Source organism: Parambassis ranga, chromosome 22 (genome assembly GCF_900634625.1).
Source record: "Parambassis ranga chromosome 22, fParRan2.1, whole genome shotgun sequence".
In the NCBI taxonomy this organism is placed as follows: Eukaryota; Metazoa; Chordata; class Actinopteri; family Ambassidae; genus Parambassis; species Parambassis ranga.
In genome coordinates, this window is record NC_041042.1 from 2519597 (window position 1) to 2763389 (window position 243793).

Genomic DNA, 243793 nt, shown 5'->3' on the forward strand with positions numbered 1-243793 from the left:
CCTTAAAGGTAGGGTAGGAGATTTTGAAAGTTCAGTGAGAGTCAGCCAGTTTCCAAAGTAAACACACGCCCCTTTCTCTCGGAGCTCACCCCGAAGCCACGCCTCCCAATCACATGGACGCACATCACCTGAAGACGAGCTGCGGTCTGTGACTTCGGCCATCATGCACGTACCTCTCTGGTGCACAGAGCAGGAAGAGAGTGACAACCAGCCAATACTCCACGCAGGGTCCACCCGGAGGATTGGCTGATGTTTTTAGTGTTTTATAGCTTCCACAGATGATTCATATTCTTCGTTTTAAAGCGAAACTGCCGAACTATATGGCTGCTATCGGATTGTAAAGAGAAGTTACACTAATTTAACAAAAAGTGCATCAGAATGAAATCTCCTACCTGACCTTTAAAGGGTCTAAATGTGGTGTAAGCCTCACACAGGCCATCGTGTCAGAGGCTCATTTACCTCCATCCCAGGCTGAGATTAATCATCATACGTGTTCTCAGGTTTTCCTTTTTCTGCATCTGTCGAGGAATAAAGGAGCAGGAATAAAAATGTATGCAGCAGAGACAGATGAAAGGCTATTTTCTGCCCGCTTCTCATCCAGCGGCTATTTTTAGCTTCCTATTTTTTTCATAACCGACTTCAAAAAGCTGCAGCTACAACCAAGAGCTTGAAAGAAAGACATGTTTGAGAGAGGAGATGGGTTTCAGAGAGCAGGAGAATATGCATGCTGGGTCTGTGTGTGTGTGTGGGGGGTAATGCAGCACAGAGGTGCTGGGTGGGTGGAGGTTCAGTGACGTACAGCACAGTGACACTGGCTGTAAAGTGCTTTAAAGGTTTCTCCCACCTGCATGTGTGGACTTTTTTTTAGACTGATGGCCCATTTTCATCACATGCACACATCAGAGAACACCAGCTTGATTTTTTTCCTGCTTTAATGACTGTGTGGGAGGGCAGAGAGGCAAAACTCTCTGCACAGCAGCGCCCGGCTCGTCCGCTGGATTGCAGGATTGCTGGATTGCAAGCGCAGCAGCAGCGTGGGTGGAGAGGTGGAGGGGCAGGTGAGACTCACACTGCCAGTCAGACCTGTTCGTAAAGCTCGGGTGAAGGCAGCTCTCGACGACTGACTTGAGTCAGACGTGATTTACAGCCTGCCAGAGATGTTATCTCACCTGCTGTGAAGTGACACGGAGCTTCATCAGCGTCCAAACAGGTGCAGGAAACACACTGATGCTTTAATCACTGTTTAAACTCAGAGTGAACACATGAATGTGACCTGAATAAGCTGTGGAGACACTGCTGAGCTCTAACTGACGGCTTCTTCTATTTTTAATCTGACATGTTAGAAAATGAGGCTCAAATACCACCATAAAGTGTTACTAATAAAACAGACATGTTCAGGCTAGCTACCTGGGGCCAGTGTGAGTTAACCTGCACATTAAAATGATCATACACAGCTAGAGCGCAGGCAGGAATGAGTTCTAATGAGTAGAAATGTGTTAGCATGTTAGCCCTGCCTGCTCCAACGTCCTGATAGGATCTTTAAAGTCAGCAATCCTTCCTTAATATGAGCTGAAAGGAAGAACGCTCTCATTTCAGAGCATCTTTTAACAATCATCTGAGAAATAAGACACTATGTTTCTGTCCTGTTGGATGAGGCAGAAGCTTTGCATCCATCACATGAGAGAGTGCTGCTGACAGTCAATCGGAGCAGGTCACAGGTGTGTAAACATGTGAAATCAAAGCCTGCTGTTTGCATTGCGGTGGAAGTTGGCTGCTTTCTGCCCTCAGCAGAGACAGATCTGTTCACAGGTATGTCGCAGCATTTATCAATCATCGCCTCCCTTCAGCTGGCCCCGACCAGTCACACAGAAGGCGGAGCGGCAGCTGACAGGAGCTGCAGGTGAGCCAGGCTGTCCTGTCAGCGCTGCTTCTTCCCGGCAGATGAGGTTTGAGGATTTTTTTGGCCAGAATTACTTAAGTGATAACATTTTATATATTTTAAGTTCCAAGAATAATGGTATGTAAGGAATTATTTTTAAGAATAATTGTGTTTACAGAGCAGTGATGTGGGCCTGTACAAACCTGTGTGTGTTTGTGTTACGGCCTGTTACAGCCTGTGTTTTCCTCTGATTTACTGATGTTATCCCTGCAAAATTATAAAATACACTCTCATATAACATCTATCAAAATGCATGTTACTGCACGCTGCCATGATTTCAGCCTAATTTAACTTATTTTCTGTGCAGCAACACGAGGCTCCTGAAGTCATGTTTGGACCTCTTGGTTTGATAAAACATGCAGGGTGATGTGATTTTATCCTGCAAGGCAGATTTAGATGGGATTAATAAACTCTGCAGTTATTAGAGATTATTAGAGGTGGGTCCAGTTTTCTTTAGTTGTGCCATTTTTAAAGACTTTCAAAGGTTTTTATTGTATTTATATTGAAGCCTTTAAATAAATGAATCTTTTCTTTTATTTAGACCAGCCGTCATTGATTGATTTCTGCTTATTGATAATCACAGCTGTGATCTGGCCCACTGCTGCATGTGTCCAAATCATATTTTGCACAGCTGCACCTGCATTCTCCGTCACTGTATCACCACACACACACTCACACACATGCAGATTATGATCTCCGCTCTCCACTGTGGAGCAAAATGTGCAGGCTTCAGGAGGCCGTCAGCAGATTCTTACAGAAAAGATCTGACACGATGAAACTTTGAGGGTTTGAGGATAAAAGGCGAACAAGCCCCGTGATACCTGCCCCCCCCCCCCCCCCCCCCCCCCATTGGAGACACTTTGTGACAGCTGATGAATTTGCCTAATTCTGATTAGCCTCCTGCTGGGCAGCCTTTCTGTTTGTCACTGGAAGGTAGGTCTGATTCAGTGGTTTCTTTAAGTCAGTGAATGGAGGAGGACGGACAGCAGGGTGGAAGGGAAAAGCCCCACACCGCTCCAAAGCTATTAGCTCGCTCTCTTTCCACCTGTCACACATTGGTGACTCTATTTGGACTCGGCTCAGGCTCCCTCGCAGATATCAAGGAGATCATCGCCAACTTAAGCTAAACGACTTCAACAAGCGTTGCGGCCCTCCGCTCCCGCACCCCCTCCCTCCCTCCTGCGACCCCCGCGACCTCTCGGCACCATGGGCCGCCCGAGGAGCAGAGGTCTGAGCCCGGCTGAGGAGGAGCGGCCCCGGGAATAGAAGGAGATGGGCTGAAATGAGCTCTTTCATGCAGAAAACTGCAGGAGGGGGAGGTGACAAATACACACTCCCACCCCCCCACAGATATGCACACACAGCTGGGACACACACACACACACACACACACATTCTTCACACTTTCTCTAGAGTTTTCTGTTTTTCTGTCACTCTCATTTCTTTCCTTTACCCTCCCCTTTCCATCTCTCTCTTTCACTTTCTCTCTCTCACACACACACACACACACACACACACACACACAATAGCAGCTGCGACAAAGCCCACTGCAGGATTAGCCAGCCTTTGTTGGCAAAACACAAATTACAAGTCTTTTAGCGCTGACTCCTCCCTCTCTGCATGTGAGTGTGTCACTGTGTGTGTGTGTGTGTGTGCGTGCACAATATGATGTGATACATGGGAGCGTGCATGTGGCTGTTTTTGTTGTTGCTTGTGCTTGTCATGCTGTGTGCAGGCAACTGAAACTAAGTGTGTGATTGTCTGTGTGTGTGTGTGTGTGTGGAGTGTTTTAAAGTGGGGGTTTTGTTATCAGATCCAGGCCAGCAGAGAAAACAGGCGTAACAGAGAGGAGTTCTCGTCTGAAACACTGAGGAGGAGCGACTTGTCAATTAGAGACGTCTCTTTTAAAGCCGCAGTGCAGCTGACTTTATGTGTGTCCTCCCGCTTTACAGAGTTCCAACCCCCCAAAACCCCCCATAAAGTGGTTCTTCATGTCGTCACACCTGGACCTCGGACCTGATGAGGAGTTTGGAGACGAAACATTAAGTTGTCGGTGAAGCTGCAGGCTGTTTGTTGTTTGTCTTTTATTCAGATGACGAGAACTCAAAGCAGACCCATCGCTGTGCTCAACTGTACTTTATTATTACTCAATATGATTTTTAATTGATGTATTTATTTGAATTTGATACCAAGGAATTTAAATAAAGACACAATCTGTCTGTTTTGTGTTAAATCCATGTTTAATTCATAATTTCTGAGCACGCTCAGTAAAGACACTTTGCCCTTCAGATTCCTCTCCTCAAGCAAAAACAGGCAGGAGGCGTTATTGACTTTTGATCTTTATTGATCAGCACAGGAGCTCAGTAATCATGCAGACTGTGAGGTCAGCAGGGAAACACACGCAGCGGTGTTTGTTTTCAGAGTGTGTAACAACAAAGTGTTGGCCGGTAAAATCCTTTTGCATTGAACGAGTTTGTGAGAGAGAGCCACGAAAAAAAGTGTGGTTTGATGTCATTTATATGTTAAATATGCATTTTTATGTCTGAACATCATCAATGTGATCAGACCTTTTATAAATAACAACTGAAATAGACCCAAACTGCAACAAGTTTGAGTGATTCTGCCAAAATCTGGGCCGAGAATTGGGAGCAGAATCACACCGTTAGGTAAACAGCTGTGAGATGTTACCGGCTTTAATCAGTTTTAAGCAGCGAGGTCAGCCATGTCAATATTTTCCCATATCTGCTGAGCATTGTCTCCTTTATTTACCTTCCTGCTCCCCTTCGGGAATAGCATTCCACTCACATCTTAAGATGGCTCCGGATCCCTTAAGCCACTGACCATATGTCATAACTCTGCATGGGATTAAGCACATTCTCCACTTTATAGGGGAAAATTGTGGGAAAGTGTGTGTGTGTAGAGGAGAAGGAGGAGGAGGAGATCCACCTCAGATCAGATCAATATTTTATCAGTGCGTCGTAAAAAAAAAAGCGCCAATTATGGCACCATAAAGGCAGATTTATCCTCACAACCCGGACAGAGCAGCTCATGAATGTATTAAAAATGCTGCAGCCACATAATTCCCTCCATTCATGTTCAAGTGACACACTGTGTTCGTCGTGTTTAGTTTTGTCTCCATCTTTGTTGCTAAGAGCTAATCCCCGTGCTTTATTCACCCGTCAATCAAACAGTACAGTAAAGTCCTCTCCCTCGGTGCTTCTGTAAATGAACTGAGAGGCGGTTTTGCCTCATTTGGAGAGCCGGTTACATCATTCCCACAGCATCAAACGTGAACGCCTCTGTGAGCCTGTTAAGATCCGTGTTGTTGGTAGAAGAGAAGTGCATTAATGTGTTACCGAGAATAGCTCCAGATCACAGTTGATTTAGTTAATTCTAGTTGATCCAGATCAGCTGAATTTGTCTTGTGTTTGAATTGATAATGCATGTACAAGTAGTAACTGGTTCCACGGGTTCAACAAAAGTGCAGAAGTTTTTAGTACTCAAACATCATTAAGGAACCGGTATGTAAATATAAACAATGACATGTCAAACACTGCAGTGACTCCCACAGCCTCTAGGGGCAGACTGCAAACATGAGTCGATCCTCATAGACCTCCATGTTAAAATGACAACTTTTCCTTTTTATGACTCAGTGCCGATAACATGATGATGGATGGAGCCTCTAAAACCTCCACCATGCCATGGAAAACTACTTATATTTAGTCTTGGACTGAGCTTACATCCGTCCATTTTCTAAACCACTCAGTCCATCAGGGTCGTGGTAGCAACAGGTGGGAGCAGAGATGGTGAGTAACCTCCTCCAGCTTCTCCTGGAGCATCCCCAGAAGATCCCTCCAGCAGGTCCTGGGTCAGTCTTGTGAACTCCACACAGATGTTCTGGTATAGAGGAGACCTTCAGGTGCCCACACCTCCTAAACCGACTCCTCTACCAGATCTCCAAAGCCGGACCACCATGCGGAGAAAAGATCATTTCAAATTCCTTCAGTCATCACCCAAATTTTAGGACCCTTTGTGAGGATGGAGACAGACACTGACTGGATCAGCTGCCTCTTCACCAGCACAGCATGTCAACGTTCCTGAGAAAATTGTGCATTAACCCTTGATGCTTTCTGTGGTCATTATAACAAGGACACATGTAAACGCAGGGTCAGGCGTCACTGCGCGCTGTGTCGATGACAGCAGCAGGGAGCAATACCCCGTTCACACTGGGGAAATAAATCTGGCTGAAGCGGGATTAGGGCCGCATCCAGATGTATCCAGATGGTTTTTTTCTGAGTGTGAACACCTCGAATCCGGCTGTATCCAGTTTGATTTCAATCCGGCTAGATCCACCTACGAGAGGTGGATCTAGCCGAGGGAAGGGACTCTGTATATTACGAGGCGCCACCTAGTGGTTTGGAGGACCGCAAACAAGCCGGATTGAGTGCGGACGCTTGTGTGATAGCCAGATTTTAAAATAGGTCTGAACGTATCCTGCTTAAAGACTATCCAGATACAATCCTACTCTAGCTGGAATGACTTTCTCCAGTGTGAACGGGGCTTAGGAAGACACCATACAGTCACAGTGTATACATTTTTATGTGCAGCCTTCAAAGCCTGCTGGAAATCAATGGCATGCATTATGCATGCTGCAGATGAAGATGAAACGGGCAGTTTGTTTTTGGGGCTGCAGCTTCACACCTGGTCACCCGCTGACAGCCCTGCAGGGTTTGAACCTTGAAAACATGTAAGTGCTGACCTAAGTTTGTTTGTTAGATGGTTTTTAGATGAGTGTAAATGTACAGTCGTGCATGTACATACACATCTGACCTCAAAGGCTGCAGAGTAAAGAATGTGAGATATGTGTTGGTACGTGTAGGTGGATAACAGCTCCGCACTCGGACCGGATATGTGACAGTCTTTAGATTCTTTGTGCGCTGAGTACCTGTCTCGCTGCCCCTGGGGACGAGCCGCTGCCTTCAAAACACCCCCTCAGCCTGCTGCACTCCAGTCACAGAAAGCACAAAGAAAGTTTGTGCATGTGATCGCGTCAGAAATAACCTCCTAAATGACAGGATTTGTGTGTTGACGTTTCCCTGCAAACACCGGGAGCCGTGGAAAAACGCTCAGTACAACGTGATCAGACTGTCGAGGTACGTAAAGGAATGACTGGCTGATCAATAGCACTGAAGCCGGCCTCCAATGCAGTTATTAAAGTGCTAATTTCATTTGAGCAAACATTCTTCATCAGTTGATTATAAAAACTGTCTCATTAAAGCAATCATGATTGTAATACTCAAAATCAATTTCTTAGAGTCCCAGCGGTCTCCAGGGTAATGGTGTGATTAACGACGGCGGCTAACCTTAATTGGAAATCCATACAAAAAAACATGTAGGCATGTTTGTGTTGCATTGTGGGTGAGGTTCACCAAAGGTGCCAGTTACCTTGGAAACAGAGGAGGATGGTCCTTTAACAGGGAGGATGTTGGACTTTAATACATTTAGAAAGGAAGGAAATGAGCAGTTGTGCAGCGTTTTCATCTGTCTGATGTGAAGTCTGTGAGATCTGGAATTAAAATGAAGTGCAAGCATCAGAGAAAACGTTTTAATTGAACTGACCCATGCACTGAAAGTAAAGAGAGTCGTGGAGGAGCAGCAGAAATGGACAAGAACTGCACATATGTCTCCAGGGGAGAGCTTGATAGCAGGGATGCTGACGTTTTGTCAACATCTGACATGCTGACGGGGTTGATATGTTGATATTTCTACATATTTCCCCACCTCATTGCAAACCTAATTAAGCCTCCTATAGTTATCTGTCTTCCCCGGGGTCTCGTGGCCTGGGAACGCCTCGGGATTCCCCTGGAGGAGCTGGAAGAAGTGTCCAGTAAGACTGAAGTCTGGGCGTCCCTGCTGCTGCCCCCACAACCTGTCCCCAGATAAGCGGTTGAAATAATAAAAATAATAACAATACATTGAACTTATATAGCACTAGGACACTCAAAGATGCATTACAGATGCATTATTCATTCACACCACATTCACACAGTGGCAGTGGTAAACTACAGATGTAGCCACAGCTCCCCTGGGGGAGATTGACAGAGACGTGGCTGCCAAGGTGCGCCTACATTGCCGATTCATTCATACACATTCATACACCAGAGTGCACTGTGGGTAAAGTGGCTTGCCCAAGGACACACAACAATGACTAGGGCCCTGATGGGTAGTTATCTGTCTGGCTGGCTGGAGTCTGCCATGTGTCTCCTCCCACATTCCTCAGATCTGAACGTTAGAGTAATTGGAGACTCTAAATTGGCTGTAGGTGTGAGTGCCTGTCCAGCGTGTGTCCTGTCTCTTGCTCATTGACAGTTGGGACGACCCCGCACAGGATGAATCTGTGAAAGCTTGATCAAACCAACTGCTGTGTGGATTTTACATGCACATCTATACAAGGTGTTACGGTACAGCTGCCCGGGGCGGCCAAAAAAAGGAAGGAATTACAGATTTCAGTAATAATTACTTACTCATCCATATGAGAGCGAGACCACCAGCGAACCATGTAAAGTTTTTCTTCTGGGATCATTTTTCTAACATGCTGGCAGCAGACAGAGATGTAAACCTGCAGAAGAAGCCGCTGAAACCAACACAACTTTGGCTCAGAGAGAAAAGTTCAGCCCAAATAATATCTGTCTCATTTACATCTGTGGTTTATTTATAAAATTCAATCTTGTGCACACCGCAGCTGATTCAAAGCTGGGTCAGAACCAGCCGGCTCCCACTATCATCCATCATCTGCAAACAGTCTGCTCCCGGCACAGTAATCACACCTCACTGGACCTGGCAGGATGGTCTGGATGAAGGAGGATCCAGCTGGACTACAGCTCAGGACGAAGGAGCCCACCGTTCACTCCTTCAGACTGAGCGTCTTCATCTGCCTTTGTGTCTGCTGCCTCTCTGTTTTCCTGTCTGCCTTTCAAAATCTTAAAGGTGATAAACAACGTTCAAAAGAATTCTTTGAGAGTAAGTTCAAAGGCAGCCAAGTCCACCCTCCTTCCTCCTCCTCTCCCTCCACGTACATACATATATATTTATCTCTTCCTCTCCTTCTTCTTTTATTGTCTGGCACGAGTGCCCACTTTCATGCTCCCTCCTGCTGTCAGTGATGTTATATTGCGCTTAAACACGGGTTACTATGTCTGCTTAGCGGTTTTGTTCGGTGTGACAACCTCGCCTGTTCTCCCCGAGCCCAAACATTTAGTGTTATGACAGCTAAAAGCAGGGAGCGTAATTACTGCAGCATAGTAACCTGAGTGTTTCTGTGGGGGCGAAAGGACTGCACACACACACACACACACACACCAGCTCTTAAATAGGTCGCATCCAAAATAGAAGACCGCAAATAACACACGGTAATAGAAAGAGGTCTGAGAGCTACTACAGCATGAACAGCACGAGCTGCAGAGTGCTTTAAAACACACACAACATTCAGACATAAACGCCTCCCGCCTCTCTCTATTAGTTCGGCTTATTTAACTTTATAAAAGCAACGTTTCATAACACACATCGTTCACAAATACTCACTGCAAAACAACAACAACAACAACAACACAATGTAGAAAGCAGTGTGAGAGCAAACCTCTGCTAAAGCTGCTGTTTTCAGTGTTAATAAAAAATATTGTTTTTAATATGCAGCACCTGGATGTGAAGCTGCATCAAAACACACGCAGAGATCACAGAGAATCATGGGATACGCTGGCATGTTTTCTCACCCAGCAGAATATATTCGGTTTATGAGAAAAGTTCAACCAAACTTGACTAAACTCCTCCACATTTTATGAGTGAAATTCAAAGTCTCTGGGCCGATCAGAGGAGCTGCTCGTGTCCTTTGTTATATTTGTTTAAATTATGAAATTTCACAGCGCGCTATCACAAGAAAAAAACCTAAAAAGATGTTGTTGTTGGCAGGACTCGGCTCCACGGTAGCTAAAAATGGTTGGAAAACTTATTTCGGTTTATTCCAAACCACAATCTCTACCTTAATTTAAAATAACAGTTTTAACCATGTGTTTCAGTGCCTAGAACCAACTACAAATCAAAACAGGGCCGACGTTTCGGCCGACATCTGCATGACTGTGTCAAAAAAACCACCCACTACTCCCTTTACTGTGTGTTCATCAGCGTGTAGTGAATCATGAAACCCGTTATAATGGACTCAGTATCCCACAGGGTACCGGGAGAAGTAGCGTAGGGTCCTATGCATTGACAGTAAAAACTATGGACAGAGCTTCCGTGACGTCACCCGTTTGTTTCTGAAGAGCCGTTCTGAGGCTCGGTGGGAGGTTCCAGGACGTTGATGACCGCCGCCATGTTGGCAACGTCACGTCCGCCAAAACTCCAAATATGGACAAAAAGGGGGAGCACGAGCGGGGTTTAGGGGGGCGGGCGATCGTGGAAGCAGGAAACTCACGTTGTGATACGTGAACTGTCTGTCACTCAAGCGGCAACGCCCAAAATTATGCGTAATTTTAAGTCAGGATACCATTGAAACGAGTGAGTTGAATTCACCCCCCTACAATCGACACTAGAAGAGAACCTATCATCTGAGACCAGAGTGGTTTTTTGTACCAGGCTGTAAACATGTTTTTTTCTGCTGTGAAGTCGGACATTTTAACATGGGAGTCTATGGGAAATGACTCACTTTTGGAGCCAGCCCCCAGTGGTTGCGGCGTGAATTACAAGTTTTGACACTTCCGCATGGGCTTCCACTTTGAGCCCCGAAGGTTGCCGCTTGGTCCTATGTTAGCAACATGTGGCGACATGCAGTGTCGACGCTCCATGTTTATCCAGCCACCAGCGATTCATCAACCCATCTTCACCGGGAGGACGTAACACCAGGTCTCTAGAAGTCTCTAGTGTGTTTTTGGACAAACCAAGATCTTCACCTGACCCTGTGCCCTGTTTTGAATGCCTAACCCCAACTTTAGGGGGCACTCACTCACACTCACTCCCAGCCTGCCTTCTTCTCAACATGAGGTTTTGTAGCTGGTCCTGTACCTTATCACATGTTCTGTTAGCATAAAGCATGTGTCACATCTGGGGCTTGTATTATCAACCATTATGTGGTGTTTTATTCATGAGGACTTGTTTTAATTGTGCAAAAGCAATGATGGATTATGAAAAAGTCTGCACCAGATCTGTGGTGGATGAGCTGCTTCATGCATCAGACCTGGGTTGGATATGCTGCATAGCTCGGGGCCATGGTCAGGCGGAGGTGGAGAAGGTGGAGAAAATGACCTGAACACTTCCCTTGAGGATGAATTAACTCCACATGTATGCAGATAAGTCACTTTAGCGCAAAATCAGACACTAACACATTCGAATTTAAAGCATCACTCCATGCTCTTTACTCCATGTTGAATTCAGTCTTTGGTGGACTTTCATATGAACTGCCTGTGCTGGTCTTGTGGGTAGTATTTTTCCCTCCCCTGTGCCCTCTAATAGCCGGGCCTTGCATTCTCACGATAGCTTGTTTTGACAGCAGTTCCACACTCCAGACGGACTGAGTATTACTTGACTCCAGCCTGGCCTCAGAAACCCGATTAAAGCCTTGGACAATAATCTTCCACAATTCAAACCCCCTCATTTTCACTCTCCCTCTCTCCTCCTTCTGGGTTTTCGGTGAAAAAGCACAGGGAGATCCCTGGCGCCGGGGTGCGTGTGTTTTCACAACTGCTTGACTAAGCACCAGGAGCGGCCTGTTAGCTCTGCTGCGTCCACCGCTGAACGCTTAAGACAAAAAGGATCTTTGAGGAAGGGTTAGTGTCAGTCAGTCCATCCCCGCTCTAAACCCAGCCAGCATTATGTTTCAGTCCTGCAGGATTTACTGGACTGATTGACTACTGTTGTTCAAAGAAGCTGCGCTCCATCTTTAACCTGTGCTTCTCCTCCTGCACCTTTATTTAGCCGTCATTCATCCAGGCGGAGGCACGCAATTTGTACGTCTCTAACACTCAATAAAAACCAGACAATATTTACAAAAACAAAGAGGAAAAACATACATGTTGAAAAATGGAGTTTAAAATTCTTAGTTGCCATGGAGTCCTGTCTTTTAGAATTTGGTGCAACATGTGCAACATGCACATGTAATGGGGATCCAGCTTGTGACTGCTCAGCCTTAATCAAAAGCACCTTGGCAGCTGAGAGGTTAATCAGGCCGTTTGCATCAGTGTGGCTGCAGGACACACACAGAGGCTGGAGCGGCAAAGATCACCAAGTGACGTGATATGTTTTATTATTCAACACTTTCAGGGGATAATCTGAAGAAGAAAATGTTGGATTTAATCACACATTTCATTCTAGATATCACCTGCTCATGATCATTTCACCACTAATTAAGTGCTGCCTGACAGAAATACTTTTTTTAAATGTTACTTCTGTTTTAGTACCCCATCTGTGTGTACTACTCTTCTCATTATGCTTAAAGTTGGCCTGGCTCTGTGGCAGCGGATGGAAATGTGGTGCATGAGATTCAACAAATGACAGATTGAAATTAAAATGTAGTTTACTGTGTGTGTGTGTGTGTGTGTGTGTGTTGTCCTGTTTCATACAGAATGTGGCAACAAGTTTAAAAGAAAAACAAAACTTATTGATAGATGATCGGTGATGATAATATCATTTAATGTTAAATGCTTTTAAAACGTTGTGATTAAAAATGGTAAAAACCCGTTTTTTATTAGTATTATATGTTTATTGTTTTATGTAAAATAATGTGTTTCTGAAAAAAACGTCTGTACCAGCATAAATGGGGTTAATAACGATTGGCAGGAACGTTAGTGCACATGTGTTTCAGCACGGACGAGAGAGAGTGAGACACAGGCTAGCAGAGCGCGGCCGAAAAACATAAAAGAGCAAGTTTAATACGGAGATTTTCTACGTTAATGTGTGAGTTGTGTCTTAAGGTTGTTTGTACGACAATCTGTGAGAAGAGAGACACGCAGCATGTTGAGAGACGGGAGGAATTTAACACGAAGTACAGACTGTTTACGTTTTGTGCTAACGCTAAAGCTAGCGCTAAAGCTAACGCTTAGCCTCCTTGAGGAATAGACTCAAGTCAGTTCCTGAAGTGAACAGACTTCCTCCAGCTCACGTTTGACTCCCTCAGTTGAACCGTTTGAGGAGTTTATCTGCTGTTTTCGACCTGAAGACAGAGAAGAGACCCGGACAGAGGCCGGAGCATCTAGGACCCGTGAGGAAGGGAGAGAGAAGAAGAGAGACAACCGACGGAGTCTGTGCTGAGAGGCCGCTCTGGTGCTGAGCCTGCTCCTGGGACTGTTGGAGGAAGGACGGGCCTGGAACTTTACCTCAGGTACTTATGAACACGAGCACCGCATCAGACCTGCTACTGTACATTTTATTGTGTTGTAATCTTAGTTGCTGGATCTATAGACAGAGCATTAAGGTGTTTATGTGACCTTGAAGTTGGTAAACTTAATTTTCTGAAGTCATTAGAGGGTTAAAAAACTAAAGGTTATATGGTGCTTATGCATTCAAATAGATTGTTTTCCTTCAGGGACGTTTTATTTTGAAGGCTATTTTTATGTCATTGTCTTAGTTCACTTAGATATTAATCCTCTCTTAAGTAAATAATTGAGAAATATTTTTCTCAAACCTGGGGTTGTGTTAGGCCCCGTTCACACTGGGGAAAAAATGTGGCTTAAGCAGGATTTGGCCGCATCCAGATCAATCCAGATGTGTTTTTTTCCGAGTGTGAACACCTCCAATCCGGCTGAATCCAGTTTGATTTCAATCCGGCTAGATCCACCCTCGAGAGGTGGATCTAGCAGGATTGGCTCAAATGTGGCTCAGGTGTGAACGCAAATGTGGCTAGCGAATCCGGCTTGCCACATTATTAGCCATATTACGAGGCGCCACCTAGTGGTTTGGAGAACAGCAAACACGCTGGATGAAGCCGGATTGAGTGCGGACACAACTGTGTGCTAGCCAGATTTGAAAATAGGTCTGAACGCATCCAGCTTAAAGGCTGTCTGGGCTCAATCCTACTCTAGCTGGAATGACTTTCTCCAGTGTGAACGGGGCCTTACTGATTACTTACCTGAAAAGAGGAAGTGATTCATTAGAGGAGACATATGCTGACATACATAGTTGCAATCTTTATTAATGATTTCATTTCATGTGTGTATATTAAAGGGAGATCCAAGATAATAATTAAAACTAATTAAAATGAATCAGGGTTAAGAAACATTTGATAAATATCCTTTATCAATATGACGACAGAGGGGAGCGCTACATAAACAGCCTGCACCCCTCTACATGACTGAGGTGGAGTTATTGTCTCTGAATCATGCAAATAACCCACACTCCACCCGTCCTGCATGCACTCAAACACGCAGTGGTAGCAGACAGCAGCAGCTCGTCGTGCAGCCACGCCTCCAGGTGAGGGAACGGGGTGAAATAAGCTCAGGAATCAATCATGCTCGGCCTGCTGGGTCTGTGCTGATGACCGCCTGCAGGTTGCGACATACCAGAGGTGAGAAATAATTAACAACGCAGCGAAGCGAGGCCACCTCTGATAGGATTTCTGCACAGGTTGTGTTGTTGAGACTCTTTTGTTTGAAGTTTAGTTTTAACCAACTTCTTGGTTTGGAGTCATCAGCCTGTTTTTTCAAACAGCAGCAGGTATGTGTAACTCCCTGCACACTGAATCATTCTGGAATGTCAAGGTCAGTGCAGGCAGAGGGTGTTGGCTATCAGTCATTATTAGGATCTTCTCAGGTGAGCGAATCCCATCAGACATCACACCATTTTTTTAATTGCATCTGTAAGTCCTGAGCACCTATCAGACCCATAACAGACAGACAACACTTGAATCACATGCTTGCTGTTAAGAGATCTGACATTGTTAATTACATATTTTGCAAGTCTGTGCCTGCTGTACTTAGAAGCAGCGAGATGCCAACTCCTTCGGCAGTTTCTTTTTTTAAACCTCCAAACAATCCAACAGTACAAAAAAAAAAAAATGAGCAAAGCTGCACGTTGCCCTGTGCACGCCCTGTGACCCACAGCTGAACACGTCTCTTGGCTGCGACTGCTCGTTTATCTGTGAGAAGCCAAATGTGCTGTTTTTTCCTCGTGCATGTGGGCTGGCAGCATCACAGCCTGCTTGAGATATGATCAGATCCAAAGAGCCTTCAGGTCATCAGAAATCAATGCAGCCGTTGTTCGTGCTTGTTGTCGGCGGCGAACGTGTCGACTACTGCTTTGACTCTGGTGTGTAATTAGCGCTCATTCTTCTACAAATCTAAGTGGCAAAACAAAGAAGTGTGTGAAGGGGAAAATGTTTAATTTATATGATGTAGATGAGCGTTAATGGAAGACAAACGATGGATCAAATATTGCCTCCCTTCCTGGAGCGGTGCAGCTTCAGATCCTCCCGTCTCTGTCGGCCTGGAGGTGTAGCTGCACGCTTCTCCCACTGACTAATTACTCTGCACTTTCATTGCCACCCTTAATTAGAGGAACTAATGTTTGTATATGACTCCAGCAGCCGAGGAGCCGCCGCTGCTCCTGGCAAGGAGGAATATTGCTTCAAGCCTCCTGAGTTAATAATGCAGGAAGGAGCCAGGGGCCAATTTCAGAGGCACGATGTGTTGAACTGATGACCTGGAGGAGCGGCAGGAGGTCACAGACGGAGTGATGAGTGTTTCTGAGTCTTATATTGGAACATGTAGAAGACCTCTGCACTTCTGTCATTTTCACTGCATGTAATATTTGCCGTCTGTCATCCATTTTAGGTCCTGAGAAAAATTCTGATGGGATTCTTGAGTGTGTTCACCCTCACTCACATGTAGGAGACATACGGAGGTGGTGGTGGTGGTGGTGTGGAAAACATGAACCATCTATCAGTCACTGTTTGTAACGTGCTAGCTCAGACATTAGATGAAGCGATTAATAAGCACCGAAAGGTCTAGAAAAGCAGCATGGTGGTAGAAAGTGTTTCACGTCTTTGGGGCTAAATCATCTGTGATTTGGCTTACAGCTTTTGTCTGATCTGTTCATCATCTCACAGTTCACCTTCATAGTCTGGGACCATCTGAGTCTAATAGTCATTTTTATTGCTCCGATTGTGGCCCTTGGCATGTTTGCACCATGATCCAGCAGTGACAGTATAGTCGGTTTGACTGTTGATGGCCAATGAGCACAGAGATTCTGGTGAAATAGCACCTGGCTCGTTCAAATGCTTGAAGGAGAGCAGCTGGACTTGTCAGAGTTCCTTGAGGATGTTTCCCTGCTCCCTTAATCAGCATCAGCTCTCAGTGAGACTGGAACAAAACCACAGTGCAGGTACGGTGCCTGATTATCTGTTCCGTGGACATGTGGTGGCCATGCAGTGCAACCATGTGATGTGATGTGTCTTTGGTTTATTGATGGATGGTTTCTTTGTGCGGATGTGTTGTAATAAGTGGTTCCGTTCTTTGTTCAGTACATTTCAGGCTGATTGGATCTCTGCTGCTGTCAAATGTTGAAGACGTATAGGTGTCCTTCACTGATCCAAAGTCTCATGTGCATTTTATCAGTTCCAGTTTTTGTATGGGAGCGCTTTCAAAATGCTGACGACGGTCGCTGCAGAGCACAGAACATCCAAACTGATAATAGTCCGGTTGAAAGACGGAGTAAATCAATGAAGGCGGGCTCGCGCCACATGAAAAGCATGTCATCCTTGAGCTAATTGCATCTGTATGTGCAGCAAGGGCTCGCTCTGAAGAGCCCACATGAAGGAGGGTCATTACACTGAAGCAGTTTGCTGTCAAAGCTATGATTTACACGTGCTAATATATGAAAAGTAGCAGCTCTTTAAAAGCAGAGATGTGGGAATGCGTTTACATTACACACTGAGAGACTCCCGACGGTGACTTATCTGTTAAAGGCAGGTTTTATCAGCTCAGGTTTTGACGTGTGAGCCTGACACACACTCGTCTTGTATTCATGTTTCTGAGAGAACGAAAACACGACGCCATTGTCTGAGCGTCAGTTCCTGCTTCACTGACCTACTCAGGGAACCTGTTTGATTTTTTTTTTTTTTTTTATAAAACAGATGACTTGACACTTTGAGTAAGAAACCAATTTGTCTGCTGCTGTGCAGCTTACTGTGTGGATCAGTAATGAATCCAGCTCTGAGGCTGCACCAGGTCATTCACTGCAGCCTGCTGCAGAACAGTGTGGAGGTGTTTTCAGTCTGTGAGCGCTGAGTGAAGGTTTAAACTCACCTCATCTCTTTAAAAAGGGCTCTGAAGGTTTTATGCAGGCTCAGCAGAGACGTCCTCATTATATAACTCAGTGGCAACACACTGGAGTGATTTCTAAGAACTTAAAGGCTCACATTCTCCATCATTAGTGGGCAGTGGATATATGTGTGTGTGTGTGTGTGTTTAAAGTCAAAAGGCTGACCAACAGAAAATAGTGTGGAGTTTAACAATAAACCATCATTTTTATTTTATTTTATTTTGTGTGCTGTGGCCTGGTTGGACCCCTCCGCTCCGCTCTGTCCTGTCGTTCAGCATCATTCGGATGATTTTCAATAAATGAAAAACCTTTTATTTTTAAATCATTATGATCCAGGTGAAAACACTTTTTATGCCAGTGCATGAATCTGCACATGAATTCATAATTTAGTGATGCTACGGCCCTGACTTCCTGTTTCCTGTTTGTAACTTTGCACAGTAGGTAACCTGTCTGTTTTCGCCGTCTCCTCTGCACATGTTCTTCCTCCTGCGCCCCTGTGACCTGTGTTTAAACACAGTGGGACGCTTCGGTAACGTTCCTGTAAACTGAAGCTCAGTCATCAGTCATGTTTTGTTCTGCATAATCATAAATGATGGGACACAAAATTTTAATGAGGCCTGTTGAGTAACATGTCTGGCACACATCCAGACAAGGTAGGGAGAAATGTCTGCAGGCACGGAGCGGCAGTCAGGTAGGCAGAGAGACAGGCAGACAGTTATTACTCTTACAGCACTGGTGATCAACTGTAATTATCTTTTCTGACCAGGGGAAGGCTACCTTTAATGGCTCCCTCGCCGCTGACAGCTCATTAATCACCGGCAGCTGAGCCGAAAGAGACAAGCTGCCAAACACAAGAGCACAAACCTGTTCCAACAACCTAGATACATACCCGAGAGATGACAAAAATAAAATCAGTTACCTAAAGAGGCTCCGCCGCATAGGATCGTGTTTACATGTACGACTTTATCGGAGCGGACAAAGTGATGAGACCGAATGTTTCCATCTGCTCAAAGCTTTTTGTGTTTTGAGATGTTGTGGGAACATAAACTCACTCGGATGACAAACTCACAGTGAAAGATGATCCTTTTCTTTAAAGATCAGCAAGCTCAGGGTGCTTTTGTTTCAAAACAAGTAGGCGGATGTGAAGAGTTTTATCACAAACCTGACAACAACATTTTATCTTTGTGGAAACTTTCCAGACTGCAAACTGAAACATTATTTCTCACCCAGCCCTGCAGACACGTTGTGAGCTCCTGAGACCGGACACAGACATGAACTCAGACCAGAAGCTACTGTTTCAACGTGAGTTCATTTTCAGGCTCAATAGCTCACATTGTGCAAAGCAACAATAAAACAATGCCCCGTTTGGCTCGGTGGCGCGTCTTTAAACAGGCAGGCACACGAGCACGCTGGACACTTTCCAGTCATTGTTAAGCAATCAGCAGCACGTCAGACCTGAACATTAACCTGCAGAACATTTCATGTTTTCAACAGTGTAAAGCTGCACCATGCTGTATGTTCTCAGGCAAACTGAGCATGTTATCATAGCAGCTGCAGCATGCTAACGTTGGCAGGAGGCTCAGTGTCTTAGAATAATAATCTGAATGCCTGGAAATCATGATGCACAGTTATGGTCATATTACTTGTTATTGTCACACGTTTGAAGCTTTTGAGGTAAAGAAAGGATGTAGTTTGACGAAGCAGGTTGCTTCAGAGTTTCACAATAAAATTTAGCTTCTTTTCCCCGAAATGTCTTCTCTTCTGGAGCTAATTAGCCTAGCCTAGCAAGAAAATTGGTTGAATGGTTGCATTCGACCAGGTCAGTCCCTCCATTAAACTGCAGCATGTTGTTTTTCAGGTTCGTTTTCATTAAAATCACATGTGAAGTGTTTTGTGGACTTTTACAAACTTAAATAGGCTAAAAATATGGATTATCTGCTCGGACCTGAGTGTTAAATAAAAGTGAGGTGGTGATAACGTTCTCTCATAGTCACACCTCTTTCTAGCTGACAGCTGTCAGACAGCCTCAGTTATCGCTGCAGAGCAGAGCAGTGCAGCTCCAGCTCTCCCTCCGCCTGAGCCCGCAGTCACCGGGATTGGCAGGCCTCATGCTGTATAATGATGGTAATTTATTTCTATTAAACTGGTCCGTTATTATTGTGAAATCGTTAGAGTGGCGTCAAGGCGATTAACGCGGGCTGCCAGACACTGCAAGCTGAGCGAGACGGATTTAAAATCCCATCACTTCAGCGGTCACTGCCGGTTCAGGCACCGCCGTGTGGGAATACAAAGAAGTGACAGACATCAGATACAGTGTGCAGCATGATACGAGGGATAAAAGTACAGGAATATAAAGAGGACATCACTGCAGGGATATCAGAAACCTGTGCTAATATTGTGAAGGTTCTCCTCCCTGCTTCACCATAGTCTAGGTGAAGATCAACGTTAACAAGGACAACTGCTTCCTTTGGTCTGCATTCTCACTGCCATCACAGCGAGCCTGTGCCGCCATGAACACGTAGACGTGTGGCTGAGGATGTGCTCTGTTTTTCAAGGACTGAAATGTTGCGTTTTCCTGGTGAGGACGGGCTGCATAAATATGTTTGTGTGCCTCTTTTCACCCAACAGAGCCGTGGATGAGGCGCAGCAGTCCAAACGCCTCCTCTTGTTTCCTCCTGGAGAATAACATGAATGTTATTCAGGGATCCCAAAAGCAATATTTGCCACATTAGATGTGAATAAGTCTCTTTAATAGATTTTCCTCTCCGCCCCTCCAGCTTTATTTTTTTTTTTTTTTTTATTATGTCTGCCTGGCACAGCAAATATCTCCTGAGCCCGTCTGTCTCCTCCTCCTCCCCCCCGCTCCTACACAGTAGCAGCTGATGGGGTGAGGATGACGAAGACGAAGAAACAGGAAAGAAAAGTAAGAAAACAAAGATTGTATTTTCATGTGAAATCCAAAATGACATGATCCACCCGCTGTGTGACTCAGACTCCTCAGTAATGGTGCCGAAGGACAGTTTTCATTTAGCTCTGCTGATTCACTGGCTGCCATCCTGTTGTTGTTGTTGTGGTGGTGGTGACCTTTGACCTCTCACAGCTTCCACTGTAAGTCAGTGAGAATCAGACTAAAAAGAAAGCAACAGCAGCTAAATATCTGAGACCCTCTGTAATGGAAAGTGGAATAACACCCACTGTGCTGAATATTTATTGGTGCAGCAGTTTTCTTACATTTTATTAAGCAGCTATTTGGTGCCTTCATGAAGCCTTTTTATTTTAACCTGCATACAGCGATCTAGTTTTTCAGCGCAACTCAGAAGAGTCTACTTATAGTCTGTGCATCTGCATCTACTCCTACAAGGAAGGGTTCTGCAGTGTGCTGCCCTAAAATAGCCTAATAAAAGTTCCTTAAGTGCAAAACCACCCACTGTTACCGTTAGTTCAGCTCTGTTTTGCAGAATAAACATAAAGTTTGCGAGTATAGCTCATTTATTGGACAGGCACTGACGGTGGTTCCTGTTTTATATGTAGAAATCTGCCCATTCTCATGTGAATAAGTGCATGCTAGATGTGCTAGCTGGGGTTGGACTGGTCATGATGGCAGAGAAGCTTGTTGCAGTTGCAAGACCTGTAATGTGTGTTTGCTTTATGATCTTTCATAGACCTAACCCGGTAGTTTTGATGCTTAAAAAGTCTCCATTGTTGTGTATTTGTATATGCAGCCAATGTGGAGGGCATGGTTGTTGGTACCATGCTGCAGACTCGGGAGACATTCTGACCTTTTGCAGGCTGCTCACATGACACCTCTCTTCCGGGTTCTTGTCCAGGTCCTCCAGGCTGGTGTCTGGTTCTGAGGCAGCGTTTGTTGCCTCCAAGCCCAGAGATAACCCCAGTGGGATCAGGTTTTTGGAGTTAATGAGAGAATTGATCATGGAGAATAGTTTTGCTGTAATATTTTGCATTTAAAAGCTACTGAGAGTCTGTTGTTGGCTTCTTTCCCACATGATTCACTTGGTGATTAGAGTTGATCTATTTTTAGTGTGTGTTAATCCCACACTTGTATCACCGTGCCTCTTTTGCCCACAGCGATGCCACTGTTTGCTCAGTACACCTCCGTTCCCTGCCAAGATTCTACTTTCCCCCCTACATTTTCCCCCCTCCAGGACAGACTACTCTGAGGTTAAATACATCATTTGTGCAGGGGCGAACTCAAGGAGTTTCAGCACAGAGAAGCTAAGTCAGGAAAACAATGAGAAGTTTGTGATTCTTGTGAATTTTGCGAATTTTCTGCCAGAGTGGAATGTATCGGAGTAAATGCCCCTGTGTGCAGCAGCAGCCGTTGCCTTGTGTTGATGGAAAAAAAAAGGTTTATGTCCCAATGAAAGCTGGTTTACTGCAGACTAACTGGGTGTGTATTTATACCTATAAAAATCAGAGGCATGTGCATGTTTTGTGATTCAGAGAAATGAATGTGCACATGTGTGGATTAAAATAAAGTCCTCTCTGTAAACTGGAAAGAATAAATGTGTGTCCCTGCTGCACAGAGCGGAGAATAATTGCGAGGTTATGGTCCAGGAACGGAAATTTGCCTGTGAATTTAAGCTAATATAATCCTGTATAGAGTCTTAACAGTTAGAGCTCAGTGACAAAATAAAAGCAGTCTGCACAGACAGTTTGAAACCAGTTTTATTTTGAAGGGAGGCAGAATTAGGGACTTCTGGCCTGGTTTGGTGGGGTTGAGCTGAAGTTTTTCCACCCGGGGGCCCAGAGGGGATGACTGGGAGACAAACAGGCCTAAACTGGTCTCTGCAAACAACCACCCTGCGGTGAAGATGCCCACGGCACAGCTGCCTTTCCCCAAAATGGGCGCACAGAAAGCGCTGCATTGGTTCTTGTGTGAAAGTATATAGCTGTTATTCAGGATGCTAACCATGGTTTTCTGTGTGTGTGTGTGTGTGTATTTGGGCAGCGTGTTATTCTGGTTTGCTGAGCTATAACGGGACAGCAATTCAGAGCGCTGCTTACCGTAACCTCCGACCAAAACACTGGCTGCGCTTTACTGGATTCGCCCCACTATTACAGACGCCCTGCTGTAGAAGTAGAAGGTCCAGACTGAACAATAGAGGATGAAGTTAACAGGGCTGCTCTTAAACTTATTAATGCTCAAGGACTAAACTTAATGACTCAGGACATAAGGTTATTTCTCCTGTCTTGGGGGCCTTATTACTTGTGTTCTAGCATTTTTACCGGTCATTTAGAAAATGTGTTTAGTCTTACGTTCTTTAAATCACAGATAGGTCCGGTGGTTATTTGCTGAAGGATCAGCCGTGTGTTTGTGTTATTTTGTGAATACTGCTCGTATTTTTCTTCACCGCCAAAATATGTTGCCTCACCTTATCACCTGGACAAAAGTGTCGTCATAGGCACTAGAACGGCACTTTTAGCAGATACACTTGCCTTGTTTTTTATATTTTGCTGTAAATGTGGACCAGAAAGAAGCCCATTCATTGGATAAAAGCTGTTTTAACATCAAACAGTCTGCTAATATGAAAATCAGGAAATATTCCACAGCCACCATTTGATCAGTGGCAGCTTAAAAAGTATTGATTTCAGCAGGACTGTGCAGTCTATTATTTGTGTTCCATGCACCATCCCTCCTGCAGGGATCTGCTGTCGTCCCGGTTTCTCTCTTCCTCTGGTTTTACCCTCAGAGATCTGCAGGCTTCTCATTAAAGCCTCCCTTCATCTTCACAAAATATTTGCATAGCAGAATCTTCTGCCCAATTTAAAGTCTGTGGTGTTTCGACCAAACATGTGGTCGACTCTTTCTCATGAGTGAAAGCTGAATAATGTGCATCCAAAGCCGAAAGAAAGAAAGAAAACTTGTGTGAAAGTATTCATAAATCACCTCCACCCTCACCCCAAGCCTCACCCCATGAGTGTATGATGTGTGCGTGATGACATCGCTGCAAAAAACAAGTCATCATGTATGACAGAACAACCAGACCACCCACACAGGCTGAGATGCAAAGAAGCAGCATCGCCGCAAAAATGTGGAAACATGGGAAACGGGGGCCATTTTGGTTCTCAAACAGATTCTGCAAAAAGAAAAGCGGAGTTTAAATCAAACCGCTTTGCAACATCAAACCTTTGTGTTGACATTTGTTTTGTGGTAAACAATGGAACACAACAGGGTTATTTTTCATGCTGAAGATGACAGACTGCTGTAAAACCTCCTTCAGAGGCTGCGACTTTTAAGGATTCCGCTTTGCATGAAAACACACCTCTGTGTCAGAATATTTGGAGGAATCCAGGGCCCTAATTACAACTAGCTAAGTAAGACCCATTAAACGAAGCCTGCAGTCACAGCTTTCCAATCAGCACCTAAAAGGCTGGGTTTAACTAGAGACTGCTGGTGTCAGCTGGGTGAAACATATGTCGAGGAGGCGCTCTCCCCGCCTCTGATTGCCTGGCACAGTTAAGCAGAGATGTGACAGAAAGTTTCTCAGTTTCTTTGCAATTAGCTTGCAGCTGCAACTCCTCCTCAGTTTCTGAGAGAGAGGAAAGTGTCCAATGGGCCACCATCGATCTCATTTAATGTCCTCTATTACTGCAGACTCACAGTGAGCACCTACAATCTGCTTCTTCTGGTCTCATATCTTGTTCCACTTCCTGGTTTAACTTTCATCTTTGATTGTCATGACTAAATAATAAAGATACAAGAGGGTTAACTTTTAACCTAGTTGCTACTCTTTAGCTGCATTGTTAGCATTATTAGCTTAAACTTTAGTGACATGTTAAGTGGGGCCTGTGACTGGGTCAGATGCTGCCTTTGAACCAGAGTAGTGGCTCTGCACAGATAAGAGATGGTTGGGGACCATTTCTCTACATCAGTCTATAAACACGAGACGGTGAGTGCTGTTTATTGACTGTGGAGCAACATTACATCCATCACTGGTTGGTTAATTTGTTACGTCTTCATCATGCTCAAGTTGCTGATGTTTTCATCTGTGATATAAATTAAAGAGCAAAGTAATCGAGGAAGAGAGGTGTATCCCCTTTATTTGCACTGCATTCACCATGAAAGAATGCTTGTAAGTGCTTAATGAAAACAGTCCAGAGTGTATTCCTCTGACTTGTGCCTCTGTCTGAGTTCTAACCTGCATTCAACATTTCATTCCTTTGTTCCTCTCGCATTCAAACATCAACACAGAGCTCCAGACAAATTAACTGCACAAGGTTGGACAAGCCTTTGGAGTTGTGTGCAGTGTGATCAGTCACACCTCTGCAGCATGTTGTGTCCTTGCCTGTGAGACTTTGGTTATACAAGTAATTAAATCCCTACAATGGGCCTGGATAGAAACCACAGCCTCCTCTGTACATCCATCCCTCCGTCAGCCTCCGCCTCCTCTGCTCCAACTCGACTCGCAGGCTCCGGCATTCCTTTGGCCTGACTGCATCAAACTGAGCTGAATTATAATTAATTAGTGGTTGGAAGAAAATAGAGACTGAGCTGGCTTACAGAAAATTATATAGTGCGCTTTCCAGAGAGTAAAACTAAAAAGAAGAGAAAGACTCTCTAACTTTAGTCTCTGTAGGATCACAGCAGCAGCAGCAGCATCTGTATGGACAGGAAAGCATCATTTAAACTGTCTGCTTTTGCCTCTAAATGGTCAGAAGGGACAAAAATGTCTCCTACCCTCGAGTCATGCCCAGATAAAAAGGATGAGCAGCACACCACAGACATATCAATCAACATTTACTCCTTTAAAACAAGTCATGCATCTTGCCTTATAATAAAAAACTGAATAACCAGGCTCAGTAGGTAAGGATGAGCTGACGATTTACCCCGCAAAGAGCTGCAGCAGCTCTGCACTGTGGACAGACTCATTTATAAGACCTGGAGAGGTGATGAAGAGGGTTTATCTGCAGAAGTCTTGGTAACAGTTTAGCTATAGCCACAAATTAGTTTGGTCGGACGACGGCTTCAAACCTTCGTGTTTTTCTTTCAAAGCCGTAAAACAAGTACCGTTTTGCCTAAAGTTAAAACCAGGTCAAACCCACCCTATCACACCTTGAATGCATGGTCGGAGTCATTTATACCCTGTTCACACTGGGGAAAAAAATTTGGCTAAAGCGGGATTCGGGCCTATCCAGATGTGTTTTTTGTGTGAACACCTCGAATCCGGCAGTATCCAGTTTGATTCAATTGATTGGCTCAAATGTGGCTCAAGTGTGAATGCAAATGTGGCTAGCGAATCCGGCTAGCAACATGCTACTTCCGGTTAACGACATGCTACTTCCGGTTAGCGATGTGCTACTTCCGTTTCACGGGGCGCGACACGGGACAAAAAAAACGCACGACGCATGCGCACACACGGCCTGAACGGACTCTGTATATTACGAGGCGCCACCTAGTGGTTTGGAGGACAGCAAACATGCTGGATGAAGCCGGATTGAGTGCGGACACAAGTGTGTGCTAGCCAGATTTGAAAATAGGTCTGAACGCATCCAGCTTAAAGGCTGTCGGGGCTCAATCCTATTCTAGCTGGAATGACTTTCTCCAGTGTGAACGGGGCCTTATTAGATGTCCTTTGTTTCCCACAGATTTACATATACCAAGGTTTGTTCTAATCAGTCAAGCATTGCTTGCTAAGAACTTGAAAGACGTGCAGAAGATTGTGTTTGAATCTGTTACATGTTGGTTTTCAGTCACTCTTTGCTTTCCCTTTTAATCTGCATTCACTCTTTTGGGATTAAATTATAGGTTTAGTTTGGAAAATAACATGGTTTGGGTCTTGATGACCGTGCTTTGGAGTTCCTAAAAAGCAGTGACTACTTTTTAGAAAGGTCTGCAAAAGGTCTTAAACTGAAGTTGATCCTACTGCCCAAATAATGGCACAGTTAACACGACACCTTCAGAGCCTGACAGTATGTCTGAATGTAACAGAGTGGGAGTGACTGTGCCGCCCCCACCAGTCCTTTCATCCTGCTCTGACCTTCTGGGAACCTCTCATAGCCATGAAATAGATCTATCAGTGTCTCTGCAAATTGACTGGAAATTGTAGCCTTTGGCTTCTAGTATGAGGCGCTGACCATGAAACACTTCCTCAACGCCACATTTGGTTGTGATGCGTCCCTCAGATATGACATATCGTTATGTTTACACTGTATGTCAACACGGAATGTACAAACGTGTCGCCAGGTTGGGGTCGTTGAAGGTACAGGCAGTGCAGGGTTTCTGTCCCCCCCTAAACCACCGCTCTAGAAGCTGATTTTCCTGGTGAGGATGGGCTGGAACGTGCTCCAAAATATGTGACGCATTTTCTTCACATTGCTCATAACATGAGGCTAAAAAGTCCTCCTTCTCTAAAGGAATAAAGCAGCTTTGTTTGATACCTAATATTCAATGTGAGATTTTAAACCACACTTCTCACGTGCTGCCTCACAGCAGCCGTTGGTTCCATAGTTATGTCAACACCAATTTTGCCGACGCTGGACTCACACTTCAAGACTCCTTAAACCAATCAGGCATCAAAGCTGCCAGAAAGCTGCTGACAACGCTGCTGGATGCTGCAGTTCAAAATGAGCTGGGATGACCTAAATTACAGCAGAGCTCATGAAAAATGTATCTCCATGCCGCTCTCATTCAGCATCGCTGGATAAGATGAATCTGCTTTTGTCAAAGAAAGAAGAATGACAATTTGAAATGATGAAAAATTGATCCTTTTTTTTAGGGATGAGATACTTTCTGAAGATTTTAAACAGAGGAGTCGACAGTGGGCATCTTTGGAGGGTAAAAAAGCTGCAGCATGATTGTAACCAGGTACTTTCCACCTCTGTTTATGGGCGCTGAAGGTCAGCTTGTGTGGGGGAGTGTCGGGGGGGAAGCACAGAGCACAAGGGAGCCCTGTTAGCGTCTGAGCTGAATACGGACCATTCAAAGTGAGTCACACAGGCGACAAACACAGCTATTTATTTATCCAGTTTAATTTGTTTCAAACGTGTGACTGAAACCTTGTCTTACCTCTTGTAAAAAAGAAAAAAAAGAAAAAAGATGATAACGTTACGACTCCAGGTCGCCGTGGCTCCCTGTGGGGTCGAAGCTGTCTATTCTCTATGAGTGAATGAACCCTATAGGCTCCGATATCCAGAGGCCACACACACAAAGTTTTATTTATCCCCCTCCCACACGCACACACACACACACACACACTCACACACTCCCATGTCTCCAGGTAGTTTTCCTTTCGTCGCGAGGTCTCTGAGGCTCTTTTCAAAGTAGCAGTAAATGCTGCCCTGTTCCCTAATAACACAGGATTTCTTTTTATTCTGAGAGTCGCCCCCTGTCTTCCTGCATCACAGCCTCCACCTCCAACAAACACTATTCCTGTTCTACAACCCTAAAATATCAAACCTCTTCAACCTCTGCTATCAAATCTCATCTGTTCAGGGACAAGGGTCTTTTTTCTACATATATATAGAGGAATTCTAAAGTAAATTTGACTCTATGGCGCCCCCTCCAGCCACAGGGAGCTTAGGACTAAGCTAGCCTGGCTAGCTTTGGCAGCATGACCTCATGAGCCATAATCTGATTACACTTCCTACTAAAGAGCTGAGTTATGAGCAGAAAATATGATGTATTTGGTGTCAAAATTATGCATTTTTAGCGTCATGTGTCAAGAAATCCTCAAAGTATGAGCAAAAAATATGCGAATAAGCCCCTTATGATGTCAGAAGGGGATAGACCACACCCCCTGGCTGCTTTAAATAAATACAGTAGAGCCAGAGCAACCTTTCTGTGGCGTTCTCCAGGGTATAAAAAGCACTTTTTTCCCTGTGATCTTATTATTTTATTTTATTTTTTATCATGTTACCATAAAGCACTTTGCAAGAAAAAGGCTTAATATTAGAATCAGAATCAGAATCAGAATCATGTTTATTGCCATGTAAGTGAAGGGGGTTCACATTACTAGGAATTTGCCTTAGTGATTGGTGCATACAAAGAACATATAATAATTAACATGCAATAAGATAAAAACTAAGATAAAATTAAGTAAATAAACTACAGTAAGGCTAAATTTACATGACAGACATACAATGAACAGAACATAAAATACTGTGCAGATGAAATGGTAAACATAGACCCTTATATGATCGAATGGAACAGTGTAATAATGTAATAATGTAACAGGTACCACATGGATCGGTGAGGTGGTACTCGTGTGCAAGTAGTGCAAGATGGAGTAAACAGTGCAAATAGTCGTCATTGTGCAGTGACTATACTAAAGTGACCTTCTGAAGTGACAGTGCAGAGCAGTGCATTAATTACTGTTCAACAGTCCAACAGCAGAGGGGAAGAAGCTGTTCTTGTGGCGTGAGGTTCTGGTCTGAATGGACCGTAACCTCCTGCCTGAGGGGAGTGGCTCAAAGAGTCCGTGTCCAGGGTGAGAAGGGTCAGCTGTGATCCGACCTGCACGCCTCAGAGTCCTGGAGACGTACAGGTCCTCGATAGATGGCAGGCTGCAGCCGATCACCTTCTCAGCAGAGTGCACAACACGCTGCAGTCTGTGCCTGTCCCTGGCAGTGGCCCCAGCGTACCACACTGTGATGGAGGAGGTGAGGATGGACTCAATGATGGCCGTGTAGAACTGAACCATCATCCTGGCTGGCACCTTGAGTTTCCTCAGCTGCCGCAGGAAGTACATCCTCTGCTGGGCCTTTTTGATGAGGGAGCTGATGGTGAGCTCCCACTTGAGGTCCTGGGTGATGGTGGTACCCAGGAAGCGGAAAGAGTCCACTGTGGAGATGGGGGTGTCTGTCAGGGTGAGGGGGGGTGATGGAGCTGGCACTTTCCGAAAGTCTACCGTCATCTCCACTGTCTTCTGGGCATTCAGCTCCAGGTTGTTGTCAGCACACCAGGACACCAGACGGTCCACCTCCATCCTGTAGGCAGACTCATCCCCATCTGAGATGAGTCCAATGAGGGTGGTGTCGTCAGCAAACTTAATCATCTTGACAGACTGGTGGCTGGAGGTGCAGCATTGGTGTACAGGGAGAAGAGCAGAGGGGAAAGTACACAGCCTTGGGGGGTACCGGTGCTGATGGTCCTTGTTTCCGAGACATTCGTCCCCAGCCCCACATGCTGTCTCCTGTCTGTCAGGAGGTCAGTGATCCACCGGCAGATGGAGTCTGGAACATGCACCAGGGACAGCTTGTCTTGGAGGAGAGCTGGGCGGATTGTGTTGAAAGCAGAGCTGAAGTCCACAAACAGGATCCTAGCATAGGTTCCCGGGGAGTCCAGATGCTGCAGGATGTAGTGAAGAGCCAGGTTGACAGCATCGTCCACAGATCTGTTAGCTCTGTAGGCGAACTGCAGGGGGTCCAGGAGGGGGGCTGTGATGGTCTTGAGGTGGGACAGTACCAGGCGCTCAAAGGACTTCATGACTACAGACGTCAGTGCCACAGGTCTGTAGTCAGTAAGACCAGTGATCCTTGGTTTCTTGGGAACTGGAACAATGGTGGAGGATTTGAAGCAGGCTGGCACATGGCATGACTCCAGAGAGGTGTTAAAGATGTCTGTGAGCACTGGAGTCAGCTCATCTGCACAGTGTCTTAGGGAGGAGGGGGACACACCATCAGGTCCAGGAGCCTTGCGGGGGTTCAGTCTCCTGAACAGCCTGTTAACATCCTCCTCCAGGATTGAGAGGGCAGCTGAGGGGGAGGAGGAGGGGGGCAAGGAGGACTCTGATGGGGTATCTTTGATGTGGATGTCCGTGTTGATGGGGTGTGGAGAGGTGTGTGGAGAGGTGTCAGGGCTGGCTGATAGTCCATCAAAGCGGCAGTAGAACTCGTTCAGACTGTTGGCTAATTGCAGGAGTGGGGGGCTTTGGGCTTGTAATTTGAAGCTACTTTAACATGACAAACAATAAGCTATGTAAGGTTTTTTTTATAATGTGATATCCTTTCGGAAATGTTTTGATAGAAATCCATGCCTTCAAATAAGAAGTAAAGGGCCAAGGCTGCTGAGCGCCACTATAACTGAGAGTGTTTTCTTCACTCAGCCTTGCAGTGTGTCATGATCTGTTCCTGGAGGATGGTGTTTATGTTAAGCCGAGAGCCTTTTTTCCCTCTCAGCAGTGATTAATGTGGTGCCCTGAATGCCACATCAGACAGATAACAGTTTTCTGCCTGCTGTCCACAGACAAAGAACCCCAAAGTTACACAAGAAAAAGAGAATTCACACAAACACAGCATGTACTTCACCACATACATCCAGACACACACACACACTCAGTGGTCTCTGTCTCTGTGTTTAACACACACAGGGAAACATGGCTTTCATTTTCCATTGTGCGACAGGTGACCCTAAATATTTACACTGCTTGGCAGCAGACAGTGCCCGAGGATCTGGGTCTGTGTGAGCGATGAGGGAGACGCAGCCGTCCACTGGTAGCTGTGAATGTGTCATGTGTTTACATGTGTGCAGTTAACCACAATTTATAGTGTCTACTTCACTGTCCATCACAGATATCTACACTCTGAATCTGATGGTTTAAACACTCCTGGTACCTTGGTGTTGGAGCCCAGGCTTTCCAGTCTACACACACACACACAACTCTGCTGTTACAGAGTCCCAAAAAAACAGTGTAAACATTTCACCTTTGCTTTTATTCAGATGTAAAGACAAGAAACAACAATATTTAATACACTTTTTTTATCATATGGATGTGTTGATTGCTGTAGTTTCCACTGACTTTAATTACAGTTCAGTTTTATTAAAGTTTATTGATCTTTTACAGTGAAAATTGTCTGTAGGGGTTTTACAGAAACCCACAGTCTGACCCCCGAGCAAGCAATTTAGACCCTGTTCAGACTGGGGAAAATCAATCCAGCTAGAGTGGGATTAAATCTTGATAGCCTTTAAGTTTACGTTTAGATCTATTCTCAAATCTGGCTATTGCACACACATCTGTGCTCAATCCAGCTCAATCCGACGTCTTTGCTGTCCTCCAACCCACTAGGTGTTGTGTTGTAAACTTGGCTGTCTAGTGGCTGATAGATGAACTGCAGTTTTTGGCACTTTGTGCTACTTGCTGCTTGTTTTTTTGTGTTTGTTTACATTTAGGCAGAAACAAAGATAACGCATCCTCAATGACAAAAACAACAAGTTCTCCTGCTCTGAGTGACTTTTCCAACATTTTTACTCAGAAGGCAGCTTCTGCAGGTTGTAGTCACGGTTAATGTCGGCTGGTTACACCTCCATATTCTGCTGTTTTTTGCGTTTTGAGATGTTGAAGCAGTCATGCTAGGTGCACATTCATGCTCAGAGTCAAACTTTTTAAAATAATGTTTGAGTTCTGCATGACGCAAGTGTCCTTCTCCTGAGCTGCGGAATGCTGAACCCAATAACTAAATGACTCCTCGGTGCCTCCTTTTCTCTGATATAATTTGCTTGAGTTTTATTAGTGTTGGCCTGTCTGGGCTTCTGTGCTTGTGGAGAGCTATTAAGTTTAACAGGGCTCAGCCGGGCTACTTAGTCTAGCAGAGAGCGAGAGACAGACGAAGAAGAAATGTCATTAGACTGCGGAGCAGAGAGACGGGCAGTCAGAGCGCATCGGACTGCACGGCGTAAATCACCTCGCAGCCCCGCTGGAGGCTCCACGGTGGCTCTTTCCACTGTGACTGTGTGAATGTCGGCTCATTTCACAGCTGTGGTTGAGTTTTGCAAACGCAGGCACTGATGAAATTAAAGCCTCGCTCGTAACACGTCCTGTTAGCACTTTTCTTTGCCCAGGAGAAACGATTATGAAAATGTGAATGAATTACAGCAGGAATGAACACACTCATTCAACACGCACTCAACATTCACCCTCTCTGTCTCACTCACACTGTCCTTGTTTGCTCAGATTCTTTGGTGCATTTTTGCGTTTGCACTTTCTAAAGTCACCGGTGTTCATTTGCACATTCCTCAGCAGACATGCACACTGTTGGAAACACTGAAAGTTCCTTTAAGAATTAAAGACCACTGCTGAGTTCATACACATCATATTTGTGAGACCACCACTGCAGGTTGGTGATGTCGATGCTCGGCACGCACTCCAGATTTCTAGATGATTTTAATGTGTCAGAACCTACAGCTAAGACACAACGAGAGGGTGGTAGAGAAGTGTTGTGAGTAAGGTTCAAAAGAAGGATCCGGATGCAGACACAAAAGGCAACAAGGCCAACAGAGAGTCAGCTTCAATAGGGCAGGGCAGGTAATCAACGAGGTGGAAGTAAAACACACACAGACACACAAGGAAACTAGAGTTTAAAAATAAAACGGGAAACAAAAACAAAGCTGGAAAAAATACAAATGTGCCAAAATAACCAGGAAAACCAGGGATTACAATCAAAACAAAAACCAACTGCCCCAGGGACCATGATGTTACATGTTTACATGCAGATGTTGCTCATGTTTTGAGAACATATTGAAACCTAATACAGTTCCTGGTCACTCCTGGTCGTCCTCTGAAGTGACCGTGTGCTGCTGAGGTATCTACCAGGTGTTACAACAAAGCCTTTCATCCAGCGCTCTTCTGATTTTGATGTTTTGCTGTCCCCTCGTTGTAACGAGGGTTTCCCTCTCCTCGTCCATGAGGACCGTCGGGTTTGGTTCTCAGCCAGCTGCTGAGTGAATGAAGCCTGCGTTTGGCCCATTGCCCCCCCCCTCCCCTCCCCTCTCTGGGCTTTGGATTGGAGAGCTTTTTGTTGGCAGATCCTGGCGCTGCCTCACGGTCAAAGACATCTCTCCTGGGCTGTTGTCGACCATCTGTTTGGCCCCCGCCACTCGAGTGGGTCATCACCTCGGCACTGCAGCTATGCGGCACTGTACGCTGTGTTTAAAGGGCGGTGTGGACTAAATGAAAGTATTTTCCTGTTGTAAAGGGTCAAAATTGTGAGAAAAGACAAAAATGTCTGAGAAAATTTGAGACAAAAGCAACAATTAGTTCCTCAAAAACTCCAGATCTGCTACTTGATGGATATTCTACTTGTTTTAAAGGAAAGGACCTCTTTAAAGTATGCGCTTTGCAAACATTTGATGCTGCCTGGCATGTTTTATCTACACTTTAACATATCTCTGACTCACTAAAAGTTCTTCTTACATCTTCCTGCGCAGACTACTCTCCTCCCGATGCCACATGTTGGCTTTTTAGACAAGTAGAGAAGAAAATAAGTAACAAAATGTGTGTAAAACTTAATAAATCTCCTGCAGAGAAAAGCTTTGTCCTGGAGCTTATCTGCAGGGCAGTAATAAAAAAAGCATCACAGCACATTTCACTTTCTCTAAAAATGTGACATCTTTAACCTGAAGCTGAGATAAACCTGAGGGCTTCATTTCTCAGCCTGAAGTCAGCTTTAGACTCCTCTCTTGTGCTATAGGTGCCCACTGTGGGGTTGATGTAGTGGGTGGTGGTGTGTGTGTGTGTGTGTGTGTGATCGAGGGGCTGCTATCCTGCCACAAAAGCTAATCCATGGACTAAACACACTCAAAGCCATGATGTGTGGGCTCTTATCCTGTGTCTGTGAATGGGAGTCACGACTCTGGATGCTGGATTAACAGGCAGACCGCATCTCACAGCTCCACTTTCACACCAGCTAAATGCATCCACCTGCTAGATGAAGACGTTTCACTCAGACAGGTGTGTCAATTATGGAATGAGGCCTAAAATTATTGACACATCCAGCTCTTTTATGGCATGAAAATGACTCGTTATTCTCTGCCCGAGGATGACTTTAACTGTTTTTTTTTTGGTGATTCCAGGCTGTGGTTTGTCTGATTTCTTTATGTTTTGCTGTGGTCCTAAAGTCTTTTTATTAGTAAAACATCATCGTCTAAAGGAGTCAGGCTTGTAATGATGAATGCTGCTAATAGTTGTTAATGCATCCTGTCAGGTTTAGGATCTGTGCGTGTTAAAAGATAAATGAAGAGAAGTACTGGACAATGAAGTGAGTGTGATTCAGTGTTCAGGCCCAATTAGTGCTAAACTTCATTGCCGTCCACACTTCCAGCTCCATTTCACTCTCCTTTCAAAATAAAACGCACAAAGTGATGCTGCTTTCCAGTTTGATTTTAAGAGGCTGAGACAGAGCCGCCCCGCTTTGTATTCAAGCCAGTGTACTAACAACCGGCTAAATTTACATAGATGGTTGGATGCTTGTGAGATGGTCTGAGTAAGAGTGAGTAAGAATAAGTAAGTATAAGTGTTTTTTTTTTCATTTTTTTTAGCTGATACAGTATTGATTATACATCGGAACTGAACTGAAAATAGCCAAATACCCCTCTCTTTGTTACAGCTAAGATATGTTTGGCTATACCAGGGGTCGGCAACCTTCAGCATTGAAAGAGCCATTTGGGCCGGTTTCCCACTGAATAAAGCACACTCGGAGCCACAAACCCCTAACTACTAATCTACACCCATTTGACCACTAAATTGAAGGTAATATTAATCTATATTTAGGCTTAATATAGATAGATATAATATTTATCTGAACAAAGAATGCCAGTTTATGTTATTTTGATTTCAGTGTGCCGTCATTCATGTCCTCCATGCTGTAGGCTACAGTCAACCTGAATATGAAACACGTTAGTTCAGGGTTCGATATAAAAATATATATTTTCAGAATAACAGCTTGTGTAATTATTTCTTTCACCTCGTTAATGTAAGTTCTGCTCTGGAACTTCACTGCACACCGTATCGTATCCATTTCAGGGCTGGAAGACGTCGCTTTGATTTTCATGAAGGACTGAGCTCTGATCTGTGAGGCTGGAGCGATGTTTACTTTTAATGTCGTTCATGATGGAAAACACCAGCTCGCACAAGTATGAGGATCCAAAGATCGACAGGACTCCAAATGCAAACTTTTCCATGTTCATATAAGTGTCAGGAATGTCATTCCATGTAGGCTGTCGAACAGGAGTCTGTCCGGTGTCCCAGGTGCTGCTACAGGACGCGACCGTGACGCATATTTTGACAAAATATTAGAAGTCTTAATTTAATGTCACGAGAGCATCCCAATCTCCAAAGAAACAACTATTACTATGAAAAAACTAAATGAATAAAATAAAATACATTTAAATTAAATGGCCATTATTATTCACATTATTATGATTTTTTTCCAAAAATGAGCTCACTGCCTGGGAGCCACAGCAGAGGGATGAGAGAGCCTCATGTGGCTCCGGAGCCGCAGGTTGCCGACCCCTGGGCTATACCATGCTAGCATTCTGCTGATAGATCCTGTTGATCCTGTGAAATCCTCCATCAGCTGGAGTCCTCAGATGTTTATCTACATGAACTGCTGCTTGTTTAATGTGTTAAATTAACATGAGGGATGATGCATAAAATGTTAAACTGGGATTATATGATGAAGTTATTTCCAGAATTATTGCGTTAACATGATGAACCTTACATTTATTTTGGCTCAAGTTATTCTGCGGTGCCTCCAGAGCGCCCCCTATAGACAGGAAATTTTAAAGAGCTGTCTCTGTATAGAAAATTTCTGAGATCTAAACCCAGCTGTTTTATTTTTCCCACTAAAATGTACATTTCGGAGGCAGGAGGACCACCTCTCAGTCCCAGCTCATTCTGTTTCATTTCATTTAGCTTTTGTTTCATATTTCTTACCTTCATGTCCGCCTAAACATTATAGTCGTGGTGTTGAAAAGATGGCCCCTGGCCCAAGGAACCCCACCCCCCCAAACCCCTCTACTCTCATGAAGCCCTCTCAGGTTGTTTGCTCAGGCTGTCGCTCTGAAGACAGCCCACTCAGTTTGGATGTTCTTTTCCCAGGCAGGAGCTGCTGGCGACATGTTTGCTTTCCCTCCGCTCTGAAAGGCCACATTCACCTCAGGCCCCCAAGCAGAGTGGGACCACGCTGTATGAAAGTATGCAGGCCGAGGTGGGCAGGCAGCTCCGCTTTGAAACCAAGTGCCCGTTTGGTATGTGCAGGCAGGCCGGGGTTGTCGTGGTGCTTTTATTCGTTTGCTTTTTTGTGAAAGGCATTCCTCGCAAATCGAGATGAGGTTTGTTGTCGTTGTGTCATGAATGATAAACCTGAAACCAGAGAGAAATGGATGCAGAGAAGCAATAACGAATTTTAAAGAATCAGCTCACCTCCTGCATGCCACAGGCTTCTAGTATAAAAACTGGATTCACAGCTCTGAAGGAGGATTCCCTCTCTTATTTGTGTGATGAATGTGCGCAACCGAGCAGGAAGCACGGGACTCCTCTGCAGTGATTAATTAGCCAAATGCATTAACACCTTTAACACACAGAACCTGCAAATGTAATTAGTGCAGAGAATTAGCAAAAGTCAGTCAGATTATCTTGTCATAGCTTGTTATGAAAATTGGAGTTTAGAGTAAGCTATTAATCCCCTCTGACTGAGTCTCCCCGCCCACAACTGATGAAACACACTCTGCACCATCACACCGAATGCACTGAAAGCGGCTCACTGGAGGATGCACACAACCTTTTTTTTTTTTTTTTTTGACTTGTCAGAGCGGGAAGAGCACAGGTGGAATTAAAAACATTAGTGATGACTCAGTTCCATTTAATGTCCCAGTAGGCAGTGACAGTAAACTGCAGCAGCAGCTGTGGAATGTGAGCTCCTCCTGCTAAGGCATGTCAGAGAAACGTCTGCAGTAATCTCTGAGTCAAACATGTGTCAGCGCCTCAGAGTTCCCAGTTCTTCAAATAAAGGTGAGGATTTAACTGTAAAATAAAAGTGAGGGTCACAATGTCCAACAAAAACAACGCAACGGTGAACTTTGGTGTGAACTGGGCAACATACTGAGCCGTATTATGGCCATCATTGACTCTACATGATGTAATAATGCACAGATGCAGGAATAAAAAGAGGTCAATATGACCTTGATTTAGCAGGAAATCCAGCGGTGTAGCTAATAACATTAACAATAGCTCTGTTCTACTTCACTATTCCGAAGCGGCAGCCCAGAACCTGATCAATTTGCTCATTAATAACAGCTGAGCTTGTCATCGTCTGACCAAGAACGCTGCTCAAAATCGTCCTCAAGCTGCAAGAGTTCCCCCCCCCCCCCCCCCCCCCCCCCCCCGGTATCACTGTCTCTCTGCAGCAATGGCAAGTTTTTCAAAACAAAACACTTCCTGCGGCCACCGCTCACTTCTGTGTTCACAGAACTTGTGGCTGTGCAGCTATTTCTGCCGGCGTGCACAAACAGAAAGGCTGCAGACAATGGGCAGCATGCAGTGAAGTGCAGGCTATAATGAGGCAGATGTCTGGCTGTTGGGAGCCCACAGCAGGTTGGGAGGGAGATGGGGGGGACAGCCCTGCTTTTGTTGTTGGGACTCACCCTCTCTCTCTCTCTCTCTCTCTCTCTCCTCTCATGGCCTCTTGCTCTTTATCCTCTCTTACAAACATGTGAACGTGCACACACACACACACACACACCTCCCCCCACCTCCATTGGTTTTAATTATCCTACTCCAAATCTGCCGCTCCATTAGTAGCTGTATAATAGTGTCCCCCCCCCCCCCCGCCCGCCTCCTCTTCCTCCTCCCTCTGTCCCTCCTTCCTCCTCACCAGCTCCTCTCCATTCAAACTGAGGAGAGAAGCTGCCCTTTGAGCTCCTGTCAGCCCCGTTGGCCGGGGTCTTCAGGTTCTCACATTCCCTCTCGGCCAATCGGAGCCCCGAACAGAGGCAGAGCCCAATTAGATGACGGCGTTCTGCGAGAGGAAAGGAGACGAAAGGAGGGGCAAAAAAGGAGAGGGAAGCCAATCACTGTGATTAATTTATTCAGATTCCCTCCGGGGATAGACTCTTCTGGAACGCACCCCATTTTTATGTACCCTCACACCCACACACCCTCCCTCCCTGCCTCCCTCTTCATTCTTTTATTGTGAAGAGTGATAGAAGAATGCAGAGTATTTCTTTTTCAGGCACTTTTAATATGCCCCCCCCCCACTCTTCACTTCCCCATTTTACCCCCCCACCCTCTGCTCCCCTCAAGGTAATTACAGAGAAGTCTCAATAGATGGGAAATTCATGTCTTTGAGCCCGGGCCATATGATGTATGAGAGCGAGGCTGGTGCAGAATTAAAGGAAGGGGAGAGAGAATGGGGGGGACGGCAGGAACTTGAACCTGCAAGTGTTATTGTGCTCGAGCCGAAGGGGCCAAAACATAGTATCCATGGTAAATAAAACAGAGAGCTTCTTCAGGCCCCCTCCACAGCTCCTCCCTCCCCTCCCTCTCTCCCGCCTCTCCTCCCACCGCCCCTTGCGACCTGTTGCTTTCTTCCAGCCACCATTGTCCCCCCCCCCCCGAAGTGTGAAGTGGGTGACATCACCGTTTCCTCTTGTAAACAGGTGTGAGGGGGGGACGGAAAAAAAAGTCCACCATGCACCTCGGGGCTCTCATCTCTTTTCAGTGCGTGGGTTCCATTTCACCTCCTGTCCCTTAGCGCCACCTTCACTGCTGGGGCCCTCAAAACCCCCTCATCCCCATCCCCATCTGAGGGAGGAAAAAATAAGACGTTTATGTGAAAGTGACAGATCCACCATAAAGCCATCAGACTTGTGGTGCACTGCATGTCATGTAAACGTCTGTTTTGCTTCAGTATGAAGATGGTTTCACACATGCACTGCAGCCTCTCAGTTTTTTAGGCCCCGTTCACACTGGACAAAGTCATTCCAGCTAGAGTAGGATTGAGCCCAAACAGCCTTTAAGCTGGATGCGTTCAGACCTATTTTCAAATCTGGCTAGCACACACTTGTGTCCGCACTCAATCCGGCTTCATCCAGCGTGTTTGCTGTCCTCCAAACCACTAGGTGGCGCCTTGTAATATACAGAGTCCGTTCAGGTCACGGTAGGACCACATGTGCACATGCGTCGTGTGTTTTTTTGTCCCGTGTCATGTCGCTAGCCGGATTCGCAAGCCACATTTGCGTTCACACCTGAGCCACATTTGAGCCAATCCACCCACGAGAGGTGGATCTAGCCGGATTGAAATCAAATTGGATACAGCCGGATTCGAGGTGTTCACACTCAGAAAAAAAACATCTGGATAGGCCCGAATCCCGCTTTAACCAGATTTTTGTGAACGGGGTATTAGAGACATATGTGAGAACAGAATGTCAGTCCAGGACTTAAAGACCCCTTAGAGATGAGTCGAGGCCGTATCTATAAACTATAAAATATGAAAAATGAGCTTTTGAGTTGAATTATCCTTTAATTTTCTTCTAGATCTGTCATGAAATTTGTTGTGTAGTTTTCGTCATAAGTAATCATTTCTAATCTTTAGTGTAAATTAGGGCTGAACGATCTATCGTTTTAGACCGAAAATTGCGATCTTAGACAACGCGATTTTGAGATCGTCAAAGCCACGTTTTGTTGCACTGCTCCTAACTGAATCAGGTTTTGTTTTGTCAAATTCTACGGCTGAAAACGAAAAGAAAACGGAGGAACTGGTCCCTGAAACGAACTCCAGCTTTATGTTCGGTACTGTTTCTGCCGGCAGCAGCGGCGCGTCTTTTAAGCCTGTGTGTGTGTGTGTGTGTGTGTGTGTGTGTGCGCGCGACGTGTGTCGCAGTGGAAGGGCCGCGTGTATATGAATGTATTATAATGCTACGAGCACGTACGCGCCCACCTCTCTGAACATTACCAGCTCGTTATATTCAGGTTCGCTGCTGTTGGACTCTAGTAAACGGTGGACAGAGGTAGCACCTCCGTTTGTCCTTAGATATGATTCCCATTAAAGTTTGATCATTTGTTATAAATCACATTGAACTTTAGGAGTTACTTAAGTCTCAATACTGTATTTATTGTTTAACCTTAGGAGGCACACTTCAGTCTGTTTAAATGAAATAAAATTAAAATAAAATTTTTGTTCTGTAATTGTTATTTAAATTTTCATGTTTATTGAAAACTAATACTGAGTGCACGTTATCAGAGTTTACTTTTAGATCTACTGATAGTTTTTGAGAAGTGACAGAGTAGCTACCTGGCGTCATTTACACAGAAACATGCAAATTAGTGTCAATGTAAAAACAAATCGTGATTGTGATTTTATCATTAAAGAATCCTGACTTTTTGCCATATCGCCCACCCCTAGGTATGATGTAAGTTTCTGTGATCTTTGCAAATGCTCATGTGCACTAAAACTTGATTTGAAAAAAATCGTGGATGAAATCGAGATCGCAATATTTGCCAGAAAAATCGCAATTCAATTTATTCTTAAAATCGTTCAGCCCTAGTGTAAATATAGTCACAAAGTTTAATTTTTGCAGGTTTCCTCTCACTTTTATTGTGAAAAATTTTCCAGTGTGGACAAAGGTAGCCGTTAAAAAACATGTTCTTGTGAGCGCGTTCACACAGACAGAGCTGTAAGTTTCATTTGGACGTCACTCCCCACAACAGTTGCTGTTTCAGCTACATTTCCCTGCAGGAATAATAAGCTTTCATTTACATTTATTTACAGTGAAGGTATGACAGCAGACGTCAGCCGTGATTGGCCGCTGTGCCACGGTGTTGCTTTCTCCCAGGTCACAGTTCATTTGTTTTAGCGTTGCTCCGTGTGCTGTACTCACACATCACTGCCAGAGACCCCGCTGTGATTCTGTTCACGACTTGCTGCTTCTCACAGAAAATCAATGGAAGTCAGCAGCTGCACAAAGATTCACACCATGAGTTAGAAACGGCATTTATCCCAAATATTAATACTTTCTGTCGATTAAGGCAAACATATATTTTTAGGTATGATCCGTATGTTTTTTTTGTGTGAGTCTCACCCACACCCCTCCTGTCACTCTCGCCTCTGTTATCCATCGAAGCAGAAACACCATTAAAAGCAGGCGTCTGGAAGCTTATGACAACTTTTCATTTTCTTCACATCACACAGATCATGTAGTGCTGCACTCTCTCTCTCTCTCCCTCCACCCACCGTGTAGCAGCCTGCCACCCACCTCCTATAAGTCCTCCTCGTATTAACCTCTATTAATCAGAGTGCCTGTAACCATGCCCTAATGATTCATGCTTCAGGACGGGCACTGCGCTCTCAGGGCGAACTTCACGCCGACAACAACCCACGGGGGACCATAATTAGCAAGAAGATTCCACAGCTAATACAGCCACCTCGTTAGGCTTGTAGAATAACCTAGCATGTGCTTCTCTCTGCTGACAGAGTGACGTAATCTGGGTTTGATCTCTGCATTGATGAGAGGGGCTCGTTCCCTGTGAAAATATGGGCACAGTTTAAGACACGCAAATAAACATGTGTGTGAATTTACTGTCATGGCATCCGTTCCCAGCTGCAGGGTCACATGACGACTGCATGATTCATGATGAAAGCGAGCCCATCAAACGACTGTCGGTGGAGTCTCCCTTTTTCCCACCTCAGCTGCAGAGATGGACCGTCATCACGCTGCACTGTAGCCATTAAATATTCATTCAAGAATAAATTAAACTACAGCACACAGGCGTTTAACCCCCTTTTTCCCCACCCTGCCCACCTCCTCGTCACAGAATATTTACACACTTAAGTGTCATTTTTGATGTATACAACAGGGCGGTCAGTTGATTTTAATATTTAATGGCATAAGTTTCATCTTGACTCACTTTTGGAGGCTGCCCCTAGAGGCTGGAGAGGGAACAGCGCATTTTAACACCTGTATTGTCTTCATTTCTCAAGCATGGATGCTGGCACTCGGATGAGATGCAGCCTGTCCACTTTGATACCTTTTTGTTTTGCTCTTGAAAATTCGAATCAATCATTTCCATGGACTACAAGGAGAGCGCCTAATGATACTATTGATACTTACTTGAAAGGCTTCAGCTGCTGGGATTGAAACAACAAATATTTGCTCACTTCTGTTTCATGACCAATTACTCTGGATTCACACCACACACACACACAGATGTGGACAAATACAAACACACACACACAGAAGAATCCATCATGGCTGCCCAACAAAGTGTGGTTTTCCTTTGTACCCAGATTCCAATTTGCTTAAACCTATAATCAAAGTCAAGGGCTGGCTGTTTGTTTTCAGAGAGGCAGGGAATTGTCACACATAAAAGAAAGCTTGAATGTCGTTCACACCATCATACTTTCTACTTTCTTTCTTTACCCCAAAGATGAGAGAGAGAGAGAGAACGAGGGGGAGCGAAAGCGAGAGGATCCCTCGGGGTATTCATTAGTCAACTCACAAGCCCCCCCCAACACACTCGCTCGCCATCTTCCTCCGCCCCCCCCCCCCCCCTTCTCTGCTCGTCACATAATTCCACAAATGGCGCGACTTTGAGTCCAAATTGAGAAATGCCCCCCCAACAACTGTCAGTGTTATTGATTGTTGTTCTGAGAGGCAGCATATAGTGCTCATAATACCAATAAAGTGGCAGTTACACAAAGAAACCAGAGGTGGCATGGTGGGGGTGGACAGTGCACATCATGAGATGCTTCCCCCGGCTCATGTGACAGCATGTGATGCAGATAAAGCTTATCTAAAACGCTTTTTGATCTGCAGAGTTAAAAAAAAAAAAAAAAAACCCCACAAACGATGCAATCATGTCGTCATCATTTCGTGATGAGCAACAGCTGAGAGTGAAGTCAACGCTGCAGAGAAAGAGTCATGAAAACAACAGTTCAGCAGTGTTTAAACATGTGACAGAATTTATTATAGACACAATTACCGTTGTATATCTCAGCCATTTAGATTAGTAGATTAGAAATAAATGAATATTAACGCTTGGTTTTACAAAACGTCGGTCAAGACTAAAGCTACGGTGTCAAACGTTTGTCTCCCCCTACTGGCAGTGAGAGCATTTACACATGCATGATGTAAATATAGGGGGCGCTCTCCAGATTGAGTGGGATTGTATGGGACTAAAACAAAAGTTCATGAGATTCTGTAATCTGTAATCCTTTAACTGTTCGTGACATCGTGCAACACCAGCCACGTACCAGCTCATATATCTATCTATTCAAGGAGGATCTGTCTGACCAATCAGCATTGATTAGCAGGATTTGAGACCTAATCTGTAAATCTTAAACAGAAAAATGCCCTTGCCTTCAATTCATGCAGCAGTTAAGGTCAACTTTATAAATAACTTCCACATTTTTAGGAAGTGATGTATCAATGCTGTGCTTATTTGTAGCACCATTTTTATTGCATTGTTCATGCTAGCAACAGTGTAAACAACACACACTCCAGCTCTTCCCTCTCCTCCACTTCAGAGGCTGATGCTTTGCTCACTGTTCTTTGTGACATGATGCCTCGGTGTGTAAGATATCAAGCGTGACGTATCATTTCGCAGCACGTCAGAGCGGAGAACACAAACGTCTAGCAAACAGACGGCGACCCAGTCTTCTCAGGAAAAAAGAGAGGGAGTGTTTCCGCAGCGACTGTGGGGTGAAAATGATTGTTTTCTCAGATGTTCTGTGGCCCCGCCGTTCCCCACGGTGACGGTGACAGAGGCATTCTGGGATAGGCTGTGGCCACGCTTGGCAGGCCTCGAAGGCGTCAGTGCTGTTTCTCCCGGGACGTCCTGGCACCGCGTCCCAACCCGCAGCGCTGCAGCAGCCGCCGCCTAATTAAAACCAGCCCGCTCCTCCTCGCAGTCACATCACACACACATTCTCACTGAAAACAAATCTTTAATGCTATTTGCAAATAATTCTTACTTAAAGTGTTTGTTTAACTCTCCTTGCAGCACCAGATGGGTGGAGTTTATAGCATCGGATTTTGTTAGATTAGTTGTCAGTCACTGCAAACAGCACTGAGTAAAGCTTCAAACAGTCTTTTGTGGTCTCTGAATGAGTTTCTGGCGCTCGTGGTGTTGTCATATGTGGTAAAAACCCACCCATCTGGCTTTAAAGTAGGTTAAATCAAACTACTATAAAAGAAGCATTTGCACATACACTCATGGCCCAGGTCTGACTCAGAGTCCACACACAGAGTGAACTTTTCACTCGACACAGGGGTGCGTATGAAACCTTTTTCTGCTTTCAGAGACTTTCTCTTGAGCTGCTGCTGTTCGCTGAAATGTCATCAATCAGCAGCCTGTTCAGAGTTCACTGGACGTCCATCAGATGCAGCTCATGTCTGTGGTTTGTTTTAGCCTATGGAGGCGCCAGATGGGGTCGAGTCTGTTACACGCTGAAGCACAGTTTTGATACAAACATTTTCAGTCTCAGTAAGCCAGCACTTCACTTCACAGGCTTCAGTCTGACTGACAGCTTACCGAATTGTCCTGCAAATCCAACATATATAAATCACACATGCAGATGTAGGTTTTTTCACTCAGGTTGGCTTCTATTACTCCGCTGCTCACTGCTGATGTCTCATCAATCACAACCTTGTTAGGGCCAAGAAATTAGATACCCAGAATCCTCTGGCTGCACCGGCTGTGTGTATCATTCAAGCCTCACAGGGGCTGGGATTCAGCACAAGAAGAAGCGATGAAGAAGAGAGGGAAAACTCGCTTCACGTCACCAGCGTTCCCACACTTACTTAACATTGCAGCTTTTCCAGAAGTTTTCATTGCTTGTCATATTCCATCATCGTATAAGTATCGCTGTGATTTCTGTGTTGTGGGGTTTACTTTGTAAAGTAGAAAATGCTGAACTTCAGACAAGTACAACGTGTTGGCAAAACATCAGTAAAATGTGCTTCATAAAAGCTCCAACATCCCAGCGGGGGTCACAGGACGTGCTCGGTAATTAGTTGCATCTTAATCGGCACAGATTGCTAACGAGTCCATTTCATGCTGGAATAAACCCTCAGTGTTGAGCTAGACTGAATATGCATAAAAAAACATGTGATGCAAATAAGTGAAATATGTAAACTGGTTCAGAGTAAGAGGAACGAGTGATGGAGGCGATGATGCCGAATGATGATGATTCTGCATGAATATTCAGCGCTTTCTTTGAATAGATTATTTCATTTTTAGTCTTCACAGTGAATGCCTAAACCGTCACAACTGGCTGTAGAAGAGCAGAGGCTCTATACCGAGATCCTCCCAGATGACCAAGCTTCTGACCCTGTCTCTAAGGGAGTGAGCAGCCACCTAATGGAGGATACTCATGCTGTGTTCACGATCTCACTCTTTCGGTCACTACCCACAGCCTGTGGGGGTGGGAACGCAGATCAATCAGTCAATCGGGAACCTTGACTTTTGGCTTGGAGCTCTCCTTACCGCAAGAGACCCAAACAGAGTGCCTGTTGATCTCTGCCTCTTGATCAAGACCTTAAGGTACTTGAACTCTTCCACTCGTCCCCAACAGGAGAGGGCCTACCACCCTTCTCCGGCTTTAGACCATGACCTTAGCCCCTTCACACTGAGGCCTGCAGGACCATATCATCCAAACAGCAGGGATGCTGAGGGCCAATCCACCAGAAGATGGTACTCCTGTTTCCAGGATGACCTGTCACCACACAGTAGACCTCTGATAATATGGCCGAGACCAACCTGTGGTCCCCAGGTGCTGAAGCTGAGTGGAGTTTTGTTGACGCCAAACTTTACAGCAGCTTTTTAAAGTTAAAGAATGCAGACAGAGTGTTCATTCCACAGTATGTGATGTGTTTTAAAAGTAGTCTAAGGCTGCTTTGTGTTGCTCCTCACTCATTTTGTCAGTGTCACCTTTCTGCTTATTTAAGATTTCATATATTTCTTTAGGCCTTCAGTTTTTTTATATAAACTTTGTGCTCTGCCACACTTACAGAGGACCTCACTCTCCGTGCCTTTGACAGAAAAGGAGAATCTGTAATTTGTTAGATCAGATTACATCTTTATGGGCCCTTTTCGACGGAGTTGCTCTCTTCTGTAAATCGGATTAGCTCCGCTCTCTGCTCCGTCGTCACCGTTGTGTGCTTAAGATGTTATTGGCGTGACAGAAAGCAATATCTACCGTGTAGCTTTGTTTATGCTGGAAACAGAAAGGCCCACAGAGGCTCCTTAAAAGCAGCCCTGAATTCATTTGGCCATATAAATTCAAAGAAGGGAATTCACTTGCATTGTTGAAGACTTCAACATGGAAAACAGGCTTACTGCAGCTTTTACAAGGCATCTCAGTCAAAATAAAGGTCTGCTTCACTGAGCAATTATATTAACAACATCTCAGGCAGGCCTGATTTAAACATTTATTTCAGACATTAGTGTTTCAGAGCCATGCTTTGGAACAATCTGATGCAGACAGTCAGAGTGAACATAAGAGGGAGGCTGCAGACAGCAGACGGCCTCCTTTAACTACAAACTGATTTTCCATATGTTCAGCGTGCCTAGACAAGGACTTTGTAGCTTTATGCTGGACTCTGCTTATATAAACACAAAACAGTACAGAGGAATTAGGCATGAGTAGAAGGAACAGGTCATTACTGTGAGAAGCAGAGCTACACACTGTGATATCATTCCATGCCGTGTAAATAACCTGCAACTTTTAACGTGCAGTAACTGTGCATTTTAAACTTGACGGTGACGTATTGGGTGTTATTATCCAACACTTCACTCGATTACATCAACAACTGTCCATGTATGGTGGTCGAGTTTCACCAAGGAGTCTGGGGTTTCATTTTCACTTGTGCTTGGCATTAACCACAGCTGGTTAGGTTTAGGTAGAAAATCCAGCTAGCTAGCTGGATTGATAATTTCTCAATCTGAACAGCACAAATCTGATTATCCAGATTCACTGAAATCTGGTCTGAACGCAAATGCGGCTAGCTAATCTGGCTAACAATGTCATACTTCCGGGTTCACAGGGGCAGTATCTGGGTTGCATACAAAAGCTGCGTGGAAAAATCTGTCAAAATGGATTTTACGATGTGACACCTGTACCTCTGGCAAAGGACAGCAAAGACATCGGATTGAGCTGGATTAGGACCGGGCGCTATGTGCAATAGCTGGATTTTATCACTCTAGCTGGATTGACTTTCCCCAGTGGGTGTTTTCTTTTGTTTGTGTTTTCTTTGCTCCTGTTTAAAAATGTTTTCATCTTTCAGGATTTATAACAATAATCTTTTCCTCCGCAAAATAACACTTTAAATCATTATTATTGTGCATTATTTTCCATAGTCATGCTCTTGTTTGTTTGATGCTGCCTCATTATTTAGTTGTTACTGCAGTTTTATCTACACTTGTTGTAATATATTCTCCTCTCATTCTGACTCCAGTGTGTGTGTGTGTGTGTGTGTGTGTGTGTGCGTGAATGACAGGACACTAGTTATATGTAATTTTCCTGTATTGCAAGTCAGTCCTGAGGGCAGGTTTATATAACGCAGCAGGATGTTTCAGAAAACAAACACCTGCTTCATAACAATGGAAGTCTTTTCCTCCCTGCTCATTTACCACAACAATCCCTGACACCTCAGTGTTTACTTTCCTCAAAGTTTGCATATGTGTAATCCCACCCACACACACACACACACACACACACTGGAGGCCACTTACTTCTGGACCTCGGTGCTGCGAAGCCCCCGCTGCTCAGCTGCTCCGCTCGGCTCATGTAACAGGAGTGACGGTGAGTCACGCGTTAAATACCTGTGTAGGTGCAGCAGCATCACATCCCAGACTGCTCACCTCTGTTCCAAGAAAAGGATGAAGGAGAAAAGTTTTATTGTTTCCCCCCCACACTGCAGTATTATGCCTCTCAGTCAGGTATGACAGTTATTGCCTGTGCAGCCGCTCCATGAAGCCTCAAATGATCTGGAAAATGAGGATATGAGTATTTTGTTTCTGATTCATCTCCCGTCTTAGTAATATTGCACTTTATTACATCAAACAGCCAGCAGAGGGGGTTTAATGGTGTATGTTTCTTGTAAAAAGAGGCAGTAAAGATGCAAAACATACAGTTTGATTTGACGAGTTCTCTGCATTCCTCGGCGATGAGCTCCTTCCTCTTGTTGTCGTCTTGTTTACGGTGACGTTTCCTCGATTTAGATCCTGATTTACGCCTGACTGTTATGTTCGCCACCGCCAACACTGCAGCAGCTGTGAAGAATTACCACAAGGAAACAATAAAATATCCCTCTCTCCCTGAATGTATGTCAGGAATGTCTTTAATTTGACATGTCTCAGACTTGTTTGGTCCCAGTCAGCCCCCTCACATCTCATTGTGTCGTATTGCTCTTAGATTATATGATGGGCTATAGTCCATAATTCAGAGCATATGAGGAGGATGTTAATTTAATGGCTTTGCATTTGCATGAATACCACATCCGAACATTGAAAACGGAGGAATGTTGACACAAGAGATTATTATTGATTTGTTAAAAACTCCAGATTTATCCCTAATTCTTCAGTTAAATAATAGATTTTATTGGAGCCACAGTGATTTCGAAGTAAAAGCTAAACAGCGATCCACATTTCCTTTGTTTTACTACTCTATCATCGCTGCTTGCTTTTACTTTCCTGGATGTTTTAAAGTTAATGTTTCCGCTTTGTTTGGAATAAACAGGTTTGTAAACTACACCAGGAATCTGCGGGCAGCCACAGGCCACCTTGCCACATTTGGGACACCAGGAAGACCAGGAACTCAGGCTCATTATACTTTTACAGGAAGCCCATTTTATTCACCCGTCTATAAAAGCAGAGCCAGTAATGAACACTGAAATAAAAACAAGCAGAAATCAAAATCTGCTAACATTATGATGTGACACAACATTTGTATTTGTGCATTTAGCTTCTGCGTCTCTGCTAATAAATCACCTGCAGGCTGTTTAATCCTGTAGCTGATGTTCAGAGGTCACATGGTGCATGGTGCTGGTCTGTCCTAATCCCTCGAATGACCCACGTGGAGCCATGGAGACGGGCGGGCCACGACCTTAGATAGGACAGAAAGAGCTCTTACTATGATGAGGGCACTTAATACTTAGCTAATGCTAACAGTTATGTTCAGGGTGAAGCTCTTAACACAAGGCAGACATGTATGTTTTTATACAGCGCTAACTTTCACTACTCTCTGTCCATCATCTGATTTCTCTTTGCCTCACACACACACACACATTTTCAGGCTGCATTCTTTGAGTGTGTGAGGCTCAGACTTGTGAAGAGACGGTGTGATAGTGGAAGAATGATGGGGAGAAGCATCACAGAGGAAATCCAGAGTCCTCCCTCTGTGTGTGGAACATGTGGAGAGCACATGGCTGCTCATCCTGTGTCTCTCTCTGTCTGTCTCCTACTTGCAGGGCTTTCGGTCGGAGGGATTGGCTCTGATGATGCTCCAAAATAATCTTCCTCTTCACTCTGGACATTAGTTATGAGGATTAGTTGTTTCCTTTTGCAGCTTTGGCCCATCAAAGACGTCTATTTTTAGACCACGATTCTCTTTATTTGTCTGCAGGCGGAAAGGATGTGAAGCAGCAACCTGCTCATCCACAATCCTGACTGCTGGTTTCCATACATATGTCTGAGGGAAGAAAGGGACGATAAGAAAATAAAAGAGCTGAGAGGGGAAAGACACTGATGGAGGAACTCAGCAGGGTTAAAAATCATTTGTTGTTTTTTTTCATTCTGGGCTCTGTGAGGGGGCAGTGATGATTGATAATATGTCTCAACAACTGCTGGTCACATTTCCATAAAATTACAGAATATTTGTGTTTTCCAGAAGTGCAATCCATCTACTTCGACACTCTTTGACCATGCTCTTGGCACAGACATCCAGCCAATATTTACAATTCTGCAGATGTATTTTGGGGCATATTAATATAATAGACTGTACCAAAATTATGGGACCACAAAAAGGTTGGGGAGGGGGTGAAAAGTAACAAGGACCGAGGACTAAGAATCTGCAAAACTTTCTCACAAACGTTGTTATTTGTCATGTAGTCATGTCAAAACGGCTCCAAAGCTGAACATAATGAACATTAGGGATGTCCCGATCAGGTTTTTTTGCCCTCGAGTCCGAGTCTGAGTCATTTGATTTTGAGTATCTGCCGATACCGAGTCCCGATCCGATACTTTCAGGACTCTCTATAAAGACACTCATTGCAGCAAAACGTGTGTGTGTGTCGCACTACCACCACACTGAGAAATTTCACACACGCATCGAAGTCTCGAACCCAGGACCTCTCGCACCAAAAGCAGCTGTCATACCCCTACACTACAGGACACAGAGCCACCCTGCATAGAAGGCATTAACTTTGACAGCCCTGATAAATATATATCCGAGTCCTGATCGGGAGGTAATGTCCGATTCCGATCGAGTCTGAAATCACGTAATCGGGCCCGATTTCCGATCACATGATCGGATCGGGACATCCCTAATGAACATGCAAAGGAAGCACTACCTACTGCCAGGCATGGATTTATTATGGATTAGTTTTTATGTCTTTCTATTTGAGCCCAACCTCAAAATTATTTCTGCCTTCCATATCTGAAATCTGAGAAATGTATTTGATTTTTTTACCTGATTACAATGATTTAAATCATCTTCATCCTGTTCGTACTGGTGTTTTCCTGGTGAAGTCAGGTTATATAAACAGAAAGAGCCTATGCTAGCCTTCAGCTATGTGCTAACCCTAACCATCTTTCCTGGTAAATAATAATAAAATAAATTAATATAAACAGCCATGTTAGCAGATCTGCTTCGTGCAGAATGCTAATCCTGTTTTTTTGCTAATAACTGCCAGTCTATAATCATGCTAGCATTTATGCTACGCTAGGCCTAACCTGTCATCTGTTCACAAATAGCAGTTACAACAAACTAACCCTTGAGTTTGTAATTTTTTTTTCCTGGGATGCTTTGAAGACAATGTTTGTATTTTTTTAATTGTTTTTTATTTAATAATACAAATGAATCAGTCATAGGTGCCTGTCTGGGACACAGCAGGCGCCGTTCCACCACTGAATCATCAAGAATGCTTGCCAAATTCATAATACCCATCACTTATGCAAAAAAACTAAAAAACAAAGAACATCCCATTTGGAAATAGTTTTTGCGAGACAATTACAGCTGTCTCATTTCTGTGAAAGTGGAACTCTCACTCGGCCTGCCAAGAACTCCTCTGACTCGCACATCACTGCATAGCTGCATGAAGTCCCAACTGTAAACTACAATTACATCGCATTCCAGGTCACTTTGTGGTTGTCCAACACATTTATATTGCTCCAATTAACTTCCCAAAGCTTTAGACAACAGGGATAAATTCACCCAAATGGACCCTGCGAGCTGCTGGCGGTTTCAGAGCTATTTCATTTATTTATCGTCTCAGCATTGTTTGTGTGGCTGTGGCTGGAGCATTCCTGGACTTGTCACTCAGATAGCCAATGCAACATTGTAATGAAAAAACATGGCCTCACATCACCCGGGAAACTTAATTACAGCGTGCAGTGTAATTCCACAGCGCTGCGCTGGCAGTGGAAATGTGTCTTGAAGAAAACTCAGTGTAACTTCGTGTCTGTTTGTCAGGAAATGTGTCCTCTGTTTGTCTGAAGGTTGCAGAGTAGTAATTAAACTCTGTGCAGTGAAATGCCCTTTATAGATCCCCATGAAGGCTGCAGGGTGTGGTGGGTTTAACATCACTTCCATTGGATTTTTCTGTGTTGCAGCGTTGCTGGATAATGTTGCTTAATTGGCCAAAGTTAAGTGGACAGCTTGAAAAAAGACGGACCATGAGCTCATTTGCAGCGATTAGACTCATCTCTTTAGGCTCTAGTATCAGTTGTCAACATGTAGGATATAGGCTATGCTGTATGGGGGAAAATCTGAATAATTATTATGCTTGAAAGCTTCAATAATTAATCAATGTATGCAGCAGGACCTCTTTTGATTAATCACGGACAATCAATCAATAATGCAAACAATGATCAGCCTCAGATCTGCTGCATAAGACTAAACATAAATCCCTTTACCTTTGGTCACATTGTCTGTCAATAAAGAGCTAGGTGGTGATGATGGGTTCTTGAAGAGTGGTTTTAACACACAAGCAGAGAGTTGGGCAGGTTGGTGAGCAGCCGCACCCACCTGCCACTCAAAGTGCCTTTAATGGCCGGTTTACACTGTATGATTTTAGGCGGTCCCAGGCGACGAGCATCGTAGCAGAAGCGTGGCGATATCTGTGGTCGTGGCTCTAAATCGGTGGCTCTTAGGTCACACTGTGAGGCAGGTTCCACGACGGCTGTTGTCAGCGTCTTGCGACCAAAGACAAGCTAAGACAAATTCTAGCGGTGTCAGAAATTTAGGATGACTGTCTGACAGTGTGACAGCTACTACGACCTGTCACCCCACATCCACCTCCCCCTCCTCCTCCCTGCATGTTGACTTATGTCATAACCTGTGGTCGCCTGCGATTCAGCAAATGGTCATCGTACAATCTGCACGCATCAAACTTGACGTTTTACCAAAGTTTATTAGATTCACGTCGCATAGTGTGTCATGCACAGTGTAGAGAGGCCATAAACCATCATGTGACATGTTTAGTTCTGGTTATCATACCTGCTCCACTCCATTTTAAATGGTGCAGCTACAAGAACATGAACGAGGTTCAGAGCACATGAGGCTTCATGTCAGTTTATCAACTTAAAATGAGATCTACAACCACAAATGTGCTAAAGGTGAAGGGGTCTGGATGCTCCATGAACCTGAGAAATAAGCTGACTCAGCAGCCTTTTTATCTAATAATAAGTAAAGGTTAGGAATCTGATCCTCTTAGTGCCATCACTCATACAGATGAGCTTCACTGTAAACTCCCCCGGCTCCAGAAACACTCCCAGATGACCTGGCCCAGTTCCACTGCAGCTGCTGACAGATTAATATCACATATATTCCTGTGCTGAAATGCCACTTTTCACTGTATCAACTGTAATGTTAGATAAAAGAAACGCCACCAAAGCTGCAGTGATAGGCAGATTTGATTAAACCTGTGTGATTCTCCCACTCTCTCATGGCCTGGCCCACTTCAGAGCCACCTCTTCTTACCTTCAACATCAGGCTTTGTTCAGAAAGCATCAGGTCTCAGGAATGCCACACAGGGCAGGGATCACTGACCTCACGCCCTGCTATCTTTGGACGTAGTCTTGATTTACTAAGGAAGCCTAAACCTCCTCCCTGGTCAAGAGTTTTCAGGAATGCACTGTTATCAGTGGCTGCCGTTACAAATATCAGATGTTAAGCTCACCTATTTATCGCAGAAATGCCCACACATGGACGCTCTGGCCACAGCTGCCAGGCAGGAGGAAGCGTTCCTCCCAGGCTGTTCATCAGTGGAGTGTCATGTTAGTGGAGGGCCGGGCTGCGGAATAGCTGCGCTGTCTCTCTCCATTTCCCCCACAATCACTGATGGTAGAACAATATCCAATTATCTGCAGAGCGGCACCGATCCGCTGCCAGCTGTACGTTACGTCTCCGTTTCCTGGGAATGAGTCCTGATATCACAGTGGCACCGCCGGGCTGAGCGCCACAGCTGCACAGCTCAGATTTCACTGATCAGTACCACAAATGTATCCTTCATTCATTTGATTCTTTTTGGCATTGAATTGCAGTTTATAGTTAAAATTTCAATGCTACTTCTTTTCTTCAATGTTTTTCTTAATATTTGGGATTTATAAACAATATCTTCTATAAACACACATATGTGTGTGTGTGTGTGTTTGTATTGCTATATAATCCAATAATAATTGAGTTTAGCAGTCTTTATTGTTTTATGATTTTATTGTGGAACTGCTACAACAGAGAACCTCCATACAAAGTGAGTGTTTTAACATAAGGGAGTAAAACAATAGACATGAGTGAGACCATAGGGAAGGACATTTGGACTTTTTTTAAAGTTCCATTCTGAGGCATAATCAATACAATATTGGCCAAAAATGAAATTAAGATGCTTTTGAAAAAAGGTTTTTGTGTCACTCTTACACATAGAGGACTATCTCACAGCGCCCTCTAGGTGAACTGCAGCCAGTTTTGGTTCATGAGGTCTCAGTCTGCAGCCCTCATTAAGGGTGTTTTCACACCTGGTCCTTGTTAAAGTCCTGGTCCCTGTCTTTTCCTGTTCACACTGTGAGTTTATTACAAAGAGGACCGGCTTCTCTTTCTGGTCCAGTTCAGCTTTGTCGGGTCCTCTTTCTGTTCACACCAGGTCCTCTAGAGCTCTCAGACCCCCACTGCACTAAATTCTGGGTAGTTTTCACTTAAAGCAAAATGTCGGCTGCTCTGCTTGCCCTCCTGTGTTTTCTGGTTAAATTGGTGCACACACTGCATGTTTGTGTGTGAGTGAATCGGTATTCAAGACGTGTCTCAAGTTGTGCTTCATTTAGAAACATTCTTAGTGGGAAAAGTTGTAATTTATAACTTCCTTCTGAGTGGAAGCAGCCCACAGTACTTCAACACCCAACATTATTATATTTTCCTTATCAGAGCTAAGCTGCATGGGTCGGGTGCTACAGTTCATCATCTGTAACAATCTTGTGTAGTTGCAGTGACGCTGAGCGTGTTCGGCCAACACATCCACAGTGGGGAAAACAGACTGCGGCCTGTAATCATGCTGTATCTCTGCTTAAACCATATCCTGAGGAGGGGCGATATATATATGTCAGACATGTCAGAAATTCAACTGACCATCTGATTGCCATTCGTGTGACGTTAATGGCTTTGTGTGTGATTAAAGACGCACAGCAAAGCTGAAATGGACCAAAAACCGCACAGGGTCTGTCCGGCTTTAGGTAAATCTGAACCGAAGCAGCAGCAGCAGCAGCAGCAGCAGCAGCAGTGACTGCCTGAGCGAAACATCTCACTGCTCATTTCCAGCTGTGCAGGCAGGAGGCAGGAGATGAGAGACAAGATTGGAGTTTGGGGTTTCCTACTGTAGATCACACAGTCAGGGAAGAGGAGGAAGCCTGAGAGCACATTTCATCTGACTGTAATGTTAGATGTCTATCTGTTCCTGCCGTCATACATAATGTAACATCCTTTTTTTTGCCTATTCTGCAGATATAGCATCACAAAAACACTGTTGCTGCCGTGCTGTGTGTGTGTAAGCAGTGAAATTATAGCAGCTCGGGTAAACGGCAGCTAGTTAGATTCTAGGGTAACATATGCATTTTTAATGGAGACACAATAAGTGCGCCGTGTTCAATACGGGAAGAATTTATTTTGGATAAATTTCCTGCTGCAATATTTCATCATGCAATTTTGTCTTCCAGAGTGCAGAGAGCATGGAGCAGATATATTTTTTTTCCACTCACTGGCATCTCCATATGAAACTAATTCCGAGAAGGATTGTCTTTGCTTTTTTCTCGCCTCTCTCTGTCTCTCATCCCGCTTTGCTGCTCACAGTCTCTCTCCTGAAGTGGAAAATCTGAAGTAATTGCTTTCTGAATTAAAGAAAGTAAGCAGGGATGAAAACAGGCTCTAATTCATTTTACTCTCTCTGGGAGAAAACGGGGCTGGTGGGAGACCTTCTGGGGAATTCCGGCAAACGAGCATTCGCCCTCAATTTCCCCGCAAACAATCAGCAGCATCGCTTAGGCTCTAGGTGTTTCTATTAATGGAGCTCAGGGTCAGCGTTGGCATGCAGAGGCTTATTTTGATTAACCTCACACCTCTGCAGTCGTGGCAAACTCTGTAGCTTAATGCACTTCAGAGTGAGAGAGAGGGGGAGGCGGGTGAGGGGGTGGGGTGTTGCAGAGATGGGTTTGCTGAAAAGGGTTTTAAAAAAATACATAATTGGTTGGCTGTCAGGGGAACGGAGCAGCAGAGAATCGTAATTGGGGTGTGTTGGGGGGGAAGACTGTGAGAGAGAAAGGTTCCACTCAAAGTACGAGAATTAAAGAGATTTCCAAGTTGGTGTCAGAGTCTGACACAAAGGCTCGGCGTGGTGTATTACCTGAAATGAGGCATTACAGCAGCTCTGACAATGAGCCATTACATCCATTCAGCATGATATGCCTAAGGGGCTCAGGTAGCGGCTGTCCTCTGCATACTCAAGGCTCCATCTGAGTCTGAATCTGTTGGGATAATGACTTGAACTCTGAAATCTGACTGAACTTTAAAGTTAAAGAACTTCCACTCTGATTATGACGTCAGTCCTCTTTGTGTTTGTGCACATCTTTTACGGAGATACACAAAAAATAAATCAGGTATTGAATCATATTTCAAATGGGGCAGGGCGGCTGCCACGGCAACATTCACAGGTCCACAGCTGTGGAAGCATCCTACAGTGGTCCCCATTCCAAAGAAGAGCTCTTTGAAGGCTCTAACAGACCTCAGGTCAGTGGCTCTCACCTCCGTTGAGATGAAAGCTATGGAGAGGGTCATTAAGTACTGCATCACCAAGGAAACCAACCTACTGATGGACCCTCTCCAGTTTGCGTACCGCAGAGATAAGGGGGTTGATCATGCAAGAATTATCACAAACACCTGGCAGCTTCGAATCTTCCTGACCAACAGTCAGGTTCCCCTCAGGGCTATGTCCTCGCTCCTCTGCTCTTCATTCTATACACCGATGACTGCAGGTCCCCCCACCCAGACTGTCATGTGGTTAAGTATGCTGATGACACCGCTCTCAGGCCGCTCTCACCATCATGGCCCAGCGCTCCAGCAGTTTGTGGTCTGGTGCAACAGCTCTGCACTGGAGCTAAACGTGGAGAGACGAAGGAGATGGTCTGCTCTAAGAGAAGAAGAGAAGGACGACCTTCATTCCCAGAGGTGTTCTGCTCCATAACTCTCTACCATTCGTGCCCCCCTGAACTCGAACTGTGCATCCTTCCCACCCCCACCTGCTCATCTCTAGAGGCTCATCTTTGTCTGGACCTCTGTGGGTTCTCCTGTTTTAAAGTCTAAAGACTAAAGTCTTCCTCAACAGGCAAACAACTCCTACATCTCTTCAGATTAGGGTGATTCTTCTTGGGTAAGAAAGAGGTTTAAGGCTCCTGTATGTTGATATCTAGGCTGTAACTGCACTGAAATTGCATCGACGCCTGTATCAGTCACACTTTTCACAGATTGCATCCAGGTTCAGCTCTTTTTGTTGTTGTTGTTTGTCTCTTTAAACCAAATCTGCAAATCATCTTGGTAACATGCCTGTGGTGTGACAATTTCTTCAGCATATCATGCTACAGATGGCTGAATGTTTTTCACACACATTTCTTGGGCGAACACTTCTGTCTGTGGACTGAATATTCTGTTAGTTGCTTTATTTATGGCAGCTGAAGTAGTGACTCACAGGGGATCAAAGGTTTCAGCAAACTATGTAAATAGACCCTGATGCAACGGCCTGTAGCAATGTGGAGGATCTGTGTAAATACAGAAAGAGGGAGAGAGAAACTATTGCTTTCACCTGCATGCGAACGATTTTAGAGCTTTGACTGACATTTTGAGCGTCAAAAATGTACCTTCACTTGTCATCATCTGGGTCATGAAGGGGAAGTACCAGTGTGGGTGTTATTGTTGGATGGTTTGCTGGATGAGAAACTGGTTGAAAAGGATGAACTACATGGCAGGTGATTAGGTAGACCTGATCTGTTGGTCACTGTCAAACACGCCCAACGAATCAAGTCACATCTTGCACTATAAACTAGGGCTGCAACGATTACTCGAGTACTCGGGTAATATTCGAGGGCAAAATGCATCGACAACTAATGTAGTACTTGATGACTCATTAGTGATGTCAAAGGGGATGATTCTCTTGTAGCGTAGCAGTAGGATCAGCGTTTTGGACGCAAGAGGTCCCGGGTTCGAAACGCAGGTGAGCCGTACGCACACACACAGTTTTGGCGCCGGGCATGGAGACGGTCGCGGGCTGAAGCGATGACATACTCGAGTAATCGCAAAAATAATCACAGAGTATTCGAGTATCAAAATACTTGTTAGTTGCAGCCCTACTATAAGAGTTAGTTTCTTACCCTTAGGTTTCTGAAGAGCTGTTTTGAGCCTTTCGGAGTCTGTGTGGGAGGCTCTGACATCGCCATGTTGGCAGGTCACAGTCTGCCTAAACTCCAAATACAGGCAAACATTTGGAGTGTGTGCGGAGCTCAGACAGGCAGGTTGTTGTGACCCCCTGTGGTGAAGAGGGTGGTGCTGCTTAAAAAATGACATCACCCATAGTTTTTGTAGTTTGGGCCAAAGAACAAAAAACAAACCAACATAAAAATGGCGTGATCTCACTCAGTTCAAGCCAGAGGAGGGGCAGGAGACAGGAGACCCCCCCCCCCCCCCCCCCCCCCCCCCCGGATCAGTGTTTGATGCTCTGCAGATCAATCAGAACTATCAGTGACATCACAGCGCTCTGCACTGATGGATGTGGTGTATAGGGAGTTAACACACACACTGTAGACTTGGGATTGTGTGTGTCTGCTGTCATAATCCCTGCTGTTTACTCTCTGCAGATAACCTCTGATTTGTATGCAAGGGGTTAATCCAGGGATGACGAGGGGGGGACGTTCTTTAACGTGCAGCATCTGCACCCTCTCAGTGAGGCGGGAATTTGGCCGTCCAACAGTTACAAACACGATGAGACAACTGTCCCTTTCACGCCTGACCCCCAGAAGCTCCAGGCCACCCCCAGGATCACAGCACACTGATCAGCAAACCCCTCTTTACTGAACTGCTGGATCACAACATGAAGGGGATCAATTCCTTTGAGAGAACGAGTCCCTTTCATGGGATTTATCCCATCATCTCATCACGATTCACTAAAAGAATGCCTTTCTCCTGCAGTAATGAAGACCTTACATGAGTTCTTCTTCAGGATCTAAACAGCTCTCTCTCATTAATGCTTATATTATTATATTATGACTTACATTCTCTCTGCTTGTGCATGTATGAGTAGAACAAACAACAGCTAAAGATTTATTTATTTTAGGAAAAACTGCCCGAGGACTATGACAAACAAACACAAGCTTTACTTGCAAACCTCAGTAGAAGATTACAAACATGGTTTGACACTAAAAACAGGAGAACTCTGATGGTTTAATGCTGTGTAGAGATTTAAATAAAAATAAACTAAATACTATTTTTACTTTATGTGAAGAAATATATGAACGTACCAACCTTGAAGTCAGATTAACCCCACAGACGTCGACTTGTTCTCAATTACTAGCAATAGAAGTCACATGTGGTGAATATTCGTCCTTTACATCTGAAAAATCTTAATTATTACTTAAAGTGATATTCAATAAAACTGCTGATTTTAATTGATTTAAACTGCAAAAAGGTCCATATAACCTTTTACAAATGAACTCCATTGAATATGTATGTCTTGCCCTTGAAGCTTACACCTCTCTCTCTCTCTCTCTCTCTCTCTCTCTATATCTCTCTCACACACACACACACTCATATTCTGTGTTTGAAGGGTAACGATATTGAAACCTTGACTGTGTGTGTGTGTTGTCACACACTGCAGAGAGTAAATCATGAGAGAGAGTGGATGAAGAGAAGAAAGGATGTAAAGTGTTATGCAGCAGGCTTGCAGGTGTGTGTGTGTGTGAGCCGAGGTGGGTGTTTGTGTAAACAGGCAGCTAATGACACGTCACACACACCCCTTAATTACTATGCTCTGTTAATATAATGTAAACTAATGACTTGTATACTCGTAAAGTCCTCACAGTGCTCCCTGTGTCCCTCTCTCTCTCTCTCCTCCTGCATCCTCCTGTCTCCTGTGATGTCTGCAGTTGTGGCCGTGGCCTCGTGCTCAGCAGCCTGCTGCTTCACCTGGAGCTCATCGCCTCCATCACCTGCTGCAGTATGTGAGCCTCAGCCTTCTCCCTGCACCATCACTCACCCACAACCAGAGAGCACATGTCCACTTCCTAAGGTGAGCTAGCTGCACACACACACACAAACATTTCATTCATTTCTTGGCAAGCCACTCACATGCTAACAGTTTGCTAATGGATGCTGGGTGAGCTGAGATTATGACTGCTATAGATTTTCTTTTTCTGATTCCTGTCTTGGCCTTGCCCTGTTGATACCTCTGCCTGTTTTTGGACTGCCCTTGTGTTTTTGACCTGGCTTGCAGAGTTACCGATCTCCCCGGCCTTCGTCTTACTCCCTGTTGCCTGTTATTGGACTGATCTCCTGTGAACCGAACCTCTGGCTTTAGGGAAACTTTTTGAAACTCGGAGCTGTCTGCGAGTCGTGCTTCTCGGGCGCCATTTCAAGCAGTTATGATCTAATAAAAGCAGTCATTTATTTCATTTAAAACAGCACAATCGACTCCTTGGTTACAAAGACAAACACTTCAGTGTGATGTGATGGGAGCTGCAAAAGGAACTGACCTTGCAGCCCACCCACACACACACACAGGCAGACAGACATTTACACAAAAACACAGCACATTAAGTTTAGTCTCATATCATAAAACTTTCAAAGTGTTTGTTTAAATGTGTATTTATGTCTTTCGGCACCTTGCAAAAGCACTCCGAGCCTACTTTACTGTGAAAAAAAAACACATTTGTCTTGACTGGAAGTAGGTCAGAAGCACTTTGTTCATCTTCAGCCTCTCGTGTTGTCTGACACTCGGGCTCAGTATCACCACATGACAGGCTGATTGATGGAGCACGCTCTGCAGATTAGAGCCGAACTGTTTGGATACAGTTTTCCTGATAGAGCACTTACACAAGGCTCCACTTGTGTTTTCATACGTGTCTGCTGACAAGTCAGGGATTGTAGTGGAGTGCTGAGGGACGCCGTGCCGGGCAAGGCTGGCTGGTACAACAACACCAGTCTGTTATCAGAGACAACATCGTCAGGTTAGAGGAGAATACTTTGATTTATTCGAGTATAATCAAGACAGACAGACAGGGAAGTAGAGGCTCCACACTCACTGTTAGCACGCTGTTAGCAGCACTGTGTTTGGGTTTGGACGCTGTCATTGTTTGTTCTTGTAGTTCCTGGTTGTGTGCCTAAACGTTGTAATTTCACCGTGTGTGAGTCTGTCTTTAGGAGTTTTTCTTTCAAAAGTAAAAAGCTACTGTTTTATTATAACTGAACCAGAGGCTGTAAAAAGATGGACGCCATGACAGTCTGCTAGTGGTTGTCGTCTATGTCTGTCCAGATGTGTCAGAAGGAGTTCATTCTGTCTTTGCATGGAATAGTTAAAGAATTAGGAGGGCTGGCTGGACCCTATCCAGACTCATCACAATGAACCATATGTGATAATACATGTTAACAAGTCTTCATTAGACTTCACACAAAGAGCTTCTAACAATGTAGACGAGCTTCTGAATAAGACATCACTGCACTGAGAGATCCACACCCCCCCCCCCTTCACAGTGTCTGCTGCTTCCCAGAGCGACAATGACTTAAAGCAGGAGAGGCGCCGCAGGCCTGTCGGCTGTCCCCGAAGCTCCGTCGTCAAATTCCCCTGCTGTGGTGCTCTGCAGTGAAGAACTTAGAACCGGAAGAATGAGAAAGTTAACTTTGAGAAGATGTAGGCCAGATGGGATTCATAGTAGAATTTACAGTAGGAGTATTTTTTTTTGTGATTTTGTGCCACTTTCCAACTCCAAATCTCTCTCATCTCACAAACACACTTCTTATTGGCTGTCGGCAGGTTGGAGAGTCACAATCTGATGACACAAGCTCTATCAGCCCTATCAGATTCCGTCAGTGAGAGGGGAGGGGGAGGGTGGTGGTAGTGGTAGTGGTGGTGGTGGTGGGGGGGGGGGGGTCCTCAGGGGCAATATAGATGGTAAACCGGGCTTGTTGATCCTTGAGAAACTCCTTATCTGTTCTTTGTTGGCCCTGCATTCATTGATCACACCCATTGTTGTGCTTGTCCCATTGAGGCAGGAGTGAATGAGCCGGCTGTGTGTAGCAGCTTTCTGCTGCTCTCCAAATGAAGACGTTCCCACCAAAAAAGAGGCGTCAGCAGACTTCACAAGCACGTTTATTTGTTTCACTTATTTATGTGGCAAAAACACATGTGTGTGCATGTTTTTTTTGGAACTTATGCAGATATATGTTTATTGTCCAGCTTTAAAATTGCTGTTAAATCATTTCTAAATGAACCCTGGCATGGAAAAACATCACCGTATTTTCCCTTCCAAACGGCATCATATTTACTTTCCCAGTCAAAGTGTCATTTTTCTTTTTTTAATTAAGACATCCCCATCGAAATGAAAAGCCCACCAAACGTGCCACAACCAATCCTCCAGCCATACAGCTCATTCCTCCTGGCTGCTTCTGCCTCATGGTGACTTAAACACAATATTTACTTTAGTCTCATTTGCTTCTAATGACCATTTTTCCATCCTTTTCTGCTCTATAATTATTGTCTTTTCATACAACCTGGCTACGAAAATGTTCTCAGTGAGACATGTATTTTTCATGAAGTTTGGAATATTTATAGAAAAGCTTCATTTCAGTGATTGATTAGAGCTTCATTTTAATGACTTTCAGCCATGATCTATATTATAGAAAAGTAAAGGGCCTGTGCAGACATGTGGGATTAGACAGCTTTCTACTTATAGTGGGATTATGAATTATGAATTAGGACAAAATATTTTTTCATGTCTTTGACAGACAGGCGACTCTTAGCTGCGCCGCTTCTGTGCAGCCTTCTTGCTTTATGTGAGTGGGTTTGGGTGTGGTGATTTTTGTGCCTCCTCTTGTGTGTTGGCATTCCAGAGGAGGTGGTGCTCAAGTGCCCTCTACTGGTGGAGGCAGCGGTGCCATGAGGTGGAGCGTAATGAGGCTGTGGGTACTCATGCAGAGGAAGAGAAGTAGCAGTTGTGCACTTTGTTACTGAGTCAGTCTGCGAGCTGATTTTCATCATCATCATCATTTTCATCTTCATCAGGTTGATGTAGGCTTCTCTGCGTCTGTTACATTTGATACATTTTCATAGTTTTTACTACCAAAAACGGCATTTTAATTCAATAATCTGGATGGTTTTAGTGGTATAGTTGTGTTTGTCATACTTTTACTAACTTCTATCATTTGGAGAGAAAAGTGAGTGGACACCATGTGCAGTTTTAACACTCTTTAGCCTGTTTGTAGTTGTAAAAGATGAAATCTTAAGGTTACTAGATCAGCAGGTGATGAATCAATTGATGGTCCACGATTAATCAGTGTATGCCGACAAACCAGTGGAAACATGTCCTGAAACTTCCCCAGAAAATGATACTTATGACATGATTTAAATAGGTGTTCAAGGAAAGTAACAACTACAAGTAACATCCACCCACACATCCACCAGTGGGAGGAAACACAAACAAAACTTCTCACACTGGAAGTCAAACTCGCTTCCCTGATAAATTTCACCTTGAGACAATGCATGGCATCTTCAGCAGTGCTGATGGATGTTGGCACAAAGTGTTCAGAGGGCCTCATTGTCTGTGAAGAGTGCAGCTCTCTGCAGCCTGTATGTATGAGAGAGGCGGATCAGCTCACGGCTCCCCCTCGCTTATCTTTCCCATGATAGCACGTCTCACGCTGCGTGGGCTGGACTCGGCCCTCCTTCTGGCCGAGCCAGGCTATTCTCCTGCCTCAATAGCTCTGTGTGACTCCTGCAGTGGAGCTCTGAGGGCCTGTAACAGAGTCCCTCACGTCTCTGGGGCCTTCACAGTCCTCCCCCAACACCGCCACAACCAGGCCAGAGAAACCTCAGTGCCTCCTGCGGGCCGAGGCGAGGGGTCGGTGCTCGCCCCTCGCTAAAGAGCCTGCAAGACAAAAGCAAAAAGAAAGAGGAAAGAAAAGAAAACTGCGCTACTGAGGTGACCCAGTGCTAGCCTGTTTGTCTGACAGCACAATTTATAGGCGAGCTTGAGATACTGCCGGAGCCAAGCTAACAGTTTACACAGAGAGAATGGTTCCCAAGAACAAGGCAGCAGACAGGGAGGCAGTGAGGGGAAGAAGGAAGGGAGGTGTGGAAGCAGGGACAGATAACAAAAGCCCAGAAAGCAGAGGAGGCAGAGCGAGGGCCGAGGCAGTGTGGGAAGGAGATGGAGACTGACAGGAGGGGAGAGAAGCCCACAAAAACAGAGACCGGAGAAAGGAGGAAGACAGTGAGAGATGAAGATGTGCAAGAGTCCAATGCAATGTAAAAAACAATCACTGACACGGACTCAGAGTAAAACACATCACGCTGTGAACATGAGGTTCATGTTCATGACTTTTTAATATTAAAAAAAGTTCCATCAAGGCCATAAAAGTCATAAAAAGAGAGTTATGATGAGTGGGAGCTGTGTGTAATCAGACATCAGTTCAGATTGTGAGCTAATGGAGGAGCTCTCTCCTCCACTACTGCATGTGTCGGGCAGAAATGTGGCGCTGTTGTCGCCCTGCAGCCACAGATTGTGTTCAGATGTTGTGCAAACACAATACTTTGTGAGATCAGATATGATGTACATCAGACAGCAGCATGCCGCGGTGTAAGTTCTCTTCATTTATCTTATATTTTCCATGTCGTCCATCTTAGAACGCAGAGGGCTTTGCATGGTTAATCGGGCGTGGTGCATTCAATGTTAGTCAACTCAGCTGTGAACACACCAAAAAAATCTGTGTCATCATGTTAGCCCAGAAAAAGGCGGAGAAGCTTGTTGCAGATTAGAGAGTTTGGGTTTAAATGCTTCAGATTTATTTGTATTTACTAATAGTACAGAGAAATTAGAGTGAAGAGATTCCAAATGTTTGCAGTTTGTTCAACAAACAAAAAGAAGTCAGCGCTTTTCAAAGGATGACGAGACGAGCGATGTAATGAGAGTTTGATTGAGACGGGGAAAGAAAGGAAGACAGATGGAACTGTATGGAGACAGTTGAGCCGGCGTGAATGGGGGTGATTGGATGCAGAGTGTGAGATATCAATTGAATTACTGTACGCTCGGCTTGCTGGTGGTTGTCATGGACACCACCCAGCGGAAGGACCGGCGTCCCGGGGAGTTTCTCAATGTTTACTGAGAGAATTGTCAAATGACGTTGTCACTGGCCGTCACCGTGGTGACAGCTCTGACATCAGACACAAGTGGAGCAGGTAGACACATGGTGCACACACACACACACACACACATTCCTGTGTGAGACTTTCCAGTCAGAGCTCCGCGCTGCTGCCAGAAGCTAATTCCAGAGGCGGGACACCATGAATTTTCTCTGTGTGAAATATTCATGCCATGCTTCCTATTTTCACCGCACCAGTTTCCTACACATGCTACAATGCAAACTGGACTCCAGGCAGAGCAGAGTGTATTAATCTTTGAGTTTCAAAGGGAAGGAAAATGTGCAGAATTCTTTTGGGGATGTAAAGACTGGGAAAACATCTCTCAGCATGGATAAATATTTGGATTAATCCCGGTTTTCTCATGCAAAGTGAGGCCTTAGCAATACCTTCAGCAGAGCGCCGGCTCCTGGATGAGTTAAGTAAGCCCCGGCGGCTTAAAGAGATCAATTGGAATCCTCCCCCTCCAGCCTCCCACCCTCCTCCATTTTCTCCCCTCTGCCCATTCAAAGAGTGGGCAGCAGCATGAGATGGAGGCACACTCATGTGTGAAATAGACTCTTCATGACGCTGGTCTCGTTTTGGGACCCTCGTCTTAATCTCCTCCGGACTGCGGGAGAGGGAGGGAAGGCCTTTTCTTTAGGAACAGAGGGCGAGGGGTGGAGCAGGGGGAGCGGCTGATGAGTCCATTGACAACAGTTGCATATCTGTGAAGATTTAGGTGATGATTTCATAAGCGATGGTCGACTGAGCAGCAATGGCCGCCCAACTCTGAGAGAAAAAAAACACACTCTTCCTCTCTGTTTGTCAAACTAACTGCTGAAGCTTTTCTTCTGGTGCAAACAATGGCCCCGGTCCCAGCAGATGCACACACATGAGCAGTCACACCCAAATCTCAAACCTGCAAATACACGTGAAAATCCACACAGCGCCACCATGAGGAGCATTTTCAGTGATCCAACCAAGTGGCAACCTTCGGGGCTCAGACTTGAAGCCCATGCGGAAGTGTCAAAACTTGTAATTCACGCCGCAGCCACTGGGGGCTGGCTCCAAAAGCGAGTCATTTCCCATAGACTCCCATGTTAAAATGGCCGACTTCACAGCAGAAATGAACATGTTTACAGCCTGGTACAAAAAACCACTCTGGTCTCAGATGATAGGTTCTATTCTGGTGTCAATTGTAGGGGGGGTGAATTTTTTTACAACTCACTCGTTTTAATTGTATTCAAACTTAAAATTACGCATAATTATGGGCGTTGCCGCTTGAGTGACAGACAGTTGACGTATCACAGCGTGAGTTTCCTGCTTCCACGATCGCCCGCCCCCCTAAACCCCGCTTGTGCTCCCCCTCTTTGTCCATATTTGGAGTTTTGGCGGACGTGACGCTGCCAACATGGCGGCGGTCATCACGTCCCGGAACCTCCCACCGAGCCTCAAAACGGCTCCTTAGAAACAAACGGGTGACGTCACGGAAGCTCTGTCCATAGTTTTTACTGTCAATGGATCCAACACAACTTTCTTGAAACTTTCAGCTGCACCAAAACACTTTTTATGCACTCATTTATGCAAACTGAGTCACTCACACATGTGAATAGTCTCACAGACTGCTGGCAGTGTGCATTCGTTCTTTTTATCAGATAATGTTTCTCGGGTCATGTGCATCACAAAGGAACGACAGATACAGATGCCTCCAGCAGCTCCGTGGCCTCTTTAGCCTGCAGTATAATGAAGCTCTCTCTGACCGGCCTGTAGATTCAGCTCCGCTAAGTAATTACCCGTGCTCTGCTAAGTCCTCAGAGCTCAATCCGTGCTAATGTCTAAGTATTCATTATAGTATAAAACAGATAAAAATTCAATTATTTCCTCCTGGGTACATGCATTAGTCCGGGATGTCCTTCTGTTGAGCCCATTCTCATTGGATGTGGTATCAGCCGCACATCACATCCTGCTGCCTAATGCTGCATTCCTGCTTAAATGGATGGAAATTAAATGAAGAAAGAAAAAGCATGAGGTTTATTTCTGTCAAACATTTTTGAAAAGAGAGAAAAGTGACACTTTTACAGTCTGTTCTGTCTTCACAAAGTCACACTGGAAGCTCTGAGTCTGGTTGACGAGATAATAACGAGTGAAAAGCTGCGTTTGGAATAATGTTCACATTCCTCCATCACAATGTTCTGCTGTGAAAGGAGGAGCAGCGGGCAGAAGAATTTCACATTTCTGCTGGGAATGTTGGTGATTGTACCTCATTTCAATCACTGAAGACAAAAAGCCACATGATCACGCTGATACAGAGGTACAGGCTGGGGATGGTGGGCGGACATCAGAATTTAATTCAATTCAGTGAATGACTTTGAATTTGAATTTGAACTGGCTCCACCCCACAGGATATTGAATTGAATTGGAATTGGAATTACAGGAAGTGGAATTGAATTCATTGCAATTCAGAGAATTTCATATTTACCACGTATCAGTGAGAATGTGATACTTTTAACATGTGTTTTACTTCCAAATAAGAATTTATATATATATATATATATATAAATCCAATACACACCCTATCATTAAGCATACACTCCCTACTTGTTGAATAATTAGCAATATTTTTTATTTCAAAGTAATCAAATAACACAAAGTTGCATTTAATGGTCAACAGTTCCTCAAATGTCTGTCTGACTCTGAAATGAGCAAATAAAGCCCTCAGTGCTTTGCTCCCCCGAGCAGGAGGCGGTTACATGTTTTATAAGAATGTCCTTCAACTCTTTTAACTTCCACCAGGCATAATGTGAGACATTGTGGCTGCAAACAGTAACCCCCTGAGTGTGATGCAGGTGCAGTTCTATCACATACACATGTGTAGTCAGATTAGCTCTAACAAGGCAACATACAAGGATAAATGATAGGATTCTGTAATTTTTCCACCACACGTCTACCCTGAACAAAATGTCTGAAATGTTTGGGCAACCATTTTGAAGACTTTGATAAAGTAAAGCATTCTGGGAGATGAAGTGCTGCCCTATCTTTTTTCACAATTTCAATGTTCCAATTTTGATAATCAGTTTTATGGAATACCATTTTTTTTCGGATTATCGGTCGCACCGGAGTATAAGTTGCACATAAGGTGTATGTATGCTAATAGCATACCGTATGTTACGGCATTATCATTATGCTAACGTAACACATTGATGGCTATTCAGCTACATGAAGCATAGAAAAATCAACAGGTGTCCTTTATGTAACATATTACATTACACGTTATTCAGATGACAAAACGAGCCTAGAGCGCCCTCTAGTGGCTGTCAGTGTAAACAACAAACATGAAATTATATATTTTTTCATATGTAAGTGGCATACCCAGCCAAAAGATGAAAAAAGTGCGACTTATAGTCTAAAAAATACGGTATATATTTGTAACGTGATGTGTGGTACAAATATGCCTATCATTGAATTGTCATGAATTTCTTTGAATTTCATTCAAAGAAATTCCACTTCCTGTTTGCAACCTCAGTTCAAATTCAAGAATTTCAGGGTCATTCTCAATTCAATTCAGAATTTTGTACAACCCTGGTGGACATGGTGTGCAACAATGGTAAGCTAGGTGCTGTGTGTCAAGCTAACAGTCACATGAATGTCAGGACCCAACGTTTTCTAGCAGAACATCATCCAAAGCATCACACCGCCTTCTTAACATCCTGGTGTCCCCCCAAGTAAGAGACGCTCTCAGCCATCTATCTGAGGTTTAAAGGAAGTCATCAGAGCAGGCCGCCCTCTTCGTACTCCCGCTCCAGCTCTGATGTGTCCATTGTAGAAGCTTTCAGGGGTCAGCATGGACACCCTGAGTTCTCTGCTGCTACACAGCGAACTGTGCCGCTCTGGACCTCAGAAGACCAGCCTTCCTTTTTCCTCCTTGTACCACTTTTCATAGTAACTGACCTCTGCAGACTGGTGTGACGCTTCTAACGCGGAGGAAAGAAAGGTTCACCTGCTGCCTGATGCATCTCTCTCACTGACAGGTGCCATGAAAACCAGACTGTCCTGAATGTTTGGTGTAAACAGGCAGAATGGGAAAACTAGCTGTTGCCTCTTTGTGCTGAGAAACTCTTCTTAGCACTGTTCCATTCACTGTCACATTAAATCGGCTAATTATTGTGTACATGTAGTGATTGCACTGTATTTAAACCCACTTCTGTGACTCACTAGGCTCATAGAAACATTGTAAAGCCGAGAGCAGCAGTTACATGAAATACAATAGTTCATGATCAATCGCTGTGTTGCAGTGAATATGAGCCCTGACACTGAGAGATTCATCTGTGACTGTAATTACAGCATGGTCACAGACAGAAATAGGCTGTATGGATGCTGTTTAAATGGCCTTTTAATAGCACAGAGGTCTACTTAGTGAGTTCTAATCACTCGTGGCAGCAGTGGGTGTAATTCCGCTCCTTAATCTGATCTCATTAGCGGGTCCCAGTCTGCAGCGGTGATTTATATTGATCGTCAGGACTCAAATGCTGCAAGTTAATTAAGCGAGGAAACAAATTAGTGGGTTCTAAATGTTGGTGCTGCTGCTGCACAGGGAACGCAAACAAACAAAGTCAGAGGCGCCTTAAACAAATGAAGACAAACCTGGTTCTATGAGCTGCACATATTACCTTTCACACGCTGCTCCTAGTTTCCTGAAGACACAAAGTCAGAAGTGATGTTTGTGTGTCAAAGTTGCTATTTTTGATGACTTCTGATCTCAGGCTTCCTCCTCCGCTGTCTGTAAAACTTCCTGTTCCTGCGTTTGCACCTGATGGATGAGTCTCCTGATGATGATAAAGCATCTTCTGCTGCTGCAGACCCCCCCCCTCTAGTCTAGGACAGGGATGAAATAATGAATTAACTGTAATGTTACGAGTGGATTCACGCATTAGAAGCAGAAATCCACAAGGAGTCCTCCTGTTTGTGATTAAACAGCCAATATGAACCTGCTGATATCAGATCAGCGAGGTGTGATTCCACTGTGTGGAAACATATACATGGTGTGAAATGCTCCCGGTCTTGTTGGCATTCTGATGCAGTTTCTCTCATTTTCTGAGTCTACATGAAAGACATTCAGAATCGGACGTTAGTAGATGACCTGTAAGGACCTTCAGAGGCAGATTTACACACAGTCCTTGAGTGTGAAAAACAGAGATAGAGGATCTGTTCAACAGGAAACCCAGCGGCGCTAAATGCTCTTCCTCCCACGTTATTAGAGATCACCTCAAACACATCGTCTCTGTCTGCTGTTGTTATTTCAGCGCTGAAGTCGCTGTGACCTTATGTCTGAGCTGGGCCTCCTGTTCCGGCTGCCAGGTAAGGAGCGGTGAAAGGCGGGAAAACGAGGTGGGGAGACGTTCTCACTGAGATAACAAAGTTTGTTCAGGAAAAAAGGAGAGTTCTCACCGTGAAGCAGACGGACGAGGCCGGCAGGATGCTCATTTCTGCAGCCACATGTCACATTTTTAAATCCACAGTCACTCAGACTGGACATCTCAATTTACCCAGAGGCCACTTCAGTGTTTACAGATGACAAGGCTGTGCAGTCAATTTTGAAAACTTCTATTGACATGTTGTTCACGTGCTTTCCACGCCTTTGCTGTAGATGCTTTATGCATATTTCTCTGTTAACAACAGGTTTTCCAAACACAACAACACAGTAGAAGGTTGGAGTGCAGTGCAGGACAGCACACCCAGCTCATTGTCTTTGAGTCCTGATCTCTCACAGAGCTTCCTGTCAGAGCGTCACTGGGTACAGACGGAGAGAGACCCTGCAGTATTTCAGCTCCTCTCTTGGCGCTGGAGCCCAGACGCGGCTCCATCCCTGGCATCCGGACTCCGTACCTGGCTTTATAAGGCCTTAAGCCAGGCCAGAATAAGGGGCTATTCCTGGAGACGCACTCACTCCTCGCTGCTCCGTACCCGAAGAGCTTTGTTTGGATTGCAGACAGTGGAGGAGATGTATGGCCACCACTGGCACACAGAAACCCCTGTCCAGCCCCTAAGTCAGCTATTAAATCTTTATGATGTACACAGTCCAGTTGCAGGCAGTGGGAAGAGGACATGCTATTAAATTTTGTCCTTTTCCTGCATGACAGCAGACAAAGAGGGTGTCAAACAGCGCCACATGGTCTCCTGATTTGAGCTGGATGGTTCACATATTCATTTATTTAAGCTATATAATCTCACCCAACAAAGATGTGTAGTTCCTCAAGTGGCCACTTGAGGGTGGCTCCAAACAGGAGTCAGTCCCCACAGACATCCATGTTAAAATGTGCAGCTTTACAGCAGAAATAAACAGCCTGTAAGGAACCATTGATGTTATTATAACTCACCTGTTCACACCGTAAGACACAACTGAGGGCATGTCCTCTTTGAGTGACAGATTGCTAGGTGTCTCATGCTATGTGTGTCCACAGGGGCTTTTTGAGACAGATCCAGATCCAGTGGACAATCAGCTCCACTCCATTTCAGTTGCTAAAATCAGACATGATGTCTTTTAAAGGGGACTAATGAAGATTTTATGCATCGCCTCCTGCGATTAGCCTCTAATGTAAAGGCTGGTAAACTTCATCTAATCGCTTTAGCTCATTAATTTCATTTAATTAGCCTCAGGCAGGATAACTGTATCATCGTCTTATGATGTCTGTCTGTGAATGTTGCCGATTATACTTCTGAAAGCTTCCGTGCAGTAAACACAACATTGTGAAGGGACACATTTGAATGTTTTACAGCTTGATTGGCGAGGAGGGCTGTGATTTATGAACCATGTGATGCAGGAGATAAAGATTCTCCATCAGGAACAGAAACAAGGCTTCTTCCCGAAGAGATGGCCCCTCTGGGGGCGGCCTCTGTTCAGCCTCAGCTGTTGGATGGCAGGATGGCGTGGCCGCCGGCCAAACGTAATGTTTACACTAACACGCACAACTGTTCTGTACGTAGTCACGGCGAGTTAACGATCCTGAGACGAAGGGGCTCTCGTCCTCTGTTGTGATTTCAGCGAGACAGGTGCTGTGGGTGGTGGGAAGCGGAGGGGAGGGCAGGATGGGGCCTGAAACTCGGGATTTACAGATGGTTGTTGAAATTTAAACACACACACAGACAGCCACCATGTTTGTTATCAGGCCCTAGTGAATTTGTTTAACAGCAGGCGCAGAGGAGTCTCTTTATGCCAACAATGAAGTCCTTACAATCATTTTTTAAAAATCATTTTTTTTTTTTTTATAAGAGACTGCAGCCCATGACTTTTATTCCTACCACAGGTCAGTGAAGATGCATTTAATCAGGTGAACATAAAATATATTAAGAGTGGAATGTGACACGATGTAATCAGTTATAGGAAGGGTTTAATGCGAGGTGCGAGCAAAGTGTATGCTAACTGGCTAATGCTAAAGGACCTGCATAGTAGTGTGTGAAGGGAGTTGACCCATGCTGTAAAAATGGCATATTATCTGAAAGTGGGACTGGAGCTAAGGCTGTTAGACCCCGTTCACACTGGGGAAATCAATCTGAAATCAAACAACGCGAATCCAGGTATATCCGATAGATCTCAATCCACCTCTCGGAGGTGGATTGTAGCGACAGGGGCCCTCTTGAGACCTGAACCAACGACCCTCTGCTCACTGGCTGCTTTTTCCTCCTGCTAATGGATACAGTAGACCATCATGACCATCGTAGACCTCTGCAGCCCTGAAAGCTTATGAAAGAGAAAACACCAACAGGGGCTGCAGAGGTCTACGGCGCTCTCTCAGTCCAGTTTCAGCTGTTTGATTTTTAAGTAGACCTATTTATACGCAAAGAAACATGACAGATATGAAGCTCATGATGGTCTACTGTATCCATTAGCAGATTTGCGTTGTTTAGACTCAGAAAAAGAACTACCCGGATATATCCAGATACAGCCCGAATCCCGCTGTAGCCAGATTGATTTCCCCAGTGTGAACGGGGTCTAACAGCCTTAGCTCCAGTCCCACTTTCAGATAATATGCCATTTTTACAGCATGGGTCAACACCTCTCGGAGGTGGATTGGCTCAAATGTGGCTCAGGTCTGAACGCAAATGCAGCGAATCCAGCTAGCGATGTGACAGTGTCCGGGTCGCGTACAAAAGCCGTATGTAAACAACCGTTGAGTTTATTTTGCACAGGGCTACAAAGGAATAAACTGCTTTTTGAACTGGAAAAAAAAAAGAAAGAATGAGCGACAGGGGACAAAAAACGTACGATGCATGCACACACACGGTCCTACCACAGCCTGAACGGACTCTGTACATTACGAGGCGCCACCTAGCGGTTTGGAGGACAACAAACAAGCCGGATTAAGCTGGATTGAGCGTGGACACGTGTGTGTGATAGCCAGATTTGAAAATAGGTCTGAACCTATCCATCTTAAAGGCTATCTGGATTCAATCCTACTCTAGCCGGATTGACTTCCCCAGTGTGAACGGGGTCTTAGTTAATAACAGACATTATTGATGTGATAGGATTTACATGCAGATACAGAACTGCAGCCCCCCCCAGCTGTTAAGTTAGGGACGGCGACACTAGCAGCTCTGAGATGCTAACGTGCTGACTCTTATGTTTCAGACGCTCACACTTTCTAACATGAAGCGTGATTCATTTTGCAGGTGAGACAGGACTTCAGTGTAAAACAGACGGGTCTGAAATATCAAAAGGTTTTGTCTCAGCGGGGATGCTGGCTCTGCTGTGGCATGTGTCTGCTTTCTGTCACAGCCACCTGAAAGCTTATGAAAGAGAAAACACCAACAGGGGCTGCAGAGGTCTACGGCGCTCTCTCAGTCCAGTTTCAGCTGTTTGATTTTTAAGTAGACCTGTTTATACGCAAAGAAACATGACAGATATGAAGCTCATGATGGTCTACTGTATCCATTAGCAGGAGGAAAAAGCAGCCAGTGAGCAGAGGGTCGTTGGTTCAGGTCTCAAGAGGGCCCCTGTCGCTATAATACATCCAGCACTTAACCTGAATCTTAACCTGAACGGGCTCGTTAAACATCCAGCTGTACAAATGGAAAAATGTGTTGAGAGTGTTTGCCGTTGGAGGGATTTTCTTTCTGGAGAGCACTGACGAGGAAAGGAGGCATTAAAAGCAATCGGTTCCTGTGATGTGTGGAGTTCAGGCGAGGTTAGTGCAGGACCAATCTGGCTTTCGTCTCTCCTCACAAGAGATCCTCCTGCTTCCAAAGGATGTGAGGCGACAGGAGTTTGCATTTTTTCACCATTAATTACAGTGGGAGCAGAAACAAAGAAAAAGTTTATCCACTTCATGAAAGGAAAACCAGGAGGGTTCCGGTGTGTGACCTTTATCGCACAGAGGAAAGACGTCCACACCTCACAGTGACCCAGCTTTGAAGAGTTTGCTCTTGTTTTTCACAGATAAACTCAGAACAGAGCTTAATTGTGCAGTGTATGTTCACCTATACTCATGTTGTTGCATATCTTGTATAAAATTAGTTTTGATGTGTATGTCTGGAGATTGGGAAGGCTCAGACTTGATCAAGAGCAGTGAAATAATCCTATTGACACAACACACCTGAGGATTATTTGGACACATTATCTGTTGTGACGTGCTTTAATTTAGGCCACGCCATAATGATTGTTGGATCAGCAAACCATAGCTTTTATTTCGCAGTTTTGTGCTGCCCCAAAAGAGGTAAGCTAAAGGACAGATGTGATTGGGCGGTTAGACTCAGATTAGACTGCAGGTGGCTGCTTTGTGGTTGAGCGCTGCGTGCCTTGCTCAGGGGCACATCTGTAGCAGGAAACCATTTTAAAGTGAAGCTGCTGCAGTGGGGTCAGCGTGTTTGAACGCTGCCCCCCACACTCTGCAGCTGTCTGCGCTGGCAGCCGAGGCCGCCGGGCCCTGGCAGTCAGCGGCGCTGTCAGATCAAGTCAGTAACGATCTCCTGGAAGCTGTTCAACAACCAGAAGCCATCAGTCAGGCCAAACAAAGGCCCGCCCACAGCACGGTCTGGCCCAGAATGCGGCCATTCATCACAAAAAAAAAGGGAGAACCCAGAGCTCCGGCCAAGCCTTTCATGGAGGCAGAGAGAAAGGGATCTGTAACTAAACCGTGCTCAATTAAGGCTCTGATTCGCCAGGGGAGATAAGGGGTAATCAATCATCCATGGCCGTTCGTTGTACAAACACAGCCAGGATGTGTCAGCCGGCCAAAGTCAGCTGATGACTCCGAGACAAAGGTGCGAGGGGAAACGCTCTCACACAGAGCTGCTGTGTCAGAAAAAACAGGTCTGCCGGACAATGGAGCTCTGTGTGGCTGAACGCACCTTATCATCAGCTCGTTTGTACATGTGGGATCAGATGTTCAGTAGATAAACCCTCTCACTTCCCTACAGAAGCCAGCCTGGATGACCACTGATCTGTTGTTGAGCGCTTGGTGGCTGCTTTGCCTTCACTCTGTGGCCCAGGGTTAAGGTCAAGTGATCCTGGAGGTGGTTCTGATTAATTAAGTCTTCAATTTGGAATAAACCACCAACAGTGGCACCATCAAGGCGACCGTGAAGTCCTGATTCACACAGCTGAGCTGATGATGATGAAATGTGTCCTGTGTGGAGCATTTATGTGGGCTCTGATCTGAGGTGCTGCTCATTTGATCCAGCTCTTGGTCTTCCTCTTCCCGGGGATGCTGAGAGCCAGTTTCCACTCATATTTGTATGTTTTCATCCTGTTGTTCCTGGTTGCCGTCTCTTCTCATGCACGGCGTCTTTTTCTCATCATTCCAAGCAAGTCATTGGTGAATTATTTCCAAGGCTAACAGACACTGAGAGACCACAAACGCCTCATGAACTGGCTACAGGTTGAGTCACCTGTCGTGGGTTGTTACTTCAGTGAGCCGAAAACTCCCCAGCCTTCTTCTCCTTCTTCTTCTTTTTCTTCTGCAGCGTTCTCATGGGTACTTGCAGTTTCCAACTCAGCAGACGTGTAAAAGCACAGCGCTTCGCATGAGTCACCAGCAGTTGGTCACCTTTCAACTGTTGCCTGCTGGTTAAAATATCCACCGACCACAGAGGGCGAGCAGAACGCTGTGTCTCCTCTCTGTGAATCATCGTCCACCTTCTGTCTGCTGATTTTGACACTTCACTGAACTCTAAAGAGTTTGTTTCCTTCACTCCTAACTGCTCTCGCAGACATATATAACACAAGAAGCAGCAGCTGGTAAACCAACAGAGCTGGATGAGCAGCGCTGGACTTTCTTCCACATTTCTAGGGGGGCATGAGTGTCTCATTTGCAGCACAAAAGGCATGCTAACAAGGATAAGAGTGACAGAAATGTGTTCAAACACACACACACATCAGTTCACGGACTGAGGCCTGCAGAGGGAGGTCAGCGCTGCATTCAGGGTCAGACCAGTTCCTGGGGATGTTGGGTACAGTGCTGTTTCAGAGCCGTCTTTGTTGATTGGCCCAGAGCAGGAAGTCTGCAAAGAGCATCTCGAGTCCTTTTCAAATGACCCATCATCCCATGCTGCTCGCCGCTCTGAGCTCCACTGGCCCGAGCTGCTGCGAGCAGCAAGCTCACTGGCATGTCATCGCAGTTTTTAGAGATGACAACTCTACAGTGGCTGCCATCTTTTTTCCCCCGGTCTCTTTTCTTTTCACGTCTCTTCCCAGAAAAAAAATATCTCTGGCAGGAGGAATGGAAGACCTGAAGTGACCGATAAGAAAGAAGTTGTTGTTTGTCCATCTGTAAGAGGAGAAAACAGATTTCTCATTTTATCACCTTAAAACATGCAATACCGATATAAGAAGTCTGTCCTCTGTGCAGGTTGGGCCAGTGCTTGTTAAAAGAGATGTGGAAGATTCTTATGCAGTTAAAGTTCAGTTTGTGGAGTCTACCATTTAGTCCTGGGATATGTTGGGCTGCAAAGGATCCACCTGAAGCATCCTTTATTACCAGAGGAGGGGCCTTCAAAGATCCATCTGGTCCACTGGGACGAAGATACAGTCACATATATTTTACTATATTTTACTTTGTCAGAGCAGGATTTAAATGTAAAATATTACAATAAAATCCATAACTTTATGAATTGTGAAGCTTTAAGTGCTGCTCTAAGATAAGATGAAAAGAATTTGTGATGCATTATAACACAGAATGATGCAGTAAGTAACAGAGAGGAGAGAGGAACATGTCTATATACTAAGAACATGTCAGTAGAAAGTATGGATTTAAAGGAGCTGTACACCTTCCTGCCTGCCTTTAACCTGGTCACATGACCAGTTTGGTGTAATCTTCAGACCTTTCAGAGCAGCTGGATAACAGGTTCGTGTGTCATTGACGGAGCTGTCTGCAAAAAAAAAAGTCTGTTCCATTCACAACAAGTGACAAATCTGCCACTAAAAGCCGAAGTGCACAAACTCCTGCTTGTGTTTGTTGTTTGTTTTTCACCTTCTCATCATCATCATTGTTTGGTGTCTGAGCCGCCTTTCAGTGGATTTCTGCTTAGCATGCCACCACTGCAGCAATAAGGAGCTCTCAATGTGAACTCTGCCCCTGCAGGATGCCACCACCACCACCACCAAAAACTATCCTCTGCCCACTGTGACAGAGCCGGTCGCCATGGCAACTGGCACAAAACTCATTTTCCTGAAATTTTGCTTTTTTTGGAAAAGGGGAGAAAAAAATGAACAGTTGTATTTGCTGTACGCGCTGTGAAAACACGTCTTTCATATGCTGCCAGAGAGCCTGCGAAGCTTTGTCCTCTGTACAAATATGAGTGGCAGCCTCCTTTCTCCCCCTGAGCAAACATTACAGGCCTCGTCCACCTCCTCCTCCTCCTCCTCCTCCTCCTCCTCCTCCTCCTCCTCCTCCTCCTCGTTGGCCTGAAGGCACCGTGGGACTGCATTCTGTGGACACAGTGTTAAAAAAACTGAAAAAAGATTGATCTGGCTTTAATTAACCATTGTACAATGATCCACGACTTCTGCCAAACAGCCGGCGTGATTTACGGCCCGCCTGGTGTTGGATATGGTTCGCTCGGCTTGTTCTGTTTTTAAATGTACAGCCAGAGACGGCGTGCTGATTTTAACACAGTGTTCACAAATGACTATATTTCTCTAAATTCTGCATTATATTTCCTAATTGTACTTTTAAAAAGTCATCAAGCCTGGAGTCTACAAATCATGATCCTGGAGGATCCACTCTTTAGGTGTTCCTTAGGAGCAGGATAATGCTGATGCTGATAAAGGAATATATTAGAATATAGAGAAATTAACTTTTATCTTCTTCAGCAGCTATGCTAACAGTTTTTGACACTTTGAAAGCCTCCACTATGTAAGAACACAGAGAGTCACGGGCATTTCCTGCATGATGCTGCAGGAACTCGCCTCAGTTCTCATCCAGGTGATGCCTTTCACACCTGTTTGATCACTGGGTGTAGTAGTCTGGCTGCTATTTAAATGTGAAGTGAATCATTTAATGGGTCACAAAAAAAAACGAATGATCCCACTGTGTCAGAATTTATTTGGCATGCGTCTTTATTTCTCCCATTTACGGATCAGCATGTTTGCACATGTCAAAAGCCACCACCTTTTTGTGAATCTCCACCCCTCTGTTCTGATGCAGTAAGATGAAAAAGTGCATTAAAACAGGGTGAGTTTAACGTCCTTGTAGACCCAGCTATTGTCTCTCTGTGTGTATCCAGCCTATGTTACTTTTGGTCAGTTTGTTGCTGCACTGATTCATTTCATGTACCAGGACTCACATAGATGTCTTGTTGTGGCCAGCTCTTGGTTTTTGTGGGGATTTTGCCATCATCTATCAGTTCAGACACCTCAGCCTGCTTTGATTTTTTGTGTGTCCAGCTGCTGCTATTATCCTAACAGGAGTATTAGTCGGTGTTCATCTGCCAATATTTTTCATTTTTAAGGCAAATATCTGTTGATGATATCGTGCATTCCTACTCTTCACATTTCCTACTCTTTGAGTGAGTCAGCCAAAGTCTGAATGAGCTGATGAAGCCATAAAGATCCAGCTTTCATAAAAGCATCGCTCACTGTTTACTGAGTGACTGAGTGATGTGTGTGTTTTCCTTCCTGCCCTGTGTGTGACCTGCACTCATTCACAAGTCTTTATTTACACATTTAGAGAAAAAAATCCGCTCACTTCTCAATGTACTTTTGTTACCGTAAGCTTAAGGCTGTACAAAAGTTTTCCTTTCGAGTGCACCGTACACATTTGTCTGTCAGCCGCGGGGGCCACTCCTCTGTCACTGCCGCAGATTCCTCTGCATGCATTGTTCTCTGCTGATTGAAGAAGTGGTTTCTTGTTGAGGGAAAAGAGCACAAATCACTGACTAAGCACGGCGCTCTCAACTATATCCTCCTCCCTCTTTCACTGTAACAGGCTGAAAGATCACGCTGCGCTCGCAAAGCTACCAGTCAATACTTTAAAAAGACATGAAAAAGAGGAAGGAATTTGCATATCAAAGACCAACATCTGACACAGACCGGACTGCCTGCCTGCATGAACCTACAGTACGCAGCCTGCACTGGGAGGAGGAGGAGGAGGAGGAGGAGGAGGAGGAGGAGGAGGAGGTCCAGCAGTCGAAGCTTACCGAGGGTTTCACTGCTGCTCATCGGTTACACAGGAAGAGGCAGGCTGCACTCACAGGAGGGGGATTAGGGGGAATATGAAGGGGCTGATGTTGAAGATGAGAGCTCTGCTTTCAGCCTCAGGCTGTGATTATACCCAGCAAACACACACACACACACAGATGGAGAGTTTTCGGTGTGAAAGTTCAGAGGTCAGAAGTAAAAGGTGGTCAAGAATAAAACCATGTGAAGCATCGCTGATGCAGCCAGTTTACTCCAAGTAAGCACATCATGATCCTGACCAGCAGTAAAACCCCCTGACTGCCCATCGAGACAGTTCTAAAGACATCTCAAGTGTCCTCGGGCAACAGGATGGTAGCAGCGGATCCTTCGAGCCTTGGAGGCTGTGAGGTGGCGCCTCCTTTCTCCAGCACATCACACAGATGTTTGGTTGGATTGACACCTTGAACTCTCTGAAAATGATCCTGCTGCAAGAGGCCACAGCCATCAGAGAATACTAGATTAGGAGCCTGGACCACCTGGCCCATCAGCTGCCTCCTCTTATGAGTCTACATCCCTCACCACAGGGTAGTCCAGGCTTGCTCTTCAGACACCAGAAGGGCCTTCAATTAGAGTTGTACCAGGCTGAGACCACAGGGTTGAACCAGGTCCTGCTGGAGGAGCGATGATGGCATAAGCAGATGGACGGATGAATCCTGTTAGTGTGGAGAGTCTCCTAGATTTCCCCTTACCTTCCTGGGATCTGAGTATTATCCTGGCAGAAGTGCTCATGTGGTCTATTGATCCTTGCACCCTGCGGAACACTCCAGGTCAGGACGCAGAGACCAACATGGATTCGATCAGGGCAACCACTTTTATCTGGAGCTTGACCTGAGCATTGACACCTTTCTGTATTCTGGTATTCTGTGCTCGGTTTGGGGGACTGGATCTACCTTTAGTGTGCCTGTGGTCCTGGTGCTGATTCATGTGTTGTCCTTTCGGAACATGCAGGACTGCTGGGTCCACCTAAGGATCAAATACACTTGCACTTTGTGAGGATCCCTGAGTTCTGCTTTCCATAAATGCAGCCACGTTTTCCTGTCTGAACACAGCGCCATCAGTGACACACCTGTGCTCGGCAGCTCGGTGTCACATACAACAACTCAACTAAAGCAGGTGAGACAGCAGGCAGGTATATCTGGCACGCAGTTCAACAGGTGCAGCAGCAAAAGTCGGCGCTGACAGACGGGGAGGGGAGATGGATGTTTGGTGTCAAATCTCTCCTCTGGCTTCTGTCTGCTGTCAATGAGGTGAAGACAACCCGAAACAAGCAGAACACTGAAAGAAAAATACAGAGAGAGAGAAAAAAGGCGGAAAGGAAGAAAAAAAAGGTTCTTGGCAGCGATGCAGGACATACTGTACTACAGCTGTACTTAATAAAAAGCGCAGCAGCATTGATCTGAGTGTGGGGAATTCCTCCAAACATCCTGCACAGCTAAAAAGAGCAGAGAGCTCCCTGTGATGGTCTGATTGAGGGTTTCCTGTTTTAAGCACTTAATGAGGAACTGGGGAGAACGTTAACTTCCAGGTCCTGCCACTTGGAAGATTTCCTGAAAACGAAAGCTAGATTTTTTTTTCCTTTTCCTGGCTGATATTCCTCAAACCCACCTGCCACAGCTAGATGTATGTAATTGGGTCATTTTTAACCACTAGGGGGCAACAACATCAACACATTGGTTGAAATATTTAGTGGAAAATCCTTTTATCAGACTGCTGCACAGTCTGGATTGTGTGTCTAACAGATCAAACGCAGGCTAGTTCTAGTTGATAGGATGCACATGTGGCCCTGAACACACTGTGATTATATCGGGCGGAACATTGTTTTGAACACTTAGAGCACCTGCTACCTTCACTGACTTGTAACAGCAGCTGTGTGATGCACACAAAGTACAACAAGTAACATTTTGTCTGAAAGCTTCATGACAGAACTGACAGAAATGAAGCTCTTAGCACAAGTTAAGTCAGGAAGTTCATCATTGATGATGATATCCGCCTCCCTGATCTCTCCCTCTCCCCCTCTCTCTCTCTCTCTCTCACCCACCCCCTTGCTCTCCCTCTCTTTAACCTGCCACTCTGGCCAGGTGATTAATAGAGAGCACCTCCCTCAGCCCGTCCCTCACCTACCCAATCATGGCTTAGCAGAAAATGTAATCTTTCATTTCTCATTTGGTCAGATGAAGCTAAACTAGAGCTCTATGCTCACATAGAGGTTGTCTTCATGTGGAGACAGAAAGGAGAGGCATAGAACCCGAAGAACACGCTTCATACAGTCAGACATGGTGGTGGCAGTATGATGCTGTGAGGAGGACTCAGTCAGTCTGGAACTGTGGAACCTGTCAGGGTGGAAGACTCATGAAACCTGGTGTTCTCTTCAAACATGACAACAGATAAAGCAGACATCTCTTCTAGTGAAGAGCTACTAGCAAGCATCAGAGCAGTGAGCATAAAAGGTGAAGAGAGCCAGCTCAGAGAAACAGAAGCGTTCTTAAAGGATGTTTATCCTCAAAACACTCCGCTCTGTGCTGCCCCACAGTCTAACACTGTTCACATGTGAACCCCCACAGCTGGTGCAGGGGGGACTCACATCAGAACATATCTCTGTTTCTGTATCATAGAGTTCCAGCGGTTGATCAAATTATTCTTTCCAGGCTCAGTGCGGCAAAGACTCAGAAGCTATAGCTCAAACCAAAACAAGAAATATTACCAACACGATAAGCATCGACAATACAATGCAATGATGATTTCATTTTTTTTTCATAGTGTAGAAACCGGCACCAGGGCTCGGGGCCAGGCCTGTAAAGCTGCTGGCAGGTGGGGGCAGCTGGGCTTGCCTGGTCCCCAGAATCAACACAGCACCCCACATTGTTCCCGAGGTCACCGTCACAGAGCTCCATGAAATCCAGGGTGGGCTGCGGAGGCTCGGGCCGTGGGACGGCCTCCAGAAATAATAAAACCCCACACTGTGTGCGGTTTGGGAGTCGCAGAGAACGGCTTACAGCGGCTGATCATTAAGCTCAGAAATAATCACCGTGCATAACCAATGTGTGGTGGCACTGATGGACGGTCTGACCATGTACACAGAGCAACAGAGCCTCCAACATTAGCACTGATTGGACTGAATTTGTTTCCCTCTCTGAGTTCATTAAGCAGAGCTTTTACCAGCCACTTCCTCCGTTTTCATCACCACCTCCATGGACCGGTATCAGCTACATTTGGCAGAGAGCCTTTTACTCAGCCTGCTGCCAAACAGAATTTGTCCCTCCATTAGAGTCGTAATGTCTGCAGGACAACATCAAATAGATCCTCACTCTGAAGGAATGAACCTTAAAATTAAGACAGGTTCTGATGCATCCATATCAAACCCAACCACAGAGGCCTACCCAAACCTAACCAAGAGACCCTGATCCTAAACCTAAACCTAACCACCTATGCCTAAACCCAGCCCACTGGGATTATTTTTAACCCCTTAAATGAATCCGAACCTGCTCCTAAACCCAACTAGTGAGGATAACATCCAACCTTGCAGACTAATGCTAACCCCAGTACAATCTCTGCCTAACCAAACCATCCTGAGAGAGAGCCCTTAATCCTAATCAGTAGCATCTATGCCTAACCTTTGCAAGACCTTTGCACAAAGTCATCCAATAGGATTTACACCAAACCCTTAATCCTAACTTCAGTAAGATCTATGTATCTCTGACCAGTTCGAACCCTAACCAAGGGGATTTATATGTAATCTAAAAGCTGGCTTTAATGCCAGCTGGTGGAATCCAGATGAGTCTGATCCATTTAAACCCTTTAACACCAAACCAAGTTCTAAAAACAGACCTGATGAAGGGTTCCATCATAAAAGCCAGTGTATAAAAATCGAATCCTAAATCCTGTATGTGGTTATTTGCCAAAGGATTGACAGGTCTTGCCTGGTTAAATGAATGATAAATGATTTAACATGGAGCTTAATGGACTGTTGGCGAGTCACTGTTGATGAAAATGGGACTTTGTGAGTTTCTATTGTGAGTCGGGCTCAGAGGCAGCACTGAGCCAACATGAATGTCTGCAGGCAGTAAAAGCCTGTGATAAAAGCTCTGTGACGGCCATAGAGGCCAAAAAACAACAACCTTCCGTGTCCGTGTCACTGCTGGATGTATGGTTCCCCCCTTTGCGGTCTGTCACCGCTAACTTCTCACGGGGCAGAAGGACGGGAGGCGGCTCAAGGCCCGGCCAGGAGTGCTGCTGAACCCTCAAACTTCTTCCATCCCATACAAAGATGTCATTGAGCCTTGTCTTTGCACCTGCTCACGTCGTGGAGAAGATGGCAGAGGCTCTTCCTGTGCGTCCGACGAGGCGACGGCAGTCCGCCACCTCTGCTGCACACAGGTCCAACACACAGCGTGTAAAGACGCCCTTTTTTTTCAAAAGGCAAACTGCTGCCATGCCAGAAAAGTCAACAAATGAGGGCCAGTGGAACTTTGTTCGTCGTGTGAGGGGCTTTTTGTGAGAGGAGAGGGCTGGTGGGAGGTAGGAACTGGGACTGCATAAAGAAGAGAGCCAGGAGGACGTGGTTTTTTTGGAGACGCAGTGTTGGACCACCCTAAATGTAAGGTTTTCTGGGCGCCAGTGCCCGCTCAGGTGGCAGCGGCTGAAATACCTCCACCCCCTCCGCTCACTCTGGGCTTCACAATGAGGAAACTGTTTCGGCTTTGCCTCCGAGGACGCTGACAGAGGGAGATTAGAATAACAATGGCCTGGGTTAATGATGTTTGTGCCGTTAAAGACACAAAGTCATTACTAAAAAAGCCATTAGGCCTCCAAGTCAAAGAATGAAAAGGGTTGTTTCTTTACGCTGATTACTTGCGACGAATTTTAAGTAGAACAGTGATCAACACACAGAAGAGCAGCAGCTCAAAGTCCCATTTAATGCCAGTTTGTTCTCTCTCTGCTGTATCTGCTGTTTAGTTTATGCAATAGCGGCTTGTTTCATGCATTAGCTGCAGCTCCTTTCAGCCTTTTCACCTGACGTCTTGACTCAGTTCCACTCATCATGTGAAGGCAGCAGGCAGAGCCGAGATGAAACCAGCAGAAGGGGACAAAAAAAGCCACAGAAGGGGGGAGTAAGAGAGAAAAAAGCTTCAGACTGAGCTCACAAAGCTGTGTCTTAAAGTTGGATGGCACATCAGAGGCACGTGCAGCTACAGTCCTGCCTTTTAAAGGGGATATATATATATATATGCTGCAGTATCCAAAAAGAGCATTTCCTTTAAAGCAGACACTCACCGCCCTGCTCCCAGGCTTAATTATCCTTCTGGATCACAAACAGAGGGACGGACAGAAGATGCTGCGTCTGAAAAGAATTAAATGTGACGTGATTTCAGCTGTTATTTACATGCACATTATAGGCTGACACTATCATTTAGAGCAGCACAGTGCAACAGTGGAATTCATTTCATTTCCTTTGTCCTTGAGGCTTTAAGAGGGACAGTGATGAGAGGAGAGGCTAAAAGAAGCACCATCATCATGGACCGCAGCGGTTCTCAGAATCTTAAATATTCTGTTTGAAAGTCGGAGTCAGTCTGGTTCTATTTAAAATTATTCTAACAGGCAACATGGCTGCAGCTCACACACAACACATGCACTGTTTTTAGCCATCAGCTTCTGTCCTCCCTGGACTTATACAGGAGATATCTCAGGAATGTCTTGGTGGGATTTGTTTTAAATTTGGCGGAAAGGTTCCTGATACACAGATAAGAAGGTAATAAAGAGTCTGCATGTGTGCATCGTGCCAATAAGAGGATCAACCTGTGTTCTGTGTGGTCTTCTACTGAATGTAATGATGAGGTGTGAGGTCTTAGGGGCATAATCACTGATGAAGGACCAACTGTAAATCAGTACAGTGATGGCCCAGTCAGCTGTGACTGCCAGGCTGGTGCATGCAGTAGTTATGTTGTTTGCCTGCAGTCTGTCTTAGTACTAATGCAGTTGATGTGGGATTGCTGCTGTTGCCATCAGTCAGTGTGTAGAGTCTTCTGTACACTACTTTAAATGGGATCCAGCCTTCACCCGCATGCAATGAATCCTGGGATATGTAGGCCTGCAGAGGATGTACCTGAAGCATCCAAAGGAGACTCGCAGGACTGACAAGCTGTTAATACTGTCAAAGAATAAAATATAATATGAAATATTACTGTAAATATAGGGCTACTAGACCCACTTATGTTATTTAAAGTTGTAGTTGCGAGTTGTTGCCACAAGATGGCGCATATGTGTGTATCGAAAATGAGTAACATGAGATGTTTGTGTTATGACGATGTTGTGTGATCTTTGTGCCGTACTTTGGCGTATCATGGTGTTAATATGTTTCGAAAGATTGCTAATCGCTAAGATAGTGCCACCTAGCTAAAACGGCGTGAAGCACCTGAGGAGCAGTACGTTTATTTCATGGTTTAATAGCTACACTATGATGGAATTGATTTTGGTTGTTAAATGTGCATATTAATTTAAACATGATAACTTAATTCATACTTAATTAGAATGGGTGAAATGTTTATTATTAATTTTATTATTATTTTATTTACAAATGCTATAATATTACTTCCTGTGATGATAATTCATTCTTTTTGTGTAAATTTGGTTTAGTCATTTCATGTACTTTATATATTTCCTCTTAATGGTTATACTTTACAGAATATTCTATAAAAAGAAGAAGAGAAGTAAATTAGGACTCATGATGAAAAAAAGACAGAATAACTTTTTTTAAAATTTTTTGTGTAGATTGGTTGTTTTGGGCTGATTGACCGTCTCTGGATGATTCGTGATGGCGAGCCCAGCTCAGCGAACCTGTGGACAGCTGTGACGGCGGTGTGGCCTACCATGAGGATCGGCCTACAGAGGACATCGGACTAGCTTGATTCATCCCTGCTGAATTCCAGATAAGCACACCTACACACTGTTAGCTCCACCCGGGCAGTAGCAGTAGGATCATAGGAGTACGCCGAGTACTGAACCCTGGAGCACACTTCTCCTCCATCCTAGCTAGGTAGATGCAGGTGTCCTGTAGTACTACCTGTAAGCACTAAGGGGCGCTACATTAATATGCAGCTACATGGTGAAATTGCAGTGGGATTGCTTCTGTTGCCATCTTTTAAATGTTATAGCAGTGTAGCTAGCTGCTGAGAGTCTGATAAACATAGAAACTTTACAGCAGACCACAACCCAGCGTTAAAACTGCTGAGTGAAATAAACTTCCACTTCTTTGGTGGCCTGTGATAGAAGCGGTAGCGGAGCAACAAGAACGTCAAAGCAAACAATAGATGCAGCAAAAAGTCTCCTTCAAATATTTGTGTTTGACATTCCTGTTTCTAACATTACACTAAATCAACATGTGAAGTAAATAAGACAATTGCAGCGGTCAGTGCTGCAAGATCCAGACAATAGAAGTCACAAACGGCTGAAACGAAAGCCGGGTTTGTGATTAAAAATATGCAGAAGGAGAAGGAGAAATTAGGATGCCTATTTCTGAAAATGATGAAGTGTGACATGTGCTCGGCCCTCATCATCTAAACGCTTGCCGCTGCCTCCCTCCCTCCCACACTTGGAGAGGTGACTGAGGAGAGAGGAGCTGAGGAAATGCCTGTGGCCGAGCCTCTTATTTTTCCATGGCAGCGTTATAAACATATAGAGCAATAACATCTCCTGTATGTACCCGCTCCGCCCGCAGAGCTGCGGCTGGCCTCTCAGAGAGCAGCACTGTGTTATTACCGCCTGCCATGAATGCCTTCTGTGTGCTGTTATCTGTCTTGTGTTGCTCTCACATGTGAGAGGAATGCAACATATATACATAATAAGTGCAAATGTTTATTTCCAAAGACTTCCTGTGTAAATTATCCTGCTCGGCCCAACACAGGTAGATTGACGAGGCCTGACGCGCGAGCCGTAAATATGTCACAGAAATAGACTGCAGGTAAAAGGTGGAGATTGTCCCATCCGCTGAATGGGCCCGACTGTCTGTGGAACAGGAATAAATAGGGCCTTTGCATCCACCCGTTCGCAGCTCTGCCTTCTCCCTAACCAGCAGCGGTAAAAGCAGTAAACCCTGACAAGTTTACCTGTTTATGTACATGTGAGGATTTATTGATTACATACAGTGTGGCCATTCTAGGCCGAAAAAGAATCACTACCACTCATCCACGGTTCAATATTTACACAATTCCCCACAAGTGTTTGTCCTTTAGGTTTAAAAAGTATATTACCCACATCAGTTTTCAATGTTTGGACATTTTGTTAAGGATTTTATGATGTTTCTTGCAGTTTACGAGGCACCTTAATAGAACTGATGTAGTTTAATACCTGAAAAACATCCCAGAGGAGGCTGCAGAGAAGTTGTAGTACAACAAATTACACTGTCCTGTTCTGATGGGTGTTTGTTTGTTGTTGTTGTTAGTGGTGGGAAGTAACTAAGTATTTGTACTTTGTTACTGTACTTAAGTAATTTTTTATGTATTTATAATTTACTTAAGTAAAAATAATAGTGCATACTTTATACTTTGACTCCATGTTGCAGCTGTTACCTGTACTTTCTCCTCCACTACATTTCTACAGTGTCTGTAGTTCCTTGTTCCATGTGATGAACACAGTGCTGGACTGATGTGAGGTCAGACTCTGCATGGAGGTGGTGTCACGCTGCCAGCTGTGTTTCTGTAATGAGCCTCAGTCATGATGCCGGTGCTCTGGCTCAGTTAGCTAACTAGTTAGCTTCTGTATGCTAATACAGGTCCATCCATTAATGTCTGATGAACATGAATCATCACATGAATCTACAGCAGGAACACTGACACAGTAAACATGCTGAATGCCTGTTTGTTATCAGCAGCCTCTCTGTTCACTTGATGCCCACAGCCTGCCTCATGACACACAGACCTGTCCACAGCTGCTTCTGGACTGAACATGGACATTAACTACACATGGTCCATTTTCATTTGATTATTTTAACCTGTTCAGATCCTTTGCAATGGAAATCAATCATATATATTCAGTGTGTGTGCACTTTTACTTTGAATACTTTAAGTACATTCAAAAGTAACAAAGTAGGATTGTTGATGTAGCACTTCTACTTGTACTTGAGTATATATTTTGCTGGGTATTTGTACTTTTACTTAGGTACCAAGCTTCAGTACTTCACCCCACTGTTATTTAGCTTGACAAAAACCAAACTTAATATGATGATGGTTCAGTTCATTGTAGGGCAGATGTATGGTATGAATAGGAATTGTTTTAGCTATATGTTTATTTTATTAATCACCTTTTTTAGAACAGTAAAGTTGATCGAGGCGCTGCATCCTTTACAAGGCGGACAAATACACAATCATCGTCAATCATCATCAAGTGGATCCATCATGGCCCAACATATTCCTAGAATTCCTTGCATGCCGGTAACATTCATTCAACATCCAACCAAACTTTACCTACCAAAGAGTAAACTTTTGAATAAACCAACTGTTTATTTGAAGCATTTTGATAAACAGGAAGTGTTCTGGACAGCCGCTTTCGCCGCCGCCACCTCCAGGTGATGCAGCCATGCAGCCCCCTGAATTGGATTTTTAAGTTTTTGTACCGCCAGCTTTTTTTTTTCTACGGTTGCTAGGTAACAGAAGCGGCATATTGTGACATTGTATCATTCATTAATACTCATCCTGTCCCCATGAATTTAGAGGTGGGGGGGTTAAATGGGACTTCCTGTTTATCATAATATCTGTAGAGCCAAATGTACAGTATACATACAGTAGAACTTCTTACCAGCCTGCAATGCATCCTGGGATATGAGGTATGACTTGATGCATGTGACCAAAATGGTCTACAGATGCATCTTGCACCGGCACAGCTTTGTGCCATGGATGCTATTAGATGCTACAAGCTAGAGCTAGCTTTTTAGCGTGCTAACTTTATCACAGCTGTTCTTTCGTCATGTTTTTCAACTAACATTTTTGAACAACTCCATAAATGAGCAGGGACGTCTCCTGGCTTCTTCTCTTTAGCGCCTCGTTAGCAAAACGAAGTAACAACATCCACATTTCCATCCTGTCGGTTCTTTAACTTAGACAAGGAAAACTCGTGAAGTGAAGCTTTTCTGTGTGTTTGCTGCTGACGGCAGAGCCACAGAGTCTTCCCTTTTCCACGATCTCAGATTCTCATGCATACATCTGAGTTTGTGTAGCAGTTCTGGCGACGTGTGATGAGCCCGGGGATTATTGTCATAGCCAACCCCGATATTATAGAATTACAGTCAGACAGAGCGACTCCTGGTGCTGCGCGGACAATTACTCTGCGGCCTGGATCGCAGTGGAAAAGCTGCATTAGAGAGAAAACCTCAGTCTATCAGATGCTGAAAAACAGGGAAGTGCTGGCAGATAACGTGTCAATACCCACCAAAGTAAGCACAGCAGGGCTCAGAGGGGGTCTGACTCCCACTTTATTAGAAAGTTCCTCTCCAAGAAGAAATGTGACTCTGCACGGCTTCCAGCAGCGTGCAGACGGGTAGAAGAAGCAAGGTTCAGGCAGGTTACTCTGGATGACAGCTGGAGCATTTTCAACGTCTTCAGAGACTTTCTGGAACGTCAGGAGCGCTCACAGTTCAGCCACATTTCCATATTAGATTTCTGAAGGCAGAGCTCGCAGGAGCTCCCTGGTGCAGGGCTGCATGGACACACTGCACATTCAGCAGGCAGCTGCCTCCATCTGGTGGTAGGACCCACATTCAACACTGCAACTGCCAAAAGTATGTGGACACCCAGATTTTTGCATTAAATAAAACTACAGGTTAGGGTTTGGTAAAGATTATCTTTAAACACAAATTCATAACATTAGACTACATTTTACAAGAAAAACAGGCTGGTGATAAGGTGAGATGGCCCTGAGGTCAGGATAAAGGCAGGTTCTTCCACAGCAGACTGCAAAGATAATTCCTTTGTGCTTTATTTGTGCCAACAAACACCCAAAGTTTTCATCTAAATCCTCATTATCAGCTTTAAAGCTGCAACAGTGAGTCAATGGGTGAAAAATCCACCGACAACAGACTGAAGCTGCACATAGTGTCCATTTACTTTTGGTTACCTAGTGTATTTGGAGCAGGGCTGACTGCAGTTTGCTGCAGAGGTCTGAAGGTGGCAGTGTGGCTCCATTAGTGAAGCTTCTTCACAAATCAGAGGCCAACAGAGAAGATGTTCCCTGCACCTGAATCAGTGAGCCTGCTTCTTATATAACAATGGACTATATGCCATAAACTATGAATACATATGAAAAAATCTAATGATGAAAAACAAAAAATAATTTGATTGATCATTTTAAAACATTTTTCGCTCTAATTCATGTAAACTGCAAACAAATGCAGTCTTCCTGCAGGCTGTTGGTAGGTGGAGCTGTCTCATCAGTGTGAACACCTTAATCCACCTCAAACTCCATAAAAGCTGCTGTCAGAGCCTCTGAAGACATTTGTGTGTGTCCCCATCGTCCTCGCACAGATCAGTTTAAATGTTACTCAGTAAAACCTGCAGGTTTGAAGCTTTGGTACAAGTTGATTTCTTTCTAACTGGAGACATGAAACTTATCCAATGAAAGAGGATCATTTAACTTTATTTGCAGCAATAACACAAACAAAGATTCTTCTCTTTTTTTCTGCAAAATCTTTGACTAAACATCTTTAATCAGTTTGAATGAAGAAATGTTTGGATAAAAACAAGCAAACTCCATAATTTCACTGATGTCTTATTTCAGACCATTTAAATCTAATTAGCACAAACTACTTAATGTGAGCTGAAGGTGTTAAAGGCAGGTGTACATGAAGAACTTCCTGTTATAAAACCAGTTGAAGTCTGTGTGTGTGTGTGTGTTTGTTGAAAACTATAAATAAACTAATTAATTAAAGTCATAGTAACCATCTGAGCTTAATTTATGTGATGTTTACTTGCTGTAGGATTTGTCAGTGCTGCACAGAAAGTGATAATACTCCATTATTTCTGACGGTTTGTTTTAGTAAATAGAATCAATGACATGTTGATCAGCTGGTTTCTGTAGGAGGCACTTTTCTTTTTAATGTAATGAGCTGTAACTCAGCCCTGTGTCCACTCTTCAGAGCGGGGTGATGGAGGACAGTCAGAGTGTTTTAAACTCAGGGCCTGTTTGTGGCCCCCTGAGGTGAGCTGATCACAGCCTCCGTCCCTCTGAGGAGAACCTGAGCCCAGCAGGCGCCTGCTGTGTCTCTCCGGGAGGTTTTGACAGGGGAAGCATTTGGAAGCACTGACCCGGTCTGTGCTGAGTGAGGGAGAGCCTGACCACACCCCCTCTCACTCACCGTCTGTGTCTATTGGCTGCCGGGAGTTATCCGGAGCCTGGATGTGGCTTCTGTCAGGGGTTTATACTATTAAAACTCCCCAGAGTCCTGCATCCTCCCTGACACTTGTTGCTGCTGCTGCCGGGAGAGGCCACCTGAACCGCTTCAGCATCTCCTTTGGGATTTCCCGCGGGGAGTGATGAACTCCATCGACCCTCAGTCCCATCACCAGCACCAGCACCAGCACACCTCCCCGACCGTCGGCTCTCTCCCACCCAAAGGCGCTCAGGAGGCCCCGGACATGGCCGCTGTGTACTGCGACAACTTCAGCAGCATGTATCACCAGCAGAGCCTCCAGGGCGCGCAGAGACCCGCCGGGTACGGCCTCGGGGAGTACGCGTCGTCTCCAAACCCGTACCTGTGGCTCAACGGGCCCGGCGTCAACTCCTCCGCCTCTTACCTGCACGGCAACAACCCCGCGTCCTTCATCCCGCCCTCCTACGGCTCGCAGCGGCAGTTCCTGACAAACTCACCTGGATTCGGCGGGCCCGACCTGGGCTGGCTCTCTATCGCCAGCCAGGAGGAGCTGCTGAAGCTGGTCCGTCCGCCTTACTCCTACTCCGCGCTCATCGCCATGGCCATCCAGAACGCGCACGAGAAGAAGCTGACCCTGAGCCAGATCTACCAGTACGTGGCCGACAACTTCCCCTTTTATAAGAAGAGCAAAGCCGGCTGGCAGAACTCCATCCGGCACAACCTGTCTCTGAACGACTGCTTCAAGAAGGTCCCGAGAGACGAGGACGATCCAGGTACCTGAACGCACCATAGGGACACTGTAACTCAGAAATGATAGAAGAGGCGTTTAGGTGCAGTTTGCCAAAGTTTTAATGAGTCTGAAAATTTCTTTCAGTAAATATTGTAAAATGTAAAAAAATCGAAAATAACTTTGACATTTTATAAAAGTTTCCACAAAGAAAAAATATTTAATCTTAGAAAAACATTTCCCTAAACCTCCAGACTCTAAAGGGTGTTTTTTTACAAGCACTAATAAAACCTGTTATAAGTATAAATGTAAATATTTTAAAATGTAAATTAAAAAATGATAAGAGAAGAAACTGCAATGTAAAAAAAAAGATAATTATTGTCGTTATGTGGGTGTTTTTATTTTTCCTGAATATTACAGTATTTTTCTCTGTAATTTAATGCACATGCCATCATTTACTGCATTTTTAAAAATTGTTTCCCGTATAAAATGTAATTATTTTTAGCCTTTGTAAAGAAATAACTAATAAGAATCAAAAATTAAAGGTTTTTGTTGAAATAAAAATAAAATCATTTCTTCACAGGAAAAGGAAACTACTGGACGTTGGACCCAAACTGTGAAAAGATGTTTGACAACGGAAATTTCCGCAGAAAAAGGAAAAGACGCTCGGATCCCAGTGGTGCCGGAGGAGCAGCCGCCGGGGCCACAAAGGTCGAGGACGGCAGGCCGACAGCAGCCCCTCCAATGAAACCCTCTGACAGCCCTCAGCTCCTGGGGCCCTCCTCCCCAGAGATGGAGGCCATGAACGAGAACCACAAAAGCTTGTTGTCGTCGTCGTCATCGTTGTCTCCGCCTGGACTGGCCTCAGCCGCTCCGTGTTTTAACAACTTTTACAGCAACATGTCCTCGCTCAGCTCGGGGGCCCCCAGCCGGCAGGGGTCCCTGGGACTGGTGAACGAGCTGTCGAACAGGAACATAACGGCCCTGAGCCCGTACCACCCGGGCCCAGGTGGCAGTCAGCAAGACGCGGGGGCGTCAGAGCACGGCGAGGGGTTGCATTTCAACCGTGGAGTGTACTACAACACGTTTGGCAGCGGGCAGAGCGGACAGTTCAACAGTCACTTCTACAACAGCTTCAGCGTCAACAGCCTGATTTATCCACGGGAAGGGACTGAGCTATAGGAGCTGCTACACACACACACACACATTTATTCCAGCAGAGGTCAGAGTTCACACAGCACTACCTGTTCAACAAGTATCAGCACTTACTGCTATTTTTTTAACTAATATTTTCCCTCCATTTTTGCCAAATGTTGCCCATATTTCTATGGAGCGGCCACATTCTCCCACATGTATCCACCGTCGCTGCCAAAGTTGCCTTTGTGACGCCGACATTACCTCAGAATCACAGAGATGACCTGTTCATGTACACAAATGCAGTAACAACCCATTCTATGCCTTATTTTTATATATATCCTCCATGTCGACTGAACCCGCAGCACTTGTGTAAATACACCTGACAAATGTGTATTTTTGTAAATTATAAAGATAGTTTGTGACTATTTATGCTATTTATGCGAATAGGCATTTTGTTTTTTTTACTACTGATGTTTAGTTTGATTTAAGCAGACGTGAATAATAGCTCACACAAAAGCACCACAAACAGTATACAGCGCTACAACCCAGATGTCATAAATATATATATATATATATATATATATATATATATATATATATATATATATATATATATATATATATATATATATATATAAAATATTAAAATCCTATATCGTGGTTTCTCTCAGGATTCAGTGACAATCATTGAATGACCTTTTGTATATTGTCTTTTTTATCTTTATACAGTACATACAGCTTACAGGCAGTTTCAACTGTGATCAAAAATAATAAATACTACATGGTCTTTATTTTATTGTCATGCATGATTCATTTAATAGGCTCCGCTACAGACTCATGGGGATTAGTTTTTACACTATTTGAGTGCTTAAAAAAATATTAAAGCGCATTTACTATATTCAACATTTTATTCCCAGATTTCTCACTGTCTAATCCTAATTTTGAGATTTACACCTGACAATAATCTGCATGTTAGATTAAAAATGAGTCCGAAAAAACTCCATACGTCCATTAAATAACACATAAGGCAGAAACGAGGTGTATTTTTGTACAGGAAAGCCTGATAAATGTTCTTCCTCATGATGATGAAGATATCTGTGCAACGTTTTGTTTGTTTGAAAACTTTCTCTTCACTTTTAATCACACCTAAGTTCCTCCAGTCAAACTGTGCCAAGAGACACACATTAAAAAAAAAAAAGTCTGGAGCTGAGCCAAAGCAGTCGACAGACGTCTTGATACAGAAAACAATGGAGCTTTTGTCCTCCGTCCTTCACGCCAATCCCCATGTATCAATTAGGGACTCTCTGAGGAGAGGTGAAGATATCCCCCTTCAGACCAACGGGATTTTAGCATCTCTTTTGTCTCCGTGTTTGGCCCAAATCTGAGAGGAGGCCATCTTGCTTTGTGTCCCTGCTCAAAAAATGATGCTTTCAGACACTGCCTCTGCAAACACTTGCCACCCATCGTGCAGATCAGAGGCAGATTAGAGGCCAGGACTTGATGATTTATTTGGTTTTCAGTGCTTATGATTCACACTGTAGCACCGTGCTGCGACATCGATGCGATGGTGCCGAAATGTCTTCTATTTACCTGTTGTGAAACACTATCTTATGATAAAAAAATAAAGTCACATGATGACCTGAGGTGACCTCTGTTTAATTAATCATGCTTTGACCCGTACCTCTGTGATTTAGACTGTGGACACACATTTATTGATCGGCTGAAGTGAAGTTTCTTTAACAATACGATGACCCAGATTGGACTGTAGATGTCAAACTCATGTGTTCCAAAACTTTTCCACCCTGGCAGGCTGCAGCAGGGCCGTCTGTCCAGCGCTGCCAAGTGTGAACGTCTCAATTAGAGAGGATCCACTGACCCGGGCGCTGTTTGATCACTATTTTTTTTTTTCGTCCTAATTTGGCCTTTGCACAGCTCTATCGGGTGACATTTTTTTTGAAAAGCGGCATTGTTGGCCCGGCTGGGAAACAGGTTGAACACAGGACTGTTTGCTGCTATTTTGATCAGTGACTGTACACTGTAGTTTCATGGCCTAAAATGACCCCCATGACCCCCCTAAACCAAATTGTTCCTCTGATAATGGACAGGGAAGCGGCGACGCCTCGCTAATGAGAAACATCTTAGAAGCTGGGTCATGTCAGCGTGTTTCACAATGAAGGGCAGAGGATCAAACTCCATCAGGGTTCCCTGACTGTGATGTTAAATGAGGACAGTAGAGCAGCGTGGCTCATTCTGGGACACAGGAACGCCAGCACAAAGCGGAGTCTCTGCAGGTTTCTGAGAGAATATGCAGTTGTTTCAATCGACTGATGTTCACCTGTGTGCTGCTCGCACTTAGATTCAAACAGAGGCTACAGCCAACAATCTGCAGCCAAACAGGAAGTCTTAAATCAGCAACATAGATGCTAAGCTAACACTTTATCACTTACTAATCCACCAGCATTGAGGACATATCACCATCAGCCTTCATCCCCTTTCCTCTGTCAGCCCTCACTCTTTTCACTCTTTTTCGGGCTCTTAGAGGACCCTCTTTGGTTTCTTCTCTGGCTTTGCCACAGTGTGTGCTCACAGTCTAGTACATAGATCCATCTTATGGTTAACTGTCATCTTGTTTGATGGCTTTTAAAATAATTTGCCATGGACAATTTAGTCTGCATCAGTCTAACATGGAAGAAGAAGAAGAGTCCAGGCTGAAACATTAGGCTAATTCACATTTAACACGGAGCAACTGGACCTTGTTTGTAGTATAGAACCCATCCAACAACCAACCTGTTTGACAACTTGCTGGGTGAGCTCTGTCATCTCTGCTTCCTGCAGGTGCCATGTTCCTGGTTCCTGTTTATTGGTCAGCTGATGTGAGCAGTCAGAGTAGGAAGTGTGGAAGCATGAAGCCTAGTGGTCCAAGTTAGATTTAAAAAACACACCTAGCTGAATCGCTCTGAGCAGCATCTGGATGTTAAACCTAAACGATGCTTCAGCTCAGCATCACAAATGCAGCTCTATTACTATTACCTGTGGAGTAGTGGATCCACATGTTTCCACTTTCTGCAATGATAAAATTTTAATGATATTTTGTGGAAAATGTGTTGACATTAGACTTCAAATCAGCATCATAGTGGTTTTATCGATACCCGTAAACCTGTCTTTCAACATGTTATTAATGGATAAGTGATGTTTGATCTATGATTCCATTCTGTTAGATGAATAATAATCCGTCTACATGTCCGACAGTGAAACTGCAGCTTGTAAACAGCCTGTGAAGCTGTTCTGCTCAGTGAGCCGTCTGCATAACTGTTAAAACAATAAAAACAGTGCAGTGGGCTAAGAATGAGAGTGGGAGGTGTGTGTTAGGAAAACATCGTGATGGGTTGTGTCCATGAAGCAGGGAGGGGTGATGGTGGGCTGGCTTGAAGGGGTGAAGGGGGGGCCTGAGTATGATTTGATCCTGGAAGGCTCAATTAAGTGGTTCGTTTACTCCTCGTGTGGAGCTGGTGAATTGGAGCCAGGTCAGCTCCGGGTTGAGGTGTTGTTCATTATTTTTCCGCCTGTCGGATCCCATGAGCGGCCGCTGGAGACGGTGGCTGCTCGGCGGCCGAGGAGCAAAGGGTCTGCCGGTGGGGTACGTCAAACACACTCAAAGCCTCTCCCCTCGCCGGGAGGATTATGATCAACAAAGCATGTCCCACACCTGCACCGGCCGGCACAATGGAAACTCCGCGGGCCAATGGAGACGCAGGGAGAGACCAGTTATTAGAGGCCCCCACCAATGTAATGGATTACATTAACCCCTTCTGTTGTTCTTCCTCCTGGAGCTTAAACATTGAAGTGACAGACTCCACATCCCATTGAGAAAAATCCCAGTAACACTTTGTTACAACAGCTTTATTCCAGTTTATCCACCAATGGGGAAGTGGCATGTCTCCACTGCTGAACTGTGTGATGACTTGATCCAGCTGTGGGGAGGCCACGGACATGAACTTCTTTGAAAACGTTATTATAACAGAACAAGGTTTAGCCCATTCTTTCTGTAGTAAACAGAACAAATCTGCATTTTCAATGACTTTCAAATGTATTGTTCTATTTTATTTTGAATAAGTGTTAAGTCATCAACATATTGTTTCTAAGAGACATTTACATGCTTAGAAATCCCCCAAGAAACATACATGAGCTGTTGAAGTGCCAAAAACTGCAGTTCCTGATGTAGCCCCTTGAGGGCTGGCTTCAATAAGTGAGTCAATCCCCCTAAACCTCCAGAAGTATAGATCTTTACATCCTGTTACACAAACTATAGCTCTCAGCTCATGAGTTTGTCTGGGTCACATGGCTGCTGGGTCATATCAGCTCCACCTCTTTGGAGCTGTATGAGGAGTTTCAGTGAACTTACAGTATATGAATTATACTAGCTCAGGCTATATCAGCTGCAGCCCGACACGTCGCAGTGTCATGGATCACAGCGACTTTGACCGGTCCGCTCCGTTGACTGTAGTATAACAGATGGACACTGTGGTTCTGCCTTTGCTTGTGGGCGCTGCCATGTTGGAATATTATGCCATCGTGGAACCACAGTCTGAGCAGTAGAGCTCAAGGGGAGCATGTAAACTGGCTAACAAGCCATGCACCTAGTGTGTCCTCACCAGAAAAACGACCTTGGGGGTTCCGGCCTTCAAAATGTTAGCAGTTAGCACATTCTCGGGCCAACAATTAACAAAAGAGTAATCGCATGAAAACAAAGTTTCTAAATGGATTGCTGCCCTCTGAGACTCGGTTTGACTTGAGTCTGCTGTCATTCACCTACTGTCCCTCCCTCCACTTACTGGTTGCTGTTGCAGCTTTACTGGTATCATGATAAGATGACGTCGGCAATTAAATACGATCAAACGTAAAATACGTGTTGCATCTCTGTGAAACATTTATTTGAGTACTTTTAGTTTTTACTTGGGTCTGGGTCACTTGGACCTCACATGGAGGAGGAAGGTTCATGATCTATACTGCAGCCAGCCACCAGGGGGCGATACAAAAGTTTGGCCTTACTTTTGGGGAGAGCCAATATGGCGTCCATCTTCTCTACACTCTCTGGTCTTTTGCCGTCTGTGTGTTCCCCTTCTCATATTTACAGCGGCAGAGCAGACGTGTTGAGTGCAGCTGAGAAACGATGGCGACATGTTTACCTGCTGAACACACACTCAGCCTCTGCACCATCTCCTCTGAATCTGTGCTGAAGAAACTTCTGGAACTTCCACCTTCATGAGGTCCGGTTTCAGCTGCCATGTCTGAAGTAAACAAAGACTCCTGTATGTACAGCAGGTCTCTTAGGTATCAACTAAAGTGGAGGATGGTCAAATCATTTAATTTTCGGGGACACACGTGGGTCACATCAGCGTAAATGTCCCAAGCTGCACACAGCTGTAATGTGTTGGTATAAATAAGAACATAATTCCTCCATATTCTCCGGTTTCTCAGACTGTATCAACAAGTAAACAGCGCTGTTTACCCCAAACTGCGCAGCCTGTGAGTGTTTGGGGTTTATTTCCGAGGTGTTTTGGAACAACAGAGCAGGAGGATACTCAAATATTTTCAGTGAAGGAGGGTGTCGGTCCCCAGGGAACCCGACATGGACGAATTAGACCGAAGCTTAGAGGAATGTACATTGCTGTCCTGGTCCTCACCCCCCTCCCCTGGTACTCCCACTGCCTCCCCCCTCCTCCTCTCTTTTCTCCTTTAATTGGGCCCGTTCTCCTGGCACTCCTCCAGATCACACTGTCACTTTACACTGTGTAATAAGCTATTAGCCCCCGCCGGTCCGGGTTCCACTGCCACCCCGCGCTAATCAACATGGACATGGTCATTGTGTGGGACTGGGACTCAGGACATCACAGTCTGACTATTGTTATTTCCCTGGACCTCGGAGCCCTGGACGTCCCGGGCTCACAGAGGGACCAGGGGGAGCGAGGGGGAGGAGGAGAGGTAAACAAAGGGGGAGATCAAGGAGAGGTGAACTCACTCTCACTGCCCCCTCGGAAACAACAAAACAAACTGTAACACCTTTGGTTCAGCCATCATGCTTTGGCAAAAATATGACTTTCTGCCTCCTGCAAAAACAACGAGCAGCCCCCCTGTCCTCCCCCTCCATCAGCTAATTAATAATCCAATTTACTGTAAAGTCAGTGTCTCAGTAAGCTCACTGCGTTTACATTCATTCCAATTTATCTTGAGAAATTTACTCTAACTTGCTACAAAGCTTTGCTTGAACTATGGAAGGAGCTGTCAGACTCTCAGCCCACTGTGACCTCAGGAAAACGTGTTTTTATTTACTGCTTAATTTAATGTGTAAAGAAAGTTGTGGCCGCCCTGAAACCTCCACCAGGTTTGTCTTCAGTTTCCTGGTCTCTGGTTGGATGGAGCCGGCTGTTGATGTGGAATCGGAGGCGGCTGGTTGTTGGTGCATGAAGCCCTCCTCTTGCTGCTGGCCAGCAGCTCCATTTTCCTTGACATGTGTTTGTTTGCTTTGACGTCCTGTAGCTTCAGTTGCTTGGTTTGTTTGTTATAATCCTTGTTATATTTATTGGTATCATTTCAGGTAGATTTCTACTTTTCCTGTATGCTCCTTTAACCTGAATCTGTGCAATATACATTTTTTTTTCTGGGTCACTGCTTGGAAGCAAATTTCATTTATGCAGTAAAAAAATGATTTAAAGGAACATAATCCATATATGAGGCTGCACAGACATAAATAAACAACAAAATAATAATGAGTCTGGATTTGTGGTTACTTGAAGCATATTTGAAGGTATTTAGTGTCATTTGGACATTTGTATGTTTCATGCTGTTACACTTAGTATAAAATCATATTGTATATAAGAAATACACAAGTTTGTTTCTCCTGCACAGCTCTGATCAGAATGTCTTTACGTGAGGCTTTGCTGCACTGCCTCATGGGACTCAGTGTTCCAGCTTTTGTACAAGTCCTGACACCTCCAGGCAGAAAATCAGGGGGTGAGACGAGGCCTTGGCGCTGCAGCCTGTCTGAGGCACTAAGCCTTGGCAGGGAGAGGAGGACAGAGTCGTATTTTATGTTGGGGATGTACAGACCTTACACTCACTGCCAGGTGTCAGTCTCTCAGTTGTCACAAGATTCTGAAGTGCAGCTACACAACAGACACACACAGGTAAATCAGTTAAATGTCAGCAAAGTGCTTCATTCAGCCTGCTGGAAAAAGAGTGTTTTTTTAATGTGTGTGTCAGTCTGTGTGTGTGTGTGTGTGTGTGTGTGTGTGTGTGTGTGTGTGTGTGTGTGTGTGTGTGTGTGTAGGAATGCTGGAGAGCAGGCTGGGGCAGAGCTGTGAACAGGTGCATGATGGGTGGGGGGAGTCCAGGGAGGAGCCCCTGTGGTTCAGCCAGATTTGTGTGTGGTTAGATGTCAGGGTGGAGGTTCGGAGGGTCTTCCAGCTACACTTCTTCTGCTAGTAACTTCTAATGAAATGTGTTTAGACAAATGTGTGAATATTTTTAAGTCAATCGTACACATGTGTCATAAAATTAAAATCATCAGTAAATTAATTCCTCTTTTTATGAAAATCTGCTTCAGCCAGCATGTTTTTGAGCATGATTATCTATTATATATCACCCACCCACCCACACACACACCTACCCACCCTTCCTGCCTCCACCCTCTAATCCAGCCCCCTCTGAGCCCAGGGTCCCGGGGAAAGGTTCATCCGGAGGGCGGAATCAGCCTCCATGGCGAGGAGAAGCATTCACTGAGGTGGGGTGGTGGTGAGTTAGTTAGGGGTGCTTATGCATTTGTATATGTGTGTGTGTGTGTGTGTGTGTGTGTGTGTGTGAGATGGAGGGAAAGAGAAAGACCATCGTTCCTGATGATTCCGATGTGGTGTGTGTGTGTGTGGTGGTTCACTGGTTCGGAGGATCCTTACCCACATTTGTCTGGGTTCACTGCTCTGATGTCGGCTCAGAGGTCACAGTTGGGCTGCTGGTCAGCTTCTGGTTGCAGTGGTTGGTTGGAACTATGGATTTTGGAGGGAAAATGACAAGTAGGGCAGTTTGGAGGGAGCCCCAAAACTGCCTTAATCCCTGAGCTGAATCCTTTGCTCCACCACGTCCCTAAAGTGTAAACCAAAGGACTGAGAGTCGCTTACTTACAACGGTTTATTGGACTCACTGTCATGTTTAAGCTGTAAAATCCCTTGTGGTGTGCCCCAGGGCTGTATCTGAGATCCCTCGCCTTTCAGTGTTTTAACACGCTACTTCTTGGTAATGAGGGATGCTGACAACACACAGCTGTATGTTGCTGTGTCTCCTGATGACTCAGGGCACATAGATGTTCTTTAAACTGTATTTAAGATATCGTAATAGTGGAAAAAGTGTTAGTCATTGGTCCTAAAGCTGGAAGAGAGACGTTTAATACAAAGCTACAAAAACTGACAGTAAACCTGTGCGATAAAGTGAGACACCTCAGCAGCATCCGACCATCCTAAAGTGGCAGCAGTCACCTTTCTTCCCCATTCTGATGCTCATTTTGAACTGCAGCAGGTCTTCATCATGTGTACATGCTGCCATGTGATTGGCTGATTAGATTTCTGTGACATTTGTTTGATCAGGTGCTTCACTGGTGGATTCAGATGTTAGCGCCTTGTCCAAAAACACTGCTAATGACAGATTAGTTTGTCTATTGTGAAGGCAACAAAGCAGTAGGTGTGTGTGTGTGGGAGAGAGAGAGAGAGAGAGAGAGGGTGTGTGTGTGTGTATTGTTTACAGTTTATACAGCAGCACACTGGCAGAGCATCAAAACCATGTTGCTTTTTGTTATGAGGTAAACACAACCCCCAACCCTGAGGCAGGGCCAGAACAACAGCACAGCCCCAGGAGCCGCCGGCAGCCCATGATACCCCGGTGTTCCGGGGCTAAAAGTCAAACTGAAGTCTGGTTCTGGATATTTAAGAAAATCTGATGTGTATTTATCACTGGCAGAGTTAAAAAATAACAATAATTGACAATATCCTGGTAGAGTTGTTGAAGTTTTCTGTTCATTCTTAGGGGAGCTTTGTGTCCTAACAACATTTGGAGTCTTGGTGAGACCTGACTGATCCTCAGAAAAGCAGAGAGGGATATGGTCTGAGAGTTGTGTGTGTGTGTGTGATTGTGAGAGTGTGTGTGAACCAAAGCTGGGGGGGTGGGGGGGGGACTGGAAAGCCCCCGGTGCAGGTGCAATCCAGGGCCATCCGCGACGCTCTGTCAGCTTCGCACCGGGCCAGCGAGGGGTTCAGACAGGGGAGGGTTGGGGGGGGATTGGTGGTGGTTTGGAGGGTGAGATCTTCTCCCCCCGCTGGCCTTCTTCTGCGAAGCGGAGCTGGTAATTTGGACAGAAAACTGGATGTGTGCCCAGCAGCACAGCGGAGCCTGGCCAGCAAGGCAGTGAAGCAGCCCACAGTCGGGGCTCGCAGCGGGGAAGTGGGGCTGAACTCAGGATGACCAATATGTTTTCATTCTCCTCTGATTGCCTCTCCACCCCCCCCCTCCTGTTCTCTCAGTGTAGCTGCTGATCCACTTTTCTGTGATCTGCTTACTCTGTCTGCTCCTCTGATGGTTCATCGACTCCATTGTTAACAGTGCATTCCTGCAGACGTACACTTTTTCACATTAGAAAGAGGTAGTTTATTTTTTAACAATTATAGAAAGATGATCTTTCTTTCCTTTAAACTGACTCCCTTTTGGAGCCAGCCCTCAAGTGGCCATTAGAGGAAGTGCAGTTTTTTGACACTGACCTGGAAATCGCCTCTTTTTTTGGGTTCTGTTTTGCAGCTTCAAACCTCCTACCAAGACTTTCCTGTAAAATATAACAACGCAGCGTAGACCTGCTGTGAAGTTTGTGCATCATTAAGCAAACACAAGTGAATACAGTATCAGTAAATGTCCCTATGTGACCACTTCTTCTCTCTCAAGTCACAAATTCTACCTTTAACAGCCCAATTTCCATGTTTGTTCTGTTTATTTGCTGCTAGAATCTAATTTTGAAGTTTAAGTTTCAAACTGTAATCTGTCAGTGTTGTCACAGATTACGTAATCCTCCTTTAAAGTGCTGCGTCTTTGTTTTTTACACTCTTATAGATTCACCTGCCAGGCTTTGTTAGTCAGTGTGAGGTCTCCATCTGCCAAGGCAGGCACAGCAAAGTAATAGAAGGTAATAAAGTACCCCGTAATAGAGCATCGCAGAGGAGGTAATTACAGTGAGGGGTGCCTTTTAAAGGGTTGTTTGTAATGATTCATGGTTGCACAAATGCAATTTTCCTGTCACTCCCCTCTCATCACTCACTGCTGCTCGCCTGGATCTGCAGGTAGCCTTCCTCTCACCCCTGCGAGGAGCATCGCTGCTCTGCTAACCAGACACATTTCACAAAACTTTCCATGAATCCAGATCTTTCTAATGACTTCTCTGCGTCGTTTCAGGTAGCTTCCAGCATCTCTTTCATCCCTGACACCAAAGGAGATCATTTCTGCGAACACTGTGTTTAGATTGCTGCCGATAAACGAGGAGGATGATTTAAATGTACAACCTGACCCTATGCATGCATGTGTGAGCATGCAAACAGGAGTGCAGAGAAGCCTTCAATTCTAGCATCTACAGGGTAGTTACTACTCTAGCACAGGGAAAAGAGGACCTGCCCTTGGAGCCAGGACTGGGGGGGTCTCAGAGATCATAGGTAAATATACTTTATCGATCCAGTGAGGGAAATTATGTTACAGAACAGAAATATATAATAAGTCAAAATATATAAGTTGAAAGTTAAGCAGAGGGTGGTGATGCTGTGCAGAGGGTGGGATGGATCGTCCATGATGGAGAGCAGTTTGTTCAGTCCCCTCCTCTTCCTCACATGTCCTGGAACAGCAATCTGAAGGGACCAGAACAGCCATCTCCCAGAGCGGCCTGTCTGTGTCATCACATTATGAAATACAAGAGAAACCCCCCATATATGGTGTCTGTGGTGGTGGAGCACTTGATCATAAGGATGCTAAATAGTTAATAATTTCTCTTTTTGACTGTGTGATGCGACTGGACAAACAGACAAGCATCATTCTCAAAACCAGATGTGCTCAGACCTCAGAGGACTCGGCAGCTTCATGTGACGTAGTGATCAGCTCTGACTGATAATGCCGGTTTTTGAAAAACAGATCTTGCAAGAGCATCCCTGGTGTTCTTTGAGGATCTTTGTAACCAGCTGCTTCAACTGCATCCTCCAAGTCTTGGTCAAAACTTGCTAACGTGGGAAAATCTGGGCCTAACAGCAGGCTGACACCCAGACTGTGTTTATTCACCGTTTTCAGGGATTATGCTGAAAACTGTGTTCTAAACTCAGGTTTAATGTGCTGACACGTCTCCAGAGGTTTGAAAAACTTGCTCACTGCATGGTTTAAAACGTTAACTAACCTTCACACTAACCCAAAGAAGACCAGTAACACAGGACTGCAAACCACAGAATAAATGAAATAAAAGTCAGGATCTTCCACAGCCTTCAAAGAATTCACAAAAATAGCAAAGCCTCCAAAAAAACAGGCTTTTTAATGTGGTTTCCATGTGATGTTCAGGAGAAGTCATCACCGTGGCCCTGAGTCATCTCTTATCCCCTCGTGTCTCTTGACAACTCTATGGGCCTATTTGTCACCACAAGAAGAGCACCCCCCCCCCCTACTCCTTCTTTAATAACCTGGGTTTGCATGAGACGTCATTCATGTCAGCCCGGGCTGGAAGAGGCTGGCGGTGGAGCATGCAGCGGCACACCATCCACATCGCCTCCTTTTCCCTCCAACATCCCAGCCCCAACCGAGACCCAGACATCAAAGGCAGGTGGAGTGAAACCATGAAATTACAGGTAAGGTGTCAATTACCCTTTGAAACCAAGCACTCTCCAAATCCAGGCAAGACTCAGCCGGTCCCTGGAATTAGAACAAATAAAGAGGGAAGAATGGCAGCAGAAGAAGGGGAGGGCGGAGGAGCGAAGGAGGAGGTTTTACGGGCCGTGTTGACAATGTGGCATCAGTATAAAAGGTCCTAATTCAGCTTTAAATTACCTTCCACCTCCTCCTCCTCCACCTCTGCTCACACAACCACCGCCTGTTTGGGTGCGTGAGAGCGTCTTGTCTGGAGAGAAGGAGGAGAAAGCACCGAGCGCAGGTGAAGAGCTGCGTCCACGCGGTTGTTTTTATGACCTTCTCCTGCGACCCAATTACATCTCAGCCACACGTTCGAGACAAATTTCAGTGTGTAATGAGGGGTAAATCCAAGCAAACACCTTCTAATTTACAGTTTATATGAACCTTTATAGCTTTTACTCTAAGTACAGAGTGAGTGAATGTAGGGAAATATTTATTTGGTTCAAAATGAAGGCAAAAGACGCACCGAAGTCATTCAGCACAAATACAACAGCCTGGTGTTTCTCACTATTTATTATTTCCACATAAAGGAAACTGTCACTGTGGGAATTAATTGATTTAATTATTGTTCTCGCTCTTTGTCTCTGTGTGCCATGAAGCCAGTTGACAGCTCATGTGGGAAAAAAAAATCCATCCACAGCTTTGGGTTACACAACACACACCCAACAGCGCTAGCCTGGTCCAGCCCAGATGCAGCAGAACACCCACAACGCTTTACCCGGCACCACGGCCCCCACCCACCCGCCCAGCCCGCCCAGCCCGCCCTGCCTGCCGCTCACTGCCTGGAAGCAGGCTGAAGAAGGTAACGATGAGCTGAGAGGAGCAGAAATGTATTGAAATATTTCAATTTGAATACATAAGCCGACTAAAAGTGTGCATGCGTGACCCACAGAGGATGCAGATCCGATCACTCAGACCGGTTAAGAACAATCATTGACTGTATAACAGGTGAAGCTGCATAGTCTGCTCCACCCAAACACTAACCTACTCTGACTACCAGAAGCTTGGCTGCTTTATTGAGCTCTGCGCTGTTCTCTGTGTGGCCTCTCATAGAAAACTGATGCTAAAATGTCTCCATATTTGATGAGATATGTGATGATGTAATGAAATACCCCCCCCCCATCTTGAACGGGACGCCATCTTGAAAATATGTCTGCACAGTAGAAGCTGCGTTGTCGCAGTTCCATAGAAAAACTAATGTGAGGAATCTTTCGTTTTTAGCTCTCCTGTACACCACCATGGAGGAGGCGGGGCTTATGACTTATACTGGAGCCAGCCACCAGGGGGCGATCCAGGATATTTCGACCTCACTGCTGTCCTCTGAGGACCACCCAGACGTATGTAATTATATAAAATAATACTAATGTACAGACTTTATCTACTCGGCTGCACCTTATATATACATAATAATGTAAACATCAATATAAACATGATGCAGGTGCTGCATGGATGAATACATACACTCATGATGTATCACACTCACTATGTGTCCGCACATCAAGACTCCATCTCAGCATGTTCAGATATGAGTTATTACAAATAGAGTCAGATGTTGCTGGAATAACACAACATTTCATACTTCAAGCTGTACCTGTGTTTTTCTTTAGTCTACGGTCTGCGCTCTATGTGAGGTCCGTGTGTGTTTGTTTTCTTCTTGCATTGTGTAACTATTGTCTTGTAATATGCCAGCATCAATTACTAATGTCAAACTCCTGGTGTGCCACTCGCACTTGGCACATGGTTGTACAACAAAGCAAATGGGGAATTCAGAGTGTTTCCTTCTGTTGTTACCATGGAAACCACCAATTTAACACTTATTTAGCAAAACCTCTTATGTTCCTCTCATCTCAGGTTGTTTAGAAAGTCTTCACATTGACCTATTTCCTTATGAATATTATAAACAAACCAGCAGAGCGGCGGTGCAGCAGAGAGCGCGTCTGTCAGCGGCCTGATGACAATCATAAGTCATCTGCCTCTTCAGGTTCATAAGCAACTTCCCATTATTAATGAGTGCTGTGACTCAGTGTGGGCTGCGGTCTACACATCATCACAGTGTTTTTATGTATGAGCGAAGCTAAAAAGTTGGTGTGTGGCAGAGTTTCCAGCAGCCCGAGCCAAACATCTGTCAATTCATTTTACACTTCCTAATGAAGTTTTGATTGTTGTATTTGTTTTGCCTGATAGCGCTGCGACAAAAAAGAACAGTGTAAACGTTCAGATTACACATAAATCCCCGATGTTTGATTGGCTGATCGTTGGTTTGTAGGTTTGTTTGATAATTCCCGACTTTAGATTTCCCGGGTTTAGTTAGTTAGGTTAAGAAAAATGGTGGTTTGAATCATGGTTACCATGGCAACGACTAAAGCATCATCGACAACGTGACTTCTTTACGTCTGTTCCCTCCACAGAAGCAGAGTTTTACCTTTATTTTGGACTAAAGCCAGCAAAACTGGCAGATTGTTGATCTTTCTTTTAACTTCAGAAGAAACCACGTGGGACACATTTCATAAAGATTATCTGAGTGGCTGTTAGAGGCGCTGAGCTTTCAGGCAGCATGTGAACTGGCCTTTGTCAGAGGCAGGTGTGTGACACTTTTTTGTCCGGCCGCAGAGGGGAAGTGATGCAACGACGGGGGGGCCAGGAGACTCAAAAACAAGCCGCTGCTGGAAATCAAAGAGGCCTTCCTGCCCCGCTGACAGACGGACGGGGCGCTTTAGAGCTGCGAAAACGTTCAGTGTCACTTCTCTGCCGTCACTCACACACACACACTCCGGTTTGAATATAATGCAAAACTGCCGCTTTGTTGATACGTTTGTGTGCAGGAGCCAAGCATCCGTGGGCGAATGCGAACAAGTCTCTAGCTGCTCGCCTGCGTAAGTGGCTGTGTGTGGTGGATTTCCAATTTTATGACTCAAACATAAATTATAGATAAAGCAGCACATCACTCAGGGTCTGATGAGTACAACACGTGTTAGCGCAGATAAATGCTACGACATCCAGTGTTAGGACTACAGAGCATGAATATTTTCATTCTCTGGAGGTCTGTTGTTGTTGCTCAGCTGGGACAAGACAGCTGGCCCCCGTGCTCTGCCATTACATCGGATCCCCTTATTACAGAGAATCCCAGCAGTAATGGAAATAACCTGTCGTCCTGAGCCAGGTAGCTCGACAAGCCCATAAATCAAGCCGGTGTTTGGGGAGGTGGGGGGAGGAGGAAAAGTAGGGTAAAAAGAGGACGGGAGGAGTTTCCTGTGCTTGTTGACAAGCTCCAGCGAGACTTGAGCAAACAGGCTCTTCAAGGTGTGAGCGGTGGGCAGACAGGTGGGGTTAGAGGCAGCAGTGGGACCTCAGCAGTTCATATGCAGCATCTAAAAATAAAAGAAAGACCCCAGCAACAGCAGCGAGGAGGCCAGAGCAGCTTCTCTATCAGTGTGATTCAGGAACACACAGGAAACAACAGCTAGGGGGAGTCATGCTTTGATAGATGCTTGTTTCTTTTCGTCCATTTACATGGTGGTAATTAAAGGTTAGCCTTACGGCTAACATGTGGGTTCTAACAGGTGGACCGCTGCTAGCTAATGAACCACTAGGCACTTTAGAGGCAAGTGTGACCTCCTATGTATCACTTTCAGCTTGGTAGTCATTGTCAAAGCCGTCACTGCTGGTTAGCTAATGCTAGCTAGAGTCAGACTTCCACACCAAAGGCAAATGCTAACAAGCAAAATGCTAACATGTGTTAGTGATTGATGCCTTAATTCATCAAGATAAAAGTCATCCTTACCTAACGGTGCATTACTTCAGCTCCATAACCTCAGAGTCTTTACACCACTTGTTCATAATTAGCACACACACACACACACCTATCTCACAGTGGTTTGCTTTGCAATCATTTGTCACAAAGACTTTTGTGGCATCATGATAATCAAAAGCCGTCCTGGGATTTGTTTGACTTGTCGGGATTTCAGTGATTTGTCTGGCTAAATGGTTAAATTCCTTGTGGTGACGTTGCTGTTTTTGTTTTCGGGTGTCTGCTTAGATCCTGTAAACTAAACGAGGGGTGTGATCTGTGTGGTTCTCCATGGTTTATCTTGATTCACTGTTGTATTAATGGGAGACATCACGCCATCACATGAAATAACTGACAACATAGGACTTGAAATTATGCTTTATTATGGGCATGACTGCTTTGAGTGACAGCCTGGGTCCGACTCACAGCACTAACCACATGCCTTAGCTCCACTCACGCTCTGTATTTGGAGTTTGCTGCCAACATGATGACGGTCAGAGAATGTCTCTTCAGAAACCTACAGCCAGATTTACACCGGCTGCGTAACTGAAGCATAGCGTAAATCTACTGAATCCTCTGGTGCCTGACTTCCTGTCTGCTTGACGTGGTTGGTACAATGCGTCTTGGGCTCGACACAGCTCCAAATTTGATCCAACATGTATCAGTGCATAGTTACGCCTCTGCTGTAAATACTCTGACTGACTTATCCAGCTTATGAGTTGCCAAAATATGTCGCTTATGGGCACACATACTGTATGTTGGGAAAAGAGGCCATCTTGGAACTATAGAGTAGCCTATGGGGTCCACGTTCCCTCTGTTAACATGGAGGAAGCGGGATTTAGTACCTATTCTGCAGCCAGCCACTAGGGGGCGATCCAGATGTTTTCATTCATTCAAGGAGCTGTTATGGCGGCCATATTAGAGTTTAAGTGTATTACAGACCTTAAATATCATAAAGGGAGAGAAGCAGGATGATCACATGACATCAATCAATCATTGCAACAGCCCAGATTTTCAACATTGATCGTATAATCATTTCATCCGAGCATGAAAAGCTACAGTCATTATTATCAAAGCCTGACACATGTACACAGCTGTCGGTGTGTTCCACTGTGTATGCATGCCTGCGTCTGATCCAGCTGTGATCTGGCAGAGGTGTTGTGTTTGTGAGGAATCCAGAGTGAAGCCACTCACAGAGCTCTGTTCATCACTCCCATTAGTCAGACCCACACGGTGCCGTGACTGTGTTTTAATATTCACGTATATCTGTTACCAGTTCGGATCGCAGGCTTCTGCTTCTTTCCAGGAGGGCTCGTTTCAGCGCCGAGCCCCTGGGGGAACAGGTGGATTTTCACACACACACACACACCGGGGGACGGTGCTGCAGAATGGATGGCATAGTTCAAATGTTTTTAATTTGCCTGTAACAGCAGCTTTGTGTGCCTGATCTGCGTCGTTTGCATACCTCATGAGTAGGAAGAGGGCGATTATGTTCCATCATGCCTCCCATCGATGTTTTCTTTGGCCATGTGCTGCTATGTTTGCAGTGGCAGGGGTGCCAGTGTCTGTGTTTCAACACAAAGCATTTTGTTTTATTGCTAATTACACGGCAGGCAAAGGCAGATGGGCCCCGCTTCTTTTCCTCCCCCCTTTTTTGTGGGTGACAGCTATTGACAATCAGGCCCTGTCTAGCCATAATACGCCAGAGGCAGAGGAATCAGCCACTTCCAACATAAACACTGCTGAGAGAGCAGCTTCAAATGTGGCAGATTTTCACCCTGACAACTGTAACTATGTTCAACAAATTAGTCCCAGAATCCTCGGGTGTTTACGCTCTTTGAAATGAAAGCGATCGCCTTTCTTCAGGCTGACAGTGGGGATCCTTCAGATTTGGCGTTTTGTTTTCATTGCTGCGGTCGTGAACGGGCACGGCGGATGACACACACTCCAAGGTGACAGTCTGGATGTTAAGTGTGTGAGTAAATGTGTTGTAGCTCGTATCTATGGCGACTGGAGAACAAATCTGAAGCAAACTCATCAATTAAAGTTTCTGTAACAGTTCTTCTGGTGTGTGTGTGTGTGTGTTTAACGGGGATCAAAGATCAGCAGGCTCAGGCGCAGTCGTTCTCTGTTGAGTGACTCTCAATCTGGTGTGAAAATGGGGGGACGGGTCAGCGCCTGTGAGTGACCCGCAGCCGGCTCCTCGCTCCTCCGATCGTCCCACGTCTGCATCTGACACTTCGTCACAGCAGCTTCAAAGCAGGCGGCCCGTCACACCCTGCACATCAAAGAAGCGCCGTCAGTGCCTGTGCCAGTCAAACTGTATCCCTGAGAGTCACACACACACACACACACACACCTGAAGTAACTGTCTTCAGGACAGGTATCAGGGTGCACTCACTCAACTGAGCATGTGCACACATGTTTGTATGTATAAGCAGCAAAGCTAATGCTAACAGAGCCAAGAGCGGAGTTAAAATACATCAGCTAGTCCACATTGGATGGTCGTTCATATTTCTGTGATAGATCCTGAAGGAGGATCCAGTTGTGGTGGTTCTTTTAGGAGGTGTAGGAGGCACTTCCGCCCTAGGTGGGGACATGCTCTGTCTGTCCTGAGGGAAGTTGCCTGGAAGCAGGGAGGTCTCGATGACTCTGCTTCCCCCTTTGCTTCCATGACATGGACGGATGGTCAGTTGGTATTTGAATGAGCTGCAGTCAGCGAATGACCTGCTGAAGACACATAGCACGCCAGCTAACAGCTAGAGAGGGGCTGATTGTGACTCAGGTGTTATTGCAAATGGCCCATTGGTTGTTTAAGGGAGAGAGAGGTGGAGGTTGTTGGATGAATCCTTTGTGAAATGTGCGGCCAGGCAGCACAGATGAAGTTCTCTGGGTTGGAGAAATGATGTTTCCACTCTATTCTTTTGCAGTTTCAGCAGGTTGTTATTGATGTTTATGACGTTTTATAGCATTAAAACCTTATTAAGCCCATCACTTTGTAATATATCCTGTTCTATGGTCCATTCTTGTGTCTGAGCCGAGTCACAGCCAACAAACAGTGGCCTGATCCATTGACAGCTTCCAGTATAGATTCATCTTCCTTAGTACTGACAGCTGCTTTAAAGCCTCAGAATACCTCCAGGCACACACACACACACACACACACACACACACACACACACACACACACACACACACACACACACACACACACGCACACACACACACACACACACACACACACACACACACAGTGGAGGTGTCTGACTGTCAGAGCTGTGAGCTGGGATCTCACGCTTTAGTAAAACACCAGTTTTCTGTCTTCGCTCACATGGAGCGCAGGTGGTCCAGATATTCTGCCAAAGTGATCTGAATCTGAATCTGCCTAAATTACAGCGTCTGAAAACCTCACTTTCACGACATGTTCAGACACGACTGGCGGCTGCAGATCGTTCTGTGTGTGTGTGTGTGTGTGTGTGTGTGTGTGTTTTCTTTGTTTCCCTCCCTCACCCTCTGATTGTATCTTTTATACCTTTTCTTTGATTTTATTGCTGCTTTTCTCTTGTTTTCCTTCGTTTTCTCCCTCATTTGAACAAAGTGCTGATCCACAGTAGAACAACAGCTGCCAGGAAGTTTCTACCAGCTTATAACTCAATTAGAGGGCGACACAGTGCTCTGATGTAATAACACAAAGTGCCAAAAATCCCGCTTGATTTACAGATAAGACTTTATGACTTCAAATTCCACTTTATTTCCTTTTAGTATCACATATTTTAAAACATCTCATCAGACCAGTCACAGTTAGAGCTGCAAAGAAGCTAATAATAAAAGTCCACAATTTACATTCTATTCCGCTTCAAATCCTTTTTCTATTGATAAACTGATTAATATAATCTCATTGACACCTTGTGTTCATTAAGCAGGTGTTATTTAATGTCAAAAAGTGTTTTTTAATTCAATTAAACTGAATAAAAACACTTTCTGTGTGATTTGAGGCCAAACACTGATGGAAAATATAAAATTTAAACTGCAGAACGGACAGAAGTCAGTGCAAACATGCATTAAAAGTTGGGGGAACAGATTAACTTTGACGTTTCTTCAGGTTTATTGTGGTGTGAATGTTAAAAATATGCAGCTTTCCACAGGAAATGTGAACAGAGGTGTTCACATGTTCTCACTCTTCTTCTCTGAGATGTTTGTCTGTCATATATTCTCAAGTTCGGTTGCTTATCTAAGGATTAATATTGTGTCCCTGACTGTAATTAGACGTACATCCTGCTGTAGCTCCTGCATGAATGTGTTCTTTCTTTGTGAGAATGCCAGCAGCCACTTCTTATGTTTTATGGGACTATGGTCGCGCTGCCTGGATGTGCAAACAAACCGCGCGCAGAGGGGGACAAAAGCCGGGCTTATGGGCGAGGCGAGGAGGAGTCAGGTGGATCAAGGAGCGATGTGGGAAAGGTGGAATCTCCCTGCTGATCCTCCTGGGACAAACACCAGGAGGAGAAACGTCAGATTTACAGGATTCAGCGCTCTCCTGGGAAACATGGAGGTTCTGACGCACCTGTCTGTCACGATGTGAAGACTTTCTACGTTCACACACGTCTTCTGGGAAAACATGGACCTGCTGAGAGAAGACAAACACTTCAAGATCTGACCAGTCCTGAGAAACGAAGCGGCAGAGCTTCACACGCACTCACCAGACTTTCACATGTTGGAGATTATTCCGAAACATCGATAAACGTTCCCAGATTACAGGATATTGACGGGAAAACACCAACAAACAGCCATATATACATTTTTACACACTCATTCACTGTAAATGCAATTCTGAAAAAATACAATTATTATATATATAATTAAACATAATTAATTAAAATAATTAAATTAAATAAAATATTATTTTAAAACTATATATAAAAAACCTTTATAGGAAAATGACAAAAAAAAATCAGAGTGTCCTCACTCTGTCCTCATGATGTGCACATTGTGTACATTAAAACCAGCATCATTGTGTTTTTATGCTGTCAAACATTAAGTCAGTGCAGTGTGAGGACGGCGGGACTGTGGGACCCCGGCCTGCAGTAAGAAGGCAGAGATTAGAGAGATTACAGTTAAAGAGCATCTCGTCCTGTGGAACTCCTTCTAAACACCAGCTCCCATCAGATGGGCCCGGCCTGACAGAGGAAACAGAAGAGATTATACCCGTTTAACCGTAATCCCTACACCCCCCCCCCCTCGCCCACCGCTCCCCCTCGCTCTGCTGGAGCTGAGCCAGCCTGAGCTCAGGACCACCGCTCCACCAGAGACCACAAAGCACAGAGAGGGACGGGGACATTTAAACTGGACTGGTCAACTTTCTTGTTGTGCTAATCTGTCGTTTTATTGACCAAAACAGATTATTGTGCTCATAAATTACCTCCTAGGCTGAGAATAAGTTATTTTGACATCTGTAAAATTAACCTTATGACTTTGAAATACTCAAAGGGAAGATATCCTGCACGTAGCTTAGCATGTAATGCCTAGCATCAGCCCCCCTCCAATCTGTAATCCAAGAAATGTTCACTCAATAATAATAATAGTAAAATAATAATAACCTTGTACCCACAGAATTCTGGGGAAAAAATCTGAATTCAGAATTTAAATTCTGGGGGAAAAAAATGAAATTTCTAAGAATTCTAAAATAAATAGAAAGACATGGCCGGCTGTGGATGCAGTTTGTAGAATTCAGACTGTATCAGAAGTCCACCCTGAAGACTGAGTGATGCTGCAGGGACAAACCTGATTCAGGCTCAGAATGATGACGGCTCAGTGTCAGTCTGTGCTGCTTAATGAGCCAATGTCCATGAGAGTCGAAGTGAACGATAATAAAAGACAGACAGACAGACAGAGTGACTGATTGATGGAACGAAAACCTGCCAGACAGACTGACAGGTCGCTGACTCAGTGTCTGAGAATGAGGAGGAATGAGCGAGCGAGGGAGGAGAGAGAGAGCGTGTGTGTGATGAAACATTTAGAAAAGTTCAAAATGAGTCTGATAACTGGTTCAGTGCCAGACCACACACACACACACACACACACACACCTACACCTATACCTGGCTGGGTGGGCCTGGTTGCTGGAGGCTACAGTACAGTTATACGTCCCCGTGGCAACAACAACAAGGCCTGGGTGTCGGATCGAAATCTGAAACATTGCAGCCATGAAGGAGAACTAATGCAGCACATGTATAATATGAGCTGAATGCACTCGGTGCATACAGATGTTTTAACCTGTCATCTCTCACCATTATATCCTCCCTAACTTGTAATTGTGCGTTTGTGAGTCATGACTTAATTGGCGCAGCAGCAGGAAAACGTGATGCAGACATAAAAACCTGCGTTATTTCTCCACTTTACAGTAATGAAACCACATGATCACTGTCAGGTCAGAGGAAGCTCTTACTAAGCCTTGGTGTGACGGCGATTATCATAATAGCTCTGCTCAACAGCAGTAATGATATATCAATAGACCCCGACATGTTTTGATACGCTGGAAAGACATTTGTTCATGATTAACAGTGGTTCCGTTTACTGGAACTGCCTCGGAGCACTCACAGCAGACTCTTCTTCATCTACAGACCTCACTGAAATGTTGCTGTAGTTCCTGTTTTGACCAGCAGAGGGCGGTGCAAGTCTGGAAAATGACCAGCAGGGAACTCGCAGAGGCCACTTTTCAGTAAGACTGGCATAAAACCCCAAGAACTAAAATGAAATATATAAAAATTAAATGTTTGAATTTTAGTTCATCATTTTTTATGTGTTTTTGTCTCTTTTATTTAAGTTGAAAGCTGAAATCTTGATATCTTGCAGTAAGAAAGTTCAGGTTTACACTGAGGAACAGAGCCATTTATTACAGACAGTGTTTTGTGCATGCCTCCTCTTTAAAGAATGTCAAGCTGTGAGCATTTGTTGATCATTAATATGTGAACCTTGAACTATCTGGACAGTGCAGTACATTGACCGGAGGCAGGAGTATGTGGAGGAGCTGCCACTGTCGGCTGTTAAAGCTCCAACATCTCCACTGAGATTATTTTTAAAGCAGTCAACAGCAAACCACAGTTAAAGGATGGAGGAACTAATAAATCAAGCTCGACAGAAAACCTGCCATAAACTAATTAGCAGGTGTGACAGAGCTTCGCTGGAACCTCTGGACGGAGCGTTTGACTGGTAATCTCTTCCTCAGATATAATCAGCCTATCAGAGACTCTCCCATGTTCACAGCAGGATTATTCTGTCCGACTTCCAGCCAACACTTAACAACACTCTGTGTGTGTGTGTGTGTGTGTGTGTGTGTGATAAACAGCTGTGTGAACACACTCTGAATAAGGAGCATGTCATACAGTGTGAACTGAGTCCTCTCTGCGTGCTCATATGTGGCATAAAGAATCCGTGACATGAGGAGGAGAACTTCACAGGCGTCTTCCTCTCTCATAATTACACACTGCTGCATTTACTGAACGTGGCAGCGTTAAGTCTTCCCAGAACATATGAGGATGAGGAAGTTCCAGTGCGACATGTTATCAATCTGTTGTCACCTGAGCAGCGAGGTCTGCAGAGGGCAGATGTCTCTTCATGTCCGACCTTTCTGCTCTTTGTCAGGAGGTGTTGAAGACAGCCAGGAATTCTCTGACATCACACACACAGCGGGCCTTTTCTCACACAGTCCACAAAATAATCAGAATTCAGAAATCATAGGAATTACAAGTTAAAGTCAGACTCTAATCTGCCAGTAATCTGAGGGAATTTCACAACCCATAAAAAATATTAAGAAAGTATCTTCTGACTTTAATCCCAGAATTTGTGGATGAAAATTACAATTAAAGTAAATAGAATTGTGAGGGAAAATGTCTGACTATGCTCTCAAATTAAAATCTGGCCGTAATCTGAGAGAAAAAAGAGTTTGAGAGTTTTCCCTCATGCATTAATCTCAGATTACATACTCAAAAATTTGTTTGATCGGACTCTAGCCTTCAAATAAATGTAGCATGATTCATGATTTTTAATACACCCAAAATACAGTCTGGGACCTTCAAGCTCCTGCCGGCGTCTGTAATCTCTAAAGATTAAGCTGTAGGATGACAAATTGGACTTTAAACATCCAGCATGACAAAAATAAAATGACATAAAATGACATGACATAAAATAAAAACTAAATCAGAAATTGCTGCCAAAATTAACACAGCAGGGAGAGAGTTCAGCTTCCTGACAGCCTGGTGGATGAAGCTGTCCCTCAGTCTGCTGGTCCTGGCCCGGAGGCTTCAGTCTCTTTCCTGATGGCAGCAGACTGAAGAAGCGGTGTGAAGGGTGCGTGGGGTCTCCTGAGATGCGGAGGGCCTTTCGGGTGAGACGGCTGTCGTAGAGGTCTTGGAGGGAGGGGGGAGGGACGCCGCTGATCCTCTCAGCTGCTCTCACTATGCGATGAAGCGTCTTCCTGCAGGTGGCGGTGCAGGCTCCGTACCACAGTGATGCAGCTGGACAGGATGCTCTCAGCATCCTCTGGCTCTTTTAAACTTGCAGAGGAAGTATATATATATATATATATATATATATATATACATATATATTCAGAGTAAAATGCTCCTGCAGTTAGTGTGATGTGTTTTCTTCTTACATGAATTTTCTCCACAGTGAGACTGCTCTAGTGTGTTGTAGAACTTTCATTGAATCTGCCTCAGTTTGTGTCATCATGATGAATGGTGCCTGTCACCACCTGCTGTTGATTTAGCTCAAGGTCACCTGTCCCATGCCTGCGATCCTGGCTGTTGATATAGTTATAAATACGTAATCAAGCTGCCTCATGCAGTCATTGAGGCCATTTGCGGCCTTTGTGTGTGACACCTGAAAACTGTTTGTGCAGCCTAGTGGTTAGGCTGCTGGCTTGGGGTTGTTTAGTTCTTTCATTTGCCAGTTTGAATCCTGTGAGCAGCAAGGGGCTTTCTCACTGACAGTCCAGCTGATGGGAATACAGTGAACAGAAATGTGTTTTTGTGGTTAAACCTATGGTGGCACAGAGGTAGGTCGTTTGACAAACCTGTTTCCTTTTTGTTTGTTTTGTATTTATCATCATTGCTTAAAATAAATAAGGAGTTATTATTGACTCTCTCAGTCATAGTTGTTGAGTAAAGCCTTTACTTCTGCAGGTAAAATAGCTGTTTACATTCTGTTGAAATCCACCAGAAAGCAGGAAATGGCTTCTACTGGGGGAAAAACCCCAGACCCCCCTCCCTGCAAATGTTTTTTCTAAAGTCAATATTTTTAGGGACACTTAACTCACTTTTGTTCTGTCCTCTGCCAGGTCTGCATTTGTCTACATTTGTCTGATCTCTGCCCAGGGCGTCTCCCTCTCTGTCTGCCAGACAGACCATGGATTCTCTGTAAGTTGCCAGTTTATATTTCTGTGTTGAAGAAACTCTCTTCTTCACATGGTGTTTATCTGTCTGTCCTCTTTCCTCCAGACTTTCTGCATCAAACTCTGTACGAGTTTGTTCTGATAGAAACTTGATTGGATGTTATTTTATGGATTTATAGTGACGGTGGTCTACAGTATATTTCGTATGGCACATTAAAAATCAAGTCTTAAGATAAGTTAACCCTTTATGAGTCCCCCACAGGAGAAGGTCTTCATGGCCTCAGTAGGCATTGAGGAGTTCATGGTGATTGTGTGCTAGCTGTCACTGCTGAGGGTTAAATCCTCACTGAATCTGATCATCAATCACTCATATAGATTTAATATATGTTATTTGTCTAATTGAGCCGATAGATTTGTCTAAATGAGACATTTGTTTCTGTCAAAGATGAAAATCTTCACTTATGATTCAATAAAAAAATAAAAACTTTTTATTTCCTACAGTTCAGTTTCAGTGTGCGGAGTGAACATGGTGCAGCAGCTCATTGATCATCTGATCAAACCACTCACACCTAAATGAACACAAGTCTTTTGTATTTACACAATCACGGTTCGGCTGATTAAAAACGCCCATTTCTGAGGTGCACTGGTCCTTTAAAGGGTCTTAATAGGTGTGGAGGGACTGTTTGAATTATAATTTCTTAAATATAATAATAAAGGAATTCATTTGAGACAGAGTCAAGCAGCATTTCACAGAGTGTACCGGCCCTTTAACGGTGTTCCGGCTGGTATAATATTATTACTGTTATTATTTACTAACAAACAGAAAGTTTTCTTTATTTTATCCATATATGGATAAATCTCATCATCGATACTAACAAAGCTATGACAGGCTGCAGCGTCCTGGATACGCGACGTCACGTGGTGATGAAGCGTCCCAGGTGCACAGACTGAAGACGTGCGCGCACTCGCGACAAGCACGCGCACAGACTGACAGCTCACACTACACGCGACTTCAGGCGCTCAGGTGATCATTGAACCGGAAACTAAACATGTGTAACCCGGAACTGTTGCTGTTTCACAGAAAAACCCCAAATCAGCCTCTGCATCCTTCGGAGTGTGAATCCTCTGGCCGTGTGGGCGCCGCCATGTTTGTTATCATCATAAATAATAGCTGTGTAACGATGCAATGAAACGTGTATATAAATCCTGTGAAGCACAGCGACGTTGAGCGAGTTAGGCAAACGCATGCGCAGTAGGGGAAAGCTGCCGCCGCCATCTTGCATGTGGCAAAAGGTGGAGCGAACCCCTGTCGTGTGTGTGTGTGTGTGTGTGTGTGTGTGTGTGTGTGTGTGTGTGTGTTCGTAAATGTTCGTCAATGTCAGTATAAAAATGAATTATAACAAGAATTGTATTATATGTAAACATTTGTGTTCTTTATGCAGAACCCCCAAATAATTATAATAAAAAAATTATTTTACATACAAGATCCACAGCAGCAGAACATTCCCTTACTGAGAAGGAACAAATACTGTGGTTTAATAATTGAATATTAATCACTGTGTGTGTGTGTGAGAGAGAAAGAGTGTGTGAGCAATGATGAAGAACTGAATGAAATAACAATGACATTATCAGCATGTAAAGAAATTAAAACAACCATCAAGTAATAATAGTGATAATAATAAATCAATGCTCAATGCAGTGTCTATGTATATATGTCTATGGATTACACTTCTATGCACACTATGATTAAAGATGCACGACAAAGCTGAAATTCCGCCCGACCCAATAAAATAATATGACTCAAAATTCGGGTCAAAATCGGATCAAAACACGCACTGTGTATGTCCGGATTTAGACGACATATATACTCAATACAATCTGACTGAAGTAACACAGATCAGCTGTAGTGAAGCCTCGGGGTAAATCAACTCCAAGCTGACACTTGAACTCAGTTTGTTGAAGCTCCTTCGTGAAACAGCCCTGAACAGCATCAGTAGTCTATAGGTTGGATGGATGCTCTGCAAACTAGAACCTGGAGTGATGACGTCTGTGTTGGGAGTGACTGAATTTTGTTCCGTCCTCTGCCAGGTCTGCATTTGTTTAAGTTTGTCTATCTGGTCTCTGCCTCCCTCTCTGCCACACTTTGCATCAACTCTACAAGCAGCAACAACCTTTGTGGCTGAAATGGACCCCTGGATTATTGTACAAGATGGTTCTGATAGAACCTTGATGGATACATACAGTGACCCTGAGGAGACCATGGATTATTGTACGAGTTTGTTCTGACAGAACCTTGATGGATTCAAACAGGAGGAGCCCATGGACTGTCTGTGAGTTACTTGAAGCTAAAGAGCTGATTTACTCTCTGTGCTGCTTTTAGTTTGTTTACACATGCTGTTTGTTTTCTCTGGCTTCTCTGACTTATGTGCAGAGCAGTGAATATTTTTTCATTTTTTTATTTTAGATACTGTATTAATCCCAGAGGGAAATTCTTTACAGCTGCTGCCAAGCAGTGTCATACAATGACTAGCAAGGCATGCCACAGGCTAGGGTGAAGTGTCTTGCCCAAGAACACACAACAGTGACTAGGGAGGAGTTGGGATTGAACCACCAACCTTCCGGTTACTAGACAACCCTGCTATACCACTGCCAACCATTCCCCCAAGAGGGGGAATGGTTGGTTGTTAACGGAAGAATCGGAAGAAACGGAAGAATCGGCAAAGTAAACCGAGGCGGTTTAAACTGAATCAAAATTCTACAAATGCACTATAAACAAACTCACTATTGATGATCATGTAATACCTGCAAAAACAATGAAAACTCTTTGGACAATTAATCGGGATCAGACTTTACCTTCTGAGCTCAATGAAAATGGCGGATAAAAAGGAGGAGGGCGAAGCGTCCGCTACTTTTTATCCGGCCTCACCGGCACGCCCCTTACTTTGACTCTGATTTGGTTACGAGACAGTGCACTACAGCACCATTAATATGGTGCTGTAGTGCCAACTCCTCCCTAGTCACTGTTGTGTGACTCTGATTTGGTTAACCAAATCAGAGTCAAAGTAAGGGGCGTGCCGGTTTTTTTTTCTGAGCTCAATGAAAATGGCGGATAAAAAGGAGGAGGGCGAAGCGTCCGCTACTTTTTATCCGGCCTCACCGGCACGCCCCTTACTTTGACTCTGATTTGGTTAACCAAATCAGAGTCACACAACAGTGACTAGGGAGGAGTTGGTTAACCAAATCAGAGTCAAAGTAAGGGGCGTGCCGGTGAGGCCGGATAAAAAGTAGCGGACGCTTCGCCCTCCTCCTTTTTATCCGCCATTTTCATTGAGCTCAGAAGGTAAAGTCTGATCCCGATTAATTGTCCAAAGAGTTTTCATTGTTTTTTCAGGTATTACATGATCATCAATAGTGAGTTTGTTTATAGTGCATTTGTAGAATTTTGATTCAGTTAAAACCGCCTCGGTTTACTTCGCCGATTCTTCCGTTAACATGAGGCAGCGTCGCCACGAGGTATTGCCTGCCATGCGGGCGCCTTGATTTGACTGTAGCCGCAAAGCAGCTCAATCCAGTCCATGTCTCTGGGGTTTGTAGATCCACATGCAAAGCAGGTTATTTAGGCAGCATGTGTGCTGAATGTGCTGTAACAGTGTGTTTGTGGAATTGTTTTGTTCTGCGTAGTCATTGTCAAGGCCGTTGCTCGTTCGATAATGCTACTTTTGCTAATGCTACTTTTAGCTAATGCTACAGAGAGCCCTATTGAAATGCAAGGGGTTATTATCTGTCGATCTGGTTCCGGCTACGGCGTTACAATTTTGCCTGAACATGCTCAAAAACTCACTAAAAATTGTCAAAAAATTGTCCCTCGAGGAAAATCGCGACCTAACACTGGTACACTGATGTGTCGCCTCGTGACAAGAAAAAAATTCTACGACATAGAGGGATCCGCTATTTTACATTTTTCACTCCCCGCACTTTTACGCCCGTCATGGCTGCTTGCAGCTTTAATGTTGACTGAAGTGCTTTTCTGAAACTCCCCTCAGATGACTGGACATAGTTTACAGTCATCACAGTTCAGACTGTACGTTTGATTCCTCTTAAAGCTCTCAGGTGGTTTCATCTCTCAGCTGTTGGTCTCAAACACACAGACCACAGGCTGTTTAACATGACGTGACTACAAAGATGGCTAAAAGTTACCAAAGCATTATTAAAATCACACATGGAAGCTGGAGAGACATGTTTTTATTCATCTGTTTAATTAAAAATAATAAAAACATTTGCTTTTATTACAGATGGATCAACTTAACGGTGACCATGACGCTCAGTCACGGTGAGATGATGTCCTCTAATTCTCAAATACTTCATAAGGAAGGCAGAAATTATAAAAAGATTAGATCACACTTAAAAGTTAACCCTGTCCAAATCTAACCCTGACCCAGCTCTCCGCCGAGTCCTGAAGCTTCTGGATCCACTGATGTTTCCATGGAGACTGGCAGGTGAGAAAATCTCAAACTGTCTCAGGCAGAAACATCAGACTGAGTGAACTGATGTGGAGACACTCAGTGATTCTGGGTATCTAGCAGCTGATGAGTAAATAGAGCCATGTGTAGCTAAATGCTAACTGCTCCTGTACTAACTTGACAGTGAGGTTTAATCAGGGGTAATGCCTCATAAAGAAACACATCAGAGTACTCAGATTACTTTTTGTTGGAACAGGTCGCAGAGTGTTGGTTCTGTGTGTGTTACTCTCTTCATGTGTGTCATGTCTGCTGCTCTTTGATATTTTTACTCCACCTTGTTCCTGACTGCTCACATGATGACAAAGGAAATATGAACGTTACTTGATCAATCCTTCAGTTCGCTGGATAACTGTAGCCTGCAGGACCTCCAGTCAGGACCAGTCCCAGTCTGAGTCACAGCACTTCCTACAGACTCCACCTATGACAACATGTGTCCTTAAGCTAAGCTAGCTGCTGGCTTCGTCACCTGAAATATTACTGTAGTGACATGTTTGTGCAGGTTGATGATTGTACACAAACATGTTCTACTGATATAAAATAACACTGTGTTTCTCCTCCTGTCCTAACTTCTGTCCTCTGGTAGTTTTGTGTAGTTTCTCTCACATGGTGTTAACTGTTTCAATCATCCTTCTATCTGTCAGACTCTCCATCAGTGTCAGGCTAACACATTATAAACACATTATTTTCAAAACATAATTTCTAGGAAGACAAGCAAACTGAAAACTCTCAATTTATCTACACTAAAAACAAAACAAATATGAAAATGAAGGAAACCAAACTAAAAAGACACAAAGCCAGCAAAACTGAGACAAAACGACCATTTAAAACCTTCCAACTTCAAACCGCTTATCCGGATAACCAGAGGCTCCAGTTCACCTGGAGAACAGAGGAAGCTAAAAGCTAACTGCTCATGCTGATGTTGCTGTGAGGTTTGTGTTGACATGGACTCATTGTTGTGATGACAGGAAACCTTGTTGAAGAACTCATCACATGTACCAAGTGTTCACTGTGTAAAGCTCTCACTCTTCCATTCTGTGTGTGTTGTGCTGCATAGATGTTAGCTGCATCACAGTTAGCTGCTGGTCCTCTAATCAGACTGATTCTGTGTGTCTGATGTGTCATATGTGTCTGTGACCCCCAGATCCTCTCAACCAAGACCTGGCTCCTCAAGTCCACAAAACCTGGAGTTCCACATGCGCTCGCGCTTTCAGATGTACGCTGGGTTCCACATGCGCCCAGGGTTTCAGATGTACCCTGGGTTGCAGATGCGCCCAGGGTTTCAGATGTACCCTGGGTTGCAGATGCGCCCAGGGTTTCAGATGTACCCTGGGTTTCAGATGCGCCCAGGGTTTCAGATGTACCCTGGGTTTCAGATGCGCCCAGGGTTTCAGATGTACCCTGGGTTGCAGATGCGCCCAGGGTTTCAGATGTACCCTGGGTTGCAGATGCGCCCGGGGTTCCAGAAGCGCCGGGGGTTCTGGATGCAAAAACACACAACATTTGTAGCAGTTTGTCTTCTAGCAGGAGTCTTGGGGAGCATTGTCATCAATGCTTGACATCCTGTCCTCTTGATCCACAGGTGTCATAAACTAATCACTGATAGATAGATGTGTCAGCATTTGGTTAATTATTGGTTGAGTAAATTCTTAGTTTTTTGGTTATTTGTGGGTTTCATTAGTTTCCTGTTTTGTCATATAGTTCATGGTTTTGTTGTTATATTTTGGTTTTCCTGGTGTTCCCCATGCTGTCCTGTTTCTGGCAGTCTTTGTGAAGTTACTTGGGTTCTGTCCTGTTTCCTGTTTAATTTTTAAAGTCTTGTCCCCCTTGTGTTTGTCTGTGTGTTTTACTTCCCTTGTGTTTCAGCCTTTTGTGATTGTTTGCCCCGCCCTAATGTGTTTCACCTGTGTCGTGTCCATTGTCTATTTAAGTCCTGTGTTCCCTTTTGTCTGTGCCAGATCGTCTTGTCACCTTCTGTGTTCCCTGCATTTAGTAAGTTTTGAGGTATTCTTTACTTGGGTTGTTTCTGGGTTTAGTTTCCTATTGTTTGGAGTTGTGATTTAGTTTTCTGTAATAAATACACCTGGTGAGCCTATCCTGCCTGCATCCTGAGTCCTCATTCCTGACAAGATGTCCACAACGTCAGGTGAATATTGAGTACAAGGTCTTTGCAACTGGTGCAATACCAGCAGAATACATGAAAAAATCAGAGAACAATAAATACAGTAAATACAGGGAATCGCTTACATACACACGCATAGATTAAGATTAAGATTAAGAAACCTTTATTAGTCCCACAATGGGGAAATTGCATTTTTGCAACGGCATACAGACAGCAAGGGATAAGTTAGGAAAAATATATATACATTATAAAATAGGCTACCAATAAAAGATATATACATTATAAACAGTTTACATATTTAACAGTTATTGCACAGGAAGGACTTCCTGTCCCGTTCCTTAGAGCAGCGGGGCAGCAGGAGTCTGTGGCTGAAGCTGCTTCTGTCTGTGGAGAGGGTGGGAGGGACTGTCCATGACTGACAGCAGTTTACCCAGCACTCTGTCCCTCGCCACCTCCTCCAGGTTGGCCAGCTTAAAGCCAACAGCAGACCCCGTCTTTTTGATGTTTGTCCAGTCTGTTGGCGCCTTTGCTTTAATGCCTGATCCCCAGCACAGCACAGCACAGCACAAAAGATGGTGCTCGCCATGACAGACTGGTACACTGAAGGACCTGAGTGTCCTCAGGAAGTACAGTCTGCTCTAACTTTAATATTTTCTTGGGTTAGTCAATGTTTTTAGAAACAAGTGATGTTATTGACACGAGTCTGTGTAAGATTTGTCCTGTTTGGGCTGAAGCTAATGTGTATCATGTAAGATTATTTTCTTGTGTCCATTTCAGTTAGTGGGGCATGACAATATATGATTTATATGATTTATTTCAGGACATTTGACACTGTGAGCACCTCCATCACAACATGGACAGACAGTAAATAAGCTAACACAGTGGATGTTTGTGACTGAGCCTCTTTCATACACTGCTACTTGCTGTGCAGTCATTGTAAGCTCATCAGGAGTATACAGAACCCTCAGAGTGTCTTTGGGGGGTAAGAAGGAAGTAAAGACAGATGGATGTTAGTGTTTGAGTATTTGTACACACATATCAAACATGTCAGCAGTCTGTGCAGAGTATAATTCATCTTGGGTTGTCATGAAGAGTTTTTTTTAACAGAATTAGAACATTTGTTTGTAAAAAGGTAAAATACATGTAGTCTGCATGAGTGGACATGTTACTAACTCCAGGAATACTGTGTCACATGCTGTTTTATAGGGTGATGCTGGGATATGCTGCAGATGTTTGGTAGTTTGTTGTTGTTTACCCTGTTAACAGTTATCAGTAGATTGTGTTATTATTATGAAACCAGACTGATTTTTGTAAAGAAATCAGGGTCATCCAGCGTCGAAGTGCAGTCACGCTCTGGGCCCGTCGAAGGGCCGAAAACGTACAGGCGCTATTACTTCAAATTCTGATCAAATTCTGCCACGGTTGCGGCCATGTTTGTAGTCCAATGAAAGAGGACAAGCTACTCAATCGAATGGTACAAAAAAATCTAATGGACTACAATACCCAGCTGACGTAAAATCCCTGTGTAAAGACTAGACGCAACAACACTAACGCTAGCTAGGTACGCGTATGTGTTTGTGGAGGTTGTAGTTGCTTTAGTGTAGTCGCTTTAGTTGCTTTTCGGTGAATTTCAGTGAGTTTCAGTGTCAGAGGGTTTTTTTAGGTGTGTCAGAGGGTTTTTTTAGGTTGTTAGCTAGCGTATCTCTTCATGATACCGTGACGAGAGGGGCATGGAGCAGAGGGGCATGGAGCAGAATTTCAACGGCAGGAATTTCCGGATTCGTTCAACCCTGTTGCCAGCAACGTTGAACGTTGGAAAAGATAGACCCAGTTTGAGTAAGTTGAGTAAGTTTTGTACATTTATTTTGAAGTGTAAACTATTTGTTGCTAATATCCGTGTTGATCGATAAAATGATTTATTATATATATATACGTGTACACAATATAGTAGACAGCAGGGTGGTAGTTGGGGTGAGAGAGGAGGATGCAGAGGATAGTGGTGATGATTGACTGTGGCAACCCCTAAGGGAACAGCTGAACAGAGATGAAGAAGGATGATTCAATCCTATTCAATACTGTCTTTACATATTATTTACATAATATGTGTATTTCAATATGTATGCAATTACAGATAATAATAATTGTTATTATTTTCACAGCCAACAAGAGGGAAGAGAAGAGGAAAGTGAGGTTCCAGGCCCATCTGGGCTCAACACTGAGGCATCACCTCTCCTTATTTTTTTTATTATTTTTATTTTTTATTTTCTTTACCTAATATTTGGTTGGACTTTCATTAATGTACATTAGTTATTAGTTATTATAATAAAAACTACTCTATTTGGAGACAAAATCATACATTTTGATGTTTTTTCTATTGATTTTACACTGTGCATAATGGTAGAAGTTGATGAAGTGCAAGGTAAATTCATACCCAAAAGCTCCAGTAGATGGCAATAGACTAGTGAAATGGATATAAATTGTATTTTCCAGCCAGTTTCCACTGGAAATGAGTAAGCTAGCTATAGCTATAGTAACCTATTTGGCAATGTGGTGCCAAATTGTGCCAAACTGAGTGTCCGCCTGGTGATATCCTTACTAAAACCTTTGTGAAGGCTTTGCTCTTTGTTCAAATTCTATCAAATTTGGTATATTTGTAGCCAAGGAATAGCTGAATGTGATCAATGGCATCTGTGTACATAGAATCATTGTTGGCATAGTGTTTTCCTCTGTCAAATGGGAAAAAAACTTAGGCGAGGATAAAATTGTTACATTTCTCCTGTAGTTTTTTCTAATTTACTCAGGCATACTAATAGACACAATATTTTAAACACTGGAAATGCATTCTCTGAGGTCCCTAGATGTCCCTAGACACCAAGAACATGCATATGCACATTATTATTGTGGTGCATTTCTTCATTTTCTTCGGGAATGTCTTTTTAGGTGATTTTTTCTTTTAATATGGCCAGGGTTTAAAGGGTTAAGAAAATAAAAGAGCTTCATCCTTGCAGTTTATATTTCTGTTGTGAAGAAACTGATTCTTCACATGGTGTGTTTATCTGTCTGTCCTCTTTCCTCCAGACTCTCCACCAAACTCTGTATGAGTTTGTTCTGATAGAACCTTGATGGATTCAAACAGGAGGAGACCATGGACTGTCTGTGAGTTACTTGAAGCTAAAGAGCTGATTTACTCTGTGCTGCTTTTAGTTTGTTTGTTTTCTCTGGCTTTGTCTTCCTTCTTGTGTTAAAACTGACTTTTCTTGTTGTGTTACTTCTCTTAAAACTGGTGTGTTAGTGTAAATAAATTACAATAAATAGTCTAAAATAAAATATAAAAGGTAAACTAAAGCAAACATCTAAATTCTAAGTAGTAGTCCAGCAGAGGTCCTCAGAGATGTGCACCCTCAGGAACTTGGTGCCGCTTCCTCTCCCCACTGCAGCACCATTCATGGTCAGTAGGGGGCGCTCTGGAGGCCTTCTCCTGAAGGCTTTGGTCTTACCCACTGCACAGTTGTCTCAGCTTGCTCCTGTTGCCTCAGCATGGTTGGTGATGAGGCCCACAATCCATGGAAAATAATCAGAATTCTGACTTTAATCACAGAAATCATATAGATTACAAGTTAAACTCATACTTTAATCTGTCACTAATCTGAGGGAAAGTTAGAATTCTTACTGTTCTTACTCACATATTAATTTCACAACACATAGAAAATATTAGGAAATTATATTCTGACTTTAAACCCAGAATTTGTGGAAGAAAATAGAATTCTAAGGGAAAATGTCTTTCAAATTAAAATCTGGCCATAATCTGAGACAAAAAAAAGTTTGAGAGTTTTCCCTTATGCATTAATCTCAGATTACACTCAAAAATTAGTTTGATCGGACTCTATCCTTCACATAAATGTAGCATGATTAATGATTTTAATACACAGGGACACCTTCAATCTGCCATCGGCATCTGTAATCTCTAAGGATTAAGCTGTAGGATGACAAATTAGACATTAAACATCTAGCATGACAACTTTCACATATCTGCTGATAATCTGAGGAGAGAACTGACACTTTCTGAAGGTTATGAAAGCAACGCTTGAAGCTGGAAGTCTGAGGGATTAAACTCTGACTTTAATCTGATGATAATCTGAAAGACTGAATTCTGACTTTAATCTTAACAACAACAAAAAGTCAAACATGGCCTCAAGTTATAGGAAGAAATGTGTTGGTGCTGTGTTCAAGTACACAAGGTCAGAACAGGTTGATCCAAATCTCAGCATTATGTAACATTAAAGCGTTAAAGTGCGTGAGTGTTGATGTGTAGCGAACACAGATGGATGCAATGAAACGTTCAGGAACGTGTTTTCCAGGTTTTGGTTCCAGGAATGTGGGCAGGAGGACTGCCAGACTCCCTCTGCTGTCCAGCACCGTATCAGTTTGATTTATGTTTCCTGTCTTTGGAGTGGGAGCCTTTAAAGGCAGCAGGCTCGCTGCTTTGTGGTCAGTTCAAACGGCATCATGGCGGCAGACAGAGGCGTGCTCCTGGGTGCTGCTGTGTTTGTTGTTGCCCTCGTTTCACTGAGTGAGTGTTGTTTTCATTTTGTTTTTCTTCTTGCAGTGAACTTCCTCTGAAACGTTTTTTCCTTTACCTGTTACAGGCGAGGGGATTCTGGGCGGCAGGGAGGCGACCCCGCACTCTCGGCCTTACATGGCCTCCATCCAGGTACCAGAAGGAGCCCGTTTGAAGCATGAATGTGGAGGCTTCGTGATCGCCGATCAGTGGGTGATGACTGCAGCTCACTGTCTGCCGAACGGGTGAGGAAAACAGAAGGGTTAGGATGCACGTATACACTGGCTGACATACGTCTTGTCCCAAATGTACATTCTGTGGTTTGGTGTGTGGAAACCATGATTTTCCCTCCACCAAACTTGACTTGTCTTCTGCAATATTTGCAGCAATTGGGATGCTCAACTGATGATTCCGTGGCCGTGGCAAATACAACACGCCTGTTTTGTTGTCTCAGCTGTCATGCCGGTTTCCCAGCACTAATTCTCCTATGGAGACCACTGTGTGACAGAATTCGACTAACTGCTCTTGTGTATACATGATTTTCTGGTGTCCAGGCCTTATTTAGCTTTCCTGCAGTTAGAAAAGGATTGGAGCTTGGAGAGTCGAACCAACAAGCGGTGATCTCGAGCAGTTGTCTCACAGGGCCTTCCTGACCTGGGCTTGTCATGAACATCACCAGTTTCTTCAAACCTTTTTTTTCGTATCCTATTCACTTGCTGTTTAGATACATACAGATTTCTGCCACCCCATCAGCAGACTTGGTCTTCAGGCTCTTGATGATCAGCAGTTTGTTTTGTGGTTGAATCTTTGGCATGTTGTCAGAGCTCAGTTTGCTCCTCATATGAAGGTCTAGTGTTCTAGTGGTCCTTTGAAACACACCTGAGAATGTGTTCATTACATCATTTGTCAAAGTGAAGCTCTAACATGTGATTGGTTGAGTCATATGAAAATGAGACTTTTGTCCATGTAAAAACAGAGGTCATGGGCTTTACTAAGCTTCTAACATCATGGCACTTTTTGATGGTTTCATTTTGCACCCTGTTACTAATGTGAAGTCTCTTGGCATTAAAATGAACCATTAATTATAACAAACAAGTGATTAGAAATACAAATAATTAACAGATGAAGTTACTGTGTGCGTATGGGACAAGACTTATGTCAGCCAGTGTAGATTTGTAGGCGTATTTTGCAGAGGTTTTTGTTTTTGTCTTTTCCCCAGGGCCCAGGGAAGGGTGGTGGTGCTGGGTGTCCACTCTCTGAGCCAGCCTGAAGACACAAAGCAGACCTTTAACATTCTGGAGGTTCACATCCACCCACAGTTCACCATCGTCAATTATAATAACGACATTGCTCTTATTAAGGTTGGAAGCGTTCAGGTTGAAATGTAAAGTCTTTAAACACACACACACACACACACACACACACCCTAATCACTTGTGTGTGCAGTTGGATCGTGTGTTTAACGCCACCGAGGCTGTCGGCACAGTGCAGTTCTTGCGAGCCGGAGGCACGGACCCTCCAATCGATGCAGAGGTGGACACAGCAGGCTGGGGGTCTCTGGACGACCTGCAGACCAGACCCGACACGCTCAGAGAGGTGGTGGTGAAGGTGTTCAACCCGAAGCGGTGCGGACGGAGCGACTATTACGGCAGCAAGTTCACCAGCAACATGATGTGCGCTTTCAAATTATGTCCAAACCCCTGTCCTACCTCATTCAAGAAAGAGGACACCTGCGACGTGAGTTAAATACCTGAGGCTGCAGCGGGGTCACTGCGGGGTCACTGCGGTCAGGTGCAGGTTTGAAACCTGATTTCGTTGTTGCTGTCTTTCAGGGAGACTCTGGAGGCCCGCTGCTCTACAACGGTGTCGTCGTGGGCATCACTTCCAACGGAGGTGCGAAGTGTGGACAGCTGAAAAAACCTGGAATCTACACGGTCGTCTCCCACTACACAGAGTGGATCGACAACACCATGGGCCTGCAGGCCGCCGCCGCGCCGCAGGACCAGGAGTGAAGCAGGGCGGATGTCACATCATATGTTTCCCTTCAGCTTTGCTGCACAATCTGCTTCTGTGAGTCACAGATTATTAGATTAGCTATGATCAGTTTATGTAACGCTTCACCTGCAGCTACTGCATGCGTTGAGGGATCAATACCTGCAAATATATTGCACACGATGTATCAAATACCTAATAAATCACACTTCATGTCATTGGGATATCTCAGTTGTTTAGTATCTCGCACAATAAGAATAAGGATTATAATCCACAACAAGCAGTGTACATGCATCCAGATGTATGAAGTAATCGAGTAAACAGAACAGGTTGCACAATAACTGCTCCAGGAATCTCTGCATCCATCTTGTTTTTACTCAATATCAACAAGCTAATCTCATAAACGTGCCAGTTTACACGCAGGAGGGAGAGGTCCAAACGTAGATAAACAGTAAAGCTGCACTTTTTCCTCCCTCCTCTGCTCGGAGCACACACACAGACATGAATAAAAAAAAAAACCCACACCTCCACCACAGACAACATTGTATCCAACTCATCTCAATTTCTGCAAGAAATCTGCTATTCAAAAGCAAACCATGCTACCATATTAGCTCTACGTGTATAAAAATACACACAGTTCAATCATCATGGTCAAAATACCTGCACTGCCAGCTCATTCCACACAACTGGAAAACATGTAGAGAGCCAGTATCAGCTGCAGAGATGTTTAGAGAACTCTGTGCAGACCTCGGGGTGATTGATGGGTTCGTGGCTCCAGTGAGAAGGAGTTAAACAGCTGAGGTGAAATGTTTGCAGACATTTTGCAACCTCAGGCTTCCAAAGCTCTTTCTCAAGATGAAGAGCGAGCTCACTGGGACGATGTTGTAATTGTTGCTCTGGCAATCACAGATGCTAAAATGTAGGTGAATGGTGAGTATGGTGAAAAATAAATGTGCTCTCTTCTTCTACATTTGGGTCACAAACTTATCAATCACCTGTCATTGCACGCATCAATCATCTCTTAATAAGGAATTCACTTCCAGCGCCTCCTCCTTCCTCTCCTCCATCATTTTACTCCTTCCCTGCCGCTCTTGCAGTGAAAACCTCCTCACTGAGTAGGCGCGACCTCCGTGTGAAGCCACCAGTTTGTTCATGCCCAGAAGCAGATCTTTCACCTGAGGATAGCTCAAAGCATTCTGGGACTTTGTGATGTTGAGCTCATAAAAACGACTGCCACACTTCCGGATGAGCTCCTGCAGGGTGGAGTGAGCCGAAGCCACGTAGTCGTTGATTTTCTGAGGCCTGTACTTGTTGCCGTCGAAATGGACGAACAGGATGATGGCGTGTTCCGCAAACTCTCGCCCGAAGATCTTCTGCAGCTGGCCGAGCATCTCGCACTCTCCCTGGGTGAAGCGACCCACCTGGAGCACCAGCAGGAAGACGTGCGGTCCAGGCAGGGCCAGAGCCAGGCAGTCCTTCACCAGCTCCACGTTCTCCACCCCGTCTTCGTCCCACAGCTCGGGCGTGTCCACCAGGACGAGCCGCCTCCCAGCTGCAAACACCTCCTTTTTCTCACAGAACATGGTGGACGGAGCCGGCTCGTGAGTGGATCCATTGGCTGGGTATTGATTATCTGCTCTCTGTAGAATTAGATTCAAAGCAGAAGATTTCCCACTGCCAGAGAGACCCAGCAGGATGACAGACATCTTCTTTGTTTCATCATCTTAAAGCCAGAAAGGAAGAAATGTTAGGGCACGTTAGACTGACTCAGAATATTTTGAGTCATGGTAATAAAGCGAATGTGTCTTACCATCAGGGCCAGTCATCTGTAGCTGCAGCACTGCTCTGTGGCTCGTCACGGCCTCCTCCAGGCTCTCTCGTTTTTCCTCATGTTGCTGCCTCTCAGCTGCCTCCTTCCTTCTTTCCTCAGCATGCTTGGCCTTCAGCTCCTCCATCTCCCTGGCCCTTTTCTCCTCTCGCTGTTCGACCAGCTGCTTGAAGGCCTGCTCTCTCTCCTCCGCCTCCTGCACCTTCTGTTTGAGCATCTTCATGGCCGAGTCTTCTGCGCTCTGCTTCCTCGCTGCAGCCAACATGGCCTCCGTGTAACCAGTCACGCCGTGCTCAGCCAGCATGAAGTCCACCATCTCCAGCAGCGCACGCAGCCCGTCGCTGGCAGCAGATGCGGTGACGCGGCAGTATCTCCCATCACACACCTTTATCAAATCTAGGAGGGTGTCGTCCAGCGTGTCGGCAACCTGTCCAGCTTCCACAGAGAGAATGACCAGGTATTTTAAAACATCAGCTCCAAAGTGTGCCTGCAGGATCTCCACCATTCTTCTCTCCCTCTTGGTGTAAAATCCGCCTGGGATCAGCAGCAGGAATGAGCTGATTCCATCCGTGCAGGCCTTAAAGACCCCATCTATCACCCGCCTGACGTCCTCCTCTGTCATCTCTTCTTTTAAATCTGCATAGTGCAGGCTGATCAATTCATCTTCCACTGTCAGGTCACAGATCTGCTGTGCACCCTGGGAACTAAAGGTGATCTGATGGCGTTCTTCCCCGGTGCTGTCCTGAAGCAGAGATTTCAGAGAGGCCCACTCTTCCACCATGGATAGCACCACCATCACCGGCCTTGTGTTAGCTACACCGTCTGCCAAAGCACACAGTAAACCATTTAATCACTTAGTACATTAGAATAAAAAGGACAAACATTCATTTTTAAGTGCGGACTACTCACTGTGGGACATGTTGCGTGCAGGAGCTCGATCCTAGTCAGTTAACGCCTGAAACTGGATTCTCTGGCTCTGAAACCAGCACTAATGCCAAGAAAATGATGCTTCCTGATAACAACATTTCATGTGGCACCCACAAGGAAATGCATTCCAACACAAGCCGGAGAGAGGGTGCATCTTTTGTACGAGAATCCATAAACAAAACTTACAAGCATCGCTTCAGCTTCATGTGCTTTATTTTCTCTTCCACGGATGCAAACACTCATTTATTCCAACCATAAACAATGTTGTTATATTTTAAATGGATAACTTGAACCTTGGAATTTGCAAACTCACAACCAGCTTGCCTGACTCAGTTTCCTCCCACCAGTCTGCACAGCGTCCTGTGATTGTGTCTTGTTGTTTGCATTACTGCTAAATCAGCAAATGTGGAGACATTCATCTTTAACAGGGAATCCCTGACATGTCAATCAACATGTGGGCCCTTGTAAAAGGAAAGAAATGGGAGATCAGTCAAAATAACATCAAAGGAAAAGAGTTCTTCATTAAATTTTTTATTTTCCTTTTTAAATTATAATAGCATTATGCTTAAAATATAATACTGATATGATTGTGAGGAGGACTGGGATTACAGGGGGATTGCACCATCATCTGCAGCTGTGCCTGCTGCTGTCAAAACGGGCCAAACAAGGCGATGCTACGGGGTAAAAAGGGGGAATCGGTTGAATTCGGAAAAATTAATCTCTCGTAACAGACAATATTTAGACGATGCGAGTTAAAATATTAAAATACTGATTAAAATATACGATTTGATAATAATCCAGGTTTAGTTTGTTGTCATAACCGCCCGTATGTGTTGATAATTTATTCTGTACACCCCCATTTACCAAATGGTTTGTCCCGTTGCTACGCTATCGTGTGTGTGGACATTCTCCAGGGTGATGGAGAAGAAAATGTAGCTAGCTGCTCGGTCCGAGAAAAAAAAATAATAAAGAAAAATAGCAAAGAGCTGTTCGGTTTTCGTTTGTTCCGTGACAACATTTACTATGGCGGGTATACGGAGAGTTAACCGGAGATTCTCTGGAGTCAATCCCGCTGTCAGGTAACACTCGCACCGAGCTTTGTTTACAGGGAACGCTCCACTGAAGCTGTCAAGCTAAGCTAGCTAACCGTTAGCATCAACCGACATACACATAAATTGACTGCTAACAACCGAGCTAACATTAGCAGCGTTATGCTCAGATTGTTGAGCTACATAACCATGTTTGGACATGGTTAGTGTCGTTATATACTGTAAATATACATGAATATACACAATCATCTTCTCATCCTATACAATAAATGTTTATTTCTACGGTTTTTCAGTGTTTATTGCAAAGTTAAAGGAACATGCGACAATGTTTTGATCAATTATACTAATTTTGTAATTGTATATTGTTGTATTTTATTATATTGTTTAAAAAAACACAATTGTCTACGTCAATCAATTAAATTGTTTGTTTGCTGCTTCCTAAGTAAATAGAAATGAGCTCAACATTTACTATAAGCCTAATTCTGATTACAGACAAAACCACCTCATCAATATGTGTTGTTTCTAAAAACGATTGTTGTTGTTTTCCAGTTGCTGTCGCCTGCGTCAGGTCCAGGCTCTGCTCTGTGAGGGTGGCGCTGCCGCTCCTGATGGCATCCTGTGTTCTCTTGGTAAGAACAAGGAACAACAGGAAACTTTATTCTAGTGTTTAACTTAACTAAGTAGAAGCGGCTAATTAAAACGTGTGTTTTAATGTACAACAGGAATTGACAGCAGATATAATGATGGATGCACTGACCTGGCCAAATACTTGTTTTATGGACTATATGGACTAAATCCGTTGTCTGTGGAACCTGTTGAGGAATTTTCGGAGGATATTCTGGATGGTGAGTGTTGATCCCTAATATTTTTATTTATAAGATAAGATAATCCTTTATTAACCCCCCACAGCAGCCAGAGGAGATAGGAGCACACACTGTAAGAAGAAAAAAATGCAAAAATATAAATGAATGTGAGTTTTTATTTCCTTTGATACATCACTTGTCTCCTTTCCAGATGTGATCCTGTTGATAAAGGCAGAATGTGTTCATCTGTACTGCAACCCGCTGAACTTCAGTTACCTGTTGCCCTATGTGTCACACTGGAGGAACCTGCATCTGTACTGCATGACTAAGGAAGAGGTTAAAAACCCTTATCTTCCCCTACACACCTATCATTCCTGTTTATTACACTTCCTGTATGGTTAAAGGTAGGGTAGGAGATTTTGAAAACTCGGTGAGAGTCAGCCAGATTTCCAAAGTAAACACACGCCCCTTTCTCTCGGAGCTCACCCCGAAGCCACGCCTCCCAATCACATGGACGCGCATCACCTGAAGACGAGCTGCGGTCTGTGACTTCGGCCATCATGCACGTACCTCTCTGGTGCACAGAGCAGGAAGAGAGTGACAACCAGCCAATACTCCGCGCAGGGTCCACCCGGAGGATTGGCTGATGTTTTTAGCGTTTTATAGCTTCCACAGATGATTCATATTCTTCATTTTAAAGCGAAACTGCCGAACTAATCGGTTGCTATCAGATTGTAAAGAGAAGTTACACTAATTTAACAAAAAGTGCATCAGAATTAAATCTCCTACCCGACCTTTAAGCTACAGTAGGCATATGAACCAAACCCAGTGTATTTAGACACAGTCACTCGTAGGTTGCTGGGCTTATGTGTTTGTGTTTGTTTCCACATACAGTATGACGATGAAGAAGCAGCCGAGGAATTCAAAATCTCCAGTTTTGTCACAATGGTGCAGGATTGTTATCATATTGGAGTTCCTTACAGCTCCCAGGGTATATATATTATAACATGTTGGTGTCGCCACACTCATGTCCTTTGCACCAACAACACTGAAAGTTGTGCGTGTCTTGTTGTTAATTTTAGGACACATCCAAAAGTTTGACATGTTTATGGTGGAGAAGTGGCCCATAATTCAAGCCTTTGCCCTGGAAGGCATCGGAGGAGGAAGCTATTTTACCATGAAGTATAAGGTACAATCAGACCTCTGAAAATCGACAGCAGAAATATGTACAGTGTTCTCGTATGCTTCATAATCTGTATGTCATTCTGCTTTTGTAGCTGGTGGACATGAGTGAGAAGCTGTGGCAGATTTACAATAGGCTTGATCCCGTGTCCCTGGATAACCTGCTAGCAGAGGTATCGCTGACTTTTAATGTGCTAATCTTTCCTTTATAATAATCCCAAATCCATTGATGGGATTAAGATGACACGTACCCCGTGCTGCCGGCTGTGTTGCAGGACCTGGTGATCTTTGAGAAGCAGTGGAGCGCCTTCTTCTCCAGCATGGACCTGGAGAGCCATCTGTCTATCATGGAGCTGTCTGAGGCACAGGCAGGAGAGGTGCCACATGTTTGAGTTTAGAGCAGATGTTATTGTTAGTGTCACGCAGGAGTTTTTTAATGCGTGGTCTTACTGTGTATTATGTCATCATTCCACAGGCTTTCCACATGTACTACTCTCATGGCCTAATCTCAAGCAACATCACAGACAAAAGGTGTGTGAACATATTGTCATATTCAGCCTTGCACCTGTAGGATGCAAACGTCCCGTTGCTAAATATGACGTTTTTTTATTTCAGTAAAAGTCAGCAGCCCTTTGTGTTGTTCGGGAAACACTCGTCTGTAGAAGATCTGCAGAGCTACTCGTTCAACTTTCCCTCAGAAAGTCACCAGGTCCGCAACACAGGGCCTCAGGGCTCTGCAGCCAGACACATGGTGAGAGACAGCAGCAGCACTGAGAGGGAACAACTGTGTGTCCACGCCGGTCTGAAATAGAAAGCTGTGTAATGTGTACATTACTGTACGGTGCCTGGTATCTGGCAGCAGAGTTGACGACCTTGTGACTAAAACAGAAAGACTGGCTGCAGCACCATCTGCTGCAGTGGTTTGGTACAATCTGCCATCAGTGATGACTAGGGTTGTATTTTGACGCATCATGTGACTGTACAGTCTGTATAACCTGGACCTGTGTGGGTTAATTTACACCCAGTGTTTCTCTGTAATATGTGAATGTGTTGTTATCTACCCCCATCAGGTCCTGCAGTGTGCGTCCCCTAAAGGACCTTTAGCCTGCTCTCGAACGTATTTCTTTGGGACCACACACACTCCATACCTCGGTGAGCTTTACTGTATCTCTTATTCAGAAATTAATAGTTTCTTAGTCTTTTGAATTTCATGCAAACCTTCATTTGCAAACCTCACCTTTGGTGATTTTGTCTCGCAGGAAATCAAAGCACAGAGCAGAAGAAAACAGACGTCCTGTATGTGTTTTTGTACTCGTTATATTTTCCCTTTGAGCTCAATCGACTGTTTAAATATTTAAGAATGTTTTTTTTTTCCAGACTTCTGTCACAGATTTATTCCGCTGCAGTTCAAGGAGTCCTTTCAGGAATCAAATGCTACTCCTGCACCACAAGTGCTGCCAAGGTGAGAAAGAGGCAGTAAGTGTTCAGACTTTATGCCATGCACCGGTGCACTGGGGCTCATTGTGAAGGATTCTTATCACAGGCTAAGGACGTGGCGGAGAACGCCTTCCTGATGACTCTAGAGTCAATGGATTTAAGTCAGTACCGCAGCGCTCTCAGGTACAGATGAACTTTCCTTTATCGTTATCCTCCGTACAGTCCAAAACCCGAAACAGATCAAATGTGTAAATTATGGTGTGTTTGTTCTCTATAGGTCCAAATGTGAATTCAGCATCCAAGCAGTGAATACACAAGGAACGTGAGTGTTAAAAACGTTACTGGTTCTTTGTTTGTGTGGAAAGTTATAATGAGGTCATTTGGAATCGAGCAGGTTTAGATCTGAATAGCTGGTTTTATTTTTCAGGATCATTCCTCTGACTGATGACGACAGCCGCTACGTGGTAAAAACAGTAAGTTTCAGAAACATAGTGTCACACAAAGAAAGAATCGCAATGACAGGACTGTTTTTCTCATTCTGCTTTCATCCAGGCGTCCCTGATTGTCCATGACATTCCAGACCTGCAGGGGGACAGGGGGGACCTGGGCTCTGTGGTCTTCTCTGAATCTTTCCTGGAGTCCAGCATCAGCATTCAGCAAAGAGGTACAGTATTGATTAGATTAAGACTAATAGGAATGGATTGCTGATTGAACCCAGTGGAGGAATTTGATTTGCATAAGGATTAAAAATCTGCAGGTCACTGTAGCAGAAACGGAGGATTCATCTAAACATAGATCGCTTTAGTCCCTGAGGATCGCTTTTGTTATTCGTCTGATGTGTTTGTCATACTGTGGTTTTGCGGTTTGTGCTCAAACACGTTTGTTCCTCTCCTCTAGATGGCACTGTGTCCTCAGATAGCTGCTACACCATCCTCACTACGACCGTGCCTCGTTATGCCTGCTGGCTGGTATGTGGCTGCTGTAAAGTGTATTCCACATATTCCTGCTAATGAATAAATCAATCCGGTTTCTTCCACTAATGTTTTGATGCTGTAACAGTTCTCACTGTCATGATGGTTGTTTTTTTGTTTTTTTTAGATGGAATCAGATGTCAAGCAGTCTGAGCAAGCACAGCATCTCACCAAGGTCAGTGCAGAGGCCCCATGTTGCTAAAGGCCCAACATATATGTTTATGTTCATGCATCCTAATGACCTGTGATGTCTGCCTCATGCAGCGTGAGGACGGCACCTGTTTAGGGACCGTCCTGACTGCAGCAGATGCTGCTTATGTGTTCTCCAGCAGCCAGCTTTCCACGCCTGAAGAAGGTGACGCTCACACGCCATTTTGTCATCTTCTACTTTGGCCAGTGTTGTGCATCATGACTTGGAAGTGTGTGATTTTTTTTTTTTTTTTTACTGATTTTACTTCAGGAAAAATCATCTTCTTCTCCGAGGGACTGCTCTTTATACACTCACAGTACGGGAGCTTCACTCTGTCCAAAGATCACATCACAAACATCGTTTTCTATCATCCGGTATGATGTTCACTGAGTGAAATACATATTGTGTTGAATTCCTGGGACTGCACATATTTACTTTTTTTTATGTGTCCTCTCATCACCAGGAGTACAGTGCTGTGGCGTCTGTTCTTGTGGAGTATAAATCCAGCCTGCTTCCACACCTGCCCTTCCTGCTTCACAGCCCCGATCAGTGTCTAGTCTTCGGTCTTCGGCCCAAGTCTAAGAGTCACCGGGCTTTCTACTCCCAGGTGAGTCTTAGAAATCCTGCTCATTAAAGGTGTAGCTTTACTACTACTACTTCCCAGTAAACCTCTGCTTTTGTGCTGTAGGTTCTACCAGTGTGGAAAAACTCTGATTCTGGATTGAGTGTGCAAATGTTGGACCAAAAGCACCTGACCTGGAACCAGAAAAACATGTAAGAAAAAGCCACATGCTGCATGCTTTTTGCCTGGGTAGATAATTATTGTAAGAGTTTGTTTTTTTTTTCTTGCAGGCACACCAGACTGCAGAAGCTACACGACAGTCAGGAGCCACCACTGGCCAAACGCAAACTCAGTCTGAAGACCTCGTACCCCCAGCTGCCAGAGCAGGAAATGTAAGTACGCACAGAGCACCAGAGTGCACAGCAGAGTGCCTCAGGGTTGGACCCGACAAGTAATAAAACCTGATGCTCCATACACTTTATCATGTGTATGTGTTCCCAAAAAAGCATTTTAAGCTGATGCTTTTTGATACACTTGGTGCTCACATTTACTTCTGCCAGAGCAGCTAAAACAAATAAGACTGCATTCAACTGCAGAGCAGCATGTTTGGCACGTTTTCCCAGATCTGTCCCCAGGAATAATAATTACGCTTCCAGCTGTCGCAAGCAACTAAACTAGAATTGAATTACTCTCTTTGGCACAGTTTAGTATTTCTAAGTGCTGTGTGTGCCCTGATTCTCTGCCTTTTTTAAAAATTGCAACGGCAGATGACGAATACATTACTGCACTTAACACTATGATCACAGGTTTGCTCACTGACTGCTTGATTCTGGCCTATCACCAGGTTCCGTCAGCACTTTGCCCTGAGTACTAGCATCAGTCAGGAGCCCATTCTGTATGACCACCTGGGGGTACTCTTCCCCTCTGCAGAGCTCAGGAACACAGCCTCTGGTCAGGGAGACAAGGTGAGAATATCGACTTGCAGGGAATTGTCTGGAAATATAGACAGATAAAAAAAAACTGGTTGTTTTTTCTGCCAGGATCCTTGTTTCATTATGCAGGTGCATGAATATCTGACATGGGCTTTTTTAAAGGTTGTCATCACCATTATCAGTGGACTGCCAGGAAGCTATAAGGACAAGCTGTGTAACTTCATAGTCCACCTTAACAGGGACTATGGAAGGTGAGAGATTTTAGCATGAATCTGTAATTAATGCAAAACTGACAACACAAACAAAGACACGGTTTTTGTTCATTACCTCTGTAGGTGGGTGGTGTATGAGCCTGAACCTGACAGTTTTTCAGCCTCCCACCTCCAGCAGTATTTGTCGAGCTTCCTGGAGAACCAGAGAGGCACCAGAGGCAAACCCCGCCTGCTGGTGGTGTCACCTGGGTAAGGAACAGCATGAAACAAGACGTCAAGAGTGATCCACATCCAGCAGTGCAGATTTAAATGGAAGCTCTGGATGTGACAATAATCATGTGCCACTTACAGATACACAGATGTTCTGGATGTGGTCCAGGCTGTGCTCTTCCATCCTGACCCAGTTGTCCAGGCGTGTTTCACCATCGGTGCGGTGACTGCCTGTGTGAACCCTCTGGCCTCCTGTATGGAGCACAGGTAAGATTTTGGTTCATTCACTTTTTAATCGTGGCTCCAAAACACAGAGGAGGGCACCTTCACTCTGCCAGGAACAAAACACTACTCAGATCTGCAGCACACCTGTCACCAATTCCAAAAACAACATATTTTGACCACAAATAGCTTTTTAAAGTATTTTTTAATAAACCATTGTTTATGTTCGTACACAGTTAAGTACCATAAGTAATATATTGCAAGTGAATGTTGATAGTTTGTTGACGCATGGGAGGTTTCCAGCACAAGGTTACGTGACACTTTTAATCATTAAAACCTAAGTCTGGATGCCTTTGTTACAGAGGGGATCAGCCCTACATTTAATCTCACTCTTCTTTTGTTACAGGCTTTAGACGAAGTATACAGAGCTTCTCACTGTCATAGATTGACTGAGCTGCTCCACACAATATGACATACCAGCCTTGTTAATAGGCTGTTTTCCACTGCACTGCCAGGCTGGGCTGCCCAGTGATGCTTATATACAGAGAAAGTTAGTCCACAGGGTCCATTTTGGACAACATGCTCTCCGAAATGCTGCCAATTTTTTTATATTCACCAAAACGTTCTAATTGAAAAGCCAGAATGCGCTGGAACAAATGTGTGAAGCTCTTCAGAGAGAGGCGTCGTGGAGCAGGCGAGTCTGTAGCGGTGAAACATGTGAGAGTCCGTGCTATAAACATGCTGTGGTGGCACTCCAGTGGAACAATGTGAAGTTAGTTAGGAACACAGTTAGCACTAACATTTTGAACATTTGAGGCACCCCCCCCCCCAGCCCCATCACTGCCTAATGCCTTAGTGAGGAGGTCTGAGGACCCCTACCCTAGTGCTAATTGGGTGTGGTTAGCCTAGCTTAGGCCTGACCTGACTTTCACCCCCTTCAGCATAGCCCTTTAATCCCCGAAATCCACATGTTCAAACAACAAACCCTCCTCAGTGAAGCTCATCAGTCAGTCATGATCTATTCTTTGTGATGGATGTAGACACCTCATTACATCAGGACAGGGAAGATAAATGCCTTTCAAATGGCTGATCCTCCTTCCTGCAGGCTCCCTCAGAGCAGCACAGGGGGAGGGGTCTGTGGCGGGAGGAGGGAGGCTCGGCCCAGAATGGTTATTTTGAAAGTGCTGTATAACTCTGATCGATTTGAGAACGCAGGATAAATGATTATAATAAATTATATATATTAGATCACAGAAAGCTTTTACATTGGTCAGTTGCCAGTCATAGTCATGATGTCATGCGATGAAGAAGGCCCCCATGATGGATGACTTGGCTTGCTAGCCAAAGGCCATAACATGGAATTAGCCTGTTTATTGCCGCACAACTTTGGCATGTTCCCATCAGTCACAAATAGTGTTGTTATTAGTGATGATATTGTGGAACAAGACATGGCTTAAATAAGGAGGACTGTTAAAATACTTGTGCCTCACTCGTTACATAAGGTTTTCAGATGAATCTGCACGCAGGATTGTCTGCCTGTAATTACTTTTTCATTTGGCCAGTTGCTGGTACTTGTTCACCCTCATCGGTGTATATATAACCTGAGTTGTTCTGTTTCTTGTCTGTCTCTTTAGGTTTGCTTTTCCAAAGCTGCTGGAGCAGTGCAGCCAAGGTTAGTAGCTGTTCCTACAGAGGTCACGGGGTTCTGTAGAGGATTTAAAGTCTTGAATCATCGTAGATTCACATTCATTAATGTTTTTCCACATATCATTCAGACAAAGCCTCAGCCGCTGTGCAGTTATTCTGTCTGCCACGGCCTATTGTGTTGTTAAGTGTTTCAGAAAATGTTTAACATCAAGATGTCAGTTCAGCTTCCAGAGCACAGCGGCAGTAATGCCAGTAAATCAAACCTAGTGTGACACGGCGTATTTGAGTGTTTCAGCAGCAGGGCTGGCATGTTTTTTTTTTTTTGTAAATGTGATCCATTCTCTCCTGAAATTCACACTCTCTCTTCTTGTGCCTCGCCGTGTGTCAGGTATTGTGAGTACAGTGGTGTTCACCGGGCTGACAGCGGAGAAGCAGCACCCTCTCATGCAGCATGTTCAGCAGTTGGTACGCTCTGCCAACCCCACCGCCGCCTTCATCCTGGCAGAGAGAGGAGCTGTCACCGGGTAGGCGCCCACAGAATCATGATCAATGCCACAAATAGTCGTTTAGCTGCTCTTATCTCTGCCTGAAATATTTACCCAGGAAAGCTTTTTTTTATTCCACTTTCTGAGTCTATGTTCTCAAACATCTCCTGGGTCAGACCAGATTTTAGACAATAATTGTTTTTGCTTCTTCCTAATTAGAAATGAAGATGTGGCTCTAATAATGTCTGAGAGCAGCTTCGCTGAGCCGCAGATGCTGAGGGCACGTTATGTCCTCTACCCTGGATGGTAAGATACCCCTCTGTCACGTATCTCTGCTCAACCTTTTGGCTACCGAATGACAGATCGATTCCCACGTCGGCTTCCCTCGGTCCTGCCTCCCTGCAGTTTAATTGCCACTCAGCGTTAGTGGTGGGGGTATCGTGTGCTGATTGCTGTAAAGTCCCTCAGGGCATCTCATGTTCTATCACCAGTTGCCTTCTGGCAGCACAGTAACAAGCTGTTGGCCATGCAGTTGCCATGTACACAGAGGGGGTCTCTTTCCCTTTGGACCTGGTCCATTCTGCCTTCATGCCTCGATGGTCAGCCTAATATGAGCCTCTGCTAAAACCTCCCCACAGATCCAGCAGCACAGGGCCTCTGTCCAGGGTCTGGCCCCTTTAATTCACTCATCTCCAACCATCAATTTGTGTGTTTTTAGATTAGGTGTCATTAGCCGTTTGACCAAGGCAGGAAACCTTTTCACCTGCTGATGAGAGGACGTACGTTTACAGATTTGTCATCCCCTCCTGTAGCCTCACCAGCTAATCACACTCACTCTGGCTCTCTGAGCAGCTGGTAGAGTAAACAACTCTCCAGCCAAAGACAAATTGTAGCCCAAACATTTGGCTTGCTCTGGATTTAACTTTCTCACCATTTGTGTAATGTGCACGTGTCCTGTGTTCCAGGTGCAAAGGGCGCTTCTTCTCTGGTTCCGGGGCTCTGGTCCTCACCCAGCAGCGCGTGGCTTTCAACCGGCCCCTGGAGAGGCCTCTGTTTGTCGCCCGCTGTAAAGGTGAGATGGAAAGAAAAGCCCCCCTCCTCCTTTTTTTTTTTTTTTTTTTTTTTTTACATGTGACAGAAGCCCTAGATATGAGCTGGCAGGATTTGGTTATGATTACATAAGCTGTCTTTCCCTCCAAATATGGAGGCAGCTGAAGTCTCAAAGTAATTATCAGTCATGCAGTGAAATAATCTGTATTCCCCAAAGAGGTGCTCACAATATTGTGCCACCAATCCTGCTTTTCAGGAAACCTTTGTGATTTCTTTCGCTCACAGCATTTCGTGTGTTTAGCCATCAGGTCATCACTGAGGCCAAGCCCCTTCCAAGGAAATGTCTACAACATCTGGGGAAAAGTCCGATTTTCTGGTAGGAATCACACGCTTTGATTTCATTTTTCTCTTTTTTTCTGCAATTTTCAAATCAAACTTGAATTCCACAGAACGTTACTAAACACCTGTGACTTCTTTCCTTGGTACATACTTGGTTTGCATTTGCATTTCCCAGTTTTTGGGAGTTAGAGAAAAGGTTGCTCTCATGCAGGCAAGGAGCTCCTGACGGTAGGAATACTGCTCGGTTGTTGCTCTGGTGTCTGGTGTTTAGAATTCAGCTCATAGTCCACCGGTTTGGTTTCTCACTCTTTTTTAATGTTTTTTTTTATTTTAAGACCTGTGTAGAGTTGTTGCATGAGGAAAGAGTGCCGTTGTCTGCGAGTGTGCAGATACTTGTAGAGGGAGAGACAATATGAGACGAGTGTGACGGCTGTGTGATCCTCAGACTGTTGCTCACTTCCCCTTAGTGTGTATCAGTCACTGTCTTTAGAGTAGTGCGTCATTTGCATCTTTTAGTTATTTTTTGCTTTATTTAGCTGTTGTCGCATATTTTCATTGAACCAGGACATGATTTCTCTTGTTTTGTACCTCACGTGAGAGCTGAGAGCCGTTTTGGTTACAGAGGGGCTGTATGGATGCTACAACATTAACACCCCACCAACAGCATGCTGGTACCATGCAAAGCTGCGACGTGTGACCTGGAATCTGATCCCTTTCATCTCTGAAACCTCTAGACTCTGAGCAGCTGATGGAGGTGAGCCACAACGCAGTGAGCGGGAGCCTGAGCATTGTCCCCGACCACAGCGCCGACCCCCTGACAGAGGGCCCCAACACTTCCTGTTTCCTGATCTTTGATGGCGCTGGCCTCACTGAGGATGGACTGAAGGACTGGCTGAGACTGTGCGCCAAGCCGGTAAACATTTCTGAGTAGCTTCAGTGTTTTTGACGGCGATGCACTCCTGAGACTCGTGCGGAGCTGTTGTAATGCAGCATCAGTCAGGTGTTGGGAAGTGTTGTGCAATCACAAAGCTGCCGTCTGTCTTTGATGTTCACAGAAGCAGACAAAGACAGCGATGAAGACTAAAAATACACTTTCACCACAAGAAATCAAGAGCATTCATGTGAGTGTCCATCGCCCACTGCACAACACATCATCATAGTTGCATAAAGTGATAAATGCTAATTGTTTGTAATAATAAATAATGATGAAGGCTTTCTCTCCTGCAGAGAGGTAGGACAGCCTTGTTGTGATCCAGCATAAATATGTTTAATCACTTTGCCAGAGTTATTTGTAACATTATTTTTTGGGGGCTTTTTGATCAATGACCTTGACTGGCCTTGTCATGACGTGTTTGTGTTTAGATGAACAGATGCTTGGACCCACTGCCACCAGGCTACTTCTACAACGGTTATCTGTACGTTGACATCTTTGGAGAGAAAAGAAACCTCCATCCCAGTATCCTTTTCATAGAGGTGACACCCAGTGGTGGAAAGTAACTAAGTATTTGTACTTCGTTATTGTACTTAAGTACATTTTTATGTGCATTTTGTACATTTTTACATTTTTACTTAAGTAAAAATGATAGTGCATACTTTATACTTTTACTCTTTTTTTACATTACATTTTGCAGCTATTATCTGTACTTTCTACTCCACTACATTTTAAAATGTCTGTAGTTACAAGTACATTTATGAATACAGTTGTGTTCATACAGCTGTGCTGGACTGATGTGAGGTCAGACTCTGCATGGAGGTGGTGTCACGCTGCCAGCTGTGTTTCTATAATGAGCCTCAGTCATGATGCCGGTGCTCTGGCTCAGTGAGCTAACTAGTTAGCTGCTGTCTGCTAACACAGGTCCATCCATTAATGTCTGATGAACATGAATCATCACATGAATCTACAGCAGGAACACTGACACAGTAAACATGCTGAATGCCTGTTTGTTATCAGCAGCCTCTCTGTTCACTTGATGCCCACAGCCTGCCTCATGACACACAGACCTGTCCACAGCTGCTTCTGGACTGAACATGTACATTAACTACACATGGTCCATTTTCATTTGAGATGATTTCTTTGATTATTTTAACCTGTTCAGATCCTTTGCAATGGAAATCAATCATATATATTCAGTGTGTGAGTACTTTTACTTTTCATACTTTAAGTACATTTAAAAGTACTTAAGACTTTTACTTAAGTAGGATTGTTGATGTAGCGGTTCGCTGCTTCTTTCCTTACATTCCTGTTACCACAGACATGGACGCGTTCATTGAAGAGTATGTCACTGAGGCCAACAAACAGATCGAGCAGTTCAATCGTCGGCTGGAGCCAGACCTGTTTGATCCGTGATCGGGTCTGTGTATGGGGGCGGGGGGTGCAGGGAGGGCACGGGGGTCACACACTAAACACTCCACCAGAACGGTCAGCGTGTGTTCACACCATGTCTTCAGAAGCGGCTGCTGCTAGACGTCCAGTTCAGTCATCACTAAAATGTTTTTTTCTAAGATGTTGAGACGTTTGCCTTATTACGTCACTAAATATACACTTAGCACTCTGGAGAGGTTCATGTCATCTTGGCAGATACAGATGTTCACTTGTGTCAATGCAAATCAAGACGTTGTCACCAAGAGATGAGGTTTGCTCACAACAGCAGACAAATTGGAGACATAACGTAACACAAGCTCTGTGTTCAAACCAAAGAGATTACGCCACTAAGTCCGCAGGCCATGGGGCTCCTACAATTGAAGGGAATTTCCAGCTACACACTGCTGCAGCCTGTGCCTTTCTGTGTATCGCAGTTGGCAAATTAAAGCCTCTATTTCTGGTCAGGCGTGGAGGGCCGTGTGATTCTGGTGGGCTCCCTTGTGGGGTTTCTCAAGAATCGCTCCTCCTCTGTTGTCACCCAATCCACGGCCCACCTGTTAGCCTGTCTGCAGGCCTCGCTGCAGCAGAGGGAGCGCTTGGCCGTGGAGCTGTAAACATCGGTGAGCCTGTTGGCTGCAGACAACTGATGAATGACGCCGTTAATCACATAGCTGTACACCATCCCGGTGCTTTATTTTAAGACTCCTGAAGTGAATCTAATGAAAGCGGAGTTGTAAAACAGCCGAGGCCGCCATAAAACACCCCGAATCACAGAGGTTATACGTCCACAGAAACTTCGTCTCAGTGTCGGTACAGAAATCTGCTGCAGCCAGGTGTGGATCACACTCTGCACCATTTGCTTCCCATGCTGTTTGTTGTGTGTGTCATTACATTTGGGTAGGAAGAGGGGCGGGGCAAAGCATCTCTGTTAGTGTTTTGGGTAAACATGAGTAGAGCCATTAGTGAATGGTAGTATGCTTTGTATCAGTGGAGTGATGTGTCCTCTTTAAGTAGTACTTATCCTACTGTTAGCTCTGCTGTTCTATGCATGTCTTCCTCTTCTCAGGGTTCCTACATGCGACTTAAAAATGTTTGATTTGTCAGTTAGCACTAGCGATACCTAATCAAAACAAGCTTTTCAAAGTAAAAGCTTGAAAACTTTAAGTGTAGGAACCCTGCAACAGTATCTGGATGTTATTATGGGGTTAGCATTGTTAAATCAGACTTAATGTTTGTGTCAGGTGGTCTCGAGGAAATTGATACTGATAAAGGAACATTGAAATACTAGTTTGCACAAGCCGCTGCAACTTCAATAGTATAATATGTATCCTGTATTGGCCACAAACCAAAAAAAAAATGCCTCTGAGATTTTGACCATTTCAGGTAAGACGGGACGGGCGTCCACAGACAAACATACGAGTGGTTTGTCTGTGTGAGAACACTGCTGGCCCCATCTGTCCTCTAAACAAGCCATACCGTCCTTATGCTAGGTGTGCCGCTGTCTTTTAATCATACATTGTATAAGATAGCATATAGCATAGCAAAGAATGATGCCTCTAACATGTATTACCCTGGCATGTTCCAGATAGCCAGCATAGGAGTGGAGAGGAGGCGCTCACCCCAACTTATAGTCATTCCATTCTCCCCTCTCTCACAGTTTTAAAAGTGCAATTGTTCCTTGTGTTTTTATTTTTTACTATATTGCACTTACAGTACCCTCAGAAAGCTCTTTAAGGACGAATCTGAGGAACAAATGAATGCTGCTAAATTCTCACAGCTATCGCGGCGTCTGCTGGACTCCTGCTTTAGGTGCTTATAGCTCACATAACAAGTGAAACACAACTAGAATGACTTCTGCTTACAGCTGACTGACACAACAAAATGCACAGAGATTATGGTGCTTTTAAAGGGAGCAGGATAACACTAAATCCTTTGTTGACTAAATGATAACTCTTGTTTAAGCTGGATCCTCTTTTTAGCGTTTCAGAGATGCACCCTCTAAGCCGCCTGTTTGGAGCAACAGTTGCTGTCATTTAGTGGTTATGTAATACCGCAGAGAGTTTGTTTGACTGACAGCGAAATGGTCGTGAGGCAGATGTATAGGAGCCCGAAGACGTCGCAGAGATTGGCCAAGAGATCAAAAACGAGTCCTTAAAGAGCGGAGAGGGTTATGTAAGATGTTTGTGATATTTATATGAAATTAGCACTAACACACGTATACACAACTACAAGCTACTACAAGTGTGTCAACACTATTTTGCATGTGTCGAGATGTCATGTAAATTTAATACCACATATATTCTGACAATAATGCCTTTCACCAAACTGGTACAAGCAAAGAAAAATGTATTTTACGTATCTGCTAACGATTTGAATTACCTCGAGAAAAAAAAAACCACAAATAGTATTTTTATAAGAATTGACGTTCTAAACGCAAACAAAATGTTTGTTTTCGCACAAGCTTCAAAAACAACGCAAAAGCAGATGCAATTTTTTACTATAGGAAAAAAAAATCTGAAGAACCTGATCGGGTTGCGAGCCGTCAGGTTTCTCTGATCCAGCAGTGCCTTGGCTACAGCTAAGAAAAGCAGAGATTAAAGCTGCATTCAGAGCTCCATCCCTCTCCCTGGCGGTTGGGGGGGAGGAGGGGGAGGAGGAGGCGTCGTCAGGCGAGGATCCGTCCTTCAGCAGTGTTGGTGAAAGGAATCCATGGAGTCGTTCTTTAAAGCAATGTGTTTTTATCAAGCCAGAGGGTAAAGTAGGCGAGGTCACACGGGGGGGAGGCCGCTGGAGGGCTCGGCGTAATTCAGGTATTCTTACAAACTAATCAGAAAGATGGGGAAAGGGGGGAGGAGCTGGAGGCCGATCGCATTATTACTCAACAGAGGGTTGAGTTTGTGAACTAAAGTTGGGCGATCCCTACTTATTTGCACATGGGACGCCCACGGAGCCCCCCACACTCCCCTCGGCGTGGCGGCTACGCAGCTCTCTGGCAGACTGAGCACTCTGGTGTCTTCATCCTGTATGTGGAGGCGAGCCATTTTGTAGCTGAAGTTATAGGACAAAAACAAAGTTTGGTGTCAGTTGTTTTTTTTTTCTGTTCTTTTTGAAGATTGGCTCCGATGTTCAAAAACATGGATCTTTTTATGGTATTGTTGTGCTTATTGGAGGGAAAATGGAGACTTGAAAATTGATTTTTAACCAACCAAATATTTCTCAGGCCTCGGGGGACTGTTGATACTAATTGTTTGGGTTGTTCTATCCCGTCAGCGTTAAAAGGGATTCGCAGGCTTTTCACCCCTCTGCACAGAAAGCGGGAAGAATTTGCTCAGGTGTCCGTACCTGAGATTACATATTTGCCCCGTCAAACCCGAGCCTTACACAAGAAGATGGAGGTGAAATTGTGGTTAATATCTTCTGTCTGTAGCTCGGCTCAGCAAAACCATGTTCAACCAAAAAAAAAAAAAGATATTTAAATTCATGTGAAGAAAGAGTTGAGATTCAAGTTGTCAGGCGTTTGATGTCACGTTGGCAGAATTAGACCTGTGAGAAAAAAGAGAAGAAAGAAAGGGCTCATTTCTTCTCCCCTGTCTCAGGCCGTCCAAAGTAAAACGTAAAAAATAACTTCTTAAGGTCTCTGTTGTGATGAGGAGCAAAAAAAAAGGTACTTTGAAAAGTGCCAAACTGCCTTCCATGTTCTGGTTTGTGGGTGTTCACAGAAGGTGAGAGGGACCGAGTCGCTTTGCACAAAACTACTGTAACTTCTGTTTTTTTCCTGTGACTGATGCTTTTATAACCTAATTGTTGTATTTATTGCACCACATAATACATTAAATATTTATATGGTTGATCAGAGGTGGATTTTAATGTGTTGCTGTGTGTGATAAATGTTCCTCTGCTCTGCTGTTATGGGGATTGGTTAATTCAGACCAAACAGAAACAGTGTGTACGACCTTGGGTTTGTGTTGTGTTCACACTTTGTTGAACAAAAAAAAGGCAGCTGAAAGAATGTGAGAAATTCTGCTCCACATATCCCTCCACTTCCTCATACAGTGTGTGTGTGCGAGAGAGCGTTTGAGTAAAAACAAAAAAAGTAAGTAAGATGGAGTCTGTGTGTGTCCTTGTATTGTTGCCAGGCAGATACAGTCCTCCACATGGCTAACCTCTGACATCAGCGTTTCCTCGCCTCTCTCCTGCCATCAATGTGCCGCCAGTTTCTCCCCAGCGACTGAAGGCAAGACTACCCGCCCAGATACACTTAGCACACTTAAAACACGCTCTCACCGTATCTCTTCCACCGTTAACCGCCCTTTTTCTCCTCCCCACCCGTCTATTGTTGTATTTTTACCGAGGCACTGAGCTGAGGCTATTTGTGGGCTATTATGACAGCCACATGTAAACACTCATCACTCTCACTGGCGTCTGCCAAAGCCTGCTGAGTGGGCCCAGGCCACTACAACAATGGCTCACTGTACACTGCTAGATTTGGTCACTTTTGCTGAATGGCATTGTGGGGCTGTTTTTCTTTCTCTGCTCACTCTGAGGTGGCACCTTGCTCGAACATGGGAATTAAAGTTCATTTAAGACAAGTAGAAGAAATGAGCTGTGAGGCCACTAGTTGATCGGATATCACGAACTTTCCATGCTGCTGTTCAAGCTAACACTAGATTAATGACCTAAAGAAGGCCTCACAGCATCATGATGTAAACAAACAGATCTTCACAGAAAGTTTTTATTGGACACAAGCATTATGTCATAATTCACAAACACTCTTTTTATGGCTGAGCACCGCATCAGAGCACCATTGTCAAACTTCAAAGTCTTTTATTTTGTACCAAATGCTACCCTAATCAATGCAAAAAAAAGTTTTGCTACTGCTGCAGTTTTTGTACATTTCATTGTGACTAACATTAAATCTATCTATATTGAAGCACCTGAAAGATCCCAGCTCACAGTTTGAAATATCTGCAGAATATATTCACCCGCAGTCTGATTTGCATCAGTCTGTTATCAGTAGCTTCATGTGGTTTCACACTTGTCCCTCCAGCTGCTTGATGTCAAAGGTCATCAGAACAGCCATGTCACTGGACTCCCCGCAGGAGGCTGCCAGTTTCAGCGGCTGGAGACCGTTTCCACTGAAAACCTCCCCCTCCCAGACACGGCTCTTGTTCATTTTCAGATCAGTTCGCGTCTCTCCCACCACGCTCACCCTCTGGGCCCCGGGAACCCGCACCCTGAAGCGGACCCAGGAGACGGGCTCCAGCAGGCCCATGCGAGGCTCGAAGAGCACGCAGCCTTTTCTCCAGGCTGAGTAGACGCAGGGGAATGGAAGCCCCGGCTGATCGCAGCTGTTCCTCAGAACAAAGTCACACATGGGGTTGAAATCTCCTCCGGGGGAGATCCTAGCATAGAGACCCAGCCGATACACCCCGGTGTCAGGCAGGCTGACGCTCACTGTCACCTTGCTCTCTGTGTACGTGCAGAACAGGTAGCGTGAAAGTGGAGTAGCTGCCTCTTTCGTCTCCTCCTTGCTGAGCGTACTGTGGAGCTCGAGGTCTTGCTGGTTGTGGAAAGTGATGTTGCACTTGCCTTGCTGGGTGCTCACCACTGCAGTAGTGTGACTGAATTTGATCAACCCAGCCTCTGACGTCCGGGTCCCAGGCCCACACGCTGACCCCAGGTTAGGAGGGAACAGCTCGTGTGGAGCGACCTCCTTCCCTTTGCAGTGCAGCAGGAAGTTTGCAGCGTTCTGGAACTTGACGTCAGTTTTCTCATAGTCCCGCACAAACACTGACAGCCGGTAGAAGCCACGCAGCGGGCACAGCACGTGGCAGGTCAGGGTGTCTGGTTGAATCTGAGTGGCCAGGCAGCGCTTGGCTACAACAGTTTCCATCTCTGGGTGGACCAGTTCACAAAGCACCATCAGAGACCTGGAGGTCTTGAGCACCAAATCAAAGACACCTTCTTGCACCTCTGCGACCTCGCTGCCCTGGCTGCTGCCTGAAACACCCAGAGACCCTGCAGTGGGCTGTAGGCCCCAGGACAAAAAGGGGTTTTCTGGGATCTCCTCCATGGCCCTTGGGGTTGGACACTCAACTGTGAAGGAGCAGACCCAGATCAGAGGTGTAGTAGCTTTCTCAGGTCTGGCAAACACCTTCACGTCATATGTGCCAGCTGCTGGTGGCAGGAGCTGCAACTTCATGTTCCGATGGGAGACTGTTAGGAGGCCAAATGAGGAGTTGCTGGATTCTTTTTGCTCTGAAGCTCCACAGTGGAGGAGGTCCTGGTGCTGGGTGATCTCATAGGCAAAGGTCGTGGGCCTGGAGAAGCCAAGGGACACGTTTGCCTCACCATCATCTGCACGGGAAAACAAGAGATCAGTTCTTTTCACTGAACAGACATAAAAACTTCACTGACAAGAAACTGAGGGTGGACCTGTGACGATGTGAAAGTGATGAGGTTGGATCAGCCTGAGCCCCATGCTGAAGAAGGCTGAGGTCTTGAAGACCTTCCTCTCAAACTCCTCCAGGGGAATGGGTGATTCCAGGAGCTGCCATTTCTCCTCATCAGGGAAGTGCGAATCAATGAACTCCTCTGGGTCGGTTAGAAAATAGAAATCATCGAACCTTGGAGGGAACAGATGGAGAGAGCCGGCAGGTTTGAGACTCAACTCGCTGCAGGTTGCAGGTGTGTTAAGATTAACAAAGAGCAAAGTGCGTCATGGTGCTCTAACCTTTTGACAAAGCTTTCATGTTCCATGTCCACTCGTCCGGCTCCCCAGCAGGCATCCAGGAGGAACCACTGTCCTCCCAGAAGCACAGCATTCCACAGGTGATCAGATTTCACATGCTTGAGGCTCTGGCCCTGACGGTACCCGATGCCCTTACTGTGACCCGGCACTTCTTGGCACTGGATGCCCACCTCTCTGTAAACACAATCCAAACAGAACATACATATTTTCACACCACAACACCTGAGTCCTCACAGTCAAGTTCAAGGTTGTTTGTGCTCTCAGTGTTGAATTCAATCAATTCAGTGCACATAGATTTAGTGGGAAAGTGTTCGCACTGACCTCAGAGGAGATCAAGGATGGAAACACAGCAGAATATTGAATTGAGGACAGAACGGGAAGAGAAAGAGCGTACACTGAGAAAGATGAACTTCTTGTACGGAAGTTTGCAAACAGTTTGTCGAGTTATATCAACCATAAACTGGCTTTATGTAACGAACACTGCAGACGCCAGACAGCTCAAACTTAAAATAACAGCATGTGGTTGTGCCCACCTCGGCCACTTCTAGCCTCATATCATTTCATTGTATGTATGTTTACCTGCACATCTCTGTACACAGGTTGGAGTAGCTGCAGCAAACACCCCGACCGGCTGCTATCACCTCCTCTGTGGAGCTCAGCTTCTCTGAGTGGCCGAGGAACCCGCTCACATCATATTCTATAAAGACAACAGTAAACTGATGCATGTCCAACATTCTACAATGTGCTGCATTTTGTAAAAACCCCTGTTAGTAAACTCACCAATGTTGTGGCACAGCCAGACCCAAATGGCTCGAAGTTTCTCCAGCTCGGTTCGGGCTCCCTGTGTGATGCTTTGAACTATCGTCTTCACATCATACACACGCTTTTCTTTCAGCTACAGAACATGCAGACAAGGGTTTTAATATATGAATTACATATCTGTCATTCAGCATAGAAGGACCAGACTCTGTCCCCCTGAAGAGCTGCTTTGCTTGTTCAGCAGCTCCTCCTGTGTAACCTTTGAATGTGCAGGTGTCCTCACCTCGGCTCCCGCCCTGATAACATGTGAATCCACCCTGTGGAAGACCTCTGGGCTGGTGAAGAGGTCCTTCCGGCGCTTTCTCGTCCCCGCCGCTACAGCACATGGCGTTACCCTCTGCCCTAGATGTGCTTTCTGTTGCTGGTGCCTCTGTTCATCTGCTTCCTTCCTCACTGCACTCTTCTTCACCACTGTGATGGTCCTGGCTGCGCTCTCAGACGACAGCTGTCTCTTTGCTGCCGGACGTTGATCCTCACTCTCCACCGTCAGCTTCTCAAACACGCCCCGCCTGGACAGCACAGCACTTTGGGAGGCTTCAGGACTGGCCAGGACTTGGGCAGCGGCCATGCCTTCCCTAGGAGGAGGCTTTGGACTCTCCTCGGCCTGCTTCTCATTGTGCACCAGAGTACCAATAACTGTAACTGGACTCTCCTGAAGCTCCAGAGCCTTCACCTGCATGCAGCCCTTCTGGGTCGCATCATCTTGTGCAGAAACACGTGCAGCGCAGGCGAACGGGAAGGAGAACTTCTGAATTGCCACTTCAGCTGACATTATGCTGGATGCATGGCGTCCTAGTAAGGAGGCAAATAAAATGTGGAGATTTTTGAGTGCTGTGAGTGAGCAGGTGAAGCTGCAGCCACTGACTTCTGACAGAAGATCCAATGCCCTCTTGCACATGCAGCACAGTAGAGCAGACCAGAAAGTTTACTGCAAATTCTACGTTAGACAGTGACGAATTGGCAATTATACCTTGTCTATTCATAACCACAGATGAACGCAAAGGTTGGAATCATTAGTCACTGTCACCCCGGCAGCACAAAAGAGTCAAAGCCCTCGCCACATTAGTATGACCCTAAAACTTCCTGCAGATGGATCATGTTTAAAGAATAAGCAACATGTGGGGAAACGTTAATCTATGTTCTTTTAAATGGACAGCAGGTTGGCGACCTTCATTCAACCTGATGACCCACGATGTCATCGGCGCTCTGCTCACATCAAGTGTCCATCAACAGGCCGTTAAGACCTCACAGCGCATGACGAGCTAACCCTGGCCTTCTAGGAAACCACTAAAAGTGATGGTCCCACAGGATATGGAAATGTAAGTGTGATGGCTTAGTTTTTAAAAACATTAACATTAAATGCTACAAAATGCTGTCGCTACATTTCCAAATGTTACCGAAGCTCTTACTCACCCTGAGTGGATTTAGAAAGCTGCTGGATGTTTGCTGGAGTGTCGGACAGAGATGTTTCCACTGTGTGCTCTCAGTGGTCCCCAGTTGAGGGGGGAGGCTTATATACCCTCGTGGTGGCCTGCCAGGACAGGCCCCAGAATAACAGGCCTAAAAATAATACAAAGCAGTTAAGACCAGCCAATAGAGTAAGCCCCAACTGAGGAGTGTGACGTCCGTGTGTGTGTATGTGCAGCTTAGAGATGTATGTTCAGATGTGCATATGCCACACATGCACACATTATCTCAGCCCACAAGTGCATGTGTGTGTTTTATGTGCCGTTAGGTGAAGGGGGAGGTGGGTGACCAGTGGTCAGGTGGGAGGGAAGGGTAGCACATGCAGGATGTGACGGAGGGGCTGGATTCAATCAAAGGAAGGGCATTTATGGAAGTCTTTGATACACGCGTTCACTTCTGTGCAGTCCGTTGCATCTCTACACCTGTGGAATAACGCCAGTCATACTCACCACACGCTGGCAAAACCCCGTGCTAGCTCGGCGTGGCCTTGGAAATATGTGCACCACAGTCGATGGCATCTAAGCACCACGATGAACCCCTGTGCTGCCGGAGCCTGTGGCACTGCCCAAAATCCGGCTACAGCATCTTCCTTCCACAACAAACATTTACTCGACCGCCACCTGAGGATTCTCTGATACTATCAGCACCTGCTGCTCTGAGACTCCATCTCTCTGATCGTCTGTGAATGTTCTCATTCATCCAGCTCATGAGTTTAAATGGAGGCAACTGGACTCAAGCTTTTTCTAAAGACGAGTGACGACATGACGACCTGTGAACATCTCACAGGTCAAAACAAAATCCAATGTCTGACAGCCAATGATCAGTGCTAGGAGGCGACTGAGACATGTACACATTAAATCAGTCAATGATTGCTATTTATCCAGCTCCAGTCTGGAGATTTCTGCCACATCCAGCTATCGTCTGGGACTACAGGTCCCAGGGAAGCTGGAGCCTATCAGAGGCTCAGACCCAGGCACAGGGAGAGCGTGCAAACTCCACACAGAAAGACCCCAGCCAGATCCGAACCAGGAGCCTTCTCTGAAACCTCTAGAAACCAAAGCAATTATCTGAAGTGGTTCCTATATCAAATGCCCACAGCTAGCTCTGATGGAGCTTTGAATAATGTGACATGACAGTTGAGTTGATTTTGGAGTGAGCTGTTCCTTTAAGAGGACAGTAGTAAAGGCCCAACAGCAGCCAGGTGAAATGGTTGTCACAAGAAAGAGAATCGGTGATCGGTGGGATGTCACCGCTAGAAAGCAAAATGGAGGAAAACTAGTATTAGAGATTTTATTGAAAGAGACAAGCCTCTCTGCCTGCATCACTGTGAGTGTCATCAAAAAACAAACAAACAAACATCTTTAGAATTGAGTTCCACAATTAGAAACATGATACAGGTCTAACTTAGAGCAGCGTCCACTGTATCATCTCCCACATCCATCATGGAGGCTTTGAACTTTAAAGCTAAACTGATTCTGTTCCTTTAAAGTGTGTCTCAGGGCTGTTTTTCCATGCTGAGGAAGGTTTCCTCACCTCTGCCTTCATCTCAGCACGCTGTCACCTTCAATGCATTTCTGCATGTACATGGACGCTGCAGAAAGAAGAAGCCACGAAGACAAAAGCGGGGATTGACCGAGAGCCTGTTGGGCGATGGCCCTGCAGATACAGTATTGCATAACGCTGCCATATGTCGGTGTTGTTGATGTTGACGTGTGGGCGCAGCAGAGGGGGGACAGCCACCTCTGCTGGTGGTGGATCCTGAGCCAGATGACTGTGAAACCGCAGAGTAATAATGCCATCTGGAACAGCTGTCAGCCAAGGAATCTCGTTCTGGCTTATTAGTGAGAGCAGAGGGACAGGAGGGGGATTCTCTGCAGCTCACAGAGAGGTGAGAGATGTGAGGGACTGATGTGGAAGGAAGTCACCGCAGGCTGAACAGGAGGGGTGTTAATCTGCTTCCAGGTGAATTTAGAACAGCAGGGACGTCTCTGTTGGCTTCATCTGGTTTTTAAGAGTAGGAAAACCAAAAATATCTCCACTTTCTGCTATGCTACATGTAGCATAGGAGTGAAGAAAATCAATCACAAGTTGTGAGGAACAGCTAAACACATCCTGACTGGAGGCAGGAAAAACCCGGCAAGGTCAGCTGGGTGTATGTTCTCCTAACATATGTCGGCCTTTGGCTGTGAAAGCCTTTAAAATCTATTCTATACCCGCCTCTCAGCTGTGCTCAGTTGTCTCGTTACTGCAGCAGAGGGGAATGTGTTGCAGTTCAGTCTTTTTCGGGGGGGAAGATAAAGAGCGAGGGAGCATCGCACCCTGCTGGAGATGAAGACACAAACGTGTCCCTCTGAAGCTCACGTGGACAGCAGACCTCTGCTATTTTTAGACAATAAGAAACTGATGTAGTGGTTGCAGCAGCTGGATCAACAATCCGAGTCCATTAAATAATAAAAAAAATAGACGGCTAACTTTTAAAACAAATGTGAGAGAAGCACGGTCGGATTCACCTTTGTGTGAACGCGCTCTCTGAGGAACATCAACCTGAGGGTTCTTTGCAGGAAATAATGAAATAACACCTGTGAGGACCCGGACTTACAGGCTGCAGACCAGAACTCAGCTCATAGCGATCCCGCTCCTTTGACAGCTGGTGAACGCAGCCTAATCTGGACAGCTGGCTGCTAAAAATAATGTTCATAATGGCGTGGGTTTACATTGCAGTGTTGGCTGTTAATAATCCATTCTGAAAAACAGCAATGACACATACATGAGCAGATACATCAATGAGTGCAGCACGTGGAGCAAACACATCATCACTGGAAAAAAAAAATGGCTGCCTCTGGACTCCTTCATCATCTTTGGTAAGGAGGACCAGTCTGAGGTTGCCAGATCAAAGTCTGAGTTTTGCTGGTTCCCTCCTGTAGCCGTCTCAGAGACCATTGTGTCCCTTTTCCAGGTCCTTGCCATGAGAAGCAGGACCAGGAGAACCCAGAGCCTCCTCCATAGGAAGAAACGGCTGCTGCCCCAGGTCCTGGTCTGTGCCGAAGCCCCCCAAAGTGCATGGACAGTGAGGCTGTGGTCTGAGAGTACAGCCAGGACCAACCATCACCTTGATGCACACCTCACTGCTGGACCCAAAAGTCACATCCATGCTTACAAACCGGTGCAGAAATCCTCCAGGGTCCATGTCAGACATGGCGGAGTGTCCTACGACTGGGTCATTGTGAGTGTGTGGTGGACATGGACATGGCTGCCATCCACGGCCAAGGTACGGCCATGCTGTGGTGGTGGTCTTCTCCATGTTCTCGGACCTCCATCAAACAAGTCCACCAACTTCAGCACAAAGCGGTGCTGCTGTACGTCACACCACATCCCAGGTGCTCTGTGTGTGTGTGTGTGTGTGTGTGTGTGCGCGCGCGCGCGCCTTGTGTCACTGTAGTCAGGAAGTGAGATGACAAACCAAAAAATATTGGAGTACACACACACACACACACACACACACACTCTCTCTCTCTCTCTCAGGTGTCACACTTCTCGGATGTTACAGCGCGCGCGCGGGTGGGCGGGGTCGCTGCAGGCACGCACGCACCCTGGCGGGCATGCGCGTGCTGTCATCCACACCTGGGGTGATGTCCGCTGATTACTCGCTGACTCTCGTTACTTTTTTTCCTTTTGATGTAGCGGGAAACTGAACAGAGCCGTCACTCCACACACACACACACACACACGCACACACAAGTTGGTTTGTTTTTCTGACGAGGACGTGATGAACACTGTGAAAGACGATGGAGAGGTGAGGAGTGCGTCCGTGAACCGATTCAGCAAAGGTAAGATGATGCAGCGGAGGCTGTGCTGCTCATGCTTTTAGGCAGACAGAGTTTGTAGAGTGAGTTAAACACATCGTGTGTGTGTGTGTGTGTGTGTGTGTGTGTGTGAGTGAGCAGTGAGGAACTTTTATGCACATTCTAACTCTTCATACGTCTCAATAAGACAGAAACATCCACACACACACACCTCTGGTTCAAAATGACAGTAAACTCACAGGCGTCCTCTGATGTGTCAGGTGATCTGTGAGCAGCATCTCATTATAAACACACACATGCAGAGGAAGCAACACATGTAAACACGCAGTGGAACAGGAGTGTGCAGTCCGCACAGCTTCAGGTCAGAGTTCCTCCAAAGTCAAGAAATGAACAACGTCCTGGACGTCTTTCACACACAGTGCTGAGACAGAAGGAAAGGTTCAGCTTTATTACTCAGTTCTGAAATAATATCAAAGTGTAATTAGAGCCATTCACAGAAAGCTACCCTATTAACCCTTTGAACCCTGCTCTGCTTTATCTTGTCACTTTAATTGGCCGTGGGAGAACAGGCCGAGCTTCCTTTAGGTTTGTTTAATCTCCTTTGACCTTGAATTCGCCCCAAACAGCCACTTTTTTTTTCCATCCATGCATATTGTGTAACTGTCTGTCTCAGCCGGGATTACCACTATATATATATTTATATGTTTATATATGTATGTGCCATTTGGCTGGCACTTTCATCCTGAGAGTGAATACATGTTGTTGTGTTTCCGGTGGGACTCCAGCTTCTATCTCTGGTGCTGTTAACGCCGTGCTCTACATGTTGACCTCTCTCAGGGGGATACACCTCTGACCCTGTTAGCATCGTACAAGCCACATCAAGAAAAGAAAGAAAAAAAAAGAGTGCAGGGTTCAAACCATGTGGGGGGTTAAGAACAAACTGGATTTTCTCAGGATGCACCGCAGTATCTTGCATTCTAATGACACATCTGTGTTTGTTCTGTGTAGAAATGCGAAAAATCACACTGAGAAAGGTGATTCTGTATCATTTTGACCACTGTAGTGATGTGAGAGTGTGTGAGTTCGCCTTGTTTTAAGCTCCAGGGTCCTGGTAGTGGATAAATTGTGCGTCACAGGTTGAACCCTTCTTTGTGGACTAACACATACAAAACATTGTCACATGTGGTCGCATCATGGGACCAATACAGCCAACAGAAGTCTGCTTCTGGAAGCTGGGACGGTGGTGGTACAGGTGGTGGTGTCCCCCTGACGCTGTGGGCTGCTTTGTTTTTGCCTGCGGAGAGGTTGTGTTTTCACCTGTGGTTGGGTGTACTATCGACCGAATGAGGCATTTTCCATCAGGACCTGTTTTCTTTTTCCACATCTCTGCTGCACAGTTAACTGACCAGAGGAGGAGCTGTGTGAAGAAGCACGCTGTTACCTGCAGTCTGTGTTTTGATCTTTTTATAAAAGGTACAGGTGCAGGGAAATGGACTCAGACTCTGAGTGGAGTCAGCAATGCAACAGTGTCTCAAGGCGGTTTAAAAGCCGGCTGAAGCGTGTTGAGGTCTGCAGCTGTCGTCAATCTACAAGGGAGGGAGGACAATATCAGCTCCTTATGCAAGAACAAGAATGAGTGTTCTCTGTATATTTACTGCTGTGCTGTAAGCTGGTGATGCAGCACCGACCTCTTCATAAGGATTCAGTGTTTACGGACAGATGTGAGGAAGAAGGTCCAGGCTCAGGGCTCAGTGTTGTGATCATGGCCTGAATGTGTGCATACCGCATACTGCATGCAGCAGTGTGTGTATTGTGGGGGCAGAGTTGAGACTAAGACCCTGTTCACACTGAGGAAATCAATCCGGCTAAAGCGGGATTCGGGCTGTATCTGGATATATCCGGATAGTTTTATATCTGGATAGTCTGAACAACGCGAATCCAGGTATATCTGGATAGATCTCGATCCTTGATCCACCTCTCAAATGTGCCTCAGGTCTGAATGCAAATCCGGCTAGCGAATCCAGCTAGTGGAGTGATACTTCGGGTTCATGGGGACAGTGTCCGGGTCGCGTACAAAAGCCGTCGAACAACAACAGCTTTGCTGTTTATTTTCCACAGGGCTACAAAGGAATAAACTGCAAACGAAAGAACGAGCGGCACGGGAAAAACACAAAAAGGATGGAAAAAGGATGCGCACGCACGGTCCTACCACGGCCTGAACGGACTCTGTATATTACGAGGCGCCACCTAGCGGTTTGGAGGACAACAAACAAGCTGGATTAAGCCGGATTGAGCGCGGACGCGCATGTGTGATAGCCAGATTTGAAAATAGTTCTGAACGTGTCCATCTTAAAGGCTATCTGGATTCAATCCCACTCCAGCTGGATTGACTTTCTCCAGTGTGAACGCGGCCTAACAGGTATATATACATGCAGGCTGTGATGTAGTGATGGTTAATATGATGTTATGGATCAGTAAACAACAGAAATGTGCCGCTCCTCTCTGCAGATGTTAGACTCAGCTCTCATTTTCACCTCCTCCACTTCCATTTACTCAGCTAAATATTGTTCAGCATGTATCCCGGGCTGGTAATGGATGCAGAATTTATTTAAATTCCTCATTATGAACAAACATCATTCCGTGTAGCTGTGTCTCGCCCTCCGCCTCCCCGGTCTGTCCTAACATAATGGTGTCAGTGGTGTGTTTATGGACACACAGGACTCTAGTTGAGAGTGTTAATTGTTTGTTAAGTGTGGTTAATTAACCGCTGTCTGTCGCCACTGCAGAGGAATCAAGTAGCTACTGCTGAAGCCATTAATCAATCAGCTCAGACGAGGACAGCCGGCGAGCTCCCGGCTCCCTCGGCTGCCTTTAAAAGCCTTTTTATTTGCTCAGGTTTAAACGGAGGCATCCGTGCGTCGGTGCTGAATTGGCCTGATTAAAACTTGGTTGGAGTTACGGCGGTGAAGTTAAGGACGCCTGGGACGCGCCAGAGGTGCAACAAGCAGATGTTCACTGTTGTTTTATTTATCGGTTTGTTATTGATGTATCAAAGGGATGCTTACCCACAACATGGCAGAGCCCTGCGAAGTTATTATGAAATGGAATCTGATAAAAACGGAGAAAAACATTCGCTGTTTTATACACGCACTTTACAAAATGTTCCTGCTTACAGTGTGACACGGTGTATCCATGGCAACAGTCTGCTTCCTTTTTCTGTTGACACAGATGAAAATTTTCCTAAATATTCTCAGGCTCATATTTATCCAGCCTTGTCATGAAAACATGGACGTTATGATCAGACTGACACCTTTGAGTCACGCCGGATCATTAACTCTGGTCAAAATGTTTTCTTAGGTGTCCGTGTTGTTTCAGCAGCACGTCTGTGACAACACTTTGAACCTCCCTCACGCTCCACATTGATCATTTTTTAACATAAAGGGAGTAATATCTGACACTTTTTTCTATTTGTGTGCTAATTTTGGCACTTTTTGTTGCCGATGATTCAAAAATGACTGACAAATTAATCAATCAAATTATTATTAGCTCCTAATGATGTGTGTTAACCCATATTTTGACAGACAGATGCTGAAATGAGGGGTTAAATGTGTCGTGTTCTGCTTAATGAGAAGATGTTAGTGGTAGCTGTTGCTCATGCAGGCAGTGCACCCTTGTTAGTGTAAAGAATCCTGCAGTACTGACACACCCGTTAGTCATTCGGGTCTGCATGTGTGTGTGTGATGGAGTGTGTGTGTGTGTGTGATGTGATTGTGTGCCTTTTCATGACAGACACATTTTGTTATTCTCCTCAGCAAGCGGCACTCGGCCAGCATCTAAAAAAACTGGACAATGTGAGGCAGGAGCCGGTGAGGAGGAAAGGAAATCCCACCCAGTGTTTGTCCACTGACCGTGTCTTCCTGCTCCCAGCACAATACAACAAGGTGCCCTTTGCAGTTTATTGCAGCTTTTTTTTTTTTTTTTTTAATGCGCTGTGTAGCTGAACAGAATTTTAAAGCGTGCCGCAGAGTGACATTTTTAGTTATTTATTTATTTATTTCCTGGACGGGTTTCGACCTGTTTTGATAATAGTGAAACAAAAAAAATATTAATAGCTCAAAGTAGGAGCCTGGAGCTGATAAAAGGAGAATGAACGTCAGGAAATTGTAATTTTTTACTTCTTTAAACACATATCAGATAAATCAGCACATGCAGCCTGATTGGATTTAACATTAAGATATTGATCTTAATGTTAAATCCAATCAGGCTGCATTCAGGACTATATGCTCCAACATTTACTAATGTTCAGGATATCAGTTAAAGAATCAGGCTTGATATGATTTATCATATATATAATTATATATAGAGAGAGCGAGTCCTCTAGTTAATGCAGTTATTATATGTAATTCAATTGTACAAAGGGATGTTATCTTTGTTATAGTTATTTTTTATCAGTTATTATAATTGCTATTATAAAAATCATTAAAAAAAATCTTGATTATTGATTTTATAAAAATGTAAAATAATCAGGAATCGCTGTGTTCAGGTCTTCTCCACTTCACAAAGGATGTTTTCAAACTTAGAAAAAAATGTCATGTGACTGCCGGTCTCACAAGTGTTAATCATGGCTTCCTAGTTTCACTGAGAAGTGCAGAATTTTTTTATTTTTACTGAATTTTGTTAATGCAAATGTTTGATTTTATACATAATTATAATTATTATCATCATACCAACGTGAAGTTCGGCGTCTGTCTGTGAAGGATAAAAGCTTTGGTGCAGAGTTCTGCAGGTTGATGTGGTGTGTTTGTGTGACAATTTAAACAAAAAATGTAATTTATATATAAACATGTGTATTTGGTTAAAGTGATGTAGACAATGTGCTGAGGCGGCAGGATGATCCATGTTGCTGATGTGACCATTTAACTCGTCTCACTTGAAAGTTAAAAGTGTCTGTGTCAGCACGGCTTCCCCATGAGGGCTTTTGGAAATGTAAAGACAACACAAACATTTCCTGTGGAGTGCAGCGAGGTGTGTGTGTGTGTGTGTGTGTGTGTGTGTGTGTGTGTGTGTGTGTGTGTGTGTGTGTGTGTGTGTGTGTGTAGTATCACGTTGAAGAGGGAAACACGGAGGGGAAGCTGCAGGTTAAAGGCCGTCGCTGCTGTTTCTGCTTTATCTGGGCCACACCAGGGCAGCCAGAGAGGAGTTGTGTCTTTAATGGAAATCGATGTACAGACTAAATACAAACTGATAATAATAAATATTTCGATAAACCCACAGTGGTGTGGGAGCCCCCCCTCAGAGCGTCCAGCAGAGGGCAGTGTGTATGTGTCCGTGCTCGATCCTCTGTTTACAAGTCCTCAGAGGGGACTGTATCTTTACTGGCATAGTTTCCTGCACACAGGAGCTTCATATAAACCTGAACAGCACGTTTAGTCTGCACAGGAGCAGGATGATTTGAATTCTACTCAAGCATTTAAAGACAGCAGTATCCTGTAAGGTCATCTTTTATGTGGCGTTTATCGCCTCTCTCTGTGCGGCTTCATTCTCCTGTGGGGGTTCATAAACTCTGCTGCTCTTTGGAATATTTGTGGTGCAGTGTTTGGAGGGTTGCTGGTTCTACTTCTCTCTGAGAAGATCTCGGCAGGGAAAATCAATAGGAAACAGTGGTGTGCCCTCCGGCTGACAGGACCGCGTGTGTGTGTGTGTGTGTGTGTGTGTGTGTGTGTGTGTGTGTTAGGGGGTGCAGCAGCTCCTGTGCTGTGAGCGAGAAGGTGCTGAAGGATGCTGACCTTCCTCCTTTGGATGAGGGTCCAAACTTTGCCTCGTTATTCCTACAGTTCAGGCAGGTCCTTCTTTACCAGAGCAGGGAGGGGACCGGTTGCTTTCCCTCTGCTAGAGAACATGGCTGATGTTGGGCACATGTGAGGATTCATTCTGTCACACTGAGGACTGCTTTTGTTTTATTTTGCTGCCAAACAAAAACTGAAGCTTTTGAACTGAATCCTAAAATTCTGTCCAACATATTTTGCTCATCAGAAAAAAACGTATTTATAGTTTATATAAATACGTTAAAAATGACCTGAGAATGCAGCAGGTGCATTTTAATCCATGTTTCTGATGCCTACATTACCCACGATGCAAAGATTCAGGTGTGTTATCCTAGCAGCACATGTGTGGTTTTAAGCTCAGGGGATTGTAGGAAGTCCAATCCCAGGTCTGGACTCACTATATGTTGACCGGATCCAGAGCTGCAGACCCCACCCACCCACACAGCAGGCTGGTTGTGCCTCTTCCTTCCAGGAAGAAGTATAGAAACATCCAGACTCTTACCAGCCAGAGCTGTGAAATCAATCACACACACACACACACACACACACCGGATCCCTGCAGACACACATTCACACCCTTTGCTAAAGTCCGTGATGTGCATCCCGCTGGACCTGCCCATGTCATTACACTGCAGCATACCTCTATGTTTATTATTATTCTATTTTGTGTATTTATTGTCTTTTTGTATATATGTGACACAATGATGTTAAAGGTTCCTGAGGTATCTGATGTAGCCTCTGCAGAGGTCTACAGCTCTGCATGCTTTGCCCCAGCACATGAATCAATCTGATTAGAGTCGGATATAGAACTAAATTCTATAATGTCAAACATAAAAATGTTTTATTCCAGTATTGATGTAAATCTGTTGTCCTATAGAGGATTTATTACCACATAACCAACTCACATGACCACTGATCAATGGAAGGGAAGATCAATGATATCCAGATATATGTTTTCTTTTTGCAGCACGAATCGGTGCAGAGCTATAGATTTGATTTGATTGTTCTTTTGGATCAGTCCTGACATGTTAGCATGGCTAGCAGCTAACCGCACAGTGCAGCAGTCGCAATAATTACAGTATGTGTGATGTCTGTAGGAGCCGGCGGGCAGCGTGAGAGACACCGAAATATACAGGAGAAGAGAAAAGACGCTGCACATGTGTGCTCCTTTACTGCGTCCTCCTCATTAACCGTGATGATGATGAATTACTGATGAAGTGAAGATGGTGCTGATGACAGAGCAGACCAAAAATACTGTCAGACTCAGGTGGAGCTGGGCTCGGTGCCTGCAGGTTAAAAACAGGCGTCCATGTTGCCACATTTACAGCAGACGGCTCTCATTCCCAGCCTGAACTACCCCATGTGAGAGTGTTCAGCAAACGTACACACCAGACAGTGCATCCCTGCACGGGTGTGTGTGTGCGTGTGTGTGTGTGCGTGTGTTCACCTGTGTCATCTCGGTTACATTTCCATGAGCCGTGTTTTTTTTGCCTGAGAGAACATAATCAAGTTGTTCTTCTCCAAATTAAATCTGTAGCTAGTTTGTGACCTGAAATATGCCCTCATCCCCTTGGCAATACTTACAGCTCCGTACTGAATGCTGCCACACACACACACACACACACACACACACACACACACACAGCCATATCCATAGAGAGGGAATTGCAGGAGGCTATATTCTGATAGCTCCTGCAGAGATGTGTACGGGCAGCAGAGCAACAAGAACCAGCTGCTCCCCTCATCCTTCTTGTCTTTCTCATTCTCTTCTTCCTTTCTCCTCCTCCTCCTCCTCCCCCTCTTCCTCTTCATCATCTTCCTCCTCCTCCTCCTCCCTCTGTTTCCTTCATCTCCCCGCTCTCCTTTATTCCCGAGCGTTATTATGATTATCACTGTGCCTCTCCCTCTCTTCCTGTGCCAGAGTACAGCACAAACAACAACAACAACAACAAAGACGACACTGAAGGAGGAAAAAAAAAGAGACAGACCTCCTCTAACACACACACACACACACACACCAGAAAGCTGACAGCTACAACAGCTTATAGGCACAAACAGAAAGACAAAATAGATGCCTGCACACAGACAGGAAGACACGATAGACGCCTACATATGCAGACACTGAGTTGTGGTTAAAACACACTCACACTTATGCATGCTTACAGTAGACACACACACACAGCTGCTAATGAAGGTTGGTCCCAGTCAAAAAGAAAGAGCAGGATTCCCTCACTGATTGATGACTCATTGAGGCACTAGCTGTGGCTGTTTGTTAGTCATTACTTGTCATGCAGTATTACCGCCATCATCTCACTATTCTGCAAAAAAAAAAGTGAAAGTGAAAAGTGCTAGCACTGGTGCAGAGGCATGTTGGCATCCTAATGAGTCGTACGCCACATCCTGACATCTGGCACAAGGACAAAAGGACACGGCGTTTACTGCAGCAGCACGATCCGGCACAATGCTGGACTACAAATCAGTTACATCTCGTAATTTCCGCAGGCCTCTGCTTAATATGGCTGCGTGGCAGAAGCGGGCAGCAACAGCTAGAAATGATTATTTCCTACGACAATGACACGTTTAAAGCACGGTGTATTGACACAGCTTTATTTACGCTGTGACCGGCTGCTCCGGCTCTGTTGTTTAGAAAAGGTGTACACCACAACCCCTCTTAACAATCACTCTTTGTCATTGTTAACCGAGTTGAGAGAGAAGAGTCCGGATGTCTTTGTAGTCATGCCCGATCAATAAACAATAAATGTAAGGTCTGAACGACCCAGTTCAAGCCAGGCTAGGCAATGAAAGAAAGCTAGCGAGATTGGAAAGCAGCATTACACAGGGAGTGAAGCAGGCGTGTGGTCGCAGAAACCAACCAATCAGCTCTTTAAGAGGTGTCACTTAACGTTAGCTAACCAGCTAGCCACAAGATAACAAGTGAGCCAGGAAAGAGAAGCTGTAACCATGAGAACAACAACACCTCATGAGACTAGACCCAACTCTCCTGGTTGAAACCCTGGTGTGGTTGGACCTCCATCACCTTTGCAGGGTCCTAGGAAGGGTGCAGTCGCTTTTATTGGCTAAACATCTTGTGTCGGTGCCAGACATATGTCCGAAAATCGATTCTCCAATTCTGAATCGATTCTCATCTTATTTTCTAAAGATCGATTCGTACGTCCAAAGATCGATTTTTTACTTTTAACTTGGTGAACTTTAACCCCATTAGTCGCGTCATTGAATTCACGTATGTGCGCTTGGTGTGAAGATATCAAAACAATCAACATGGCGTCGATCACTAGCGACAACGTTAGCCAAGCCCTGGTTTTGAAAACGTCCAAAACAGTTACTATATGGTCCCATTTCAGGTTCAGAAACGACGAAAAGAAAGATACGCTCGAGAAAAGCCAAATGGAAGTGAAGTATTGCAGAAATACGACCAACCTCAGGAACCACATGTTGACACCAAGAGCTCATGTCCAAGCCGCCCACAACAGTTGAAACTCAAGCAAAAGCTACAACTACCAGCTAATCCTGCACGTTCTCTCAAAATAACCGAGGCGATTGCATGTGTCATTTGCAAAGACATGCGCACATTCCGTTGTTTAAAACGAGGGCTTCCCAGAGGACTCCAAAGTTGTTAAGGACATCAAGGATGAGATCAAGAAAAGCCTGAGCACAAGGTAGGCCTATGCTGTGTGTGTGAGAGAGAGTGAGGGGGGGGTAAAAGGAAACATAATTAAAGGAAACATTATTACCCTCCTGTCATTGTATAAATTAATTTAAATGTGTGAAATTTAAATTTCAGGTATTTGAACCAGAAGGACATGCTGTGTGTTGCCTCAGCTGTCGATCCAGGCTTCAAAGTGAGGAGGAGCCAGACAGCACCTTTTCCAGACTGAAGCAGTGGTTGGGCTGGAGGACAGCTCACACAGTCTGTCTTTAAGTCAAGTTTAACTTCCAGTTTTTTATTTGCACTTTCTTGGCCTTTCTCTATATTTTTGTTCTATTTACAGTACGAGTTAAAATGTCCAGTGTTCGCACTTTAAAGGCAATTGAACGTCTTAGACACTTATGTCTCCTAAGGTACTGTACCTTTGATTTTTATTTAGATACTTTAAAGCCATGCTTTGAACTCTGTTTACATTTACACTGGCTGAGAATGTATTTGTTTTTTATATTGATAATTAAGTGCATTTGTATTCAACAGCAACAGATTTGGGTGAATTCTTATATATTTTTAATAATGCAAGCGGTTTTAATAACATTAACCAGAATCAAATCGAATCGAATCAATTCTGAATCTTGAGAATCGGAATCGAATCGATTCTTGAAATTTGAATCGATACCCAGTCCTAGTCGGTGCGATAGTTTGTTGTCAGGTCCTTTAGGGTCAAGAGAGGATGGAGTAGCATGTCTAACATAGAGATAATTCAACCACCAACCAGCATGACATTGTAATGGATTCCTGATGCCTCCTCTGTGTGAACATGGAGGACACATACCTTTGGACCATTGTGTCGCTCTTTGTGTAGCTTTGTGGTCATTGTGGTCATTGTCAAAGCCGTCACTGCTGGTTAGCTAGTTCTACTGCTTCTGCATTGTTTATTTTATTTAGTTTAGTCAATGCATTCATTTAGTTATTGATTGATGGAAATTGCTTTCCATACCTCCAGACTGGTAGAAATGTTTGGCTTGGGTGTGTTTACATTAACTCTGTGGTTCTTACATCGCTGGTGGAGCCCCCACCCCCCTCATGAGCCTGGTGAGTGGTGAGTGCTCTGATATAAACCTGTACTTTATGTATGTGTTATCTATTCATGGCTGCTTTCTCCTTCTTCAGCGGGCGGGCTGAGAGACACACATCCACAGCGCAGATGGCTGTGTCAGGATTCAGTCTCAGTGCATGTGGTTACCAGGCGGGGGGCCTAACTGCTAAACTCTCTCTGTCCACCTTATTGCTTTTTAGTGGTTAAGGCGGTTCACAAGTGGTGATTCATCACTCACTAACACACTCACTCACTCGTGCACACCGAGCTGTCAGCTTACCAGAGGCCTTTTCCCACCTCCAGCCTCACAGCAGCAGCTGATGATGACTGGTCTCAGATCAGCTGCAGGGTCTTTCCAGCCGCACTCAGGATCATCTGAAAGTGAAGTATTTTTTTAGACCTCCAACTTCAGGTGTGTGGTGAAACTACCTTTTGATGCCAATTAGCTGGTGGAAGTGAGACACTTTTAACCAGATGTTTGGCTCTGATTAGAAACAAAAAGGAGACCTGACTTCAACCTCTCTGCTGGAGGCTAAGGTCAGACAGCTGCCTCCATTAAACCTAATATAAAATGTATAATATTAAATATGTATATATATATATGGCTATACTTCTGATCTGGTTACATCATATTCTCTGTATTGACTGGGTGCTTCCACATTGGAAAAAGACGCCATGCTTCTAGTTTTTAGTCGGGTCCCATCCACTAACATGGAGAAGGCGGGGCTCATGATCTCTACTCCAGCCTGCCACCAGGGGGCGATGCAGATATTTTGGCCTCACCTTTAAGGAGCTGTCATGTCGTCCATCTTAATAAACCGTCATTGACTCTGTGGCCAATTCATGTACAGGAATACACTTTTATGTTAACAGTGTTTTTGTAATCGGTTTCACCATCAGGAGGGGAAACATCTGTAGATTTAACCCTTTCAACCCCACGGCCCCCTTTTATGGGGGCTTTTATAGCTATTCCATATCACATTAAACAGGAGAAACTCTACTACAAGCACATATAAGTCATATTTACAGACATCAAACATCCAACACCATGCAAATCATTCATCAATCAATCAAAATTCTCTCATATCAAGTCGACCCACTAACCTCATGGTTGTTGCTAGCTGTCTGATACTTCAAGCCACACAAACAAACAAGGTGTCATATGAAAGCTGAGACTTTGACAATTGACACTGTTACATTTGTTTTGCTATATTATGAATATTCGGTAAATTAGCGGCCAAAGAATATAAAAGTAAAATTAGGATCTCTGGACAGAGATCCAATCCTGCACAGCTGCCCCCGTTTTTTGTCAAAGTGACTTAAAGTAAGTAGACAGTAAGGGTTGGGTGTCAGGGACAGTTGAAGGCAGCATATGGCTGTGGCAGGTTATGTGGTTCCACTTATGCTGCCCTGGTTTTTCTGTCACACACTGATTGCATTGACATCTGGCCAAAAAACAAGCGACACTCAGGGCTGCTTCTGTTTTCTGGGCTTTGGTTGCAGGTGAGGCGGTGTATGTTCTGACATGTTCTGTTCTTAACAGCTGTGTGTTGTACTGGAGTCTGGTTCCTGGCTATGATGGCAGCTATAATTAGATTAAAAATTAGTTAAATATTTCTGTTTACATAACTCTCTCTTTTTCCCCCCTTCTCATGATATTTTGACAGCAATTGCCAAAACTGGTTCTCGCTCTCCAAATAAATCCTCTGCTCCTCCATGTTTGAGGCTGGAGCAGAATTAGTGTGAGATGTGCAGAATAATTCAAGCTAATGTATGAATATGTGTCACTGCTCATAAAGCTCAGCTGATACATGACCTTGGATGATATTTATGGTGAAGTTAAGTTGTTTTTTTACTTTAAAATTAAAATGTCTCCATGTGAATGAAGGTTGCTGGAGCTGATAAGTTTATTTCAGCTGTCCAGCAGCATTCCTGTTCAGTATCACCTTCAACACATCATTTGTCTGGTTTCTTTTGGCCGATGCAGGCAGCTTTAGAATTCCACTTTTAACTACCTGATGGCAACCAGACATACTGAGTGACAAGCTGGTGAGTGGAGCCTGTGGAGAGCCAAAAACATGGAGCTAAAACTGGGCTAACGTTCACCAAAACCAACCGAGCAGCTCTCGCAAAACATATCCTGATAGGAGATGATAATAAATATCAAGGTCTCCAGGCTCAGACAGAGTGCAGCAGCAGCAGCTATGCCTATTGCACCATTTCCCAAGAGAGCTACATTCCTGCAGAATGCATGTCTTTTAGAAAGCTGACAGGGCAGGTCTGATATGACCTTTGACCTCAGTCACAGGCTGACAGTCAAAGACAGTTTTTAGTGCATCCAGAGTGCATATAGATACAATGTCCACATCAAATTCAGACTAATAGAAATGCAAACAGAATCTATGGTTGGTGTTTGTAGACTGGCTACAACGCCGAAATAAATATTCTGCTGGCAAACCTGGAGCAAAACCAGCACGTCCTCATGGTCTGGGCCAAAGACAGAGAGTGTGTTTGAAATCACTCCCTAATCACTGCATAGGGCCCTATATAGAGCCTCTACCATTTTGTAGTGCTGTCTGAGTTCTTAGTGAGAAATTATAGACCCCATACAGGGCCCTCAATGTATCCCACAATGCATCTTGAAAAGTAGTGTCCATCCGATGGTCACTAAAATATGTACCATCGATATGCGATATGTACCATCGTGCATTGCACAGACCAGCGAAAAGAACGATCTTGTCTTATAAACATAATGATGGTTTGAAGAATGTAGCATGACCGGCTGTGTTTGATTTATTAATGTTTTGCCATAAGACGTTTATTGGGCTATAACGGCACAAACTGCTAACAACGTAGTTTGTTTAGCCGGCAGAGATCGGCTTGTTTAATTTGCGACAAAAATGACGTCATTAACTGCGACAGAAAATGACGGAGGTAGAGTCCGAAATGTCTGAAAATGCTTTCACAATGAGTTCACTATATGGTGCCCTACACTGAACTCCCCATATGTGGGGTAGGGAGTGAGTGATTTCGAACACAGCCCTAATAACCCTATGGACGAAGCTTCTGTGATGTCATCTGTAGGTTACTTAGGAACCGTACTGAGTCTCGGACCGCCGCCATTGACAGTCCGCCTAAACTCCCACTATAGACCAGTAGGTGGGATCCCTCACAGAATGGGATGTATGTTGCATGTTTATTTCTGCTATAAAGTGGGTTTTAACACGGTGGTCCATGGGGAAGTGACTCACTTTTGGAGCCAGCCCCCCCTGGAGGCTGTAGGGTGAACTGCACTTCCACATGACTGCTCTGACATCATCTGACCGTGGGTGATGGCTGATGGCCACGACCCCGCAGCAGACTTTCAAACTCGATGTGCTTCATCAGAGTTGCAGTTCTGTTTGTTTATACATATAAAACCACACATCTTAGAAACAAAGTGTGTTTTCCTGCAGTCTGAACACAGCTGTGGCTCGTAGCTGCGAATTTTTATCTTCACCATAAAAGTAGAAATGTACAGAAAGTAAGATTTTATTTTCATTTACAGCAGCATTTCCTCTCTGTTGATCTTAATTTGACACCTAACCCAGAGCGCCTCTGGTGCACCCTGCAGCTGCTGTGTTAATGAGATTTGACTTTTCTGAAGCAAATGTAGATCCAGCCTCCAGGTGTCACTTGGAGCACACACGCTGGTAACAAACACTATGGAAAGGTTTGCATCCAGGTTTGATGAGCCGGTTGCTCTTATTGACCTTTGACCCAGGCTGCATAATGTGGCCACTGTGTGTGGTGTTCTGCACTCATCATCACACCTGGGTTTGCACGAAAACACTCTCCTCTGAGGGGAGAGGCGCCCCGGCTCACTGAGTGATGCATTTGCCCTCGCAGTGCGTAACAGTTCTTATGCAAAGTAGACCCACCGGCCAAACCACTCACAGTGATGTTATATTTGCAGGCTTATGCAAATGGCTGACCTTTCACAGAGCATTTACATCAGGGTGAAAAATTTACTTCTTGATCCAATAGCTTCTCTGTCTGGTTTGGTTTACACATCCAAACCAAACTGTTCACGAATACATTACAGGATCATATCTAAAACTGATGCTACAGCTCTATGTAATCACAACAGGAAGTGATTGTTGCTATTGTATGTAAATGTAAAACCCTCCCTCCCTCCTCCTCCAGGGATTTTCCATCTGTTACGAATTCTAATTTCTTGGATTTTAGCTTACAAGATGATCACATTAATTGTAATAGTAAAGACGCTGGTGGTCAGGTGTGGGTGTTGTTATTCCGCCTGTCTGTAGTTGTATCGATGTATTTTTTAGCCAAATTCCTGATCTGTACTGAAACCTGATCCTGCTTTTTAAAGTCTTAACCAGCTGTTTGTGGTGCTTATGAAGCATTTTACTAGAACAACAAAGTAATGGTGCCTGAGGAACAAGGTGGAAAGTCTGAAGGGAAGCCACTGTCCTCCTCTCGACCTTCACCACCAAACACATTAGAATTCTTCACTTCTGTTCACAAGTGAGGGAACAATGGAGCGGAAGATCAGCGGGGGGATCGCTGCTTCGGTCCATCATACCGCTTAGATTCCAGGTGCTCCGTGCATGACAGAAGCGAGTTGAGGTGGTTCAGCAGTAGGCATGGGACGGTTCAGGAGGGTGCTTGTTTTGTTCGGTGCAGGACATGCACACTGCTGGAAAGCACGTATCATTCTGCAGTTACTGTCCTCAACAAACAGCCGGTGCGACCGTGAGGTGGCCTCAAAGGTGGTCAGTCTCACAGGAGCTTGGTGCAGCAGTCTCAGCTGCAGCCAGAGCAGAGAGGAGACCCATACCACTCTGCGTCCAATTGTGGAGATGCAGTTCAGATGTCCCCCTGGCATGTCTGTCCAGGAGGAGGCCCCAGAGCAGACCCACTCTCTGCAGCTTGTTTTCTGGACTGAGTGAGCTTACCTGTCATCAAGGCTGAAGGTCTTTGGCAACTGACTGCAGAGGTGTCAGGACAAATCCGATCTGTCACTTTGGACTTTGGATGGCCTCGTGTTCTTCGCTATAATTTGGCAGAATACACAGTTAGTTTTAGGTTTTTTAGGCTTTTTATCGCACCAAATGTTTGAGTCACTCAAGAGATGAAGAGATTTTATTCCATAGTTAACGATGCATTATCCATAATTTATCTCTCAAATGTTTCTGTGATGGATTATCTGATGCTTGATTTAACATTCAAGATGTTTCTAAAGAGCTTTTCTTCAGTTTGATGTATGTTTGCAAGAGAAAAGCGAAGCAACCCCTCCATGAAGGGTAACACAATTTTCCTCATTGTAGTTCCAACACAAACCCCTTTGAATGCAGGACTTCGTGTGTGTGTCTGTGAGTGATGGTGGAGAGAACTGAGAACTAGTTAAGTCAGCATCAGCTCTATGACAGAGCATGCAGCGAGTTAGCCTGGCTGACAGGATGACATGTTGGTGTTGTTGTGTTGAGAGGTGTGTCCTGACGTAAGGTGTGTCTCGCTGTGTGACGGCCTGCTATAGGCTGGAACCGAGGAGCGCGTGAAGAAAAGTGAAGGCACTAGGACCCAGCAGCGAGCCAGTGAGTAGGCAGGCAGAGTGGGGCTGAGTCACTGCATGTGTCTGAGAGGCAGTCAGAAACAGAGCAGAGCAAGGGAGCAGAGGTGATCTCACACTCATCAGCACAGGATAACACAACCATGATGGGTTGACTTGGGGGGGGGAGGCGGTTGGAGAGAGGAAGTGTGCGTTCGCCACCACTTGCTCAGCTATGGAGACCAACAAAGTTCTTCATTTCGTGCCTTCGGGTAAGTGGATCAAAGATCTGAGAGCGGCTCCTCAGTTGTGCACGACACAGCCTTGACTGGGAGAACCTTGGGGTTCCCTACCTAGTGAAACCTGAGAACCCCCTGTGCAAAACATGTGCAGCCCACTTCCACTTCCACTCTGACGGATGGCAGATGTTTTTGTGCATGTGCTCTACTGTACATACTTGGTGCTGTTTGCTCTTTCTGTGTACTTAGGAATGCGGCTGCTTGTTTTGTATTTTGTTTGCTGGGGAAGTGTGGTTTGGAGAAGCCCCGCTGAGCCTACAGAAATGCAGACATTTTTGCATTTTTGTATGACGTTTGTGTTTTTTTTTTCTTCCTTTTCTTCTTTTTTTTCCTCGTCTTTATCTTGTTTATGTCTGGTATGCGGCACAAGAGGTTCCTGTGTCGTATTTCATCAGTTAAGGAACGGAACCTTGAGAAAGAATAGTATTGCATTTTGCACACGCAGCCAGAGAAAAGCCAGTATACCTGTCGAACGCGGACAGCTGGAATGCAGAGGAAGCCCGGGCTCATAATGCACTTTCTCATGTGTTGCACTGGCGGGGCTCGTGCATGTGAGAGACGGGGGGGGGGGGGGGGGGGGGGGGGGGCTCGACACAGCGCAAGAAGACAATGTGTGTGTGTGAGAGGGGAATTGAGAAGAGAGATGTGTGTGTGTGATGGAGGAAGACAGACAGATTAGTGTTGGTGACAGCCACAGGAGACCAGCGAGTTCTCCCCTCACTGAAAGTCCTCTGAGAGCCCAGAGCCCATTTGGAGGTGTGATGCGGCTGCCTCCTCACTTTCATTGTGCCTGGGAAGGCAGAGCGGGATGCTGCATCTCAGTGTGTGTGTGATGAGGACGTTATGTGGGGACATTATAGTGTTGTTGTGTAGTACACAGCCTTGTGCCGGGCTGTGTCTCTGTGTGGGAGCGTCATGCACTGTGCACACTAACTACATCCCTGAGTGTGTGTCGGGGCGTGATGGACACTGCTGTGGCTCGTCCTCTGAAGAGTCATTTGCATTCATTTGTTTAGGAGCTGATTAGAGGCAGAGAGGGCAGGTCTGATCCGTGCAGCAGAACAATTTAGTTCTGAGCACAGACAGGAATTCAAATGAAAAAAAAATCATAATTCAAATGCAGAAATCAGTTTAAATCTGCAGGAATCTGACGACGTTATTGATCCCTACCTGTGACTCAACAATTACTTTTCCATAGGATTGGATTTTTTTTTCCACACTCACTTTGCTGCCCTCCGGATTTTCAAACAACGCAGAGCGATCTGTTCTGCACAGCAAATCTCAGTATACTTAACAGGAACATGGTGTCCAACGCGACGTTCATCAAGAGCTGCTCACACACTGCAGGGTTTTTTCTTTTCTTTAAACTGGTGTTGTCATCTTAGTGTCGCATTCTTTCCAGATCGTGACATTCTGAGTGGGGTGAAGGAGCAGCTGGCCGGTGTGAGGCAGGTCAGGGCCGTCCACCATTCACTTCATGGAGTTATAAATCGAGCGCCCGGCTCCTACATGTAATTACACGACCTGAGTGTGATGCAGTCACGAGGTGTCGTTTGATTAACCTCTCAGATTTGCTCTCGTAACGTGCAGCAACGAATCACTGCGGCAGAATGCTGCAACTCTGACAGCCATGACTGTGCTTTTACTTTGAAATGTATTGTTCTTACAGATATGAGGAATATTTTGAAGGGCCACAAGTGAAGATTTTCAAAATAATTTTTTGCAAATATTACACACACATACATCACGACATCAAGATATCCTCAAGAAACGCTGCACTCAAAATCAGCACATTATGCAAAATTATGCACATGTTCACTATTATGGTAATTATTTACACCGTATCTCCCAACGTAGGGTAAAATATATTTATTTATTATTATATCACAGTATCAGCCTGTCCACCATGACACCTCATAACAAGAAACATTGCAGTGATTGATTTTTAAATTCATTTTTAAGTCAATATAAATGGTTCTTGTTCATTATTAAGAACGTCAGTAATGATAATGATAATAATAGTGACAGTAATGACAATGGATTATTTTTCATGCACATGCAAATGTGATTAAAAATAGAGCAACAAACAAACAAAAACATGTTATATTTAGGAGCGAGACGTCAAGCCCTGCAGTTCCACCCACGGCCTCTGGGGGGCCAGCTTTAAATGGGAGTTAATCCCTACAGACTCCTATTAAAAATGCGCAATTTACAGCTTAAATAAGCATGTTTACAGCCTGCTACAAAAACTGTTTCAGTCTCTTCTGAAGACCTGTCCCTGCTCACATGACCCTCCGCCCTCTGCTGCTCCTCTGTCACTCCACCTTTTTCCTGTATTTGATGCTGCCAACATGGTGGCAGCCAGAGCCACCCACACACAGACACAAAAAGGTTCAACGATATTTATTTATCAGAGAGGGGCACAGTCACTGTTTACTTGTTTTTAAATAAGTATGTTGAAAGATTCATCTGAGCCCCACCATCGGTGCAAATGACCCGTGGTGTGTGGTTTGTGTGTGAGGGCAAACCGTCGCTTGTTTCCTGTTTCAAAGTCGTGAGGGTTAAATGTTCCAGTGCTGAAAAGGCAGCCGCGTTTCTGCCGTCTTCTTTAAACACTTCTGATTAACTGTCATAATCACAACATAAAGCTGAAATCTCCTGGAGTCATGCTAGCAGGGCGTCAATCTTCAGGTGTGACAGACAGCCCGATAATCAGAGCTGCAGCCGTGACCTGCAGAGCCAGAGAATATCAGCATGGAGGACACATAGTGGCTGTGTGAATTAGTAGTGCGACCATGTGGAAGTGAAGGTGTGTGTGTGTGTGTGTGTGTGTGTATGAGGAAGAAGATGGATGACGTGTTCCTGTGTGCATGTGTGTGTGTGTGTGTGTGTGTGCTGTAGATGTGACAGTGATCTCTGATCAGTATTCACCGCTGGCAACAGATCTCAGAAGCTCCAGCCTCTGAACACAGCCATCTGGGCAGAGGAGAAACACACACACACACACACACACACACACACTAACAAATTATTATACAGTATCACACACACACACACAAGCAGATCTGAAATATCAGAAAAACACATCCATGCAAGACACGACAAGACGACCACACACACACACACACAGAGAAATACACACACACACAGTGTTGTGTCAGATACTGTCCACACACACTGCACATAATTATATACACAATTCATTCTATCTACATAATTCGTTGCTTTACACACACAAAACAATTATGTAGATGTGTCAACACAGACACTCATCATGCACAGTTCAAGGAACACAGAGTGAAGAAGACCACAAATTCATTACAATTACAGCACACACACACACACACACACACACACTGGAGTGTGTTCATAGACACACACACACACACACACACACACACTGGAGGTCTGTTTTTATGTCTCACTTTCTCTTTGGTCCTCCACATGTATACACGTACAAATGTGTGTATTTACACACTTTATTAATGCATGAAACACACACAGAGCTGTGCCATAGACAGGTGTGTATGGGATAGGATCAAATGTTAGAAAGTCTGTGCTTTTGTGTTTTCATGTGTGATGCAAACACCGGCTGTCATGTGTTTTTGTTGTTGGCCGGTGACACACTGGGGTTGTGTGAACATGATCTGCCGCGATGTGGACTGTTTCAGTGGTCAGGCTCTTCCTCCCTGTGACTTCAGAGTGGTGCACCACCAGAAGATCCAGTTTGCGCTTTGTTATGCAGCTTTTTGGTGGCAAACAGACTTTCATAAGCTATATATGTATATGTATATATGTCTATATATGAGGTCCAGATGTGCGGTCTGTGTGGGGGCTGAAGGTTCGCTGCAGGGTTAGAAGCCACCGTCCACGCCTGCAGTGTAAAAATATATGAATCTAACCATGCATCGATGCCAGAGGATGTATTTATTGATCGAATGTGTCGTTTATTTGTGATGATATTTCGGACTAAAGCCCATTATGCAGCATCCTCCCTGCCACTGTGGTTGCAGTCACTTAACTAGCAACACTCTCAGCTAGTGACACCTGAGAAGACTGTGATCACTTTAAAGGAACATGAAGAGTCCCTGTGCTGTGGAGTGATGGCTGCATTCAGAGCCTTCTTTCAGGGCTGTAGGTCTCTTTACAAAATGGATGCTCACGCTGGATTATTAGCTGCACGTCTTTGAGGAGAATTTTTTCAGTTTTTCAGGTGGCCATGAAAATGTGTGCAGCTCTGACTGAATGGGCTTTATAGTGATGAAATCATTGTGATTGGACCTTTACTTTTCTTCCTTTATGAACACCCAGGTTCAGTTTTTATGATTTTTTTCTTGCAGACTGGTAACATCACAGTGTATGTTAGTGTATAACAGAACATGTATATATATATATATATATATATATCTGAATGTAGAATATACATGATCCATGAGATATCCATTGTCTTCGCCACGAGGAGCCTTTAAGTGTATCCTCACTTCCTCCCTATAATGTGGAATTTACAAGCTATTTACTCGGCCTATCTTTATTACCATGTACAGTACAAAAAAAGCCCCACAGCCCCAACGTGGTATTTAACGTTCTACTTTTGCGAACCTTTTAATTCCACATGTCTTCGCCGCTTTATTGCAGCTCCCTCCAGATGTGCATGTATGAAAAGGATCCATTATTGAGAGGATGAAAGCAAAACAGCCTCATTTCATTGGTCAGATAAAACGGGCTTTAAATACTAGTGTGCTGCATCCCAGAGGAGCAGGCAGTAATCATAACGACGAGCTGAATCAGTTAAGACCCAATTGTAGTTATTTTTAACCCTGATTATAAAAGCAGGAAGTCTCACAGTCATTGAGAATTATTGGGAAGTACCTTTTTTTCATGAAATTGGTTGTGAAGCGCTTGTTTTTTTGCATCTGTGTGTGTTTGTAGCAGCAGATGTTTGGATTCAGTGGGTATTTGTGTGAAAACAGGCCCTTTTAGTGCAGAACGGATCCACTTCTTCTACTTTTTGTTTTGCACGTAGAGTTGGTGCGTCTCTACAGATCTGCTCTTCCTGTCCTTCTCCTGCACGCCTGTGACTGTCACTCTACACAGGTTAGCAGCACAGGAAGCAGCACCGAGCAGCAGGCGAGGCGTTCGTTTCAGTTCCTATTCAACATGGCTCCTGCACGGTCCGTCCACCAAGGCGCCGCAGCCTTTTCCAGCAGAGAACAATTTGTGCTGCGCCGGGCGCAAATTTAATTTAAAACCAACACACAAAACAGAGCGAGTGGCAGACATGGCCCTGTGCTGCTCCTCTGCTCATGATGCCACTTTTCTCAGTAATTATTCCAAGATGTCTGAGGATGCCCCAACTTGGACTGTAAAGCTTCTTCATTGATGGACATACACACACACATGCACATGCACATGTGTTTCCTGCAACAAAATGCATTCAGATCTGCAGAGACAGGTCACAGGGATGAGAGCTGCGGACGGTGTTCTGCTTCGTGCTCAGGCTGAGGTTCTGCAGCTGTTGAATGCCGAGTTTCACACTGTGACTGATGTCCTTTTTGTCCTTGTCGCGTGCTTTGAGTCCGTTTGCTGCAGCACCGCACATTCCGGAACATCCACCGTAGTCGTTTAGTGGGTAGTTTAGTAGTGCTGCACAATAAAATGTAAAGGTGTGACGGTGAGCGAGCTGCGAGCACCCGAGACAAATCAGCACAGTTCACACCGAGTGGCAAGGCAAGGGCAGAGGGATCACACAAGACAGACACTAACTGCTCCACACCCAGCATCAGGTGGAGGATTGAACAGGCGGCGAGACGTACTATAGGACGATAAGCTGCAGAACAGTAGGTAGCCAATTTAAATTCTGTCAGTGTGTTGCGGGATACAACTGAGCTCAGCAAAGAGACAGCGAGCAGAGCGGAGCAGGGCAGGGCGCTGACACCGCTGAGGTTAGTGGTTTGAATCTCACCGGGGCCCCGCATACTAAAAAGGTGCCAATGCCCCACTGATTAAAACAGCTTCATGTTTCTCAAATGTCACATCCTCTGTTTTGCTACTTGTAGCATTCAGATGTCCACAATGAGGACCTCACACGAGGCAGAGGGAACACATGGCAAAGCATACAGTAGAATAGCAATTTCTCTCCTGCTGCCTCACATTGATTCAGTCTAGAAACAGTGTCTGTGCACTTCTGCTGGGAGGGAGGGAGGTGGTGGAGGGTGGGGGAACACCACAAATGAAAAGCAGTGAGATGTGCTGACGGGTGGCTGGCTGGCTGGCTGGCTGGAGCAGCATACAGTGGAGAGCGGGTGGAGGATGTCAGACTTGAAAGTGAGATGGTGGCCTGGCTTCAATCGAGCCGGAGGAAGACGTGAATTTGCGAGCAATTAGCAGGAATCCCCCAGCAGTGCCCCCCCTTCCTTTTCTATGAAAATTGTGGCAGCCAATTTCTGCAGCGAGTGGTTGGCTGGTGTGTGTGTGTGAGTGTGTGTGAGTGTGTGTGTGTGGTGCGCTTCAATCACTACACACACACACACAGAGCGGAGCATCCCCGCTGCAGCACCTGAGCATAATCCGACACCTGTGTGTGTGACTGTTAGAGCACATTAGAGGCGAGGTGAGGATGGAGGTATACCAACAGAAGATGGAAGAAAAAAGATGAAATGCTGGGGGTGGAGGGGGTTAATTTGGACTGTGTTCCTGTGCTAACCTCAGTCACGACGTCTTGTCTCGCCACGCAGCAGACGGGGCCGGATTCATCTGTGAACCCGCAGCAGCCCGCTCACCAGAGCTATCAATCGCTCTCAGGTGAAAGAAGCCGAGGATTACTGCAGGGCTTTCAGACCCCGGCACCGAGAGGCACGTTTTTAAAATTCACACAACACAACCAGGGCCAAGAAGTGCTTCTTAATGAAGCACCGAGTGATTATTTCATCCTTTTAGTTTCAGCAGGTCTGTTCTGACAGGCTGCTTTGCTGCACCTTAGCCTGGAGCCGCTCTGCTCTCCAGCATGTTCCCTGCATGCTTCCTGTCAGCCACAAGCTGCAGACGGAGATTCTAAAAACAAAGAAGTCATTCATACACATTAATGCATCGAGGTGTGGGAACAAATGTAAACAAACAGCATATGGCTGAGCGCACATCCTGCATCATCCACCTGCTCGCCAAACAGCTTGGCCGCTCATAGTCTTATGGTGAAAGGGTCCACTGTGACATCATCGACGTCAGACCCGAGCTCGGAGGCACAGATGTCCAGCAGCTCATCCGCTCATTTGGACAAAAGCCTCGCTCGCTCGGGACGAGTGTTTCCTGGGGACCTCTAGTAATTTGTAATAATTGCAGAAGGTCGCCTGTGATCTTAATCCCATGCAAATCCACCATGTTCGTCATTTGTAAAAAACATGTGCATCCCTGCGCTTACAGACAATTATGCAACCACTAACAAAGGTTTATGGATGTTTCAGAGATGGGAATCCTGGAAGGGCTGGGCGTCCGCATACTTCTGCCCATGTAGCTGGGCAGGAAAGCAGGATATCAGAGAATAATGTCGGTCCCCACACTTCCAAATTCCTCTGGTAACATATTGATGGAAACCAGAGCAGCACGGAGACCAAGGCTTCCCATCTAATGTGGGTATTTTGACAGAAGTTTCATCGCTCTTCTGGACTCTCTCTCCTTTTCTGTGTTAACAGTGTAAGCATCCCTCACTGGGGGAGCTTTCTGCAAACATGTGGTTCATTATACCCCTGAGTTTCAATAAGGATTTCTGCCGATCTGCTTGAAGGAAACTGAAGGACAAAAGTAGAGTTTTTCTCTTTTTTTCCAGCTGCTGATATGAGTCATTGTACTTCAAGGTTCTTTGGATAAAAGCAGGATTCACATAATGTGCTGTTTACCTCGGATGCCTGGCTGGAGGATGCTGCAGTACAGTACCTGACTTAAACATGCTGGAAACCTGCAGATAATATGGAGGATTTCTCTTGAAATGAGGCTGGAAGATATACATAAATACATTTTATATTTTTCTGTAGATTTGCCTGTGGAAGGATTTTATTGACGACTTCCTTCTGAAAAATGTTGTGTGTCAGTTCGTGGCCCTTTGTGCTTCAGGGTGCAGTGTAAATGTACATCAGTGAGTATAAAAAAAGGAAGGAACCTGCACGAGGCGGCCGCCGTTGACGGCTGGAGTTGACAACTGAGTGGGAAATTGCACTCAAAGTGTGAGTGTGTGAATCTGACGAGAGGCCGACAAAGACTTGTCCTGACGGAGCGCGGGTGGAACTGACTGTGACCCCGTGGGGTTGGGATGCGTTTAAAGAAACAAGCCGCATCGTGTTTCTTCACATATTACATCATATACATCAGACTTAGCTCTCGGTGGTGTGGTTGGCTGCTTATCTGTTACCAGAGTTACCATTTTTTGGACCACTTCCTGTGAGGATGCACTGTTTTCTGTTTGCATTAAGACAATTTAAATTGTGGTTGATGCATGTGCAGTGTCTTATTTTTTTTTTTTTTTATTTTAGATACTTTAGTAATCCCAGAGGGAAATTGTTTAAGGCTGCTGCCAAGCAGTGTCATACAATGACTAGCAAGGGGCATCACAGGCTAGGGTGAAGTGTCTTGCCCAAGGACACACAACAATGACTTAGGGAGGAGTTGGGATTGAACCACCAACCTTCCGGTTATTGGACAACCCTGCTATGCCACTGAACCACCAATGCTGTATCTTAGTCTGGAAAAAAATGGTGCAAAAAACCATGAGATGAGAGAGGTTTGTCTAAAGAGTGGAAAGGTCTGTTTGAACCAAGCAGGAAGCACAGAGGCTGAGAAATGAAGTCAGTGCAGAGACGTCACCAAACTGCAGTTCCCCCTGCTGCCTCTAGAGGCTGGAGTCAACGTCCATAGACCACAGGCAGCAGAAGAAAACTGTTTTTGGCTTCGTTGATACGTTCCCAACAACTGCTCAGTGAAGATTTATCTAAATAACTTTAAGGGAGTTTATTCTGTTGGTAGTGATGCCTGGAAATCCAACTCAAAACGACCCAGACACTCTGTGAACCCGGAAGTATGATTCACTAGTGGGATTCGCCAGCCGCAATTGCGATTTCGGTGAATCCGGCTAGGTCCACCTTGAGTTCTCTGCTTCTGTATTTAAGTAAACCTCCCAAACAGCTCTTCACAGAACCTTCAGGTGCTGCTTTGTTGTGGTGCCACAGTCCAAACCAGCAGCCCCCGCACCTCCTCTTCATCATACCCGAATGTTCTGGTGGTCGATAAAATCAGAGATAATGATGAAAAATAGTTTTTTAGTTTAGTAGTAAAATGCCCTCAAACTCTCTTTTACTCTTGGGAAATACAGTCCCAACACATACTGTAAATTAGCATTTTTACAACGTGTGCGTAACGATCAAGCCGACTTCTTTAAGATTCTTTTGGAATAAAAAGAAGCGAAGTAAAGGCCAAATGTGGGCCTGCTGTTTAAAATGTGTGTACGAGCACACAGAGCGGCCCCGGAGCGGAGCGTCGGGAGGAATTCCCTCTCCGCCTGGGATCTCTCAGCGACCACAGCTCCAGAGGACGGGTGCCAGGAGAGCCTGCGGGCACAATTAGCCAACAAAAGGGCCGGCCCCCTCCTCCTCCGTGTCGGCCCGTCCCTCGTAGATTCCCCTACAAACGCAGCGGGGGCTCCTTTTAATCTCTTGCCCTCTTCACTTAAGACTCTCAGCCTCACCTCTCCCGTAAATTCCAGGGTTTCGTCCCTCCTGGGGTTCCTGGCATCTGCTTTGCATGTACCTGCAGCGCGCTGCCCCGCAATAGATGGAGGAGGAGAAGCTGGCTCAGTTTCAGGCAGGCTGGTTTATATACACACACACCGAGGGTCGTATAAGTCGACTTCCTGTTGTCTTGGAGCGTTTACATTCACATCAAAACACTTTTGTGATGCAGGACCCGTGCCAGGTCAGAGTAATGGCTGAGTCTCAGCAATAAAAGCAGGTCAGTCCCTTTCAGCTGATTAAATATCCTTCACACATTAGATGTATTGTATCTGCAATGCTCTGAATTTATGGCTTTATGGATTAATCTTGATCTGATGGCATCTCTGGGATGTGCCATAAAAAGCTTTGACACAGTGGTACTCTGAGGGATAAATCTGGTGATTTACTGGTTTCTTCCTGTTGTGCTGTGACTGAAAATAGTTCCAGACAAATGTACAATTTCCTCTGGTCTGGTTTGGAGAAAAGTAAATTAGATTTTTATAAAAAAGACGACATTTTGAGAAGATTTACCTCTTTATTATTGTATTATGTAATGAAGACAACACTGCAGTCCCACAAATGACCACTTGAGGCAAGCAATTTTTTTATCACTAATACACTAATTTAAATGGTATTAAGGTGTAAAATTATGCATAATTAGGGCTGTAACTGTTCGGTTGTTGTCATGGCAGATTACACCTCTTGGCTATTTTTTGATTCGCTGAGAGACGGGAGGCGGAGTCAGTGGCTGCCAAAAAGAAAAAAGCACTTAGGGGACAAATGGCCAAGACTAAGGAAGATCTTTATACATATAATAATGAGAAACGTGTTTATTTCAGTAGAGGTGGACTTTTTAAAGGAGGTCTGTGAGGACTGACTCACTCTTGGAGCCAGCCTCTAGAGGCTGCAGGGGGAACTGCATTATTTTAAATATAACCACATGGGTTTTTCAGTCTAAGCTTCGTTGCCTGAAATTACGGCACCTGTTTACATCATTTATTAAAAAAAATGACTCACTCAGAGGATAAATGATAATGCTGTAATTCAATTGTATTGATCATTTTTCTATAAAACAGACAAACAGACAAACATTCATGCGTCTCCTTCCAGGCTTTTTGGGGATTTCGTCATGTTTCTGTTTGTTTCTCTCTAAAACACTAAACTGCCTGCTGCTTTTAAAGAGAGGGGATTAAAGGTGATGGCCATTATTTAAGCTCCACCCGGACTAGCACTCTTCTTACTTCTCTCACTAAAATTACATCCATCCTGCTTTCAGATTGAGCCCCCCTGTTAGCAACAAAACAACAAAAAAAAACCTTTTTGCTTCTGTGCGGCACATTTCTCATGCCCAGCTGTCTTCTAATAGAGTGGAGAGAGTACGGCGGACCCTCGGTGGGCTTTGTTTACTCGGACAAGTTTTGTTTTCTGTATGTCATGGCTGACGGGGAGGAGCCGGGCTTCCTGCGGCGCCCGGGCTGTAAACGCCACTCTGTGACTCCAGAGGAGAGAGAGGTGGTAAATCACATTAAACACAGGCGCATGCATACAGCCATACCACGGGGCTCCGTGTCTCTGTTCGCCTTGGGCATCTGAATCACAGAAGCGCTGAATTGACTTCATACAGATGTGTGTTTTCCTCTGAAGGACAGTGGGAAGTCATGTTAGCTTCACTTTTTTTTTCTCGCATCAGAAAAGCAGACGGAAAGGGTTGGCTGGCGTTTGATGTATAGCCCACAGCGGTTTGTGGTTCCGCAGATGGAATCATAGCAACATCCCATCTCTACATGTTCTCTCCCTCTGTCTCTCTCTGTCAGACTGCAGGTACTCGCTGTGGCAGTCGGCCTAAAACTGATGCAAAACCACAAAGCCGCCTGTCATCTTTCTGGTTTTTCCCTTTCCCTTTTTTTGATAGCTCATATCAGACGCAGGTTTGAGTTTATCAGGACGAGGGAGCTCGTCATTTGCTGTGTACTGACGCTGCATCAGGTGCTGAGCAGAGCAGTTGACATATTTTGGTCATGTGTATGTTTTGCAGCGTTGAAAGGCCTCACAGCAGATCAGATGAGATGTGTGTGTGTGATGCTGTATCCTAACACACTCTGACTTCCTGCCTGCAAGTCGACAGCTTCCTCTTAAAAAAAAAAAGAAGTTATCGTACTTCTGAGTTATTTGTGTGTTTCTCTTCCTGAAAGACTCGTTTTGCAAGTCAGAGTTTCTTGGTCCAAACACTGTGCTGCTGGTGAAGGATTAGTGACCTCAGAAGGCTTTTAATTCACGTCGGAGTTTCAGCCCCTGCACTAAAGATAAAAGTACCCACAGTCGCACAGTTCAGACGCCTTAAAGAATCTAAATGGAGAGTTTGTGTGTGTGGCAGGTGCACGTCGTAGCTCTGTGCATCCTGCAACAACCTTCTGGGCAAATGTAAAAAGTTGTTGGTATCCAAGTCCTTCAGCTTATTTATTTATGTGTTTGCATGCAATGCTGAATGTTGCAGTAAGATGTGCATGTACATCAGGCTCGTGCAAAATCGCATCGTGTGCAATTAATCGTCAGAAAAACTGTCACGATTAATATTTGCCACTTATCGATTACGGCGATTAGTGCCTTGTCATGATGACGCATTTTTGTGTGCAGCGTGCTCTCACCATCACCCGCAAGCATGTGAGCCCACAATAACAATAATGGTGGAAGGCAGTGTTGTTCAGTTAAATGATGCGGAGCAGCACGTTCCTAACGGAGGTTCAACGTCTTTCACCATAAGCCGAATAAAGCGCGACGAGGCCACAGCGCCGGCTACAGGATGGTCCTCTGACACCCGAGGCTCTGACACATGCGCGGTAGCTCATGACGCAATTGTTTCGAACCACTGTGCCGAGGCTTTGCTTCGGTCACGTGACCACTTCAATGACGTTTGAACCACTTCAGTGACGTTTGAAGCAGTTGAGTGCTTTGCAGCGTGGAGTGTTGGTTGTTGCCATAGCAACTGAATGTTTGCTCATATCAAAGGAATGAACTTCCACTGGAGAAGCTGCCTCCCGATCTTTATTATGGGCTCAACAGCAAGAAAGGAAAACATTACAACAGCGAAGTCTCCTCCAGCAGATGTTGGAAAGAATTCCACTCAGCCGAGAATCCGCGGTACGTTTAGTCAGTTTGCTCCTTACGACCAAACTTAAGCGCTGGAAGAATTTTAATGTTGATATGCACTGCTCTGTGACCTTAAGATAAGAACATGTGAAGGACAAAGTTACTTTAAATGTTTGCTTCATTATTATTATTATATTATTATTATTATTTTAAGCAGTTTGTGCATCTGTTATCAATACATATTTCAAACATGGCTGGTTGGTGCCTAATCACTACTTTAACCTGTTAGAATGAAGGGGTTAACTTGACTGATGATTTGTCGGTATCATTTTAGAACAATGTGGCGATTTAGAGTCAAAAACATGTAAACAATAGTCATCAATTAATCGTCAAATTAATCGTTATCGGCTAAATGCCACAATTAATTAATTAATTAACTAATTAATTAATTAATAATTAATATTTTTTTGCCAATATCGCCCAACCCTAATGTACATACCGCCTAATTGTTCACTTATAACACCTGTTGAGAGAGGAATTGTGCGGGTCTTCACCTTTAGAGCTTCATAAACACACTTAACATTTTAATATCTGAACACCCTGAGATGCTGTGTATTATCCTGCTTGTGTCGGTTAGCGTGTCTGCTCGTGCGCTGCAGCCTGTGCACACGTCTGACTGTGTGTCTGCAGGATGCAGCAAAAACGGAAACACAACACACGTGCACACACACTTTCACTGTTTCACACTCACCAGACAATTGAAATGTTTCTGGTCGCTGAATCTTGAAGCGATGGGTTTGTTTACTGTCTGTGTCTTTGTCCAGGTGTAACAGTAGCTGTCACTGCAGTCTGTAACATCATCATGTTTCTGCAGCTCAGTTTGGAGTAAAGGAGGAAACACACCCTCACAAAAAACGGCCTCATTTAGCTGATAATGCAGCCCACAGATATGAGCCATGCTTATATTTTGACTGAAGGCACCATGCAGGAGGCAGCCTGGGGGTGGTGGTGGTTCAGGAGCCCGGGGTTTGATTGATTGATTTCACCCACTGTTAAGTTTAGTTTCTGCTCATGGCCGCCATTTTCAGCCGCCACTGTCACAGGTCCTTACCACATAAAGACAGATTCACACACACACACACACACACACATATATCCCAACCTCATGTTACGTCTTCCCGTTGAGGACGGGCTGTGTAAAGCCGACATGTCCGCTCCTGCCACTCGTCCTTGTATGAATGATGTATTTTTGAATGATCGTCAGCTCGTAAGTGAATCGGCTGCTGCTGATTCCACAGCAGAGCAGCCTTCATGACTGCTAATGAACCTGTCTGTAGAAGAGCAGCGGAGCATGAAGTATGTAGAGGCTCTTAATCAGCTCAGTCTGAACTCCTATGCGTCCATTGTAGCAGCTTCCATGTTCAGCTGTAAAACTTTTTATTGGTTACACTGCAGGAGTTAAAGCTGCTTATTGTGATGCTGAAATGTAAAAACAAAGGCCCAGGTTCAGTGATAAAGCCTGAGAAGTTCTGGTGTCTGGCTGCTCCTGCTGCAGTTTCATTGATCTGGACAAAGCCTATAACATGGATCATGTGCACCCCCCACCCCCACCTGCATCTGTCAGTGCCAAACAGCTCAATACGAGCAGAGCACATGAATCTTCATGATGCCACTCCTGATCACAGCACTCAGAGCCAAAGACGCACAGTTCAGAGAGCGTCCGCAGGAAGCCGGCGCCGCGTGCCGCATAATGAAGACGAGCAGTCCGACATATTAGAACCCTGAAACACAGAGATCTGCCTTTGTTCTGTCTGAGCAGATCTCTGATGTCTCTCTGAAATGACTTTCAGTTATTGTGCCCGCTCTCCTGTCTTAAGGTATTTTCACCTGATTTACAGTCATTTCATTTCATTTCATTTCATAACATTGATCCGACGCCTTCATGTTTGATGGCACAGAAACAAGTTTGTGCTCCACATACCGAAGCCTTTAATACATCAAATAACCGTCACTACAAATGTTACATCATGCAAACGATATGTACACTGTAAATGTGTCTCACTTTTGAAATCAGCCCCTAGAGGCCATGGAGGGAACTGCATGTTGGTTTTAAAGAGTTTTAAAGATGCTGCTAGTCCTAAAGATAGACAAGAAAACCCTTAATCGTGTTGGCGTCACCGGCCACTGCCACCTTGGTCGCCAACGCTTGATTGATTGAATGATTTGATTTGAATATGAACTAATCTTTTATATGACTCAGGAGTAATGAGTCATCTCAGCGAGTGATTCGTTTTCTCTCCACATGGCAGGCAGCCGCATAAGCTGAGTCGTTAGGACAGGAAACAGAAATGATTAGTTCATCTCGTTCGTACTCGGGTCCTCGTTCTTTTGTCACATGACAGCCAGGCTGTGTAAGAAGCAGTTCCTTCTTGTTCTTCATTCACCATTCATTTGTCACATGATGGGCTGCACAGATTCGACTCCAACACGAGGGACACAGCGCTAGCAAAAGATTTGTTCATTTTAGTGTAGAGTAAAAGATCTGAGTCAGTAAAAAGAGTCCAACTTCCCAACACTAACCTCGGCGTTGTGCCTGACTTCACCTAGCCCCCCTCATCGTATGATGATAAGGGATAAGTAGAGTCTGACGTCCAGTCCCCTGACACGGCCAGCTTTGTGTTTTTTTTTGTTTTGCCCACCTTAAGTTTAATTATTTATTTATTCGTTTAGATAAAGATCATCTTAAAACATATAAATTCATAACATAAAACACATTTCAATGCTGCCTTCTGACAGCGTCCATTCTTGAACGATTGCTTAGTTATTTGGCTCATCTTTAGCAGCACTTATTAGCTCAGTGCAGCAGACAGAGAGGAAATGTGTGGGTTTAAGACAAAGTTTTTAAAAACTCGACTCTGTGCTGGCTGCGCCTCAGGCTGTGTCTGTTTATTGGTTTATTTAGCTGCACATAGAAAGATGACTAAACACACTGTATAAAACTGGCACAGATGTTAAAGGTGAGGTAAATAAACTGCTGTCTGCAGGCACAGATGATGTACATCTCAGGATAAACAATGTTTACCGCTGCAGCTGCAGGAATGGGATCTACCTGCATGTGTGAAGGTGATGGATGCTTTTATCTTTACATAATACACCACTCTCAGTGTGAAGATGGGGTGAGCCGGTGGCTAGTTTAGCATAGCACAAATTAAAAGAAATAAAGGGGGTAGCGTGAGCCCGACTCTGTCTGAGGGTGCAGAAATCTCCACTAAAGCTCTCTAACTTAAGTTTAATCCCAATAAAGCTGAAGTATAAGAACGGCATGTTGTGGTTTTCAAAGGCTGGTAAAACAAGCAACACTAAGGCACATAATACAGATTATAATCTACTAATCTGAATGCACATTCAGTCCGATTCTTTCTTCTCGTGATCCGTCAGGTTAGGGTTAATAACATAAAACATGTTTATCAATTTACAAAGTGATTGGGCTTCATACATTGGTGCTGATAAGCAGCTGTAATCTGGACCCTTTCTTTGCCCGTTTTCGGATGCTCTGAGCATCCATACCGTAACACCTGCTATAAACGTGCATCTGTTTTTTCAGACAGTAAAGCCTCTGCATAGATCACAGATATTCTATTAGCAACACTCACTCGCTACAGCCGTGCCTGAGTTTGTGTTTAACATTTTTTATCTACATGCTTCATGACCCATTTGGATCATCACTTCACTTTTATTAGCATTAGCATCAAATTCTTCATTCGGGTTCTGCTATGCTAGCAGACAATTTACTGGAAATCCTCCATGTTTGAAAAGATTTCAACATTATTGACCTTTTTTGGTCATTACATTAAAATGTAATCATATTCCTACCAATGTGTGCTAAGCTAAGCTAACTAGCGTCTTCACATTCACTGCACAGATATAGTAGGATTTGAAAGCACACGCTGCACACAGGAACCTTCAACACGCGATAAGCCGTGATTAAACAAGCTGATTGCTTTGAGGATGTATAACGGCCTTTCAGATGACAACATTTACTGTGTGTGTGTGTGTTGGTGACATTTTTATTTTTTGTTTTCCTGCCGTGTGTCTCTTTTGTCAGGGACGGGTTTGATTGTAGCAGTCAAATCAGAGACGTTCCCATGAGACACGCGCCGCTGATCTTTGGTTACGGGATGTAAACATATCGGCTTTCTGCTTGCTGGTAACACAGCGGCCCCACAATGTCTCAATAACCTTCAAAGTATCCCCGCTCCATATCTGCTGTCTCGCTCTGTGTGTGTGTGTGTGCAATCCGCATGCTGCACACATCCACAGCGCCGCGTGACAAACTCTCTGAAATGTTGTACTCTCTGTGCATTTGTAGTGGAGCTCTTCACCAGATTAGGTTTAATTCCAAAATGAGATATCCTCCATTTTAAAAAATGCTGCACCCCACCATTGCAAAACGATTGCTCGCCTGCAAACCTCACTATGGATTATCACTGAATGTCTTAGTGAAGTCAGGACCCCTGCTTATGCTGCCTGCCTTAACATATATATATATATATATATATATATATGTATATATATGTATATATATATATATATATATATATATATATATATATATATATATATATATATATATATATATATATATATATATATATATATATATATATATATATATATATATATATATATATATATATATATATGTATATCACAGATCTTGTCTTGTGTCACACAGCAGATGGCGCTGCTCGCTGCACAGGGAGCAGCCAAACGATAGCGTCTATTAGCTTTTGCTAAAGCTAGCAATATACATATGCTGGCAAATTACAGACAGTTAGCACAAAGCCAGCTAGCGCAGCAACATCACTACTGCCTAATATTGGCACTACATGCTAATATTGCTAAGTTAATACTGTGTCTCAACACCTCACCGTGGGCTCACTCTGCTCACTAGTGGCGCAGGTTCGTGGAGTCGCGTTCCACCAAACCAGGAAGCCGCCCACTGACCAATCAAACTCCACTAATGTTTACACAGCCACCATGGCTAATAGTAACCTGCAAGTGGAGTCAAATAAGTCTGTTACACAAATACTGGCAAAAGCATGCTCAAAGACTGGTTATACCAGTGTCACTCAGTCATGTGTGCACATACATGCACAGACAGGCTGAGGAGAGCTTTCACTGGGATTATTAATAAAATGTGCACCACTGTCTGCCTGTGGAGCGGCTGTCTGATGCTGCACTGACTTAAAAAAGGACTTTACTTCAGTAATGAGGCACATTTTTTAAAACAGTTGTATATTGTGGGTAAGTTCAGTCTCAGGTTTAGTGTGGGGCCACAGTAAATTAAATAGGGGTGCGATGGCCCCTGTCATTGGCTCCCTCAGACTTTAGGTCTTTATAGCCAAACCTGAATTTTTCACGGTCCTCACTGTGACAGGTCGGACGATCTTCACTGCTCATCGGGACAAATACGTATCAGGAAATCTGTTTTTATTCCAGGAAAGTTAACACCACAAGTTAGAGCCCAGACAGTGTTAGGATTAGTTCTGTAGGGTCATGTTGTGTGTTATCATGTGTTGTGTTAGAGAGCTGATGTCAAGTCGCCATGGCAACGTATTTTGGAAAAGACTTTTGAATTTTGCCAATCAAAAGAAGACATTTTGACAAACAAGTATACAGCAGATCTGTGAAGTTCTTCTGATCATTATTTTATCTGATTGGATGTATTGATCTGTGAGGCAGCACTAATATGTTTTTTATTTATCCTTTTTAGTCAGAACTAAAAACAGAATGACTTCATTAGCATCATAAACCAGTGACCAGATGAAACCTGCATCTGCTGCTCATGCAGGGAATGTTAATGAGCTCTGCAGTGAATACTGTACATACATGCATGCACGTCTGCTGAATGGATGCTGCAGGTTATTGTGATGATACAAGAATGTGACCCTGTGTCTCTCGGGGGCTCCCAGCACTCCTGACCTAAAGCTCATTAGTCTCTGCTAGAAGAGAAAAGCAGGTCAGACTCGCAGCTCTTAGAAAACAGGTACAGGTGTGAGACCTCTGTGGAAGCACTGTTTAACTTTAACTCATCGAGGTCACGTTAGAGACAAAAAACTTAAAATCAAGGAAGCTGTGCAGACGCTCCTGCAGTGTGTGTGCATTTATACTGATCCTGATTCCAGCATCAAGCAGAGAAACGCCTGCGCTGGCCGAGCTGTGTTTTTATTGTGCTGTAATTCTGGACAAACACCAGAGGAGCTGTTTATTTATTTATATTTAACTCTAATGCTCCTGTCTCCTCAATCACGACCTCCAGGGAGCAGATACTTTCATGAGTATATGAATAAATGAATCAAGTGTTTTACCAGAAAAAGAAACAGAAAAACATCTGAAAATAATAATCAGTTAGCCTGTTACTGCCCTCCTGCTTCACCTCACTGATCCACTGTCTCCTGTGTTTTTCCTCTCTCTCTCTCTCTCTCTCTCTCCTGCAGAGGCGCCTCCCTCTGGGATGTCCAAGAATGGATACTTCTTTCAAGAAATGGGTGAGTGTGAGACACCAGCCGGACGTGAAGCCGTGCTGCTCAATGAAACCTCAGTGTAATTAAAATCTCTGACATCTTTTGTGCACTGAGACGTATGTCTATAAGGAAAGATGAGGCACACACACACACACACACACACACGCTCCCAGCGCTCGCACTCCTCTGCATTTGGATATAAATAATGAACTTTGCTCCGGCTGCTATGATAACGGCAGTTTCATTACCTTCAAGCCAAGGAGAGGCATCCAATTAGTATGTGCAGCACAAGCAGTCAGGACAGAATATACTCGCATTGGAAGTCCCTGTCTCCCTCAGCCAATTATTCCCCTCGCACTGCAACACAACCATTCACTCAGCAGATTCGGCAGAAGCCCCCCTGCTGCCACCCAACACAACTGTCTTTATTATGCAACTGCTTATCAAGATATAAATGCAGGCACAACGCCGCTGGCTGCAAGGATTACCCTCCATTGTTATGTTTCAGGAGGCTGGCCTGGAACCTGAGCGCTCTGTGGCGTGTTGAAGCCGAGCCATGTTCTCTATTACAGTGCTCAAAGTGTGTGTGTGTGTGTGTCTTCTATAGGCGGCTGCAGAACACTGTGCATGGTTTGAAGGAAGCACATCAGTCGTTCTGCTTCCTTCTGCACGCTCATACTGATGTGATGATTGAATGATGAGCTGCCATATAATAAAGTTTTAATAACTTTCCACAAAATGGATGCTGTTGCTCCATTTTTTTGCCCTCCAGCAGCTGCTTCTCTCTCCCAAGGTGATTTGAAAGTCAGAGCCCTGCCGGTAAGTCGGAGGCAGACACACAGGAGGAGGGGATGCAGGCGAGGCGACGACACCGAGAGAGGTTCAAATAATGTCAAGTGCTGAGGGATGATCCCCATGCAAGACAAACTGAATGAACCGAAATTGGGCCCTCCTCATGGATAAGGTCAGCAGATAAAAGAGCAGCAGAACGAGATATTGTCCCCGATCACACCGGATGATATTTGGGAGCCCACTAGTTACTGTAGGATTGGATTTAAAGGGGGGCGGGGGGGACAACGGGAGGAGAACAGGATGAGTCATACTAACAGGCTCCAGGCTGGGTGCAGGGAGGCTGTCTAATGCACAAAACCCCAACAAACAAAATAAAAACAGATTTTACCTGTGCCTTCTTACAGGACAGATATTCATATATGACCTTATAATTCCTACAGGAGCAGCGGCCACTCATCAGCTCAGAGAATTAGTCCCAGAAAACACACATTCCTGCCAGTCTCCATCCAAAATGTCAGCGTTAATTATTGGACTAACAATCAAACGACAACACAAAATAATTATCGTCTGTTTAGAAACATTTTACACGTATCTTAAATCTTATCACTGTAAATCGTGATTTTTAAGATTTAAGACATACAACAAACACGTTTACAACTGAAATTTCCTGCTGCCAGCAGGTGGCGCTGTGACGGTATCAACCTATTACCATGTATAACTGTTCAGACTCGGGTCCATAGCAGTACTGTAAGATTTTGTCCACACTGCATGAAGTTTGTTGGTGGTACTGCAGAAAATACAGTGTGTCCTTTGATGACATCGGTGGACTGTTGACATGGCAACGTACCAAGCTAAAACAAAGGGGCTACACGTCAGGGGACGCTATAGAGCCATTTTCCCATGTGCATTTCAAAAGTCAGCAAATTCCAAAATTTTCAGCCGAATGAATTTTTCTACCAAGTTTGGTGACTTTTGGGGCATGTTAAGGGTATTCTTTCAGAATAACAGTGTAATATCATTCAGATATCCATGTTTTGTGTGTATGTCGCAGCAAAAGGACTCAGATTCTGCTCTTTTCCAACATTATTATTATTGTTTTAACACACAAACAGAGAGCAGCCATATTATATTAAATATAAATCCTTGTTAGGATACGTTCCATAAATGTCGTTATTACTGCTAGCATCCAAATCATCCTTTTATTGAGTCTGGGGCCACCTTCCCCTCTCCTGCCCACACTCCAGTCTGAGAGTTTTCTGCTGAAATCTGTCGTTAGGTTTCTCAGGGCTGTCCGGCGGTCCCCTGTGAGATCGCTGTTTGCTCGTGCATGTCCGTCCTCCTGTGTGTCTCCTAATTGAATTTGACTGATGTTAATTGGACGGCAGTTTTTAGCTGCCGCGTTTGTTTCCTTCTCCTTTCCAGGACTCTCTGTTTCGCCTCTGCCCACGTCTCATAGACAGGATTTGATGTTTCATTAGTATCTGGATGGTGTTAAAAGAGACATTTTCCCTGAGTGACAGTATTTGCATGTAATTGTCATTTTGTCCTTTTTAGCTACCAGATGTTTGTTACAGAGTCAGAGTGGTTCACTGGCTCAGACAGGCTGTTAAAGCACCAATGTCTTGTCAGAACTTCACGTCACTGTTGAAACTTCTTACCGAGCAGCTTCTGCATCAGATTGGTGAATCTTGCCAACAACAGTAAGCGGTGACGCCGGTGAGGTCCAGGAGGTGACCCTGTGCTGTTGTGTCCCCAGAGCAGCGGGAGGCGGAGCAGGAGGAGGGCAGCGAGGGCCGAGAGGAGGGACAGGACTCGCCAATCGCCTGCGGAGATGACATCCACCTCTACGACAACCAGATCAGCCCTGGGCCAGGTCAGTACACCGACAGAGGGAGAGACAGAGGGGGGGAGGGCAGGACTGAAAGGGCAGCGGGGGTGAGGCTGTGCGGTGGGGATAAGGAGGCGATCGAAGAAGAAGAAGAAGAAAGATGTTGTGTTAGGAGGAGAAGAACTTCAGCTCACGGCCTGTTTGTTAGAAAATATCAGAAATAAACTGCACTCCAAATTCCCTTTGGTGGATTTTCACCGTAATCTGCAGCTCCTGCTCGGCTGCTCTGCTCATGTTCAGCTCCGCGTTCTGTTTCATTTTTTTATGGATCATTGCTTCACTCAAATTTGAAAACAGGCAGCTGTTTGTGGCACAGAAGCTCTGAAGAAGCACGAGAGGCTAAAATGTGCCGTTATCAATCTGGCAGGTGATCAATGAAATCTTTCCAAAGGTTTTTAATAGGAAACGGGACTCTCAATATCACCAGTTCAGACTTAACGTGCACTTTAGATGTTTTATATCATAGGAGGAGGCACGTTCTTCACAGAGAGCGTGAACAAAAACAACCAAACTTCAGCTTCTGTTGGAGCTCTGCTCGGTCTGAGTCCATGCAGACTCTGTTGGCAGGTGTTGACTTGACAGACAGCTCCTCAGCTGCAGGTGCAGATGATTTTGACCCCATCGCCAGAAATCCCCCACCCTGATGGGTCAACAGGTTACCGTTGCCACGGTAACAGTCACAGGTGCACAACAGGGAGAGAGAGAGAGAGAAAGAGAGATGCCTGTTCTCTTTGAATGTGACAGGTGACCATGTCACTGGGGCTGATTCTCCATACATAGTAACACTTAAGGCGTCTGACAGGAGGAGAGAGTGGAACAAGTTAGAGGAAGAAAGAAAGACAACCGACCAACAACAACAAAAAGAAGGAAACTATCACACAACAGCCCACAGTCTCACCCAGACTGAGCATCTGTGTGCTGCTCATAAGACCGCATCCACCAGTACTGAACCAGTTCCTGACCAGCAGCAGCATCACGTCCCCTGACTCCACCCGCCTCTGCTCTTCATCATGTCACTGACATCTTCAATGACACCCTGGAACTCTCAGTACCAACACACCACGATCACATGTGTCATGATCAAGCGGCAACCGGGGCTCAAACTTGAAGCCCATGCGGAAGTGTCAAAACTTGTAATTCACGCCGCAGCCACTGGGGGCTGGCTCCAGAAGCGAGTCATTTCCCATAGACTCCCATGTTAAAATGGCCAACTTCACAGCAGAAATGAACATGTTTACAGCCTGGTACAAAAAACCATTCTGGTCTCAGATGATAGGTTCTCTTCTAGTGTCAATTGTACAGGGGGTGAATTTTTCTCACTCGTTTCAATTGTATTCGGACTTAAAATTACGCATAATTATGGGCGTTGCCGCTTGAGGGACAGAGGGTTGCCGTATCACAGCGCGAGTTTCCTACTTCCCCGATCGCCCGCCCCACTAAACTCCGCTCATGCTCCCCCTCTTTGTCCATATTTGGAGTTTTGGCGGACGTGACGCTGCCAACATGGCGGCGGTCAGCACGTCCCGGAGCCTCCCACCGAACCTCAAAACGGCTCCTTAGAAACAAACAGGTGACGTCACGGAAGCTCTGTCCATAGTTTTTACTCTCAGTGGTCATGATGCAGGCTCTGGACTCCACATAATATACCTGCCATAGATAGCCACCAACCAGCCACCAGGGGGCGATCTAAATGTTTCAGTCTCACTTATGAGGAGCTGTAATGGCGTCCATACATATATATATGTATATATTTATATGCTACAGATATATCTCATTCCTCGTACAAGGCCGTCCTCAGCATCTGGTGACTTTCCTCTCTGACTCTGGCTCCATCCTCTGCTCGTCCACCATTAAACATAACCATAATTGGCAGTGTGTCCCCGAAGTGTGTAGCAGGGAACGACATTGTTTACAGTCGTTTCGTTGTCCACCGCCAGCCTCGGTCGATAGAGCTGCACCGCTGGCCGCGGTGAGGACGCCTCCTGTGATCTGTCTCTGTGCAGCTGTAACACGTTGAGTCCTCGCCGCTGTCATCAGGAGAAATTCTCACCTGCAGGTGCAGAATGTTTGTCATGCCGTGCCCGCTCACACGTTTTCAGTGCATTATTCATCGACAGCACAGCTGAATGCTGATTAGTCTGTTTTGTTTTCATTTCTCCCTCTAACCCCACCCCCACCGCCACCGCTCTCCCCGGCCAGCCAAAGTCTAGTTGTCACATACGTTTGATCTCAGTATCATTAGTCGTTTGCATGCCTGTTGTTTTTTCCCTCTTTCTTTTAATTCATGTCACAAATTATTATGTTATTTTATTATTCTGCCCGAGCGGGTCCACTGTGAAAACACGTCCACCATATCAAACCAATGTACGACTTTTAATCACATCCTGTCTGGATAAATAAGCAGTGGTTTGGAAAAGCAAAAAAAAAAAAAAAGCTCTGTGATTACATCAGACCCAGAGACAGCAGCTCCTACCGTAATCTGATTTCTGAAACATCTGTCTGCTATAATGAATTCATTTCTCACCCTATATTAAACAGAGGCTCTGTTCATGGGGAAAATGGAGTCATGCTTTCAGGTCTCTGGTTTCTGGGACAGCGTGTTTGACCTTTTATCATAGTTCACCTGTTGCATATCGAACTACAGTAGCCATTACATCTTCATCTTTGTACAGGGGGCCATGGCTGTGCACAGGGTTCTAGAAATAGGTTGTTCAATCACTTCTGTGGCACATAATTTAAATGATATATAATAATTAGAATAGTACAAACTGATAGCTGAGATTTTTACCGTAACACCTAGTTTAGATGCTCACTTAAAATCCTCGTCGGCCATATTGAATGAACTTGTTGACGGAAGCATTCACTCCTCTGATTGTGAAGACACCACGGCGTCGGTGATCAGGAAAAAAAGTGGATTGCTGCAGCGACAAGTAATCACTTCGTGACTTTTATCAGAAAAATGGCCGACCTCAGAGACCTCAATAGCTACAGCCTTGGTTGCAGCAGCTAATGTTATCGCTAACAAAGAGGATTTTTTTTTTTTCCTTGAATTTGGTTGATGCATCCAAACTAATGCCAATAGCAGAGTGCTAAATATTAGTCTGAACATGCTAATTTGCTAAATAGCCTATTAGCATTTTTGCTGACGTTAGCATGTAGCTGCAGCCTGCTGTGCTTCCTCTCTTGTCAGCATGCACAGTTACTGAAAGTATCTCAGATCAAAAAAAAGTGATGATTGATGGCAGCGATTCATCTGATGAGGAATTGAAGAGCTGAGCACGCGTGTTGTACGCTGGTCTGTTTGTTGTCTCCTTCGGTTATTTTATCGCTTTGACATGATCTTATCCGTTCTAGTCTCTTCAGAGAACTTTGTCATAAAGCTGTCAAACGCTCTCCATAAATAGAATTGATATGATGATTATATTTCTGCCAGCACAGGGCTCAGTTCCATTTCACTTCAATCAATTTGGCTGAATACTGAAGTGGAAAACTTGAAGGGAAGGACAGACGCCTCTCACAGAGGAAACAGGAGGATTTAGGTCTGGAGATGACCTTGAAACCCTCCGCCAGGTTTCTGAGATTTTATTTTATTTTTTTTACCTTTTATTTTTTATAAGATTCCACTGTTTAAGGATGCGACAGAGAAGTGAGGGTGTGATTCCTTGTCTCTCCTTTACAGACGTCTTCATGGTAATCAGCCTGATTCTTTTACATTCAACACCTCAGTGGCAGCGACACGCTGCAGTGATTTACAGCACAGGAGAAGGAAATTCTGCAACACAAAGTATTGAACTGATTTTATGCAAAATATTTAGGGAGGCGACAAACAAACAGCCTGAGAGGAAGAGCTGACTCACGGTGTATGTTAAATAGTGGCACATTTGTTTACTTGGGTTAAGGTTTCTTTCTCAGCAGAGGTTGTTTTTTAACGTGTAGCAGGGATTGAATGATAAAAACATTAGTTTAAATGATCATTATGATTCTCACAGAGGTGCAGGAGCTGCACTGTACACAGGCGGAGATAATGTTCACACTGGAGAAAGTCAATCCAGCTAGAGTGGGATTGAATCCAGATGAGAGCCTTTAAACTGTCCGCGCTCAATCTAGTTTAACCCGGCTTCTTTGTTGTCCTCCAAACCACTAGGTGGCGCCTTGTAATATACAGAATCTGTTCAGGCAGTTTCCTTTGTAGCCCTGTGGAAAATAAACTCCGGGCAAAGCTGTCGTAGTTCGACGGTTGTTTACATACGGCTTTTGCACGCATTTGTGTTCAGACCTGAGCCAGATGTAAGCCGATCAGGCTAGATCCACCTCCGAGAGGTGGATTGAAATCAATCTGGATCCAGATTCGGCCTGAAACCCGCTCTAGCCGGATTGATTTCCCCAGTGTGAACGGGGTTGTAGTTTTAAACTAGACACTTTCTGGTCTGTATGTTAATTTTGATCCGTTTTTTAAATCTTTCTTTTATTATACAAACACCTGGAAGATATTTCTCTAAGACTATGAGGCTGTTTTAAGTCCCTGTGGGAGGCTCTGATCGTCGCCCTGTTGGCAGCATCACAGTCCACCTAAACTCCAAGTACAGGCAAAGAGGTGCAGCTACATCCATTAAGTGTGTGAGCGTATTTCTCTTGCTGCACCTCTTATGTGTTTGTGTGGGTGGTGAAATGATCTGGAGATAACTCATCATACCTAAAAGAGTGAGGTTGACTTTGGATCATGTACTGCCAACAACACACTTTTGTTTTCGCATGAAATTAGAGATGGATTCCCTTCATAATCTGAATGGAAAGATTTATATGGCTCTTCCAGATGAAAAAACCTGCACACATCAGAGGTAAAAGACTATTAGAGAGGAATATTAAATGGATTCTTAGTATTCCTGAAGCACAAACCTGTGAAAGTCTGATGTTTTTACGCCAATTAAAATTGAACTTTTCTCTAAAACTAATTTATATTTCAAACATTTAAAAAGCAGGGCTTGCTGCCCGGCTTCGATAAAACGCGTCCCGTCACCTCCGTCGCCGCCTTGCGACCCGTAACGCTTCAATTAATACAACACTCCTCTTACATAACTCTGCCTGAATATCATTAACAGCTACAGTGATCAAATAAGGAATCAAGAAGGAAAACAAGCCTGTGGCACATTTTAACACTTCCTCTCCCCTAATCCCTAAACCCTGAAATTCGCCTGGATTACTTTAAGCCACGGCGTATACTGAGACACACACAGGGGCCATTAGAAGGAGGTGATCACTGGGGACGAGGTAATCTTATATGAATATATGAATATCTCCTTACAGGCCGAGCCTGACAGCAATTAGAGCCGCGGCTCCGCCGTCTCCCCTCTGGGGACGGATCAGCCCGGCCGTGCGCTTTTTGATTGTGAGGCTTTGATGAACCAAATCCACTGCACACGACACGTCCGCCACAACCTCATCACAGAGAGCCAGAGGTCCCCCCCCATCCCCGCCCTGCAGGGTTTTATGATGGCAAGGTGTTTGGTGTGGCGATCAAAGCCCTGCACTCTCCTCTGCAGACCTGCTCACTAGTAGCTGGATTATTGATATTATGATATCCTGGCACTCTCCTCAGGCTGATTGGCTTGTTTAAAGGGGGAGGGTGGTGGTGGGGGGGTTCTTGCTTTTTTCTGTTGCTGGAGGGTGGAGTTAAGCTCTGATTGATTTCCAGACGGAGCCGACACAGTGCATCATGTGGAGCAGAGGAGGAAAGCCCGTGGTAACCTAATAACGTCCTCCCCACAGTAAACGGCGATAACTGCGTTATGTAACGCTGGTGGCAGACTGCTTTATGAGAGTCAGCTGGGTACAGTCTGCCGGTTAAGGGACTGAAGTGTGTTGAAACCCTCACTCCCTCCGTTCGTCCCCTCGTATTGTTTTCTAACATAAAAGCTCTTTTCCTCCTCTCTGGGAAAATCCAAACCTTTGTACTTTATCTGAGCGCTCGCCTCAGCTCCACAGACGTCTGTATTAAAGCCTTATCAGCAGAAAATTTCCAATCCCTGTTCAATGAGACCATTTAGACACGCACCTCTTGACATTTTCATCACTTTTTTAGAAAAAACTTCACAGCGGTTTATTTTTTCTGCTCTTCGTTAATGAATGTTGTGTGTGTTAGGAATGCTTTTAAATGCAAATACAGCACGTTATAATGAGCAGATTTGCATGATCAGTTAACTTAACGTAATATTCTATTCAGCAGTAAAGTAAATGATGGCGCATTGTTGAAAAGTTATGGGATGCCCTGGTGGCCTGTGGGGGTGTGTGAGGCATTGACCTTGAGTCATGTGGTTCTCTCTCATTTCCTGTCATTCTTTTACTGCAGACTCTAATAAAGGCATAAATGGACTCAAATTGATGTCATTCTATTAATAACTATGTAAAAGGGTATGATGGTTGTGTTAAGGAATGGTTTGGTGGACGTGTTTGCTGGCCTCCATTTTCCTGGTTTTCATTGGTAAAGTCAGACAAAGAGTGATCAGGCATCTGGTGGCTTGGAAGATCGTCGTCTTTGAGGTCTTCTTGTTATGATTTGTAGAGGTAGGATCCAAATTCAGACAACAGGCCGGGTTCAGGGTGAAATTGAATGTAGAAAGGTACAGAATAAAGATGAAGCACTGAAGCAGGCTGGTGGTGTCGTGGCGAAGCGACTGCACACGAAGATGGTTCCTAGAAAGCAGATACAAAAACACAAAGTTACCAATCCAGTGTCGGTCTGAAGCTCCACACAGGAATATAAAGGCGGCTGATATAGATCAGACCCAGGTTTACCAATCGTCAGTCACACCGGAAGGAGAGTACCTCCCACTGAAGGTAGAACCAGAGAACACCAGCATACACACAAATACACAATAGACATAACTACCCAAAAACCCAAACCCATAACACCTTGGTGCCGACAAACACACAAAGATATCATCAAAATCCTCGTTATCTGCTCTAAAGATGCAACAATGACTCTGTGAATGAATGAAGGTTTACCAAGACGCTCCCAGGCCAGTTGAGAGATATAATCTGGGCCCCCGCCTGGTTGGTTGGACATGCTCGAACACCTCAAGAAGGAAACGTCCAAGGGGCATTCTGACCAGATCCTTGAACGACCTCAACAAGTTCCTCTCACCATGGAGGATCCACCCTGTGGAGAGAGCTTGTTTTGGCTGCTCTTTTGCTCAGGGTGACCTTTCATTCAGAGGTTCTCATCCTCCTCATCCTCACTGCTTCGTCCTCAGCAGTGATCTGGGCTTGATGAGGCCAGCAGCACCACATGTGTAAATCAGCATATCTATATATCTGCTTATGTCTGATCGTACCTGTGCTTTGTGTCTCCTCAGATGCTGACGACTCTGGCTGCGTGTTACTGAACACATCAAGAAGGGTAAGAACAAATAATTATACAACATTCATGCCTTCATTACCTATAAAGAGTTAAAGCTCCTCCCTGATACTGCAGCCATTTATACGTCTGTCTATCAGACCTGTGGAAGGATCCTAAAAGAAAAGTTGGAAATGAAACTTTGCCTTGATGCCATTTGAACCTAATGCATACTTATGAAGGAGCGAGCTCCCGGTGGAACCTCTGTGGAGTCTCTGTACTGATCAGCATGAGCATCAGACTCAGTAAACTGAATGAGCAGCTGCTTGAGGGAATAATAACAACACAGAGTTCACACATTGCTCAAAACTGCGTTCAGAGAAATGACTCTGAAATAACAGTGAAGCACTGAAAGGAATACAAATTGGTATTTGTGTACACGTTTTCCTTGACTAATTTATTATTGAAAATAATCCTTAATCTGATGAATAACACTGGACCATGGTGGCACGGATTGGAAAGCACCATCACTGTTGACCGCTGATGCAGCTTCGGGATGGGAGGAGTTGCTCTCGGGCTGCAGAGTGTGTGGCTCTAAATAAAACATCTGTGATGGCATTGCCTGTTTGATGATCCTGTAGATTTTGATGGCTAGCCTCAGGTGCTACGTGTTTATCTATGTGCGTCAGACTTTTGGCATCCTAATTGACTTTGTTTATGGAATGAACACACTCTGTCGTTGGAGCCAGAGGTCTTCATCCACATGTGCGTGCAGTCTCAAGCACAATAGCAGCAGATTGTAAAGATGTTTACATTCATCTTTCATTAATTCATATTATGTGTTGGCACAGTTAAAACAACAACAAACCAGGTCTAGAAAAGATTTCACGTCACAAAATGGAGATGAGACACGTGTTATGAACAATGATTTGAGGAAAAGGCACAGACTCAAGACTCTGAATGGTACGACTGAGCCTGGACAGACCCGGGGGAGGTTTTGGGTGCCTGCAAGAGGGACAATGAGGAAAAGGGTAGATTTGTGATGTCATCGAATGACGAAGAGGCTGGAGAAAGTAATCTTCCAACCAAAACATGGGGGCAATCCAGATGACTTGCAGCTGTCAAGTCGTCCATCTTTATTTAGAGTTTATACTTTTGGATATCAGGTGAGGTTGAGGTGGAGGATTGAGACCTCTGAAGTGATGGTTTCTCTAAAACATTCAGGTCCTTCATACAGTCCACGTTGTTCTTTATTAGCATATTATTCACTCAATGATCATTTAAACAACTGAGCTAACTGTGTCTTCAATCAAACGTAATGAGTCCATTGCCTGTGGATCTGTGCATCGTGTGCTATCCATTATTTGAAATTCAGGTCTGTCTGAGGAAGAGCAGATGAAAGAGACTGAGCTAGTGAGGAAGCATCACTTCACAGAGAAACACCTGCATTCTGGGAATGTTTCTGTGGTCAGACCAAATCCAGATTAGATTCACAAACATAATGCTGTGCTCCAGTGTCCTTTATGCTCGACCTGCAATCCGCACAGTGAATGTTATGGAATGGATGCAGCTGCTTTTGTTCCAGGATGTATTCCACTCGCTCCCCCAGTGGGAGCAGAAAACAAAACAAAAACTTTGATTCCAGCATTTTGCAGGCTCATATTTGGAACATTAGGGATAACACTGTGCAGCGAGCCGTCTCCTGCACCAAATAGATGTTCCTGCACCTCGTAGTTGAAGGAGTTTAAAGCAGCACCCAGAGGGCATTAGTGTAAACCGGTGACCACGGCTGTCAGGACTTAGTCCTCCCTGTTTGCTGTGCCTCAGCTCCTGCCAACGGCTCGCCTGCTTCTCCTCTCTAATCTCCCTGTTCTGTATCACACTCGTGTTTGTTTGCTCTCTCTCTCTCTCTCCTTCTGTTTTTTATCAGTTTCACATCCTTCACCGTTTTTGTTATGGATCTGTTTATGTGCAGCTGGCTATAAATAGATTTTCATTTTGATGAGGTTATGTGTGCGACGTTTCACTTTCCTCCTGAACGTCTTCTTCATCATCAATATTTGGACCACTAAAAATAGAATAAAAAAACAAATGAGTTCTCTTCTTAACCTTTGCATGACTCGACCCAAGTTGCATAACATACCCAGACACGACCCCTGACAGGTTCATATAAACAAAAACAAAATCAAATCTGTATTTATAGAACACCTCGCAGAAATAACGCCAGACGCTGACTCTCTGCTTGTTTTTATTATAAAAAGAACAGCAGGACCTCCATTCATCCTCAGAGCTTCTGTCAATCACACGATCAATGAAACTGGGGACTGGTGAGCAACCGGGCTCTTAATCGAGCTGTGCTCTTCTCTCCGTCCATCCCTCCGTCTGTCTTTAGGTGGTTCTCAGACACCGCTGGTAAACTTTGAAGTGCACGCTCAGGGTTCAGATGAGGTTTTAAGAACGCTGTCGAGTTCCTGACTCATGACAATGAGAAATCACTTAACTTTACAACGATTAGCTTTACAAAGATGAAAATCTCTGCCAGTTTTGTTTTTTGAAGGCGTACTCTCAGAGACAGTTACATGTATTTAGACGAGATGGGAAGAATTTTGCAGGTTCTGTCAGTGTCTGTTGTGCTCTATCAAAACCAGATAATGGTTTATGTTTTATTTTCAAATTTAAAATCAGAAAACAGGTCTTTTCCCTTTCTCATTTTTCAGTTGTAGAGGGGGTTATAAGCTACCAGTGGTTCGGTGTCATGACTACTTAAGCTGTGCACCAACCTGGCCTAAACGTATATGCTAATCTAGTGCTAAAGCTTTAACTTATTCACACATAGGGGGTAGACCTGAGGGATGCTGATGGCTGCCTTGGCACACACAGACAGTGTATAATTATTTAGGAAGCATCTGTGACGTCACCTGTAGGTTTCTGAAGAGACGTTTTGAGTCTCTGTGGGAAACTCCAACAGTCCACCTTAACTCCAAATATGGGCAAAGAGATGAGAGGATGAGAAGGAGCTGAAGCAGGCGGGCAGTCAGGCTAGTGCTGTCAAGGTCATATACAGTACAAAAGGTCTTTCAGTGTGGTGGTTTGGACAGAACCCTGAGGAAGAAGCTGCTTTCAAATCTGTGCCATGTCTTCCACAGTATGTGAAGCTGATGAACTTTGAGGAGGAGGTCCGGGCTCACCGCGACCTGGACGGCTTCCTGGCGAGGGCCAGCATCCTGCTGGATGAGACGGCCGCCTCCCTGGACGATGTCCTCAAGAGGATGCTGCACCACGTGGGTCAGGACAGCCACGTGTCGGAGCCCAGCATCAACTTCGAGGAGGTGATGAGCATGCTTTTCACAGATGCCGGAGCTCAGGAGGTCAATGGTGAGTGTGAAATAATTCTAAAAAAATGCACAAATTCTGCTCATTTCAGACTTTAAGATAGATGCTGCTGTGATGTACATACATAATTCTGTGTTTTTGGCCTAAAAAGAACGATCAGCCGTCCCTACAAGTGTGTAAGTACCACAGTTTCTCCGGGGTTGGTGCCCATTTGTCGGCTTACAGATCCCTGTCACATTAGTTCAGTCCCTTCAGCGCAGGTTCTTTTGGCTGAGCAGAAAAGCCTCTTGGTTAAGGCGAATCTCCTCAGCCCATTAGAGCAAGAGAAATCCGCCCTCTTACATAACAGCATGGACCCATTGTTGAAACCTCGCTTTGTGCCGCAGGCTGAACACATTCACCGAAAAGTAACAGTTTGGCAAATGAAACTGTCACAAAAGGTCGGAGAAATGTTTTTGTTCACGTTGCAGACGCAGGAATAAACATTAGCAGAGAGATTTTCTTCATGTGGAGGTAATGGCGGGGAGTGTGGGGCCGCCTGTCATAGTCTCAGTGTCTGGTGTTTTTTTTGTTTTTTTTTGCTGTCCGGCTGGGCTGCAGTTGTTGGTTGATGGTTACTCAGAGGTGGGCGGTGTGTGATGCTCACCCACCCCGCACAGTCGCCTCTGACAGATCCGCAAGGTGATAATTGACTTCTGTCATCGATCACTCACTTAGCTTTTCAAATGGCTCCCTGAGACTCTCGAGCCGCGGCGGCTGCAGCTACTTGACTGTTTCCCATCCACAGAGAGGATAAGGAAGGGGATTTATTATTGTTATTATTTTTAATGTTATTGTTGTTGTTGTTTTTTCTGCAGCCGCAGTATAAACACACATTCCTGCACTTTCACATGTGCCACAAATTAAGAGGTGTGCATCCTCATCAAGAGATAAACAAGACGTAATCCGGATTTTTTTCTTAAACTGTGCAAGTTTAAATTAGCTTCTGTTATCACTCTGGGGAAATGCATTAGCTGCAGCAGAAAGAGAGGAGATAATAATGGAGAAAAATGTTGGGGGATCATCATTTATTATTATTATTGAGGATGACGTAACAATCCCACAACTATGCAGCAAACAAACAGGAGCAGAAGCTGTTCTGGTGCCAAATTATATTTACACACGGGATGTGCAAAAAAAAAAAAAAAAAGAAGTCAGTTTGGATGTTTCAAATATTCATCACAAAGCCGTGTAGTCTTTTTCAGTTACCTATTAATCTGATGTATCAATTATTGAGTAAGAATGCAGCGCTCGTCTTGTTTTTGCAGTCTCTCGGTGAGACTTTGACTTCCCCCGAATCCTTCAGTCTCGTGTTGAGTGGGAGGAGGAGGAGGGAGGAACAAAGGCTCTCCCTCCTTTGTGTGTGTGGGGGGGGGGGGGGGATACATCCACGTATAGTATACGTTATCAACAGGACACATCTCTTCAGGTATTAATTTCTGCCGGTATCTGCGCGGCACTCTCCTCCACAGAGGGGTTTTACAGCTGCCGAGCGGACCGGCTCCTCATTTGGAGGAGTGTAACGCTGTACAGCTGTGAGATAAAGAGAACAGGGCCAGATTATAACAGGAACAGAGAATCACAGAGAAATGAAGAAAGATGAAAGCCCACAGAGATAATTAGTCCTGCTCCAACTTGTACAGAGGAGTCGATTTTTTGGAGGCCAACTTTTTTTTTTCTTTGTCTTGGGATTCAGCGATGGAGAACAGTGCGGCACATTGTGCAGGGGGAAAACCATTGCTGATGATGCAACACATGCATAATAATAATAATAATAATAATAATAAAACTTCCTCTTGTACAGACTCTAAGCGGCTCCTAATAACTGAGAGTCACACATGATCCTCGAACCGCTGACGATGGCGGCCGGGCGTACAGCAGTGATGAGCTGCTGCCACAGGATGACTAATCGTCAGTGTTTGGAGTAATGATGTATTGTATAATTGTTCTGCACTTTCTTCCTCTGTGATGTTGAGGAGCTGCAGTGTGCACGGCTGATTGTGTGCCTCTGTTTGTGATGACTGTACCATAATTTCTCCCCTAAATTGCTGTCACCTTTGATCGATCTCGCTGGCTCTCCACTTCGCCCCCATCTGCATAATCCTCCAGTTTTTGTTGTTGTTGTTGTTGTTGTTGTTTTTTAGATAGATTTAAATATGAAAAGTGAGAGCGAGACCTCTTTATTAAAAGAAGTGTTAAGTTATACTCTGAGTTTTGTGACCCTTAGGTTGCATACAAACTGATTCATGACTTCTCCATGTAGAGGTGAATTAGGGGGGAGTTCTCAGGTTAACAGCTCCAGTGTGGATTTACACACCTTGGCCATGACACCAACATTTGATAAATCCAGGAGGCGATGTCGAGTCGCTGCTGCTTCACGTTGTGAGGAGCCAGTTGTAGTCATTGGAATTATGGATGCAAGCAGCTGAAGTGAGTCTCCTCCCTTAGAGACAGGGTGGGTGAGGAGCTCATAGTCTCTGCTCCTCCATGTTGTTGAGGTTCAGGGGTCAGCCCTTTCTGCGAGGTGTTCAAAACTGAGGGCGGCACCTGTAGGCTCCAACCGTCACCATGTTGTCCACCTAAACTCCAAAAACATGCAGAGGTGGAGCATTAAAGCACTCACATGTTTTAATGTAATTAAAACACGTGACTGTGACTGTACACATGTCTATTTCTGCTGTAAACTGGGTATTGTATGGCTCAGCCCTGGAGGTTTCTGCGTGGGTGTTCCAGGCATTTCCAACTCGCTGCAGGGATTATATCACTGGGCTGGCCTTGGTATTCCTCTTGGTATCCTCCCAGAGGAGCTGGAGGAGGTGGCTGGGGAAAGGGAGGCCTGGGATTCTGTGTTTATATGACCCAAAACCGGATAAATGGAAGACAACAGATGGATGAATGGATGGCCATCTGGGCGGTGACCACGAGGTCGACCCACGATCTGTTGGAGGGATTATCTCCTGGAGAGGAAGTTGCTGCTCCTCCTGTCGCTAATAGACAGAGAGGTTTAAAAATGGATAGATGAATGGATGGATGGATGAATAGACGGATGGATGGATGGATGGATGGATTGGTGATTGAATGAATGGATGGATGAATAGACGGATGGATGGATGGATGGATGGATGGATGGATTGGTGATTGAATGAATGGATGGATGAATAGATGGATGGATGGATGGATGGATGGATGGATGGATGGATTGGTGATTGAATGAATGGATGGATGAATAGATGGCTGGATGGATGGATGGATGATGGATGGATGGATGATAGATGGATGGATGGATGGATGGATGGATGGATGGATGGATGGATTGGTGATTGAATGAATGGATGGATGAATAGACGGATGGATGATAGATGGATGGATGGATGGATGGATGATTGAATGAATGGATGGATGAATAGATGGCTGGATGGATGGATGATGGATGGATGGATGGATGGATGGATGGATGGATGGATGGATGATGGATGGATGGATGGGTGATTGAATGAATGGATGGATGAATAGATGGATGGATAGATGGCTGGATAGATGGATGGATGATGGATAGATGGATGGATGGATGAATAGATGGATGGATGGATAGATGGATAGATGGATGGATAGATGGATGGATGATGGATAGATGGATGGATGGATGGATAGATCGATGGATGGATGGATGGATGAATAGACGGATGGATGGATGGATGAATGACTTAATGAATGGATAGATGGATGTAGGCAGGGTCTTTTTTGGGAGGCAGCACACACCCCAGTGTCTCCACACAATAAATGATTCACAGCTACAACCAATGGAGCTTTGTGAGGAGAACCTGGACGTAATAACCTAAAAGCTGCTGTGTGTTTAAGAAACAAGGCGACAGCAGAAATAATAATAATAATTTATTAACAATAATAATAAGAGGACCTCCTCTCCTGGCCGGGCTGCGTGACTTTTTGCTGTGACACTTGTGCAGGAATGATCAGAATACTAAACAGGAGCCATTAATTCAGGCTCTTTAGCAGATGAAACATGGCGGCCATACATGTCACATTTCTTTTTTTTCTGCACCTACTATTTTATCAGAAATAAAATCAATTTTTGGTAATAGCCTGTAGACAGTAATCAAGATAGAGTCTCTCCGTGGCCAACAAAGACGAGACATTGAGGGATTTTCTCTGGAAAATGATATTTAATATGCATGAGGTAAAGGAGGGCCGGAAATGAAGCTTCTGCTCAGCAAAGATATTTATGTGCGAGGCCAGAAAATGTGTCGATATATATATATATATATGTGTGTGTCTGTGTGTGTGTGTGTTACTACATGGAAACTGATCAGGAAGGCTGAACTGACTCTCCTTTTCTCCACTCTTGTGTGTTCTTTTGTTTCAATGCAGACAAGTCTCAGAGTTTCGTTTTCTTTGATGACGGTAAGCCGCGCTAATTGAATGAAAATGTCAGCATCAGCCGCCGTGAGGCTGCAATCAGTGGCTGTGCTTCTTGTTCCAATCACCATCAGTATTCCGTCTGTGCTCCACTCTCCGCGCTCAGGACCGGGTCGATCCATTGAGTCATCAAATGATTACAGACAGCAGCACACCCGCCCGCCCGTGTCACGGATATCGATGCCTCTTCATCAGCGCTGTGTCCGTCCTGCAGACTCATCGTCCAATAATGTTATCAGCCAAAAATTAATGAATCCTTTTCATTCAGATTGAACGGATAAAATTTAAATAATTCATTGATCATTTCTTTTAAAATTGGAGCCCCTTTAATAAAAATGGATGATTTGTGTCATCTAACCGTACACACTGTATGTTTAGTGCACGGCCTCTTTAGATAATAAGGCTTCACCATTGACCCGGTCCTACGGCGGCCCTCCCATTGTGACCATGTGACATCATAGCGTGTGTGTTGTGCATGGTGATTGGCTGTGATGGATACCTAATATACAGTAAGTGTTTCCTCTGTCACCGCTGTACGGAGCGTTCAATCACCTCCTTCAAAGCGCCCTCCACAACCTCCATCCTCTTTGAAGGAAACCAATCATGTCCCTTTGTGTGTGTGTGTGTGTGTGTGTTTGTTGGTGTTTCTACCCATGGTTGAGACCACAGTTAATCTTTTAGGCAGCATTGGATTAGGAGGCTTTATGGAGGTCACCTCTGAGCATAATGAACTCTGGGATGTGTTCATATTTTTTGACTATAGTTTAGTGTTTTTATATTTTTTATTGATCCATCTTTCCCTTAATTGATGACAGACAGCTTTATCCTCGTGTGATTTGCACACGCTGCAGCCCTGCCCCTACCCCCCCCCCCCCCCCCCACCCTACCAAACCATGTGCATGAAGCTGTTAAAGAATCCTCCAGAAAGATCAAACAGACCAATCCAGTCTTGCCTTCCTCATATTTTTCCATCACATCTCATTGAAGTTTGTCACATTTGATATGCTACATGTGAGCATCTTTTTTTCTGGGTGTGGAAACAGCAGTGTTTGCATAGCAAAAGATGACGAAACTGTGCAGAAATCTCCACATGACTGACATAAGTATGGATGTACATGTCTTAATTAGGTTCACTCACTTGATAATAAAAATAATTATCCTCCTCCTCCTCTCATCCAGGACAGGCGTGTTCACCTTTGCCTATGTAACACACAGCATATTCCAATAATTAGATTAGCACGTGACCCTCCTATGTTCTTCCAGTTGAGGACAATAGTTGGATTAACTCCTCTTTATTTAGCATATTCCACAGCAACTAGCTAAAGGCTAACACTTTTCTGCAACACCTAGCAGAAGTTTCCGCAGTTCCTCTAGTGGCCACTAGAGGCTGGTGTGAAGCCTGGTGCCCTCTCATGGCTGTAAGCTGTCTGCTAACATGGCCGCCCACTTCAATCATGTCATGCACCATGATAGCACATGGTTAATTCAATTGCGGGATCTTAAACATCTTAAACCTCCAGCTCTTAACCCCTTGTCCTCCTTCAAAGGCAAACAGCTTCGGCTGAGGGGGTGACCTTCAAACGTGGAAGCAAAGGATGCAACAGGTGGATCCATCCTGATCCAAAATATCCATGATTCAGATCGATCGGTAGACAAAGAAACTCACAAAGACAAACTTTCCAGAGTTAGTATCACCTGCAGGTTGCTAGGCAACAGAAGCAGGAAATCCCTAAAAAAACTGCATCCTTTAAAGGATGCTGCTGCCCAAAGTGAGACACAGACTCACTTGTTTGGATGCATTCATTTTTATTTTTAGAGGCTTCATTTTTTTAGAAGTGTCCAAAAATATGATTGGACGTCAGCTGGAAGCTGAGCAGCTGTGCATCACTTAAAAGAAGCAGCAGGTGCCAATCAGCTCATGTAAATGCAGCTTCAGTGCTCCGTCATACACTGAATCTCCTCCTCTGTCATGAGGAACACTTCAGCTTCATATGATCTGAGAATTGTTGCCTAAAATAATGAAAAAAGAAGCTTTTCCACTTTCCCTTAAAAATGACCACACTCTCTCTTTCCATCGTCACCGCGGTGCAGAGAGGCTAGCAGCGTTAGCCGTCACACACGTCCACCTCTCCTGTCCTCACTCCGTCTTTATGATCTGTCTTTTGTTCACTTTGCATCTGTCTGTCTTTCCATCTCTCTCTCTCTCTCTCTCTCTCTCTCCCCTCTTCTCATCCCTGACGTCAATGAGAAATTGGATGGTTTTTGATTATTACATGGCTGTCAGGCTTACTGATATTAATTGAATTGAATCCCAGTCCATCTCCCCCACTTCTCTGTGCCCCTTTTCCTCCTCATGTCTCCGGCTCCTCTTTTCATCTTGTCTCCTTTTTGTTTGTCACGTTCTCTCTCTCTCTCTCTCCCCCCTCTTTGCCCCTCTTTCTCTTGCTTGCATTTTTCTCCTCTCTCTGAGTTTCATTCTCTCCCTCTCTCTCCCTCTCTCCTCCTCCTCCTTCTTCTCCTTCTTCTTCTCCTTTTCCTGTCTTTTATTTCCCTCGCTCTCCTCCACACCACGTGCCAGCTTCTTTTCCCTCCTTTTCTCTGCAGACTTCTTTTCATCCTCTCTTCCTCTCTCCCTCTCTCTCTCTCTCTGTGTCTCTCTTGTCTACCCTCCCTCATTCTCCCCTCTCTCACTCCTTGAGCACTGTGATACTGTTGTCATGGTGACGCCCATCATTTTCTGGCATGAATGGAGGATACTTTATTGATGAGACGGCATGGCAGAGGGAGAGAAAAGAAGAGTGATGGAGAGAAAGACAAAGAGAGAGAGAGAGAGAGAGAGAGCAGTGGCAGAGAAAATCAGAATGATATGGAAATGATCGTCCCCGCTGCTTACGATACAAAACATTTCCACCCTGTAATTTTCTGAGTGCTGATGAGTTGAAGAGGATGTTGCAAGGCAGAGCACACTGAATCTTCTTGAGGGGCTTGGGAGAGTCGGGGCTGCCAAAGAATATCCCCCAAAACACTATTATTCATCACACTCAGCGTGAGACGTCGAGGAAGGGGAGATTCCTCTTATTAGGAAGCAGCGAGCCGGCTTCGGCGGCGCCCCTAGTTGCCCGTGTTTAATGATTTGTGCTCTGCAAACATGACAGCATAATGAAATGTGTGTGTGTGTGTGAGATTTTTTTTAATCTGTGGTGTTGTCTGAGGTTGGATGGACATCCTTATTAGCAGTTTGCTGTGCGGTGTTTGCACACAGTGCAGCCTGGCATCGCCGTCTAAAGCAGAAGGCGAGCTCATTAGACACCTCTGATGTAGACATCACATTGAGAGGAGGCTTGGCACCACGGATAAGCCTCTAAACTGCCAGATTTTTTATTTTTAAATGCTCTTATCAATGTGCTATACATTTTATTTAATGTCATACAGCAGGAAATGAGAGTAAGTGAGGGTGAAACCAGGCCTGAAGTCGGCTGTCCACTAACTCCTGTTTGACCTTTGCCCTGCAGTTCACCTCCTGTCAGAGACGATCCAGGGAGTGACCGCCACCGCCACCGGGGTCCAGTACCAGCAGTCCTGGCTCTGCATCCTGTAGGTTATGCTGTGTGTGTGTGTGTGTGTGTGTACAAAACATGTATCTTAAGCGTCTGCCCCCGGTGGCTGACTGCAGTATAGCTCATTAAAAACTAATAAGGCCCCGTTTACACTGGAGAAAGTCGATCCAGCTAGAGTAGGATTGAATCCAGATAGCCTTTAAGCTGGATACATTCAGACCTATTTTCAAATCTGGCTATCACACACATGCTCAATCCAGCTTAACCCGGCTTGTTTGTTGTCCTCCAAATCACTAGGTGGCGCCTCGTAATATACAGAGGACGGTAGGACCATGTGCGCATGTGTCGTGCATTTTTTGTCCCATGTCGCTCGTTCTTTCATTTTTTTTTTCTGTCTAAAAAGCAGTTTATTCCTTTGTATCCCTGTGGAAAATAAACTCGGGGCAAAGCTGTCGTAGTTCGACGGTTGTTTACATGCGGCTTTTGTGCGCGAACCGGACACTGTCCCAGTGAACCGGAAGTATCACTCCGCTAGCCGGATTCGTTAGCTGCATTTGCGTTCAGACCTGAGCCAGATGTAAACCAATCCGGCAAGATCCACCTCCGAGAGGTGGAATGAAATCAATCCAGATATATCCAGATTCGGCTAAAATCCCGCTCTAGCCAGATGGATTTGAAAAAATGTGGCTTAAGCAGGATTTGGCCGCATCCAGATCAATCCAGATGTGTTTTTTTCCGAGTGTGAACACCTCCAATCCGGCTGAATCCAGTTTGATTTCAATCCTGCTAGATCCACCCTCGAGAGGTGTGCTAGCCAGATTTGAAAATAGGTCTGAACGCATCCAGCTTAAAGGCTGTCTGGGCTCAATCCTACTCTAGCTGGAATGACTTTCTCCAGTGTGAACGGGGCCTAAAAGAGGTCCTGAAATCACCTTTTCCCAGGGATGAGTGTCAGTCACACTCATGTGTGACTGACACTCATCTGTCAGCCAATGGCGTAGCCAAGCTATGCCGTCTTGGACTCACGTTCAACAGATATTTTTTCCTTCCCTTGGGTGGAGGCTGAGCCACATCGTCCATCTTTATACACAGTCTGTGGTTTTATGTCATTTTAATTGGTAAATCTTTGTTTTATTAATGATTTTGGACAGAAAATAAAAACATATTTTCCTATCAAATGCTCAGAAATTAAATAAACAATAAACGATGCATAAAAATTATAAAACATCCACTCTATAAAACATTCAGTTGTGTCGATTGTTCCATGGCTTTGTGAATAGTCCTAGTGTAACATAAGGAGAGACAGTCCATCATCAGTCACTTCAACAACTGCCAAAAAAAAAAACACATTTCCATTCCAGTCACAAAGCTCTCAAGCTGCCAGAGTGTAATAATGATGAGAGCAAAGCGATGCACGAAGGAGGAGGGAGGAGGTCAGGGTGGAGGAACGGATCACCGAAACATCAAAGGTCCATCATCTGAACCAACCAGCCTCTAACATCATCAACCGTTTGACAACGAAGAAATAAGTTGTTGATTGTAGTGAAGGGAAAATGATGTGATTTAAATACTGTCTGACTGTGAGAGGTTAATCTATGGAAATGAAGGTGAGGCGCTGACATTTATAAAAACCCTCCTCTTCCTCTCTCTCTCTGCTCCAGCTGCAACGTCAAGCATCTCCAGAGGCGTCACGTGTGCATCTCCCGCCTGGAGAGGCCGCAGAACTGGGGGGAGAACTGCTGCGAGGTCCGCTATGTCATCCTGATCCTGGCCCCCAACAAAATGGTAATGTGTTGTGATCTGTTTTCAGTGTGTTACTGAGGCCTGGGGTTTGACTGTTTTTATTTTTATTCATTTCTAGTTCATTTTTATATAATTTACTGATTTTAAAGTGAAAACATTTTGTGATTACTAACTATTTTAATCAGTCTGTACAGTGTTTTTCTCGAATTTACCACAACAAAGACACTGGAGCAACTGGAAGATGAGCAACTAGTGTTAGCCAAAAGAAATCAGACAATGTTGCTGAGATAAAAGCAGAAAATGTGCTCACAACACAACCAAATCAGCAAATCCTGATATGAACACAAAATGAACATAATGTTCATCACAGCTAATGTCTTCAAACGATACAAAGCGCTAATACCCAGCAGGTCCGTCACATTTTCAGGTGCCTAGAATCAAATATGGCCGACAAATACTCATTTCATCCTCCTACATTTCCCAGGAGTCATTGCATGCTGGTCACAGTTGGAATGTTTTTACAAAGAGAATACGCTGAACTCTCACGACATTAACGACTTTGTGTTGCTAATATCGACTGCATGTTGCTAGGCAACCAGAGCAGCTGATAAACACGAAGTTCCCAGTTGTTGTGTAAACACTGAGGCCTACAAAGGACCACACCTCTAGCTAGCTAGCTAGTTCTGTGGTGGCTGCTGATCAGCAGTTTCAGCCTTTACTGTGTATATTTTCAGTGTTATGAAGCCTGTCGGGTCAGTGCCGTGTGCAGGACGGCTTGTTTTCTTCAGCTCTGAAGAGCTTTCTGCAGCCGATGGAGAGCGCCCCCCCCCCCCCCCCCCCAATAAACGCCTGAACTCTTTCTACTTCCCATCAAACCACTCAACCTTCTCTGTCCTCCAATGCCTCATCCTGAGCTTTCAGCACACACCTGCACACACACTCTCCTGATTGGCCGCCCACTCCAGATGCTTGGGAACACCCCCCCCCCCACACACACACACACACACACACACACACACACACCTCCTCTCACTGTTTTTTATGTGTGCACCGTTTTCACCAATCAGCCTCTGCCCCTCTGTGTGTTTGTTTGTTTGTTTGTTTGTCTCTCTCTCTTTATTTTTCCTCATGGACCCTCATCTGCTCCTCACAGCCCCCCCGCCCCCCCCCCCCACCCCACCCCACCCCCTCCACCCGTCCTCCACCCGTCTCACAGGCAGCAATCAAAACCACTAATGGCATTCTCAGAGACAATAATCTGAGCCTCAAGTAAACATAAAGTACTATTATGTCTCAATTATCCTTGATGGTGACCACTTCTGCAGAGAAAACCTTTGAAGGGGCACCGTGATGATGATAATGGGAATTCCTTCGGTTGGCAAATGTAATGTATGTAATCTGGGGGGATGATTTCCATCACCCAGTATTTAGAGAGCGTTACAGCATCTGTGGCTGTTTTCCTCCTGCTTTCTCTGCCTGGACTGAATGTGCTGAGCAGACATGAACAAAAACAAACTGTTTTTCATTCACACTGTTAAACACGTACCTGAAAGCACTTATCCACACGTTCACCTACTGGCACCGTCAAAGAAAGTTGCACTCAGTGTCAGTGAACGTTGCGCACATTTCTCGCAGTCAGCCCGGTTAATTTAGGCTGTAGAGACCTTTACACGTGTGAAAATGTTGTGAGAATGAAACACACTGTGTGAGTTTGAAAGCGGTTTTGATTTCAGTGTGGACAAACGCACAAAAACACGTCAAAACAACCTCTGTAGCATCAACAAGAGGCGCGATGCTCACCACGCAGTGTCAGCTAATGGCCTGATCGGAGCCATGTTTAACTCCATGAGATCGTTTTTAAGTGAGCCGTCACTAAAGCGTCACACAAAGACAACAATTAGTGTTTCCTCCTCGAATAGGCCGAGCAGTCAGTGAATGCGGCGAGGTGAGGAGGGAGCATCACGAAGCATCATGGGGGTGACTTTTAAAAGCACAAATTAGCACCGACTGCTGTCAGATTTATTGCACACATTCACGCTCCTCTGAGGATAAAGTCTAGAAATGTATCTCTAGTGCCACCAGCAAGTGACCCTGCGCAGAAAAGATGTTTTTTTCAGGTTTCTGTGCTTCAAAGTTGCTGAATTGACGTTTGGCTGCAGCAACATGATTCATGGCGTCTTGGTGGCACTAAAGCCTGCAGAATTTTTTTATTCTTTCAGGATATTTGTAGTGCTAACAGTATTTTTATGGCAAATTTTTAAAAGGGGCATGCAAAAATATTTAATTTAATTTAAGCTTTTTCTTGAGAAAGTGTAAGTCAGCGAATGATCCTCATTAGCCTCAAACATACTGCTAAATGCTAGGTCCTACACATCATATTGTGAGCTGTGTCACTCACTGAAATTAGCGTTAGCTTGTTGTTAGCTTGTGCACAGTGTCTCTGTGTCGTTGTTGCAGCGGTCTGATTGTATTCAGGCACTTTTTGATGCCGTGTGTCTGTAAACCTGGATGAAGCTGGGGAATCCTGAGAGCCTCCAGATTAATCAGCAGCCATTCTCTGGGCTCTTTCTGCTCTTTCGGCTGAAATTCAGTCACCGCTGTGTGAAAGCTTAACGGCTTCGGCGCCTGTGTTTGCTGCAGCTGCTGCTCTTCCCTCTCAGCCCGACTGTGCTGGTATCATTGCCACCTGGCTAACAAGGCTTCCCTGGCAGCGCTGGCTCTCGGCCTGCCAGGACCCTGCTGCACTGTGTGATTTGTGACAGCATTATTTGTAACAGATGTGGGATTATTGACACCCCCCCCCCCTCCCCATACACCAAACCTGTCACCTACCCAGCCTGCTCATGAGTACTCTGTTTACATGAGCCTGTCTCTTTGTGTTGAGATCAGATGTAAATCCCTTAGATTTGTGGATCCACGATCCATCTTGCCAGGCTTCAGCCATCTTGTGAGCCAACATGTATAGCTAGCATGATCATCTCCAGTTTGTCGTGTGTGAGTTTGTGTTTACCTGCTTCCATTTTCCTTCACAGAAAAGCACCAAGACGGCGATGGAGCTGGGCCGGACCTTCGCCACCCTCTTCTCCGACATCTCCTTCAGGCAGAAGCTGCTGGAGACCAAGACGCAGGAGGAGTTCAAAGAGGCTCTGGTGTTCCAGAGGCATCAGCTGACGGCGGCCAACCAGCAGCCCACCGCTCTGGGGAAGGAGGAGACGGACCCTCGCAGTCACAAACCCCTCAAGGTGTGTGTGTGTGTGTGTGTGTGTGTGTTAGCTGAGGCTGTGCTGCGTGTTAGAGCGGAGGCACTTTCCACTTCTCACTTGTGCACATGCAGGGCAATCTTTGATTAAATTCTCCTCTATCTCTTTGCCTCACTGCCACCTCCTCCTCTTCCTCCTCCTCCTCTTCCTCGCTCCACTGCTTTGACTCCTCCATCCTTTCTCCCTCTCTAATCAATCAGCATCAACTCCTGCCAGGCCTCCTCAGTGGGTAAATGACCTTACATCTCTCACAGTCCTGTCAGAACTCCCCACCCTTTAGCTACACACACACACACACACACACACACACACACACACACACGATCACACACCTCTAGGGGGGGCTCTGCTGCTCAATGCCACGGACCACCATCTCCTCCTAACGTTGCCGTTGACAGGCCACGGCTCCTAGACATTTCCCCTTGTGTTTTTTTTTATAGTGCAGGATTTTGTTAGGTGTTTATCCATGGGCTTGAAAGGCTCAGTGCCACTCAGTGAAAGAGGGATATATAGAGGAAGACAGATGGAGGGAGAGGAATCAGAGGGTGAGGGAGGGGAGGGTGAGAGAGAGAGAGAGAGAGAGAGAGCAGGTGGAAACCAGAGGAAGCAGAAAATGATAAAAATGAGAGAGGAAAGCTCAGAAAAGGAGACACCATCCTTCCCTCCTCCTCCTCCTCCTCCTCCTCCTCCTCTTCCTCTTCCTCCTCCTTCCACATCCAAACTTGGTATCAGACCACCTGCAACACTTTGCTGTACTCAAAGAAAAACAAAACTGTTGCTGTGTTTTTATGTTTCTTCCCTTTCTGTTGCCTCACGTTCAGAATGAATGGCAAACAGGTGGACAGTAATTCCTCTCTGAGACTTTTGTTTATCCAGTGTGAGCCAAAAGCTCTCAGAGACACACACACACACACACAGACACACACACGCAGGCTGCCTTGTAATAATAAATGATTCCATGATGTATAGGGATTTAATGGATGAAGAGTGGTTGTTGAACAAGCGTGTGTGGCTTCATAAAAAGCAGCTCAGACAGAGATGCTGATGCTGTTGTTGTTGTTGTTGCTGTTTGTTTGTTTTTATGTTGTTTACGTTGAGGTAAAATCGCTTTGTTCTGTCAAAGACCGTCAAAACTTTTTAAGATGACAAATGAGGCAGGAATGATTTTCCCAAGAGCTTTTCCTGCTCACACACACACACACACACACACACACGCCGCCTGCTCGCCACGCGTTCCATTTAATTGTGTAATGCTGTGTTCAACAAGAAAATGAAACACTGGGTAATTGGATAATTTACTTAATAAGCTCAATCAGGACCGCACGTTCACTCGCTCGCTGGTGTAACCTGAAGACTCGGCGCTCTGCGGCTCCTCCTGGGGTCACGCGGCCGTCCAGCCGTCCTCCTCCTGACTAAAAATACACCACATCTCCCATCCTGCCCTGCTGCTGCTGCTGCCATCATCTCCCTGTCATTCCCCATCATTATAGAACTTTATTAACTGTAGCCGCGCTCCTCTGCTCACTTTGTTTTTGGACTTTTTTCGAGGGGCCGCCTCATTAATGTCAGTGACTCAAACGAGTCCCTCGCTGGGATCACCAGCGCCTCAGCTGAGTCACCAAATGGGCAGTTTTGATTCTAAATTTGTCACCGAGAGGAAAGAACGTTCAGAGCCGGATGCTGCCGCGGGGCCTAAAAAAAATGACAAAACACACTGAGGAGAAGGATTTGGATCAACAAGGACGCCATGTTTGTTTATGTCTGTCACTCTCCAGATGAGGGAGCCTGTTTTACCTCAAACGAGATGATGATGGACCCACTGAGCTCCACCCAGGTGGGGTGCTGGTGTGGTGCTGCAGTGTGAGGAGCTCTTATTTCTCAGCTTTGGAGGTTTTAGTTTAGTTCTTTTGGTCTGAAACCAAAGCAGGAAATGTTTTGTGTTTTTTAACCCTTTGTTGACATGATGATGGCTGCACAGTGTTTCAATACCTGATAAATACAAACATCCACAATACAAATAATCACATCAATACTTGAATTGATTACATGTATGAGTATTGGCAGGATATTATTGGCGAGACATCAGGCACATGAGCAGTTAACACAGTAAGAGCAGTGACTCAGTCTCACACACACTCCATCATCTATGTTGTGATGAAATTTTGCATTTGAAGGTGTCCTCGAGTGTCCTAAAAGGCACCTATAAATACATGATTATTAATAATTGATCGTTATTAGTGTGATTAACATAATAAAGCTGAAAATGATTTGTGATTAAATGGGTGAGAGGACAAACACGCTTGTGTGTTGCTCTTTGCTCCGTACAGTTGAGCCTCGGTCATGTGAGGAGGAGCCAAATTCCTTCATCACTGCAAATGTAATTAACCCATTTAACTACAGGAAAGACTTTGTGTTCTCTGAGTTTAAAACAACCAGCGTGTGTGTGTGTGTGAACGAGCCGAACAAATGAAGTGAAAACACATTTAAATATATTTAAATTCAGCTTGAGCTGCTGTCCCTGCAGGAGATCTGACCCTTTTTTCCCTTTTTCTCCACAGTGTAAAGATTTCTTCAAAGCCGGCCGGGGGATTTATGAGGACCTGTGCCGCAGACTGCCGTTCTACCCCTCTGACTTCACAGATGGTAGGCTGGACCTGGACTTGTAGTGAAAGTGAATCATCTCCCTTATTACGCTGCGCCGGGGGAGCCTCTGGCAGCTCCTCGTTTGTCTGTCACCCTTCGCCCCGGCTGCGTCTGTGTGTCAGCTCTCTCTCATGTGTCCTGCTGCTCTCCTACCTTTCTGTATGTGCAGCGTTATTATTGTGATTTTCCTTTCTCCTCCGTCGTGCTCGCAGCAGGCCGGAGGTTTTATTGACTCATCAAATCATCCACAAACATCTCAGCCCTCATTCACAGACATGTACACATCCTGCCTGACCTTCAGAAGAAGGAGCTGCCCTCTTTTTACATCCAAACACATCCACACACACGTTTCTGTGTCATCAGATAATCAGCATCAGACCAAGGTCACAGGACCAAAACCACTGTGATCACATTAGAGCCCAATTAAAGTGTTTTATTCCTTATCCATAATTCAAATGATGGATGGCACACAGAGGGAAGCGCCGGCTCAGTTTTCCTGTTTTTCTTTTTATTTTAAGGGCAGCAGCAGCAGCAGCCTCGCTGCATGAATTGAACTCTGCTAATGTTTTTGTCGTTTTGAAAATTAAAGCGCCGAGCCTCCTCCGCTCCATTATGAGGTGAATATGACTCATGTGTTTGTGTTTGTGTCTCCCCTCAGGTATCGTCGGCAGTAATAAAACCCTGCTGAAGTACATGACCACAGCCATCTTCCTCTACATCGCCATCCTCCTCCCTGCCATCGCTTTCGGCTCCCTCAACGATGAGAGCACGCGCGGAGAGATCGGTACGAGCACACTGTCATCACAGGGATAGAAATATATATAACAGCATGATTAAAGCCGCAACAAGCTGGATTTACACACTTAACATCGAGCTTTTATTCTGGTAAATTCTAATAATTCATAAAATACTTTTAAAAAAGAGACAAACAAAGAAAACACAGATTAAATTATTATTAATTCAAATAAAAGACAGAGAATGTTTAAACTGGGTTAATGTCCTCCCTTATTTCGCGTAAATTATCGGAATTAAGTTGATGTAAAACAATATTATTATTACAAATAATCAAATCCAACGCCATGATAGGTTAGTTTAACCCTTCAGGCACCACTTTAATGTCCTACCCTTCTGTCTCATTAGGGACAAAAATTCTGCTTCTTAAAAACCTAATATTTTCTGCATAAATATGTTAAACAACTTCAGCCCTGCTCAAAACTACCAAACATTAAATCATTTTGAGGAATTTAACCCTTTGAATGCCAGTTTGATTACTTGATGTCACAGTAAACACAAAAAAATGAGTTATTTTCCATAAAACAAAAGTTAGGTGGCTGAGGCGTTATTTTTAAATCTGTCAAAGATTAGCCAAAATATAGAGTTTGGTGCATTATTAGTTTTTGTGTAGCAGCAGTTTTAAAATTTACTAAAACTGCTATAAAAACGTAACAGCATAAATCTGTTAAACAACTTCTTTTAAATCATTTTGAGGAATGTAACCCTTTAAGTGCCAGTTTGATTGCATGATGCTAAAATTTAATTTAAAAAAATGCACAAAAAATAAGTTATTTTCCATGAAACAAAAGTTGGGGGGGGGGGGGGGGGGGGGCTGGGTTATTTTTTAAAATATTAGTCTCGGATATTTTAAAGATTAGCCAAAATATTGAGTTTGATGCATTATTTTTATATTATTTTCCACTTAGGTCCCATTAACTCCTATTATAATACGACATTTTTAATATCATAGTCATAACAAAATATAATCATGCATTTGTTGATGTAAAGGTTTCATTTTTGAGAAAAATAGTTAAAGAGGCACAAATTACCCAAAGGGACAAAAAAGTCCATAATGACGCCTGAGGGTTAAACAACAACACAGGATGATCGAGCTGGACAGGCTGGCAGCAGGAGCCACACACCATGCTAACAGCTAGCAAGCTAGCTGGAACTTTTTGCCTTTTATCGAGTCGATCACTGTAAAACTCCACGTTCAAACATACCACTTTACAGTAGCAGGAAACATGTTTACAGCCTGCTCTCTATTGATGAGCTCCCTTTGGTAACAACACTTAAATTATATTAACTTAAAATCGACCACTTCCTGCTTCTTCACCTCTTTGCCTGTATGTGGAGTTTAGGTAGACTGTGATGTCAGACACCCAGCTTCAAGGTGCATTAGTGCTATTAAAGACAACAAAGGAAACAACAGTTTAAATGATTGATATGTTTAATGATTATGGCTTCCCATGTTTTGTAGGCTAAAAATAATGCTGAGTGTCGTGAGGATAAAATATTCACATCATCTTGGTGGAAATGTGATTTCCTGATTTTAACCTCCCCTCTCTGCAAAGTGAATTACAAACTAACCCCTGCTCAGCCCTGTGAAAGGACCTAGCAGGCATCCGTGCACATTAATCAGGACCTCCTCCTGTGTGTGTTCTCTCCGTCCAGATGTTCGGAAGACTATCATCGGCCAGAGCATCGGCGGGGTCATCTACTCCTTGTTCGCCGGCTCTCCTCTAGTCATCCCTCTAACCACCGCTCCCCTCGCCATCTTCATCAGCGGTAGGCTCAGCTCATCTCAACAAAAAATGCACTTATCTTTTCACAGCTCCTGTCGACAGCTGATTTGAATAGGAGGCTGGGGGTGGGTGGAGTACTAAGAAGATTACGTCAAAAATCAAGACAGAGGAAGCACCCGACCGTGACGAACAGCAGCTAGAAACTCCCGCATCCTCATCTGCTCCTTCCTAACATTGGAGTAATTAAGCTCTTTGTTTGCACATGTGCCCCTTAATGAGTGTTCCTGGTGCATTCGAGCACATACCTGCAAAAACTTTCATAAAAAGCAGAACTTTTTGAGTTTAGTTACATAAGTGTTGGTGTCAGGAGCCTTTGGGGTCAGGAGACTCCATCATCAGCGGACATGTTAACTTTAGAGAGACACGGCACATTAACTGTCGTATGGTTTTCAGCCAGCAGCGGTGTTTGGTTGGTTGGGAGTTTAAACCGTCCTGACGGCTCGGAGGCTCAAAGATGTAGTTTTGATCCGGAGAGCTGTTTGCAGGGTTCGCAGTGATGATCTTTGAAGTGTATGGGTGCTAAGCAGATTCTCATGGGGATAATTACAGCACATTTCCAGCGGCCTGTCTGAACAGAACAATGGCTCGTTTGTGAAGTTGGAAGTCATCGCCGCACAAATGTGCTCAACTCAACTCATTTGTCCGTTTTTTTTTTGGTTTGAACAAAATGAAATTTTCCCCTTTTTTTCCCTCTGAGCGTGTGTGTGTATAAAATCAATCTGCTACAGCAGAAAAATACACAAACATAATCAATACTGCAGCTTATTAAATTAGTTTGTTTTTTATGTATTTATTGACTGAATCCGCATCGATCCGTTTCCTTTTGTGCGGACGCAGCCTGAATTCTGAAGCTTGTTTCTGCATTCAGAGAACTACTACTACTACTAGAAGGTGAATTATGTGTGTGTGTGTGTCCATGTGTGTGTGTGTGTGTGTGTGTGTGTGGCAGTGATCCGAGGAATCTGTGACGACTACAACCTGGATTTCCCGGCTTTCTACGCCTGCATCGGTTTGTGGAACTGCCTCTTCCTCATCCTGGGAGGCATCTTCAACGTCAGCCTGCTCATGAAGCTCTTCAAAAGGTATCACACACACACACACACGCACAAGGACACACACACACATTGATTTCACTTTATTTGTTTTCATTTCAGTACAATCCAATTTATTGAATCCGTTCTTACAGTTTCTTTTATCTGTGCTTTTTCTCTGTCAAAGAAGGAAAAATGTTTTAAATTGGTGGGTCCAGAAAAATCACTCAACACTCAACAGAAAGGAGTTTTTTCCCTTTTTGTGGAGTCTAGCAGCCAAACTAGGAAACAAGCTAGGGATAACAATGAGAACACAAATGTAACATTTTAAATTTATATTCCTCTGCTTCCTTTTCTTTCACTTGGGTTTGAGCAGCTGTGTAAGACAGTGCTCTGTATAGACATACAACCACTCAGAGGAAGGAGGCACATCAACAAAAGACATGTAAGACGCAGTGGAGCAGGTACAGCAGTGATAGAAACCTGAAAATCCAAGGTGGGATTAGTAATTCAAGGGAGGGATTCCAGACCCATTTCACCAGAAAATCCCTGTAGGCTATGGCTGTCCAGGCTAACAGGAGCATGCTAATGGATCGACAAACTAGTTTCCGCCACCTCCATCTTGGCATCATGTGACTCGATCCTGTTTAATCCAAATACGGCCAAATATACGCTGTAAAGTTGGACACAGAGGTCATTTTCCTCGTCATGGGTCAGTTCAGACACAGGTTTTTTTTGTCAACCATAATCACGTCCGTGGTCCACAAGACGTTTGTAAAGCTGCCGCCGCAGCTACGCCTAGTCTGAAATAGCATAAATACAAACCAACCAATCACAGCTCTTGAGGTCTGCGTCGCCTCGATGTGTGGTTACAGTTTTTGGGAGGTGCATGTCAAGCTGACTCGTAGCCCCCTGCGTCGCTGCAGGCGGTGACTGTCACATGTGTGTGCAGTACCGCTGTCATGCAGCATGACTTATGACTATAACCTGTGTTTGTGTGTTTCCAGGTCCACAGAGGAGGTGATCGCTCTGTTCATTTCCATCGCATTTGTGGTGGACGCTGTGAAAGGCACGGTCAAAAGTAAGTCCCCCACAGACGCCGCGTCTCCTTCAGCCTGTGTTTACATCACTGCCGTCACATGTTGCTTTCCTCTTTTTGTCTCTTCCTGACTGTAATTTTCGATTAATGGGAACATATCTGCTGTTCAATCCGACACACGATAAAAAGGAACCACGTCCACGGAGGAGCTGTGTGTTATAAGTGATTTTTTTTTTATCATTTAAGCAAGCAGCTCTCTAATTAGAATGGCTGTCCTCCACTGAAGGGTTCTTTGTTGTCTGAGAGTCATAAGATCTCTTCAACTAATCATTTAGTTCTTTTAATTAAGAACTGTCAAATACATTTGGCAGCATTAGCTCTGCCTAAATCCAGTGCTTGTAAAGGAACTAGCCAAACTGTACATAAGCTTCTAGTGCTCAGATGTGCTGGCTTCAGGTTCGGGGTGAGGAGCTGGTGAGAGAAATAACTTTCTCTCTCTGGTGGGTCAGCAGATTCTAAATGAATCAATCCACACTGGAGGCCCCGCCTGCAGCCAGCCACCCACCCAGACTTCATCTTAGTATATCATAAATATTTTACACTATTTAATTTCACTAAAATGAGATGACTCCTGTTTTGGAGATTGCCGGTGCAGCGGCTCCATTTTTTAGAAAACCATTTGTAAAAATACGCTCCGAGCTCACACACCATTACCATAACATTAACCTGCGCTGCTTTGTTGACACTTTTCATCCAAAATAGTTTGCAGGGACAGAAATGTGTGTGTGTGTGTGTGAGTGCACAACTTTGTCTGACTTTCTGCTTGTTTGATCAAAAGGCTCGTGGTGGGAGCTCTGTGTGTGTGTGTGTGTGTGTGTGTGTGTGTGCGCAGGTCACGGCTCGCTCTCCTTCATCAGAAGTGATGATTATTTATACTCCTACTGTTCTCATTGAAAGCAGCAGGAAGAGAAGCGAACACAGTCTTCAGATCCTGTTTTTTTTTCTTCTTCTTCTCAAAGAGATTATTTTAAATTATTTTGTTATTTACTGCTGAGAGAGGGGACACTGGCATCAGTCAAACATCCAGAAAGAGAAGAAACATCCTGCTGTGCAGCTCCACTGAGTGTTTTACAGCTGATAGGGAGCTCAGCTCAGATTTATCACACTTTGAAGGTTCTCTCCTCCCTGCAGAGTTTACAGTCTCTGTCACACAAATCTACATTTAACATAATTCAACGTGTTTGTTGTTTGATTTCAGGGTTTTTTTGTGGCCTAAAGTAAAAGGAGCACATTTATATTTTAACGTAGTCTGATCCTCTGGATCTCTTCTTTGTGGTGGATGTCTTGGATCCGTCCAGAAAGAGGTCCAGCCTGAGAGGAACAATGGACGATAGTGGAGGAACCCCCGTCTTGTTGATTTCCTCCTGTCTCAGACATCAGGTCATCCACTCAGAAAACCTTTAACCAGACCAAACTCTGTTTGACTCTGTTGAGTCTGAGGAAGTTACATGAAAACCAGGATTTAGTTTTGAGTAAGCAGTCTGGAGGGAGGACGGCGGAGGTGGGTTTGGTAGAGAGGTAGAGTTGTTGTAATGATTAGGATCGATTAGAGTGAACCTTGATACAGCTGACTGACTTGGAGACTCTAGATGGTTGTTCATGAGTTTCTGGTTGGAAGTGGTGGACCAAAGTCTGCTACAGTTTTACAGTTACAAGGTTTGTCTCTTAATGTTTTGTGCAATGACAAGGGGAAGGAGGAACGTTAGCGACCGGCAGGTGGAGGCGCCAAGGAAGCGGTGGACCCAAGTCTGATTCATGGTTACAAACTGCTGCAGGATCCACCTCAGAAACGGCAGATTGTCTCCTTATGCGTTCTGAATTGGACTCTGAGACGTGAACCTGTCCCGTGCTTTGCCTGTTTCACATCTCATTCCTTTTACCCTGTGCTTCCAGTCTTTCACAGGTACTACCACTCTCCGACGCTGGCTAACAGAAGCACGGAGGTGTTTCCTCAGGGCGGAGACCTGCTGGGTGGAAACAGGAGTGAAGTGGTGGCGGGGTTAGCTCTCAACGCCCTCCCTGAATCCTTCATCCAGTGCACTCGAGAGAGGCCTGTCCTCTGCCTGCTGCTGATGCTCGGGACGTTATGGATGGGCTACACGCTCTACCAGTTCAAGAGGAGGTACGTACACGGTGCGGCACTGCGGAGCTGCAGCACTCTGAAGATTAATCACCGGAGAGGGTTTAATGGTGCTGAGGAGGAGTGACGGAGCCCGCAGGAACTTTCCAGACGCCTCTTACAAAGCGCCACTTTTCTGTGGAAGCTTCTGTTCCAGCTGGTGATTTAATAAGCATTAATATTCTACTTCTGATTGCTCCCAGTAATCAAATCAGCCTCAAAGCTGGATTCAATTGTGTAAGCAAAAGGCGGATCAAGGTACTTAGGCAGTGTCAGGATTGCAGCCATTGTCCTTGTCTTGTCCACAGTAATTGTATTCCTCTATTATATTTCTCTCTCTCTCTCTCAGCCCGTTCCTGCATGCCAAAGTGAGGGAGGTGCTGTCGGACTGCGCCCTGCCCATCTCAGTGCTCATGTTCTCCTTCATCGGCTCCTACGTTTTCAGCGACATTGAGCGTCAGTATCATTTGTTGCTTCACTGGACAGTCAGAGTGCATTTGAGTGTTTCATGCTAAATAAACCAGCAGAGCAGTAACCACAGTCTGTGACAGAGAATGAGGTTTAGAAGTACAGGTTCACCTCTGTTTCATTTGTTAAAATGTGGTCACCGAAACCTTCTCTACAACTAGCGAGCTACAGCAATCTGTAGGTTTATTTATTTTTTAAATTATTATCTGTGTTTTCTGTCACCTTTGAAAGGCTGATGAATGAATAGACTCCAGTCCATAAAGTCCATAAATAATGGAACAGTGGTCAGAGCTTTTGACCTCTCTGCACACCAGCGCATTAATCCTGAAATAAAACACTCGACACGTGAGCAAAGGCACGACGTCCTGCTTTGATTTAAGGGTTTCAACAAAAGTGTGGATTCAACCATTCAGGAATTACAGATATTTTCACACATACACATTTTATATGGAACATAATAAGAAGAAACAGGACTGCGCTTAATACTTCCTGCCTGAAGTCTTCTGGATCTCATGGGTATGACCAGAGATGCTCTGCAGGCCTTCACTTTGGCTCTTTCTGCCTCAGTCTGGTCTTCGCTCAGTGAACAGTGTGTGTCTGTCTCTCATTGTCCATCTGTCCTGCAGCATCTGTCTGAATCTGTGCAGAGACTATAGATCTGTACAGTCCAGAATTCATCCTGCTGCTTCTATCAGCAGTCACTTCATCGATAACCAGCAGTCCATGGGTTCAAGGCGGCTCTCATACATATATATGTGTGTGTGTGTAATTCCTGAATGCTTAATGCCACACTTTTGTCAAAAGCCTTGAATTAAAGCCGAAGGTCTCTGCTTGGCTCAGGTTCTGAGAGTTTTATATCGCATTCGATGTGGTGGTGTACAGAGGCCAAAAAAATGTTATCGTATTGTTTCAATATTTATCAACCTGACTGTATGCTGCGGCAATCTTTAAGAGGCTAGCCAGAGACCAGCTGCAGCGAATTCAGATTCACGAGTTTTTATTGATGCTGTTTGGAACAAAGAGAAGCAGAGGTTGATCTGCGAGCTCTCCGCCTGGAGTCCTGGCTCTGCTAGACAACCACAAAAAGAACCTGGGTCAAGGATGAGAGAACCGATGTTTAAAAGAAGTTCTTGCAAGTTAAGAAAGCTGCAGGTTGTGTTAAAGCTGCTGAAGTGTAGGACAATAATCTGGAGACACACACTTGACCGGACCAGACTTTGGTGCTGGAATCTAAAGAGAAATGTTCACAGCTTTTTTTATTCTCCAATGTGCATTTTGTGGTACAATGTGAGAGGGATGAAAATGGTCCTTAGCTGGAAAAAAGGGTGAATTCCCACTCGGGCCTGAGTTATTGCTTCAAGTGGAGGACTTCAAGTATCTCTGGGTCTTTTTCCACAAGTGGGAGCAGGAGGTGGACCGGCTGAGTGGTGCCGCGTCCGCCGGAAGGAGGAGGAGGAGGAGGACTGAGGGCTCTGCTCTGTTCTGAGCCATGATGGCCACGAGCTGGGGGTGGTCACACAAACATGTTCACGAGAGGCTGGTCGTCCAGGAGGAACCAGCCAGTTTAGATGGTTGAGGCACCTGGTTAGGATGCCGCTGGTGAGGTAAGGAGTTACCGGGGCAGACCCAGGACGCAGTGGAGGGTTAATATCTCCCTGCTGGCCTGGGAGGGCCTCGGTACCCCCGTTCCCTGGATGAGCTGGTGAACAGTGGGGGTCGGGGTTTCCCTGCTTAGGCTGGATGGACGGATGTGGTCCACTGCGGGAGACCTCAGCTTTCTTAATCTGCGTCCTTTGAAAAGAGACCCCAAACTGGTGTCATGCAGCTGACTGTAAGGGTGTAATCTGTAATTCCAGATTACTGCTAGTTTGATTATTGGTTGTGTAAACAAGTCCTTTAAGAGAGACTTGTGTCCCTGATGTGGATGGAATATTTCACTCTTCAGTATGCAGGGATGTCCTCAGTGGACAACAGTGGACAAAAAGTGGATTTCTAGAAGTAATTTGCATGTTTATTAAAGTCTGTGTGGACACTGTGAGAATAGTTCATTATAGTCCAGCTTTTCTATTATTGTGTGGTACAGTGTGGCGCTCTTTGTGTTTCATTTACATTTAGTGGGTTTGAACACGTCCAAACCTGCTGTGGGGCACGGATATATAACCTGTTTACTCCTTTCCGACTGCATGGCCCCACTTATTTGGTGCCTTTATTGTCTTTTTATGTTCCCTAATCAAGGCACAGGCCAGAACACATTGGAGATTTTCAGTTTTTATCCTCTATTGTTTAGCATCATTTTGAGTCCCCATTCATTGTTGCCAAGGCAGCGGCTGTTCTCCAAGGGGTCGACGCAGAAACACAGAGACGAGCGCCAAACCCTCGAGTGAATTTAAATCTAAGTGGCCGGCCAATTTTCTCTCCCTTTACCTCCACAAACAATAAGTCATAAGATAATAGAGCCATTATTGTATTGTCATTCGCTCCTAAATGTAACCGACTGCACTTGATTCAGCAGCGTTTGACGTGCTGCAGGGCTTCATAAGATACGCAGCGCTTGGAAGAAATTCAGCCGCTCTTTGGAAGCGATGACTGGCTGAGTCATCAGGAGAGTCTGAGGAAGAGTCATGTTTGTTATGATGAGATGATGGTAACACAACATCTTAACTCATTTGCTTTCTGCATCCTTTCTTTTGAAAACAGTTCCAGTGTTTAAAGTTCACGACCGACCCATCTTCAACGTGGCTCCGTTCGAGCGGCTGTCAGCCATGAACGTCGTCAGCGCCATGGGCCTCGGCTTCCTCCTCGCACTCCTCATCTTCATCGACCAGAACATCGTCGTCTCGCTGACCAACGCGCCAGAGAACAGGTAGGCTCATGTGGGGATGTTTAAAGGGGGCGGGTCTGTTAGTCTGGAGGCAGGAACATTTTCAGGACCACTGCTTTGTGTGAACCGTCCCTTTAAGAGTCTTATGAAGCACCCAAATGATGATCCGTCCCGTGTTAATCGTCACCAGAAACAGCATAAAAGATTAAATCTTTTTCTTTGAGCTTCCTCGTACCTTGAGGAATTCACCGACATCTTCTGAAGCCGGATATTTGCCGGTCTGTGAGGGGAGCTGGGATGAACCGAGTGAGAAACTTTGACACCTGAGTCAAGTCGTCACAGTCAGAGAGCTCTGAAGAAGCCTCGGAGCTTTTTTACCCCGCTCCTCTAAATCTGCATCGGACGGACCAATTTAGATCCATCAAACGGCCGCACAGTTAAAATCCATAATGATGGAATTTCAGGCCAGATCTTCTACATTTGCCGGACAGAGATTAATTGGATCTAAATGGCTGTTCCAAATAAGGAAGACCTCACCGGAAGGCGAAGAGCAGCGACTATAGAATATAAAAAAAGATTTTCCAGACAGTATTGATCTGTTGAAGGAATTTTTGTTCCTTGCAAACCTTACGTTGATGTTCATTCTTGTTGAAAATGAAATGAACTTTCGCTCCAGCTCTTATTCGGTGTGATTTCAAGGATCCACTGGTGCCAATGTCATGTTCAAAGGCACGTCAGCAGAACACACAGCAGCTTATGTCTCGGAATGGACACACACACACACACACACACACACACACACACACACAGACACACACAGCACACCACACCACACACCACACACACCACACCACACACAACACACACACACACCACCCCACACACACACACACACACACTCACTCACTGTCCTCCCAGGGGGAAGATGCACAGCACTGATCCCTCACTAACGTGTGCACAGACATGTTCTGTGGCATCATAAAGGTCACGGGCTCACAGTCATGTCATGCTCCCCTCACGATGTCATCATCAGTGACATATTGATTCATGCCTTTATGAAAACATGAAGAGTATGTGCATGAATTTTCTGCTATGTTTGGATGTTGATTAGAGGAACATGTGAGCAGGTTTAGGTTGAAGTGCATCACTGACCTGAGGAGGACGCTGCCCTTTGTGTGTGTGTGTGTGTGGTGTGTGTGTGTGTGTTGTGTGTGGTGTGTGTGATGTGTGTGGTGTGATGTGTGCGTGTGTCTGTGTGTGTGGTGTGTGTGTGTGTGTGTGTGGTGGTGTGTGTGTGTGTGGTGTGTGTGTCTGTGTGTGTTGTGTGTGTGTGTGTGTGTGGTGTGTGTGTGTGTGGTGTGTGTGTGGTGTGTGTGTGTGCGTGTTGTGTGTGGTGTGTGTGTCTGTGTGTGGTGTGGTGTGGTGTGGTGTGTGCTTGTGTCCGTGTGTGTGTGTGTGTGTGTGTGTGTGCGTGTTGTGTGTGGTGTGGTGTGGTGTGTGTGTCTGTGTGTGGTGTGTGTGTGTGTTGTTCGAGGCTGTGTGTAACACTTGCACTGCTCCCCAGGCTGCTGAAGGGGACGGCGTATCACTGGGACCTGATGCTCTCTGGGCTCATTAACATCCTGATGTCGGTGCTGGGGTTACCCTGGATGCACGCCGCCTTCCCCCACTCCACCCTCCACGTGCGCCAGCTGGCTTTCGTGGAGCAGCGGGTGGAAGGGGGGCACCTCTACGAGACGTGAGTCTACACGCCCTTCCTCGCAAACACCCGCCGCCAATCAGACGCTCAATTACAGCTCGTCATCAGAACGCGTGGCGACTGTAATTTTGAGTCGCAGGCTACTGTATCCTGCCTCCCACTGATTGCATGATTGCTGTGTAAGTCACCATTTTCTCTCCGGGTTAGAAGAGGTGACGGGTTTCTACAAGATGAGAGGATTAAGTTCATTATTATTATGGCCACGCGGATTTGAGCAGAGTGATAGTTTGCATGTATATACAGGAAAGTAATGATAAATGGAGCAGGAGGAGGAGGGGGGGGGGGCAGTCTCAGTTATATAACAACAGGAGCGGTAATTAGCTATAGTAGGTGTACAAGAGCGTTCAAGGTCTTTGAAAGTGTCGGAAATTAATATTCAGAAGTCCCTGTTTGCAATTTATTTGTTCTGGATAAGAAGTACTTCAAAGCAGAGAGCTAAAAACACAAAGAGGGAAAAAAAACTGCAGATATTTACATTTTCACAGCAGGTTTTTCCACCATACTCTGCACAGAAAGCTGCAGATCAGCCAGATACTGTCAGATTTTGTTTGTCATGTGACTGCTGGTCACATGTGATTCAGTCATGGCTTCCTGCGTGCTGCTGAGGAGGGAAGAATTCTTTATTTGAGGCGTGTAACATAAAGCTCTGGCCATGTACTTTAAGTTTCATCATAAAATGGTGCATTCAAGGACCATCGGAAAGTGAAGTTTTCTTCTTTTTTTTTACGATGAGTGAGTGATGTCATTTTGTGTGGGCAATTTCTGGAGTTGTGAGGATGAAATGGTTGATTTTTAAGCTGCTTTTTTTGAAAGAAATAATCCTAAAATAAATTTCAGGAGCAGAGCGGAGACTTTGAACGCCTCATGTTCCACAGCAGGAAGAGAAAGAAAGTATAATAATGGGCTGACCTGGATTTCTGCTTTAATTAGTCGCTCATACAGTGAACCCTGCTTATTAAATACAACAGTTTAAACCTCTCTCCTGGCGTCAGTAACCTTAAAAAGCTGCTTCTGACGACGGAGCCTCATTCAGGTCTCGGCTCTGATCTGGCTGCTGTAAAAAAGATGGACTTCCTTTAAAGTAAATCCACTGTGGACACGTTTAAAAATGTGCTCGAACGCTGATAAGCTAACCACAGAAAACACGTAGTCTGTTGCATTGTGTGAATCAATTGTGTACCTTCCAGTAAGCATTCATTTGTGTGTCCTCCTCATCAGCATCGTCCAGGTGAAGGAGACTCGCCTGACGTCTCTGGCTGCCAACATCTTCATCGGCGTGTCGCTGCTGCTGCTGCCCGTCCCTCTGCAGTGGATCCCCAAACCCGTCCTGTACGGCCTCTTCCTCTACATCGCCCTCACCTCCATCGACGGGAACCAGATGTGCGACCGCATGGCTCTCCTCCTTAAGGAGCAGGTGAGGAAGTGTGTGTGTGTGTGTGTGTGTGTGTGTGTCCATATGTTGATGTACAGAGATCTGCAGATCAAACGGTTGACAGGGTGCCCGGCGCTGCAGGACCAGGTCTGAGTCTCATCATATTTGCAAATATAATTTTCGTGTTTGTTTGAATGTCCTTGACGCAGCAGGTGGGTGGGGTTCATGCTATGTAATTAATGCTATAGCTCCAGCTTTGTGTCAGGGCCACATAACGATGAACCCTTCAACGCTGTCACGTTTAAACATGACCACACATTTTTACCCAAGAAGTGAATCTGTGTTTGTGTGCGTGTCCGATTTAACCTTCCTCCTCTTGTCAGAAAAGAGGCAAAGCAAGGCTGCCCGGTTCAGCTGGTAATGCCACACACTGGCGCCCCCATCTGGCAGTGAGAGGAAGTACATGCAGACACAATGATAAGGGTCTAGATGTCTAAATAATCAAGCTGTAATTATTGCCTCACTTTGTTTTAATTTTCAGTTACCATTGAAAATATATTTTAAAGAAAAGAATTCAGTGTTCACAGTGACAAAACAAAAAGATGGAGCTTCATTCTTGCAGGCAAAGCAAGGTGAACTCAATACTGCAATATTTATCAGTGTGTATTTATTTATTATATATATACATACATATATCATCATCATCCTTTCTAAGTAACGGTTGCCGTAGTAACCAAGGAAATGGAGAAGAAGCTTGTTTTCCAGATCAGACAGAAAAGTCTCCAAAAAGTATCCAGTAATGTATGGAGCTCTGTTTCGACTGAAAATATGTCATCTTGTGCATGTTTATAAAAACATGAGCATCTCACACACACAGGAGACAAAGCTAAACGTTGTCTATAATGTGAAAGTAGGACTTCTTCTCAGAGGTGTGTGGGCCGTCTGCTTCCCTCAGTCATTTCTTTAAGACTGCAGGAGACCTGAGGACAGGGAGGGAGGGAGGGGGGGAGGGTGGGAGAGAGAGCTAGAGGGGAGATTGTATTTTAATCTGCCTTGATCCTCTCACCTCCCACAGACGTCTTACCCACCCACCCACTACATCCGCAAAGTGCCCCAGAGGAAGATCCACTACTTCACCTTCCTGCAGATGATGCAGCTGCTGGTGCTGTGCACGTTTGGCATGTACCCGATACCGTACATGAAGATGATCTTCCCTCTGGTCATGATCCTCCTAATCCCAATCAGGTATGACTGTGGCCACTTTGTTCTCTCGAGTGCTTTAAACCGAGGTGACATTTAGCAGCTCGCAGGCCTGACCTGAATCTGCCTCTGGATGGAAACTTTCTTTAATTACACTGAAGTCTGCGCAAGTGTCTCACCGTCCTGAGAAGATAAAAGTGCACGATCATAGTTTTAAGTTTTAATGTGTTGGAGGCTGGCAGCAGATGGATGCGTTTATGAACTCACAGAACAAGTTACCACACTACACCAGACAGCAGATTACTGATGTTTGGAGTTAAAATAGTTTTTAAGTATCAGCTTCTTTTCTCCTCCATGCCAGAATCATCCAATATATTTATTTTCTGTCCATCTGTGCATTCCTTACCTCTGCCCTTTAGGACATAAACCTCAAGGTCACAGTGTCCTCATGTGCAATGTCCTCCTGTAGTAGGAGTAAAATGTCTCCAAGAATGTTTTAAAGAATGTTTCCTCGGACTGAAGCATGCAAACAGCAGCAGCATCTTTAACAGCTTCTCAGAAAAAAAAGTTTCCACTTTGACTCAAGGATGACATAAATCTGGAGCTTAAATGTCACTATGGCCATAATGTCTGGATGCAAATGCTTAATTCTGACAATATTTTTACATAAATGTCTAATCAGACATAAACAGTCGAGTCAAGATCAATAGATCTGCGTTGACCCAGTTTCATGGCTGCTCCTTTGGCTGCTAGTGACAACACTACTTCCTCTTTTTCCATCCGTTAACATGGAGGAGACAGGGTTTATCACCCATTCTGCAGCCAGCCACCAGGGGGCGATCCAGATGTTTTGGCCTTAAGTAGCTGAAAGAAAGCACAAATAAATAAACGCCACATTTGGTCAATAATACGACGGATACAGCTGCAAACATCTGTCTTAGGAGGCAGGGGGAGTGTGGTGGGGGGGGGGGGGGGGGGTATATGCAGACCCTCGCACAGGAGGAGCACTTCCTGTTTTGAGCCAGACTATTAAGACTTAAGACTATTGTCTTAAAGTTGAATATTGCTACTATTCTCTGTGTATGTTTCATTGCATGTAATCAGGCCACTCTTGCTGTATCATATCTTTGATGGCTTTCTTTGTGGTTTCTGTGCTGACTGACACTGTGTCTCTTCCGTGTTTAGGAACAACGTGCTTCCTCATATCATTGAGGCCAAATACTTGGACATAATGGATGCCCAACACATGTAGCTAGAGAGATGGACACATGCTGTGGATCCACGAAAAGACGTCTGCAATTTAAAAAAAGAAGAACAAAAAAAAAGAGAGAGAGATGAGGATTAACAAACACATATTTTTCGATGCAAAACTGTGTATGGAAACGAAAAGGAGGAAAAAATAAAGAAGAAGCGACTGTTTTGATTTTTGTATCTGATGAGAACATTCTTACAGGTGAAGCACTGGAAACATGGGAAGCCGTGTGTGAGGAGGGGAGAGACGAGAGGTGTGGGGAAATATCCAGCATCTCTCCAAGGAAGCGCCGTCAGACACAAAACAAAGACAAACAGGACCGACCAGAACTCCCTGTTTCACCTCTGTTTGACCCCGTCAGTGCCACACACACACACACACACACACATATACACCTCCATGTTCTCCTCTCACACCTTTTACATTCTCACAGTGTCCTCACTGCATCGTGCACACCTGGTGGCTCCACACACACACACACACGGACACTGTAAAGGAAAGTGTCCGAACCGTTGACGTTCCTGCACCTTTTTAACCCCTCGTTGTTTTGTTTCTGTGTCATTCCAGCAAACAGGAGAGGAGTGTGTGTGAATGTGTGGACATGTAGCTTTCTGCCACCTCTGTACACACAAAAAAACTCACTTTTAAGGTGGAATTTAAGCTCACATGATAAAAAAAAAGTATTAAAACGTACATTCCACGGGTATGAATATTATATGTATTTAGAATGACAGCACAAACCAAAACACATAGTGAAATTATGATTATAGTAGAATATATTATGGCAATATACAAAAACAAATGTATATGATAGGTCAAATTTCAAATAGAATATTTATTTATTATGATTGCATACATTTGTGTGTTTGACCCTGAACTTTACATTCCACACTTGTTGTATTTTTGAGTGTTTTTCTCCGAACTTTGCTGCAGTGTTTACATATCAGCTCCACGTCCGACACCAACACACAGTCCTGGTGCGTTGCTAGAAAAAGCAAGAGAGAGAGAGAGTCAGGTTAGAGGTATTATAATAATTATAATAATAATAATTAAAAAAAAATACACATATATAAAGATTTGAGAGCTTTGGATTCAACAAAATGCATCTTTTTTTAATTTTTAATTTTTATTTTTGTGAACAAGAGTTTTAGAATAATCTGGTCTTGTTTTCTATTTAGATGTTATGATTAGAACAGTGCTTGCAGATGTTGTCATGTAATAATAATAATAATAATAATAATAATAATAATAATAATCCAGAGAGGTTGATCTTGTTATCTACACTTCAAAAATACAAAAAAAAATTTTCTAAGCACTGGTTTTTGCTTGCTACTGGGTTTTTTTTTGGATACAATGTGATGCCAATGGACATGTATAAATACACAACAGAAAATATATAAATATATATTGAAGTAGCAAGTCAAACAGAATGCAACGCTCAATATTCAGCAATACTGTGTATACAAACAGAACTACACCGGTGGGATCCGGGTGTCCTCCTCCCCCCCCCCCCCTCTCTCCCTCCCTCCCCCACCGTCACACTGAAGCAATGACAGGCCAGCAGCAGCTTCTCAGTCCATCCTCATGGTACAAAATATAAATATATAAAAAAAAATGTGCTGATTCAATTATTTCACACATCAGAACGATGCATTCACAGTGCCCCGGTTTTTATTAGTTGCTTTCCCCCAGATATCCGAATGGCA

The 243793-nt window shown here is 44.7% G+C and overlaps 7 protein-coding genes across 10 annotated transcripts; 5 read left to right on the forward strand and 2 right to left on the reverse strand.

The window, feature by feature from the left end:
* Positions 1–92228: 92228 nt before the first annotated feature.
* Positions 92229–94290, forward strand: foxi2 (forkhead box I2). Its single transcript, XM_028395449.1, has 2 exons — positions 92229–92895; positions 93433–94290. The coding sequence occupies exons 1-2, from the start codon at positions 92286–92288 to the stop codon at positions 94029–94031; spliced, it is 1209 nt and encodes a 402-aa protein (XP_028251250.1). The 5' UTR covers positions 92229–92285; the 3' UTR covers positions 94032–94290.
* A 22493-nt stretch (positions 94291–116783) lies between these two features.
* LOC114427757 (P30 adhesin-like) lies at positions 116784–125200 on the forward strand. Its single transcript, XM_028395973.1, has 5 exons — positions 116784–116942; positions 119071–119149; positions 123417–123454; positions 123564–123620; positions 124786–125200. Exons 1-5 carry the CDS (start codon positions 116842–116844, stop codon positions 125198–125200), a joined length of 690 nt encoding a protein of 229 aa, XP_028251774.1. The 5' UTR covers positions 116784–116841.
* A 4978-nt stretch (positions 125201–130178) lies between these two features.
* On the forward strand, positions 130179–132531 carry cfd (complement factor D (adipsin)). Its single transcript, XM_028396209.1, has 5 exons — positions 130179–130333; positions 130410–130566; positions 131541–131682; positions 131768–132058; positions 132154–132531. The coding sequence occupies exons 1-5, from the start codon at positions 130270–130272 to the stop codon at positions 132331–132333; spliced, it is 834 nt and encodes a 277-aa protein (XP_028252010.1). The 5' UTR covers positions 130179–130269; the 3' UTR covers positions 132334–132531.
* A 571-nt stretch (positions 132532–133102) lies between these two features.
* Positions 133103–135128, reverse strand: LOC114427959 (GTPase IMAP family member 8-like). Its single transcript, XM_028396207.1, has 3 exons — positions 135051–135128; positions 134124–134963; positions 133103–134036 (listed from the first exon to the last, which is right to left on the reverse strand). The coding sequence occupies exons 1-3, from the start codon at positions 135058–135060 to the stop codon at positions 133324–133326; spliced, it is 1563 nt and encodes a 520-aa protein (XP_028252008.1). The 5' UTR covers positions 135061–135128; the 3' UTR covers positions 133103–133323.
* An 832-nt stretch (positions 135129–135960) lies between these two features.
* Positions 135961–152571, forward strand: dnaaf9 (dynein axonemal assembly factor 9). The gene is made up of 37 exons (XM_028395576.1): positions 135961–136147; positions 136667–136746; positions 136840–136962; positions 137132–137256; positions 137815–137911; positions 138003–138109; positions 138198–138275; positions 138378–138479; positions 138578–138633; positions 138718–138853; positions 139173–139254; positions 139362–139398; positions 139480–139564; positions 139646–139722; positions 139817–139861; positions 139967–140012; positions 140092–140203; positions 140437–140507; positions 140638–140685; positions 140775–140865; positions 140971–141074; positions 141164–141307; positions 141389–141474; positions 141553–141654; positions 142107–142227; positions 142357–142445; positions 142530–142655; positions 142758–142883; positions 144473–144510; positions 144874–145009; positions 145190–145276; positions 145936–146042; positions 146322–146396; positions 147094–147272; positions 147415–147480; positions 147722–147815; positions 148612–152571. Exons 1-37 carry the CDS (start codon positions 136092–136094, stop codon positions 148704–148706), a joined length of 3429 nt encoding a protein of 1142 aa, XP_028251377.1. The 5' UTR covers positions 135961–136091; the 3' UTR covers positions 148707–152571.
* Positions 152572–153528: 957 nt separating this feature from the next.
* On the reverse strand, positions 153529–157785 carry ky (kyphoscoliosis peptidase). Its single transcript, XM_028395480.1, has 7 exons — positions 157705–157785; positions 156515–157083; positions 156253–156367; positions 156052–156169; positions 155455–155646; positions 155157–155347; positions 153529–155078 (listed from the first exon to the last, which is right to left on the reverse strand). Exons 2-7 carry the CDS (start codon positions 157061–157063, stop codon positions 153751–153753), a joined length of 2493 nt encoding a protein of 830 aa, XP_028251281.1. The 5' UTR covers positions 157064–157083; positions 157705–157785; the 3' UTR covers positions 153529–153750.
* A 3656-nt stretch (positions 157786–161441) lies between these two features.
* On the forward strand, positions 161442–243502 carry slc4a11 (solute carrier family 4 member 11). Of its 4 annotated transcripts, none has more exons than XM_028396173.1 (20): positions 161442–161585; positions 197339–197389; positions 199914–200030; positions 207398–207441; positions 210525–210753; positions 218697–218778; positions 220403–220526; positions 223517–223726; positions 226303–226387; positions 227046–227171; positions 228836–228949; positions 229916–230048; positions 231005–231078; positions 232990–233218; positions 233565–233671; positions 236381–236546; positions 238069–238242; positions 239482–239677; positions 240711–240880; positions 242021–243502. In XM_028396173.1, the coding sequence occupies exons 1-20, from the start codon at positions 161525–161527 to the stop codon at positions 242085–242087; spliced, it is 2559 nt and encodes an 852-aa protein (XP_028251974.1). In that variant the 5' UTR covers positions 161442–161524; the 3' UTR covers positions 242088–243502. The 4 variants fall into 4 exon arrangements, with proteins under 4 accessions (XP_028251974.1, XP_028251978.1, XP_028251975.1 ...); XM_028396177.1 differs by having other exon boundaries at positions 161465–161585; positions 199919–200030; XM_028396174.1 differs by lacking the exon at positions 161442–161585 and adding an exon at positions 177815–177972.
* The last annotated feature ends 291 nt before the right edge of the window (positions 243503–243793 follow it).

Excerpts from the sequence above, each read along its gene's own strand:
- foxi2 (XM_028395449.1), top strand. The coding sequence starts at position 92,286 with ATGAACTCCATCGACCCTCAGTCCCATCACCAGCACCAGCACCAGCAC. Across the intron at positions 92,896-93,432 it reads GAGAGACGAGGACGATCCAG|GAAAAGGAAACTACTGGACG; the intron begins GTACCTGAACGC and ends ATTTCTTCACAG.
- slc4a11 (XM_028396173.1), top strand. The coding sequence starts at position 161,525 with ATGAACACTGTGAAAGACGATGGAGAGGTGAGGAGTGCGTCCGTGAAC. Across the intron at positions 197,390-199,913 it reads ATACTTCTTTCAAGAAATGG|AGCAGCGGGAGGCGGAGCAG; the intron begins GTGAGTGTGAGA and ends TTGTGTCCCCAG. Across the intron at positions 223,727-226,302 it reads GCAGTCACAAACCCCTCAAG|TGTAAAGATTTCTTCAAAGC; the intron begins GTGTGTGTGTGT and ends TTTTCTCCACAG.
- cfd (XM_028396209.1), top strand. The coding sequence starts at position 130,270 with ATGGCGGCAGACAGAGGCGTGCTCCTGGGTGCTGCTGTGTTTGTTGTT. Across the intron at positions 130,567-131,540 it reads GCTCACTGTCTGCCGAACGG|GGCCCAGGGAAGGGTGGTGG; the intron begins GTGAGGAAAACA and ends TCTTTTCCCCAG. Across the intron at positions 131,683-131,767 it reads ACGACATTGCTCTTATTAAG|TTGGATCGTGTGTTTAACGC; the intron begins GTTGGAAGCGTT and ends TTGTGTGTGCAG.
- ky (XM_028395480.1), bottom strand. The coding sequence starts at position 157,063 with ATGTCAGCTGAAGTGGCAATTCAGAAGTTCTCCTTCCCGTTCGCCTGC. Across the intron at positions 155,348-155,454 it reads CATGAAAGCTTTGTCAAAAG|GTTCGATGATTTCTATTTTC; the intron begins GTTAGAGCACCA and ends GTTCCCTCCAAG. Across the intron at positions 155,079-155,156 it reads TCACTTTCACATCGTCACAG|ATGATGGTGAGGCAAACGTG; the intron begins GTCCACCCTCAG and ends TTTCCCGTGCAG.
- dnaaf9 (XM_028395576.1), top strand. The coding sequence starts at position 136,092 with ATGGCGGGTATACGGAGAGTTAACCGGAGATTCTCTGGAGTCAATCCC. Across the intron at positions 137,912-138,002 it reads AGTTCCTTACAGCTCCCAGG|GACACATCCAAAAGTTTGAC; the intron begins GTATATATATTA and ends TGTTAATTTTAG. Across the intron at positions 138,110-138,197 it reads ATTTTACCATGAAGTATAAG|CTGGTGGACATGAGTGAGAA; the intron begins GTACAATCAGAC and ends CTGCTTTTGTAG.
- LOC114427959 (XM_028396207.1), bottom strand. Across the intron at positions 134,037-134,123 it reads ACAGATGACTGGCCCTGATG|ATGATGAAACAAAGAAGATG; the intron begins GTAAGACACATT and ends TCTGGCTTTAAG.
- LOC114427757 (XM_028395973.1), top strand. The coding sequence starts at position 116,842 with ATGGAGGAACTAATAAATCAAGCTCGACAGAAAACCTGCCATAAACTA. Across the intron at positions 119,150-123,416 it reads AGACAGACCATGGATTCTCT|ATGGATCAACTTAACGGTGA; the intron begins GTAAGTTGCCAG and ends CTTTTATTACAG. Across the intron at positions 123,621-124,785 it reads GTTTCCATGGAGACTGGCAG|ATCCTCTCAACCAAGACCTG; the intron begins GTGAGAAAATCT and ends TGTGACCCCCAG.